A 288,358-nucleotide genomic window follows, 5' to 3' on the forward strand; every position below is an offset into this window, starting at 1 on the left:
AGATGACACGAAAGAGAGGTTGAACAGGCTAGTAATAGGGGTGGCAACAATTTCGGCAGATAATTTTAGAAAGAAAGGGTCCAGATTGTCTAGCCCGGCTGATTTGTAGGGGTCCAGATTTTTCAGCTCTTTCAGAACTTCAGCTGAATGGATTTGGGAGAAGGAGAAATGGGGAAGGCTTGGGTGAGTTGCTGTTGGGGGTGCAGTGCTGTTGACCGGGGTAGGAGTTGCCAGGTGGAAAGCATGGCCAGCCGTAGAAAAATGCTTATTGAAATTCTCAATTATGGTGGATTTATCAGTGGTGACAGTGTTTCCTATCTTCAGTGCAGTGGGCAGCTGGGAGGAGGTGTTCTTATTCTCCATGGACTTTACAGTGTCCCAGAACTTTTTAGAGTTAGTGTTGCAGGAAGCAAATTTCTGCTTGAAAAAGCTAGCCTTGGCTTTTCTAACTGCCTGTGTATAACGGTTTCTAGCTTCCTGAACAGCTGCATATCACAGGGGCTGTTCGATGCTAATGCAGAACGCCATAGGATGTTTTTGTGTTGGTTAAGGGCAGTCAGGTCTGGGGAGAACCAAGGGCTATATCTGTTCCTGGTTCTAATTTTCTTGAATGGGGCATGTTTATTTAAGATTGTTAGGAAGGCATTTAAAAAAAAAATATCCAGGCATCCTCTACTGACGGGATGAGATCAATATCATTCCAGGACACCCCGGCCAGGTCGATTAGAAAGGCCTGCTCGCTGAAGTGTTTCAGGGAGCGTTTTACAGTGATGAGTGGAGGTCGTTTGACCGCTGACCCATTACGGATGCAGGCAATGAGGCAGTGATCGCTGAGATCTTGGTTGAAGACAGCAGAGGTGTATTTAGAGGGGAAGTTGGTTAGGATGATATCTATGAGGGTGCCCGTGTTTAAGGCTTTGGGGGTACCTGGTAGGTTCATTGATAATTTGTGTGAGATTGAGGGCATCAAGTTTAGATTGTAGGATGGCTGGGGTGTTAAGCATGTTCCAGTTTAGGTCGCCTAGCAGCACGAGCTCTGAAGATAGATGGGGGCAATCAGTTCACATATGGTGTCCAGAGCACAGCTGGGGGCAGAGGGTGGTCTATAGCAGGCGGCAACGGTGAGAGACTTGTTTTTAGAGAGGTCGATTTTTAAAAGTAGAAGTTCAAATTGTTTGGGTACAGACCTGGATAGTAGGACAGAACTCTGCAGGCTATCTTTGCAGTAGATTGCAACACCGCCCCCTTTGGCAGTTCTATCTTGTCTGAAAATGTTGTAGTTTGGAATTAAAATTTCTGAATTTTTGGTGGTCTTCCTAAGCCAGGATTCAGACACAGCTAGAACATCCGGGTTGGCAGAGTGTGCTAAAGCAGTGAAAAGAACAAACTTAGGGAGGAGGCTTCTAATGTTAACATGCATGAAACCAAGGCTATTACGGTTACAGAAGTCATCAAAAGAGAGCGCCTGGGGAATAGGAGTGGAGCTAGGCACTGCAGGGCCTGGATTCACCTCTACATCGCCAGAGGAACATAGGAGGAGAAGAATAAGGGTACGGCTAAAAGCAATAAGAATTGGTCGTCTAGAGACGTCTGGAACAGAGAGTAAAAGGAGGTTTCTGGGGGCGATAAAATAGCATCAAGGTATAATGTACAGACAAAGGTATGGTAGGATGTGAATACAGTGGAGGTAAACCTAGATATTGAGTGATGAAGAGAGAGATATTGTCTCTAGAAACATCATTGAAACCAGGAGATGTCATTGCATGTGTGGGTGGTGGAACTAATAAGTTGGATAAGGTATAGTGAGCAGGACTAGAGGCTCTACAGTGAAATAAGCCAATAAACACTAACCAGAACAGCAATGGACAAGACATATTGACATTAAGGAGAGGCATCCTTAGTCGAGTGATCAAAAGGGTCCAGGGAGTGGAGAGGTTGGTTTGGGGGTCACGGCGATTTAGACAGCTAGCCAGGACATCGGTAGCAAGCTAGCATAGGATGGAGGTCTGTTGTTAGCCACCTCTTGCGTTCAGTCAGTAGATTAGTGGAGTTCCGTGTTGTAGAGGGGATTAGTCCAAATCACACAACAACAAAAAAATAAAAACAATAGATATAGTTATAGAGGCCCAAGAAGAAACATAATAATAATAAATAAATTGTCCGATTGTCTATTCTGAGAGCAGCCGGTAAGACAGCTAACGGTTAGCAGGCCGCAGATGGGCATTCAGGTAACGTCGCGACGGAGGAGCCAGCCGGATCTCCTTCGGGTAGATAACGTCGGCATACCTAACAGTATGAACTCTGAAGATAAATGGGGGGCAATAAATTCACATATGGTGTCCAGGGCACAGCAGGGGGCTGAAGGGGGTCTATAACAAGCGGCAACAGTGAGAATTATTTCTAGAAAGGTGGATTTTTTTAAAGTAGAAGCTCAAACTTTTTGGTCACAGACAGTATAGCATGACAGAACTTTGCAGGCTATCTCTGCAGTAGATTGCAACTCCACCCACTTTGGCAGTTCTATCTTGGCGGAAAATGTTGTAGTTGGGGATGGAAATTTCAGAATTCTTGGTTGCCTTCCTAAGCCAGGATTCAGATACGGCTAGGACATCAGGGTTGGCGGAGTGTGCTAAAGCAGTGAATAAAACAAACTTAGGGAGGAGGCATCTGATGTTAACATGCATGAAACATGCATGAAACCAAGGCTTTTACGGTTACAGAAATCAACAAATGGGAGCGCCTAGGGAATAGGTGTAGTGCTGGGGGCTACAGGGCCTGGGTTAACCTCTACATCGCCCAAGGAACAGAGGAGGAGTAGGATAAGAGTACGGCTAAAGGCTATGAGAACTGGTCGTCTAGTGCTTTGGGAACAGAATAATAGGAGCAGACTTTTGGGCATGGTAGAATAGATTCAGGGCATTATGTACAGACAATGGTATGGTAGGATGTGAGTACAGTGGAGGTAAACCTAGGTGTTGAGTGACGATGAGAGAAATTGTGTCTCTGGAGGCACTAGTTAACCCATGGTAGGTCTCTGCATGTGTGTGGGGTGAGACAAAATAGCTATTTAAGGCATGTTGAGTGGGACTGAGGGCTCTACAGTGAAATAAAACAATAAGAACTAGCCAAGACAGCAGTAGACAAGGCATATTGACATTAGAGAGAGGCATAAAGCAATCACAGGTGTTGATCAGGAGAGCTAAAACAACAACGGGTAAATGGTGATGAATGGGCAGAGCAGGTCAATTAGGTACATACAGGACCTGAGTTCGAGGCTGGGGCCGACAGGTAAACAAAGTCAGGTACCGTGTTATTGAAATAGTCCAGGGGGCTGTGTAGCCGAGTGATCATAGGGTCAAAAGAGCAGCAATAGGTGAGTCAGGGTGCTGTTCGGTAGTCACTGCTACACTCGTCGAGCAGGGGACACAGTGTTCAGAAAAGCTAGCGGGCCGGGGCTAGTAGATGGTTCTTCGGCGACATCGTAACAGAATAGCCTGTTGAGACCACATCAGGTGATCACATCGGCAGTCCAGTCGTGATGGATCGGTGGGGCTCCATGTCAACAGTAAAGGGCCCAGGCCAATTGGCAAAAGAGGTATTGTAGCCCTAGAATTAGCTGGTATATGGGCCTAGCTCGAGGCTAGCTCAAGGCCAACTGGTGCTTGCTTTGGGACAGAAGCGTTAGCTAACAGTAGCCACTTTTTTGCAGCTAGCTAGCTGCGATGATCCGGTGTAATGATGCAGAGTGGCAGGAATCTGGTGATGTGGTAGAGAGAAGCAGTCCAATATGCTCTGGGTTGATATCGCGCTCTGTGCCGACTGGCAGGTATTTTCCGAGCTAAGGCTGGCTGGTGACTGAGAAAAAAGGTGAAAACCGCTAGCCGTGGCTAACAAAGACTAGTAGCTAATTAGCTGGCTAGCTGCTGATGGAAGTTCCCGTTATAAGGAATAAAAATAGCAGATCCATACCAAATTGGGTGAGGCGGGTTGCAGCAAAGTATATTTAGTTCGTAAATAGATAGTGAGATTGAGATATATACGAAAAAGTTTGGCTATTTACATGGGATAAGACGAAGACAAACCCACACGTCCGACTGCTATGCCATCTTGGGGATAAAAATAGTTGATTTCCTAAACATTATATCCACCAATATTTCACATGTACAGTACCGTTCAAAAGTTTGGGGTCACTTAGAAATGTCCTTGTTTTTGAAAGAAAAGCAACATTTTTTGTCCATTAAAATAACATCAAATTGATCAGAAATACAGTGTAGACATTGTTACTGTTGTAAATGACTATTGTAGCTGGAAACGGCAGATTTCTTTATGGAATATCTACATAGGCGTACAGAGGCCCATTAACAGCAACCATCACTCCTGTGTTCCAATGACACATTGTGTTAGCTAATCCAAGTTTACAATTTTTAATAGCCTAATTGATCATTAGAAAACCCATTTGCAATTATTCTAGCACAGCTGAAAACTGCTGTTCTGATTAAAGAAGCAATAAAACTGACCTTCTTTAGACTAGTTGAGTATCTGGAGCATCAGCATTTGTGGGTTCAATTACAGGCTCAAAATGGACAGAAAAAAATAACTTTCTTCTGAAACTCGTCAACTGGCAGGTTCATTAAATAGTACCCGCAAAACACCAGTCTCAACGTCAACAGTGAAGAGGCGACTCCAGAATATGGCCTTCTAGGCAGAGTTGCAAAGAAAAAGCCTCTCAGACTGGCCAATAAAAGCCTCTCAGCCTCTCAAGCCTCTCAGACTGGCCAATAAAAATAAAAGATTAAGATGGGCAAAAGAACACAGACACTGGACAGCGGAAGACTGGAAAAAAGTGTTGTGGACAGACAAATCTAAGTTTGAGGTGTTCAGATCACAGAGAAGAACATTCGTGAGACGCAGAAAAAATGAAAAGATGCTGGAGGAGTGCTTGACGCCATTTGTCAAGCATGGTGGAGGCAATGTGAAGGTCTGGGGGTGCTTTGGTGGTGGTAAAGTGGGAGATTTGTACAGGGTAAAATGGATCTTGAAGAAGGAAGGCTATCACTCCATTTTGCAAAGCCATGCCATACCCTGTGGACAGTGCTTAATTGGAGCCAATTTCCTCCTACAACTGGACAATGACCCAAAGCACAGCTCCAAACTATGCAATAACTATTTAGAGAAGAAGTAGTCAGCTGGTATTCTGTCTATAATGGAGTGGCCAGCACAGTCACCAGATCTCAACTCTATCAAGCTGTTGTGGGAGCAGCTTGACCATATGGTAAGTAAGAAGTGCCCATCAAGCCAATCCAACCTGTGGGAGGTGCTTCAGGAAGCATGGGGTGGAATACTTCAGATTACCTCAACAAATTGACAACAAGTATGGCAAAGGTCTGCAAGGCTGGAATTGCTGCAAATGGAGGATTCTTTGACGAAACCAAAGTTTGAAGGACCCAATTATTATTTCAATTAAAAACATCTCGACTATATTTCCTATTCATTTTGCATCTCATTTCATGTATGTTATCATGGAAAATTAAGACATTTCTAAGTGACCCCAATCTTTTGAACGGTAGTGTATGTTTTTTCAACATAAATTATTATTGCTTCCCTTCATGTGTGTGTAAAATATTGTTGTCATATTTTTTATTCATAGACTTTAGATGTGTATAAAATGGTGTTTTGTTGCAAAACGCTACATGTCCATTGTTTAGCTGGAATGGAATGTTCCTGTCCTGTATGTTTGACTGTGATATGTGGTTGTTTTACTGAGCCACAGTATCTTAACATGAATGCACTTAATGTAAGTTTCTCTGAATTAGGCCATCTGCTAAATGCATGAAATATCAAATCTAAATGTTTTACATACAGATTTCAAATTACTTTGATTGAGAAATGTTTTTTAAATATTGATATCAAAAGGTATCATTTGAACATGTATTTATTTCAAATGTAGTTAATTGATTGTAAAACCTGTTAGTCTACTTATTTCTGAGAGTTCTGAGAGTGAGGCATATGTGAAATACAAATACCAAACATTTCTGAAAATGGATATTTAGCGATTTGGAATTAATTTCTAGAGAAAGCAACATTGGCCACGGAGGCGTTTACTGACCAAAACATTAAAATAACCTATGATACGCACTGGCATGCCGCACTAAGTGGCAGCATCCTCCACTCCCTCTTTCTGGTTCTAGTGGTGGACCACAATGGTGACAACACAAGCTCAGCTTCTTCCAGCGAGCGCTGTAGACACAGACCGCAGATAAGACATTTTGGGATGAAGAGTTGAGATGGATGTCAGACTGCTGCTTTCTATTCCCAGAAATAACTTCAGGCCTGGGAACATGTTCCGTTTAGTCTGTATATTTATATTTATTTTACCTTTATTTAACTAGGCAAGTCAGTTAAGAACAAATTCTTATTTTCAATGACGGCCTAGAAACAGTGGGTTAACTGAACTGCCTGTTCAGGGGCAGAACGACAGATTTGTACCTAGTCAGCTCGGGGATTTGAACTAGTCCAACGCTCTAACCACTAGGCTACCCTGCCGCCCCATATAGATGGCAAGGCTGCCCAGTTTTACGCATGGGTTCAAAGTAGCCTAATACAGTCTTCTAAAAATGGACACTTCTTCAGACTAGACCAATTTGGAATTTCCCCTGAGATTCTACTGATATGACAAGTGTGCTTTGCCCTCCACTTTCTGCGCCCTTGGTGCGCTGGTCAGCGAAGAGAAGCCCACGTAGGCTACATTCTTTCGAAATGACACAATGGTCATGCACTTTGTAAACAGGGCCTGATGAAAAAGTCTTAACATGATAACTAATGGACAGGTCCCATGTGAAATGTACTGTCAAAAATTTTTATATCTTATTTCGTGGGCAAATCTAGTCGAGCACTTTTGGTGACAGGTACGGGCGCCGTGCACAACGCTTTAATTGTCGTTCCTCAATTCTATCACTAGAGAGCGATCTGACACTTATTTTTCAAAGGGAAAACATCTTAATAGCGTTGAAATCACTCGCAGTCTCTTGCCCAGCAGACCGCTTGCTTCTTCAGCGGGTATTTGACTGTGTGCATTCCCTTATCACGCGCAAGCAGGTCTGCGGATCGCGTCCCTTCCTCCCTCTGCGCGCAGGATGGACCCGAAGATAACCGAATCGGACCCTCCACCATATCGCAACGGAATCACCCAGGTTCTGCAGTACGGGGAATTCACAGCCACCGGCAACCGAAAGGTGAGGTACGCGGTGAGTTTAACCGAGAGAGATCTCACCATTCAGAAGATCACGTCAACACCTGCGGGACGGAGCAAGGTGGTTTTCAACTTGAGGGACTGTGTCGGCTGCCGGGCTTTCAGCGCAGATGACAACGCGGACGCGTACTTCTCTGTCTATTTCTACCCCTTTAAAAGACGATGGATGAGCTCTGGAGTGTCCAGGCAGCGGGTCGAGCAGTGCTTTCGGGTATCCCAGTTCCAGGACCCACGCGCCAACCTGGAGGAGGCAGAGAAATGGGCTGGCACCATCCGGGAGAGCTCTGTTCGTCAACAACATTTGAGAAATCGTGAGCAAGTCATATAGTTTCGTATAATTTTGTGGTTGAGGAAAGTGCTGTGTGTGCTTATCACATTCATGTTATTTATCAAGTTGGTATGCCTGTCTTGCGCACATGATTTAGTCATTGACATAGGAAGAACGGTTGTCTTTGCATAATCTAATCTACTGCTGTGGCGCAAATTCCTCACTCTTATCGGTGTCAACTGTCTCAGGCTATTCTATTACCTTTTAAAGTAATTTCTGTAAATGAATAAAACAATAGGATTGGTCAGACTGACACTCAAATTACAGAATGTTCACGAAGCAACCTTTAACAGCCCAAAGTAACAACAAAACAGCATCTAGAATAACAATAGTTTAACCTCCTCAATCTCAACTCTGGACTTTGAATCCCCCCCCAATTTCATTTAGACCTGGACACCAGGTGTGTGCGCAATTAATTATCAGATACAACAGAACCAGCAGGCTCCGGACTTCGTAGGGTAAGAGTTGAATACCCCTGGCCTAAGCCAACTAATAGAGAAATACTAACAGAGAAGAAACAAACATCCAGATCAGGATTTCCCAACATGCTTCTCTCCTTGTTTTGACCCTAAACCGGTACACCTGATTCAATTAGTCAAAGGCTTGATGATTAGTTGACTAATTGAATCAGGTGTTTAGGGTTAAAACCTGATCTAGACAATAGGCCTATTAAAGGTATGAGTGCTAAGGGATATAAATCTATAATTACTCTAGTGGGAATAATGCACTTTAATTGTAAGGTTCAGAAACACGGGTCAACCCACATCCATTGTCTCTTACCTTGTAGCCATGCTAACAAATCAGGGAACCAATAAAAGGTTGTTCCTTCCAGAAGTGAAGTGCTATGTAAGTCTATAGCCTAGTCATCCAATCACACTAACTTAACAGACGAAGGTAGCCTATAAACCGAGATGCTGGGAATTCTATAGAGGCTTTATCAAGGGATGTGAGCTATAGAAATTCCTCAGCAAAGTGAGGTATTTCTATTTACGCGATACATGAATTCATGCCTGTGTGCCGTCAATTCTAATGGTGGGGGAGAAGTGGGCAGCTGCACAATCTAACTACAACTGATCAAACTGTCCAATGATCAAACTGTCCAATGATCAAACTGTCCAATAGCCAAGATAGTGGAGAGATGAGATAGAAGTCAACTTTGCAAGATACTGTACTATGGATATTATAGTTGCCTTTGAAACTAGACATTGATATCTCCTCAATGCTTACACAACCATTTGATTACCATAAAACAACATACCATTTTAGGAAGCTTTACTGTCTGTTCATCTGCCTGTAAATCAACATGGTCTTCTATCCCGCGGCACCCATGTCATTACAGTACATATGTAGTGTGAAATGAACCCGCGTCCCAAATGTCTCTCCATTTACATGGGATCCGGTCAAAAGTAGTGCACTGTAGTAGGGAATAGGGTACCATTTGGGACAAGGGAGGAGAATTAATAAGACGGGCATCATTGTCACACATCTCAAGGGCCTCTACTTTCAGCAACAAAGCAGGTCGCTTCCAGCACACTCAATACCATTACTAATATATTACCCAGTGGCCCCTTCGACAAACCACATGCACTGCATGGACAACAGCATGCATTACAATACACATTTAGAGAATGTGGGTATAGTAATGAACCCGGGTGTAATCATACAACAAAGCATATCTAATTTAATACTAGGATGGCAGCATATTGTATTTATTTAGACATCCTTGCACACATTGAAATGAATGAGGAGTAATAATATACTATTGTACGTTATCGGATATTATAGATCCTGGATGAAACGGATCAATATACCACAGATGTCCACTGTTTACAGAGTTATCTTTTATTCCCCAGGGCCACGGTTCAGCTTGTAGTTATTGTTTTTTCTAAGTATATAGGTAGCATTGAGTTCTCTGTATTCATGGGTACATATGTTCCTCTGCTTCAGAAGCAGAAGAGAACGTGAGAGAAAAAGAGGAAGATGGAAAGTTGTGTGTTTTTTTCACTCGAAGGCCCCAGCAGTGAGACAGCAGTCCTTTTCCCTGAGGACTCTTGTCGGACATTCTCCAAGATGAGCCTTGACGTGCTGTCAAGACCTCTGACTAAGCCCATCTCTCTCACTCACTCACTCACACACTCACACACTCACACACACCTCTCTCTGGGGCCTTCCCTGTTTAGACCCTTGGGCTCACAGCAGCTTAGTGTTTCAGGCCCCTCAGTGAAGATGATAGAAAGAGGAATTACAACACACAAGCTGGTCAGAAAATCAGCTAAATGTCATTGTCACTCAATAATGTTGATAAGAATCTGTATCTGTGTTTTTCCCTCATGGCTTCACATAACAATGCACAGCACATTGAATGAGATTTTAATTACATCTGTATAGCAATGAAAAGAAAGTGAATGTCCTTGTCTGTTTATGGCTTGCTGTGTTCTTTGCGTGTTCCCTATTCGGCTAATGACACAACGCTTGAACCACATTTCAACAAAGACCAAAATGGTCTATTATAGTCCATGAGAAGGGCAGTCTCTCACTATGTGGTTGTGGGTTTTCATGGTGGGTAGCCAGCTTCCTCTACACAGCTTTATTTGTAAAGTATCATGGCTATAATCTGCTGTTACGTTACGTTGTATGTTTACAGACAATGTACTGTAAGCATGTAAGGTGCACATCTTTAGTTAAATCTGAGTGATAGTTTAATTCTATCAATTGCGAAAGTCTTGTCAGTTACAGGTTATAAAAATCCGTAGAGTTTTTACTTCGGAGTCGTTTTTTTATTAAGCTGTCTCGCCCATCTCACCCCACTGCCGAAAATACCCAGGAGACACCACTCAAGAGGAGAGTGACAGCCGGTGGTTAGATCCTCTCCGCTCCTCTCAACTCAGTGTCTCTCACTGATTTACGCTGTTTCTTTAACACCCCTCTTTCTCTCTCCATCTCCATCTTTGCCATTCTCTTTATCCTTCTTTATCTTTCCCTCATCTCTCTCTCTCTCTCTCCCCCTTTTTCCACTTTTTCTCTCCCCCATCTTTCTCTCCAATCTCTGCATCTCTTTCGCTCTTCTCTCTTTCTCCCCCTGTCTCTCTCTCTCTCTCTCTCTCTGAGAACAAATCACCACACCAGGCATCTCCTCCCTCCACACCCTTTGTGGTCGGTCTGGTTTGAGTCTCAACTCAGCCAGAATCTGTTTACTCGCTCAAACACACTGCCACGATGTTGTGTACAAGGCTATTCTATTTGTGTTTGTCTTGGTGAGGTACCATCAGACACAGATAAGATGCATTTGGGTTAATGAGGGACTGTTTATGTAGGTGTCCAAAGACGATTTCAGGATCGCTTAAAAAAAAATTGCGGGGTGATGGGGGGGGGGACTAAAAAAACAGCCTACACAAGACACATCTGATTTGTATCTTACCAGCACAAATGCAGACAGTTAAGCTAACTACATTTAGTGGATGTGCTAGCCTATGACAAATCCATTCAATATTAAAGCTAGGCAATAATATCATATCACAATATTTTTGACAGTATGGCGGTATTTCACGGTATTTGATGTTTCTGAATAACAAAAGTTCTAAATATGTTTTATGGGCAGTGCATGGCCCTAGGATGGCAACACATGGTTTTAATTGTTTTTCTCCATTCTGATGGTTTAATGAACAACAAAACATGGACAAAACATGGACAAAACTTTTTGTTTATTTAGCACTTTATCAAAATGTAATTATGGACGGTATTGTAAAAATCTTTACCGGTATATGTATTCTTCATAACTGTGTACTGGCATTCACGATATATCGCCCAGTCCTTCTCCATATGATCCTTCAGATATGTGTTATGGGTGATAATAATCTAGAATCCATAAGTCCTTTTAATGTGGAAGCTGGCTTTTCTCCTAATGGGGATTTGTCCAGATTTAGTACTACCAACATCTGACGTGTACGAATGCATTGATGGGTACATGCAATAATTAAGCATAACTTGGCTTGTTTCTATTGTACTATTTAAGAGTATGTTGGCGTTGAGCTTATCATGGTAGGTTATGTACTTACAGTATCACATAACTCAGGAATTCTTATAGTTGGATGTATTTATTTTTTATTATTATAAGATTTAAAAAATACATTTAGTGGAATTTTATAAGGGGATAGATTTTGCATTTGTAATTTTCTAAATATTTGAAATATTATTCAATTTAATTTAGGCAAAATGCACGGAAATGCCCTTGTCCAGAGCAAAGTCTCCCAATTTAAAACTCTCAAAGTGTTTAATATTCTAAAACGGGCAATAAAGAATATTGACTGAAAAGGATCTTGTGTAGTCTGTTGCAATTAGCACACTCTGACTTTAAACAAAATGTATTTTAAAACTGCGATTCCTAAAGAATGTGTCTGGAGATTTGGTCAATTCAATGAACCATGAATGAACAGGGTCATCGACACTTAAAGGACCCTTTCTTCATGTCCTCATTACATGTAGTGCAACAACACAAATCATGGTCTGTAAAGCTTTCTACTTTTGATAGATTTAAACAAATATTGAAATCACCATTGTCACAACCATAAACTGTCAACTCCAGCTTACTGATGGATTAGGATAGGATATGAATTTTAATGCAATTTGTCAACTCCAGAGGGAAAAAAAACTCAATTAAAAAAAATATATAACGAGTGCTGAAAGATCTGATAAAATGGTTATATTTTTATTGGGGGTTTTCAAATGAATCATTTTCTATATTTTACAAATATTTGTATAGAGGTTTTATTTTTATCTGCAAAAATATGTATTCTGAGAATTTGTTGTCTCCATCATTGGCTTGTCAACTCCGTCATTAATGGCTGACCCCTTTAAGATCTATCTTTTTGTCAATATAAAAATATATATATTTTATTCACTGTTCTACAACATATGCTTAAATTATTAACGTATTTGCTGTGCTAAGAAAAGGACAAAATGCTAACAAAATTAGCCCTGGAGCATGATATAGTGCTATAAAACATACAGAAGTTTGGAGATTTGTATTACATATTTGAATAATCTAATGTTAAACTTAAACATATCAAGGCCTTGGACAATAAATGTAAAAGTGAAAGGCCTTTTATTGTGTCTGACAGAATTGACAAATCCGGTTAGTTGCATTTTATGAAAAAGAAAATAAGAATTTGGAGGTTGTTCCTTTACATTGTGTGATAGCTGATACTTTGGTCAATCAAAATATACAGTACCAGTCAAAAGTTTGGACACATCTATTAATTCCAGGGTTTTTCATTATTTTTACTATTTTCTACATTGTAGAATGATAATGAAGACATCAAAACTATGAAATAACACATGGAATCATGTTTTAAACAAATCAAACTATTTTTTATATTTGAGATTCTTCAAAGTACCCACCCTTTGCCTTGAGAGCTTTGCACACTCTTGGCATTCTCTCAACCAGCTTCATGAGGTAGTCACCTGGAATGCAATTTCAATTAACAGGTGTGCCTTGTTAAAAGTTCATTTGTGGAATTTCTTTCCTTCTTAATGCATTTGAGCCTATCAGTTGTGTTGTGACAAGGTAGGGGGGTGTATACAGAAGATAACCCTATTTGATAAGACCATGTCCATATTATGGCAAGAACAGCTCAAATGAGCAAAGAGAAAAATTACATCATTACTTTAAGACAAAGTTCAGACAATCTGGAAAATGTCAAGAACTTTCAAAGTTTCTTCAAGTGATGTCGCAAAAACCATTATGCACTATGATGAAACTGGCTCATGATGACCTGCACAGGAAAGAATTGCCTAGAGTTACCTCTGCTGCAGAGGATAAGTTCATTCGAGTTACGAGCCTCAGGAATTGCAGCCCAAATAAATGCTTCAGAGTTCAAGTAAAAGGCACATCTCAACATCAACTGTTTAGAGGAGACTGCGTGAATCAGGCCTTCATGGTCGAATTGCTGCAAAGAAACCACTACTAAAGGACACAAATAAGAAGAAGAGACTTGCTTGGGTCAAGAAACACAAGCAATGGACATTAGACCGGTGGAAATCTGTCCTTTGGTCTGATGAGTCCAAATTTGAGATTTTTGGCTCCAACCGCCTCGTCTTTGTGAGACGCAGAGTAGGTGAACAGATGATCTCTGCATGTGTGGTTCCCAACGTGAAGCATGGAGGAGGTGGTGTGATGGTGCCTTGCTGGTGACACGGTCAGTGATTTATTTAGAATTCAAGGCACACTAAACCAGCATGGCTACCACAGCATTCTGCAGCGATACGCCATCCCATCTGGGTTGTGCTTAGTGGGACCATCATTTTTTTTTCAACAGGACAATGACCCAACACAACTCCAGGCTGTGTAAGAGCTATTTGACCAAGAAGGAGAGTGATGGAGTGCTGCATCAGATGACCTGGCCTCCACAATCCCCAGACCTTAACCCAGTTGAGATCGTTTGGGATGAGTTGGACAGTAGAGTGAAGGAAAAGCAGCCAACAAGTGCTCAGCATATGTTGGAACTCCTTCAAGACTGTTGGAAAAGCATTCCAGGTGAAGCTGGTTGAGAGAATGCCAAGAGTCTACAAAGCTGTCATCAAGGCAAAGGGTGGCTACTTTGAAAAATATGAAATACATTTTGATTTGTTTAACACTTTTTGGTTACTACATGATTCCATATGTGTTATTTCCTAGTTTGGATGTCTTCACTATTATTTTTACAATGTAGAAAATAGTAAAAAATATTATGGTAGATGCTATGAAACTGTGACGTCTGGCCCGAGACCATAAAGTGGCCGAGCCAAAGTGTTGAAAGGCTAATAGGTGGCGGATGAGGTCCTCTTAAGGAAGACTTAAAGAGTCTTAGATTTAAAATGCATCTTTTCTTCCTCCCTACTTTAAAGTAATCGCTGATCTAACAGTCAGATAGGTGTAAGCAAGCACGCCCCTGCATTGCTTACACCACTGATCATGTTAGATCAGGGATTACTCCAAGGAAGGGAGGGAGGAAAGATGCATGTTCAAACTACTGAGCCTGAGTAAGTGAAGTGGTAGCAGAACCCCCCCCATCCTCTCCCCCATGACAGAACTCCCAAAGAACAGAGAGAGCGACACAATGAGAGAGCCAGAGGGGGGAGAATGGCCACATCAGGTATTCATAACCACATAGACTGCAGACAGAAATACATATTGGGCCCAGCCAAGTGTATAAAACACCTGGCACCCTGCCTCTCCCTCCTTCCTATAAAGATAGTTAGGCCATCTCAGGCTCATTCAGCCGCAATTAACGCTGTCATACCTCCCCAGTCTCCACAAATAGAGAATTTGAGCTACACTCAAAGTAGCGACATTAGAATAAGTAGCTAATGCATAATTCAAAGAATGTTTTTGTTGGATGTTCAACTGAAAGTCAAGGTTGTCCAACTGTGTCGTCAGTCTTTCACTGCCTGTCCCTGATATGAACATCATTGCTCAGGGGTGAACTTTCCCCTAGGTACAGATCTAGGATCAGCTTCCTCTCCCCCGATCCTAACCTTAACCAGTAGAGGGAAAACTGACCCAAGATCAGTGTCTAGGGGAAACTTCACCCTACACCAACATCTTCTATAGTCAATTGAAGCTGTAAGCCACCCAGTTTAGTTTCGAGGAAAAGTGGAGAGCGTTAGCTAATAAATAAACAAATGCTCCGTCTTCCATGTCTAACGAGAACAGACACTTCACTGAGTCGCAAGCGAGATCTGTCACGCAATACTGTGCAAGTTTGCTATTCTAAGATGCCATCCTAGGCCTAGACCAGACAAATACTCTTTATGGGGTTTTTCTCTAGGTTTTGAAGTCTACAGATGAGACATTTCTTAATCACTGCACTAGTGAATTCAGTTGAAATGTCGGTCAGACAGCAAGCGTTCCTTCGGAGTTGTTTGGTTTACCACTGTCAATATGGTTCTACAGTAATCGGTTTGGAAAGTGCCTTTTAGTGGCATCTTTAACCATCCCAAATAATTGTTTATGGCCCATTTGCCTTCGTCTGTCTACAGTAAGTCTACTGCCTTTTTTATGGTCTTTTTTTGTGTCATAATAAATACTATCAGTGTTTATCTACTTAACCAAGGGCAACAGACTAAAACAGATAACAATCGGACTATAGTTTTATATAGTGCTACCAGTACATGTCGCAACCACACAATGTGAAGATTAAGAGATTTGACCTTTGATAAGGATGACACGTTTATGACCTTTTAAGGGCATGGCAGGAGGTGTTACAACTTTATCCGCCCCCACACTACTGTGTTACCTCAGTGCCCACTGGGCATGCTCAGATGTGATTGTTTAAGGGGGCACAGATCTGTTCAGACCTCTGACCACACCAGGCCAAAACAAACAGAGAGCAACATCTAGTATCATGATTCATTAGTCACAATGATGATTATAGAAATGCAGCCATGGCTTTCCCCGGGGTACAAAAGAGCCATTGTGGGGAGGTGAACACAATGAGCAATGTCAGTTTATTTCTAGAGAAACCCAGATTGTTAATTTATTTCTCTCTGTTTGCGTGTGTGCTTTGTTGGTTTCTTCTAGATGTGTCATGTGGCAATGAGCCATGTTGTTTAGCTGATGATGGGTTATACTGGATGTTCCCTGATTTGACCAGGAAAACGTCCAAACCCTAGTTATAGGCTGTAGGATACTAGGGCCATAATATAACTAGGGCCAAGTGCTTTCGTGGTCAGGTGAGCTAGAGACCAGTTTCACCTGGAAAAACTGACCCTAACCATTGCATCTTGCTGACAACTAAGACCGTAGGTGGAGGTGGTACTCTCAACCACAGCCAGTTTATAATGAAGGAATGTTTGGGAATGGGTAGGGTGGCTAAGAGGAAGTGTCAATGGGTCCAGACAAAGCGGGCCTCGTGGATAATGATGAAGCAAAAATACAGCATGGTTGGGGCCCTTGCCAGCTGGGTTGGCACAGGTCCATGCCAAATTATTTATGAGGGCACTGCCCTGGGGCCTCATTTCTAAACCGTGCTTAAGTACAAAATATAACCCCAAAATGTCCGTGTGCCATTTTTCACGCAAAAGTTGAAATTTATAATACATTTACCTGATGTGAGAATGTGCTCACCTCTCCACAAATTCTAGACCATGCGTACACACATCTGCGAGTGGTTTAAATATTGTATTGCAAGCTGACATGTATTATGTGCAAATGGGGGATATGATGAAAATTGTATTAATAAAAAAAACAGAATGCCAAGAGTCTGCAAAGCTGTCAAGGCAAAGGGTGGCTTTGAACAATCTTTGTTTGAACACTTTTTTTGGTTACTACTTGATTCCATATGTGTTATTTCACAGTTTTGATGTCTTCTCTATTATTCTACAATGTAGAGAATAGTCCAAATAAAGAAAAAGTAGGTGTGTCCAACCCTTTAACTGCGACTGTGTATTTCAAATGTTGTTAATATTTTGAAAAATATTTGTGAAAAAAAGTAGAGATCGTCCCGTCTCTCAATAATCCCTGAACTGACAGTATCATATAACTGACAATATAATGTACCGGAGTAGTTTCCTTTGGTTGAAGTGAGTAATGAGTAGGTGTGTCCAAACGTTTGACTGGTACTGTAATTTGACAGTATGGCTAAGCTGTTGCTGTGTGATGGGAGTGTAATATCATTGTCTGTTTAAACTCCTAGCCCACCAAAGCAGGACATAGAACCCCAATAGTGTATTGATAAACAAAATGGTGAACAACAATTTGTCTGGGGGTGTGGGCTGTAGGATTTAGCCTACTTTTAAATTGTTTGAATATACAATCGATATACAATCAATCTTGTAGAATGTGTCAGTGTGCGGACATGCAGCATACATACATGTTTAGCTTGAAAAAGTCACTGCAAAATATCGATACATCTCTATATTTTTGTACGTGCACAGACTTTTCATAAATGGAGCATGTAGAAATTGTGTGAAATTTAGACAACAGTTATAAATGAGGGCCCTGCCGTCTCCATCCTCCCAGGACTTCATTAGACAACGGTTATAAATGAGGGCCCTGCCGTCTCCATCCTCCCAGGACTTCATTAGACAACGGTTATAAATGAGGGCCTTGCCGTCTCCATCCTCCCAGGACATCATTAGACAACGGTTATAAATGAGGGCCTTGCCGTCTCCATCCTCCCAGGACTTCATTAGACAACAGTTATAAATGAGGGCCCTGCCGTCTCCATCCTCCCAGGACTTCATTAGACAACAGTTATAAATGAGGGCCCTGCCGTCTCCATCCTCCCAGGACTTCATTAGACAACAGTTATAAATGAGGGCCCTGCCGTCTCCATCCTCCCAGGACTTCATTAGACAACAGTTATAAATGAGGGCCCTGCCGTCTCCATCCTCCCAGGACTTCATTAGACAACAGTTATAAATGAGGGCCCTGCCGTCTCCATCCTCCCAGGACTTCATTAGACAACAGTTATAAATGAGGGCCCTGCCGTCTCCATCCTCCCAGGACTTCATTAGACAACAGTTATAAATGAGGGCCCTGCCGTCTCCATCCTCCCAGGACTTCATTAGACAACAGTTATAAATGAGGGCCCTGCCGTCTCCATCCTCCCAGGACTTCATTACTTGCCGTCTCCATCCTCCCAGAACTTCATTACTTGCCGTCTCCATCCTCCCAGGACTTCATTACTTGCCGTCTCCATCCTCCCAGGACTTCATTAGACAACAGTTATGAGGGCCCTGCCGTCTCCATCCTCCCAGGACTTCATTACTTGCCGTCTCCATCCTCCCAGGACTTCATTACTTGCCGTCTCCATCCTCCCAGGACTTCATTACTTGCCGTCTCCATCCTCCCAGGACTTCATTACTTGCCGTCTCCATCCTCCCAGGACTTCATTACTTGCCGTCTCCATCCTCCCAGGACTTCATTACTTGCAGTCTCCATCCTCCCAGGACTTCATTACTTGCAGTCTCCATCCTCCCAGGACTTCATTACTTGTTATGAAAGGGTCCACATTTCATAGAAACACTTTTTTTCTCAGGGAAAAAAGGGACGTCCCATTAGGCAAAGACATCAGATAAACATCCGATTTGGTTGATATTAAAGTGGTAAACAAGAATTCAACTTGGAATGAACCGAAAACACTATTGTTGGTATGTGGTTAGAATGAGACATGAAAAACTGTGTGGCTTTTTTAGCAAATTCATGATGTTGCTTCAACCTATATTTTGTGTGAGGATGTTTTTTAAAATGTATTTTAGATGGAAGTGTATTTGGGGCCGCTACAAAGCTTTTATCTATACTGAGCAAAGATCTGGACAGTTTTAATGATTTTACTGAGTTACAGTTCATATAAGGAAATCAGTCAATTGAGAAATTCATTAGGCCCTAATCTATGGATTTCACATGACTGGGCAGGGACACAACCATGGGTGGGCCTAGGAGTGCATAGTCTCTTCTTCACCACACTGTCTCTGTGGGTGGACAATTTCAGTTTGTCTGTGATGTGTAAGCCGAGGAACTTAAGACTTTCCACTTTTTCCACTGCTGTCCTTTCAATGTGGATAGAGGGGTGCTCCCTCTGCTGTTTCCTGAAGTCAATGATCTTCTCCCTTGTTTTGTTGACGGTGAGTGAGAGGTTATTTTCCTGACACCACACTCTGAGTGCCCTCAACTCCTCCCTGTTGGCTGTCTCATCGTTGTTGGTAATCAAGCCCACTACTGTTGTCGTCTGCAAACTTGATGATTGAGTTGGAGGCGTGCATGGCCACGCAGTGAACATGGAGTACAGGAGGGGGAACGCACCCTTATGGGGCCCCAGTGTTGAGGGTCAGCGAAGAGATGGAGATGTTGTTTCCTACCTTCATCACATGGGGGTGGCCCGTCAGAAATTCCAGGACCCAATTGCGCAGGGAGGGGTTGAGACCCAGGGCCTCCAGCTTGATGATGAGCTTGGAGGGTACTATGGTACTGAAAGCTGAGCTGTAGTCAATGAACAGCATTCTTACATAGGTATTCATCTTGTCCAGATGTGATTGTGCAGTGTGATGGCGATTGCATAATCTGTGGACCCGTTGGGTCAGTATACAAACTGAAGTGGATGGCCGGTAAGGTGGTGGTGATATGATCCTTGACTAGTCTCTCAAAGCACTTCATGATGACAGAAGTGAGTGCTACGGGGCAGTATTCATTTAGTTAAGTTCTTTGCCTTCTTGGGCACAGGAACAATGGTGGCCATCTTGAAGCATATGGGGACAGCAGACTGGGATAGGGAGCGATTGAATATGTTCGTAAACACACCAGCCAGCTGGTCTGCGCATGCTCTGAGGACGTGGCTAGGGATGCCGGTCTAGGCCAGCAGCCTTGTGAAGGTTAGCATGTTTAAATGTTTTACTCACCTCGGCCACAGAGAAGGAGAGGGGGGCGCAGTCCTTGTTAACGGGCCGCAACGGTGGCACTGTATTATCCTCAAAGCGGGCAAAGAGAGTTCTTAATTTGTCTGGAATGCGTCGTGGTCGGATTTGTCGAGGGGAAGGCAGGGGAGGGCTTTGTATGCATCACAGAAGTTAGATTATTACCCCACGTGTACTACAATCAACATGCTGATAGAATTTAGGTAGCCTTGTTCTCAAATTTGCATTGTTAAAATCCCCAGCTACAATAAATGCAGCCTCAGGATATATGGTTTCCAGTTTACATAGAGTCCAGTGAAGTTCCTTATGGGCCGTTGTGGTATCTGCTTGAGGGGGAATGTACACAGCTGTGACTATAACCGCCGAGAATTATCTTTGGAGGTAATATGGCCGGCATTTGATTGTAAGGAATTGTAGGTTGGGTGAGCAGAAGGACTTGAGTTCCTGTATGTTGTTATGATTACACCACGAGTCGTTAATCATAAAGCATACCCCCCCGCCCTTCCTCTTCCCAGAGAGGTGTTTATCACTGTCGGCGTGATGCATGGAGAAGCCTGGTGGCTGAATCGATTCCGACAACATATCCCGAAAGAGCCATGTTTCCGTGAATCAGAGGATGTTACAATCTCTGATGTCTCTGCGGAAGGCAACCCTTGTTCGAATTTCGTCTACCTTGTTGTCAAGAGACTGGACATTGGCGAGTAGTATACTCGGGAGCTGTGGGCAATGTGCACGTCTACGGAGCCTGACCAGGAGGGAGCTCCGTCTGCCCCTTCTGCGGTGCCGTTGTTTTGGGTCAGCTTCATGGATTAGATCCATTGTCCTGGGTGGTGGTCCACACAGAGGATCCACTTAGGGAAAGTTGTATTCCTGGCGGTAATGTTGGTAAGTTGACATCGCTCTTATATCCAATAGTTCTTCCTGGCTGTATGTAATACGACTTAAGATTTCCTGGGAAACAATGTAAGAAATAATATATTAAAAAAACAAAATACTACATAGTTTCCTGAGGACTCGAAACGAGGCGAACATATCTGTCGGTGCCATCTTGTGTAATGATCATGTTGTTTAATCAGCTGTGTGATATGCCACTTGTGTCAGGTGGATGGATAATCTTGGCAAAGGAGAAATGCACACTAACAGGGACGTAAACTAATGTTTGCACAAAAATTGAGAGAAATGCACTTTTTGTGCATAAGGATAATTTCTGGGATCTTTTATTTCAGCTCACGAAACACAGGACAAACACATTACATGTTGAGTTGATATTTTTGTTCAGTATATACGTCAAGCAAAGTAGGAAGGCTATGTTAACTGAGGCCATGTGTTATCAAACACACAAGAAAACACGTTGTCACTTTAACTGCCTTGTGACAAGGCACCTACAGTAGACACACCCCATTCCATCTTACGCCCTGGTACGCTAAGTCAAAGCCCTGTGACCAAACTCCACAGATACCACATATCTACAGTACTGATAGGTGGTGTTTCATAATCTAACCTGTGTTGTCAGAGGCGGTGTCCCTAACGGCACCCTATTCCCTTTGTAGCGCACTACTATAAAGGGAATAGGGTGCCATTTGGGACACAACCATAGACTGCAATACACTGTTTGCAGTAGTACAGATACTATAACTCTGATAGGTGGTGTTTCCTAACTTGTAATGGTGTAGTCTGCGATATATGTTGACAGTAGCTCCAGTAGACGTGGGGTCGTCTAGAGAAACACGTCCTGCCAATTAGGTTAGATGTTGGTGGATGACCTCATCCAGGAAGCATCCAAAGCACTGTCCTTGTTCTCCACCCATAGCAAGTCATTCAAGTCGTTCATCATCTGTCAAACTTGTTTACCTGGCTTCCCCATCCTCCGTGACTAAAGTACTTTAATTTCCCAGAATGGTTTAGCTAGAGCGGACTGATGCAGAAAGTTAATAATTGGCAAAGAAGCCCTGAGTCATAGCTCTGAGTGTTTGTCTAATCAGTATAGTCTGAGGATTAATGTTAGAAATAAGGGATGGGAGTTTTTCCTGACCACCAATGTGACCTGAACAGGAAAAACTCAGGGCCCTAGTTATAGTGCCTGGTCATGGAACATGAACAGGAAAAACTCCTGGCCTTAATAATAGTAATAATTAATCATTCAAGCTTCTCCCTCCATTGCCTATTGTTGTAACGAAAGAGAAGAGAAGTCACAGATTGAGTCAATCAGAAATCTACCTGGTTTATTACAAGTTGCAACAGGGACACAACACACAGCTCGGAAACAAATCAAATGTCTAACTGGCCTCTTGGAGACGGGCCCTTTGTCCTAATCAGACAGCACCAAATGTTCTGATAACAGCAGCCCGAGAGGCTTTTAGGAAGTAAAACCCAAAATGCAATGACTGTCTGCTGCAACAGAATCAGTGTGTCCTCGATCCTTGTACATCCAGTCTGGCGTCAATCACTATCAACAGACATGAGAATAATCCATAACGTTAAGCATCAAGTCTAGTGACCATCAACCCTCACCTTGAGTAGAACATTGGAAAGGGGAAAAATATATATAATTAAGCTAAACATTGTGTTAAACACTCTAATCTGAATATGAACTTTAGCGATTTAAAATGTGCCCATTATAATTGTCTTTGTATGGGATTCTGTGTTTGTGGGATTTTCTGCAAAGGTCAGCAAAAATAGCAGGTCTAACATCTGTCATAATCCCTGTCCGTGCATCTCTCTGTTGTAGGCGTGCTTTACAGTGAGGTGCACCGTCCCTGTAGCGTCATGCTACTGGTGAACCCCCACAGTGGGAAGGGCCAGGCCCTCAGCCTCTTCACCGGACACGTCCAACACATGCTTAACGAGGCCGGTGTCCCACACACTCTGGTCATCACTGGTGAGTATAGCGTACTGTAAGTGCATGCACACACTCGCAGGTAAACGGCGCAGGCACGCACACACACACACACACGTAATCTCTGCTGAGTTAATGCATGTGCATACACTGACACACAGGTCATCACAGGTCAATATCCTACACTAACACCTGCAATGACAGGTCAATGAATAATCCGACTGTCAAAGCACTACCCGGCCAAACCCTCCCCTAACCCGGATGACGCTGGGCCAATTGTGTGCCACCCTACAGGACTCCTAATCACGGGCCGGATGTGATGCAGCCTGGATAAGAATAGTGTGTGTGTGGGGGGGTAATTTATTAGCCACATTGATCGGGTAATCATTGTCATGTGTGCTGCCACAGTCTGGGGACATTGTAATGATAATGTACTAGTTTTGAATTAGGCTTCTGGTTCAAAGCTCATCAAATGGGTCATGTCCATTAGGGCACACCTTAGCAAAACGCTTTACAACTGAAAATGAAAAGTTTCTTGTTGGACACGTTTAGGCAGTCTCTACGATGTTTTCCACTGTTTGGGGCCTAATGAATATGACCCAGATGTAGCTTTTGAAGCCCTACATTTCCGCCCTCCTTTCAGGCTATTGAGTTTCTCTCCCTCTGTTCTTAAATCACTGCAGTGTCAGAGAGCAGACAAGATAATGAATCCCTTTCCCAAAACTGAGAGAGCAATCCTCTGAACGCATTCTGAAATGCTGAATATGTTAAAATTGGAGAGAAAAAAAGAAAAGACAGGTAGTCACCATACAGGTAGATGCCAACACTTTTCAGAGTAAGACAGGTTGTGCAGGCGTTAGTTTGCAAACAAAGATTCTGCATCACCATTGCTACCCCTTTTAACACTAAAGAGTCCAGCCGAGCCAAGCTGTACTGGCTGGCCTGGTAATCCGTTTACTGGAACCATGCTGAAATGGTCAATGTGAAAGGAAAATATCAGTGGCTCTCAGTGCTAATCCAGTGAGACTGAGGCAGGGCCAGAGCTGTGCTAGCCTAGCGGACGGTTAGCATGGGGACGCTAATGAGCGAGGACAGGCCCATTATTGGAGCCCTGGCTGTGTGGCGGTGCCAGAGGGAGGGGAAGGATGAGTCCACTGCCCAGAGGGAGACTGGGCAACTGGGCATGGAGGAGGCTTGGTGCAAGGGTCTCAATGGATCTCTGTTTCTCTCTCTGAAAAGGATCAATTGTATGAGGACGCCTTCTCTCTGTCAGTTCAGACGAAGAAGAAAAGTATCCCGTGTGGCGCAGCGGTCTAAGGCACTCAGTGCCAGAGGCGTCACTACAGACCCTGGTTCAATTCCAGGCTGTATCACAACCGTCCGTGATTGGGAGTCCCATAGAGCGGCACACAATTGGTCAAGCGTTGTCCGGGTTTGGCCGGGGCAAGCCGTTATTGTAAATAAGAATTTGTTCTTAACTGACTTGCCTAGTTAAGTAATTATACAAGGAAAGGAAGCCACCTTATTGAGAGACACCCTAATAGATGGAAAGTGGCAGGATGTTAATCTTCTTATTCTTATTCTCCCAGTGACAGTCTTTCCAGTGAGATTAGTGCCAGCTGTGGTGGTTTTGGAATAGGACAGTAAATGTCCATAATATAGCCTGTGGCCCAGAAAACAAGATAGTAGAAAAAGCCACTGTTTACTATTGTCAGTTTGAGACCTACAGCGAATCTGTTGCAGGATGTTATCTTTCCAGTGCCGTTGTAACCTAGCTGTGGTTGGTTTTCAAAACAGTACAGTGAGTTCTACAGCCTGTGGCCCTGTGGCCTGGTCTCAGGACAGGAGAGCGTGTGGTGAGGTGATTCTACTGGTTCTACATCCCTGTCCCTGGGTGCTGACTAAGCTGCCACAGCGTGTCCTCCAGCTCCCAACCTGGTTGACTTATCTGCACACACACACACCACTGCCTCTTCTGCTCCACCTCTGTTGACCCAAAGTCTCCAGATAGACACACACACAGCGTAGCCTTTGTGAACAGGTAGAAAAGGATCCCTGCTATTACTGTCAGTGTGCATTATGGATCCCTGGCGCAGTCCTCATCGTACCTAGAACATGAAATGGTCCTTTTTTAAATGTCATGTCTGTCATGTCTGTGTCCTTACTCAGCCCAGCAGCATACTGTATATACCCTAGTGTGAGATGGGTTTGGAACCTCCTTTTGTGTGAGGCAGGGTCAGTGAGAGTGTGACTGGGAGGAGAGGGACAGCGAAAGGAGAGTGAAGCAAAGTGAGTAGGAACGAGGGGAGTCTGGGGACATGAAACTGCATGGTGGCATTGGAGGTTAAGCCTCGCTCTCTTTCTTTTTTTGGAATCCGAGTCCGAATTGTAGCTTCTTTAGAGGGACAACAATGGCTGCCCTGAGACCAACCCTGAGAGACACATGCACACCCACACACCCAGTGCAGAGAACTGAATAGTTGTCCAAACACACACACAGTAGAGAACAGGATAGTTGTCCACACACACACACACACAGTAGAGAACAGGATAGTTGTCCACACACACCCACACACCCAGTGCAGAGAACAGAATAGTTGTCCAAACACACACACAGTAGAGAACAGGATAGTTGTCCACACACACACACACACTGTAGAGAACAGGATAGTTGTCCAAACTCACACACACCTCCACCGCAGGGCCAGTATGGAGAAAAAGGATCAGTGTAATGATTGTCTCATTCCACATTCCACTGAGCCGGTCAGTCAAGCTACAGTACAGTACTGCACTGCGCCCAGTCCCAGACCATCCAACCCATCACCACAACAAACACTCGTAAAAATGACTAAAAGCACCAACTCCCCCCCCCCCCTGAGCTGTCTGTGTGTATGAGTGTGAGCATGTGTGTGTTAAAGTGCTATCGGCTACGATCAGCTATCCCCATTAACAGTAAAGGGAGGATGTAAACAACAGCAACATCTCCTACGCAGCAACCAGCCTCCTAATATTTTCCAGCTGCGCTGCCCTCCGTCTTGACACTGACTGGCTATCTACACACACTGTGTTCACAGCCTCTGCACATGCAAATGTCACGTGAGGAGACTGATGAAGGGAAATTGATTTGCCTGTATACTGTTCTCAGGCCCAGCAGGAGGGTAATGAATGAAAGGTATGAAAGGTTCTGCATCTCAAATGGCACCCTATTCCCTACATAGTGCACTGCTTTTCACCACATGGCCTATGTAGGGAATAGGGTGCCATTTGGGACATAGGCCTCGGGGAGGCATCCGATTACTGAGGCTATGTTGCAGAGGGGAATGCGCTCTACTGTTGTGTCAAGACCAGCATAAAACGCCGCCGCGAACAATCACACTACTGTCTTGTAGACTACATACACGGAAAGGAAACAGAGAGAGAGGCTATTGCTGTCAGTGGGTTTCAGACGCAAGGACAAACAAGGGAGCATAGAGATCCACAAGAGTGTTCCCCAACTCCAGTCCTCCAGTACCCCCAGCAGTACATATTGTTGTTGTGGTCCTGGACAAGCACACCTGATTCAACTTGTCAAGGGCTTTATGATTAGTTGACAAGTAGAATCAGGTGTGCTTGTCAGGGGCCCACAACAATATGCACTGCTGGGGTTACTGGAGGACCGGAGTTGGGAAACACTACTATACAGTATCTCTGTGCAAACAGACACTGCGATCACACAAGCAGCACAATTCTGATATTTTTGACCAATTAGATCAGCTATGAAAAAGATCTGATTGGTCAAAAGACCAGAACTGGGCTGCCTGTGTAAACACAGCCTTTGAGAGGTAAAGATAATATTCCTTGGGGAAGAAAGAAAGACTTGGCTTATGCTGTTAAGCTTGAGTGGCTACAACCAAAGAGCTCTTGGACAGTCTGGCCTTTTATAAAGAATGTGTTTTGAGGAGAGAGGAAATGTGTGTGTGTGTGTGTGCTTCTCTCTGAGAGTGTGCTACTAATATTAACCCGGCAGAGTGTTAGGGAAATGTAGGGGAATAAAAGGTGCGATTGGAAAGTAACAGTGATGGTACAGGAAGCAGTACCAGTCACTCACTATATATAGACTACACAGGAGGTTTGTGGCACCTTAATTGGAGAGGATGGGCTTATGGTAATGGCTGGAGCAGAATTGGTGGAATGGTATCAAACACATGGTTTCTATGTGGTTTCCTCTCTTCCGGCCATTATCATGAGCCGTCCTCCCCTAAGCAGCCTCCACTGATAGACTACTGCCCCCTAAAGAAAATGTATTACAGCTCTACGAGCAGTTTACCCTCACCTAAGCATAACCTTAACCATACAGGGAAATAACACAAAACTGACCTTAGGTCAGTGCTAGGGGAAACGTAATCCTTCTCCTAGTGGAATGATGGATACAGTTCTAGGATCAGCTTACCCTCCTCTAAGCCCAACCTTAACCATTGGGGGAGAAAGACGAAATCTGACCTTTTGATCAGCATCATAAATGAAACGTAATCCTACTCCTGTCGCAATGTACAATCTGCTGATTGCCCCAGTCTAATTTGATGGAGGGCCCTATAACGTAGTTTGGCCTTTTAATCTAATTTGCAATGTGAGACTGCATTTCATTAAGGTGGCATATCAACTGTCTCTGCCCTAAAGACATGTGCTGCTCGCCTGGTCACAGGTTGGCGGCACCTTAATTGAGGAGGACGGGTTTGTGGTAATGGCTGGAGAGGAATTGGTGGAATGGTAACAAATACATCAAATATATAGTTTCCATGGGTTTGCCATTCCATTTTCTCCGTTCGACATTTATGAGCCATCCTCTCCTCTCCAGCCTCCACTGAGCCTGGTACTGGAGGTGGCCTATCAGTTGTCCTCTACCCCCAACCTCCAGTGTAGTCTACATTCCATGTTCCCTGTGTTTTGTTGTTCAGCTATTGTATTCACAACAGTTTGTCCCCGGAAGGGTCATACCTGCCCTTGTCCTCTCCATCTCAAATTTCCGCACTTTGTCAAACCACACACCCACTTCATTCCCAAAGTAATTGGAAGGTCTCACAACTACAAAAGAGAGGGATTTTGACACTACAATAACACACAAACAGTGGTTTTACAGCCACGCACACACCTAAACACGTGTAAATGTACTCTTCTTCCTTGTCTGTTTTCAGAGCGGCAGAACCATGCCAGGGAGTTGGTGAGAGAGGCTGACCTGTCACAGTGGGGTGCTCTAGTCATCATGTCCGGGGACGGACTGCTGTTTGAGGTGAGGCACAAATACAATAATCCATTCCCGACAAGAATTCAAATTTGCATTCTTACTTGACCTAGTAACTGTCTTGGAACTTCTGGTGCCAACATGGCATCCTTTTAACTTCTAAACCTCAAACCCCAGTTTGCTGAGATCCGTGGTTCTGCCTGACCTTGCATATTGTTGTATATGCACCGATTTTTAAGCCTATTTTTGGAGAGTTTCCACTGAAAGTGCACTTTAGTTTAGACCAGGCCTTATTTTGATCTGTGAAAGTGGCCCTAGATCTGGTGGCTCTCTGGCTGTTGGGTGACCCCTGCTCTATCTGCTCCCCCCAGGTTGTGAATGGCCTGATGGAGAGAGAGGACTGGGAGGAGGCCATCCAGACCCCACTGGGAATTCTACCTGGGGGCTCTGGTAACGCCCTGGCTGCCTCTATACACCACTACTCTGGGTGGGTGGCACACCAAGACTCCAATGTAGTTGTTAGACACCACTACTCTGGGTGGGTGACACACCAAGACCCCAAATGTAGCAGTTAGACACCACTACTCTGGGTGGGTGGCACACCAAGACTCCAATGTAGTTGTTAGACACCACTACTCTGGGTGGGTGACACACCAAGACCCCAATGTAGCAGTTAGACACCACTACTCTGGGTGGGTGACACACCAAGACCCCAATGTAGCAGTTAGACACCACTACTCTGGGTGGGTGACACACCAACACCACCATGTAGCAGTTAGTTAGCAGCAGTTAGTCCCAATAATGTACTTTGAAAAAGCGTGCTTCCCCCCTCATCTTCCATTGAGGTACTCAATCAGGCATGATTATTTGTGTCAAGTAATGCATTGCCTTGATGTTTCCCATGTTGGATCAGTGATTATCTCAAAGAAGGGAATAATTAGTTGACAACCAATTTATCCAGTTGTGTGAGAAATATACTTCCAGGAAGACCGTAAAGAAGGATACACCAGCACAGGGCCTACTACTGCCCATATGTTTGACAAACTGTATTGAGTAAATCCCCAGAATCAGTATTGGTTAACAAACATACTGCTGCTGGCTCATTCTTTAACCACCACAGTACAGAACATCAACACAATGAATCACAATTACACTACCAGCATGCCCTCCTTTCTGTCCATCTCTCCCACCCCCCCACCACCACCAGAAGCCCCAGTCAACCTGCCACACAATGAGAGGAAGGACCCAGAGTCTGTTTTGTTCTCTCTGTCCTGCAGGGGATCCAGAATATTATCTGCTGCTCTGTTTTTGATCAACAGTGGCTTACTGTATCACCGGTTGTTCTATGTATATATACTGGTCCCAGATCTGTTTGTGCTGTAGGCTATAGGACACAACGGTAAAACGGGTCAGTTTTGCCTTGAGCAGTGGGATCGGACGACTCTAATAGTTTATAGTTAGAACTCCCTCTACTGGTTGTTAAGAGATACTACACCCCAGTTCTCTTTTCAGTGACTAAGAAAATAGCTCAAAATGGTACGATGTTATTGACTATAAAAACGTGATAAAAGAAAGCCGAACAGAGACCCCAATCAATGGCTGTTATTGAATGGTGAGCCTAATGCCTAGGATGAATCATGAATACACGCTGAATATGGATATGCTGCCATATGGACGTGACCCCAATCGTACGGAACTCTATTGAGACGTCATTATCTAATAGGCTGAGGTGTAGAGGAGAAAAGACAGCAGGCTGAGTGGTTGATGTGGGGCTGGTGGTCCCATGACCTCTCTACCCCATCCCCCATCCCCCCCCCCCCCGCTCCCTCTCCCAGCTGGGCTTGTCTTTTGTCTGTCGTGTCTACCGCTAACTCCCCCCTCCTCTTCCTTCTCCCCCCTCTTTCTCTCTCCTCCCCCCTGACAGGGCCCAGCCGGTGTCAAGCGAGGAGCTGCTGGTCAGCTGTGGCTTCCTGCTGTGTAAGGGCCTGGTGTCTCGCATGGACCTGGCCTCCGTCCACCTGGGCTCCAGCCCCTCCAACCCCACCCGCCTCTTCTCCTTCCTCTCGCTGGCCTGGGGCTTTGTGGCTGACGTGGACGTGGAGAGCGAGAAGTACCGCCACGTGGGCGCCGCCCGCTTCACCATGGGGACGTTGGTCAGGTTGGCATCTTTGAGGGTGTATAAGGGCCGCCTGGCATACCTGCCGGTTGACGAGGTGGATGGAGAGGAGGAGGATAGGCAATCGTCAGTCTCGTTGGAGGAGATGACGAGCGTGTCACCTCAATGCCAACCGCCATCGTCTGCATTCTGCTCCTCTACCCTCCTCTGCCGGCCTTCGAAGGACTCGCCGTGCCAGAACGCAGCTCACAACTCCCGTAACTCAAACAACGCCTTCAAGGCGAAGAATTGGGAACCCATGTCTGCTAATGCCACCCTAACAGGCCCGCCAGACTCTCTCCTGGTGCCCCTGGACCAGCCGGTGCCCAGCGACTGGGTGGTGGTGCCCGAGGAGGACTTTGTCCTCATGCTGGCCATGTACCAGTCTCACCTGGCAAAGGACCTGTATGCCGCACCCGACTCTACACTTGATGACGGCCTCATCCACCTGATATATGTCAGAGCAGGCATATCACGCACGGCCCTGCTCCGTCTCTTCCTGGCCATGGAGAAGGGCACCCACCTGGCCAACAACTGCCCCCACCTGGTGTACACCCGGGTGCGGGCGCTGCGGCTGGAGCCTTACTCGCCAAAAGGGGTGATCACAGTGGATGGGGAGGTGGTGGAGTATGGGCCGGTCCAGGCCCAGGTACACGGCGGGATAGCCAGGCTCATCACTAGATGATTAACAAGATCCACTGGATAGATGGCTAGCGTTAGCATGTTATGCTAATGGTATGCTACACTAAAAGCTAACATTAGTTAGCATTTTCTGGATGATGCTATGCTAACAATTAGCGTTAGCATTTTCTGCTCACATCTTAAAGGGAGGTGGGATTAATGTACTTTTTAGTCTTCTCTCTGAATTTATTCTTTGAATTGAAGGTTTGGATTGGATGTGCCATGAAGGAGGAGCAAGGCTAGAACACAAAAAGTTCAATGGGTGGGTACGTTTCATTTCTACAGAGCCCCTTGTTCTCAATCTCCCATTCATTAGCATTTAGGCTGTTCTAAATGGCTTCCCACTAGCACAAAGCAACTGGCCTTTAATTGGCTGTTCCAAGCTATGACATGAATACATTACTAGAACCAAGGTGAGAGATCGATCAAGAGCTCTGCTGTCTTATACTTATGGAGTAACTCATGAAGTATGAATATTTTCGCCCCACCACACATACATTCTCCGTACCAGGGGTACATATGATGTAGGGCTTGATGTAGTGTCAGTCACCCACCCTGTCCCTCACAGACCCCGGGCATGCTTTGTCTAATGGGAGGGCATCTCAACTTTAATTTTCCTTCTTATGCAACGAATGGGGTTTGGACAGATGCCTTCACTGCTCTCATCCGCTGTGACGTGGACATATGGAAGATACATACAATCTCCAGCCAGCATTGACATTATTAGAAACCAATTCATTTGAACTCAAGTAATTAGGGGACAGTTGCGCTGATGCCGAAATCCTCCCTCAACCATCGATGCTCAATTTACCATAGGGTTGTTTTTGATTACTGACCCTCAAGATTCAAGGTAGTTTATCCTAAGGCCTAGGACCCTGACTCTGGACTACTTGATGACCGGTTTTGGATTTGAAAAGATTATTTAGTTTTATTTTGTTTATTTTGGATTAGTCATTGTTGTGATGAGCTGAAAATGCACCATACTTCCATGACTTCTTCAACCAACCAGCCACCTTACATTGACATGGAAACAAATATACTAAAGAAGACGTATCTTCAAGTAATTTGATATGAGCTTGTTTTATACCTCATATTTCCATGAACCACTAGCTTTAAAACGGCCTAGAGTGAGAGACACTGCCTTTATTTATTGTGCTGTGGCCTGTCCTGCAGAGGAAGGCATGTAGCACAGGTCCAGGTTACGTGATTGATTACTTGTAGTGCCTGTATCAGGTCTCCAACTGCAGTCTTGCCCCATACCCCTCCCCCATCCATCCTTCTTCTCCATCCAATCCATCCATCCCCTCCTCCTCCTCCCTTTCTCGACACTGCAGTGCACCACAGAGCAGTCCCAGTTTCTTTTGTCTGCCTGCAGCTACAGCTGACACCAACAGTACACTACACACACACACACTGCACAGACCCCTTCCCCTTCTCAGCAATCATCACCTTATCATAAAGCTTGAAAACAGAGAAGATAAACTACAAAATGATGACAAGAGCAACCTAAGGCTAATGTGATGCTAATACAGTAGCTAGCCTGAGTTTACACCTGTCTTAGCCTTCTTCTGTACTGATTCTGAACTCTCGGGAACGAGGGTGATTATTTTGCCTTAAACACAAAAGGAAGAGAGGTGGCGCTTGATTAAACAGCACATTGGTCAGGGGATGGAAAAGAGGGAGGGATGAGGGAGAGTATTGACTTGTTAAATGCTGCATGAGGGACCAGCATTGTGTGGGATGCATCCCAAATGGCACCCTATTCTCTATAAAGTGCACTACTTTTGAACAGGGCCCATAGGGATGCAGACGTGGTCTTGGCACACGGCCCTTCTCCACAGATACACTGCTGTGGAGAATGAACATCATGTTTAACATAAGGTTCTGACTGACACTGGGAAAGAAAGATGTTTATGTTCATCTTGTTCGCCTTAGGGGATAAGAGGTCATGGAACTGGGGGATACCCTGAGAGAATGTTGTTGGGCCTCAGTTTATATTTTTGGAGCCACAAATGCCCCTGATATGACTGAGTGCACATTTGGGCCACAAGATCTTCCCAAAATGCAAAAATGTCAGTTTCATGTGATATTATGCAATGACTGGGTTTTTGATGTTGCAAACCTGTCATCAGTCCAGTCTAAATAATTATAAATGGGGAAGACAAAAATTACATTTTTAAAGAATTGACAAATGTGATTTTAGCTGTGCCACATGCAAAAGAAAGCACCCTTGCATCGTTTAAAGTACAAAATGATTAACTCTGCTTTTAACCCTTTCAGGGACATGAGCTCATCTCATTCCTCCCCCTACTGCTGAATTGATTGAGCTCATCTGGCGTTCCTCCCCTACTGATTGCTATTTTAGAGCAGCAGCAGATGACTTTCCAATCCTTACCTTGGTTGCGTTCTCCTGCTCAGACGTTGTGTGCCACGTCCGACTGACAGATTGCAACAGTATTACATGGTTAGCTGACACATAAAAATACCTATCTAGGAGTTGTAAGCTCTGGCAGTCGTCGGCAACACCTGGGCAGAGGAACGCGCCCCTTAGCATGCTGGAAATCAATGACTTATTAGGATGGGGAAATGGAGGTGAAAATATCAAGATTCACACGAGTCGCTTATTTCAGTTCCTCCATGAGAAATTGTTGTTCAGAATTCTGATTTTCACGGGAGTGTTCTGCTTGGCTCAGGTGTGAAATACGCTCAAATCCATTCCTTGTAGCTAGCTTGGGCCATGAGATTTTCCTGACCACTTCACTTGACTAGAAAACTCTGTGCCCTACTCAGCCTATGCAGCCCCTGGCACTTTCTCAGTTGTAACAATTCTTACCCTCTTCATTTTCTCTGCTTGTTTGCACTGATTGGTAAACATTTGTCAGGTGAAAACATGGTGGAAGCTCATCAGTAGGCTGGCAGGCTTTCACCTGGCCAGTTCTTTTAGATCAGAGCAATGCAGGAAAGGAAACAAGGACAGGTTTTAAACGCTTGAGAAAGAGCCCCTGAAACTGTTTGGTGTGCCTTGAACATGTTGCCCCTTAGTGGTGGGAAGAGGGGTGTGTACTGTACTGATGCTTAGAAGACTTGATACCGGTCCTATTAATCTTCAATATTTCATTTCCTCATTGGATATCTAAGGGGACGGACCAACTCCTGTAACCCATTTCCAGTTGAATTGAGTGCTTGCTTAAGAACAAAAAAAAAAAGAGGATTGATGCAGCTTAGATGTCCCCGTTTGAAAACTCAGGCACAGGCCCTAATGTACTCCATTGTTGACACTTGAAGGTGTCTAGCTGAAGAACTTCAGTCCGGTACGAACCCAAAACTCTTGGATTTGTTAGATGTAACCGTCTTACTGCTGCTGCTTGACTGTTGTCTTATTGACAGTGTTTTTCAGGTGTATTTGGTGAAGGGATAGTAACTGTTCTTTTTATAAATCTTGATTGATGTTCTTTACTTGAGTTGAATACAGAGTTCTATTTTTCCACTTGGCAAAATGTTGAATCAAATAAAGTGAAAACCAAAACCTTTCTTGTTTCTTTTGAATTACACGATTAAAGTTGCCGTTTTGTTCTTTTAAGTGAGGTCAACTAAACACTACTGTTGTAGAACCAACTTTAATCCACCACAAGCGACAACTTGTAACCATGGTACTGCTTGCAAAGTTTAATGCATCACTTTAAAACAGGTCTTAACATAATGAAAGGAACTGTAAAAAAAAGAGAAAAAAAGAACTGCAAATGTATACATATGTCCCACGCGTTCACATGACCACTTACAGAGCTCAAGTTTGTTAAATATATGTATTTATAGTATAGTCATGACTTCTGTACAGAGGGATCAGGCTAAAAATCATAAGTTTATTAGTTTACCAAAACAGGCCACTGTGGAAATGTTCACATCGTACAGTCAAGTCTTGTGTCCGTTCAAGGCTAAAAGCAACATGTTACATGCTTTGGCTGGAAATCTCTCGCAGTAATGAATACGTCTGAATATAAACATAACTTCATGTGCTTGAAATCCTCCATGTTTTCTTGACCTGGCTTCACATTATTTTCAGTGTTTTTGCAATAGTGGTGAAACATGGGCATGAGAGAGAGAAGGTTGCAAACAGGAGAATTTTGGCGGGAACCAACTAAGGCTGCAACGCTACAAGTACTGCAGCCTAAATTGAGAAAGCAAAGGAACGTTCTTAAGGGCGTACTGTACAGGCAGGAAAAGAGGAAGAGAAGTAATGGAAGCCTGATTGCTATGCTTGGTACAGGAATGACTTTTAAAAAGGTGGGAGGAGAAAGAAATGAAATCAACAACCCATTCACATGTCCTTTTCTTCTTTACAATAATCAGTTTGTATCACACAATGGCACATTGTACGGTCTCACACTCATGAACACTAAGCATCTTTGTTCAAGCAAAAAGATTAGTCAACGCCCTCGTTTTCAGCACACCGGTAAACAAGGGTAATGGACCCACAGAATATTTCTGGCCAAAAGCAAGAGCATAATAATATATTTCAGATGGATGTAAACAACGACTGTTCAAATAAACCAGGAAGCACTATCAGAACTAGCCCAGTTCTAGATCTGTTTGTGCATTCTTGGCACAGACCACACAAACAGATTTGGGACTAGGCTATTGAAGAACCAGATGGCGTTAATCTCTGCACTTTCTTTCACAGTACTCCTTTTAACACTTGATCCTAGATCTGATTATGCTTTAAATCAACTGCTAGTTAAAGGAGTTGGTCAAAGCATATACAGGTCTGAGACCAGGCTACTTTCATTCTTCGGCGCACACAATGAATGGAAACACTGACCCCCGGTGGCCATAGAGAACCTCCATGTGTTAATAAACTCAGCAAAAAAAAAAAAAAGGTCCCCTTTTCAAGACCCTGTCTTTCAAAGATAATTCACAAAAATCCAAATAACTTAACAGATCTTCATTGTAAAGGGTTTAAACACTATTTCCCATGCTTGTTCAATTAACCATAAACAATTAAATGAACATGCACCTGTGGAACGGTCGTTAAGACACTAACAGCTTACAGACGGTAGGCAATTAAGGTCACAGTTAAGAAAACTAAAGAGGACTTTCTACTGACTCTGAAAAACACCAAAAGAAAGATGCCCAGGGTCCCTGCTCATCTGCGTTAACGTGCCTTAGGCATGCTGCAAGGAGGCATGAGGACTGCAGATGTGGCCAGGGCAATAAATTGCAATGTTCGTACTGTGAGACACCTAACAGCGCTACGGGGAGACAGGATGAACAACACCTGCACAGGATCAGTACATCCAAACATCACACCTGCGGGACAGGATGGCAACAACTGCCCGAGTTACACCAGGAACGCACAATCCCTCCATCAGTGCTCAGACTGTCCGCAATAGGCTGAGAGAGGCTGGACTGAGGGCTTCTAGGCCCGTTGTAAGGCAGATCCTCACCAGACATCACTGACAACAACGTCGCTTATGGGCACAAACCCACCGTCGCTGGACCAGACAAGACTGGCAAAAAGTGCTCTTCACTGACGAGTCACGGTTTTGTCTCACCAGGGGTGATGGTCGGATTTGCGTTTATCGTCGAAGGAATAAGCGTTACACCGAGGCCTGTACTCTGGGGCAGGATCGATTTGGAGGTGGAGGGTCCTTCATGGTCTGGGGCGGGTGCTTCTTGTCATTGCAAGTAATCTCAACACTGTGCGTTACAGGGAAGACATCCTGACATGACCCTCCACCAGCCATACTGCTCATTCTGTGCGTGATTTAATGCAAGACAGGAATGCCATGGCCAGCAAAGAGCCCAGATCTCAATTCCATTGAGCACGTCTGGGACCTGTTGGATCGGAGGGTGAGGGCTAGGGCCATTTCCCCCAGAAATGTCCAGGAACTTGCTGGTGCCTTGGTGGAAGAGTGGAGGGAATGAGGCGGAGATGCACTGCAGTACTTAATGCAGCTGGTGGCCACACCAGATACCGACTGTTACTTTTGATTTTGACCCCCCCTCTTTGTTAAGGGACACATTATATTCACATGTCTGTGGAACTTGTTCAGTTTATGTCTGTTGTTGAATCTTATGTTCATAGAAATATTTACACGTTAAGTTTGCTGAAAATAAAATGCAGTTGACAGTGAGAGGTTTCTTTTTTTGCTGAGTTTAGAACACTGACCATTTCTACCCAATTCAAGCAAGTATAAACAAACCAGCAATAATTTAAAGAAATATAAAAGTAATATCACAAAGTACAAGCATGACTATGCCAGAGGCCATGTGGTCAAAAGTGCATCATTCACCCTTTAAACTGGGAATATTAAAGAGAACAGGACAGCACTCCGATCTTGGGGACAGTGACACTCCATCGTGCTCATGGCAAAAGGGCAAGAACAAAACCAAATCAAGTATAAGCTTCTGCATCCACACTCAATCTGTCTACAAACTTCTATCAATCTCCATCACCGAACAAACAGCAGTTGAGAGTAACACTGGAATACAGTGGCTGAAACTGTGTAACTTTATCATTCAACTTGTGGGCTGTTGCCATTGTCAAAACAGATCTGGGATCAGCTATTATGTTATATGTATTATTTCATTTTTCCTACCTCCAAATGGTTAAATTAAGCACAAGTCCAGGGAAAGCTGACCCCAAATCTGATGTTAGACAACCAACCTCTGAACACTGGAATGGGGGTGAATGTCGTGGGTATCAGGCCGGGGTAACAAGCAGCTCTGTACATTAGGGTCTGATAATATATTAATAAGAAGAACAATTCAAGTAAGGCAACATGTTGAGATAAGACTCATTTAGTGATGGAATAGATCGCGTTTTTTACTCGTGTCATGTGCACTGTTGTGGCCCCGCCTCTAGTAGTAGCCTAATGAGTGAGCAGAAGAGAGGATTGGGGGATAGCTCTGGAGGACCATTCTGAACGACCAGCTCAAGAAAGCTGCAAGAAAGGAAAAAAGGTCACTACCTTGAAGATGAAGAAGGTTAAGACAACGTAATAATTCTATGGAGAAGAATTAGAAAATAAACATTAAATTGAACCAGCGCCAGAGCGAAAATGAATGGAAGTTAATGTTAGCAGTACAGAAATTTCGGGCATCATAGTGGAAAATAAACACAATCGTAGTGAATTTCAGCTTAACTACTCAACAAACTCATGTTTCTGTCATTATATTCATTTAAACTTTTTTTTTTCTCAAATTATCTACAGCCACTGGTCACGTTTTCAATACTAATCCTGTAGAATCAGCAACTGTGCTGGTCCAATGAATGTGTTTTTCAAACACTGCCTTACACTGTATAATTTCAACCTCGCCTTGATCCCTTGAAGAAAAGAAAAAAAGTCTTAAGACCGAAATGGGTGATGAGAAAAAAAAAAAAGTCTGTACAGTGTCAGAAAGTTATCAAGTCTTAGAATGGAAACGTTCTTCAGTCAAAGATATTAAAGAGCTCATTTGACCTTACCTAGAGGAAACAGACTGTCCTTCATATAGTTACTGCACTCCTCTAGAGCCAGCAATGTACCGTAGGGCCTAGTAGTGTAGATAACATCCAGAAGTGGTGATTAGTATGTAAACTTGTCACTCAAGTGTTTCTGCAACGGCATGTTTTGGTGCGAGCGATTGGCGAGGAAACCAGCAAGGACATAGCAGAGGGAAGCGGTTGTAGGTGGGCAGTTAATAACATTCAGATAGTGTGTGTCTCTAAAGTCGAGAAAGAACAACAGGAGCAGGGCAAAAAGCTAAACACCCAGTAACATCTACTTTAAAAAGAAACTCAATATGTCAGCATGTCAAAAGGTGCCCAAGCCCTGCCGAGATTGTCTGTTGATTGGAGAGTGCAGGGTGGTAACGGGGCACAGGAGCAGTACTAAGGGTGCCCGCTAGGGTCAAAGGAGCCAGGCATACTGGGAAATGTAGTTCAGAGAAAACCCAGCTTAGAGAATCAATCCGGGTTGCACTTTTTGACCCTGCAGATTCCAGGACGCCATGGCTACTGTCTCCATTTCGTTTTTTAGATCCAATTGACACAGCGGAGTAACATTTTAATTTGTGGCGCCAATTCGACAAAGAATGTCTCTCTTCAGGTAATTCCACTTCCCCTTACAGCAGCTATAGACGATGCAAGTCAATGGCACCTTTTTTTAAACAAACCAGCTTCTCTGCATCTCTTCCTCTCCTTCCTCCTCCCTCGTCCGTCAGGGCCCACGAGGAGCAGACGTGTGGCGCTGCCTTCCAGTCGAGGCTCTCGCTCCTTGTCTGTGTGTCCATGAGAGCTCAGAAGGTCCAATATGAGGGAGGGTGCTTATGGTCCGTGGCTTAGATCTCCATAAGACACTCCCACTCCTCTCCCTTCACATCTGGCCTCTGTCTGGACTCTGGACACTGAAGGAAAGCGCATACACCAAGTTAGCTTCTAGTGGTCTGAGGAAGGGGGGGGCAAGAGTGCACTAGATAGAAGGCCGAGGGGCAGGGGCACTGGGCAGCAGCTGGGCAAGGGGGATCAGAGGGTACAGGGGCTATTTGGGAGATCATTGAGGGCACAGTGCAGCTCTTGGAGGGTGGGCTGAGGATTGAGGTGGTGGGGGGCGTTGGGGGAGTCACTAGTCACTTACTTGTCCTCTACGTGGTCGGGGATGGAGGTGGCGGCCAGGGCGGCCCGGTACTGCAGCAGCACGCAGCGCACACTCTTCACAAAGCCCTTGGAGAGAGGAAAGAGGGGGAAGCCAATGTCTGGATACCCACTCCGCTCGGGCAGGAAGCTCCGGTAGCTCTTCCTGCGCTTCTTTGGTCGCACCACCGGCTGGCTACCGCCCGCGGAGTCTGAGGCGGCCCCCCTAACCGACCCGGAGACCACCACGCTCGCCCCGGCCACCTCACTGGCCGAGACGGTGCTGTCGCAGTCCAAGTTCTGGCTGAGCTCCTGCTGGGAGGCGACGGTGGTGGAAAAGCTTAGGCCAGAGTCCTCCAGCTCTTCATCCCCGGTGCCCTGGTGCTTGTTGGGGGTGCTGTGGGCCAGAAGATCCAAGGGGAGCGTCTCGTCTAGAGGACCCACTGAGGGAGGCCTGTCCCGGGATGGTCTTGGCGGAGGGCCCCTCTCGGCTAGCTCGTGGAGCTCCAGCCAGGCATCCAGGCGGTGCACCAGGCGCCAGCCGTTGGAGGTGAAGTGCTGCCGGATCTCCTGCTGGAACACCTGTTTGGAAACAGACAAAATAGATTAATTATAGTTCAATCTCACAGTGATCTGAATCTCAAAGCGCTTCAAGAGCAAAAACAAAGAAGCAAAACATCATGACAGGTCAACCAATAGAGGCCAAGTCTTTCCTCCGAAGATGGAGATGGTTCATGGCTTGAGTGGAGGGAGCTGTTCAGGGGAGGGTAGATTGTGATGAGGGTCTTTTTTAGCCACTGAACTTCTCCTCTTCCACTCAGTGTAACACCCACTAGGATGATGCCTCAGCAGCTCTGGACGCCAAAAGCTCACCACACTGAGTAGCCACACTGAGTTCAGAATAGTAGCCAGTCGCCTCACCACCAGCCTGTCTGACTCCATCTTCCATTCCTATTGAGTGTCAGGCAACTCCTCATACTATGTTTACAGACCTCTACCACGACAACCACCCAACTATAACTATCCATCACCACCTGCCATTTGTCCCCGACTTATCCAGTAATAAGATAAATGAACAAACATTTTCAGAAAATTGAAATGTGTCTTAGATTTAGATGCACTATTGTAAAGTGGCAGTTCCACTGGATGTCATAAGGTGAACGCACCAATTTGTAAGTCGCTCTGGATAAGAGCGTCTGCTAAATGACTTAAATGTAAAAATGTAAATGTAATGTCTTTGGCACTGATTTACAGGTCAAATTTGTAGAGCAACTATCAGTATATAACAACTGTCAATTTTGGGGGGGATTTTTAACTGTTCGTATTCACACAAATATAAAATCTAAACAAAACAGATTGACTCTAGACAAATAAAATCAGATGAAATTGGATCCCGACCTCTATGGGAGTCTGCAGCAGCTGGGTCATGGACTGCACCATCTTGATGAGGGCCATCTCGTTGTAGCAGCGACTGTTCTCATAGCCTTCCTGCAGGCCCCGGTCACTGTCAAAACCTGCCTCATTGTAGTAGGGCTCGTTGACCAGGATCAGGCCTGGGAGAGACACAGACACAGAGCACACTCTTTAGATTCTACAAGACCCACAATTAAGCATTGAATGCACAGTGCAGTCAAAAAAAACAATTGTCCTGCATTTTATATACACAGACTATACAAATTTCCATGACAGACTGACCAGGTGAAAGCGATGATCACTTAATGATGTCACTTGTTAAATCCACTTCAAATCAGTGTAGATGAAGGGGAGGAGACGGGTTAAAGAAGGAATTTTAAGCCTTGACACATGGATTGTGTATGTGTGCCATTCAGAGGGTGACTGGGCAAGACAAACGATTGAAGTGCCTTTGAACAGGGTATGGTAGTAGGTGCCAGGCGTACCGGTAAATTAGTTAATAGACCATTAGAGAATTCCAAACCTCTCTGCCAATAACAGCTAGTTTCCCCCTCCCGACTCAGACCACTTCAAGACAGTCCAAGCCAAAATCTTGCTTGAGAAATTGCTCTTTGCTGAGAAGCCATTTGTTTCTTTTTGCAATTTTAATTGAACACAATCACAGTAAGGTACTTAATTGTTACCCAGAAATGATTTGATATTGAGCTAAATTGGACCATTAAGTTACTAAGGATACAAATACCTTAGAAATCAAAGATATTCCCACATTAACCCTTTATTCTAGCGTACGGAAAGATTCAAACACTTTTGTTGGCCACAAACACCTTCATGACAATTGAAATGTATTCAGCCTAATGTGGATTAACCTGTATAAGCCTATTAGCCTAGTTTCCGATAGCAACCAATCCTATAATTGTCTCCAACATCCTGAGTTGACTATTGCTGATGGGAAGTTGAGGCAGTTTAACCACGACAGCCTTGTCAGAGGGGGATGGTGAGTGACACTCACTGCAGCTGGAGCCGACGTGTATATGGACGGCATGAATAAAACATTGACTTCTGCTGCAGGGAAGACAATTGGGGGGGGTCCCTAGAGGACCTGAACCTGACCTGGTGAAGGATCAAATCAAATCTGTACGCGTGACTTTAAGAGTAGGTCTAGTGAGGTCAGTTTAGACTCGCCTTGGATGGAGATGAGCACTTGCAGCAGGCTAGACTTGCTGGTCCACCTCTCTGTACCCTGAGGATTGATAAACAGAGAAGACTGTGTGAGGTACATTTTATACAAACAGATTATAATGTTCAAAATAACATTTTTTAAAAAGTCAAAAAGGGACAGTAATGGGTGGTCGAAGAACAGTCAAAGGGAAGGTAATGAATGGGTGGTCGAAGAACAGTCAAATGGAAGGTAATGGGTGGTCGAAGAACAGTCAAAGGGAAGGTAATGAATGGGTGGTCGAAGAACAGTCAAATGGAAGGTAATGGGTGGTCGAAGAACAGTCAAAGGGAAGGTAATGAATGGGTGGTCGAAGAACAGTCAAATGGAAGGTAATGGGTGGTCGAAGAACAGTCAAAGGGACGGTAATGGGTGGTCTAAGAACAGTCAAATGGAAGGTAATGGGTGGTCGAAGAACAGTCAAAGGGACGGTAATGGGTGGTCGAAGAACAGTCAAAGGGACGGTAATGGGTGGTCGAAGAACAGTCAAAGGGAAGGTAACGGGTGGTCGAAGAACAGTCAAAGGGAAGGTAACGGGTGGTCGAAGAACAGTCAAAGGGAAGGTAACGGGTGGTCGAAGAACAGTCAAAGGGACGGTAATGGGTGGTCGAAGAACAGTCAAAGGGAAGGTAATGGGTGGTCTAAGAACAGTCAAAGGGAAGGTAATGGGTGGTCTAAGAACAGTCAAAGGGAAGGTAATGGGTGGTCGAAGAACAGTCAAAGGGAAGGTAATGGGTGGTCGAAGAACAGTCAAAGGGAAGGTAATGGGTGGTCGAAGAACAGTCAAAGGGAAGGTAATGGGTGGTCGAAGAACAGTCAAAGGGAAGGTAATGGGTGGTCTAAGTATTTGACCTAGATACTGTAGTTTGTGTATTGGTATTGTCCTTGTCTATTAATGTTCTGTATTATGTCATGTTTCATGTTTTGTGTGGGCCCCAGGAATCCTAATAAAATACCCAAAATACCGAGTATCACACTTCTTTAAGGGCGGGATAAAGGTCTACTTTCACCTTGCCGATCCAGGTGCCCAGCAGGCTGACGCAGACCTTGCCGTTGTCGTAGAGGTTGGGGTTGAGGCGCCCGCTGCACTGTGACAGGTAGCGGAAGAGGGGCGGCACCGACGGGTAAATGTTTGGCAGCTGGATGTCGAAGAGGAACAGGCCGTCCTCGTAAGGGGTGCGCGTGGGCCCCTTGATCAGAGCTGAGAACAGGTCCTGTAAAGAGAGGGGGACGAGGTGAAGAAACAGAGGAGACGAATGGAGAGCCACTTCAAATGTCAACGAGAGTAGCACATGTTCACCATCATCATCGGAATTATCACTTATCTTCAGAAATAACAGCACAAAGAGGTTTTTAAATCAAGTGTTTAATGAGTGCAGAGAAACTGGCAGCTCAAAACCGGAGTCACTTTAGCCACTGAAGAGTGGTCTGATGCAATTTAATACTTGGCTGTAATCGACTACATTCGGATCACGTCCAAACGGTGCTCTTCTCCGGTGTCTGTTAGCGTACCATGCGGTCCTCGAAGGTTTTCACCATGATGCCGTCGGGCAGCGAGGTGGCCAGCAGAGCCATCTCCTTCCTCACGGTGCTGAAAAACTTCTTGGCCTCGGCCGGCTGGAACTCCATCTTCTTAAAGGTGTGGGTGTCTGGCAGGAGTCAGATAAATGTTGTGGCATTCCAACAAGGCATTTAGTGAGTATTTGAAAAGGCCATCTGAAGTAATGGACCAGTGCATTTAAATGTTTGAACAGGGCATTTTTGGAGCTATTTAAGTCATGGGGTGTATTCTTCTCCCAGTACTACTAGTTTAGTGGATGTCTCAGTAACAAAGACTCAAACAATGACAAGCTAAAAGCACAGTATTGCATCCTCACCTGGTGACCACTCCAGCACAGAGAACACCTCTCCCTTGGCACTGGTGAAGGTGACGCCGGGCTTGCCACCACTCTGTTGGCACAGGACAGGCGTATCGCTGGGCCACTCTGGTGCCGCGCCTGGCGTCTTCGCCACCTCCTCCTGGGGCCTTTCTTCACCCCCTCTTTCTCCTCCTTCCGTAGTCCCACCTCCTCCTGCGCCGCCTCCTCCGGCCTCCACCACCGCCTCCATCCGCTCTTCCTCCACGATGGCCACATTGTCCAGGGTCTTTCTCAGGTTCTCCTGAAGCTTCTTGATGTCATCCAGGAAGCGCTTCTCCTTGGTGGGTTTCTCTGGCGTGACAACAGTGGCGGTGTTGGCGTTAGTCCCGTTGACGGAGGGCGTGGCACCGGATGTGGGCGAGGTAGGCGAGCCGCCCGTCCATAGCTGCTCCACGGTCATGTTCTTCAGGCTCTCCAGGATCTTCAGGGCCTCCTTGAGCTCGCGGAAGCCCCGCGGCGTGCAGTCTTTCCCGGGGAGCTTCTCTGCAGCATCACCCCCTCCTGCTCCAGGGGTGGTTCCTCCAGCACCGGCGCCTGGGCTGGCTATAGCCCCAGCTCCCTCCTGGTCCTCTATGGCGTTAGGGGGCTTGGTGGGGGTGGTGGTCCCTGCTTTGCCGCCCTCCTCGGGGGGAATGATGAAGGGGCTGGGGCCGGTGGGGGCCGGGGTGGCGGTGTCCTCGTTGGCGGGGTGCTGGTCGTCCTCGTTGGTAGTCAGGCCGTTGTCAGTCTCCCAGCTGTCGCTCTCGTCCTCCCACTCCTCCGTGGACAGGCCACTGCTGCTCTCCTCCACAGAGTCATAGTCAGTCTCCTCGATCTCAGACTCCACGTTGTACAGGTGCTAGATGGAAGGGGGGTTAGAAAACAAACTAAATCATCGCCGCGTTTATAGGCAGTCATTAATAATTACTAACTTTCATTAAATGCTTTTTGTGTCAATATCAAATGTCATTATAGAATAATACATTTTTCAAAAGGGCAGCAAGCAAGTCACACAGCAGCATGCTATCTGCAACACAAATTCAGATTACACACAATTAGCATGAACACACAATTACCTGAGCAGAAGGTACAGTAGTAGGACACGTCATTGGTATAGTGAACACAAGCCAACAAAAACTTAACAGAAACCAACAGAGCCACCGATTAGTGACCACTACAACCTCGCATGCGGACAGAAAGACTACAATTACCATGAGTACCTGTGGCAGGACGATGGTCATGGAGTTGTCAGCCCACACCACCTCCACCTTGCTGCTCACGTCCACTCTGAAGACCTGGCCTACTGACGTCTGGGCAGATGATAAAAGATAAAAGACCGGTATGTGAAAATACTCTTTCTACACTATAGTACTGTACTGGATGATATTTCCTTTCAGAGCACGCTTTTAGTAACTATGGTGGATCTGTAACCAGGCCAAAGCACCTGTACAACGTGGACCGGCAAAGAACACTCCAAGAGCCACGAGGAAAACTACTAACATGTCAACAGACAAAATGAATGACATTCTCGAACTTACATCGTTCTCACACTCTGTATTCCGCTCGTTCTCAGAGTTCCCTATCCTGATGACGATATCAGTGGTACGGAAGTGGAAGTCTGGGTGGTCGGCGATGTCGTACACACTAACATCCTCCTCTTCTCCTATGACCTAAACAAACAAAACTATCAGCCATTAGACTGATATAATGCAACTCAAATGACACTATAAGCCACCATATGTAGTGCACTATTTTTGACCAGAGCAATAGGACCATGGGGCTATTGTTTTGGCCCAAGGTAGTGCACTACATGTGGAATAGGTTAATGTGGAAGAGTAATTTCAGACGGGCCCGAATTCAATTTCTATAGAGCTATGGATTATAAAAAAAAAGGTTGTTGTTCCCCCGGATGACCCGAGCCGACCCACAATGCCCAGCAGACTGACCTCTACGTTGTCGCTGGAGGCGTTGAGTTTGATCCACTTCACGGCACACGTCCTGCCCTTGTGGTCGCCCGACTGGATGACCCCGTACACGCATGGGTCCGTAGGGGCTTGGGCTGTGTGACCACACACACACACAGAGCGAGAGAGAGAGCTGAAGTTACTTTCTGACCTGAGGCACAAAATGTATCACCAAGGACACCATGTATGAAAATGAAAGTCAAACGAGGGAGCCATTTATCAGGTTACTTCCTCCACAGTTACAGAACCAAAATAAACTCTATATTTAAACCATGTTAAATATAGACGATAGAGTAAACATAGTGGTACAGTCAAACAATGGCCTAAATATGAGCTGATCTAATAGCTGATTTACATTACAGGGCTGACCTGAGCCGTACTGTGCTGGCTCTGATATTTTTATTTTCTACTCCAGCAATTATAGCCAGTGTTTCCCCTATATTCATGTTTGGAAATAGTCGTTTTTCCCCCTGCGTACACGTAAAAACTAAAACCACATACAAAGTATGTAGAAAGGATACTGGTGCTATATACATACACATACTTTTCAATATTTTATTACCTTCATCGATCTACACACAATACTCCATAATGACAAAGAAAAAATATGTTGAGAAATGTTAAAATATATATATATTTATATTTTTTTCAATGATGAAATATCACATTTAGATAAGTATTCAGTACTTTGCTGAGGCACCTTTGGCAGCAATTACAGCCTGGACTCTTCTTGGGTGTAACACTACAAGCTTGGCACACCTGTATTTGAGGAATTTCTCCCATTCTTCTCCGCAGATCCTCTCAAGCTCTGTCAGGTTGGATGGGGAGTGTCACCTCACAGCTATTTTCAGGTCTCTCCAGAGATGTTCGATAGGGTTAAAGTCCGGGCTCTGGTTGGGCCACTCAAGGACATTCAGAGACTTGTCCCGAAGTCACTCCTGCGTTGTCTTGGCTGTGTCTTAGGGTCGTTGTCCTGTTGGAAGGTGAACCTTCGCCCCAGTCTGAGGTCCTGGGCGCTCTGGAGCAGGATTTCATCAAGGATCTCCCTGTACTCCCTTCATCTTTCCCTCGATCCTGACTAGTCTCCCAGTTCCTACCGCTGAAAAACATTCCCACAACATGATTCTGCCACCACCATGCTTCACCGTAGGGATGGTGCCAGGTTTCCTACAGATGTGATGCTTGGCATTCAGGCCAAAGAGTTCAATCATTCCAGTGAATCTTGTTTCTCATGGTCAAAGTCCTTTAGGTGCCTTTTGGCAAACTCCAAGTGGGCTTTCTTGCCTTTTACTGAGGAGTGGCTTCCGTCAGGCCACTCTACCACAAAGGCCTGATTGGTGGAGTGCTGCAGAGATGGTTGTCCTTCTGGAAGGTTCGCCTATCTCCACAGAGGAGCTCTGTCAGAGTGACCATCGTATTCTTGGTCTCCCTGACCAAAGCTCCTCTCCTCTGATTGTTTGGCCGAGAGGCCAGCTCTAGGAAGAGTCTTGGTGGTCCCAAACTTCTTCCATTTAAGGATGATGAGGAGGCCACTGTGTTCTTGGAGACCTTCAATGCTGCAGACATTTTTTGGTACCCTTCCACAGATCTGTGCCTCTACAATCCGGTCTCTGAGCTATACGGACAATTCGATCAACCTCACGGCTTGGTTTTTGCTCTAACATGCACTGTGAACTATGATTTGGAAAGGCACACATCTGTCTATACACGTGACAAAAAAAACATTGATTTGATTTGTTTATTATTTTAAATACATTTGCAAAATTGTCTAAAAACCTGTTTTTGCTTTGTCATTGTGGGGTATTGTGTGTAGATTGATGAAGGAATTTTAAAATCCATTTTAGAATAATGCTATAACATAACAAAGTGTGGAAAAAGTCAAGGGGTCTGAATACGAGCGGGAAGTGCGCTAGCTACTTACGTCGTTTGTCGACAACAAAGTCTCCGGGGCAGAACTCGTGGTTGTCCAGGTGCTGGATGGGGATGAGGTCATTGGAGCGGATGAGTGTCTCCATGCGGCCGTCCTTCCAGAGGACGTCGGCCGAGGTCTTGGTGGACACAACCTCTATCGCTACCCTGACGGTTAAAAAAACAGGGAGATGGCAGATATTAGAACTAGTGACTAACTTACTAGAATTCACTGACAAGGCCTAACAATTTCACTAAGTTGTTTTGGTTAAGAGTGGAAAATGCCTATAGGTTACACAACGGAAAGTTAAACTGACTCAGCCATATGCGCAGCAGCAGTGTGAATCAAAGATATCCCGCGGTGCCGAATCTAATCTCCTCCGCCTTGCATCCTCTGTCACTGTCTCCCTCCAGCCATAATATTCATCTCATGTCATGTCTTTAAATCACTCTCTCCTCTAACTCAATTCAACCCCCCACTGAAATTCAGCCACTTCCCCCTTGCTCTGCCTCACTAGCTCCTCCTTGCTGTCGTATCCCCCCCCCCATCAGTCTTCCTCTCGCTCTCTCCCCCTGCAACTCAATCTAATTTTTTTCTCTCTGTCTCTTTCAATCAGAGGACCTGGATGTTATCTGGGCACACCTAAGCACATGCTACATGATTTATCAGCTGCCAGCTATATTTAACCACCAGATCTGATCTACAAGGCAGTTTAAAAGGGGGGAAATGACAGCCTTGGGTAGCGTCTGAAATGGCATCCTATTGCCTATATATAAACGCACTACTTTTAACCAAGGCTGTGGTCAAAAGTGGTGCACTATATAGGAAATATCAGATATGCAGCCTTGGAAAACCTGCTACTTTTTTTGAATGGCACCTGGTAGAAATTGAAGTACTTGAATTCTGCAATGTCTTGAGAAAAGGTTACATCAACCCAAACGTCAACCTATTTGGAAACGTCAACCTAATGGTGCATAGCTAATTGTTGGTACCGGCGTGATTTTTATAACAAAAGGAACTTAACTATAGAGTTTTTAGTCAGAGAACCACAAGGAGAGCGAGTGCGGTAGTGAGCGTATTCATTTCCACAATGCACCAATACCACTAGATTTATGCTAGTATAATCTGTGAATTGTTATTGGTACTAATATTGAATTGGTACTATATTCAGATTGATACTAGTACTGGATTGGCACTAGATTAGTACAAGGCCTAGTAGTACCATAGAGTGGTACTAGTACTGGATGGGTGCTAGGTTCAAGATGTGAAGCGTAATAACACCCAGGGTCATTAATGTACATCTGCTCCGGGAAATAAGCCTGAAATCGATCCTCGTAGTTAGTAACAAGCCATCAAAAGGTTCGTAAGGAGGAGAGGACATTTTCTAGGAGACAAGATGTTGGATCGATGAACACTGGTCTGTTTGGCTGAGGAGTGGGTGTAAGGTGACCCCGCTCTGTGTGTATGCATCCCAAATGGAATTGGCACCCTATTCCCTTTTTGACAAAAGTAGTGCACTACTATAAGGAATAGGGTGCCATTTCGGATGCAGCCTCTGTCTCAAGACGGAGGAAAATGATCTGTACAAGGCTGGGAGGCATGAGAAGCTGGGAGAGGCACAATGTGTCCTTGAGCAAAGCACTTCACCCTTATTCTCTTCAGGGGCGCTGTACTACTACGCATGTGGCAAAAAATAAATAAAAGTGACACTGGGGTCAAGGATGCAGCATTTTTGCCAGCGGGTAGCTGAATTCTTGCCAGCAAGCTATTGATCATCCTTTACACGTGCCAAGGAGAGAAGAGAATGGCCAGGGAAGGGACATGTCCTGAATGGAGAGAGAAACATGGAGGGAGGGCGCAAGAGAGGGAGGAATAGCTGAAGTTCTGAAAGGGAGGGCGTGAGGGAGAGAAGGCAGAAAGAAGGAGGGGAGAGGACTAAAGTGTGGCCTAGGCTCTGACCTTGTCTGCTACATTTGTAGTCATTTATATACATTTGTAGTCCGCTACATTTGTAGTCACATGGCATATTATGAATACAAGTTGTTTTGCTCACCTGTCGCCGGGCTTAAACTCGCGGGAGAACTTGGTCCTCTTTTTCTTGTGCTTCCTTTTCAGGTTGCGGATGGACAGCGGGATGCTCTTCTTCCTGTTCAGGCCCCCCAGACCGCCGCTCTGCGACGACGCGGTGCTACTCGCCGACGACGTCAGCGACAACGTGTCGTCCGTGTCCTCCGCCCCCGCCTCATCGTCTGCATCCTGCTCCGGGCTCGGGCCATGGGTCAGAGGGGGGAGGGCACAGGGGCGAGGACTGGAGGGTGTGGTTGGGGCCGTTGTTGGGGTGGTGAGGACGGGGGAGCGCGGTGTGGTTGGTGGAGTCTGGGTGGGTGTTGTCATGCTTGAGGTCACCTGGGTGTGGGGAGGGGGACGACACGGTTGATTGTCGTTGAGTTGGTTTTACATGCAAAATTGACTAGTGGTACAGTATATGCAGTGACTTGGGACTGACCTAAGCATGAAGAATAGATTTGAATTGTGGGGCGAACTACTCTGCACAAGGTGTGCTGTTATCAGATGGGCACTCAGGAGTAAACTGTATTGAGACAGAAATGATTCTAAAATAAAATAAAAATTGAGCTCGTCAGCTGTTTAAAGTGAGGATTATCTGCCAAAAAATGTCTGATGACCAACATAGGTATAAATAAAAGCAGCATTTACCGTCAAGGCTGTCCGTGTTGTCCGTGGAGTGCTGGTTGGCACCTTGTGTGTCTGTATTTTCACTGGGCTTCTTCCCTAACAACTCCTTCTTGAACATTCTTTTCAACTGCAGGAAGGACATTGTCATAGGACACTGATATAATACAAAACATGGCAAAAATACACAGTTAGTGCATGCTTTGAGGGAAGAAAATTGGATACATGGAGTATCCGTACAATCAGAGTCAAATTTGTGATCAATTGTTTCACACACACACACACACACACACATTTAAAAACGGGGACAGGCACGGACAAAAAGTATTATATATATAGAAACATTTCCTCTCCCTTTCTCTCACACACACACCTTCCTGGCTACGGGGTCCTCTGGGAGTCCGGGGGCTCCGTCGGGCCACTCACAGGTGATGTGTGTGGTGTCTCCCTTGGCTGGGAACACGTACAGGGCCCTCTCCCCCAGCTGCCTCTGGGTGTGGTCGTAGTAGCCCAGACGCTTCACTCTGGATCAGAACAAACACATGTAGGGGGAGCATGTTATTAGAAGGATCATAGAAGTAAAAGAATGGGTGTGTTAGGGATGAGCATCTCTCCATCTAGATACATGGGCTTTGACACGATGCACTAACATTTGTTGCATGAACACATTCATTCTCTATTCTAAATTAAAATTGTATACTGAGTTGGATCCTTCAAAGCTGACTTCTTGTAGCCGAGTGGTCCTTTGTGTATGTGTGTGTAGGCACTTAAGCCACTATCAGATTCCCCAACACCCACTGATCATTTCAGCAGATATTTACATTTTTGCTAGTAATATGTCAACATTTATCTGCAGAAATGACCAATCAACCCTTGAAGTATCAAAAAAATATGACGAAAAAATATTTTTGGCCTTACTGAAGTGTCTGTCCTACATTGGAGATGTAAGAAAGATGAGGTAATATGTGTTATTTTTTGTACATGTATTTAACCCCTTATTTTTGGCACAATTTTTTTTTTACAAATTGTACTTGGCCTTACTGCTATTAGACCATACAAACACATTTTTGGCACTAAACATTCTCCATATATAATTCCACACATTTTTTTAAACCTGGGGACCTTCAGACTGGTCATGTGAGGCCTATGGGCATCTTAGAGCAAAACAACCGACATGTAGAGTCTCAGCTATCCACACAGGTTCATGTAAGTGTGGAGCCCAAACTGTTCGGAAGCAACAGAAACAACTCGGCAGATGGGCTGAACTGACTTGAGATGTGTCCCAAGTCGCTTGTGGGAGTCGTCGAGCAAACTGTTCGGAAGCAACAGAAACAACTCGGCAGATGGGCTGAACTGACTTGAGATGTGTCCCAAGACGCTTGTGGGAGTCGTCGAGCAAACCGTTCGGACACTACAGATGATTTTGTGAGAACACCTATTTTCAGATGTCTCAGGGTTTGACAAACACCACTCTAACTCTCAACATTCACCGCAGATGCGGAAGTGCGACATAGATGCAGTTGAAGTCGGAAGTTTACATACACTTAGGTTGGAGTCATTAAAACTTGTTTTTCAACCACTGCACAAATTTCTTGTTAACAAATTATAGTTTTGGCAAGTCGGTTAGGACATCTACTTTGTGCATGACATAAGTCATTTTTCCAACAATTGTTTACACACAGATTATTTCATTTATGATTCACTGTATCACTATTCCAGTGGGTCAGGAGTGTATATACACTAAGTTGACTGTGCCTTTAAACAGCTTGGAAAATTTATTTGAGTCAATTGGAGGTGTACCTGTGGATGTATTTCAATGCCTACCTTCAAACTCAGTGCCTCTTGCTTGACATCATGGGAAAATCAAAAGAAATCAGCCAAGACCTCAGAAAAAAAATTGTAGACCTCCACAAGTCTGGTTCATCATTGGGAGCAATTTCCAAACGCCTGAAGGTACCACATTCACCTGTACAAACAATAGTATGCAAGTATAAACACAATGGGACCACGCAGCCATCCTACCGCTGAGGACAGAGACGCGTTCTGTCTCCTAGAGATGAACGTACTTTGGTAAGAAAAGTGCAAATCAATCCCAGAACAGCAGCAAAGGCCCTTGTTAAGATGCTGGAAGAAACCGGTAGAAAAGTCTCTATATCCGCTATGCAATCTGGTTTCAGAGCTGATCATGGGTGCACCTCAGCCACGCTCAAGGTCCTAAACGATATCATAACCGCCATCGATAAGAGACATTACTGTGCAGCCGAATTCATCGACCTGGCCATGGTTTTCGACTCACATTCTTATTGGCAGACTCAAAAGCCTTGGTTTCTCAAATGATTGCCCAGTCTGGTTCACCAGCTACTTCTCTGATAGAGTTCAGTGTGTCAAATCGGAGGGCCTGTTGTTCGGACCTCTGGCAGTCTCTATGGGGGTGCCACAGGGTTCAATTCTCGGTCCGACTCTCTTCTCTGTATACATCAATGTCGTCGCTCTTGCTGCTGGTGATTCTCTGATCCACCTCTATGCAGACGACATCATCCTGTATACCTCTGGCCCTTCTTTGGACACTTAACTAAACTACAGACGAGCTTCAATGCCATACAACTGTCCTTCCGTGTATTCCAACTGCCCTTAAATGCTAGTAAAACTAAATGCATGCTCTTCAACTGATCACTGCCCGCACGTCCATCTCTACTCTGGACGGTTCTGACTTAGAATATGTGGACAACTACAAATACCTTGATGTCTGGTTAGACTGTAACCTCTCCTTCCAGACTCACATTAAGCATCTCCAATCCAAAATTAAACCTAGAATCGGCTTCCTATTTCGCAACAAAGCATCCTTCACTAATGCTGCCAAACATACCCTCGTAAAACTGACCATCCTACCGATCCTAGACTTCAGCGATGCCATTTACAAAATAGCCTCCAACACTCTACTCAACAAATTGGATGCAGTCTATCACATTGCCATCGGTTTTGTCACCAAAGCCCCATATACTACCCACCACTAAGACCTGTATGCTGTCGTTGGCTGGCCCTCGCTTCATATTCGTCACCAAACCCACTGGCTCCAGGTCATCTACAAGTCTCTGCTAGGTAAAGCCCCACCTCATCTCAGCTCACTGGTCACCATAGCAGCACCCACCCGTAGCACGCGCTCCATCAGGTATATCTCACTGGTCACCCTCGAAGCCAATTCTTCCTTTGTCCGCCTTTCCTTGCAGTTCTCTGCTGCGAATGACTGGAACGAACAGCAAAGATCACTGAAGATGGAGACTCATATCTTCCTCACTAGCTTTAAGCACCAGCTGTCAGAGCAGCTCACAGATCACTGCACCTTTACATAGCCCATCCAACTACCTCATCCCCATACTGTACTTATTTATCGTGCTCCTTTGCACCCCAATATCTCTACTTGCACATTCATATATACATATTCTGCACATCTACCATTCCTATGTTTAATTGCTATATTACTTCGCAACCATGGCATATTTATTGCCTTACCTCCCTCATTTGCACATACTGTATATAGACTTTTTCTACTGTATGTTTGTTTATTCCATGTGTAACTCTGTCGTCGTATGTGTCGAACTGATTTGCTTTATCTTGGCCAGGTCGCAGTTGCAAATGAGAACTTGTTCTCAACTAGCCTACCTGGTTAAATAAAGGTGAAAAAAAATCCACAGTAAAACGAGTCCTATATCGACATAACCTGAAAGACCGCTCAGCAAGGAAGAAGCCACTGCTCCAAAACCGCCATAAAATAAGCCAGACTATGGTTTGCAAATGCACATGGGGACAAAGATTGTACTTTTTGGAGAAATATCCTCTGGTCTGATGAAACAAAAATAGAACTGTTTGGCCATAATGACCATCGTTATGTTTGGAGGAAAAAGGGGGAGGCTTGCAAGCCGAAGAACACCATCCCAACAGTGAAGCACGGGGGTGGCAACATCATGTTGTGGGGGTTCTTTGCTGCATGAAGGCCTGGTGAACTTCACAAAATAGATGGCATCATGTGGCAGGAAAATGTGGATATATTAAAGCAACATCTCAAGACATTAGTCAGGAAGTTAATGCTTGGTTGCACATGGGTCTTCCAAATGGACAATGACCCCAAGCATACTTCCACAGTTCTGGAAAAATGGCTTAAGGACAACAAAGTCAAGGTATTGGCGTGGCCATCACAAAGCACTGACCTCAATCCCATAGAAAATTTGTATTCAGAACTGAAAAAGTGTGTGCGAGCAAGGAGGCCTACAAACCTGACTCAGTTACACCAGCTCTGTCAGGAATGGCCAAAATTCACCCAACTTTTTGTGGGAAGCTTGTGGAATGCTACCTGAAACGTTTGACCCAAGTTAAACAATTTAAAGGCAATGCTACTAAATACTAATGGAGTGTATGTAAACTTCTGACCCACTGGGAATGTGATGAAAGAAATAAAAGCTGAAATAAATAATTCTCTCTACTATTATTCTGACATTTCACATTCTTAAAATAAAGTGCTGATCCTAACTGACCTAAGACAGGACATTTTTACTAGGATTAAATGTCAGGAATTGTGAAAAACTGAGTTTAAATGTATTTGGCTAAGGTGTATGTAAACTTACGACTTCAACTGTAGATGCAGTGGTTTGAGTCGCATCCAATGCATACAACTCTAGATTAAATTGACATATTTTTAAAAATGGGGATGCTTTTATTATGCCAATTCAATTTTCCTCAGGGGCGTCGGACATTGACTTTAGGGGGTTAATATAGAACAGCTTTGGATTTCACTTGTCTCAAAAGCTAATGGTTCTGACCGTTTGGAACTTTAAGGAGAACTGCTCTTTCTCCAGTTACGCCCATAGGCTTACAGTGCAGCTTGCAAAAATGATTGCGGTCCTTTTTTATAAAGTTACAACATCACCGTGTTCATGTAAGCATCCAATTAAGACATGCAGGTGTGAGTGAGAGATGTGATTGTGAGGTGTGTATATAATGTGTGTGGAAATACTGTCCATACACTGCATATCTGTGACGGAAAACTGCAGCCTCTATGCTCCCTGAGTGTGGATGGCTGGATGGATGAGTGAGTCAACGAATGCAGGGCTCTAGTGCGACCATGTTACTCACATACGCGGGGGGGGAAAGTATTTTGCTGTGCGACCTGGAATTTTTTATTTAGGAGTACCAGTGCGCCTACAAAAATGAAAGATTCAAATATTTTTCATTATGCTCCTAAATTTATTTTCAACTTAGGCGCTCATGTGCTCTTTGTAAAAAAATATTTTAAAAAGGTCAGCGTAGAGCCTTGGAATGAACAGACAGTATAGTACCTGCAGAGGTTCTCCTGGGAGATGGTAGAAGGAGGGGGGTAGACGCTGTCTGTGCCCTTGGGGGAGTAACTCTTGGTGATCCACGTCACCTTCAGCTCCGCCACCTGGACCTATGGGGGGGGGGGGTCACATGACAGAGAACCATTTAGAGCAGTGACATCACACGTACTGAAGTAGCTAAGCCTATTATTAGGTGGTAAGGTTATCTGGTCAGTAAAACACAGGAAAACTAATAATAATGCACTATAAAATACGTAAATTGCCATCATCATACCTCTTCGACCACCACCCTGAACTTGCTCTTCTTACGGAGTACGGGCTTGACCCCGGAGAGCCACTGGACATTGGAGAAGACTTTGGCTGGCCCGATCAGCACCTGGCCTGGGTAGAAACCGTAGGCCTCTTCGAAGAACAGACCCTACCAACCAGGGAGGAGATGCATATTACTAACAGAGGCAGTTTCCCTAACCCAGTCCATGGAGAATCTAAAAAGATCTGGAAGATATCCTGCTGCTCATTGGTCATGTCAACAAATGACAGGAGAACATAGCTAGTACTTAACAACGTTCAGTGTTTTTTCTCTCTTTTCTTTCAATAGTTGACTACATATACACGGTTGTATGAAATAACAGCCGATGTGAACATGAGTAACACCTAGGCATTCCCAGTCAAAGCACAACAGTTTCCGATTAATATTGGATGCACACAACCTGCTACCTTAAACCAGATTAGGGTCGATACCATTTAAACTCAATTATCTAAAATCGGTTTCCTAAATTGACCCAGCTCAAATGGAATTGACCCCCAGCCCTGTTACAAAGTATCACACATCTATCTCTGGTCAATAAGGAGGAGTTGGAAGGTCAAGGCTGTGAGGAGTAAGTTCATTTCATATTGCTTCCACCTAGCCAGCCTTATCCGGTCAGTGAAGTGCAGTGGACGAGGGCAGACGGCTACGTTTTCACACAAAAACTCATGGCATTTCACCTACCGAGTCACTGACGTGAGGACAGACGTCGTACAGCTTGGCGCCGTCCTCCACATTCATGGAACACCTGCAGTAGTAGAGGGAGGAGTTGAGCTAAGCATGAAGCAGACATAGATGTAAATTAAACAGTTCTGAAATGACACTCATACTGGGACAGATTCTGTACCTGGCTCCATTGGACAGCTTGAGGATGATGTGGTTGGTCAGGTCGTACACCTTCCCCAGCCAGAAGTCGTAGGCTATGTAGTCCCCATACATGAAAGACTAGCAGGAAACACGCATGAAACAAATGATTGTAACAAAGACATCGACGTGGTACATATACAGTATCAGTCAAAATATATTTTATATTTGAGATTCTTCAAAGTAGCCACCCTTTGCCTTGACAGCTTTGCACACTCTTGGCATTCTCTCAACCAGCTTCATGAGGTAGTCACCTGTAATGCATTTCAATTAACAGGTGTGCCTTGTTAAAAGAACATTTGTGGAATTTCTCTCCTTCTTAACGCATTTGAGCTTTGTGTTCAGTTGTGTTGTGACAAGGTAGGGGTGGTATACAGGAGATAACCCTATTTGGTAAAATACCAAGTACATATTGCCCAGTTAAATAAAGATTAAACAAAAAATAAATAAATATTAAGGCAAGAACAGCTCAAATAAGCAAAGGGAAACGACAGCCTATCATTACTTAAAGACATGCAGGTCAGTCAATCTGGAATTCTTTTCTGAATGTTTCTTCAAGTGCAGTCTCAAAAACCATCAAGCGCTATGATGAAACTGCCTCTCATGGGGACCGCCACAGGAAAGGAAGACCCAGAGTTACCTCTTCTGCAGAAGATAAGTTCATTAGAGTTACCAGCCCCCGCCCCCCCCCTCCCGAAATTGTGGCCCAAATAAATGCTTCAGAGTTCAAGTAACAGACACATCCCAACATCTGTTCAGACTGTGTGAATTAGGCCTTCATGGTTGAATTTCTGCAAAGAAACCACTACTAAAGGACACCAATAATAAGAAGAGACTTACTTGGGCCAAGAAACACGAGAAATGGACATTAGACCAGTAGAAATCTGTCCTTTGGTCTGATGAGTCCAAATGTGAGATTTTTGGCTCCAACCGCCTTGTCTTTGTGAGACGCAGAGTAGGTGAACAGATGATCTCTGCATGTGTGGTTCCCACCGTGAAGCATGGAGGAGGTGATGTGACAGTGCTTTGCTGGTGACACCGTCAGTGATTTATTTAGAATTCAAGGCACACTAACCCAGCATGGCTACCACAGCATTCTGCAGCAATACACCATCCCATCTGGTTTGCGTAGAGTGGGACTATCATTTGTTTTTCAACAGGACAAATGACCCAACACACCTCCAAACAGTATAAGGGCTATTTGACCAAGAAGGAGAGTGATGGAGTGCTGCATCAGATGACCTGGCCTCCACAATCCCCCGACCTCGACCAAATTGTTATGGTTTGAGATGAGTTGAACCGCAGAGTGAAGGAAAAGCAACCAACAACTGCTCAGCATATGTGGGAACTCCTTAAAGACTGTTGGAAAAGCATTCCAGGTGAAGCTGGTTGAGAGAGTGCCAAGAGTGTGCAAAGCTGTCATCAAGGCAAAGGGTGGCTATTTGAAGAATCTTAAATATAAAATAGATTTTGATTTGTTTAACACTTTTTTGGTTACTACATGATTCCATATGTGTTATTTCATAGTTTTGATTCCTTCACTATTATTCTACAATACAGAAAATAGTAAAAGTGTTCTAAAACTTTTGACCGGTAGTGTATATAGAATAAAGAAGTAAATTATGGACGACCTTCCAAGGCATAGGCTACTACGGGAGATACTCGAGAAGGACAAAAATAATACATTTATTTGATAAATCACATGTGGAAATGTTTCCATCTTGCAACTCCTCTGTGGACAGTGTGGTCAAGTGAATACTGTGTCCATCTGTTTTTTCTTACCCAGATGTGATGTAGGTCTTTACTGTTGACGGGGTACAGGACACAGTTGGTCCCCACTAGTTTTACAGCACACTCTATGTCGATGTCGGTCACGATGCCACACTGGTTGTCCTGGAAACCACAAACAAGACAAGGTTTACCATATCACCATCACCCTGACATTCTAGCCAAAAACAACACTCCATTGTGTGTCAGAAAACAAAAATTAAAATTAGTCAACTTAACTCAATAAATACCACCTGGGGACAGGTGTTTAATATTAGAATAAGTTACACATACGTTAAAATGTACTCAATACATTAGTGTGCTTGCATCAATCCCCATCTTAACAAAGAGGGCATGCATGTAAGCCCTTTCTGATAAAGGCATGTTTAGCAGACTCTACATAAAAACACTGCAGCCTGTACAGTCATCCTGTGTTGGTACGCCGGTCATGTAGGGTGTCATCAGCTAACACAGTGTAGTGATACGACAGGGGAGGGAGTTTCGCTTACGTTAGAATTCATCCGCCGCACAATGTCTCGGATAACGATGGATCGATCTACAAGTTTCAGCTGCAACAGAGGGTGGAGAAAAGAGAGAGGGTGAGATGAGATCATCATAGAATACATAGAATACATAGACAAGACCGACAAGTGAACTGGTCTAATTTCAACTGTCATTTTAGCATCTTGGCAACTGGAATGCCATTCGGTCCCGGTTACCGACCCAAGTCTTATGACTGCTATCTGATACCAGTAGTGATAACGCAGCAGTGAGGTAGGCTGTGCTAAATACAAGTCAGCCTCTTCCAAATCACAATAAGCAGTAGTACCTGTAGGTGCTGCACATAATCCCACCTATACCAAAAAATAATTTACATACAACACCTTTGATGAGAGTGCCTTCGGAAAGTATTCAGACGTCTTGACTTTTTCCACATTTTGTTACGTTACAGCCTTATTCTAAAATTGACACATTTATTTTTTTCGCCCTCATCAATCTACACACAATACCCCATAATGACAATGCAAAAATAGACTATACATTTTTTTTAAATAAAAAAAATTGAAAAAAAATAACAAATAAAATAATAATCACATTTACATAAGTATAGAGACCCTTTACGCAGTACTTTTGTGAAAGCACCTCTGGCAGGGATTACAGCTTTGGGTCTTCTTGGGTATGACCCTACAAGCTTGACACACCTGTATTTGGGGAGATTATCCCATTTGTCTCTGCATATCCTCTCAAGCTCCGTCAGGTTCGATGGGAAGCATTGCTGCACAGCTATTTTAAGGTCTCTCCAGAGACGTTTGATCAGGTTCAGGTCCAGGCTCTGGCTGGGCCACTCTAGGACATTCAGAGACTTGTCCCGAAGCCACTCCTGTGTTGCCTTGGCTGTGTGCTTAGGGTTGTATTCCTGTTGGAAGGTGAACCTTCACCCCAGTCTGAGGTCCTGAGTGCTCTGGAGCAGGTTTTCATCAAGGATCTCTGTACTTTGCTCCGTTCATCTTTCCCTCGATCCTGACTAGTCTCCCAGTCCCTGCCACTGAAAAACATCCCCATAGTTAAATAAAGGTTAAATAAAAAAAATTAAATGCTGCCACCACCATGCTTCACCGTAGGGATGGTGCCAGGTTTCCTCCAGACGTGATACTTGGCATTCAGGCCAAAAAGTTCAATCTAGGTTTCATCAGACCAGAGAATCTTGTTTCTTACAAGTCAGTCTCTCTTTGCCTGTTGCAAACTCCAAGTGGGCTATCATGTGCCTTTTACTGAGTAGTGGCTTCTGTCTGGCCACTTCACCAGAAAGGCCTGATTTGTGGAGTGTGGCAGAGATGGTTGTCCTTCTGGAAGGTTCTCCCATATCCACAGAGGAACTCTAGAGCTCTGTCGGAGTAACCATTGGGCTCTTGATCACCTTAGACAGTCGATTGCCTTTCCAAATCAAGTTGTAGGAACATCAAGGATGATCAATGGAAACAGGATACACCTGAGCTCAGTTGAGTCTCATCGCAAAGGGTCTGAATACTTATGTAAATAAGGTATGTTTTTTATTTTTTATAATATTGACAAAATTTTCTAAAACCTGTTTTAACTTGGTCATTGTGGGGTATTGTGTGTAGATTGTTGAGGATTTGTTTTTATTGAATCCATTTTAGAATAAGGCTGTTACGTAACAAAACGGTGAAAAAGTCCAGGAGTTTGAATACAAAGGCACTGTATATAGTATAAGGTATGAAAGTCTCGACTTTAACCGCAACTTCCCCCTGCCTGTCTCTCTCATCCGAAAGACAAGGTCGTACAGCAATGATGCAGTCTATAGACGATGCACTGAGTTTATTCAGGGATCTCTGGGGAAGCGCGAATAAGAGCATTCGAGTAGAAGATCAACATTTGGATGTCAGAGGGTACAGTTCAGTCTCACTCTTGCCACACAGAACTGGGAAAATACTGTTGGAATGATGCCCTTGTTAGTCTACAAAATATCACAGTGAATAAAATACAAAAATACCACCAATGCAGCAGATAAGTGGCAGTTTAAGAGAGGCACTACTAATGACAAATGATCTATATACCCTGGCAGCCCTATGTACAGCAATAGCCTAATAGGTTGGTGGGTGGATAGACAGATTAATGAAGGAATTGGCATACAGGGAAATTACTAAATGAAAGCACAATTTCCTGGGTGGAAGTAATCAATGAGTGAATGTAGAAAGGATGATACATAGGGTTGGGACTGACTGGGTAAAGCTGTGATTGGGTCGTGTCTAGATGATACATCTTTTGTTATTTAACATCAAAAGTTGCTTTAAAAAAAATTTAAAAGCATTTTCCCTAACCTTATTCTCCTAGCCTGCTGCGCAAGTTATCCTAAACATCATACGAAAAGTCAATCGACAAAAGCTGTATCCCTTCTAGACAAAAACCCAATAACTGAGGGGGGGGAACAGATGCCTTATCAGGGGATGACTGGGAAACCCTGTGCCTCCAAGCACTGTTCTCCTGTTAACACACTTGGTGAGGTGAAATGTTCAGAATGTTGCAGGGAGAAATGCAATGAAGAACGAACATACTCCTTGAAAGACCATCATATCTGTTCTACTCCATACATTTCTATCCGAAACAGACGATACCTTTGAAAACAGATTCCCAATAAGATACAGTAACTCAAACTAGCCTTTCCAGTCTGTATTTCTCAGTCTTAGCTCTAATTTAGTCGTATCTTTAATCATCCACCATGTTGATGCAGTAGACGAACATGACAACATGGGAATTACACACAGACTCCCTCGGGAGTCAAATCAGCTCATTGCTGTCTATTCCATTTTCCAAGTGATGACACGTACTGTCTCCAAAATGTGGGGAGACAGACAGATCTCTCTTCAAAGGCAAGAGTTATTCAGTAAGCCAGGGATAGGCTAGCGGTGGGGCACCAACATGCTCCATAATACTAATCAGTGTAATGTGGCTGGCGCTAGTAGTGGCAAGCTGCTCCTCTGGCTGGAGTTTGAATGGGTGGCAGCTGCCAGCCGGATGCCATCACCTACAATAGAATCATGGAGGAGAGAGGAGGGAGGCAGGATGAGAGATGATTAGGAGGAAGAAAAGAGGAGTGAAAACTAGGAGGGAGGAAGTGTGGTTATGAAGTGGAAGGGAAGGGTGTGTGTGTGCGCGTGAGAGAGAGCCAAAACTGGACATTACGGAGATATAAAAGCTATTACTCTAGTAATCCTGTATCTCGTGTACACACACCACAATCTGATTGGACTAGGCCAGCTGCAGCTTTCCCCACATGTTTTCAGGTCTAGACTAACCTTACTCCTGTAAATTGTGGGGTGAGGAGGAGGTGGACAAAATGGGATCGATGCTCCATTTACACATAACGCTGTCTTAACCGTCACACCACTTCCAGTGTAGAGGCTGGACACACTCATGCATGCACACTTACACAAACACAGATAGGCCTACACTGAAGCATGCGCACACAGTCCCTTGTGTGTGTTCAGTGATTCTAATTCAGCCTGCGGATGAACCAACTGTCTCACTGCATAGGAACCATGAGGCTAAAATCTATACATACTCAACCAAATATGATGGAAGCAACCATGTGAAGTACTAAGCTATGACATTACAATAGAATACAGTAGGGCAGGCCACACCTCCCAGAAAGCTATAAAATAGTCACGGTCCAATATGCTATCAAAACAATCCAATTTGGCTTTCATTATTCATGGTATGTTTGTAACACAGTCCCGGTTCCACTCCCAGAAATAGTCAGAGGGAGAAGAAAACAGGATGAGGGAGAGAGCAGAGGAAGGGTATACGGTCACTGATCTCATCTAGAAGTGCTGGTGATAGAGAACCTCAGAGAAAGAAAAGCATGAATATCCTCTCTCCTTTTTCTAGTCTTTTCTTTTTTCCTCTCCCGCGGCCCACCAAAGGAAGCTATTTCCTAGAGATGTCACCACTGACTGTCTCATCTGTTGCCTCCCTGTTCACTGCTCAATGAGCTGATCTGTGCCTCGCTGCATCCTGCACAAATCACCGCTCCTCCCGTGGGAGTGGAACACACACACACTCACACAGTATGTAATCTGATTATGCATACAAATGGTACACATCCCAGTTGCTCATGTGCATATATAAAACTCTCACATATTACGTAGCCTATTGCAACACATAGGCTATGTAAAACTACTAACACAAAGAGAACATACACAGGTCCCCCCCCTTGTCTCAACAATGAGCCTAAAGCTAGAAATATACAGGGAAAATGCTGAAAACATCCTTAGTCTGTGTGTGTCGTATGTTGGAGGATTGCCTGTTGACACAATATAGATGTTCAGGAATTCAGTGGAAACACCTGTCTGTATTGGAAAGAAACCCCGGTATTGGCGTCTTTTGTTCAGGCACCAGTAACCGTCTAATAACAATGGTTAGTCAACATCACGGCGTCAAGCGGCAGCCTGTAAACCAGCAGGCTGTTCTGTAAAAGGTGCCGCTAAAGGGGGGGGGGGTCTTTCTCATACACACTATAGTGCCAACACGCACACAATCTACTAGAACACACTAACAAAGCCGACATCTCTCTGAAAGGGCGAGCTAAGCTGTTAGGCTAAAGGCTAACAAAGCAGATCTGTTCCTTTGTCTTATTTCAAGGACGGAGAGTTTTTGTCTTGTGATAGATCAGCGTTTCCTAAACTAGGGTTTGAGACCATGGGGTGGCGTGAGAAACTCAGAAAAATAACTATAATTCACCGCTTGGTTCATAGAACCGCGGTTACGCGAGTAACCTCCAATATACACTAAATGTGGTTGAGTGTTTTTTAGGCTTTGTTAGTCGAGTGAAAACCAGTGTAATTTGCTAGGTTATTGTTATCAAATGCACTATTGGAAATTGTGTTTAACCAGAATGAAGTAGCCTAAGCAACCACCTGAGACACGACTCATCTGGCTACATAGCCTTCCTGCTGATTGGGGCTTAGGTTTAAAAAATACATTTAAAAAACAGGGCACAAATAAAGAGCAACATGATTGATTATATTATTTAACCATGACATATAAAACCTTATTTGTTCATCAAAATTTGTGAATAACTCACCACAGGTTAATGATAAGTGTGTGCTTGAAAGGATGTACACATAACTTTGCAATGTTGGGTTGTATTGGAGAGTCTCAGTCTTAAATCGTTTTACACACAGTCTGTGCTTGTATTTAGCTTTCATGCCAGTGAGGGCCGAGAATCCACTCTCACATAGATACGTGGTTGAAAAGGGCATCAGTGTCTTAACAGCGCAGCCCTATCCAGAAATCTGGCAGTGACTTCTGATTAAATTTTCACAGAACCGCTTGTTGCAATTTCAATGAGGCTCTCTTGTTCAGATATCGGTAAGGGGACTGAGGCAGGGCATGAAAGGGATAACGAATCCAGTCGTTTGTGTCATCCGTTTCGGGAAAGTAACTGCATAATTGCGCACCCAACTTACTCAGGTACTATATCAAATTTGACATTGTCCGTAAGCTTGAGTTCATTTGCAAACACAAAAAAAAATCATACAATGATGGAAACACCTGTGTGAAGCTCCAAAGACCTGTGTGAAGCTCCAAAGACCTGTGTGAAGCTCCAAAGACCTGTGTGAAGCTCCAAAGACCTGTGTGAAGCTCCAAACACCTGTGTGAAGCTCCAAAGACCTGTGTGAAGCTCCAAAGACCTGTGTGAAGCTCCAAAGACCTGTGTGAAGCTCCAAACACCTGTGTGAAGCTCCAAAGACCTGTGTGAAGCTCCAAAGACCTGTGTGAAGCTCCAAAGACCTGTGTGAAGCTCCAAAGACCTGTGTGAAGCTCCAAAGACCTGTGTGAAGCTCCAAAGACCTGTGTGAAGCTCCAAACACCTGTGTGAAGCTCCAAGCTCCAAACACCTGTGTGAAGCTCCAAACACCTGTGTGAAGCTCCAAAGACCTGTGTGAAGCTCCAAACACCTGTGTGAAGCTCCAAAGACCTGTGTGAAGCTCCAAACACCTGTGTGAAGCTCCAAGCTCCAAACACCTGTGTGAAGCTCCAAAGACCTGTGTGAAGCTCCAAAGACCTGTGTGAAGCTCCAAAGACCTGTGTGAAGCTCCAAAGACCTGTGTGAAGCTCCAAAGACCTGTGTGAAGCTCCAAAGACCTGTGTGAAGCTCCAAACACCTGTGTGAAGCTCCAAACACCTGTGTGAAGCTCCAAACACCTGTGTGAAGCTCCAAAGACCTGTGTGAAGCTCCAAAGACCTGTGTGAAGCTCCAAAGACCTGTGTGAAGCTCCAAACACCTGTGTGAAGCTCCAAACACCTGTGTGAAGCTCCAAACACCTGTGTGAAGCTCCAAACACCTGTGTGAAGCTCCAAGCTCCAAACACCTGTGTGAAGCTCCAAAGACCTGTGTGAAGCTCCAAGCTCCAAACACCTGTGTGAAGCTCCAAACACCTGTGTGAAGCTCCAAAGACCTGTGTGAAGCTCCAAGCTCCAAACACCTGTGTGAAGCTCCAACTTCATAATCATAGCCTCAATTTTGTCTCGCACATTGAATATAGCTGGAGACTCCCTGTAATCCTAGATTCAGATCATTCAGGCGAGAAAAAATGTCACCCAGATAGGCCAGTCATGTTAGATACTCATCATCATGCAAGCAGTCAGACAAGTGAAAATTATGGTCAGTAAAGAAAACTTTAAGCTCGTCTCTCAATTTAAAAAAAACATGTCAATACTTTGCCCCTTGATAACCAGCGCACTTCTGTATGTTGTCAAAGCGTTACATGGTCGCTGCCCATATCATTGCATAACGCTGAAAACACACGAGAGTTCAGGGGCCTTGCTTTAACAAAGTTAACCATTTTCACTGTGGTGTCCAAAACCTCTTTCAAGCTGTCAGGCAAGAGCCTCTCGGTGGATGCTGCAGTGTAACCAAATGGACTGTTTGAAAATGTGAAGAAACAAATAAGCATTTAAAAAAAATAATAATAATAATGTGACTCGCATTTTTATTTGGCGTACCCCCGACAACATTGCACGTGCGTACCCCATTCTGGGAATACCTGCCCTAGATTATATGACTACTCACACCAATGATCTTTTATGATGCTCAATGCAATGTGGCAAGCTTTGCACATATCCCTCATATATTTCACTGTCTCAGAGGCAGGTGGTGAATGAAATATGCAGAGCATGTTCTTGACCGGCTTCGATAATGGGGTTCTGCGGAGTGATTGAAACAGAGCCACACCAGTGGAAGATCTGAGAAAAATCATACAATACTCTCCAACCCCTCTTTTACGCTGCTGCTACTCTGTTTATCTTATATGCATAGTCACTAACTATACATTAGAGGACCGATTAGGACTTTTCAACGACGATAACGATTATTGGATGACCAAAAAAGCAGATAACGATTTAAATAAAATAACACATTTTAAAAATGTATTTGTAATAATGACAATTACAACAATACTGAATGAACACTTATTTTAACTTAATATAATACCTCAATGAAATCAATTTAGCCTCAAGTAGATGAAACATGTTCAATTTGGTTTAAATAATGCAAAAACAAAGTGTTGGAGAAGAACGTAAAAGTGTGTAATTTGTGTGAGATTGAGGGCATCTAGCTTAGATTGTAGGATGGCCGTGGTGTTAAGCACATCCCAGTTTAGGTCACCTTTTTATTTATTTCACCTTTATTTAACCAGGTAAGCAAGTTGAGAACAAGTTCTCATTTACAATTGCGACCTGGCCAAGATAAAGCAAAGCAGTTCGACACATACAACGACACAGAGTTACACATGGAGTAAAACAAACATACAGTCAATAATACAGTAAAAAAAACAAGTCTATATACAATGTGAGCAAATTAGGTGAGAAGGGAGGTAAAGGCAAAAAAGGCCATGGTGGCAAAGTAAATACAATATAGCAAGTAAAACACTGGAATGGTAGTTTTGCAATGGAAGAATGTGCAAAGTAGAAATAAAAATAATGGGGTGCAAAGGAGCAAAATAAATAAATTAATTAAATACAGTTGGGAAAGAGGTAGTTGTTTGGGCTAAATTATAGGTGGGCTATGTACAGGTGCAGTAATCTGTAAGATGCTCTGACAGTTGGTGCTTAAAGCTAGTGAGGGAGATAAGTGTTTCCAATTTAAGAGATTTTTGTAGTTCGTTCCAGTCATTGGCAGCAGAGAACTGGAAGGAGAGGCGGCCAAAGAAAGAATTGGTTTTGGGGGTGACTAGAGAGATATACCTGCTGGAGCGTGTGCTACAGGTGGGAGATGCTATGGTGACCAGCGAGCTGAGATAAGGGGGGACTTTACCTAGCAGGGTCTTGTAGATGACATGGAGCCAGTGGGTTTGGCGACGAGTATGAAGCGAGGGCCAGCCAACGAGAGCGTACAGGTCGCAATGGTGGGTAGTATATGGGGCTTTGGTGACAAAACGGATAGCACTGTGATAGACTGCATCCAATTGGTTGAGTAGGGTATTGGAGGCTATTTTGTAAATGACATCGCCAAAGTCGAGGATTGGTAGGATGGTCAATTTTACAAGGGTATGTTTGGCAGCATGAGTGAAGGATGCTTTGTTGCGAAATAGGAAGCCAATTCTAGATTTAACTTTGGATTGGAGATGTTTGATATGGGTCTGGAAGGAGAGTTTACAGTCTAACCAGACACCTAAGTATTTGTAGTTGTCCACGTAGTTGTCCACGTAGAGCCGTCCAGAGTAGTGATGTTGGACAGGCGGGTAGGTGCAGGTAGCGATCGGTTGAAGAGCATGCATTTAGTTTTACTTGTATTTAAGAGCAATTGGAGGCCACGGAAGGAGAGTTGTATGGCATTGAAGCTTGCCTGGAGGGTTGTTAACACAGTGTCCAAAGAAGGGCCGGAAGTATACAGAATGGTGTCGTCTGCGTAGAGGTGGATCAGAGACTCACCAGCAGCAAGAGCGACCTCATTGATGTATACAGAGAAGAGAGTCGGTCCAAGAATTGAACCCTGTGGCATCCCCATAGAGACTGCCAGAGGTCCGGACAGCAGACCCTCCGATTTGACACACTGAACTCTATCAGAGAAGTAGTTGGTGAACCAGGCGAGGCAATCATTTGAGAAACCAAGGCTGTCGAGTCTGCCGATGAGGATGTGGTGGTTGACAGAGTCGAAAGCCTTGGCCAGATCAATAAATACGGCTGCACAGTAATGTTTCTTATCGATGGCGGTTAAGATATCGTTTAGGACCTTGAGCGTGGCTGAGGTGCACCCATGACCAGCTCTGAAACCAGATTGCATAGCAGAGAAGGTATGGTGAGATTCGAAATGGTCGGTAATCTGTTTGTTGACTTGGCTTTCAAGACCTTAGAAAGGCATGGTAGGATAGATATAGGTCTGTAGCAGTTTGGGTCAAGAGTGTCCCCCTTTGAAGAGGGGGATGACCGCAGCTGCTTTCAATCTTTGGGAATCTCAGATGACACGAAAGAGAGGTTGAACAGGCTAGTAATAGGGGTGGCAACAATTTCGGCAGATAATTTTAGAAAGAAAGGGTCCAGATTGTCTAGCCCGGCTGATTTGTAGGGGTCCAGATTTTTCAGCTCTTTCAGAACTTCAGCTGAATGGATTTGGGAGAAGGAGAAATGGGGAAGGCTTGGGCGAGTTGCTGTTGGGGGGTGCAGTGCTGTTGACCGGGGTAGGAGTTGCCAGGTGGAAAGCATGGCCAGCCGTAGAAAAATGCTTATTGAAATTCTCAATTATGGTGGATTTATCAGTGGTGACAGTGTTTCCTATCTTCAGTGCAGTGGGCAGCTGGGAGGAGGTGTTCTTATTCTCCATGGACTTTACAGTGTCCCAGAACTTTTTAGAGTTAGTGTTGCAGGAAGCAAATTTCTGCTTGAAAAAGCTAGCCTTGGCTTTTCTAACTGCCTGTGTATAACGGTTTCTAGCTTCCCTGAACAGTTGCATATCACGGGGCTGTTCGATGCTAATGCAGAACGCCATAGGATGTTTTTGTGTTGGTTAAGGGCAGTCAGGTCTGGGGAGAACCAAGGGCTATATCTGTTCCTGGTTCTAATTTTCTTGAATGGGGCATGTTTATTTAAGATTGTTAGGAAGGCATTTAAAAAAAATATCCAGGCATCCTCTACTGACGGGATGAGATCAATATCCTTCCAGGACACCCCGGCCAGGTCGATTAGAAAGGCCTGCTCGCTGAAGTGTTTCAGGGAGCGTTTTACAGTGATGAGTGGAGGTCGTTTGACCGCTGACCCATTACGGATGCAGGCAATGAGGCAGTGATCGCTGAGATCTTGGTTGAAGACAGCAGAGGTGTATTTAGAGGGGAAGTTGGTTAGGATGATATCTATGAGGGTGCCTGTGTTTAAGGCTTTGGGGGGGTACCTGGTAGGTTCATTGATAATTTGTGTGAGATTGAGGGCATCAAGTTTAGATTGTAGGATGGCTGGGGTGTTAAGCATGTTCCAGTTTAGGTCGCCTAGCAGCACGAGCTCTGAAGATAGATGGGGCGCAATCAGTTCACATATGGTGTCCAGAGCACAGCTGGGGGCAGAGGGTGGTCTATAGCAGGCGGCAACGGTGAGAGACTTGTTTTTAGAGAGGTGGATTTTTAAAAGTAGAAGTTCAAATTGTTTGGGTACAGACCTGGATAGTAGGACAGAACTCTGCAGGCTATCTTTGCAGTAGATTGCAACACCGCCCCTTTGGCAGTTCTATCTTGTCTGAAAATGTTGTAGTTTGGAATTAAAATTTCTGAATTTTTGGTGGTCTTCCTAAGCCAGGATTCAGACACAGCTAGAACATCCGGGTTGGCAGAGTGTGCTAAAGCAGTGAAAAGAACAAACTTAGGGAGGAGGCTTCTAATGTTAACATGCATGAAACCAAGGCTATTACGGTTACAGAAGTCATCAAAAGAGAGCGCCTGGGGAATAGGAGTGGAGCTAGGCACTGCAGGGCCTGGATTCACCTCTACATCGCCAGAGGAACATAGGAGGAGAAGAATAAGGGTACGGCTAAAAGCAATAAGAATTGGTCGTCTAGAACGTCTGGAACAGAGAGTAAAAGGAGATTTCTGGGGGCGATAAAATAGCATCAAGGTATAATGTACAGACAAAGGTATGGTAGGATGTGAATACAGTGGAGGTAAACCTAGGTATTGAGTGATGAAGAGAGAGATATTGTCTCTAGAAACATCATTGAAACCAGGAGATGTCATTGCATGTGTGGGTGGTGGAACTAATAAGTTGGATAAGGTATAGTGAGCAGGACTAGAGGCTCTACAGTGAAATAAGCCAATAAACACTAACCAGAACAGCAATGGACAAGACATATTGACATTAAGGAGAGGCATCCTTAGTCGAGTGATCAAAAGGGTCCAGGGAGTGGAGAGGTTGGTTTGGGGGTCACGGCGATTTAGACAGCTAGCCAGGACATCGGTAGCAAGCTAGCATAGGATGGAGGTCTGTTGTTAGCCACCTCTTGCGTTCCGTCAGTAGATTAGTGGAGTTCCGTGTTGTAGAGGGGATTAGTCCAAATCACACAACAAAAAAATAAAAACAATAGATATAGTTATAGAGGCCCAAGAAGAAACATAATAATAATAAAAATAAATAAATTGTCAGATTGTCTATTCTGAGAGCAGCCAGTAAGACAGCTAACGGTTAGCAGGCCGCAGATGGGCATTCAGGTAACGTCGCGACGGAGGAGCCAGCCGGATCTCCTTCGGGTAGATAACGTCGGCAGTCCAGTTGTGAAGGACCGGTGGGGCTCCGCGTAGGCAGTGAAACGGGTCCGGATAGGTGACTGCAGCCCAGGAGTGATTGACGGAGCTCAGGAGTGATTGACGGAGCTGGCTAGCTCCGGAGTAATTGATGTTTGCTCCGGAATCGACGAAAGCAGATAGACACACGGATAGCAGCCAGCTAGCTGTGAGATCCGGGAGTGAATGTCCAGAGAGCAGTTGAAATCCAGGGACATGGAGAGAAAAATCGGTCCGGTATGTTCCGTTCCGAGCCGCGCTGCGCCGTACAAAACTGGCGATAGATTTTCGAGTTAAAGGATAGCTGATGACCACAAACCGTGGTTAGCTGAATACTAACGAGTTGCCAGTAAAGAAGCTAACTAGCTTCTGATTAGCTTCTGGCTAGCTCCTGGCTAGCTTCTGTCTAGCTTCTTGGAGGATTGCAGATTTGAGGTAAATAATACGTATTTAAACATATCAATTGGTGAGGCAGGTTGCAGGAGAGTGTATTGAAGATGAGTTGGAAAATAAAAATAAAATGTATGTGAAAAAAGTTGTAAATATATATATATATATACACGACACGACAAGACGAGGACAAAAGACGTCTGAACTGCTATGCCATCTCGGACACAATATGAAAGCTGGTGGTTCCTTTTAACATGAGTCTTCAATATTCCCAGGTAAGAAGTTTTAGGTTGTAGTTATTATAGGACTATTTCCCACTATACCATTTGTATTTCATTAACCTTTGACTATTGGATGTTCTTATAGGCACTTTAGTATTGCCAGTGTAACAGTATAGCTTCCGTCCCGCTCTTCCCTGGGCTCGAACCAGCAACACAACGACAACAGCCACCCTCAAAGCAGCGTTACCCATGCAGAGGAAGGGAAACAACCACCCCAAGGCTCAGAGCGAATGAAGTTTGAAACGCTATTAGCGCGCGCTAACTAGCCAGCCATTTCACTTCGGTCACACCAGGCTCATCTCAGGAGTTGATAGGCTTGAAGTCATAAACAGCGCAATGCTTGACGCACAACGAAGAGCTGCTGGCAAAACGCACAAAAGTGCTGTTTGAATGTATGTTTACGAGTCTGCTTCTGCCTACCACCGCTCAGTCAGATACTTGTATGCTCAGTCAGATTATATGCAACACAGGACACGCTAGGTAAGATCATCAACCATGTGTAGTTAACTAGTGATTATGATTGATTGATTTTTTAAAATAAGATAAGTTTAATGCTAGCTAGCAACTTACCTTGGTTTACTGCATTTGAGTAACAGACAGTCCTTGTGGAGTGCAACGAGAGAGAGGCAGGTCGTTATTGCGTTGGACTAGTTAACTGTAAGGTTGCAAGTTTGGATCCCCCGAGCTGACATGGTGAAAATCTGTCTTTCTGCCCCTGATCGAGGCAGTTAACCCACCATTCCTAGGCCGTCATTGAAAATAAGAATGTGTTAACTGACTTGCCTAGTTAAATAAAGGTGTAAAAATATATATATATTTTAAATTAAATAATAATTAATCGGCGCAGGAAAATATAGATTTCCGATTGTTATGAAAACTTGAAATCGGCCCCAATTAAAATCGGTCGACCTCGAACTATACATTCATGTACATACTACCTAAATTGGCCCGACCAACCAGCGCTCCCGCACATTGGCTAACCGGGCTATCTGCATTGTTTCCCAGCCACCAACCCCTCTTTTTACGCTTCTGCTACTCTCTGTTCATCATATATGCATAGTCACTTTAAAAATACCTACATGTACATACTACCTCAATAAGCCTGACTAACAGGTGTCTGTATATAGCCTTGCTACTCTTTAGTGTTTTATTTCTTTACTTACCTACACACACACACACACACACACACACACACACACACACACACCTTTTTTCCCCCCGCACCATTGGTTAGAGCTTGTAAGTAAGCATTTCACTAAGGTCTACACCTGTTGTATTCGGCACACGTGACAAAAACACCTTTTGATTTGATTTTGGAGATGTAATTAAGATTTCATAGGGAAAATGCGGAGTAGCTCATTACAGTGCAGATAAGTGTCAGTCTGCCGTTGTTGAGGCGACAGCGTGCGTCTAAATAAGTTTCCACAGGGAAACTTGACTAAGAGAAATATGATTCCATCTGACGCTTCCCACAGGAGGCTTCTTTTTCTACTACGCCATCTCTGAGTACGTTTGCGAGGAACTGAATACGATAGGGAATTAGTTCAACTATCCTTTTTTTTGGTGAATCACATTTTTATTTTGCGTACCCAAGTTTGGGAAAACCTGGTCTAAACCATTTGATTTTGCATTTTTGTTTTATAAATAAATATTGATATAAAAATATTGAGTCTCTCGCAAGTCTCTCAAAGTTCTTGGTGGGTATTATTCTACTGAACTCAGCAAAAAAAGAAACGTCCATTTTTTATGACACTGTCTTTCAACGATAATTTGTGAAAATCCAAATAACTTCAGATCTTTATTGTAAAGGGTTTAAACACTGTTTGCCATGCTTGTTCATTGACCCATAAACAATTAAAGAACATGCACGTGTGGAAAGTGTGGACACTAACAGCTTACAGACGGTAGGCAATTAAGGTCACAGTTCTGAAAACTTAGGACACTAAAGAGGCCTTTCTACTGACTCTGAAAGACACCAAAAGAAAGAAGCCCTGCTCATCTGCTTGAACATGCCTTAGGCATGCTGCAAGGAGGCATGAGGGCTGCAGATGTGGCCAGGGCAATAAATTGCAATGTCCGTACTGTGAGACGACTAAGATAGCGGTACAGGGAGACAGGACGGACAGCTGATCGTCCTCGCAGTGGCAGACCATGTGTAACAACACCTGCACAGGACTGGTACATCCGAACATGACACCTGCAGGACAGGTACAGGATGGCAACAACAACTGCTTGAGTTACACAAGGAACACAATCCCTCCATCAGTGCTCAGACTGTCCGCAATAGGCTGAGAGAGGCTGGACTGAGGGCTTGTAGGCCTGTTGTAAGGTAGGTCCTCACCAGACATCACCGGCAACAAAGTCGCTTATGGGCACAAACCCACCCTCGCTGGACCAGACAAGACTGGCAAAAAGTGCTCTTCACTGACGAGTCGCGGTTTTGTCTCACCAGGGGTGAAGGTCAGATTCGAGTTTATCATCGAAGGAATGAGCATTACACTGAGGCCTGTACTCTGGAGTGGGATCGATTTGGAGGTGGAGGGTCCGTCATGGTCTGGGGCGGTGTGTCACAGCATCATCGGACTGAGCTTGTTGTCATTGCAGGCAATCTCAACACTGTGCGTTACAGGGAAGACATCCATCTCTCTCACGTGGTACCCTTCCTGCAGGCTCATCCTGACATGACCCTCCAGCATGACAATGCCACCAGCCATACTGCTTGTTCTGTGTGTGATTTCCTGCAAGTCAGTAATGTCAGTGTTCTGCCATGGCCAGCGAAGAGCCCGGATCTCAATCCCATTGACCACGTCTGGGACCTGTTGGATCGGAGGGTGAGGGCTAGGGCCATTTCCCCCAGAAATGTCCGGGAACTTGCAGGTGCCTTGGTAGAAAAGTGGGGTAACATCTCACAGCAAGAACTGGCAAATCTGGTGCAGTCCATGAGGAGGAGATGCACTGCAATACTGTTACTTTAGATTTTGACCCCCCCACTTTGTTCAGGGACACATTACTCCATTTATGTTAGTCACATGTCTGTGGAACTTGTTCAGTTTATGTCTCAGTTGTTGAATCTTATGTTCATACAACTATTTACCCGTTAAGTTTGCTGAAAATAAACAGTTGACAGTGAGAGGACATTTCTTTTTTTGCTGAGTTTATTACTAGCTCAAACACTGAACCTGCAAAAATGACATTCCTTTGTGGGTGATGGTAATTTCAAATTAACTTAAAGAGAGAGAGAGAAGTCCGCTCAGACAGATCCAGCTCACGAGCTCCATCAGCAGCATATTTGAATTTAGAATGGAAAATTAAATGTAATTTATGCAACAACTGTTAGTGCATCGAATCGTATCGCATTGAACGTTCCTCTAATCAAACCAAATCCTTTCAAACTAAAATGTTTTTGTTCCAGTATCATATCGGAGCCCATGTATCTAGATGCATATCAAATCGTCTTGAAAGGGAAAGATGCAGATCACTAGTACAACAGTACTGGTTTTGTCTTCCTGGGCTCATTTACACAAGTCACACTCTCCAGGTGGGGTGCAGGAGGAAGGATGGAGGGGAAAAATGAGACAGAGAGAGACAGAGCGAGAGAGCAGCCTTGGGCCACGCCTGCTCGCCATTCACATACAGCATGTTCATACATTTCCCTCCTCCATCTCCAGCAGACCAGCCATGTCTGAAAGAGCTGGTGGTCCATGGATCCAGACAGTGAGAACCACACAGCTCCATTAGAGGGGCTAGGCCTTTACACCCGTTCTCCTGGGGGAGAGGAGAACCAGGTGGAGTTAAGAGAAGTGATAGACTGGTATAAAACCACTATTCTGGAACAACTGATGGGAGCTGAGGATGGGTCAGCAGCGAGAGAGAGAATTACTGACAGAGTGAAAATAGTGGCAGGGCAATAGGACTGAGGGAGACAGACGGAAAGGTAGGTAGACAGAGAGGAAGGGTGGAAAGAGAGGGGGAGGGAAAAAACAACAGAGAGAAAGAAAGCCAGACATAACCAGCCTGTCTCCCCGACCGAGGTGTCAATACAGCAGAGGGAGAGGCTGTAGACAGCCGGCCTTTCTTCACAAGTCCCCAGTGCACACATTTACCACACACAGAGAGGCAGAGAGAACGAGCGAGGCAGAGAGAGAATGAACTACAGGAAATACAAACTAGAGGTTGGCCGATTAAATCGGCATGATTAGTTTTTCTTAACAATCGGTAATTGGGATATTTTTGCCGATTATGGCCGATTTGCATTGCATGAGAAAACTGCGTGGCAGACTGACCACCTGTTACACGAGTGCAGCAAGGATCCAAGGTAAGTTGCTAGCGAGCATTAAACGTATCTAATAAAAACATCACTAGGTAACTACACATAGTAGATGATACTAGGTTAACTAGCTTGTCCTGCATTTTTATTTTTTTTATTTTACCTTTATTTAACCAGGCAAGTCAGTTAAGAACAAATTCTTATTTTCAATGATGGCCTAGGAACAGTGGGTTAACTGCCTGTTCAGGGACAGTTAACCCACTGGGGTATCGGGGGTTTGAACTTGCAACCTTCCGGTTACAAGTCCAATGCTCTAACCACTAAGCTACCCTGCCGCCCCATATGTGGTGCCTGTTAATTTATCATCGAATCACATCCTACTTTGCTAAACAGGGGATGATTTAACAAAAGCATATTCGCGAGAAAAAGCACAATCGTTGCACGTATGTACCTAACCATAAACATCAATGCCTTTCGTAAAATCAATGCAGAGAAGTATATTTTTTTAAACCTGCATATTTAGATAAGAAATTCATGTTAGCAGGCAATATTAACTAGGGAAATTTATCACTTCTCTTGCGTTCATTGCATGCAGAGTCAGGGTAAATGCAGCAGTTTGGGCCACCTGGCTCATTGCGAAATAATTTGTCAGAATTTTACATAATTATGACATAACATTGAAGGTTGTGTAATGTAACAGCAATATTTAGACTTATGGTTGCCAACTGTTTGATAAAATACGGAAAGTATCAAAATTATAGTTTCCGGATTTTACCATATTAATGACCAACGGCTCTTATTTCTGTGTTTATTATATTATAATTAAGTCCATGATTTGATAGAGCAGTCTGACTGAGTGGTAGTAGGCAGCTGCAGGCTTGTAAGCATTCATTCAAACTTTACTGCTTTTGCCAGCAGCTCTTCACAGCGCTTGCGTCACAGCTCACAGTGCTTGCTTCACGGCGCTTGCGTCACGCCGCTTGGCGCCATGTGACGCAAGCGCTAAGCGCTGTGACGCTAAGCGCTGTGACGCAAACGCTAAGCTCTGTGACGCTAAGGGCTGTGACGCTAAGGGCTGTGACGCAAGCGCTCACAGCGCTTAGCGTCACAGCGCTTAGTGTCACAGCGCTTAGCGCTTGCGTCTCAGCGCTTGCATCTCAGCGCTTGCTTCACAACGCTTGCTTCACAACGCTTAGCGTCACAGCGCTTAGCGCTTGCTTCACAGCGCTTAGCGTCACAGCGCTTAGCGTCACAGCGCTTGCTTCACTAAAGTGCCTATTAGAACATCCAATGGTCAAAGGTATATCAAATACAAATGGTATAGAGAGAAAGTCAACACATCATAATAACTCCAACCTAAAACTTCTTAACTGGGAATATTGAAGAACTAGGAATATTGAACCACCAGCTTTCATATGTTCTGAGCAAGGAACTTAAACGTTAGCTTTTTTACATAGCACATATTGCACTTTTACTTTCTTCTCCAACACTGTGTTTTTTAATTATTTAAACCAAATTGGGCATGTTTTTATTACTTATTTTAGACTAAATTGATGTTATGTCTGTATTATATTAAGTTAAAATAAAAGTGTTCATTCAGTATTGTTGTAATTGTCATTATTACAAATATATAAATAAATAAAAAAATTGTCCATTTAATCGGTATGGGATTTTTTTGGTCCTCCAATAATCGGTATCGGTGTTAAAAAATCATAATCGTCCGGCCTCGAATACAAACCCTCCAACCCAAAAAAGCCTGTGGGGTTGATGGTATCCTCAATGAAATGCTAAAATATACAGACCATAAATTCCAATTGGCTATACCTTATCATCCTCAGCTCTGATATATTCCCCAATATTTGGAACCAAGGACTTATCACTCCAATACACAAAAGTAGAGAAATTTGACCCCAATAACTACCGTGGGATATGCATCAACAGCAACCTTGGGAAAATCCTCTGAATTATCATTAACAGCAGACACGCAGATTTCCTCAGCGAAAACAATGTACTTAGCAAATGTCAAATTGGCTTTTTACCAAATTAGCGTACAACAGACAAAGGTAATCACCCTGCACACCCTTATTGACAAATAAACAAAAACGCTACGTCTTCTCATGCTTTGTTGATTTAAAAAAATTGGCATGAGGGACAGCTACACAAATTGATGAAAAGTGGTGTTGGCGGAAAAACATACAACATTATAAAATCTGTGTTCACAAACAACAAGTGTGCAGTTAACATGGGCAGAAAACACACATTTCTTTCCACAGGGCCAGGGCGTGAGACTGGGATGCAACTTAAGCCCCACCCACTTCAACATATAAACAGATTGGCGAGGGCACTAGAACAGTCTGCAGCGTCCGGCCTCACCCTACTAGAATCTGAAGTCAAATGTCTATTTGCTGATGATCTGGTGCTTCTGTCCCCAACAAAGGAGGGCCTACAGCAGCACCTAGATCTTCTGCACAGATTGTCAGACTGGGCCCTGACAGTGAGATAAAAATAATGGTGCGCCACAGGTAACTTCCACAAAGCTGTGAATGATCTGAGAGACAAGGCAAGAAGGGACTTCTATGCCATCAAAAGGAAAATAAAATTTGATATTCCAATTAGGATCTGGCTAAAAATACTTGAATCAGTTACAGAACCCATTGCAGTTGTGAGCTCACCAACAAAGAATTCACAAAACACCAAATTGAGACTGCATGCAGAATTCTGCAAAAAGATTCTACGTTTACAACGTAAAACACCAAATAATGCATGCAGAGCAGAATTAGGCCGATACCCGCTAATTATCAAAATCCAGAAAAAAGCCGTTATTCTACAACCACCTAAAAGGAAGCGATCCCCAAACCTTCCATAACAAAGCCATCACCTTCAGAGAGATGAACCTGGAGAAAACCCCTCTAAGCAAGCTGGTTAAAATACCAGTGAGCAATCACAGCAGCAAGATTTGAGACCTGTTGCCACAAGAAAAGGGCAACCAGTGAAGAACAAACACCATTGTAAATACAACCTCAATTTATTTTCCCTTATGTACTTAAACTATTTGCACATCATTATTACAACACTGTATATAGACATCATGACATTTCAAATGACTTGATTCATTTGGAACTGTTGTGAGTGTAATTTTTACTGTTAATTTGTTATTGTTTATTTCACTTTAGTTTATTATCTATTTCACTTGCTTTGGCAATATTTTTCCTATGCCAATAAAGCCCTTTAAATTGAATTTTGAGAGAGTGCGCAAGAGAGCGTGTCCGAGAGAACGAGACCGGGAGAGAGTGAGCATCAGATACATAATCTAAGGAGGGGTGTGGTTGCCAACAACCCTTCCACATTACATCACTGCTCTGCATTCTCCAGCACAGTACTCCACAGGGACAGGGAGGAGGGGAAGAGGGATAGGAGAAGGAGAGGGAGGACAGCTTATCATTTCACATCTTTGTAGTGAGTTAACGAAGCCATTCTCTCGACCCCTAGACTATAGGGAAGGATGGATCCAAGATGACTTTGCCGCTTCTCTTCTTTTCTAATCTAACCTCTCCTCCACCTGCTGCAGGGCCTCTTCACCTTCCAGACCTGTCACTTTCTCTCCCTCTGCTGATGATCCCTTGTTCTGGCTGCTTGTGAATGTGTGACGTGTGTGTGTGTGTGTGTGTGTGTGGAGCTGGACCCTAAGCAGTGTGTGTGTGTGTGTGTAGAGCTGGACCCTAAGCAGCGTGTGTGCGTGTCTCTCCACACTAAGGCCCTGGCACCTGCTCAACATTACTCAAGCTCATGCACTCCCTTCGAACATGGAGGCTACTTGGCAGTGGCAAGGTGTCCCAGATTACTTCATTAATAGTCAACCACAGGACCTGCAGTTTAGCCTATTCTCTGAGCACTACAGGGCTAGAACCAGGTTATTAAGTAGCTAAGAGGCTAGTAACGAAAAAGCTAAATAGTAGCAAAGACCCTCAGTTTGCTAATGTGGCTAATGACTGCGATGCTAATGCTAATTGTGTCAAAACAAACATCATGAAGACAGGCCATTCTCCTCACATGTTAATTGACATAACATCACAGTGGTGTCAGTTGTTTAGTCTTAACTGTAAGTCAATTAGGATCATCCGATGTCTAAATACAGATACCCTAATTTGTGATATCTTAAGCCTCCTCAGTAGGGAATGGCTAACCGCTAATGGCAATTATTCAAGCACCATGCTAATAAGTTGGCTAGATAATTATTAACTTAATAATGACAAGATGGTTGATGTCTCTATGATTGGAGAAGGTTAGCTAGCTACTGTTATCAGCACATGGAGTGACTGGGCATGTTAACTACAGTCAACTCGCTGGATTACAAGGCATCCACTGTATAGGCCAGGGTCCGTCCCCCGCCTCCCCCGGTTTCACGTTTTGGTTTTTGCCCTTGCACTACACAGCGGATTCAAGTAATCAAAGCTTGATGAGTTGGTTATATGAATCAGCTGTGTAGTGCGAAGGCAAAAACCTAAGCGCGCACACCGGTGGGGCCACCAGGACCAAGTGTGGGAAAACTCTGGTCTCGGCCAACGAAGTGATCCCAGAGCTCTTGCTGAGAGGGATAGGGCAGGCCAGGATGAAGGATGGGATTCACCGTGCAGGCAAGGCAGCGAGTGAAGCACCCTCCCCAAACCCATCACTGAGATGGATCCTTCCAACTTCCCATAGATCACTAGCAGACAGGCCAGCCCAATAAAGCAGCAAATGAGACCGGGGTGGGTGACGGGGCAAAAAGGTGACAAATAGGACCAAGGCTTATGTATGACATCATGTTCTCCAGAGGGGACAGAGCGGGAGAGACGAGGTCAGAAAAACAAAGCATGAGCCTTGTTCATCTTATCATTGCTGTGCTGCTGCTTACGAGCCTCTAAAAAGCATACCTCTAATGCCTTTTCAGCTAGTCGTGTGGTGATACCTAATGTATATCACACCATTATTTACATTCCAGTGCCCAACACAGGCCATTATGTGACGGAATGCTCACTCATTACCCTGGATAAACCAGAGTCAGCGCTTTGCAAACAAATAAAGAACAATACTGGTCAATGCTGATAAGCAGCATGTTAGCCTAGCATAGATTAGCCGTAGCAATACCTTTAAACTGCATCCGGAAAGTACCGCACTCTACCTTCAGGACAATAAAAAGAGACCAAATACTCCCAAGTCTGTATGTAAAAAAAAATATATAGATATTGGCCTATTCAGCAAACTAAAGGGTTAGGCCTATAAATGCAACTGCCTGCAAAAAGAAAAAACACTAAAAATAGAGCCTGGTAAAATAAAAAAGGGAAAAGGAAAAAAAGAACCAATGGGCCCGAAGGGGGGACCTTAAAACTTAAGGACAAAAAGCTCTTCATTAGCATAGCAACCATCTGCCCAGATCAAGCCCATCTCTTCTTCTTTCCCTCCCCTCGCTGTATCTCTCCCTCGTGCTCCCTCTCATTACCCCTCATTCTCTTTCCATCCCTCTCTTTCTCTCTTCATCCCCCTCTGAACCCATCGTCATTACCAGCATTACGCCACTCTCCACTTCTCCTCCACCCCCAGGGCCAACGCCGTCCCCCCAGGGAGGAGCCCCTGGCCTGGGCGTCACGGTCACCTCAGGCCCCCTCTGTCTGATAGATCGGTCTCCAAGCCCAGCCTTGAATAAGGGAGGGTGGGAGGGAAACCATCGCCCCACCACAGTACCACGCCCTGCGTTCCACTGTCAGCTACCTGCTGCAGTGATAGCCTTGGACAGCCTATCATAGGAAGACAGTGTACTAGACAGTGTACTGCAGCAAAGGGGCTGAGTTAGCTAGTGTTCTAGCAATACCGCTGTGCGCTCACTTTCACTGTACTGAATTGAAGGCAGCCACAGGCTTCCCCAGCATGAACCCTGTAAAAGACCTTCAATAGGCCCCTTATCCTCATTGAGGGACGAGACAATGTCCTTCATAGTCAAGAGGCACTATTTTCAGTCCTAGTGTCCTTGCTAGGCTAGCAATGTAACTATTGCTATTCAGGGGGCAGTGCCAGTTAGTGGTTATGCCATTTAACCGAGCCCAATATAAACAGCTTTTCACACATAAGTCTTGACAGCAAGGTTGAAACATGGGGTTCTTCGTACAGTTTATAATGTGACTGTAGCCCACCTTTGTGAGTGCCAAGCCCCTTCCTATCCAAACATTTAAAAAAGGGGTAGCTATACATTCTAATCAACTGAGCCTCATTAAAATCATTTCACGCATAAGTCTTGAAGAAAGCAAGGTCGAAACTTTGGTTAGTAGTCCACCTTTGATAGAAGTAGCAAAGCAACGCACCTTCCTTTTCAATCAGGTTGGATGGAGAGATCACTATAGGGGAAAACAAAACCATCACAGAGAGTGTCCTTGCCCTAGATCAGGTATTCTCAAACTGGGGTACGCGCAATGCCGTCAGGGGTACTCCAAATTCTTCACATTTTCAAACAGTATATTTATATTTTCCAACGAGGCTATACATTTGGGTGAGGTTTTTTATACCCCTCGCCTGAGTAGCCTCGTTTCACTGCCAAAAATAACATTAAACCATCTAGTGTTCAGCGAAATAACAACAATGTCAAATACAGGTAGCCTAGTCAAATAATCAACATCCAATCACATTAACCTTCACTCTCGCGCAGACATTTAGAAACATGACCATTTGAAAAATAAGCCACAGGAGTTTGAGCAAGAATAAAGACGGCTTTTGAGTAGTAAGACATGTATAAAAGCAACATATACCATTAAAATAAGAAGGGGGCTGGAAGAGTCTTATATGGTGACCTACCGAGTGGCTAGAACAGGCAAGCCCCATATTACTGTGGAGGACTTTATTCTTCCTGCTGCCGCGGATCTGTCTGGGACAATGCTGGGGGAAAAGGCCCAAAATAAACTATACAGACAATGCCTTCATCAAACACTGTTTCATGAAGCATCAGTGACATGGCAGGAGATGTTTTGAAACAACTACTGCTTCGCATACAAGCCAGTGAATTATATGCGTTACAGCTGGATGAGTCAACAGGCGTGGCGGTCCTGGCACAGCTCCTGGTATGCCCGTTACGTCTATGGGGAGTCAATTAAGGAAGACATCCTCTTCTGCAAACCACTGGAAACCAGGACATGAGAGGATATTTGCAAAGTACTAGACAGCTTTGTGACATCAAATGGACTTTGGTGGTCAAGATGTGTTAGTAACTGTACTGATGGTGCAAAAGTCATGACAGAGAGACAGTGGAGAGGTAACGCAAGGATTTGCTCCCGATGCCACTTGGGTACACTGTAGCATCCACCGAGAGGCTCTTGCTGCCAAGAGAATGCCTGACAGCTTGAAAGATGTTTAGAACACTACAGTGAAAATGGTCAACTTTGTAAAAGCAAGGCCCCTGAACTCTCGTGTATTTTCCGCATTATGCAATGATATGGGCAGCGACCATGTAACGCTTTAACAACATACAGAAGTGCGCTGGTTATCAAGAGGCAAAGTATTGACACGTTTTTTAAAATTGAGAGACGAGCTTAAAGTTCTTTACTGACCATCATTTTCACTTGTCTGACCGCTTGCATGATGATGAGTTTCTCACATGACTGGCCTATCTGAATGATCTGAATCCAGGATTACAGGGACTCGCCGCAACTATATTCAATGTGCAGGACAAAATTGAGGCTATGATTATGAAGTTGGAGCTCTATTCTGTCAGCATTAACAAGGACAACACACAGGTCATTCCATCATTGTGTGATTTTTCTTTTTGTTGCGTGCAAATTAACTCAAGCTTACGGACAATGTCAAATGTGATAAAGCGAAGCACCTGGGTGAGCTGGGTGCACAATTACACAGGTACTTTCCCCAAACAGACGACACGAACTGGATTCGTTATCCCTTTCAATTTAGTCTCAAATGAATAATGAAACATGTTCAATTTGGTTTAAATAATGCAAAAACACAGTGTTGGAGAAGTAAACGTGCAATATGTGCCATGTAAAAAAGCTAATGTTTAAGTTACTTGTTCAGAACATGAGAACATATGAAAGCTGGTGGGAATATATATATATTATTGGTTCCTCAATATTCCCAGTTAAGAAGTTTTAGGTTGTAGATATTTTAGGAATTATAGGACTATTTCTCTCTATACCATTTATATTTCATATACCTTTGACTATTAGATGTTCTTAAAGGCACTTTAGTATTGCCAGCCTAATCTCGGGAGTTGATAGGCTTTAAATCATAAACAGCCCTGTGCATCCCAGCACTGCTAAGAGCTGCTGTTTGAATGAATGCTTACGAGCCTGCTGCTGCCTACCACTGCTCAGTCAGACTGCTCTATCATATACCTAATTATAATAAACACAGAAATAAGAGCCGTTGGTCATTAATATGGTCAAATCCGGAAACTATCATTTCGAAAACAAAACGTTTATTCTTTCAGTGAAATACGGTACCGTTCTGTATTTTATCGAACGGGCGGCAACCCTAAGTCTAAATACTACTGTTACATTGCACAACCTTCAATGTTGTCATAATTATGTAAAATTCTGGCAAATTAGTACGGTCTTTGTTTGGAAGAAATGGTCTTCACACTGTTCGCAACGAGCCAGATGGCCCAAACTGCTGCATATACCCGGACTCTGCTTGCAATGAACGCAAGAGAAGTGACACAATTTCCCTAGTTAATATTTCCTGGTACCATGCATTTATTTTAACTAAATATGCAGGTTTAAAAAAATATACTTCTGTGCATCCATTTTAAGAAAGGAATTGATGTTTATGGTTAGGTACATTCGTGCTAAGATTGTGCTTTTTTCGTAAATGCGCTTTTAAGAAATCATCAAGTTGGTGTAGGCTGTAATTCGATGATAAATTAACAGGCACCACATTGATTATATGCAACGCAGGACAAGCTAGTTAACCTAGTATCATCAACCATGTGTAGTTACTTGGTGATTATGTGAAGATTGATTGTGTTTTATTAGATAAGTTTAATGCTAGCTAGCAACTTACCTTGGCTCCTTGCAGCCACAAGGTCCTTTTGGATCCTCGTGGATTGCAATGTAATCGGCCATAATCAGCGTCCAAAAAGGCCCACTTACCGATTGTTAAGAAAACTTGAAAATCGCCCAAGGCGATTAAATCGGTCAACCTCTAATTGAAACAGTGCCACACCAGTGGAAGATCTGAGACCAATCATACAATACTCTCCTTTTGGAGATGTAATTATGATTTCATGGGAAAAAAAAGAGGCGTAGCTCATTACAGTGCAGATAAAATAGTGTCAGTCTGCCGTTGTTGAGGCGGCAGCGTGCATCTAAATAAGTTTCCACAGGGAAACTTGATTAAGAGTAATATGATTCCATCTGAAGAAAAATAAACTACAGAGGTAACAGTGGGAAATGCAAGCTTGGCACCCCAACTGGACACTTCTTTTTCTACTACGCTATCTCCAAGTATGTCTGCGAGGAACTGAATACGAGAGGGAATTAGTTCAACTTTACCTCACGGACGCATATGTCACGTTGAGACTATTGATGCACAGATATGACATTTTTGGCCGATACCGATATACAATATTTTCCTTGCCAAAAAAACCCTGATAATGATAACCAATAATTACAATTTTAGCGGCCTTTTAACTATTTAACTGTACTAGAATGCTTCACACACACACACACGGACGCAGCAGTCTAAGGCACTGTATCTCACGGCAAGAGGCGTCACTACAGTCCCTGGTTCGAATCCAGGCTGTTGTGTGTCAAAGGTTTTGTGTGTCAAACAACACTATTTGACCAATCAGGACCTGAATATGACTGCACGTCACATAATAATTTAACGCATTCATACATTTTTTACGTAGTTATTACACGATCACTCGTATTTCATGTGTCACAACGATTCATCGATACGTATGCTATGATGCTGGTAAAGTTGTCTCGCACACCTACAGTGCTGGTCATAAAAAAAGCTGGCTAGCTCATGGATGCAAATAATGTTCTTCCCCAAAAACATAGCAAAACGACATCTGTTTCAGTAGCTATATAGTTAACTAGCTAACTATATAGCTAGGTGTAAAAATAACCCTACTTTATAAGACAGTTCTTATTTGATTATGGTGGTCAGACCCATCTATGTGAAGCTAGCCACAATAAGGATTAGCCACAACAGTCGACTTTGCGGCTAGCCTTCAAAATAAAAGTATGGCATAATTCTATTTGTATTCATTTGCATCACTGTCAATGACATACTTTTATTTTGAAGGCAAACCGCAAATTCCACTATTGTGACTAATCCTTATAGTGGCTAGCTTCACAACACATAACCCGGTGGAGCCTCACTAGCCAGATAAAGCTCGCTGGCTGCTTATAACATTAGCTTTGGCCAACAGGGTTAAGTAGCTGGCTAGCTATTTATTTTCATTAACTGAAGTTACATTTCAATAGGTGAACAACAATACTTACAAGTATTCCTAAATCATTGCTAAGAATAATGAAAATGACTGCAGTTTCTACTGGTCATTGTTTTCAGGCTGATTGTATCGGTGCTAGCTAGGTAACAAGCTAAAGCTAGCTACCCCAGAAGTTGCAGTCGAACAAATTAAGCTTTATTACCAACGCGATATTGAAAACACATCGTTCGTGGCCAGTGTTTGCAGACTTTTTTGTACAGCTTTGACAGTGCTACTATATCTTTTTTGACACGCAATGACCCAAACTGCCTTCCATAGCATGTATGTCGTGAAGCAAATAGCAGTGACGCTATTACTGTGCAACTCCGGTAGGGCAACATCTGAAAAACAGCGTACTTGGTAGTGTGTACCGGTGCTCGACCAGTCGGTGAAAGCCAACATCACCCACGACAGAGAACGGTTGATTGGTAAGGACAATGAATTCCATTATATTGGCTTTAATGGATTTCACATTTGAGTTGTCTCGCTGAAATGTTCTTACTCTTTCAAATGACTACACGACTTGTTGACTGCTCAATCCAAACAACAGACATTGTGGGCTAGGTTAGGAATGCTGTGTTGCGCAAACTTTTACGTGCCGTCATTACGTCCTGTACATACGTTATATAGGTATGCACGGTAGCTTTGACATCGATTTCTTTAACATCGGGCCGATACCGATGTTGGCATTTTTAGCTAACGTCGACCAATTCCGATAATATTGTGCATCCGTAGTTGAGACAACACGTCACAAGACAGGCCTAAGGCTCAATCTACCCATTTGTCGAGACTATTTGTTGTTCACTTTCTCTGTCTTGAAGTAAATATCTGCCATACAAATCCTGAATAAACTCCCCATTGGTAAAAAAAAACTTTGGAATAATAACTGCAGTATCAGTGAGGGAGACCGAGGCTGGTGGATCGGGGATTCAGGTAGCCAGGCTTCCCTAATAGGAAGGCCTTGAAGTCAATGGCAGAAAGTAGCTACAAAGGGGTGGAAACCAGTGACGCCTCACAACACCTCAAACCAATCCCTTGCTTGGGCGGAGCTCAAAAAAGGTGCCCACTTAATTAGTTTGGGCCGTAGGAATAACAGTGGTCGGGAATAGCTGATTAAAATCCCATCAAAATAGGTTGATTGATTGCGGTGTTTGTGGTGACTTTCAATTTCAATAAATCGGAGACCGTCGGCAACACTTGATACACTAAACTTTTACCATAGCCTGTAAGTAGACACGTCATTACATATTTTTTTGTAGTGATCAAGCAGAAGAGTTGTAGTGCCTTCAATGACTCGATTGTGTGTATAGAGCACACCACTGGCAAAACAGAATTCAGTTTTTCCCTCCAGGTTTTCAATGTTACAAACTAGCATACGTAACAACTCTGCAAAATGTGTCCGACCCAGTCGCAAAACAGTGACGAACATAATGCCGCACCCCTTCCACAAGCACATGGGGGGAGGTTCTTGAAATGTAAAATCCACAACAAAATAATTGCACACCATTCTAGCCAATTCTTCAGACATCCAAAGGTTGGTGTGACAATGTGTTTTGGATGCATGGCTATGCAAAACTAGGGCTGAGGTTATGACTTTTCGTACACATTGATGCATCCCCCTATCTCGAAAGAGTGTGAAAATGGCTATAAAGCAGAGGAAGGTAGGCAAAAAATGCAGTCAGTCAAAGGACAAACTTTCTTGGAAATACGCAATTTTTGCATACTGCAGGAAGAGGCCTGGTCATGAATTAAGTTGCTCAAGAGAATATGTGACTGAAGAAACACCATCTGAGCAGTAGGTGGACAGAGGACTCACACTGACAGTAGTGATGGGGGAAACCAAATCGATACAGTTACACATCGGGATATTATTTGACGATAGATCATATTGTTTTGACAATATCATTTTTGCATCTGCACCAAAACTCCAGTCATTTTCCATCTCCTTTTTAAATAGGGAGCCAATTTGTTTTCAGCACTTTTATTTCCATGACTGACTAGTTCTCATGGCACTCTTGTCCCTCTGCAGTAGACATAGATTGAGCAATATGTTTGGAACAACGAATCGCAATACATATAGAACCATGAGGATCGATATACATATATCGGCACCCAAGTGTCGCAATATTGTATCGTGAGGTCCCTGGCAATTCCCAACCCTAATGGACAGCCTAACAGACGCACACACACAGGGAAGAAAAATACACACAGATCAAGCTGGACAAACACACAAACTGATAAGGATGGACAAAAACACACACGGAGGGCAATGTTTAAGGCCTAAAACATGACTATCATTCAAAGTCACAGAGAGCCCAGTCACCCTTGTTTGTGTGTAGGTAAACATCCCTGACCCATTGTTATCCCCACAGATACATGACTAGATCTTTTTCCTGACTTCCAGACCCTGACTCCATTGCTAGAACTTTACACATTTACCCCAGAGGACAAAGCAGCACGGCCTGCCTGCACTGTTCACCGTGAGTATCTTCTAGGCCCAGCCCATCCCAGCTCCACTCCCTCAGTGTGACCCTTTTCCATAAGGCCCTGGAGTGAGCTCCCTGTTACTGCAGTACTGAATCCCATTATATCAATAGCTCTCTCTATTTGGTTTGTAATTATACTGGCTCGACAAAGCTTTTATGCATGGGCTTTGTCGGATTGGATATTTGAATTAATGTTGTGAATCAATTGGACCCTATTTACGTGATGGCATAGGTTATCTTTCCTTATGTAATATGCTTAAATATAAGACACGGAGTGTACATTTTTGGGAGCATAGTTTTATGGCTACCTGATTTGATAATGAATATACTAGGCAATAGCCTCAATTCGCTTCCGACTAAGTTAGGTAGCTAATGTGAAATGCATTCATAGGCAAGGATAAATACCATTTATAGCTTTGTATAGTTAAAAATGAAACGTCAGCAAAACCTATCCACTTTAAAATGGCAGTCATGCAGGATATTATCCACTTTAAAACTGCCTTTGGTCAATGGAAAACTAACATTACACCATCAGTATCTTTGATTAAACTGACTCCTCGTGTAGTGGAGCATAGAATCAAAGATTTTTATAACTAACCCAAGATAAACCACAGCCTGTTTCAAATGGTAGCAAATTAATAATTAGTGGGCAGAACAAGCAAGGAGGTGGGCAGAACCCAGCACGAGCTAGCGAGATCCTATTGACGCATTCTAGCATGTATTTACATATTCCGTTAGAGAAGGCCTACGCGTGTGCAGTAACTCAATTCGCCCTGGCACTCGTAAACAACAGTCTCTTTTGGGAACAGAAACCTGCATTGAGATCAAATATGCTTAATCGATTACAAAATGTGCATCAAGTCTCATCCCATCTCCTCCCACTGCCGGAAACTGGGCTTCTGCTCATCACATTTGGTGGTGAGTGGAAACGTCAACCAGATGCTTCAGGTTTATAAATCCGGTTAAACATCTGGGTCATTGTTCCGTCAGTGATATAATCTCAGCAATCTCTAATGTGATGATGGGTCATGGCTAGTTTGAGCTGTCAGTGTCAGATACAGCATCAGCTAGAGACCACCTTACATTATTCAGTTAAAGTCCTTTCTCTCATTGTTTAAGCAGCAGTTTTAACAAGTGTTCCCTCTTCTACAAAAGTTGTCAATGATTCATTTACTGAAAACCTGAGATGCAAACTAGCTATCTAATTTATCAGCAATGTTCGTTTAATTAGCTAATAAGTTAGCCTAGCAAACCTGCCAGTTAGCTAAACTGGTTAGTGGAGTAAGTCATTTATTTGGGTATAACTAACAATGTGCCAATGATACTAACAAACTAGCTAATCGTTATACCAGCTATCAGTAATAAAAAGTTAGCTAGCCAAGCCTGCTAAGTCACACCCAGTTGTACTGCACATTTCAATAAATGTGGGCAATATGCTGAAGCTAAATACAGTAATTGCAACAAATACACAAGCGCGCGGACAAAACGTTCGCAATGCCGGTTATAGCATGCTAAACCGGTGGCGGTGTAACGTTACTAATTAATTTAACCAGCTAACGTTATCTGTCAATAACGGCAAAACACACATTGTGCTTGAAGCTAGCTAACTAATGTTACCTCCAGCGTTGAACACATATTGTGTGGCTAGTTAGCTAACGTTAGCAGACAATTACCTTTGTTTCCCGTATGTCTTGCTTCCCTCCTTCTGGGTACCACTGCACCCGGACAAAACCCCTTCCCAGAGGTGCCAGGCTGTCCACAACACTGCTCTCGGTGTCCGAGTTACAGGGGATACAGCCACCTCCTACACCGCCTCTACCTCCGCCATCGTCGAGGTCCGAGTCTGAATCAAACTCCTCCTCGCCTTGTATCATTCTGACTAGGCCGAACCGGACCAAGTCGCGATACCGACCTGACACCAAATCGTGGGAGAAAAGAAGCCGCTGGGAGCCGCCTGCAGAAGGAGAGAGCGCCATGGATGGAGGCTCCGAACCCGGGCTTACAGCCGGAGAAAGAGCTGCGTCTGTTGCTATTGCGTCCGATGCCACGGGTTCCGCCATCGCTGCAGTTGTCAGGGAATAATGCGATAAAGGGAGACCGATGGTGGAGAAGAAAAAAGAGAAACCTGTAACCATGGAAGTGCACGTGTTTACGTCGATAGGGCGCGCGCTGCGTAAACGCACTCAGAGAAGAGTCTAGGGCCTGTCAAATTGACAAAGGTGTTTTTTTTATTACAGCGTGGGTTTGACTCTGAATAAATCAGTCTGAGACAGCAGACAGTTATATCACACAGTTATTATAACACCTCTTTCTTTATATTCAGGTGTATTTATAGTCAGGTGCTGCTAGCTATATGATGATACAAATGTATGGTGCAATGTGGCCAATTTCATATAATTAGGGTCCCCCTTAGGACAAGTCACGGCCTATTGACAATAAAGTTAATTCAATATCACAGCCATGATAATGGTATTTTTTATAGAATTTATTACAGAAATGCAAACACGATGAAAGAGAAGACGCCAATTTCATCAACAAGTCTGTAGCCCGGGCCTGAATATGCATTATATGCGCGCACTTCACCAAAAAGCATGAATGGAGCAATTTTCGCCACTTGGTGTCAGTGTTCGAGTGCTGAAATTGGCTTATTGCAGACACAGCCATGGTTTTTAACACAGGATTGTGGCATAAAATAACATATTTTGTGCATACCGTGCCTGACACTGTAGTTGTGTTGTGTAGGCTAACGTGGGGGGGCATATGAGGACGTTTGTCTTATTTGTCAAGCGCAAATATACGCGTTTCTGCACAATGGCAAAGCATATTCATTTATAAAAATGTATATAATGCGAGAAGCCTATTCTATTTTGTGCAAACGGGATTCCAACAAATACAGAGGCTAACTCTTGTTCAATACCTGCATTTATCAGGTAGAAGAAAAAAAAACAAGACTAATTTCGCATTGGTCAACAACGTAAACTATACATGCAAACTGAAATAATGATCAACAAACTCTTACATGGGGGAAAAAAACATGAACCACAATCTCGTGACAATTGATGCCCAGTGGAAAAGGTTCCCTTATTTGAGTCACATGACGTTTGGTAAATAGATGAGCGCAAACAATAGGATTTATAATACAATCACCAGTAGACCTATTCCATGAAGAAAATTCTGATAGAGTGGTGTTGATATCAACATTTAAATAAAATGGGCATTTAAAAAATTACACACAGCATATTCTCCACATATGTTTGAAATTATACACTGAGCAAAAATATAAATACAACATGTAAAGTGTTGGTCCCATGTTTCATGAGCAGAAAAAGAAGATCCCAGACATATGCACAAAAAGCTTATTTCTCAAAAATGTTGTTCACAAATTTGTTCACATCCCTATTAGTGAGCATTTCTCCTTTGCCAAGATAATTCATTCAACTGACAGGTGTGGCATATCAAGAAGCTGATTAAACACCATGCTCATTACACAATGATGTGCAGGGGACAATAAAAGGCCACTCTAAAATGTGCAGTTTGTCACATAACACAATGCCACAGATGTCTCAGGTTTTGAAGGAGCATGCAATTGGCATGCTGACTGCAGGAATGTCCACCAGATAATTGAATGTTAGTTTCTCCACCATAAGCCACCTCTAGCGTCGTTTTAGAGAATCTGGCAGTATGTCCAATCGGCCTCACGATCGCAGACCACGTGTATAGCGTTGTGTGGGCGAGCGATTTGCTGATGTCAATGTTGTGAACAGAGTGACCATGGTGGCGGTGGGGTTATGGTATGTGCAGGCATAAGCTACAGACAACAAACACCATTGTATTTTATCGATGGCAATTTGAATGCACAGAAATACCGTGACAAGATCCTGAGGCCCATTGTCGTGCCATTCATCCGCTGCCATCACCTCATGTGGAAGCTGAAAATGTCAGAGTTCTTCCATGGCCTCTATACTCACCAGATATGTCACCCATTGAGCATGTTTGGTATGCTCTGGATCGGCAAGTAAGACAGTGTGTTCCACTTCCTGCTAATATCCAGCAACTTCGCACAGCCATTGAAGAGGATTGGGACTACATTCCACAAGCCACGATCAACAGCCTGATCAACGGTCACACTGCATGAGGCAAATGGTGGTCACATCAGATACAGACTAGTTTTCTGATCCACACCCCTACCTTTAATTTTAAAAAAAATCTGTGATCTACAGATGTATATCTGTATTCCCAGTCATGTGAAATCCATAGATTAGGGTCTAATTAGTTTATTTCAATTGACTGATTCCCTTATATAACCTGTAACAGAGTAAAATCTTTGAAATTGTGGCATGTGTGTTAATATTTTTTTGTTCAGTATAGAAGGCCAAAATTGTACCCATCATTACACTGCATTTTTAAACCTATATGTAAATTGTCATTTATAGATAACATAACTGAAAATAGGTGATTGGTAGGCGTAGCCAAAAGCCGATCCATTAGTTTATATCTTTACAGGAGGCTAATTCCAAACACAAGTGACGAATATCCCCAATAAATCTGGGTAAATATGTTTGTTGTTGACAGGTATTCTCCCAGAATTTGGTCATCCAGTTTGTTAGTTTATGCCCAATAGCGTTTAAGCGCCAAAGGTATAAATACACACGGCGCACCACATTAACCTGACTTTACGCACAACCCTTCTTCACTCGGATCACTTGAGTGGAGCAGATATCAAAGAGACAGGCAGTCATTCAATACCCAAGTAGAAATTATATTGAAAAGTTCACCATTTTTATTTGATTTAAGAGCTTGGAACTTCGATCAGACACCATGTCGACAGTCAGTGCCCTGCCTTTCCTGAAATCTAGTCTCCAAATGCGCCCTCCCATGGGTTCCACCTCCCCAGGCGCTGGCGTCGCCACACACTCCCGGCCAGCGAGTTCCGTTGCCTCCGCCCGGAGGACGCAATCAGTGTGATCGAGAGAGAGGGTAACAACTTTTAACTTACTCAAATGTATAACTTGTTTTTACCCCAATACTCGTCGTTTTTCTTTACAACTTTGTACCTAGACTTTAAAAAGTTTATTTGATGTTTTGGGGAAAAAAATATGCTATGTCATTATTTGGACTTGTCAAATGTAGACTATTTAAGGATGAGGTGCTTTACGTATAAAGTTTACTTTTACATGTTTTATAGACTAGGCTAATATACATTTTGGGAATAAATCTTTGGATACCAACCAAATTCATGACAATCAAACAGTCAGTCAGTCATGATTTGGATTCATTTCACCAAGTATGTAGTTGGAAGTAAGCAAACTGAGATTCAGACTAAGCAACTATGTGTGTACTTGGTCATGGACTTGTGTTGTCTGTCTGCCTTCCTCAGCCTTCATCTCTGTGTCTGGAGTGTCCGCTCCACTTGGATGAGGTGTGTCACTTCCTGACGCTATGCCCTGAGCTGTCAGTGGGCTGGTTTGAGGAGGGACACCTTGTTGCCACTGTGGGACCAGGAGAAACTAGCCATGGTAAGCCCCAAGTCAAAATGTGTTAAAGAAGTGGGACATTGTCTTTAATATAATGAATGACTTTTGGTAGCCTACCCAATTAATAAAAAGACAAGCTTTGAGGATGTACTTCAATGTGGTATTTTATCAATAGATAAGTACAATATTTATTTAGCACAGGGACTTCTAAGGTTTTTATATAAAACACCTCAAAATCAGAGAATGCAATAACCTTATATCCACATAAACAAACCTGTCAATTCAGGGTTCAATAGAGCTGATCATGAAAAAACACCATGACAATGATAAATGGTTAGTCGGGTGATCTCACATTGCACTCATGCACTCAAAACTCAGCCTTCCCTCCCTCCTTTTTCAGGATGCTCTCAGCCTCCACAAGCCCCACGGTCCACCTCCATGTACTTGCTGTCCACCGCACCTTCCGGCAGCAAGGCAAGGGCTCCATCCTGATGTGGCACTACCTGCAGTACCTGCGCTGCCTGCCCTATGTATGCTGCGCCGTGCTCATGTGCGAATATTCCCTGGTCCCTTTCTACCAGAAGTCAGGCTTTAAAGTGCAGGGCCCCAGTGGGGCCCCTGACCTTCTTTGAGATTATGTACCATGTCCAGGGCCACACGTACATGCACCGCAACAGTGGTGCACCGCAACAGTGGTGTTTGAGGCGACACGAACCATCTAAGTTACAACAATAGACAAACACAGTCTGCTTAAACTAATAACACACTAACAATTATATGTTCTCATGTCTTTATTGAACACACCATGTAAACATTCACAGTGCATGGTGGAAAAGTATGTGAACCCCTGGATATAATAACTGGTTGACCCTCCATTGGCAGCAATAACCTCAACCAAACATTCTCTGTAGTTGCGGATCAGACCTGCACAACGGTCAGGAGGAATTTTGGACCATTCCTCTTTACAAAACTGTTTCAGTTCAGCAATATTCTTGGGATGTCTGGTGTGAAACGCGCTCTTACAGCATCTCAATCGGGTTGAGGTCAGGACTCTGACTGGGCCACTCCAGAAGGCATGTTTTCTTCTGTTGAAGCCATTTTGTTGTTGATTTACTTCTGTGTTTTGGGTCGTTGTCCTGTTGCATCACCCAACTTCTGTTGAGCTTCAATTGGCGGACAGATTCTACAATTGGCGGACAGATTCTACAATTGGCGGACAGATTCTACTGCAAAGTGTCTTGATAAACTTGGGAATTCATTCTTCCGTCGATAATAGCAAGCTGTCCAGGCCCTAAGGCAGCAAAGCAGCTTCAAACCATGATGCTCCCTTCACCATACTTTACAGTTGGGATGAGGTTTTGATGTTAGTGTGCTGTGCCTTTTTTTCTCCACATATGGTGTTGTGTGTTCCTTCCAAACAACTCAACTTTAGTTTCATCTGTCCTCAGAATATTTTGCCAGTAGCACTGTGGAACATCCATATGCTCTTTTGCGAACTTCAGACGTGAAGCAATGTTTTTTGGACAGCAGTGGATTCTTCCCATGAACACCATTCTTGTTTAGTGTTTTAGGTATCGTAGACTCATCAACAAAGAAGTTAGCATGTTCCAGAGATTTATGTAAGTCTTTAGCTGACACTCTAGGATTCTTCTTAACATTTACATTTACATTTAAGTCATTTAGCAGACGCTCTTATCCAGAGCGACTTACAAATTGGTGCATTCACCTTATGACCTCCAGTGGAACAGTAGTGCATCTAAATCTTTTCAGGGGGAGGGGGGGTGAGAGGGATTACTTTATCCTATCCTAGGTATTCCTTAAAGAGGTGGGGTTTCAGGTGTCTCCGGAAGGTGGTGATTGACTCCGCTGTCCTGGCGTCGTGAGGGAGTTTGTTCCACCATTGGGGGGCCAGAGCAGCGAACAGTTTTGACTGGGCTGAGCGGGAACTGTACTTCCTCAGTGGTAGGGAGGCGAGCAGGCCAGAGGTGGATGAACGCAGTGCCCTTGTTTGGGTGTTAACTTCGTTGAGCATTCTGCGCTCTGCTCTTGCAGTCATCTTTGCAGGACGGCCACTCCTAGGGAGAGTAGCAACAGTGCTGAACTTCCTCCATTTATAGACAATTTGTCTTACCGTGGACTGATGAACATCAAGGCTTTTAGATACTTTTGTAACCCTTTCCAGCTTTATGCAAGTCAACAAATCTTCATCTTGGGTCGTCTGAGATCTCTTTTGTTCGAGGCATGGTTCACATCAGGCAATGCTTCTTGTGAATAGCCAACTCTAATTTTGGGAGTGTTTTTTATAGGGCAGGGCAGCTCTAATCTCCAATCTCGTCTCAATGATTGTATTCCAGGTTAGCTGACTCCTAACTCCAATTAGCTTTTGGAGAAGTCATTAACCTAGGGGTTCACATACTTTCCCCAACCTACACTGTGAATGTTTAAATGGTGTATTCAGTATAGACAAGAAAAATACAATCATTTGTGTGTTATTAGTTTAAGCAGACTGTTTGTCTGTTAAATGAAGATCAGATCAAATTTTATGACCAATTTATGGAGAAATCCAGATAATTCCAAGGGTTCACATACTTTTTCTTGCCACTACTGTATGTAAGCAGTTTGGTGAAACCTCTTTCCCAGTCCATTGCACAAAGTTTCTGGGAACGGGATTACACTTGCTGTGAGTTACATGTGGGATACGAGTGCAGTGCCACTACTGTATGTAAGCAGTTTGGTGAAACCTCTTTCCCAATCCATTGCACAAAGTTTCTGGGAACGGGATTACACTTGCTGTGAGTTACATGTGGGATACTAGTGCAGTGCCACTACTGTATGTAAGCAGTTTGATGAAACCTCGTTCCCAGTCCATTGCACAAAGTTTCTGGGAACGGGATTACACTTGCTGTGAGTTACATGTGGGATACTAGTGCAGTGCCACTACTGTATGTAAGCAGTTTGATGAAACCTCGTTCCCAGTCCATTGCACAAAGTTTCTGGGAACGGCATTACACTTGCTGTGAGTTACATGTGGGATACTAGTGCAGTGGTTGGTAGGTGTTTGTCTCTGCTCACTGTCTTGTGTTGTGGCAGGGTTTGTGTGTCCTATGTGGTGGGTGTTACAGAAGATAGTTGACCCGTAAGAGACCAAACATTTACATTTTATTCATTTAGCAGATGCTCTTATCCAGAGCGACTTACAGTTAAGTGCATTTATCTTAAGATAGCTAGGTAGGACAACCACATATCACAGGCATAGTAAGTACAGTTGAAGTCAGAAGTTTACATACATACTTAGGTTGGAGTCATTAAAACTCGTCAGTTAGGACATCTACTTTGTGCATGACAATTGTTTACAGACAGATTATTTCACTAATAATTCATTGTATCACAATTCCAGTGGGTCAGACATTTACATACACTGTGCCTTTAAACAGATTGGAAAATTCCTTTAAACTAGAGGTCGACCGAATATGATTTTTCAACGCCGATATTTATACCGATTATTGTAGGACCCCCCCCCCAAAAGCAGATACCGATTAATCGGCCGATTATTTATATATTATATTTATATATATATATATATATATATATATATATATATATATATATATATATATATATATATATATATTTGTAATAATGACAATTACAATAATACTGAATGAACACTTTTATTTTAACTTAATATAATACATAAATAAAATCTATTTAGTCTCAAATAAATAATGGAACATGTTCAATTTGGTTTAAATAATGCAAAAACACAGTGTTGGAGAAGAAAGTAAAAGTGTAATATGTGCCATGTAAAAAAAGCTAACGTTTAAGTTCCTTGCTCAGAACATATGAAAGCTGATGGTTCCTTTTAACATGAGTCTTCAATATTCCCAGGTAAGAAGTTTTAGGTTGCAGTTATTATAGGAATTATAGGACTATTTCTCTCTAAATCATTTGTATTTCATATACCTTTGACTATTGGATGTTCTTATAGGCACTTTAGTAGTGCCAGGCTAATCTTGGGAGTTGATAGACTTGAAGTCATAAACAGCCCAATGCTTGAAGCACAATGAAGAGCTGCTGGGAAACACAGATAAATTATGTTTGAATGAATGCTTACGAGCCTGCTGCTGCAAACCACCACTCAGACTGCTCTATAAAATATCAAATCATAGACTTACTTATAATATAATTAACACACAGAACTACGAGCCTTATGTCATTAATATGGTCAAATCCGGAAACTATCATTTTGAAAACAAAATGTTTATTCTTTCAGTAAAATACGAAACGGTTACGTATTTTATCTAACGGGTGGCATCCCTAAGTCTAAATATTGCTGTTACATTGCACAACCTTCAATGTAATGTCATAATTATGTGGAATTCTGGCAAATTAATTACTGTCTTTCTTAGGAAGAAATGGTCTTCACACAGTTCGCAACGAGCCAGGCGGCCCAAACTGCTGCATATACCCTGACTGCTCGCACGGAACGCAAGAGAAGTGACACAATTTCCCTAGTTAAAAGAAATTCATGTTAGCAGGCAATATTAACTAAATATGCAGGTAAAAAATATATACTTGTGTATTGATTTTAAGAAAGGCATTGATGTTTATAGTTAGGTACACATTGGTGCAACAGTGCTTTTTTCACGAATGCTCTTGTTAAATCATCACCCGTTTGGTGAAGTAGGCTGTGATTTGATGATAAATTAACAGGCTCCGCATTGATTATATGCAACGCAGAACAAGCTAGATAAACTAGTAATATCATCAACCATGTGTAGTTAACTAGTGATTATCTTAAGATTTATTGGTTTTTGTAAGATAAGTTTCATTCTAGCTAGCAACTTACCTTGGCTCTTTGCTGCACTCGCGTAGCAGGTGGTCTCTTTGTGGAGTGCAAAGTAATAGTAGTCCAAAAATGTCAATTACCGATTGTTATGAAAACTTGAAAATCGGCAATGCCGATTAATCAGTAGACCTCTACTTTAAACAGCTTGGAAAATTCCAGAAATGTCATGGCTTTAGAAGCTTCTGATAGATTAATTGACATCATTTGAGTCAATTCGAGGTGTACCTGTGGATGTATTTCAAGGCCTACCTTCAAACTTAGTGCCTCTTTGCTTGACATCATGGGAAAATCAAAAGAAATCAGCCAAGAACTCAGAAAAAAATGTGGACATCCACAGGTCTGGTTCATTCTTGGGAGCAATTTCCAAATGCCTGAAGGTGCCACGTTCATCTGTACAAACAATAGCATGCAAGAATAAACACCATGGGACCACACAGCCGTCATACCGCTCAGGAAGGAGACACGTTCTGTCTCCTAGAGATGAACGTACTTTGCTGCGAAAAGTGCAAATCAATCCCAGAACAAAATCAAATAACCTTGATAAGATGCTGGAGGAAACAGGTACAAAAGTATATATATCCACAGTAAAAACCAGTCCTATATAGACATAACCTGAAAGGCCGCTCAGCAAGGAAGAAGCCACTGCTCCAAAACCGCCATAAAAAGCCAGACTACGGTTTGCAACTGCACATGGGGTCAAAGATTGTACTTTTTGGATAAATGTCCTCTGGTCTGATGAAACAAAAATAGAACGGTTTGGCCATAATGACCATCGTTATGTTTGGAGGAAAAAGGGCTTGGTCGCAAATGGGTGTTCCAAATGGGCAATGACCCCAAGCATACTTCCAAAGTTGTGGCAAAATGGCTTAAGGACAACAAAGTCAAGGTATTGGAGTGGCCATCACAAAGCCCTGACCTCAATCCCGTAGAAAATGTGTTTGCAGAACTGAAAAAGCGGGTGCGAGCAAAGAGGCCTCCAAACCTGACTCAGTTACACCAGCTCTGTCAGGAGGAATGGGTTAAAATTCACCCAACTTATTGGGGGAAGCTTGTGGAAGGCTACCTAAAACATTTGACCCAAGTTAAACCATTTAAAGGCAATGCTAACAAATAATAATTGAATGTATGTAAACTTCTGACCCACTGGGCATGTGATGAAAAAAATTAAAGCTGAAATAAATCACTCTACTATTATTTTGACATTTCACATTCTTAAAATAAAGTGGTGATCCTAACTGACCTAAGAAAGGGAATTTTCACTAGGATTAAATGTCAGGAATTGTGAACAACTGAGTTTAAATGTATTGTTTGGCTAAGGTGTATGTAAACTTCCGACTTCAACTGCACATTTTTCCTCAAAGTACCTATCAGCAAAGTCAAAGCTAGTAGGGGGGGGGTCAAATGTGAGTGTTAGTTCACAAAAGGCTTTTTTTTCATCTCAAAGGCTGACATGATCTTTGGGGAAGATATGGAATTACTTGAGTAATTACAAATGTATTACTTAATTCATTTTTACAAAATGTCTTATTCGTGATGACCAAATAGAATCTGCTAACTGACAAAAAGGCTCTAGGTTTACATTAGAAAAGTGCAGCAAAGTACACATTTTTGTATACAATGCTGGACATGTTTAAACTCATGTTAAGTCTGAGATTTTAGCAAACAAACTGCACCTTGATGGATGACTTGAGCATCTAACGAAAATGCAGGTAGGCCTAAATTGAAGAAGGGTCAGCTAGCTTCTGTCTCTTCCTGTTAGCGTTTTGTGGCTGTGCTGCTTGTGTATCGATCCACTGCAAGCATTAAAACAGCATCGACTCAATGTCTCTTTTTAACTGTTGTCTCCTGAGCCAAGCAACCAGGAAGAACACTTTCAATCTCATTCTTCCTGTCTGAATATGCAGCTTTATGGCACATCAACACCTGGGCGATTGCCTGGGACTTTCATTTGCTTATCCTTCTGTATTTCTGCCTTTAAAATGCACTGGGCAGCTAAAAGAGCTGGGTGGTGACTTTTATAAACCATGGTATATACCATGGTAGTAGTATTAATGGTAGTATTACCCTTTTAGCTAGCACCTGTTTCTTTCTAGATTGTGAGAAAATATTGAAATTAGAATACCGATATACAGTATACCAGGGAGGGATATAAGCAAACCAGGCTGTGTTTGTTGTCGGCAGCGAAGCCAGTCTCCAAAGTAGACCAGTATTGCACGCCTGTCCCCCTGGGGCTATAGGGGTTTAACTGCTAACTTGTCCATTAGCAGGCATTATTGTCATTAACTTTTAGGGATTTACGAGAATCGCCTATTTGCTGCTGCCAAGCCTTTTAAACAAAGCCCAGGCCTACTGTATTCAGTAAGCAGCATTACCTGTACAGGCCATGTCTGAAGGGTGTTAGTAGTAATGACACATTTATGGGAATCCAAGTGCCAATATAGTATGGAGTTGTGAACAATATACTTGTAGCTGGCACAGTATTTGAAAATAGACTTTATAGCATTTTAATGTTTGAAACACAGTAATTTTTACCAATATCCCTCCCCGGGATTTTCCATTCCTTGATAAACGATATTAGGCATTTTCCCCTGTAGAAACCACCACCTTTGTCTCCATCAAACGTGAATCAAGAGATGACTGATTTTTATAACATTTTGAAAACAAGAAAATAAACCTTTTCAAGCATTTCTGTTTCTGACTGTTTCCCTTTCACTTGGAATGTAGAAATGCATTACACTGTAGGGTTTCTATGATTAACAAATGCCTGACTTCGAGGACAAAGCAACTTGTTTTCAACTTCTCAGCTTGCAAAAAAACGTGACCCACAGAGATGAAAGTTGTGGAGTAAATCTCTCTTGAAGAAGGTGAATCTACAACAGTATTTCTATTCCTCGCTTTTCAAGCACAACCACACTACCCGGCTGAATGCAATTGTCAAGAGAAATAGTTCAGAAGCATAGATCCAAAGTAGTAGTTCCAGGAAAGGTTACCGGTAGTTGAATCTGAGCTCAAGACACACAAGGGAAAACATGATTAAATGTATATTTATTTTTAAGAACATCGTCTGAATTTGTACATACACGTAAGTGTAACATCTTAAACTGCAGCAATAATATATCACAATATCTCAGTAAAAGAGCAAATTCCAAAGTATTATTTTTTTAATCCAATAAATAACTAATCAATTTGGTCCAAATGCATTTACATATTTTTGCTTGCCGATTTACAGACACTCAAATTCAAGGCTTACACACATTTCAGAAGGCACTGTGAATTCCTATGAAGAGGACCAGACTGTGCTAAAGTGTTCACATCAAAAGAAAATGGAGGGACAGACTCCTAGCAAATGAAACAAGTTCACAACCATTTAAATGCCCACATGACAAAACAACGTGAAACAGTACTCAACGATCGTCCAACCAAAACCACTATGAAGACATAGTCGGCCATTAACGACCACCAGTTGACTGCTGGTGAGTGAAGTGACTTAACAAAGCATAGTAAATCCACCTCTCAGGAAACATCCTAAGCAGTGAAGAGTGGACACCTGCCAGAGGAGAGGGTCATAATCCAAGAGACCAGGACCAGGCCAGGATGGCAGAAACTCTGTTGGCCATTTTGATATCAGTAATGGCAAGAGTGACTAGCAGCCTTTCGTGAATCAATGGCCATTGATCAAGGCACGCAGTACACAGATTCTCGTTCGGCTTTGAAATATATACACATAACACATTGATAAGTGGTAATTTGCTCTGATATCCCTCAAGTGCTATAATTACTAATATATATATTACAGTAGATATAGTGCAGGCACATCGTAGTTTGAAGTGAAACAACATGGACTTTCTAGTTTGCACAATCCGATCACATACTGCCTTCTGGTCTGTCAGTCAGATCCTATATTCTTACGATATTACGTGTAATTAATGTTTGAGTATCAAAGCTATAAAACACAATGTCCAGTGATATGGCACAATTATGGCCAGAACAAGTCAACGTGTTTAATTAGTAGTGCCCTTAAACTGAAAAGCCTTCCGTAGGACAAACAGCTTGTCTTTGGGGCAGTGACACAGTTTAAACTGAAAAGCCTTCCGTAGGACAAACAGCTTGTCTTTGGGGCAGTGACACAGTTCAATTGGAATTAGTTAGATGTATATTTATCTAGCACCTGTGGCAGTTGATACAAATAACCTAGGCAGAATGGAAGGCAGGATTTGGAAGGTCACACCATCATTTACAGATACAATAACACCATTCTATTGAAACTGTCTGTACAGTATAATTCGATGTGAAAGGCAACTGCTATTGGAAGAAATTCTTAACTCTTAACTGGTCCCCAAAATAGTGCCATGGAAAAGTAATGAAAAGCACACAAAACTAGGTTCAAGTTGAAACAATGCTCCAGCCAGTGGCAGACTGAATGACTTGTATTCAATAGCATAGTGAAATGCTCACATGAACAGCTAATTCAAAGTATCTGAACATAATGAAATGCTATATCACGTAGTGTTAGATACCTCCAGTGTTGTAGAAAATGAGTACAAAAGGTAACACATAAGAGGCCTCTGTAGTATTAACGTGATAGTTTATGAACCGATAGGGTCGGATATCCTCTGTCGTCTTCCAAGTCCACTTTAACACCACGCTCAGACTGAGTCGCTCTCTCCAGAGGAACTAGCATAGCTTTACAGTGTTGAAGTCAATGTGCGTAGATACCCTGGGTGCTTACGGGCATACGAACCAGATGCGCTCTCCCTTTCAAGTTCTGTTTCCCTTAAAAGTATTTTCCACTGCGCTTCCTGTCCAGGTTCTAAAGCCTCGCATTAGCTGTTAGCATTTCAGTGAATGTCCAGGCTTTAAAGCCAGCTAGCATTAACCGCTAGTGCTTTAGTGAGTGCTAGCCTAGTGCACCACATGGTCGATGTCGTACTTCTCGCAGAACTTGCTGGTGAAGGGCAGGCAGGTGAGGTGCTCCAGCCAGTGCCAGTTGATGGGGTAGATATAGAACCAGACGACCAGCGAGGAGAGCAGGCCCAGGTAGACCAGCAGCGATAGCAGGATGAGGACACGCTTTCGGTACTTGTCGAAGTCGCCGAACGTCACGTAGGGCAGGAAGGCGAAGGAGAGCAGCAGGCCGCTGAGGAAGCCGAAGATGTGGGCAATGTTGTCGATCCAGGGCAGCAAGCCACACAGGAACAGGAAGAAGACGATGCCCACCAGTTTGAGGAAGGCCTTCCACGGCTTCTCCAGCATCTGCCAGCCCTGGATGAGTTCCACAAACAGGCAGGCAAGCAGCCCGAACTGGGAGCCAGCTGGGCCAACCTGGATGATAACCAGAGAGAGAGGGAAAAGAGAGTCATACATCCACCTGCTCTGTCCAAACTAAATGGAGGGAGGGGTTGATGTTTCACTCAATGACGATGCCACCACTGGATGAATGGGTGATAAGACCAGCACGTACGTGAATGAATGTCACTGTTGACAACTGCGATGGGCATATCATCTGTTGAAATTCATATCAAATGAAAGTGCATTAACATGAAGGAAGTGGTGGTAGCATACGTGCTCCTTGCTAATGGATAGGCAGATGACTGAGGCTGAGTTGGTATAGTCCCTTATAGCAGAGGACAATAGGAACCGGGCAAAATGGGAAGCAGGTTCACCAGCATTAAATGTTGGTGTCTGTGTGTAATAGTGAATTTGGTCGGTAGTCTACTGATCCAAATGGATGTTTGGAGAGGCTTAGACCTGCAATTGACTTCATCTCAGCAGGGGATTTATTTTTGGTATAATGTCCTCAAATAAATGCTGCGATCAATATGTAATTACACCATCTGACATTTTAACCACTTTTATGTCTACAGTGACGGTGGATGTTCCAAAAATGGGAATGTGTCATTGTTGGAGTAGTATAACAAAAGAGTATTACATTGTGCCTCCGTTCTAAACCTTACGACTGTTAAGGTACAATGGAAATGTAACTACTCAATAATTACGTCTAGACTGAAATCCAGAGCAATGGTTCTTTGGTCACTGGTTCTACAGCTGGCATCCTGATTAGATTGACGTCAGGGCTGTGATAGGCGTACAGGGGCAGATGGCTAATCTGAGATGGCTAACCTCCCACAAGGACAGGAGGAGTGAGGCTTTTCACACGCCCTAGGCACGCAGCCTACACGTTCAAGACACGCTATATGGGTGCTCTGAATCCAATCATTTCCCAGCCAGCGCTAGACAGTCTAAGCTTCATTGGCCATTGAACACTTCATTTGACAGGCTGCGTTTCAGAACGTCTGAACTTTCTCTGACATCTGAATTTCTGCACTCACGAGTGACTCAGAAAGTCCTTTGAAGAAGAACTAAGGAATGTTACTGTTCTGACATCGAGTTGTTTCTTTAGAGAGAGGCGGAGTTGCAGAACATCTCAACTTTTGACATCTGAATTTCTGCACTGAAGAGTGACTCAAAGTCCTTTGAAGAAGTACTAGCGATTGTTACTTTTGTATTATTACGCATTTCTGAAACCTCCACCAGAACTGAATAAACTACTTTTAAAGTTGAATGAGAAATCCAAGAAATCTTGCTATTTCTATGAAGATCTTGAGATAACCCTATAGGCCATCCAACCCTGACCCACCCAAGACTGCTGGTCATACTGCTCATCACACATCACCAGAAGCTTTAGCCAGTAATAATAGACCATGACATCAAGTCACACGCATTGGGTTGCAAAATTCCTGGATCTTTCAATAAATTCCCTGGTTTTCCAAAAATCCTGGCTTGAGGATTCTGGATTTCCTGCTTATTCCCTTCTGATTCCAGGAAACCTCCAACCAGGAATTCAAGGAAAAGCTGGGAATTTATTTAAAGTTCCAGGAATTTTGCAACCCTACACACGCACATATTCTCAGGCATTCCCATGGGGCTCTTGGACTGATGCCTCTTTATGTTCATCTTACTTTGGCATGTGACACGTGCCTGATCTTCCACCACTTCCACTTCCAGCTGCCCTCACTGGTAAATTAACATAGAAGGCGATTGGTTTTCAGTAGCCCAAGTTGTGACACTTGGGCTCAGTGCACTAACTAGTGTGACCTTTGTCGTACTCTCACTTCATAACAACAACATGAGGGAGAGGGTTGAAGAGGTCGTCTTTGGTAGTTTACTCATCAAAAGCGAAGAAAACAAAATTTTTTTTTTTTTTTAATTTTCCCCCTTTTTCTCCCCAATTTCGTGGTATCCAATTGTTAGTAGCTACTATCTTGTCTCATCGCTACAACTCCCGTACGGGCTCGGGAGAGACGAAGGTTGAAAGTCATGCGTCCTCCGATACACAACCCAACCAAGCCGCACTGCTTCTTAACACAGTGCGCATCCAACCCGGAAGCCAGCCGCACCAATGTGTCGGAGGAAACACCGTGCACCTGGCCACCTTGGCTAGCGCACACTGTGCCCAGCCCGCCACAAGAGTCGCTGGTGCGCGATGAGACAAGGACACCCCTACCGACCAAGCCCTCCCTAACCCGGGCGACGCTAGGCCAATTGTGCGTTGCCCCACGGACCTCCCGGTCGCGGCCGGTTACGACAGAGCCTGGGCGCGAACCCAGGAACTCTGATGGCACAGCTGGCGCTGCAGTACAGCGCCCTTACCCACTGCGCCACCCGGGAGGCCCGGTTGCTAATATTTTAAGTTCAAGGTTTCAGATGAGTTAATTAACACAAGGTGTCTAGTTCATCCAATTTACCCCCAAGTATGAATAGGATTTCAAATGTTTTTGTTCGTGTCAGAATGTTTCATATGTTTAAAACAGTAAATGTGTTATTTGTACAAGGGTGCGATCTCAGCCCTCTCCTGTACTCTCTGTTCACCCACGACTGCGTACCATGCACGCCTCCAACTCAATCATCAAGTTTGCAGACGACAACAGTAGTGGGCTTGATTACCAACAACGACGAGACGGCCTACAGGGAGGAGAGGAGGGCCCTCGGAGTGTGGTATCAGGAAAATAACCTCTCTCTCAATGTCAGCAAAACAAATAGAGATGATCATGGACTTCAGGAAACAGCAAAAAGAGCCCCCCCCCCCCCCCCCCCCATCCACATCGACGGGACAGCAGTGGAGAAGGTGGAAAGTTTTAAGTTCCCCGGTGTACATATCACTGACAAACTGAAATGGTCCACGCCTCTTCAACCTCAGGAGGCTGAAAAAACTGTGGCTTGTCACCGAAAACCCTCACTAACTTTTACAGGTGCCCAATTGAGAGCATCCTATCGGGATGCATCACTGCCTGGAACGGCAACTGCACTGCCAACAACCGCAAGGCTTCCAGAGGGTGGTGTGGTCTGCACAACGCATCACCGGGGGGAAATTACCTGCCCTCCAGGACACCTACAACACATGATGTCACCGGAAGGCAAAAAAGATAATCAAGGACAACAACCACCCGAGCCACTGCCTGTTCACCCCGCTTCCATCCATTAGGAGAGGTCAGTACAGGTACATCAGAGCTGGGACAGAGAGATAGAAGCTGTTTTTCAATCTCAAGGCCATCAGATTGTTAAACAGCCACCACTACTAGCACAGATAGGCGGCTGCCTACCTAGGTCATCCACAGCAGCTCTCTTCTCCCACTTGGCAACGCCCACATCACAAACAATGCCTCCTGTCCACGTTACTGAGCCTTGTCCTCGAAAACAAAACTGTAGAGCGTGCTCTTCTTTCCAGTAACATTTGCACTCTTCATTTCTACAACCTAACATACTACGAGTGAATCAAATTGTAATCAATGAAGTTGAGCATGGATGGGGCTATTAGTCTGGTCATACAGAAAGTGGGCTGAACACCAGAGGGAAATAGAACAAGGGAATAACATTTAAGTAACTTGTCCACTCTTCCTATGCTAAATGGTCAGCAACAGCCTAATGGTAAAGCTATAAGAGGAGATTACAAGGGAACAGGGTCCAAAGACGCTCTGAAATGACTTCCTGTGCCCTACTGCTGACTCCGCAACCTGTACTGAGCTTCCCTGCCGCTCTCGCTCTCTCCTTAACACACAGGCACAATTAAGCCAGCTGCCTCACCTCAAGGGGATTGAACTAACTTCCCATTAGCACATCACACACTGCAGAAGAAAAGGGCTTGGTTGGATTAGATCATGTCCAGATAACACAACAAGCACCAGCATGTCCTGGTCAGGGAGAGGAACACAGAGAGCTGGACATTGCCTCTGTAGGGAGGATAGGGCTACAATGGGAATGACAGTGAATTACAAAACGTGTAAGAGTGCGTTTGTGTGTGCGACCACACTTGAGAGACTCAGACATGGTCTGAGACAGAAAGAATGGGTCAACTGACTGGGTCAAAACTCATTTGTGATAAAAACATGAACATGAGACCCAGTTGTGCGTGTTGGGAAAAGGAATGCAAAATGTATTGAATGCATGGAGCTTTACAGATTACATGGAGTGAATTGATACTGCTTTTCACCACTAGGGGACCCTGGCACACCACATCTGGTTACTGCAGCCAAGGCTCTTCTCAGGCTGTCAGAACATCTCGTTGACTGTGCCAACCCTAGCAACTCAGTCAGTCGCACAATTGCAATACGTTTTTGTCAATTTCTTCCAATGCTTTGAGCATACAAATGAATACAGGATCTCTATGGCTTTCTCAAGCCATGTGTAATGGTTCTGTTCCATCTTCAGGTGATATGGAGGCAGGGCAGAGGCAGTTAAGTCCTAATCGATTACCCTCCAGACAGGGTCATGTCCAGTCCAGTAATCTCCCTATCCAAAGCTCCTCCAGTACCCGAGCTAAGCTCAGTGGCTGCCCGGGCCTAGCTGAGATGTTAACCGGTCTCTCGCTCATCAGCTTTCCTAGAAAACACCTGACCAGCTTAATGGCTATCAGCAGTGGCAGTTGTGTTAGCTGAGCAGGTGTGTGTATGTGCGCTCCTGTGTGTGAGCCTGTATGTGTGTGTGTACCTCAGCTCTGTAGGGGAGGAAGAGGGCGCTGGCCAGGTTGCCGGTGATGCCAGAGAGGACGTAGACGATGGAGATGCGGACCCAGCCAGCCAGCTTCTCCAGGTCTCTTAGGATAGTCATCTGGAACACTACTGACACCAGGCAGTGGAGGAGGCTTCATAGGGAAGAGGCCAGTCAGAGGACAACGCATGGAAATGTACACGCATACTGTAGGCTTATACTATATTAACACACACACGTTGTTAACACACACACACACACCTACACACCCACGTTGTTAACATAAGCACACACACCTACACGTTGTTAACATAAGCACACACACCTGAACCCCAGCACGTGCTGTAATCTCCTCACTAAGTACCGATATCTGAATCATGTGGGGGAATCCTCTCTACGCAGTATTTCATGTTAAGGTCATACTTAGGGACACAATGGGATATCCCCTGAGCTTTCACTGACCATGTAAACTGACAAGGAATAACCAGAGCCGTGTAGTAGGCTACAACTAGGGTTAAACAAAGTATTAAAGGCCCAGTGCAATCAAAAACATGATTTTTCTGTGTTTTATATATATTTCCACACTGAGGTTGGACTACTACTGTGAAATTGTGAAATTGACGATAATTCCCTATTAGTGTAAGAACTGTTTGAAATTTGAGCCTGTTTTGGTGGGATGGAATTTTGGCAAGAAGTTTGCTAAGACTATCTTGTAGTGCTTTTATTGGCAGAGGGGTTTGGAACTCTTTGTTATTGGTCTGTTAACAAATGTACTGCCTGGTGATGCCAAATGTACTGCCTGGTGATGCCAAATGTACTGCCTGGTGATGTCAAATGTACTGCCTGGTGATGTCAAATGTACTGCCTGGTGATGTCAAATGTACTGCCTGGTGATGTCAAATGTACTGCCTGGTGATGTCAAATGTACTGCCTGGTGATGTCAAATGTACTGCCTGGTGATGCCAAATGTATTGCCTGGTGATGCCAAATGTATTGCCTGGTGATGCCAAATGTACTGCCTGGTGATGTCAAATGTACTGCCTGGTGATGTCAAATGTACTGCTTGGTGATGTCAAATGTATTGCCTGGTGATGCCAAATGTACTGCCTGGTGATGCCAAATGTACTGCCTGGTGACGTCAAATGTACTGCCTGGTGACGTCAAATGTACTGCCTGGTGACGTCAAATGTACTGCCTGGTGATGCCAATAAAAGCACTACTTAGCTAAATTGCTTGAGAAATTGCTCTTTGCTAAGAAGCGATTTTTGACAAATACATTGTATCACAGTAAGATACTTAATTGTAATGGCTGCATTGGACATATTAGAGAGATTTTCCTTGTCAGGTCATGTGGTCGGCAAAAACCCATTTATTTGATTTAACCTTTATTTAACTAGGCAAGTCAATTAAGAACACATTCTTAGTTACAAGGACGGCCTAAGAACAGTGGGTTAACTGCCTTCTTCAGGGGCAGAACGACCAATGTTTACCTTGTCAGCTCGGGGATTCGATCTAGCAACCTTTCGGTTACTGGCCCAACGCTCTAACCACTAGGCTACCTGCCGGCACTAAGTATTGATGGGACTACATACAGTGAGCTGACCTGAGGTCTACATAGTCTTACTGTCAAGCACTTTAGGCGAAAAACAATGTCATGTATAAAAAGTACTTTAGAAAGACAGTGTATGATTACCCTGCATGTAGGAACAAGGAGAGCCACAGCCTGTAGACCTGGTCGGGGACGTCAGGGTTGAGGAAGGGCAGGAGGCCACACACATCATCCAGACAGTGGATCTGTTAACGAAGAGAGACCACCGGATCAGATAGGGAGTTGGCTGTCATGAAACAAACCCTGTAAGCAACGCCCACACAGGACAGACAAACACCCACCTACCTGGGAGCACAGGGTGGCCTCCTCGTGGAAGTAACCGTGCATGAAGGAGCAGTACTCTCTCGTAGTGATCTCACACCGGCCCTTAGTGCCTATGCAGCAGGGTCGTCCCTTGAGGTTACAGTCCATGTGTCTGTAGCCTGTCAGGTTCGTCTTGCGTGGGGAGGTACAGATCTGGGATCAGATGGAGGGAAGGTGAGAAGAAGCTAGTGTTGGTTTCCACTGATCCAAGACCTGAGGTTACGATGGTTCTGTAACCTCTCATCCACTGCTGTATTTTAATACCAGGGGCTTATACTGTACAGTGGGGCGCAACATTCTGTAGAAATGGAATGTATAATGGTGTCTGTTCACGCAATACATGTTAGCATGGCTGTCAGACGGAGCATAACTCTGAATGATCCTCCTGTCACTCACCGGCCAATGTGTGATGTCATCGGGCCAGATGTGAGGCTCTGCTGAGGCGGGCTCTTCACAGGTCCTGTTCCCAGCATGCACCAGGAAAACAGATAGCAGGAAGACACTTTATGATACCCTCGAGTAAGTTTTACCTTGTCAGGTCAGGACAGTGAGTGTGTTTGACCACTGTAGTCATTATAGTAGAACAGTGTCAAAGACAGTACATTACATTTACATTTAAGTCATTTAGCAGACGCTCTTATCCAGAGCGACTTACCTGGGGTCCTGGTGGCACACAGAGCCTGATGACCTCAGAATGTCCACATATTCATTCCTCCATTTCATGAAGGTGGCCAATGACTCCTACACACAGACCAGAATAAACACAGCCAGACACAAGTTGATCATCTTGTTTCTAGTTTACAAGCATTCATCTCTCGGTGGCAAGAGAATGTGTGTGAGACAGGCGAGAATAAGTGGGAGTACAATATTACTGGTTTGTGTGTATGTGTGTGGGTCTACTACAGTATGTGTGTGGGCCTACAATAATACATATGCATGTGAGCGTACTGTGTACGTGTGTGTTTGCGTACCGAGCAGTCGTTGCTGAGGGTCTGGACACAGCCCGAGTTGTCGTTCTGTACACAGCAGCCTGACTCTCTCTCCTGGTCCTTGGCTTTCTGGATGAGACTGACTATCTGGCTGTCCTTGCGGATACACGGGGAGAACTTGGCCCCAAGGTGGATTAGGTCCTCCTGTGAGGGGGAACAGAATACAGGAATACATTGTTAATCTGGCACCCAGACACATATTTGACGTAGCAACCAAAATTAGATAACCCAACCTGGCAACCCCAGCACAGTTAACCTAACCTGGCAACCCCAGCACAGTCAACCTAACCTGGCAACCCCAGCACAGTCAACCTAACCTGGCAACCCCAGCACAGTTAACCTAACCTGGCAACCCCAGCACAGTTAACCCAACCTGGCAACCCCAGCACAGTTAACCTAACCTGGCAACCCCAGCACAGTTAACCTAACCTGGCAACCCCAGCACAGTTAACCTAACCTGGCAACCCCAGCACAGTCAACCTAACCTGGCAACCCCAGCACAGTCAACCTAACCTGGCAACCCCAGCACAGTCAACCTAACCTGGCAACCCCAGCACAGTTAACCTAACCTGGCAACCCCAGTACAGTTAACCTAACCTGGAAATACAATAAAGTTAACGTAAACAGGCAACTCAGAACCAGTGCCAAAGCGTTAGGCTTACTGGCCTAGCCTTTGTTTTAGCTGGTCGTTAGACCTCTTTTCTGTATTGTAAGTAGTCAAGAGATCCTATTTTGATAGTCAACCATACAAAAAGGTAGTACCTAGTGCATCACATTACAGAACAGACAAAGCTAGTTATCCACCAAAACCCCAGCTACAGTTATTTGAGCTATAGCCACCCACTAGACTAGTCGTGTGGGACCCTTTACACTCTTCATACTGTGGGATGATGTGGTGGAGCCATCGTCTTACTTGATCAGAAAACACACACCTTTTCACTTGACACCCTACATAGAACATAAACTGTAACATGGGTGACTGACCGTCAGCCCACCACATTCTCTGTAATGAACATTCTGTATCACTGTCCAAGTGGATATGAACCTGACAAGTGTGAAGTTTCTCAAGGCAAAATGAAGTCAGAAAGTCCTTTGGACCAGTCAAAGTACTTTAATACAGTCAGAAGGCACACTAGTACAGTCAGAAGCCACACTAGCACAGTCAGAAGGCACACTAGCACAGTCAGAAGGCACACTAGCACAGTCAGAAGGCACACTAGCACAGTCAGAAGGCACATTAGCACAGTCAGAAGGCACACTAGTAAGTACACTATAGTAATTGAGTAAATAACTAGTTAATAAGAACTAGTGAGTGAGTCCAGAACTTCTTTAGCATGTCCTGTTGAAGCCCAAGTGAGTCTCCCACCAACACCACAGACCACCGCAGACATAGCCCATCAAAACTAAAGACCCCACATGTAAGACTGAAAAGACATTCAGTATGTATGACATGTGCAATAGAAGAGCAGTGACTCACAGAGCCGGGGCCGATCCAGAAGTTCTCCTGCTGGATGAACTTGACACTCTCATAGATGCCCTTGTTCTTCAACACCTGTGGAGGGAGACCAAGAAAACACAGTCAGGAGAAACAGCGCAATGGATCCCTAAGGTAGCCATTGTGGATCAAAAGAGGTATGCCAGAAGCCACCACAGAAACCATTGGATTACAGAAGCCATTTTGGATCCTATTAGGGGGTCCAGTTGCCTAGGCCCTATGGGACTCCTCACCAGTTCAGTGGTGGAGTGTTGGGCGAACCCCACAGGGGCAAAGCCATAGGTAGCACAGGCCAGGATGGTGATGACCATGTGGACAAAGGTGATCCAGTAGGTGAAGTACGGTCTGAGGGACACGACAGAGCAGGGTTGTTTTTCTTATTTGATTGGATCGTTTGAAAATGTACACAACGATATCGCTGCAGAGTGAAAATCACATGTATGTGGTTCCCACAGATGAATGAATGCCCACTAAATGTGAAGTACTAGGTGTGGATTGTGTGAAAGTACTGTACGTATTCATATGCGTGTTTCCCTTCCCTCCTCACCTGTGGCTGCTGAAGTCGTCCAGCTGTTTCTGCACCTGGCTGCTGATGCTGCGGCGGTAGTGACGGTTGAGCCACTTGCCCACCACGCCCATGCCGTACTGCCGCTTGCGCTTGTCAAAGGCAAAGTGCTTGACCTGGGAGGCGATACGACGCCCCCGCTGCTGTGACCTGGCCTTCTCAATATGCATGGTGGGGGTTTTAGACACGTCCCTAATGGGGGGGCAGAAAGAAAGACACACAGAGAGCGAGACGCACAGAGAGCGAGAGAAACAGAGACAGAAACAGGAGGCAAAGGGAAGGGTTGAAAGAGTGGAGGAGAGAAAGAAACTTAAAGTCAAAAACTGTAGAAGCCAATGAGACTTTATCACTCACTCTCCCCATCCCTCTCATGGAGGCTACTTACAGGCTCTGGTAGGGCTCATGGTGACCTCCATAGGAAGCCGACATAGGGGGAGACTCGAACACATCATCAGCCATGGAGTACAACTCATCATGGGCATCCACCTGAGACAGAGAATTGACGTGGGGAGAATGTTATCGAGAGGCCCACAGAAAACAAATCTCTTCTCAATTTTCTAATGTAGAAAATTCCATCCGCCATTCTGCACTAATCCTCCATATACTATCCTCCCCTACACACCATCATTCCCATCAACCAGTCCATAGACATCACTACATACTCCATCACACGTCTCACTCCAACAGTACAGGATCTGGCTTTCTTAACTTCCAACTACTTTCTTAACATTCAAGAAAATCTCAAGACAACTTATATTCACCCTTCATCCCTCCACTCACTGTCACACCTACTATTCATCCCTCCACTCACTGTCACACCTACTATTCATCCCTCCACTCACTGTCACACCTACTATTCATCCCTCCACTCACTGTCACACCTACTATTCATCCCTCCACTAACTGTAACTCCTACTATTCATCCCTCCACTAACTGTAACTCCTACTATTCATCCCTCCACTAACTGTAACTCCTACTATTCATCCCTCCACTCACTGTCGCACCTACTATTCATCCCTCCACTCACTGTCGCACCTACTATTCATCCCTCCACTAACTGTAACTCCTACTATTCATCCCTCCACTCACTGTCGCACCTACTATTCATCCCTCCACTAACTGTAACTCCTACTATTCATCCCTCCACTCACTGTCACACCTACTATTCATCCCTCCACTCACTGTCACACCTACTATTCATCCCTCCACTCACTGTCACACCTACTATTCATCCCTCCACTCACTGTCACACCTACTATTCATCCCTCCACTCACTGTAACTCCTACTATTCATCCCTCCACTAACTGTCACACCTACTATTCATCCCTCCACTCACTGTAACTCCTACTATTCATCCCTCCACTCACTGTCACTCCTACTATTCCTCCCTCCACTCACTGTCACACCTACTATTCATCCCTCCACTCACTGTCACTCCTACTATTCATCCCTCCACTAACTGTAACTCCTACTATTCATCCCTCCACTCACTGTCACACCTACTATTCATCCCTCCACTCACTGTCACACCTACAATTCATCCCTCCACTCACTGTCACACCTACTATTCATCCCTCCACTAACTGTAACTCCTACTATTCATCCCTCCACTAACTGTAACTCCTACTATTCATCCCTCCACTCACTGGAACTCCTACTATTCATCCCTCCACTCACTGTCGCACCTACTATTCATCCCTCCACTCACTGTCACACCTACTATTCATCCCTCCACTAACTGTAACTCCTACTATTCATCCCTCCACTCACTGTCGCACCTACTATTCATCCCTCCACTCACTGTAACTCCTACTATTCATCCCTCCACTCACTGTCACACCTACTATTCATCCCTCCACTCACTGTCACACCTACTATTCATCCCTCCACTCACTGTCACACCTACTATTCATCCCTCCACTCACTGTCACACCTACTATTCATCCCTCCACTCACTGTCACACCTCTATTCACCTACTATTCATCCCTCCACTCACTGTCACACCTACTATTCATCCCTCCACTCACTGTCACACCTACTATTCATTCCACTCCCTGTCCACCTACTATTCATCCCTCCACTCACTGTCACACCTACTATTCATCCCTCCACTCACTGTAACACCTACTATTCATCCCTCCACTAACTGTAACTCCTACTATTCATCCCTCCACTAACTGTAACTCCTACTATTCATCCCTCCACTCACTGTAACTCCTACTATTCATCCCTCCACTCACTGTCGCACCTACTATTCATCCCTCCACTCACTGTCACACCTACTATTCATCCCTCCACTAACTGTAACTCCTACTATTCATCCCTCCACTCACTGTCGCACCTACTATTCATCCCTCCACTCACTGTAACTCCTACTATTCATCCCTCCACTCACTGTCACACCTACTATTCATCCCTCCACTCACTGTCACACCTACTATTCATCCCTCCACTCACTGTCACACCTACTATTCATCCCTCCACTCACTGTCACACCTACTATTCATCCCTCCACTCACTGTAACTCCTACTATTCATCCCTCCACTAACTGTCACACCTACTATTCATCCCTCCACTCACTGTCACTCCTACTATTCCTCCATCCACTCACTGTCACACCTACTATTCATCCCTCCACTACTGTCACTGTCATCCCTCCACTAACTGTCACACCTACTATTCATCCCTCCACTCACTGTAACTCCTACTATTCATCCCTCCACTCACTGTCACACCTACTATTCATCCCTCCACTCACTGTCACACCTACTATTCATCCCTCCACTCACTGTCACACCTACTATTCATCCCTCCACTCACTGTAACACCTACTATTCATCCCTCCACTAACTGTAACTCCTACTATTCATCCCTCCACTAACTGTAACTCCTACTATTCATCCCTCCACTCACTGTAACTCCTACTATTCATCCCTCCACTCACTGTCACACCTACTATTCATCCCTCCACTCACTGTCACACCTACTATTCATCCCTCCACTCACTGTCACACCTACTATTCATCCCTCCATCCACTCCACTATTCATCCCTCCACTAACTGTAACACCTACTATTCATCCCTCCACTAACTGTAACTCCTACTATTCATCCCTCCACTCACTGTCACTCCTACTATTCATCCCTCCACTCACTGTCACTCCTACTATTCATCCCTCCACTCACTGTAACACCTACTATTCATCCCTCCACCACTGTAACTCCTACTATTCATCCCTCCACTCACTGTCGCACCTACTATTCCTCCCTCCACTCACTGTAACTCCTACTATTCATCCCTCCACTCACTGTAACACCTACTATTCATCCCTCCACTCACTGTCACTCCTACTATTCATCCCTCCACTCACTGTCACACCTACTATTCATCCCTCCACTCACTGTCACACCTACTATTCATCCCTCCACTCACTGTCACTCCTACTATTCATCCCTCCACTCATCCCTCCACTCACACTCCTACTATTCATCCCTCCACTGTCTCCTACTATTCATCCCTCCACTCACCTACTATTCATCCCTCCACTCACTGTCACACCTACTATTCATCCCTCCACTCACTGTCACACCTACTATTCATCCCTCCACTCACTGTCACACCTACTATTCATCCCTCCACTAACTGTCACACCTACTATTCATCCCTCCACTCACTGTAACTCCTACTATTCATCCCTCCACTCACTGTCACACCTACTATTCCTCCCTCCACTCACTGTCACACCTACTATTCATCCCTCCACTCACTGTAACTCCTACTATTTATCCCTCCACTCACTGTCACTCCTACTATTCATCCCTCCACTCACTGTCACACCTACTATTCATCCCTCCACTCACTGTCACTCACCTACTATTCATCCCTCCACTCACTGTCACTCCTACTATTCCTCCCTCCACTCACTGTCACTGTCACCTACTATTCATCCCTCCACTAACTACTATTCCTCCCTCCACTCACTGTCGCACCTACTATTCATCCCTCCACTAACTGTAACTCCTACTATTTATCCCTCCACTCACTGTCACTCCTACTATTCATCCCTCCACTCACTGTCACACCTACTATTCATCCCTCCACTCACTGTCACACCTACTATTCATCCCTCCACTCACTGTCACACCTACTATTCATCCCTCCACTCACTGTCACACCTACTATTCATCCCTCCACTCACTGTCACACCTACTATTCATCCCTCCACTCACTGTAACTCCTACTATTCATCCCTCCACTAACTGTCACACCTACTATTCATCCCTCCACTCACTCACACCTACTATTCATCCCTCCACTCACTGTCACACCTACTATTCATCCCTCCACTCACTGTCACACCTACTATTCATCCCTCCACTCACTGTCACACCTACTATTCATCCCTCCTCCACTCACTGTCGCTCCTACTATTCATCCCTCCACTAACTGTCACACCTACTATTCATCCTCCACTCACTGTCACACCTACTATTCATCCCTCCACTCACTGTCACTCCTACTATTCATCCCTCCACTCACTGTCACACCTACTATTCATCCCTCCACTCACTGTCACACCTACTATTCATCCCTCCACTAACACTCCTACTATTCATCCCTCCACTCACTGTCACACCTACTATTCATCCCTCCACTAACTGTCACACCTACTATTCATCCCTCCACTCACTGTCACACTCCTACTATTCATCCCTCCACTCACTGTCACTCCTACTATTCATCCCTCCACTAACTGTCACACCTACTATTCATCCCTCCACTCACTGTAACTCCTACTATTCATCCCTCCACTCACTGTCACACCTACTATTCATCCCTCCACTCACTGTCACACCTACTATTCATCCCTCCACTCTGTCCTCCTACTATTCATCCCTCCACCACACCTACTATTCATCCCTCACTGTCACACCTACTATTCATCCCTCCACTCACTGTCACACCTACTATTCATCCCTCCACTAACTGTCACACCTACTATTCATCCCTCCACTAACTGTAACTCCTACTATTCCTCTCCATCCCTCACTCACTGTCCTCCTACTATTCATCCCTCCACTCACTGTCACACCTACTATTCATCCCTCCACTCACTGTCACACCTACTATTCATCCCTCCACTCACTGTCACACCTACTATTCATCCCTCCACTCACTGTCACACCTACTATTCATCCCTCCACTCACTGTCGCACCTACTATTCATCCCTCCACTAACTGTAACTCCTACTATTCATCCCTCCACTAACTGTCACACCTATTATTCATCCCTCCACTAACTAACTCCTACTATTCCTCCCTCCACTCACTGTCGCACCTACTATTCATCCCTCCACTCACTGTCGCACCTACTATTCATCCCTCCACTCACTGTCACACCTACTATTCATCCCTCCACTCACTGTCACACCTACTATTCATCCCTCCACTCACTGTAACTCCTACTATTCATCCCTCCACTCACTGTCACACCTACTATTCATCCCTCCACTCACTGTCACACCTACTATTCATCCCTCCACTCACTGTCACACCTACTATTCATCCCTCCACTCACTGTCACACCTACTATTCATCCCTCCACTCACTGTCACACCTACTATTCATCCCTCCACTCACTGTCACACCTACTATTCATCCCTCCACTCACTGTCACACCTACTATTCATCCCTCCACTAACTGTCACACCTACTATTCATCCCTCCACTCACTGTCACTCCTACTATTCATCCCTCCACTCACTGTCACACCTACTATTCATCCCTCCACTCACTGTCACACCTACTATTCATCCTCCACATCCCTCCACTCACTACACCTCATTCATCCCTCCACTCACTGTCACACCTACTATTCATCCCTCCACTCACTGTCACACCTACTATTCATCCCTCCACTCACTGTCACACCTACTATTCATCCCTCCACTAACTGTAACTCCTACTATTCATCCCTCCACTAACTGTCACACCTATTATTCATCCCTCCACTAACTAACTCCTACTATTCATCCCTCCACTCACTGTCGCACCTACTATTCATCCCTCCACTCACTGTCACACCTACTATTCATCCCTCCACTCACTGTCACTCCTACTATTCATCCCTCCACTCACTGTCACACCTACTATTCATCCCTCCACTCACTGTCACACCTACTATTCATCCCTCCACTCACTGTCCACTCACTCCTACTATTCATCCCTCCACTCACTGTCACACCTACTATTCATCCCTCCACTCACTGTCACTGTCACACCTACTATTCATCCCTCCACTCACTGTCACACCTACTATTCATCCCTCCACTCACTGTCACTCACACCTACTATTCATCCCTCCACTCACTGTAACTCCTACTATTCATCCCTCCACTCACTGTCACACCTACTATTCATCCCTCCACTCCACTCACTGTAACACCTACTATTCATCCCTCCACTCACTCCTACTATTCATCCCTCCACTCACTGTCACACCTACTATTCATATTCCATCCCTCCACTAACTCCACTCACTGTCACACCTACTATTCATCCCTCCACTCACTGTCACACCTACTATTCATCCCTCCACTCACTGTCACACCTACTATTCATCCCTCCACTCACTGTCACACCTACTATTCATCCCTCCACTCACTGTCACTCCTACTATTCATCCCTCCACTAACTGTCACACTACTATTCATCCCTCCACTCACTGTCACACCTACTATTCATCCCTCCACTCACTGTCACACCTACTATTCATCCCTCCACTCACTGTCACACCTACTATTCATCCCTCCACTCACTGTAACTCCTACTATTCATCCCTCCACTCACTGTCACACCTACTATTCATCCCTCCACTAACTGTCACACCTACTATTCATCCCTCCACTCACTGTAACTCCTACTATTCATCCCTCCACTCACTGTCACTCCTACTATTCCTCCCTCCACTCACTGTCACACCTACTATTCATCCCTCCACTCACTGTAACTCCTACTATTCATCCCTCCACTCACTGTAACTCCTACTATTCCTCCCTCCACTCACTGTCACACCTACTATTCATCCCTCCACTCACTGTCACACCTACTATTCATCCCTCCACTCACTGTCACACCTACTATTCATCCCTCCACTCACTGTCACACCTACTATTCATCCCTCCACTCACTGTCACACCTACTATTCATCCCTCCACTCACTGTCACACCTACTATTCATCCCTCCACTCACTGTCACTCCTACTATTCATCCCTCCACTCACTGTCACACCTACTATTCATCCCTCCACTCACTGTCACACCTACTATTCATCCCTCCACTCACTGTCACACCTACTATTCATCCCTCCACTCACTGTCACACCTACTATTCATCCCTCCACTCACTGTCACACCTACTATTCATCCCTCCACTAACTGTAACTCCTACTATTCATCCCTCCACTCACTGTCACACCTACTATTCATCCCTCCACTAACTGTAACACCTACTATTCATCCCTCCACTCACTGTCGCACCTACTATTCATCCCTCCACTCACTGTAACACCTACTATTCATCCCTCCACTAACTGTAACTCCTACTATTCATCCCTCCACTCACTGTCACACCTACTATTCATCCCTCCACTCACCACTCCTACTATTCATCCCTCCACTCACTGTCACACCTACTATTCATCCCTCCACTCACTGTCACACCTACTATTCATCCCTCCACTCACTGTCACACCTACTATTCATCCCTCCCTCCACTATTCATCCTTCATCACACCTCACTGTCACTACTCACACCTCTATTCATCCCTCCACTCACTGTCACACCTACTATTCATCCCTCCACTCACTGTAACTCCTACTATTCATCCCTCCACTAACTGTCACACCTACTATTCATCCCTCCACTCACTGTCACTCCTACTATTCATCCCTCCACTCACTGTCACTCCTACTATTCCTCCATCCACTCACTGTCGCACCTACTATTCATCCCTCCACTCACTGTCGCACCTACTATTCATCCCTCCACTCACTGTCGCACCTACTATTCATCCCTCCACTAACTGTCACACCTACTATTCATCCCTCCACTCACTGTAACTCCTACTATTCATCCCTCCACTCACTGTCACTCCTACTATTCCTCCCTCCACTCACTGTCACACCTACTATTCATCCCTCCACTCACTGTAACTCCTACTATTCATCCCTCCACTCACTGTCACTCCTACTATTCCTCCCTCCACTCACTGTCACACCTACTATTCATCCCTCCACTCACTGTCACTCCTACTATTCATCCCTCCACTCACTGTCACTCCTACTATTCCTCCCTCCACTCACTGTCACACCTACTATTCATCCCTCCACTAACTGTCACACCTACTATTCATCCCTCCACTAACTGTAACTCCTACTATTTATCCCTCCACTCACTGTCACTCCTACTATTCATCCCTCCACTCACTGTCACACCTACTATTCATCCCTCCACTCACTGTCACACCTACTATTCATCCCTCCACTCACTGTCACACCTACTATTCATCCCTCCACTCACTGTCACACCTACTATTCATCCCTCCACTCACTGTCGCACCTACTATTCATCCCTCCACTAACTGTAACTCCTACTATTCATCCCTCCACTAACTGTCACACCTATTATTCATCCCTCCACTAACTAACTCCTACTATTCCTCCCTCCACTCACTGTCGCACCTACTATTCATCCCTCCACTAACTGTAACTCCTACTATTCATCCCTCCACTCACTGTCACACCTACTATTCATCCCTCCACTCACTGTCACACCTACTATTCATCCCTCCACTAACTGTAACTCCTACTATTCATCCCTCCACTCACTGTCGCACCTACTATTCATCCCTCCACTCACTGTCACACCTACTATTCATCCCTCCACTCACTGTCACACCTACTATTCATCCCTCCACTCACTGTCACACCTACTATTCATCCCTCCACTCACTGTCACACCTACTATTCATCCCTCCACTCACTGTCACACCTACTATTCATCCCTCCACTCACTGTAACTCCTACTATTCATCCCTCCACTAACTGTCACACCTACTATTCATCCCTCCACTCACTGTCACACCTACTATTCATCCCTCCACTCACTGTCACACCTACTATTCATCCCTCCACTCACTGTCGCACCTACTATTCATCCCTCCACTCACTGTCGCACCTACTATTCATCCCTCCACTAACTGTCACACCTACTATTCATCCCTCCACTAACTGTCACACCTACTATTCATCCCTCCACTCACTGTAACTCCTACTATTCATCCCTCCACTCACTGTCACACCTACTATTCCTCCCTCCACTCACTGTCACACCTACTATTCATCCCTCCACTCACTGTCACTCCTACTATTCATCCCTCCACTCACTGTCACACCTACTATTCATCCCTCCACTCATTGTCACACCTACTATTCATCCCTCCACTAACTGTCACACCTACTATTCATCCCTCCACTAACTGTAACTCCTACTATTTATCCCTCCACTCACTGTCACACCTACTATTCATCCCTCCACTCACTGTCACACCTACTTTTCATCCCTCCACTCACTGTCACACCTACTATTCATCCCTCCACTCACTGTCACACCTACTATTCATCCCTCCACTCACTGTCACACCTACTATTCATCCCTCCACTCACTGTCGCACCTACTATTCATCCCTCCACTCACTGTCACACCTACTATTCATCCCTCCACTAACTGTCACACCTATTATTCATCCCTCCACTAACTGTCACACCTACTATTTATCCCTCCACTCACTGTAACACCTACTATTCATCCCTCCACTAACTGTAACTCCTACTATTCATCCCTCCACTCAGTGTAACACCTACTATTCATCCCTCCACTAACTGTAACTCCTACTATTCATCCCTCCACTCACTGTCACACCTACTATTCATCCCTCCACTCACTGTAACTCCTACTATTCATCCCTCCACTCACTGTCACACTCCTACTATTCATCCCTCCACTCACTGTCACACCTACTATTCATCCCTCCACTAATGTCACACCTACTATTCATCCCTCCACTCACTGTCACACCTACTATTCATCCCTCCACTAACTGTCACACCTACTATTTATCCCTCCACTAACTGTAACTCCTACTATTCATCCCTCCACTAACTGTCACACCTACTATTCATCCCTCCACTAACTGTCACACCTACTATTCATCCCTCCACTCACTGTCATACCTACTATTCATCCCTCCACTCACTGTCACACCTACTATTCATCCCTCCACTCAAGCACCTACTATTCATCCCTCCACTAACTGTAACCCATTCATCCCTCCACTAACTGTCACACCTATTACATCCCTCCACTAACTAACCCAGACTATTCATCCCTCCACTCCTGTCACACCCTATTCATCCCTCCACTGTTGTCATACTATTCATCCCTAGTCACTGTCACATACTATTCATCCCTCCACTCATTGTCACACCTATATTCATCCCTCCACTAACTGTCACACCTACTATTCATCCCTCCACTAACTGCAACTCTACTATTTATCCCTCCACTCACTGTCACACCTACTATTCATCCCTACTCACTGTCACACCTACTTTAAATACTTGTTACTTTTATCTATTACTCTTATCACTGTCACACCTACTATTCATCCCTCCACTCACTGTCACACCTACTTTTCATCCCTCCACTCACTGTCACATTTACTATTCATCCCTCCACTCACTGTTACTTTCATCCATCCACTGACTGTCACACCTACTATTCATTTGATAACTGTCAGACCCAAATTTATCCTCCACATTGTGTTCCTACTATTATCCCTCCATAACTGTAACTCCTGATCTAGCACCCTCCACTAACTGTAACTCTACTTTCACCTTCAACACAGTCACACACTACTATATAGAAGAGACACCTACTATTCAGACATAATAGAGACTACATCCCTCCAGAACTTGTAAGTCACACCTAGACATAGATCCCTCCACTAACTCTAGACATAAGATTCTTCCCTCCACTAGACATATAGAGACACATTCATATCCAGAAGAGAGAGAGACTATAAGACAGCCACCCTAGGCATAGACTGTTCTCTCTGCTAGTACGGAGAGACCGGAGCACTAAGTCTAGGTCCAAGAGGCTTCTAAACAGCTTCTAAGAGACAAGACATAAGACTCCTGAACATCTAGAAAGACAGAGAGAGACATTTAGAGACACACATATAGAAGAGCAACTAGACATTGTCATCAGAGCATAGACATTTAATAAGACCTACATGTACATATTACCTTAACACACATATTGAAGAGAGACTGTATATAGTTATTCTTTACTGCTGCTCTTTAAATACTTGTTACTTTTATCTCTTACTCTTATCTGTCATTTTTTTAACTGCATTGTTGGTTAGACATATAAGCATTTCACATACACCTGTTGGAGGCACATGTGACATAGACAGGAGACCCAAAATAGCCACTTGACATATCTGAAGATCTAGCACAATGGCTAAGCTGAGACTGACTGCTTTCACCTGGAACACAGAGCACAAACAGATACATATAGAAGAGACAGAGAGAGACATATAGAGACACACATATAGAAGAGAGACATAGACATAGAGGAGACAGAGAGAGACATATAGAAGAGACAGAGAGAGACATATAGAGACACACATATAGAAGAGAGACATAGACATAGAGGAGACAGAGAGAGACATATAGAAGAGACAGAGAGAGACATATAGAGACACACATATAGAAGAGAGACATAGATTTAGAGGAGACAAGAGAACATATAGAAGAGACATAACAAGATTCAATAAGACACACATAACTGAACAAGAGACATAGACATAGTGGAGACAGAGAGAGACATATAGAAGAGACAGAGAAAAGACATATAGAAGAGACAGACAGAGGGGAAATAAATGTACATATCTCAGAGAGAGACTGTCAACTGCATTGATTTTCAGCAAACTTAACATGTGTAAATATTTGTATGAACATAACAAGATTCAACAACTGAGACATTAACTGAACAAGTTCCACAGACATGTGGAAAAAAAGACAGAGAGAGACATATAGAAGAGAGAGAGAGGAAAAGACATATAGAAGAGACAGAGAGGGGAAAAGACAGAGATACATATAGAAGAGACAGAGGGGAAAAGACAGAGAGAGACCTATAGAAGAGACAGAGGGGAAAAGACAGAGAGAGACCTATAGAAGAGACAGAGGGGAAAAGACAGAGAGACCTATAGAAGAGACAGAGGGGAAAAGACAGAGAGAGACCTATAGAAGAGACAGAGAGGGGAAAAGACAGAGAGAGACCTATAGAAGAGACAGAGGGGAAAAGACAGAGATACATATAGAAGAGACAGAGGGGAAAAGACAGAGAGAGACCTATAGAAGAGACAGAGAGGGGAAAAGACAGAGAGAGACCTATAGAAGAGACAGAGAGGGGAAAAGACAGAGAGAGACCTATAGAAGAGACAGAGAGGGGAAAATACAGAGAGACATATAGAAGAGAGAGGGGAAAAGACAGAGAGAGACATATAGAAGAGAGAGGGGAAAAGACAGAGATAGACATATAGAAGAGAGAGACATATAGAAGAGACAGAGAAAGACAGAGAACTAATACAAACAAAAGCATGCAGACGGAGGCAACGAAAGAGGAGAGGGAGAGACGACTGAGGCACATGGAGAGAGAGACAAACAGAAAGAGAGACAGAGAAAGCAAGAAGGACACAGAGAGAAAGGTAGATAGAGTAGCATTACCTTGCTGAAGAAGACAGACTCGTGAGTGTCTGCCGAGTCCACAGTATCCTCATCCAGCAAGCTGGGCCGGGCGAAGCTCCGCCGGTGGAAACTACGACTTGTCTGGGAGTCCACTGGACCTGAACGACCCTGAACCACACACACAACCAGGACATTTGTGGGACAACATCAAAGACTAGCATGTGGGGAGAAACAACTCAACTATGACTGTGAAGTACAGTACAACATACACAGATCAACATAGCAGTCTTTTAAGCGAAAAATCCATAATTATGTCAGGCACGTACACACAAAACCATCAAATATGAATCTGTATTTCGCTCAATAGCAACACACCTGCAACACACATAAACACACACTCTTGAATGTACACTCAAAGGAAGTCTAGTTTCCTCTAACGATCCCCGGCGCCCGCTCACCCTGAGTAGGTTGGACGCTGCTCGTATACTCATGCGGGCAACAGACTCCCTCTTGCGCCGGGGCAGGTGGGCGTAGCCCCTGGAACGCTGGGAGGAGAACCGCGGGGTGACAGGTCCCGTGTGGGGGGTACGGGGAGGTCGGTCCGTCTCATCCGGGTAGCGGAACGCTCGCCCCCGCGCTAGGGGGTCCACAATCTGGGGGGGGGGGAAGAGGCGGACAGACAGGGCAAATTCACACTGATTAAACAGAAACAAACTAAATAATTAACTGTCACAACATTAGCTTCATCACAAAAAAAAACTACATTGTAAAGCTGAAATCCTCAAGGAGGTGACATTTAAACTAGCTGGGGGAATCTAAATCAGGAAAACGTTGCGCTCTACAGGAGTTGACAAAGAATTACACTGACGGCTCTACATGAAAGTGTTACTGATGTCACAGTGAAATTCACACACACCTATAATCCATCTACTAGGAGTGTTCTGTGTGTGCACGTCTGTGTGTGTGTGTGTGTGTGTGTGTGTGTACATCTGTGTGCCGAGGTATCAGTCAGCGTGAGTGTGTCAGAGAGAATGTAGAAGCTTGTCATGCAGTCTTACCCGAATCTTCATGGGAGTTGACAGAGAGCAAAGGAGAAAGAGGAACAAAAACAGATTGGGAGAGAGAGGAATAGAAAGACAGAGACAGAGAGACAGAAATAAGGGGGCATGGTGTGTCAGACAGAAGGAGAGAGAAAGAGAGAGAGTCGTGGAGACAAACTAGCAGCCAGGAGCGGGTGTGTTGGAGTCAGAGGAGAGCAGAGTGTGTCAGACAGAAGGAGAGAGAAAGAGAAAGAGTCGTGGAGACAAACTAGCAGCCAGGAGCAGGTGTGTTGGAGTCAGAGGAGAGCAGAGTGTGACAGACAGAAGGAGAGAGAAAGAGAGAGAGTCGTGGAGACAAACTAGCAGCCAGGAGCGGGTGTGTTGGAGTCAGAGGAGAGCAGAGGGTGACAGACAGAAGGAGAGAGAAAGAGAAAGAGTCGTGGAGACAAACTAGCAGCCAGGAGCAGGTGTGTTGGAGTCAGAGGAGAGCAGAGTGTGACAGACAGAAGGAGGAGAGAAGAGAGAGAGTCGTGGAGACAAACTAGCAGCCAGGAGCAGGTGTGTTGGAGTCAGAGGAGAGCAGAGTGTGTCAGACAGAAGGAGAGAGAAAGAGAGAGAGTCGTGGAGACAAACTAGCAGCCAGGAGCGGGTGTGTTGGAGTCAGAGGAGAGCAGAGTGTGTCAGACAGAAGGAGAGAGAAAGAGAGAGAGTCGTGGAGACAAACTAGCAGCCAGGAGCGGGTGTGTTGGAGTCAGAGGAGAGCAGAGTGTGTGGGGACTAACAGAAACAATACGTCTAGCTGGGGCTCAGACGTAGTCAACCTCCTGTCACCACGGGGCCCCGCTCTGCATTATTTATGGCAGGCAGAGTGTGTGGGGACTAACAGAAACAATACGTCTAGCTGGGGCTCAGACGTAGTCAACCTCCTGTCACCACGGTGCCCCGCTCTGCATTATTTATGGCAGGCAGAGGGTGCACATCACTTCCCCTTGAGTGGAACTACCGCCGCCCTTCCACCTAATCTCTGTGATGTCTCCATTCTGAGTAGAGGTCCAAAAGCCGGAGTCTAGTCTGATGTCTGACACCGAGACAAGTGATGACGGTTGTTGATGATAGAGTCTTGTTAGGTAAAGTTGATTTGATTGTGCAACAAACACAGTGGCCCCGTTTCCAAACAATCCCTACCCCTCAGTCCCTGTGCACTTCATGTAGATCAGAAAAGATGTGGATAGTAGTATCTTTCCTTGCCACTTTATTGCTAATATGGTGCATTCAGAAAGTATTCAGCCCTGTTGACGTTTTCATTTGCCTTTCACAGCCTTCTTCTAAAATGGATTAAATAAAAGTTTCCCCTCAATCAATCTGCACACAATACAGCATAATGACAAAGTCAAAACAGGTTTTTAGACATTTTTGCAAATGTATTACAAATAAAAAACAGAAATAACTTATTCACACAAGTATTCAGACCATTTGCTATGAGATGTCGATATTGAGCTCAGGTGCATCCGGTTTCCATTAATCATCCTTGAAATGCTTCTACAACTTGGAGTCCACGTGTGGTTAATTGAATAGATTGGACATGATTTGGAAAGGCACACATCTGTCTATATAAGTTCCCACAGTTGACAATGCATGTCAGAATAAAAACCAAGCCATGAGGTTGGAATTATCCGTAAAGGAATTGACCGTAGAGCTCAGAGACAGGATTGTGTCGAGGCACAGATCTGGGGAAGGGTACCACAACATTTCTGCAATATTGAAGGTCCCGAAGAACGCAGTGGCCTCCATCATTCTTAAATGGAAGAAGTTTGGAATCCCCAAGACTCTTCCTAGAGCTGGCCGCACAGCCAAACTGAGCAATCGGGGGAGAAGGGCGTTGGTCAGGGAGGTGACAAAGAACCTGATGGTCACTCTGACAGAGCTCCTCTGTGGAGATGGGAGAACCTTCCAGAAGGACAACTATCTGTGCAGCTCTCCACAAATCAGGCCTTTATGATTGAGTGGCCACTCCTCAGTAAAAGGCACATGACAGCTCAGACCATGAGAAACAAGATTCTCTGGTCTGATGAAACCAAGATTAAACTCTTTGGCCTGAATACCAAGCGTCAACTCTGGACGAAACCTGGCACCATCCCTACAGTGAAGCATGGTGGTGGCAGCATCATGCTGTGGGAATGTTTTTCAGCGGCAGGGACTGGGAGACTAGTCAGGATCGAGGGAAAGATGAACAGCACAAAGTACAGAGAGATCCTGAATGAAAACCTGCTCCAGAGCGTTCAGGAACTCAGACTGGGGCAAAGGTTTACCTTTCAACAGGACAACGACAGGACAACGACCCTAAGCACACAGCCAAGACAACGCAGGAATGGCTTCTGGACAAGTCTCTGAATGTCCTCGAGTGGACTTGAACGCGATCGGACATCTCTGGAGAGACCAGTAGCTGTGCAGCGACGCTCCCCATCCAACCTGACAGACCTTGAGAGGATCTGCAGAGAAGAATGAAAAAGTTCCCAAATACAGGTGTGCCAAGCTTGTAGCGTCATAGCCAAGATGATCCCAGGCTGTAATCGCTGCCAAAGGTGCTTCAACAAAGTACTGAGTAAAGGGTCTGAATACTTATGTAAATGTGATATTTCCATCTTTTTATGGTTTAATACATTTGCAAAAATGTCTAAAAACCTTGATTGAATCCATTTTAGAATAAGGCTGTAACGTACCAAAATGTGGAAAAAAGTCAAGGGGTCTGAATACTTCCCGAATGCACTGTACCTACCCAGTTCTGTCAGACCTAGGGGCTAGGAGCCTACCTTGGGAATCTTGTTTGCAGCGGGTGAGTCCAGGCCCTGGTCCATGCTGATGGGGAGCTCCGGCTCTCTGTACTGGGCCTTGAGCTTGCCGTAGCGCTGGCTGCAGTGGCGCAGGCTCTTCCTCTGCCATAGCTGCTGCTTGGTCTCACAGTCCTCACCCACCCCGAACCAACCAGCTGCTTGGGCTGTAACTTGGGCTGTACTCCTGGAGGAGGGGGAGGGAGAGAAGTGGGAAAGAGGAGAGAAAGGAGGGAGGGAAAGGAAAGTTGGTGGGAGGAATACAGAAGAAAGAGGGAGAGAGACAGTGAGGTGTAAAAGAGTGAGGGAGGGGAGGAGAGAATACAACTTTCCAAACAGTCATAAAAGAAAATCCCCCACAACATGCCCCCCCCAAAAAAATGTTTGCAAATCCCATTGAACTTCTTCTCCAATGGGGTTTGAGAAGGAGAAGAGGATGCAAGGAGTACACAATTGAGATTCTCTCCCACTGTCTTTTCTTTTTCTCTCTCCCTTCCGTTTCTCTCTGCCGCCATCTGTTAATCTACAGCCTCTTTCCACCCCCCCAACCCCATCAAATCTTCTCATACACTACCTTCCCTTTCTTTTTGCACTCGGCATCTTCCTCCTTTCTCACCCTCACTGCCCCTGAAATCCTCCTATAACCCCTTTCAGCATTTTCTTCTGCCCTCCATTAGTTTCTTCCTCACTTTATTTATTCCCTCTCTCTTCCCACTTCTCACTCTCTCTCCAACCCCACTTACTTGCGTATGCTCTGAGACAGGGAGGTCTGTCTGTGAAAGGCTGCCCTCCTGTCCCCAACAGAGTGACCACCACCACCATCAGCACCACTGTCAGACAGAGGACTGGCCTGCTGCTGGCTCTCACTCTTCTTCAGGGACGAACGCAGGGGCTGGACAGAGGGACAGGGGAAAGAGCAGAGAGTCAGTATACAGGTAGGCTTACTGAGTATTATCCTAGCTCAGAGAGTCAGTATAAAAGGTAGGCTTACTGAGTATTATCCTAGCTCAGAGAGTCAGTATAAAAGGTAGGCTTACTGAGTATTATCCTAGCTCAGAGAGTCAGTATACAGGTAGGCTTACTGAGTATTATCCTAGCTCAGAGAGTCAGTATACAGGTAGGCTTACTGAGTATTATCCTAGCTCAGAGAGTCAGTATAAATGTAGGCTTACTGAGTATTATCCTAGCTCAGAGAGTCAGTATACAGGTAGGCTTACTGAGTATTATCCTAGCTCAGAGAGTCAGTATAAATGTAGGCTTACTGAGTATTATCCTAGCTCAGAGAGTCAGTATAAATGTAGGCTTACTGAGTATTATCCTAGCTCAGAGAGTCAGTATACAGGTAGGCTTACTGAGTATTATCCTAGCTCAGAGAGTCAGTATAAATGTAGGCTTACTGAGTATTATCCTAGCTCAGAGAGCCAGTATACAGGTAGGCTTACTGAGTATTATCCTAGCTCAGAGAGTCAGTATACAGGTAGGCTTACTGAGTATTATCCTAGCTCAGAGAGTCAGTATACAGGTAGGCCTACTGAGTATAATCCTAGCTCAGAGAGTCAGTATAAAAGGTAGGCTTACTGAGTATTATCCTAGCTCAGAGAGCCAGTATACAGGTAGGCTTACTGAGTATTATCCTAGCTCAGAGAGTCAGTATACATGTAGGCTTACTGAGTATTATCCTAGCTCAGAGTCAGTATACAGGTAGGCTTACTGAGTATTATCCTAGCTCAGAGAGTCAGTATAAATGTAGGCTTACTGAGTATTATCCTAGCTCAGAGAGTCAGTATACATGTAGGCTTACTGAGTATTATCCTAGCTCAGAGAGTCAGTATACAGGTAGGCTTACTGAGTATTATCCTAGCTCAGAGAGTCAGTATAAAGGTAGGCTTACTGAGTATTATCCTAGCTCAGAGAGTCAGTATAAATGTAGGCTTACTGAGTATTATCCTAGCTCAGAGAGTCAGTATACATGTAGGCTTACTGAGTATTATCCTAGCTCAGAGAGTCAGTATACAGGTAGGCTTACTGAGTATTATCCTAGCTCAGAGAGTCAGTATAAAGGTAGGCTTACTGAGTATTATCCTAACTCAGAGAGTCAGTATAAAAGGTAGGCTTACTGAGTATTATGCTAGCTCAGAGAGTCAGTATAAAGGTAGGCTTACTGAGTATTATCCTAGCTCAGATAGTCAGTATAAATGTAGGCTTACTGAGTATTATCATAGCTCAGAGAGTCAGTATACAGGTAGGCTTACTGAGTATTATCCTAGCTCAGAGAGTCAGTATAAAGGTAGGCTTACTGAGTATTATCCTAACTCAGAGAGTCAGTATAAAAGGTAGGCTTACTGAGTATTATGCTAGCTCAGAGAGTCAGTATAAAGGTAGGCTTACTGAGTATTATCCTAGCTCAGAGAGTCAGTATAAATGTAGGCTTACTGAGTATTATCCTAGCTCAGATAGTCAGTATAAATGTAGGCTTACTGAGTATTATCCTAGCTCAGAGAGTCAGTATACAGGTAGGCTTACTGAGTATTATCCTAGCTCAGAGAGTCAGTATAAATGTAGGCTTACTGAGTATTATCCTAGCTCAGAGAGTCAGTATAAATGTAGGCTTACTGAGTATTATCCTAGCTCAGAGAGTCAGTATAAAAGGCTGGCTTACTGAGTATTATCCTAGCTCAGAGAGTCAGTATACAGGTAGGCTTACTGAGTATTATCCTAGCTCAGAGAGTCAGTATAAATGTAGGCTTACTGAGTATTATCCTAGCTCAGAGAGTCAGTATAAATGTAGGCTTACTGAGTATTATCCTAGCTCAGAAAGTCAGTATAAATGTAGGCTTACTGAGTATTATCCTAGCTCAGAGAGTCAGTATAAAGGTAGGCTTACTGAGTATTATCCTAGCTCAGAGAGTCAGTATACAGGTAGGCTTACTGAGTATTATCCTAGCTCAGAGAGTCAGTATAAATGTAGGCTTACTGAGTATTATCCTAGCTCAGAGAGTCAGTATAAATGTAGGCTTACTGAGTATTATCCTAGCTCAGAGAGTCAGTATACAGGTAGGCTTACTGAGTATTATCCTAGCTCAGAGAGTCAGTATAAATGTAGGCTTACTGAGTATTATCCTAGCTCAGAGAGCCAGTATACAGGTAGGCTTACTGAGTATTATCCTAGCTCAGAGAGTCAGTATACAGGTAGGCTTACTGAGTATTATCCTAGCTCAGAGAGTCCGTATACAGGTAGGCCTACTGAGTATAATCCTAGCTCAGAGAGTCAGTATAAAAGGTAGGCTTACTGAGTATTATCCTAGCTCAGAGAGCCAGTATACAGGTAGGCTTACTGAGTATTATCCTAGCTCAGAGAGTCAGTATACATGTAGGCTTACTGAGTATTATCCTAGCTCAGAGTCAGTATACAGGTAGGCTTACTGAGTATTATCCTAGCTCAGAGAGTCAGTATAAATGTAGGCTTACTGAGTATTATCCTAGCTCAGAGAGTCAGTATACAGGTAGGCCTACTGAGTATAATTCTAGCTCAGAGAGTCAGTATAAAAGGTAGGCTTACTGAGTATTATCCTAGCTCAGAGAGTCAGTATACATGTAGGCTTACTGAGTATTATCCTAGCTCAGAGAGTCAGTATACAGGTAGGCTTACTGAGTATTATCCTAGCTCAGAGAGTCAGTATAAAGGTAGGCTTACTGAGTATTATCCTAACTCAGAGAGTCAGTATAAAAGGTAGGCTTACTGAGTATTATGCTAGCTCAGAGAGTCAGTATAAAGGTAGGCTTACTGAGTATTATCCTAGCTCAGATAGTCAGTATAAATGTAGGCTTACTGAGTATTATCCTAGCTCAGAGAGTCAGTATACAGGTAGGCTTACTGAGTATTATCCTAGCTCAGAGAGTCAGTATAAAGGTAGGCTTACTGAGTATTATCCTAACTCAGAGAGTCAGTATAAAAGGTAGGCTTACTGAGTATTATGCTAGCTCAGAGAGTCAGTATAAAGGTAGGCTTACTGAGTATTATCCTAGCTCAGAGAGTCAGTATAAATGTAGGCTTACTGAGTATTATCCTAGCTCAGATAGTCAGTATAAATGTAGGCTTACTGAGTATTATCCTAGCTCAGAGAGTCAGTATACAGGTAGGCTTACTGAGTATTATCCTAGCTCAGAGAGTCAGTATAAATGTAGGCTTACTGAGTATTATCCTAGCTCAGAGAGTCAGTATAAATGTAGGCTTACTGAGTATTATCCTAGCTCAGAGAGTCAGTATAAAAGGCTGGCTTACTGAGTATTATCCTAGCTCAGAGAGTCAGTATACAGGTAGGCTTACTGAGTATTATCCTAGCTCAGAGAGTCAGTATAAATGTAGGCTTACTGAGTATTATCCTAGCTCAGAGAGTCAGTATAAATGTAGGCTTACTGAGTATTATCCTAGCTCAGAAAGTCAGTATAAATGTAGGCTTACTGAGTATTATCCTAGCTCAGAGAGTCAGTATAAAGGTAGGCTTACTGAGTATTATCCTAGCTCAGAGAGTCAGTATAAAGGTAGGCTTACTGAGTATTATCCTAGCTCAGAGAGTCAGTATAAATGTAGGCTTACTGAGTATTATCCTAGCTCAGAGAGTCAGTATAAATGTAGGCTTACTGAGTATTATCCTAGCTCAGAGCGTCAGTATAAATGTAGGCTTACTGAGTATTATCCTAGCTCAGAGAGTCAGTATACAGGTAGGCTTACTGAGTATTATCCTAGCTCAGAGAGCCAGTATACAGGTAGACTTACTGAGTATTATCCTAGCTCAGAGAGTCAGTATACAGGTAGGCTTACTGAGTATTATCCTAGCTCAGAGAGTCAGTATACAGGTAGGCTTACTGAGTATTATCCTAGCTCAGAGCGTCAGTATAAATGTAGGCTTACTGAGTATTATCCTAGCTCAGAGAGTCAGTATACAGGTAGGCCTACTGAGTATTATCCTAGCTCAGAGAGTCAGTATAAAGGTAGGCTTAGTGAGTATTATCCTAGCTCAGAGAGTCAGTATAAAAGGTAGGCTTACTGAGTATTATCCTAGCTCAGAGAGTCAGTATAAAGGTAGGCTTACTGAGTATTATCCTAGCTCAGAGAGTCAGTATACCGCAAGCCATGAAAGTAAAGGGTACTTGAAATGGATTGGCTGAATATAGATGGAATTCACACTATCACTGGTATACTACTGGGCTAAATCTTCACTTGTGGTGTGTGAATCATTTGAAGATTGTGTAAATCGTGCATTGTTGTCAATGGAACATTTGGACGGAAATGCGTGTTAAGTGCATGATTGTTGTGTTATGATTCAGTCAACAGCGTTCCATTGACTGTAGTGATTACAACTATCCGGTTTAGCTCACAGAAGTGTAAGAATGGCAAAGTAAGGAGTTATTTTTCTAAGACTGCAGCAAAATGCATAAATCATTTTTTTTTTTACAAACATACGAGTGATACTAGGGAAACACCAGAACATCCTAAAGCTTAATCATTTGTTCCATTGCAATGTTATTTCATTTTGTATTGCATGTTCTTTCAAAGCCCATTCATGTCTTGAAAGGCGACTTGGCTAACGACTTGTGGAGTCAACGTATTGAGTATTGTGAGAGACATGTGAGCTGCCTGTGTGTCAGCCAGCAGGGGGTGTGCTTAGCTAGCCAGCCTGCCACCAGAGGCTCTTTGTTGGGGAAACCCCCTGTGTATTGACAGTGCACACACATACGTTCTCACACATGCACTCTCCCTCACACACTCACCCACCCACCGTCCCCCACACACACCCTCCCTCATCCCGTTCCTACACACCCTCTCTGCAGGCAGACTCCTAACACTGATGACTTTTGACAAGTCATTTTGCAGGGAGTTCTTCATGCGTGATGGAGCAGATTGTTTTGGGCAAAATAACCACTTCATCTGAAGGAGTCCCCTGGGGTGCACCAATCCAGCCAGACAGAGACAGTGAAGAGATGTGAGTTAACCAGGAAAATGGATACATGTACCCAAAAACTAGCTAATGTGACTACATTAGACCAGATTCGCTTCAAATGGCCGTTTAATGGGTATTATAGGGTGGACAAAAATCTGGATTTTGGGGGCAATTTTGTTCAGTTAAAAAAAAAAAAAACTGGCCCTATTTATGAAGCCCAAAATGTAAAGACAGGAATGTTAACAGGGCATATCTCAGCTTTGCTATAGAGTAGCTAGTCATGAGTGACCGTGCAACACTAGCATGAGTGGGGGGGGCTAATTGAGATATGGCTGGCCCAGTGCCCATAGACACTAGCAGCTGTCCCAAATGCCAGACTTCCCCCAATGAAATGACATACTGTATATGAAGGCAAGGAAGATAGTATTCTCCTCTATAGAAAAAAGGTTTTCAGTTGGGGGGCTGAAACTCCCGAATATACTACCAACTGTAAAAGTTTGCTTGCCAATTCTTCCCTTTCCTATTGAAATGGCCTTCATCAGGGCATCAACTGCCATTTTCCAAGTACAGACCATGTTTCCATAAAGAGGGGTCAAATGGAAAGATCAGGTCAAAGGGGTACCTGCTTGACCGTTTCATCTCCCTCTTCAACCCTCTCTTCTTCCTCTGGCGCAGGGATGGCTATGACCAGGCTGGGCGGCTTCTTGCTCTTCAACCGGCTGTCTGATTGGCTGCCGTTAGGTGGTGGCTCCCCCCCTTCCTGTGACGCCATCCTATCTGAGTTCTGAGGGCAAACGAAAGTCAAATTGATTAATGGCATGTTTGAGATGGAATCTTCAAACTTGCATTTCTGATTTCTTTCTTCCCTCTAAAAGAGATGTGAAACCAGCTGTGACCCTTTCTTTCCTCACTCATGTCACCTCTATTTCTCAGTAGCCTTCAACTTCCACTTTCATTCTCAACTTGCGCAAATGTGGTTCCATTTACAAAGACAAGACTGACCTACTCAGACACGTCCTACTGAAAAGACAAACAACACCGACAGGCACTTTGAACCATTCAGGAACTATCTGAAGTAGCTACTTTAACAAACATATTAGCCAAATGACAAATTACTAGAGGAACTCCTATCTGCAAACAAGAAGTACACATTGCCCTGCTGAAATAACCTTTCACATGTGAAGAGGGAAGGGAAACCACTGGATTTGAATACCACCCTTTTTGTTGAAGCGTCATTTTCCATGTAAAAGATAAACCATAAAAAACAAAAGTAGCCCGCCACAGCACACACGAATGCAGCTCACTCTAACTCCAGCGGTCCCAACACCATAAAACACAATACATGGACATCTCCATCTAACTTTCCTCAGAACCCTACAGATGTAGGCTAAACAATATATACTGTACGTGCGCATTGGGCAATGCTACTGTGTCTTAAATACACACGCTATATGTAGACTGGGTCAGTGGGTCAAGCTGGAAAGAAATCCTAATAGATAACTCCGTCACAACAGAGGCATAACCCGAGTCTCATTCCCCAGGGTAGCGTTCATTAGACACCAAACAGGGAGGGACTACCAGGTTTAGGCCAATAAGAAACACTCATTCTTGTTTTCTGTTGCAAAGCGTTTTCCTTTTCCGTGCCCTAATGAACAAGACCCAGCAATGTGAGGGAATAGGAGCCTGGCCAAGCCCCACTCTTGGGTAACAGTCGCTGACCGGCACAACGTAAACAATATCCATATTACTGGGGCCCAGTAGGTCCCAAGAGAGAAACCTGCCTTTTCCACGACATACATAACAATATCTATTGAAGGAAATCATTGACTGCCTGCCCAAGCAGATATGCATTAGAAAAACAGCAGGTGTTTTTTCCATGTTAGTTTGATGCGATCCTGGACGAGACCCCATAAATCAGTTACATTAGCAACCCTGTGCGTTAGCAACCCTTCTATGCAATTTAGTAACGTCACACAAAACACTTGTCGGTCTACTAGTAGCATCATTCTTACTTGACATGCAGTTACTTAAAGGGTTCTCGTGGGCTGCTACACTGAATGACTTAGCAATAGGTTTTCTGTAGGGGCGGTGACCTCGTCTGTAGGACGCCAGCCAGGCATTGGATAGAAGCATCGTGGTAGGAGCTTGAATGAACGCATGGCATCAGGTTAAGTTGAGACTGAGGTGACTGAGACAATAGCTTGTTACTTGGCAGTGCTAGTGGGGGTGTAGGCTGCAACATGTCATTCATAGAAAGCACCCACTGGGACACTTTGTTTTACAGAGAGAGAGAAAGAGAGATATCGCTAGCATTAAAATTCTATCTACATATACTCCCCTACGTATTTATTTGGTATACATATACTGCCAAGCCATGTGCGCAGGAAGACCATTCATGAAGTGTTTACATACAGTACCACCATGCAACAACTATCTCTGAAAGCCACCCCGAGTCCCTCATCTCTAAATGAGATGCTACTTGAGGACCAAAATAAGTCAACTTTTGTGTTTACCCTCGATGATTCTTAAATCAAGTGCATCATTGTGTAGGTGTACCTTTAAATGATCAAATAAACTAAAACTCAACTAAAAAGACATTCAGTATCAGTGCATACATAGGCAAACCTTCCTTATCTGCTCAAGGCCACAACCATAATCATGCCTTCCTGTCCCCAGCTTCAAGTCTCCATTAGAAATCATCATCGGCCTCTGGACCCACTCGGAGCTCAATTAGTCCTCACTCTTCAGTTTTTTTTTTTAACTGTGTCATTGTATATTTCCATAGGCAAGTGCAGGCAAGATTGCAATATTCCTATAGCGGTATTCTCCCTGGCCATACGTGTCCATTATAGATCTAGTCAAGGTCTTGAAGCCTTGGAGTTGCGATACATCGATAGGAAAAAAAGGGCCTTGGTGTCAGCGTCAAGGAAATCGGACACCATTCAAGTCAATGGCAATCAAATCTGTGGCTGTGGGAGCAGAATAGTACGGAGAGTGGTTGGGGGATGGGAGAACTCTTATATGTTCCTATGGGACCCGGGTCAGGCCCACACCCTCACACATAATGAAATATCCAAGGCTTTCACTAATGGAGGGGTTTTAACAGTGTGGTGCCGTGCTTTAGTGGCAGACACTTACAAACCGCACAGTCTGTCAATGTGGAGAACGCTTTTATCGTTTCCATCGGGAGACTGTCAAGGAGTGAGTCAGGGTGTTGTTGTTTTGATAGAGTGGAGAAAGAGAGATCAGTCTCATTGTTGATATTGTCTCATTGGGAGTCTCATTCTAAATGCACGGGCCTACGGAAATAATATTCTGCTGGTCTGTAATCTGCATACTTGATTGCCTATCTTTATGTATATCCTTGTGATATTAATCCTATATCTTCATCCATATCTTAACAATTATAAGTCAATCAGTATCAATAGCATCCATAACAGATAATATAGGGTGGGGAACCAGGATAGCCAAAACTCAAAGGGCTTTGAAATTGCTCACTGAGTTACCCCGTTGATGACAAAGGGTTTTGCTCCATGAATTAGACCCATACATACCTATGTGACTGCTAGCATGAACAACAGTCAACACCTATTCTAAGCCAATAAGATAACAATAGCCTGGTTGTCTTGCCAACATATCTTGGACAGGATAACAATAGGTCAATGACCTGCGATGTGGGTTGGCTTTTCTATAAAATTGTGGCGTCAGTTTTTTCCCCCTCCACAGCCAAAATACATTTCAGATTCCCGAGCAACATAGAGGTGATTTACAGGCACTACTGGAACATTGCACATCATCATCTTCAGTCCCCCAGGGAAAACACAGCTCCAGGACTTTGATTTCCTCACAGGGGGGGGACTTTTGTGTTGTTGTACATTCAGATGACTGAACGTGTAGCCAATCATTAAAGAGGGAGAGTGAAAAACATAGTAACTACTAGCTGGTGGAATAAGGGTATGTTTCCAATGATCAATACTGAACATTTCTGATAATTATTAACTTAGTCCAGAGGGAGTCTAACTCACACGGTAGTCTGGGAACAGCAGTGACAACACAGCCCAAGGCTTCCACACTAACTCCCAGCACACGGAGCACAGTACTGTAGATTGTTAGTTCCCAGTCTCTCACTCTCTCTCTGCCAATCAAATATCCTAAGTGAGTGAGAACTCAGTGTCACAGTAGTCTTGGAAGAGAAACTGTGACAACACAGCTCATGATGATAGACATTGAGTGTACAAAACATTAAGAATACCTTCCTAATATTGAGTTGCACCCCCCACCCCTTTTGTCCTCAGAACAGCCTCAATTCGTTGGGGCATGGACTCCACTAGGACGCTGACCCACGTTGACTCCAATACTTCCCACAGTTGGGTGGTGGACCATTCTTGATACACACAGAAACTGTTGATTGTGAAAAACCCAGCAGTGTTGCTGTTCTTGGCACAAACCGGTGCGCCTAGCACCTACTACCATACCACACTAAAAATCTTTGTATTTCCCATTCACCCTCTGAATGACACACATACACAATCCATGTCTCAAGGCTTTAAAATCATTTTTTTGACCTGTCTCCTCCCCTTCATCTACACTGATTGAAGTGCATTTAACAAATGACATCAATAAGGGATCATAGCTTTCACCTGGTCAGTCGGTCATGGAAAGAGCAGGTGTTCTTAATGTTTTGTACACACTAATTTCAAGTCCCAACCCAGTCACACATCTCAGTAGTGAGTCACAAACGTGTAGTGACATACCCAGGGTGACAACCAGTGCTCCTATCACATGACTAATATAGCACTAGCTCCCACACTCAGTCTCTCTCTCTCTCCACCCGCTCTCTGTGTACTTCAAGCCACTCAAGAAATCTAAACTATTGGGGCCAGTGTTGAGAGTGGGGCTCTTGAAGATGTCATGACTGCGAGCAGGGTCCTTTTCATTAGGACACACACCAGAATACATTTAGCAACTGAAAACTAAAATGACAGTTTCTTATAGGACAAGCACCAGGTAGTTCCTCCCTGTTTCAGTCTGGTTTCTTTTGTTTGGTGCCTACTGAACATGACCCTGGCCTTAAGTCATTAGCGTCAATGCTACATTTCCATACTTGGTGTTTGGTGCCACTGTGTGTTCCTGTACAAGTGTGTGCGAGTGTGTGTCCTCCTGCGAAAGTGCGTTACTGTCACTAAGCCACTATAGCCCACAGAGTGCTGCTGTTGCATGTTAGCATGACGCCAAGCACAACTGCTACCTCACACCATAGCCCTGGACACAGGCAGACAGGAATGTGCTGGTTCAGAAATGCCTAGGTTTGGTTGCCCCCGGTGATAGCTAGTTACAGTTAGAAGTGGTAATGGCCTAGACCCCAGTTCCCAAACATAGACAAAGGCAAGGGCAGTCGGTGTCATGTTTCACTTTCTGTCATAGGATTCAATGTTGAACATGTCAACCCAAGTGCAGTATAGCCCGGGTGAGTTGATCTACAGTACCAGTCAAAAGTTGACACACCTTCTCATTCCAGGGTTTTTCTTTATCTGTGCTATCAAAACTATGAATTAACACACATGAAATCATGTAGTATCCAAAAAAGTGTCAAAACATATTTTAGATTCTTCAAAGTAGCCACCCTTTGTCTTGATGACAGCTTTGCACACGCTTTGCAATTCTCTCAACCAGCTTCATGACTTAGTCACCTGGAATGCATTTCAGTTAACAGGTGTGCATTGTTAAAAGTTCATTTGTGGAATTTCTTTCCTTCTTTATCAGTTTGAGCCAATCAGTTGTGTTGTGACAAGATAGGGGTGGTATACAGAAGATAGCCCTATTTGGTAAAAGACCAAGCCCAAATTATGGCAAAAACAGGTCAAATAAGCAAAGAGAAACAACAGTCCATCATTACTTTAAGCCATGAAGGTCAGTCACTGCTGAAAATTTCAAGAACTTTGGAAGTTTCTTCAAGTGCAGTCGCAAAAACCATCAAGCACTATGATGAAACAGGCTCTCATGCGGACCGCCACAGGAAAGGAAGACCAAGAGTTACCAGCCTCAGATTGCAGCCCAAATAAATGCTTCACAGAGCTCAAGTAACAGACATCTCAACATCAACTGTTCAGAGGAGACTGCGTCAATCAGGCCTTCATGTTCAAATTGCTGCAAAGAAACAACTACTAAAGGACACCAATAATAAGAAGAGACTTGCTTGGGCCAAAAAACATGTGCAATGAACATTAGACCGGTGGAAATCGGTCCATTGCTCTGATGAGTCCAAATGTGAGATTTTTGGTTCCAACCACCGTGTCTTTGTGAGACGCAGAGTAGGTGAACGGATGATCTCTGCATGTGTGGTTCCCACCGTGAAGCATGGAGGAGGTGTGATGGTGCTTTGCTGGTGACACGGTCAATGATTTATTTAGAATTCAAGGCACATTTAACCAGCATGGCTACCAGAGCACTCTGCAGCAATACGCCATCCCATCTGGTTTGCTCTTAGTGGGACCATCATTTGTTTTTTGTAACAGGACAATGACCCAAAACACACCTCCAGGCTGTGTAAAAGCTATTTGGAGGAAAGTGATGGTGCTGCATCAGATGACCTGGCCTCCATAATCACCCGACCTCAACCCAATTGAGATGAGTTGGATTGCAGAGTGAAGGAAAAGCAGCCAACAAGTGCTCAGCAACTCCTTCAAGACCGTTGGAAAAGTATTCCTCATTAAGCTGGTTGAGAGAATGCCAAGAGTGTGCAAAGCTGTCATCAAGGCAAAGGGTGGCCACTTCAAAGAATCTCAAAATATACAATATATTTTGATTTGTTTAACACTTTTTTGGTTACTACATGATTCAATATGTTTTGTTTCAGCGTTTTGATGTCTTCACTATTATTCTACAATGTAGAAAATAGTAAATATAAAGAAAAACCATTGAATGAGTAGGTGTGTCCTAACCTTTGACTTGCACTGTACATGGCTACATGCTTAAGTGCGTCAACTGCCAATTAACCTTCCTTTGTGTTCTACGCGAACACTCTCTAAGACTAGATACCAGGAGTTTCACTTGTTGCTGTGAAATACATGACAACATCCACTGAAGAATATAGTGTAGCTTCAATGGCATCTTGTGCAGAGCTGTACAGTACAGATGCTCAGCATTCTCAGTTGTACAATGCATCCAACATTCTACATCACTGCTTCAATGTGAACACGAACTCCTGACACACAATGTATACATTTCAAAGTGCACAGCTGTTTCAAACAAATAACATAAATGAAACCAGTTAAATACCGTATCACCACATATTTTCTCAATTGACATAATTGTCACACATTTGGAGCTGTGGAACAGCATTCACATGTACTGCTCGACTCGCCTCCAGAAACGGGCGTTGCCTGACGATCCGTCTCTGTTATCTCCAACCACTCACAGCAGGTCGAAAGAGTAATCATCCTTCAGATGACTGCCTCATCACCACATCCTGTGACCAGCAACATCTTCTCTACCACCCTGATTAATGCAACCTGAAAGAGCATTTGAACCACAAGTCAGAACCTAAACTCTGCAAAAAAAATAAACGTCCTTTCACTGTCAATCGCGTTTATTTTCAGCAAACTTACCATGTGTAAATAGTTGTATGAACATAAGATTCAAACACTGAGACATAAACTGAAAAAGTTCCACAGACGTGACTAACAGAAATTGAATAATGAGTCCCTGAACAAAGGGGGGGTCAAAATCAAAAGTAAGTCAGTATCTGTGAATATTGAAGACTCATGTTAAAGGAACCACCAGCTTTCATGCGTTCTCATGTTCTGAGCAAGGAACTTAAACATTAGCGTTTATACATGGCACATATTGCACTTTTACTTTCTTCAACACTGTTTTTGCATTATTTAAACCAAATTGAACATGTTTCATTATTTATTTGAGACTAAATTGATTTTATTTATGTAGTATATTAAGTTAAAATAAAAGTGTTCATTGTTAGCCTCCCGGGTGGCGCAGTGGTACTCCCGGGTGGCGCTGTACTGCAGCGCCAGCTGTGCCATCAGAGTCCCTGGGTTCGCGCCCAGGCTCTGTCGTAACTGGCCGCGACCGGGAGGTCCGTGGGGCGATGCACAATTGGCCTAGCGTCGCCCGGGTTAGGGAGGGCTTGGTCGGTAGGGGTGTCCTTGTCTCATCGCGCACCAGCGACTCCTGTGGCGGGCTGGGCGCAGTGCGCGCTAGCCAAGGTGGCCAGGTGCACGGTGTTTCCTCCGGCGCATTGGTGCGGCTGGCTTCTGGGTTGGATGCGCACTGTGTTAAGAAGCAGTGCGGCTTGGTTGGGTTGTGTATCGGAGGACGCATGACTTTCAACCTTCGTCTCTCCCGAGCCCGTACGGGAGTTGTAGCGATGAGACAAGATAGTAGCTACTACAACAATTGGATACCACGAAATTGGGGAGAAAAATGGGTAAAATTTAAAAAATTAAATAAAATTAAAAAGTGTTCATTGTTCATTCAGTATGTTGAAATATATATATAAAAAAATATGAAAAATAAAATAAAAATTTATTTATTTTAAAATCACCCGATTAATTGGTATCGACTTTTTTTGGTCCTCCAGTAATTGGTATCGGTTTTGAAAAATCATTAATCGGTTGACCTCTAGTAATGACATTGCTCAAAGGGTTAGTTCTTTCCTTGTGATCAAATAGTTGAAGAAGTTTTGTTGAAAAACACAGTAGTATGGCAGGTCATCTGAACTCAAAGCTATGAGACACTCTGTCAATTTAAGCAATTGAAAGCTTCTCAGAGAAACTAGAGAATTCTTGTGAGAGATTCGTCACAGTATTCTTGGTTAGTGTTCTACTGTAGCTGGAGGGGAAATGTGTATTCCATAACAAACCGAATCTGCACTTCCCAGAGCATGCATGCAGGTCCAAACATGCATGGCAGAAAGCTTACCACAAGTATCACAGCTCCAACACCCCTAGCTGCCTTCAAGGGCCGTGAATGTTTTGAATACAGACACCAAACTCAACAGGGCTACCTTTCAAACAAGATCCAACATGGACAGTGCTGATATTTTCCAGTTACACGGCATGTCATGCATTTTGGCTTGTCGTGGGTGTAACCACATTAGAGAGCAGTACAGCACAAGAAGGAAGTCAGCCAGCTAGACAGCCAGCCTCCAGCCTGTGGAATGAGTCTATGGCTCACTCAGAGGATGAGAGCGATCTGAAGAAGACTCAGCGGGATACTACGAATCTGTGACACACATTACGCCAATATTCACAGAGATTTTAAGTCAGATCCCTTTCTGGATCAGCACACATCGATTAGAAAATGGATGAAGATTTGAACTTCTGATGCTCTGATGTTTATGAGAATCAAAGTTAATATGTCGAAGTGCCACTACCAGAGCAGCCTTGCGTCCTTTCAGGTTGAGGTTTAGGTCCTTTTCCTATGTCGTGTCGAAGCAAAAGTTGATGTGTCAGACAGTATGGAAGCTGAATTTGCATATGTTGTCATTACCATGACGTAGCAGGAAAAAAAATCCAATTGTCATTACCATGAAGTAGCGGGAAAAAATCCCAGTGAGCCCAGAGATACTATTGGGAAGAGGCATGTCCCTAAGAGAGACTCAAGGCTCTGCTTTCTGACAAGCATGTTGTGGCACAACAGCTGAGAACTGGAGCTGAAACCTAGGAGGGGCAGGGGGATTGCAAGCATGACTCAATAGAATCCAATGGGGAGGAAAGACAGAATGGACGACTGTAGGCCTGAATGGTCATTATCCAGTTTCCATCCAACCATTTCATGCTGATTTAATTACCTGGCGCATGGGGGGAAAAAAGTCACGACCGGGCTGATGGAAACAGGAAATGGCAGGACAATTTTATAAATGTCGACAAACAATTTGTTCGTTCTACATGGTCTAGGATCTTTTTGTGTCTGTAAAATGTATTATGCTAGCAATGGCTGTGGAAACACCTTCATGATCAAATATTATATAAATGACAAGGTAGGGGTGGTATACAGAAGAAAGTCCTATTTGGTAAAAGACAAAGTGTAAATAATGGCAAGAACAGTTCAAATAAGCAAAGAGAAATGACAGGCCATCATTAATTTAAGACATGAAGGTCAGTCAATCCAGAATATTAAGAATTTTCAAAGTTTCTTCAAGTGTAGTCGCAAAAAAACATCAAGCACTATAATGAAACTGGCTCGCATAAGGACCGCCACAGGAATGGAAGACACAGAGTTACCTCTGCTACAGAGGATAAGTTCATTAGAGAGTTACCAGCCTCAGAAACTGCAGCTCAAATAAATGCTTCGCAGAGGTCAAGTAACAGACACATCTCAACATCAACTGTTCAGAGGAGACTGTGTGCATCAGGCCGTCATGGTCGAATTGCTGCAAAGAAACCACTACTAAAGAACACCAATAAGAAGAGACTTGCTTGGGCCAAGAAACACGAGCAATGGACATTAGACCGGTGAAAGTCTGTCCTTTGGTCTGACGAATCCAAATGTGAGATTTTTGGTTCCAACCGCCATGTCTTTGTGAGATGCAGAGTAGGTGAACAGATGATCTCAGCATGTGTGGTTCCCACCGTGAAGCATGGAGGAGGTGGTGTGATGGTGCTTTGCTGGTGACACGGTCAGTGATTTATTTAGAATTCAAGGCACACTTAACCAGCATGGCTACCAGAGCATTCTGCAGCGATATGGCATACCATCATCTGTTTTGCTCTTAGTGGGACTATAATTTGCTTTTCAACAGGACAATGACCCAAAACACATCTCCAGGCTGTGTAAGGGCTATTTGACCAAGGAGAGTGATTGAGTAGTGCATAAGATGACCTGGCCTCCACAATCACCCGACCTCGACCAAATTGAGATGGTTTGGAATGAGTGAAGGAAAGGCAGCCAACAAGTGCTCAGCATATGTGGGAACTCCTTCAAGACTGTTGGAAAAGCATTCCTCATAAAGCTGGTTGAGAGAGGCTGCTGCCTATATACAGACTTGAAATCACTGGCCACTCTATACCGCTCTGACATTGCTCGTCCATATATTCTTAATTACATTCCTTGATTTGTGTATATGTTGTGACATTTGTTTATATTACTTGTTAGACATTACTGCACTGTCAGAGCTAGAAATACAAACATTTGAGAATGCCAAGAGAGTGCAAAGCTGTCATCAAGACAAAGGGTGGCTACTTTGAAGAATATAAAATATATTTTGATTTGTTTAACACTTTTTTGGTTACCACATGATATTTGATAGTTTTGATGTCTTCACTATTATTCTACAATGTAGAAATTAAGAAAAACCCTTGAATGAGTAGGTGTCCAAACTTTGGACTGGTACTGTACACACACACACACACATTAGGAAAGTATTCACACTGACCTTTTCCACATTTTGTTCCAACATTCTGAAATGGATTAAATAGTGTTTTTCCCAAATTAATCTACACACAATACCCCATAATGACAAAGCAAAGAGAAGTTTTTAGAATTTATTAAGAAGAAGAAACTGAAAAATTACAATTACTTATGTATTCAGACCCTTTACTCAGTATTTTGTGGAAGCAACTTTGGCAGCATATAGCCTGGAGTCTTCTTGGGTATGACGCGAACATCTTGGCACACCTGTATTTGGGGAGTTTGTCCCATTCTTCTCTGCAGATCCTCTCAAGCTCTGTCAGGTTGGATGGGTGCGTCGCTGCACAGCTACTGGTCTCTCCAGAGATGTTTGATCGGGCTTCAAGTTTGGGCTCTGGCTGGGCCACTCAAGGACTTGTCCCAAAGCCACTCCTGCGTTGTCCTGGCTGTGTGCTTAGGGCTGTTGTCCTGTTGGAAGGTGAACCTTTACCACAGTCCGAGGTCCTGAGCAGGTTTTCATCAAAGATCTCTCTGTACTTTACTCTATTCTTTGCCTCAATCCTGACTAGTCTCCCAGTCCCTGCCGATGAAAAACATCCCCACAACATGATGCTGCCACCACCATGCTTCACCGTGGGGATGGTGCCAGGTTTCCTCCAGACATGACGCTGGGCATTCAGGCCAAAGAGTTCAATCTTTAGTTTCATCAGACCAGAGAATCTTCTTTCTCATGGTCTGAGAGTCTTTAGGTGCCTTTTGGCAAACTCCAAGCGGGCTGACATGTACCTTTTACTGAGGAGTGATTGGCCTGATTAGTGGAGTGCTGCAGAGATGGGAGAACCTTCCAGAAGGACTACCATCTCCACAGATGAACCCTGTAGCTCTGTCAGAGTGACCATTGGGTTCATGGTCACCTCCCTATCCAAGGCCCTTCTCCCCCAATTGCTCAGTTTGGCCGGCCAGCCAGCTCTTGGAAGAATATTGGTGGTTCCAAACTTCTTCCATGTAAGAATGATGGAGGCCACTGTGTTCTTGGGGACCTTCGATGCTGCAAACATTTTTTGGTACCCTTCCCCAGATCTGTGCCTCAACACAATCTTGTCTCGGAGCTCTACGGACAATTCCTTCAACCTCATGGCTTGGTTTTTGCTCAGACTTGCACTGTCAATTGTGGGACCTTATATAGACAGGTGTGCACCTTGAATTTACCACAGGTGAACTCCAATCAAGTTGTAGAAACATCTCAAGGATGATCAATGAAACAGGATGCACCTGATCTCAATCTTGAGTCTCATAGCAAAGGGCGTGAATACTTATGTAAATAAGGTATGTTTTTATTTTATACATTTGCAAAATGTTCTAAAAACCTGTTTTGGCTTTGTCATTATGGCTTATTGCGTGTAGATTTACGAGGAAAATGTTTTATTTAATCAATTTCAGAATAAGATTGTAACGTAACAAAATGTGGAAAAAGTCAAGGGGTCTGCATACTTTCCGAATGCACTGCATTTAAATAACCATCATAACGAAGTAAACCTGGAATTACACAATGATATGTTGTGTGGTCCTCCCACTATGACTCAGGAAAGCACACAGTTTATTAGGCTACCGATTAAATACTGTAAATTACTGAACTTCACAAGGTGGTGAAAGTGCACCAACTACCATCTCTGAGCTCGATGCTCCTTTTCAATAAATATCAACTGTCTTATATTGATGACAAGATGATCTATGCTTGGCTGCCGTTTAACAGATAAAAATAATCTTGCTCTGATCCATAATAATCTCATCATGTAGGTAGCCTACCTGCACTGTATGAACAAGCTGTTGGCTAGAGCACACAAGCCAAGACCAGAGTGGGTAACATAACGCAACAGTTTGTGTCAAAACCATCAGTAGAGTTGAATATGCGATGGTCTTTTTATATCGGCACATGGGAATTTGACCGCAAAAGTCACATTTTTATCCTCAATAAGTCTGTTGGATGGAAACATCTCTGGTGGTATTTTTATGCAGATTTTATAATATTTGCATTCAAATCTGTCGCCAATTGGATGAAAACCTAGCTATTGTATCACTTCTAAATGTTTGCTCATCTGGAATACCAACCTCCTTTCTGATTCTCAGTCCAGTCAACCATGACCATTTTACTTTTTCTGTTTTCCTACGGCGTCAACCTGCAACCTAGGCATTTGCATAGGTTCCACTTCGCTCTCCTACATACACCTTGTTATCTTGACAGCAGGTGCACTTGTGGTGTAACAGAACTAACAGTTCAAGACTACTGATGCAGCTGTTGTGGGTGTGGTTGCTTAACAACATTCCATTCTTTGTTCCCAGTGAAATGCACTGCAGTATGCATAATTCAAAGGAAGATATCTAAGACTCCATTGTTTGAAACATGAATGAATAAAAGAGCACTAATGATACAGACATTTCAAAGAAAGCCTGCCTTACTGGGGAATGGATTGTATATTGTAGGACTATCTTGAACTACTTATCTGCAGATTTCTACCCGTTTCTCAGCCCTGCAACAACGGTTGATATAAACTAATGCTATACCAATCATTTCAGACTGGATTAAAATGATATTTTAGCCTTTACATAAAGATATAATACTCATCACATTACTTTCTCACCATTTAACCCTATAAAGAAATGTTAACTCATGTACATTAATCTAACAGTTCAGTCAGTGACTGTGGCAAACATCTATCGAACGGCATGTTTGCGTATTCATATCATAACTTCGGCCACAAGTAAATTATGTAGCAGCTATTTCACAATGTTGACCTGCATACTCACAGTGAGTGAGAGCCTGTATAATTGAGCAACTTGTTGCCTGGTCCATCCAGCACAAAGTGGGTTTGAACAAGTAGCCTACACTACTAGGCTACGTGTACATGAACTAAAGCTTTGTGACATTTCATGTATACATTATATACATTTTATTTTTTAAACAGGTCAACAAAATTGTTTCCTTTCCGAATAATCAAAAACAAAACGATACTGTATCCTGTCGTGTCGTGTCAACAAACCAAACACTCCCACATTTTCTGGAAAAATGGGAGACCAACGGGAATTCTAACATGAGGCCAGTTAGCAGGCGTTTGACGGAAGTTGAACGAATGTTGTGTGAGGACGGAATTGACACATTGTACTTTAGTTAATTATTTTTCCCGGGCAGCGCAACAATGGAATATGAATATACGCATGTTTTCACATTTTAACAGCGCGCGTGCCATGATGTCGTTTGCGGTCCTTTGAGATTTCCAATGTTGAAATTGTTAAATGACTTTAGAATTTATTTTAATGTGACTTCCTCACGCCTACACTTACATTGTTTCGCTGTCTGAAACTCCGATAAGAGGACTGGTCAAAACCACACATTGTGCTCACATTCGATCATAAACACATTTTGAAAAAACTATTAAATATTAGAAGAGAAAATAGGATACTCACCTTTAAGGAAAAATATATACGTCGCTTTCATCAGTGTTGCTCAGAATAGGATACAAGTTATGTTCCTAAAATTCATACAATGTAGCACCATCGTGTTACTTTCCTTCTCTCTCCAAATATCCTGATTTCGGCGAAGATGGGCGGAGTTAATACTAGACAGGCTCTGACCTATCTGATAAATGACAGGTACACATAGAAGTCAAGAATGGTTTAGTAATAAAATGTATATAGTCCAGTTATGTCCGCAGTTGATGGACTTTTAATAGTTTTGGTTATGTTTGCATGATTGTTGTTTGTGAAAGGGCATACATATAACTTGACAATATTGCTCTGAGTCCCGAAGCTTGACACTCCTACCACAATGGCCCTAAATGACGACGCAACGAGGGGGACATGAGACTTTCCCAGCAAAAGCAATATCTCCCCCCAAAAACTAAAGCAAACTAACATTAAAGTCACCTGTGTTGCTATAGTAATATATGGAAAGGATAAGTGTGAGAGCACTTCATTTGACATTTCCACCCATGCAAGAGTTAACACAATTCCAGAAGAATAATCTACTCAAGAGAAACACTGTCCAAAGGTTTTAAATGCATTGATTTATTGTAAAAGTACATGTTCATTTCCTAAAAGGTACAATTTTCTGAATCAGATGCATTGCAGTGTTATAATCTAATGTACTAATATAATTTCTAATATAGTCTCTTCATAATCTTATGAATTATTACACTCAATCCTTTATCCTCCATCCATTTGTAGAATTGGTTCTCGTAAATCTATTCCACTGAAATAAAATGTAAAAATGTTATGAAAACACATGACTCTGACTTATGAAATCAGACTTTTTTCCTAACACCATCTAGTGGTTGCTTCTGGCAGTCTATGAAACAGATGTTAAAAGGAAACCATGAACATCATTCGATAGTTTTTAATATTTCCATTTTTTGTTTTACTAAGATCATTAAGCATGACAAATTATTCACTTTTAAAACAATCAGTCTGAATGGATTTCCTATACTATCACAAAAATGTGTTAAAACAAAAATGCGGTAGCTACATTAAAATAATCATACATCCTCCTATTGCAACAAAAATCCACAAAATAAATTGATAAAGCATATTCTGAAATCAAAAATATATGCATGGACCATGTGTGATAATACTACCATGTTAGCTTCATTACAGTAAGACAAATTCCGATGGCACATAATTTTCCCACAAACTGTTTCAATCATGTATCAATCTGCAACATACTGTAAAAGTCAACAGCAGTAATCGAGTATAAAAATACTTATTTCATTGTACTGAAGAATGTACTTGTTCCGAATGCAACATCGAGGTTGTATTCAACAGGCACCAAACGAAAGAAAACTGACTGAAACAGATGGGGGGGGGGGACTATCTGGACTTGTCCTATAAGAACCTCTTTTTTTCTTTCCATTGCAAGACATTTTACCAGTGTGCCCTAATGAATACAACCTTGTTCTTCAAGCAAGTTTGATTTTCATGTCATTTCTTGGTAATTAAGCCCCACATGGTAGAAAACATCCTCAGGCATATATACACTAGTGGTTTGTATTAAGTACAATAATTGAAAGGCCCCTTTTCTCAAATCACTAGTATCAGAGTCACACACTGCTATAGCGTACTCATCAACTCGTTATTCACTAATCATATTCATTACCCCACAACCACAAACTCTCTCACACCTAGACAAGAGACAGGCACACCGTTGCTCATTGCAAACGACAACTGACCCGTCAATCACTACTAAAGACAACCATCCACAGTACATTAGTGTCAATTGCTGTCACATGCATGATCAGAAATTATCCAGATTAAAAATGGGATTCACATATCTCAACAAATCGAGAGATTTGCAATGTGATCCAAAGAGTTTGATTAGATCACAAGGATCAGTCATTAAAACCCCTTCATCTTTAGGCCACCTCGCATGCGAACTAGTTTTGCTTCCTCTCCATCTTATGTTTTCTCAGACCTTCGATTAAATCCATTAACTAGGCACAGGGTATATCAAACTCATAAACCGAAGTACTAGTTTAATACGTCCAGTAGAATGATTGATTCATTAGCAGCACATCAGTAGAGGTGGGTTAAGGAGGCTGGTCTCCAATGGTTCTCCTTTAAAAATGTTCCACCACCTGTGGGTGGAATGAGCCCCTTCCGATTGGTGGACGGGTGGCGGCCATGTTGTGGTCCCACTGTTGGGTTGGTGTTGTTAGTGTGCTTCCCGTCACTGTAGTGGAGGGGTCAGGTGAGAAGGCTCAGGGGTCATCTTACAGCTTGGCCTGCAGAGGTTTCAGGTACTTGTGGTAGGATTCGTGGACCTAGAAGAGAAGGAAGGAGGGTCAATTTGAGTACTCTTCAGGTAGTCTCTTCCACCCACCGGCTACCCCTCTCTGTCAGTAGCAATAGCCTTGGGACTAGGTTACTCTGCAGGAGACTTACTACTACAGCAAATCATTCATTAGATTGCCATCTTTATGTAGGCAAACTACACAATGAACACAGAGATCATTTGGCTCTTGATCATAATCTGAAACAAATCCTTGTAAATGGTTCTCAAATGGCCTGTTCATGTTCTTAATAATGAACTAAGGTAAACAAAAAAACAAAAAAGCATAAAATTAACAGTAAATTAATTTTCTTCATCTCAGTTTCTCTTTTTGAAGGCCCTCTCAATGAACTCTGACCTCTGTCTTGTTGAGAGGTGAGCGGCGGGCCCACTCGAACATGTGCTCATAGACATTGCCATCGTAGCGTCCCAGGACCGAGTTGAGCATTTCGTCGCAGTAGTCGAAGGCGTCCACCAGGGCCACGGCGTTGGGCCTCAGCTGGGCCAGAAGCTCCTTCAGACGCTGGGACACCTGGGAGAGCTGGGGCACACTCAGGAGACCAGGCTGGAGTGAGGAAGGAATTGTCAGGTCGTTATTATTAAAGAGAATGTGTTCTCAATAAATAAGCAAAAATAGGCTAAAATGTTCAAATGTCATGACAAACGAGTTAGAGCCTTTATATGTAGGATCAAACCAAACAAATCGGAAAGTTAGAGTAAGAAGACAACTGATTGCAGCATTACCACAAAAATGGAAGAAGGGAAAAGATAGGGAACTTGTTTGCCTGTCATATATTAAAGAAACAACTTGGCTGAAAGGAATTGGCATACATAGAAACATATACCAGTTTCATTTGAGGACAAGAAAGTTGACAGCTGTGCCATACAGGTTGCAAAATAAATGGGAAGAGATTGCCGATTCCATGGCACATGGTTTATGAACTGGAAAAAAAAAAAAACTTGATTCAACAGAGTTTTTCGAAATAAATTATAAAATTCTTGTCATCAACAGAACGCTATATATATATATGGGGCATACAACAATCTCAGCTCTGTAGATTTTGCTGCAAAGAGACAGAATTAACAGATAATTTATTATGGCATTGCACCTATGTAGCTTGTTTCTGGTCACAGGTTCAGGAATGATAAAAAAAAAAAAAATCAAGATATGCACTAAAAATTAACCTTACAAATAGCAGTGTTGGGCAATTTGGAAAGCCATAGTCAGTCAATAAATAATATAATAATACTCATAGGAAAGGTTTTCATCTTTAACTCAATCTGTGGATACTAAACGATTAGAAAGGTTAAAACATCACACAGCACAATTTGAAAATATATGGCACATAGAAACCAAACGAGGATGGTCTATGGTGTTGGATTCTGGGTCAACTTTGAACATTGAGCTATTAAAGACATGATAGATCAGACGCATAGTATATAAAGGAGTGAGATCTGTAGAAAGACAGAGTGGCTGTGGAATGTGCTGGGTGGACGGGAGAGAGTCACGGGAGTACGATAGGACATGGTGAGACGAGAGGACATCTGTGGATTAGGCGAAGGAGGGGTTGAGGTCAGGAGGTCAGATCCCCTGAAGGGAGAACTAATGGTTATATTATCCTGTTACCCTCTTCCTGTCGAACCATAAGATGTAAGGATTGGAGAGAAGGAGGGGTGTCTAAAGTGGAGAATATATACTTGTGATGGTGAGAACATGTTTTTTTTAGTCTGAATACAGCTGTGTCAACCCTTTGGGAAGAATTAAACTTGGTTAAGCTTCTCTAGTGTCCGTGAGTTATTTACTCTGAAAAATTAGAACCTAATGATGGTGATAGGTGAGATGGGTTGAGAGCGGCTGAGGGGTGTGGTTAAAGAGTTTGGTAATGTATTACTGTTATGTGACTGCTTTATATAAAAGTTCCATGTATGTAAAAGGTGTTATATATATATACATACATACACACACACACACACACACACACACACACACAAAAATAAGATAATCTTCCTTTAATGTGATACAAGTTCGAGTGTAATACCATGTCTTGCTTAAAACATCATACATGACATTATAAAAATGGATATAGACTTTAGTAAGGGACCCACTTTAGGTCGCATTGAAATTCACATCTTTTTTTTCAAGTACTAGAGTATGTACAGTGGGGCAAAAAAGTATTTAGTCAGCCACAAATTGTGCAAGTTCTCCCACTTAAAAAGATGAGGCCTGTAATTTTCATCATAGGTACACTTCAACTATGACAGACAAAATGAGAAAATAAATCCAGAAAATCACATTGTAGGATTTCTTATGAATTTATTTGCAAATTATGGTGGAAAATAAGTATTTGATCACCTACAAATAAGCAAGATTTCTGGCTCTCACAGACCTGTAACTTCTTATTTAAGAGGCTCCTATGTCCTCCACTCGTTACCTGTATTAATGGCACCTGTTTGAACTTGTTATCAGTATAAAAGACACCTGTCCACAACCTCAAACAGTCACACTCCAAACTCCACTATGGCCAAGACCAAAGAGCTGTCAAAGGACACCAGAAACAAAATTGTAGACCTGCACCAGGCTGGGAAGACTGAATCTGCAATAGGTAAGCAGCTTGGTTTGAAGAAATCAACTGTGGGAGCAATTATTAGGAAATTGAAGACATACAAGACCACTGATAATCTCCCTCGATCTGGGGCTCCACACAAGATCTCACCCCGTGGGGTCAAAATGATCACAAGAACGGTGAGCAAAAATCCCAGAACCACACGGGGGGACCTAGTGAATGACCTGCAGAGAGCTGGGACCAAAGTAACAAAGCCTACCATCAGTAACACACTACGCCGCCAGGGACTCAAAACCTGCAGTGCCAGACGTGTTCCCCTGCTTAAGCCAGTACATGTCCAGGTCCGTCTGAAGTTTGCTAGAGAGCATTTGGATGATCCAGAAGAAGATTGGGAGAATGTCATATGGTCAGATGAAACCAAAATATAACTTTTTGGTAAAAACTCAACTCGTCGTGTTTGGAAGACAAAGAATGCTGAGTTGCATCCAAAGAACACCATACCTACTGTGAAGCATGGGGGTGGAAACATCATGCTTTGGGGCTGTTTTTCTGCAAAGGGACCAGGACGACTGATCCGTGTAAAGGAAAGAATGAATGGGGCCATGTATCGTGAGATTTTGAGTGAAAACCTCCTTCCATCAGCAAGGGCATTGAAGATGAAACGTGGCTGGGTCTTTCAGCATGACAATGATCCCAAACACACCGCCCGGGCAACGGAGGAGTGGTTTCGTAAGAAGCATTTCAAGGTCCTGGAGTGGCCTAGCCAGTCTCCAGATCTCAACCCCATAGAAAATCTTTGGAGGGGGTTGAAAGTCCATGTTGCCCAGCAACAGCCCCAAAACATCACTGCTCTAGAGGAGATCTGCATGGAGGAATGGGCCAAAATACCAGCAACCGTGTGTGAAAACCTTGAAGACTTACAGAAAACGTTTGACCTCTGTCATTGCCAACAAAGGGTATATAACAAAGTATTGAGATATGTTGTTATTGATGTTATTGACCAAATACTTATTTTCCACCATAATTTGAAAATAAATCAATTAAAAATCCTACAATGTGATTTTCTGGATTTTTTTTTCTCATTTTGTCTGTCATAGTTGAAGTGGACCTATGATGAAAATTACAGGCCTCTCATCTTTTTAAGTGGGAGAACTTGCACAATTGGTGGCTGACTAAATACTTTTTTGCCCCACTGTATGTAGTCCCTGTATTTTCCCCTGAGAGATAAGTCTGTGATTGCCAGTTGCCATGGTGGTGGTTACCTGGAGGAAGTCTCCGCTGTGCTGTTGGATGCCCTGGAGGGCATAGAGCAGGGCCAGGGTGCTGAGGACAGAGTGAACCCCCGTGTCTCCTATCTCTCCCAGCTTAGCTGCAAACAGCTTCACCACCACATAGTGACAGTGGGCCTGGAGATGAAACGGGATGAGAAGAAGAGATTGATGAGAGTTAAATGAGGACCAGAGAGAGAGGAGGAGGAATGAGACAGGTAAAGGAAACTGAAAGAAGGAACCAGAGGGGAAGACATAAGAGGCATGGGGTGGGGCTCCCTCCCAAAAAACAACACATTCCATATCCCAGGTTGGTAAGGTAACTTACATTAGAGGCTCTGACCAGGTCTATAGCGCTGTTGTTCCAGGCATCCTCCTGACTGACTCGCTTCTGTAGCTCCTGCTGAATACTCTTAGCTGCCACCTCAACCAGCCTAAAGACACACAGAGAGGCATTGACATGGGAAACCTTTAAACAAAAACTGATGCATGGCTGTCCATAGAGTACAAGTACATTTAGTTGTGTGCTGGTTTGCTGAACTGGTCGACCATTTTAGCTCAACCCATTGCATTGCCTGGCACCAACTAACACATTGCTCTGATTAAAAGTCTCTGCCATATAATGAACAGCCCTTTGGGACTTAACGAAGATCAAATATCTAAATGGAATCTATTACCATTACATTTTGGTTAGTTTGTAGGCCCACTTACTTGGCAGCTCGCAGTTTGTAAGCCTCCACGAGGCTGGCCAGGTCATTGACGTTGACTACAGTGGGTCGGGAGGACACAGACTGGGGCTGCAGTCTACGCTCTGACTCGTTCAGGTAGGACACGATGCCACTCAGCTGGTGGCCTGCCGACGCCTGCTGGTAGCTCTTTATCAAGAACCTGGGGAGTGAGGGATGCAAACACGTGAGCAAGACAGTGGATGGGCACGATGGTCACATACAGACAACGTAGAGATGGGCGATATGGCCAAAATATCATATCACTTTATGTCTAATTTTTGACGTTAATTGACGGTATTTTATGTTTTGGTATAATAAAAAGGGTGGCCACAAATACATTCTACGTGGTTTTAAATGGGTCTTTCTCATTTCTGATTGATTGTTTTATACAAACTTAAACCCCAAATTTTTTCAGCCTTTTCATCAATTTCCTTCACTCATTTGTTATAATTTCCACATTAAAATATTTGTTTTGTCTTTGTTTGCCTCTATCGTGACAAAGTAACTTTTCGTTTATGAAAGTACTAATTCTCCTCTGACCATGTCTTTTCAATGGATTCCAATGGCAGTTCTTACTTTCGCCACAAAGGGCATTGTGCTGATTTCTTAGGTGCTTTTGGAACCCCCACTGACTCACAGGCATATTCATACCACAAAATGACATGTGCGCACCTGAAGCTCTTGCTAGGAAATGATCAGATCTCAACTGTTAGCAGTCTCTTACTGGCGGTAAGAACGGACGATTGCAACCATTTTTCAAGTTTCATCACTCAGTTATTTACATTTAACAAAGCAAGCATTGAAATACCAGTATGTAAGGTAAAGTAAAAATCCAAACCGGTCCATGCTTTAATACTGGTATATAGTAAAACGCTGTTTACCACCCAGCTCCAACTAACGACACAAAAACTCATACACACCCATTAATTTGGTCCTAGTCTCACTCACTCCCAATCACCCTTTCCACTGTACACTTCACACTTAGCAGTGCTTACACTGAACACACTCCCAAAAACATGGAGACAGATCAATGCTTTGTTGATAATTACTACCTTCGATGTGCAGGGCGCAATATCACACAATAGCTTTTAATACTGGGGTTATGAGCCCTGACTTGCAAGTATTGGAATACATTGTAATGTGTGTTTGTGTGAGATGTATATGTATATGTGACTAATTTATGTTTTTGATTCAGTGAGGAAAGAATGTGTCATTTCACGGTGTGTGTGTGTGTCATATCTGTGTCTTATATTTGTGTGTGCGAGTGGGTGTTTGCGTCTGCATGTGCAAGTGTGTTTGTGTGCCTACCTAGCGGTCTGCAGCATCATGACGGTGTTCTCTCCCTCGTAGGTGCACGTGGCCACGAAGTTAACATAGATGTCTGGGAGGGCGCTGCAGCGGGAGTAGCCGTGCCCGCCACACGCCATGCGACACACCTCGATGCCCTCACTGGCCGTCCATGTGGTGAAGGCCTTCAGGCCCGCGGACAGGGCATGGAGCTGGGCACAGGTCAGACGATGGCACAGGGTTTTACAGTTATATTGACACAGGATGGTAAAGGATGGGCACAGGGCACAGTTATATTGGCACAGAAAAGGTGCAAATTAAAAGTGACATCATTTGTTAATATGAATGAGGATCTTTTGTTTAAACCCCCTAGAGAGTTGATTGACGCATCGGTGCGCCAATCTAAGTTACATAACAACAAAATATCCCCATAAAAATCATATCTGTTTAAGCTAGAGGTATCGGTTTCTTGCATTGGATGTGTCTCAATCCGCCGCATACGCCAGTGTCGCATCTTCTCATGAAAACGTCTGTAGCGTCCGAACCACTCTATGGAAAGTCGAGACTCTCACGAACACGTTTTCAGTTTGTCTCTACAACCCCCACAAGTGTCAGAAGACTAGTCTGAAGATGGTACCGTCGATGTGTGTACTTCTGTTTGGTAGTGTCCGAACCGGTTGGGCTACAAACTCCTGTGAAGATAACTGGTACTGGTTTTAAAAAAACAAATTGAAGTTCGAAGGACATTTTCTGCCTGCCCAAAAAAGGCGTTAAATATGTAAACTCGTTTCTTATGATACTTTTTTTTGACTGTCTTTTTTGACATTATGATTGTGTTATTCAATATGTTTCTATAGGTTTTATTAGTAAAAGCCAAATTAAATATTTGATCAAATAATTGTTTAAAATTAAAAAGCAAACAGCTAAATGATCCATAGTATGACCATCTTAAAACAATTCAATATGTCAGCTTAGCACTCCGCCTCCCCCCCCCCCAACGTCTTAGACTAAAGAATTAACACCGACGAAGCCTGTTGTCGAAACACCCCCATTAGACTTCTGCTGCTTAAAATAGATTAAACATTTCAAGACTATTTTCAGTGAGTACAGTGTTATCCCATATTTCCTAGTCAGGTCACGTGGTTCGGGAAAAAAAGCCTTCTTTCATCATGTACTATATCAAGAGGAGGTACTTACTTAGCCTGGGCACCAGTCTGTTTAGCTATCATTCCACTCCTTGAAAAGCATGACACGGAGTACAAGATGTGGAATGTTAGCAAAACAGGTTCTGGATTTCAGGCTAGTATTTACTGTAAATACCTCTGGTAGTTCACTGAAGTCTCCCTGGCTGATGTCTCCAGTGATGCGGTGGTAGACCTGGTTCATGTACTGACCCACAAATTTGTAGGCATAGGCTGTAGCCAGCAGGGGGAACAGCTTGTACTGTTGGGTCTGGTAGTCCATAATCTGGGGCTCCGGCTCTCTGGAGGAACCACAAAATAAGAATATAGACTTAGACACAAGGTTAATGGTTCACTATCTTTTTTATGTTAGTCTTTGAAGAACATTGAGATACAGATATTATATGAGTAAGGCTTCCTAATATCTACCCAAACTCTATTTAACATCTATCTACATCAGCTCTCACACAATTATAAGAGTATAGCTTTTGTTAAATGGTAAGGGTTATAGTATTTTGCTTTCTATTCTTGTTTGTGTCTATGAGTGTGTTACTTGTGTATGGATGTGTGTAAGTATATGTGTGAGCATTTTTGTATTCCTTTGACTGTTTATGTATGTTTCAGTAAATGTGTGTATCCAGGGTCATGTTCATTAGGCAACAAGCGGATGAAAACGCACCGAAACATAACACAGGAAAGTAGTGTCTGTACAATAAGAATTTGGATTTCCATCTCAAAATATTTTGCTACAGTGTGACCTACTGAACATGACCCTGAGGGGCCAGAGCTACAACTGACCCTGGGCGTATCTCAGACTGGTGCCGTACGGAACTGTAGCGGATGGCGATGGTGCAGGACTTGGCGAGGGCGTGGCCCGCTTCCCCTACGATCATGGACCTGATGAACACCATGGTGCCGTAGGTCAGCTTGGCACTGGGAGGCTTCACGTACGTACCGTCTGCCTCCACCTGGTGGGGAGAATACATACTGTCTGTGGCAGTGGAGGCTCCTCAGAGGAGGAAGGGGAGGAGCATCCTCCTTAGTGAATTTCAGAATCTTCATTTTTTAAATGAAACTACAATAAATATCTTCACGTCACAAAATAATTAATTAAAACACACTTTTTTGCAATGTAGGTCAGTAGCCGCAACAGCACTATGTAGGGTATCCCAATGGTGTTACCAGAGGACAGATCGTTTCTGTCCTCCTCTGGGAACATTGTCTTCCATACAAAGCATAGGAGGCTCATGGTTCTCACCCCTTCCACAGACTTACACAGTAACTATGTCAACTTCAAAGCTCTTGCAGCATGAACTGACATTGTCCACCCAATCACAGGATCAAAGAATGAATCTGGCACTGAAAGCATAAGCTACAGCTAGCTAGCTAGATAGCTAGCAGTGCATAAAATGTGGTGAGTAGTTGACTCAAAGAAACAGAAAGAAAAGTTGAACAAATTCATTTTTTTAAGAGAGTGAGGGAGAGATAGAAAGCTATATGTCGTTGTATTTCTTTCACTTAGCTAGCAAATGCAGTTAGCTAATTTAGCCTACTCAAACACCCGTCTCAAACAGAAACATATTCTATGTTAGCTAGCTGGCTATGGCTATCCAACACTGGAACTCTTCAAAGTCAAGGTAAGCTTTTGGTTTTATTAATTTATTGCCACCGGGGCCCAATGGTGTAACTGCTAAACTGCTTTCTGACTGTACACTGAACTGCATGATTGTAGCGGGTTTACTAACACGTTAGTTCTCGTAGCAATGTAGACTAATATGCGAGAAGGAATACAATAAACAAAGTGATCATGCATTTTGTATGTGACTGCTATGAAAGTGAACTCAGTTTACGTATGATCAGTAGTGTATTCATTCCGCTGATTCTGTTGAAAAATGTTTCTTAAACTGAAGCAAACCGAACGGAGATAAAATACCTGAATTTGTCCAATATAAACTCTTGTTTGCCACTGTTGAACTAATGATTACATCTTAGATCAGCTAGATGCAGGCAAGAGTGTACAATGCGATATTGAATGTCACCGTCACCTTGATTTAAAAAAATGTATCTCTACATTGTAATCTTTCATTCAAAGGCTAGGTTGGAGCAACATCATGATGGGTATAGGAAAAAGTGGAGTATCATGCAGTAGCCTAAACCTATTGATGTTACATTGAGCTGGTTGAATGGAATATAAATGACAGTCATCCAGTATGCTGTAATAGAAATAAGGCTCATAAATATTTTTATATTTTTAAACGTCCTCCCTCATCTTAGACAACACCGACTGCCACTGGTCTGTGGTATACAGTTCTAGGACAATCAGGTAGTAAGTATATGCTCTCTGTGAGGAATATGCATACAATATACTTCAAAATCAAATCTTTGTGACAGCATTAGAATCAACCAACAGAAATAAAGAACAGTGTCTCCTTGAAATGTGCTTAACTTCCCAGTCGCTCACCTTTGCATATTTCATCAGCATGTGTTCGCGAGGAATTCGTACGTTCTCCAATTTCAGGTAACCATTGTCAACCTCATCAAAGCCAAACTTGGGTCCTATGTCCCCTACCACCACACCTGAGAGTGAAAGAGAGTAAGTTCACTAGACAGTAGGCTACCACCAAAGCTACATACAGAGACACAGACAGGCATACTCATAAACACTCTCTTTTTGACGCGCGCACAGCAGTATGTACAGTACCTGGCAGTGGTATGTGTGTGTTCATACTGCGGAGAGGTACGATGAAGGCGTGCAGGCCGTGACACTTCCCCTGGGTGTGGAGCTGGGCCAGAACTATGGCGTGGTTAGATGTCTTACCCACTGGAGAGAGAGACAGGGAACGCGAGAGAGCCCATTAGACTCCAATGGATTAATAACATTAGCTATGTCAGTTCTCACTATTCAAATACAGTGGGGAGAACAAGTATGATACACTGCCAATTTTGCAGGTTTTCCTACTTACAAAGCATGTAGAGGTCTGTAATATGTATCATAGGTACACTTCTACTGTGAGAGACGGAATCTAAAGATCCAGAAAATCACATTGTATGATTTTAAGTAATTCATTTGCATTTTATGGCATGACAAGTATTTGATACATCAGAAAAGCAGAACTTAATATTTGGTACAGAAACCTTTGTTTGCAATTACAGAGATCATACGTTTCCTGTAGTTCTTGACCAGGTTTGCACACACTGCAGCAGGGATTTTGGCCCACTCCTCCATACAGACCTTCTCCAGATCCTTCAGGTTTCGGAGCTGTCGCTGGGCAATACGGACTTTCAGCTCCCTCCAAAAATTGGGTTCAGGTCTGGAGACTGGCTAGGCCACTCGAGGACCTTGAGATGCTTCTTACGGGGCCACTCCTTATTTGCCCTGGCTGTGTGTTTTGGGTCGTTGTCTTGCTGGAAGACTCAGCCACGACCCATCTTCAATGCTCTTACTGAGGGAAGGAGGTTGTTGGCCAAGATCTCGCAATACATGGCCCCATCCATCCTCCCCTCAATACGGTACAGTCGTCCTGTCCCCTCATGTTTCCACCTCCATGCTTCAAGGTTGGGATGGTGTGCTTGGGGTTGTACTCATCCTTCTTCTTCCTCCAAACACGGTGAGTCGAGTTTAGACCAAAAAGCTCTATTTTTGTCTCATCAGACCACATGACCTTCTCCCATTCCTCCTCTGGATCATCCAGATGGTCATTGGCAAACTTCAGACGGGCCTGGACATACGCTGGCTTGAGCAGGGGGACCTTGCGTGCGCTGCAGGATTTTAATCCATGACGGCGTAGTGTGTTACGAATGTTTTTTTCTGATACTGTGGTCCCAGCTCTCTTCAGGTCATTGACCAGGTCCTGCCGTGTAGTTCTGGGCTGATCCTTCACCTTCCTCATGATCATTGATGCCCCACGAGGTGAGATCTTGCATGAAGCCCCAGACCGAGGGTGATTGACCGTCATCTTGAACTTCTTCCATTTTCTAATAATTGCTCCAACAGTTGTTGCCTTCTCACCAAGCTGCTTGCCTATTGTCCTGTAGCCCATCCCAGCCTTGTGCAGGTCTAAAATGTTACCCCTGATGTCCTTGCACAGCTCTCTGGTCTTTGCCATTGTGGAGAGGTTGGAGTCTGTTTGATTGAGTGTGTGGACAGGTGTCTTTTATACAGGTAAAAAGTTCAAACAGGTGCAGTTAATACAGGTAATGAGTGGAGAACAGGAGGGCTTCTTAAAAAGAAAAACTAACAGGTCTGTGAGAGCCGAAATTCTTACTGCTTGGTAGGTGATCAAATACTTATGTCATTCAATAAAATGCAAATTAATTACTTAAAAATCATACAATGTGATTTTCTGGATTTTTGTTTTGGATTCCGTTTCTCACAGTTGAAGTGTACCTATGATAAAAATTACAGACCTCTACATGCTTTGTAAGTAGGAAAACCTGCAAAATCGGCAGTGTATCAAATACTTGTTCTCCCCACTGTAACATGATTGAAAAAATGTGGCAGTAATTTAAGTCTCTGGTCCACACTACAATGAGAATCAGCAGTAAATGATCTTGTTCAGCAATGTTGTGGAATGGGTTTTCTTCAAAAGCTAAGTTCACATCATTTACTGGCGATTGGTTTGATTGTACTCAGACCTTGACTTTTTCCATATTTTTGTTACATTACAGTCATTCTAAAATAGATTTAAAAAATGATAATCCTCAGCAATCTACACACAATACCCCATAAAGACCAAGCAAAAACAGAAATATCTTATTTATACAAGTATTCAGACCCTTTCCTTTGAGGCACGAAATTGAGCTCAGGTGCATCCTGTTTCCATTGGTCATCCTTGAGATGTTTCTACAACTTGATTCAAATCCACCTGTGGTCAATTAAATTGATTTGACATGATTTGGAAAGGCACACACCTGTCTATATACGGTCCCAGTCAGCGAAAAACATCAAGCCATGAGGTTGAAGAAATTAGATCTGGGGAAGGGTACCAAAATATTTCTGCAGCATTGAAGGTCCCTAAGAACACAGTGGCCTCAATCATTCTTAAATGGAAGTAGTTTGGAACCACCAAGACTCTTCCAAGAGCTGGCTGCCAAGCCAAACTGAGCAGTCAGGGGAGAAGGGCCTTGGACAGGGAGGTGACCAAGAACCTGATGGTCACTAACAGAGCTCTAGAGTTCCTCTGTGGAGATGGGAGAACCTTCCAGAAGGACAACCATCTCTGCAGAACATTTAACATTTACATTTAAGTCATTTAGCAGACGCTCTTATCCAGAGCGACTTACAAATTGGTGCGTTCACCTTAAGACATCCAGTGGAACAGCCACTTTACAATAGTGCATCTAAATCTTTTAAGGCGAGGGATGGGGGGGTGAGAAGGATTACTTTATCCTATCCTAGGTATTCCTGAAAGAGGTGGGGTTTCAGGTGTCTCCGGAAGGTGGTGATTGACTCCGCTGTCCTGGCGTCGTGAGGGAGTTTGTTCCACCATTGGGGGGCCAGAGCAGCGAACAGTTTTGACTGGGCTGCGCGGGAACTGTACTTCCTCAGTGGTAGGGAGGCGAGCAGGCCAGAGGTGGATGAACGCAGTGCCCTTGTTTGGGTGTAGGGCCTGATCAGAGCCTGGAGGTACTGAGGTGCCGTTCCCCTCACAGCTCCGTAGGCAAGCACCATGGTCTTGTAGCGGATGCGAGCTTCAACTGGAAGCCAGTGGAGAGAGCGGAGGAGCGGGGTGACGTGAGAGAACTTGGGAAGGTTGAACACCAGACGGGCTGCGGCGTTCTGGATGAGTTGTAGGGGTTTAATGGCACAGGCAGGGAGCCCAGCCAACAGCGAGTTGCAGTAATCCAGACGGGAGATGACAAGTGCCTGGATTAGGACCTGCGCTGCTTCCTGTGTGAGGCAGGGTCGTACTCTGCGGATGTTGTAGAGCATGAACCTACAAGAACGGGCCACCGCCTTGATGTTAGTTGAGAACGACAGGGTGTTGTCCAGGATCACGCCAAGGTTCTTAGCGCTCTGGGAGGAGGACACAATGGAGTTGTCAACCGTGATGGCGAGATCATGGACGGGCAGTCCTTCCCCGGGAGGAAGAGCAGCTCCGTCTTGCCGAGGTTCAGCTTGAGGTGGTGATCCGTCATCCACACTGATATGTCTGCCAGACATGCAGAGATGCGATTCGCCACCTGGTCATCAGAAGGGGGAAAGGAGAAGATTAATTGTGTGTCGTCTGCATAGCAATGATAGGAGAGACCATGTGAGGTTATGACAGAGCCAAGTGACTTGGTGTATAGCGAGAATAGGAGAGGGCCTAGAACAGAGCCCTGGGGACGCCAGTGGTGAGCGCGTGGTGAGGAGACAGATTCTCGCCACGCCACCTGGTAGGAGCGACCTGTCAGGTAGGACGCAATCCAAGCGTGGGCCGCGCCGGAGATGCCCAACTCGGAGAGGGTGGAGAGGAGGATCTGATGGTTCACAGTATCGAAGGCAGCCGATAGGTCTAGAAGGATGAGAGCAGAGAGAGAGAGTTAGCTTTAGCAGTGCGGAGGGCCTCCGTGATACAGAGAAGAGCAGTCTCAGTTGAATGACTAGTCTTGAAACCAGACTGATTTGGATCAAGAAGGTCATTCTGAGAGAGATAGCGGGAGAGCTGGCCAAGGACGGCACGTTCAAGAGTTTTGGAGAGAAAAGAAAGAAGGGATACTGGTCTGTAGTTGTTGACATCGGAGGGATCGAGTGTAGGTTTTTTCAGAAGGGGTGCAACTCTCGCTCTCTTGAAGACAGAAGGGACGTAGCCAGCAGTCAGGGATGAGTTGATGAGCGAGGTGAGGTAAGGGAGAAGGTCTCCGGAAATGGTCTGGAGAAGAGAGGAGGGAATAGGGTCAAGCGGGCAGGTTGTTGGGCGGCCGGCCGTCACAAGACGCGAGATTTCATCTGTAGAGAGAGGGGAGAAAGAGGTCAGAGCACAGGGTAGGGCAGTGTGAGCAGAACCAGCGGTGTCGTTTGACTTAGCAAACGAGGATCGGATGTCGTCGACCTTCTTTTCAAAATGGTTGACGAAGTCATCTGCAGAGAGGGAGGATGGGGGAGGGGAGGAGGATTCGGGAGGAGGGAGGAGAAGGTGGCAAAGAGATTCCTAGGGTTAGAGGCAGATGCTTGGACTTTAGAGTGGTAGAAAGTGGCTTTAGCAGCAGAGACAGAAGAGGAAAATGTAGAGAGGAGGGAGTGAAAGGATGCCAGGTCCGCAGGGAGGCGAGTTTTCCTCCATTTCCGCTCGGCTGCCCGGAGCCCTGTTCTGTGAGCTCGCAATGAGTCGTCGAGCCACGGAGCAGGAGGGAGGACCGAGCCGGCCTGGAGGATAGGGGACATAGAGAATCAAGGGATGCAGAAAGGGAGGAGAGGAGGGTTGAGGAGGCAGAATCAGGAGATAGGTTGGAGAAGGTTTGAGCAGAGGGAAGAGATGATAGGATGGAAGAGGAGAGAGTAGCGGGGGAGAGAGCGAAGATTGGGACGGCGCGATACCATCCGAGTAGGGGCAGTGTGGGAAGTGTTGGATGAGAGCAAGAGGGAAAAGGATACAAGGTAGTGGTCGGAGACTTGGAGGGGAGTTGCAGTGAGGTTAGTGGAAGAACAGCATCTAGTAAAGATGAGGTCGAGCGTATTGCCTGCCTTGTGAGTAGAGGGGGAAGGTGAGAGGGTGAGGTCAAAAGAGGAGAGGAGTGGAAAGAAGGAGGCAGAGAGGAATGAGTCAAAGGTAGACGTGGGGAGGTTAAAGTCGCCCAGAACTGTGAGAGGTGAGCCATCCTCAGGAAAGGAGCTTATCAAGGCATCAAGCTCATTGATGAACTCTCCGAGGGAACCTGGAGGGCGATAAATGATAAGGATGTTAAGCTTGAAAGGGCTGGTAACTGTGTCAGCATGGAATTCAAAGGAGGCGATAGACAGATGGGTAAGGGGAGAAAGAGAGAATGACCACTTGGGAGAGATGAGGATCCCGGTGCCACCACCCCGCTGACCAGAAGCTCTCGGGGTGTGCGAGAACACGTGGGCGGACGAAGAGAGAGCAGTAGGAGTAGCAGTGTTATCTGTGGTGATCCATGTTTCCGTCAGTGCCAAGAAGTCGAGGGACTGGAGGGAGGCATAGGCTGAGATGAACTCTGCCTTGTTGGCCGCAGATCGGCAGTTCCAGAGGCTACCGGAGACAGAACTCCATCAAATCAGGCCTTTATTGTACAGTGGCCAGACGGAAGCCACTCCTCAGTAAAAATGCACATGATAGCCCACTTGGAGTTTGCCAAAAGGCACCTAAAGACTCACAGACCATGATAAACAAGATTCTCTGGTCTGAAGAAACCAAGATTGAACTCTTTGGCCTGAATGCCAAGCGTCAACTCTGGACGAAACGTTGCACCATCCCTACGGTGAAGCATGGTGGTGGCAGCATCATGCTGTGGGGATGTTTTTCAGCGGCATGGACTGGGAGACTAGTCAGGATCGAGGGAAAGATGAACGGCACAAAATACAAAGAGATCCTGAATGAAAACCTGCTCCAGAGCATTCAGGACCTCATACTGGGGCAAAGGTTCACCTTCCAACAGGACAACGACCCTAAGCACGCAGCCAAGACAACGCAGGAGTGGCTTTGGGACAAGCCTCTGAATGGGAGACTAGTCTGGGAGACTAGTCAGGATCAAGGGAAAGATGAACGTAGCAAAGTACAGAGAGATCATTGATGAAAACCTGCTCCAGAGCACTCTGAACCTCAGACTGGGGCAAAGGTTCACCCTAAGCACACAGCCAAGACAACGCAGGAGTGTCTTCGGGACAAGTCTCTGAATGTCCTTGAGTGGCCCAGGCAGAGCCTGGACTTGGACCTGATCGAACATCTCTGGAGAGACCTGAAAATAGCTGTCCAGCAACGCTCCCCAGCCACCTGACACTCAATGCTGTAATTGCTGCCAAAGATGCTTCAACAAAGTACTGAGTAAATGGTCTGAACACTTATGTAAATGTAAAATTTCTGAACCTGTTTTTGCTTTGTCATTATGGGTATTATGTGTAATTTGAAGGGGTAAAAACCTATATAATCCATTTTAATATAAAGCTGTAAAGTAACAAAATGTAGAAAAGGTGTATGTGTATGGGCCCTGAAGCTAAAGTGTGTCCGTGTACTCACGTCCCCCAGGCCACCACTTTATGGAGGTGATGGTCGGGCTGTTCAGGACAAACTCCTGGGTGGCCGGGTCATATGTTGCCGTGGTTTCAAGCCCCCTGAGGTGGGTGCCTAGGCAACGAGAAAGACACCAAGGCCCCCAAACAACATGAAAACCAAGTTATCACTAAGTTACGGCAGGAGGACATTGATGTTTTCAAATATTATGCAGTGCAAAACTGAAAAAATGACTAGCCATCAATCTCAACTAACGCAACTTCTAACTTTTTTTTAACCACCTCATTCCCTCATGGGAAAAAAGTTATTCTATTCTATAGTGGAAGGTGTTTGACAGATCAAAACCCAAATAAAATCCAATCTATTTCTTACAATTTGCATAGGTGTACGGTTTAGGACTGTCAAAGTTAACCTGACTTTTTTATGCTTCGGTTTTAGTTCTCAGGTCAAAATATGTAAGCAAATGATCCCAGTTCTAGTAGCAGCTGCTTGTGACTAGTTCATGAAGAACATGGGTCAGAAGCCTAGGCTAGATCTAATAGCTGTATTATATTTTACATTAACTCAGACCTGGCTGAGCTGTTGTTAGTTTTCTGTGGAACTCATAACATTGTCAGACAGGTTTAAATGCTCTTTGTATCCATAGAGCCAGTTCTTTCCCCGCCCTCCTATAGTCAACCCTCCCATTAGAAATGGGAAGGAATGAAGCGTTAACAGTACTTGAGTGTGTACGTGGGCAACTGTTAAACTTCAAGAACATTGATAAGAGGGAGTAGGCCTACTTAAACATTGAGACCGTTCCAGTGACTTTTGTGTTATGGTGAAACATTTTGATACAGAATATTTTGTGTTTCTTTCCTTAACAATCAAAACATAGTATGCCTGCCACTAACTCAACTCCATTATTTTAATTGTTTGACAGCCCTATTACGTTTATACAGTGAGGTTACATGTTATGAAGGACATAGGTTGTCTGTCTTTAAACTCAATATACTTCCAAACACAGTAAGGGGGACAAAAGGGACAGAGGTGGTGGGGGGTACCTGTTTTGGACAGGAAGTCACTGAGGAGGCTTTACAAGTGGGCATGAACGGTCACTGTGGCTGGCAACAAGATTGTGTGAGAAAAATATGATTCCTGTGTTTTATTTATAATTCCACAGTATGAGGCTGGAATAATACTGTGAAATTGTGAAAATGATAATGCCCTTTTAGTGCAAGAGCTGTTTGAAAAGACAGCCTAAAATGTCAGCTTCTTTTGGTGGAATGGAGTTTTGGAATGCCTGGTGACATCATCAGGCAGTAAATTAGTACCAAACATCTCTGCCAATAACAGCTAGTTTTCAGTATCCCCCTCCATACTCAGACCACTCCCAGAAGGTGCTAGCAAAATTCTTGTTTGATAAATTGCTCTTTGCTAAGAGGCCATTTGTTTCTTTTTGACCATTTTAATTGAAAACAATCACACTAAGGTAATTAATTGTTACCCAGAAATAATTTGATATGGAGATAAAAACGACTGCATTGGACCTTCAACAACACAAACATTTTGTCGGTGGAGACGTTTTTACACAAAATTCCCTAACGAGTACGGGAGAGTTCTCTGGTGGCTCGACTCAAATGTTTAAGAGGGTGGGCATGCATCTCTTGTCCACTCCACAGAGCATGTGGGTGACGGGAGGTTGGTGACCAGGTACGGTTTGTTCGGCATTTTACCGTGGCCCATCTCTGTCTGTGCGTAGGTGCCGATGATATCCAGGTTCCAGGCGGGTATGAAGAATGTCTCCATCTGCTCAGGACTGGACTGGTTCAGCAAGGTGGGCAGGAACATTGCCAGGTGGAGGTCCAGCGGCTCCGCCCGCCCACGGTGCACACAGCTGGGGCAGGGACAAGGGGCAAGGAGGGCAAGGGGTAGGGGATAGGAGGGTAGTTTGAAGGGAGAAGATGGTAAAAGGAAGGATAGGACATTGGGGGGGGCATGCAAAATATGGTATAGCCAAGGAAAAAAATATCATTTTTAGGCATAGAATAATATAATGGGACATGACAATGGAGAGAAGGTTGGAAAAGATGAGAGATTGGAAGTGTTAGTAAATAACATTTTGGGGGCAGAGAGGATGGATGAATAGATGGGGAGGGTGGAAGAATTCATATAAAAAATTAAAACAACTGTGAGCTAGTCATGCAAACTGACCGCGGAGAACTGAATAGAATCATCTGCATTTAGACCTGGCTTGAATCAAGAAACGTTTGATTAAGTTCATTCATTCAAAATAACCTTCTCATGCATGACTGTTGCAACCTTTCATTTATTTGCCAAATTAACTGGCAAATTCTGGGCTGTGTTCATTAGGCACCCAACGGAAGAAAACTGACACAAGAAGGGATTAACTGGACTTGGTCCATTAAAAGAAATGGCCAATTTAGCTTTACATTGTAAAAGTATTTTCATTGCATGGCCTAATGAACACAACCCTGAGGCAGGAAAATGTCAAATGTGTGACAAGCAATAAATCAACATTATACTCTATGCTAATGGTACCAACTAGTACAGTGCAACTAGCAGTTTTAAAGCACTCTTTAGTCCAGGGGTAGGCAACCCTGTTCCTGGAGGGCCACAGGTACTGCACGATTTTGTTCCAGGTATGCACCACACCTGACCAATTGCACTAATTCAGTGATTTCCTAAATTCACACACCTGGTCTTCCAGGTTGGTTAAATCAAAAATATAAAGTGCCTGCAAAACTCCAGGATCACAGTTGCCTACCCCTGCTTTGGTTTATAAGGAAAGGTGAAGCAGCTGTAAGGGCATTTAAGGATAAGACAATAGGCAGTTTTCCATTGACCCAAGATTATTTGACAAAAGTAATGTTGGCAAAATAATCTGAGCGATATGTGTTACGGAAACGGCAGGTCGCCTATTGGTTAAGACTGTTTGGGTCAATAACCGAAAGGTCACTGGTTCAAATCCCCGAGCAGACTAGGTGAAACACATCTGCCCTTGAGCAAGGCACTTTTGCTCCAGGGTCACTGTCAATAATGGCTGATCCCTGGACGTGACCCCATTCTGAGGGTGTCAGAGGAAGTGGGAAATCAAAAATAAACAAACTTATTTCCAATTCACACATTCTTACACACTTTTACATGTGCGAAAAAGTAAGCACCTACCTAATTATTATTAATAGATATAGGAGACATTTTCCACCGATCGGCAACATTTTTACAAGTTCGACAGGTGGACATTTCTTTTGTCGAACTTTCTTCATTGCGACAGATGATGGAACCAGTGTTTTTCGAATAAATGCTGATTGCCACAAATTTGAAGGTACACGGGCATGTGACGTTGTCACGTAACTATACAAATAATGTTTCTTTGCAGGAAAAGGATTATCCTGACTTTCTTACACCTTGCTTTTCTGGTTGGCTGGTAAGTTTCACTATCCAATTATTTCCCATCTACAGGAGTGCAAATTTCACCATGGCACGGACAGTCGCGATACGTTGGCACATGCGAATTATTATAATATGGAAAATATTAGTACATTATTGCATTCTATCCATGCTGGCTTTCGCAGGCTACCTGCGACATGAAACAGATGGGTAAGAGGGCATACAGGGTGTTGCCAATTTATTCATGTACAATTTTCCTAATTGGGAAATGGAAACACTGACCACTACATTTTAATTCAACACTTTGGGATTTTGCAAGAAAAAAAAATGTTGAGGTGCGAGGTCATTAAATCCAACAGTTTTTTTTTATTGACAATTAAATAATTAAAATGGAAACGCACAACAGCAGGTAAATATATCAATTTTCTATGCAAACTTTTTAAATGTTGGCACAAAATAAAAATCACTTGAAAAGCTCATGGAAACCTAGCTAGTGAGTTGGTGAGAAGAAGTGAACCAGAACAGAACAGGCCTTCAGAATATTCTGAACAGCCAGTCCTGGACATTCCCTGGAGTATTATTGTCATGGAAATGCCATGGTTACGTGATCGTGAATAATGTCCACGTCGCAGCTTCATAGAGGTGAAACATTGGCAACAAGAGACATCTGGCATGTCCAAAATTATCTTACATCGCACAGATTTCTCTGCTTTCAGATGAACAATGGGATATTCAGGGCTCTGAAACTCTTCCCACTCTGCATGTTCTTTGGCAGGACACCGTGTGCCTTCCCTATGAGTTGAGACTTCGACAGACAAGAACAATTGTTAGGCCTATATTCATTCATCCAAGCCATTCATTCACAAACAGCCAAACAAAAATCCATCCACTCAAATGCACAATTCAAAATGTTAGGTCATTTGCTTAAAAAAATGTCCAAATTCTACAGTGTTAGGGTTAATCATTTGTAATGAGTAGACTAGATTCAAAGAAAATTGGGAGTAGGTGAAAATCAAGACTCTAAAAACAGACTGGCAATCATGACATATTGAATCCAGCATATTGGTTTCGGCTATTCAGTTTAGCTAATAACTATTGAGTTATGCCTACTGTTTGGGCACATTTTGTCTACAAACAACTACAGTGATCTGTCAAACACCTACACATAATCACTTTCAATCAAAATGTCAAACCCATGATTTGAAAACAATATTAAAAGAAAATCCTACGTCAAAGATCGACAACTGTCCATCCCTAAGCATCCCTGTCATCCTTTCCAATAATTCAAACATAACTAGCAGGCCAAATATAAAACAATTGCACAAGCACTTTGTTGTATAAATCGTGCTATTACGTTATCATTATTATAAATTCTCTGTATGGGACTGACCGTGCCCCAACTCTGTCTGGGCGTAGGTGCCCATGGCCTTGAAGGACTCGGCCAGGGGGACCCACTTCTTGAACTGCTCCTTGTTACACTGGGTGTACAGGGTGGGGAGGAACATGCTGAAGTGGAGCCCCAGAGCCTCTTGATGGTTGCCCTGAAACACGCTGAGGGAGGGGGACAGACACACAGGTTAACGGATCGACAGACTGGACCACTCAGCAGGTTTGTGGTAATTTTACTCGTTTAAAAAAAAAAAAGGGGAGGTTCTACCTAAACTTGTCCAATAAGAATGTGCATTTTAGTTTTCCATTTCAAAGTGTTTCGCTCCTACTTAAAAGGACCCAGGTTTAGGGTTGACACTAGTGTCAACATGACCTTACTGTAAAAGCAAGGCTTTTTATTTTTTTAAAGGGATTCTGCAAGATTCTGGTCATTAATCATGGAAGTCTATAGGTATGCCCAGCATAAGCTACTGTACCTATAGACTTCTAGTTTTGCGCTAACGTTAGTTAGCGTTCGCTCGCAAAACTACATCTACTGTCCTTCATACTGCACGGAGAGGCATAAAAATAGTACCCACAAGTTTCTGACTCTGGGTAAGTAGAAAACTGCTTAATTGACAGAATCTTGCAGTATCCCTTTAAAGACACGCTCTGGGTCTTAGACGACCACTAAGACTTTTTTTAACTCCCCTTTTGGGCTAGATGTGTCAATGTGTAGTTCATACATGCATAATCTATGAGCAGAATTACTGTCTTACCTCAATTAGCCATGAAATCCCTAGTTTGAAAGCAACTGTCTACATGAAGCTGTGCAGTGCCATTTTACCCCACATGGGCCAGCCCCCTAGCAATTAGAGTTCTAGCCAATTGGCTTCAGCTCTTCACTATTTGAGTGATAGCTAGCTAGACGCGTGCGCACACACAGTAGAATGACAGAGAGCAATGATGTGGTGCACATATGTGACATAGTACACCATTTTGGGGGCTTACTTCTGGCTCGTGAGCGCTACTTTCAGAAGTACTGGCTAAAAAGGATACAAAAGCACCTGAGAATCGAACACTTTAGAAAAATGTTGACATTGGACAAACCCAATCCCTTTAGTTTCACTATGAAATGTGCTCCGATTTGCCTCGTCATTGTCATATTGAGAAATAGATGTTTTAAAAGACTTACAAAGAGAAAATATAGGTTCCTGGCTGAGGCCTTTAATATGTAACTAACTTCTGACTTTTATACTTGACTTGGGATAAGGCAAATATGCAGTTTGAACAAGTGAAAGGGTATGACATAGCATAGCCTGTGAATTAGTTTTAACCTTGATGTGACCTAGTTTTAAACTTGATGTGACCTTTGCTCTACCTAGATAGTGCTGGCCTGCAGCAGTACTCCATGACTCACACATACTAGGGAATGGGTTTGGAAATAATTTCACTATTCGAATAGTATGATGATTTTTTTTTGATATCCAGATATTTGATATACATGTTGTTTTTTAAGCTGAGCACTGCTACGTGAGGGAGAGTCAGGCGCTCTACTGATGGGCCTTGTGTGTAATCAGAATGGAGGGAGCAGACGGAGGAAGATGGCTAATAAAGATTATTGCCTAGTCAGACCATTATTTTGGTGATTTGATTCTCTTTTAGTCCCCATTTGGACTAATCTTCCAAGAGTCCTTAAACATTAAAATACCATTTATAATACGAACACATTTCCACATATAACACACTATTACAAACATACATAATATACTAACATAATGACCCAATAAATACTCAATCTAAAAAATATTGATTCTTCATCTACTATAGTCCCACAACATTTCGATGTATTATATTTAAATTGTTTTAAAATAATGTTTACATTTATATATTGAAAGGTTTCTAGTTTGCTCAGTTAATTTATTCAATTTCTTTATTGCTCTAAATCGAAATGTTCTTTTGCCTATTTCTCTTTTCTGTTGAGACGCATAGATGGTGGACAATCAATTCCTAGTATTACGGAATGTCTGTCTCTTACCAACTGAATACTGTTGTGAATAGAACTTGGCCGTTTTAAATTATGTATATTATTAAATTAAATAAGTATGTTCCTTTCAATTATCTTATCGATTGATGACCAACCAAGAACATTGCGCATGACTGCAACAGAATAATCATATCTCCACCTTAAAACAATCCTTGCTGCTTTGTTCTGTACAATCTACAGCCTCCTAACTTCACTTGATGATGCATTTGATAGTGATAGTCTTGATTATACAATAAAAGTCTACTACTTCTCATTTTGCTCACTTTTAATGCCATCATTGTATTACATCTTACATTGCATTAGTGAGTTCTCTCTCTCTACTTGCTACAGATCAACGCTTTGATTGGCCAACATAAAACAAGTTACACATACATGAAGGCTCTCGGAGGTCACACGTCATTAAAACTTTCATTAAATTAATCATTTGAAACGTCATCCTGCTGTTTAATCAGTTTCTTGATATGCAACACCTGTCAGGTGGATGGATTATGTTGGCAAATGAGTAATGCTCACTAACAGGGATGTAAACAAATTTGTTCACAGAATTTGAGAGAAATAAGCTTTTTGTGCGTATGAACATTTTCTGGGAACATTTATTTCACCTCATGGAACACGGGACCAATACTTTACATGTTGGGTTTATTTTTTGTCTATTACTGCCCTGTTGGGTAGAGCTCTGAAGTTAAGAATTTCACTGTACTTGTGCATGTGACAACTTGAAAATAGGTTTAGAATTACCCCCCCCCCCCCCTAAAAATGATACTCACAAGTATTCTAATACCAGCGTTCGGATATTCGAATAAGGGTGCACATCCCTAACACACATGCACATAAACCTTTATAGCCACATGGCAGAGTGCCAGGGTCTTGCCCCATAGGCAATTATGTAACAGTGCATAAAACTACAGTACCCTATTGCTTCACCATATATAAACACTGCTCAAAAAAATAAAGGGAACACTAAAATAACACATCCTAGATCTGAATGAATTAAATATTCTTATGAAATACTTTTTTCTTTACATAGTTGAATGTGCTGACAACAAAATCACACAAATTATCAATGGAAATCAACTTTATCAACCCATGGAGGTCTGGATTTGGAGTCACACACAAAATTAAAGTGGAAAACCACACTACAGGCTGATCCAACTTTGATGTAATGTCCTTAAAACAAGTCAAAATGAGGCTGAGCAGTGTGTGGCCTCCACGTGCCTGTATGACCTCCCTACAACGCCTGGGCATGTTTCTGATGAGGTGGTGGATGGTCTCCTGAGGGATCTCCTCCCAGACCTGGACTAAAGCATCCGCCAACTCCTGGACAGTCTGTGATGCAACGTGGCGTTGGTGGATGGAGCGAGACATGATGTCCCAGATGTGCTCAATAGGATTCAGGTCTGGGGAACGGGCGGGCCAGTCCATAGCATCAATGTCTTCCTCTTGCAGGAACTGCTGACACACTCCAGCATTGTCTTGCATTAGGAGGAACCCAGGGCCAACCGCACCAGCATATGGTCTCACAAGGGTTCTGAGGATCTCATCTCGCTACCTAATGGCAGTCAGGCTACCTCTGGCGAGCACATGGAGGACTGTGCGGCCCCCCAAAGAAATGCCACCCCACACCATGACTGACCCACCGCCAAACCGGTCATGCTGGAGGATGTTGCAGGCAGCAGAACATTCTCCACGGACGTGTTGCTTCCTAAGTGGACAGTTTGATTTCACAGAAGTGTGATTGACTTGGAGTTACATTGTGTTGTTTAAGTGTTCCCTTTATTTTTTTGAGCAGTATATATATATATATATATATATATATATATATATATATATATATATATATATATATATATATTACAGACTTTGATCAGGAAGATACCAACAAACTCCTCATAAGATGACAATGCAATTACTCTTGAGGCTAATAGCAGGCAATACATTACCATGGGGTGTGGAGAAGACTTTAGCATATAGGTGAAAGGCTTAGAGACTGTTTGCATAATTTCAGCAAATGCTGCGTTTTGCTTCAGTGTGTCCAAAGCAGCATCGATACAGCCACCTGCACTTCAAACCTCAAAACAAGCATGAGAGAAACCTCATCGATGTTTGTCACGCTGTGTTAACCATTAAAACCTTCTGTGAAATGTTAAGAGAGAAAAAAACATCCGTGAAATGTGTTAAGGAGTGATGACTGGAGGATACCGAGAAGTATGACATTTGCTTTGATCATCCCAAACCCTTTCATACAGTCCATTGAAACCAAATCCTGCTTGTAGACAACAAAACTAGCCCAAAACGATCTTAATTTCCCCACCTCTCATTACTTTCACCTGCATCGGTCATTACATCTAACAGGTTAGCTGAAGACAACTATGGACAAAACCCTATATCTATTTTCACATTTCCAGTTGTGATGTGCAGGTCCATAGCATTTACACTGACGTCATTTAACAGACGCTCTTATCCAGAGCAACTTACAGGAGCAATTAGGGTTAAGTGCTTTACTCAAGGGCATATCACCATATTTTGGGATTCAAACCAGCGACCTTTCGGTTACTGGCCCAACGCTCTTAACCGCTAGGCTACTTGCTGCCCATAGCAGGTAGCTGGCCTGGGTCTGTGTCTCAGCCTTACCTCTTGTAGCAGTAGATTTCCTCAGGGTCTGAGATCCCATACTCTCTGAGCTTCAGGATCATCTGGGCACTCTTCTTCACGGCGGCATCGTATCGCTCGCTCCTGGACAGGAAGTTGAGGTCCTCACTTTGGAAGTCGGGGTCACTGATCACCAGTGACTCTGTGGAGGATATGGAAGATTGGGGGGGTTAAGACATCAGGGTAAACATAGCCTCTGAAACCCAAGCTTCTCACACAAGATGAGATTTTGGAAGGGTGGCCATGCGAGACTAGGTTGAACATTATGTGCAAATTGTGTAGTTTTACCATTGGATAAATACATGTGTCTAATATCATTAGCTACATTTCTATCGGCAACATAATACCATGTTATGTCTTATTTGTTTTGATTATGATGCCATAATGAGTCCTGCATGGGGTCAACCATCACTATACAAACAGCCAGTCGGTCAAACAACGACTGTTGCTATATGATGGGCTCAAGTGACTCTAACCTAACTTTCTAGCTAGCAAGGTTGCTGCTAGCTGTCTATGTTATCTGGCAATACACAAATCAGAGCCTTTTTTACACAAACATCATGCATTTCGTAAACAGCATGCACAAGTTACAATGAATGCCAAAAAATGGCCTTCATCTTGTCATTAGTTCACAATTATGAACAGCTGACTGGTCATAACTACTGTTACAACAACAGATAGATAACTAACTGGCTAACCTGGCCAAGACAGCCGATAGTGTCCGTGCAGATCTAGCGGCCACTATCGGTTGCCTAGGCTATGTATAACCAACCTTCGCTAATGTCGGATAGCTAGCCAGTTATCAACTTGTTTTGTTAGACACAAAACAAGACATTCCAACCTTACCAATTTCTCTTCTTCTTTTGGTCTTCTCGATGCCTCCGTCCAGAATATGTGTGAGTTTCTCCACGTTAAATGTAGCGTTCTCACGCTCTCTAGTTATGTCAGGATTCATGGCGAAATAAATAATATTTCCCTTTACAAAAGACGACGTTGCTTGTGGCAATATAAATATGAGTTGTGTCACCTTGGGACCACAGGAACCAAGTTCAGCACTGCATTAACTGGAGCCTGACCAATTATTGACAACTTCCTGAATAGCTGAATAGGAAGAGGGGGCGGGTAAACAAAATCATGTTATGTGACATTGTGAAACATTACCGCCTTGAACTGGCAAAACACACAACTGGCATCTTTATGGTATTTGACCTATTTTAACCTTTGATAACTTCTTGAGAAGATGCTTCCAGCACCTGCAGTCTTTCATTTCCTTTGGGAAGTCAACTCTGGTGCAGTCAAGTAGGGAGATTCAATGAGAACACTTGGAAGGTGAGGAGTGTCTACCGCATGAGGTTGCTGGCACCTTTAATTGTGCAGAACGGGCTCGTGGTTATGACTGGAGCGAATCAGTGGAATGTTATCAAATGCATGGAACATGGTCTCCATTCGCTCCGTTCTGGACATCATTTTGAGCCGTTCTTCCGTCAGCAGCCTCCCCTGGTACTGTCTTTAACACAATATACCTAATAATAGTCAATAATCGTATTTTTTAAAATACCTTTTGGATTGCATGGCTAACAGACCAGTTCATTTTCTAGATTGGTGAATCTAGAAAAGGCTACACTATCTATCCATCATGCAGCACCAAGTTGTTCAGACAACATTTGTGGAACCCTTTGACCCCATCATTGGAGCCCAGTACATAGTTCTGGGCGAGATTGAAAAAGCCGAGGGTAAGATGAGGTTTTTATTTGGTTTATATGCTTTGCAACTCCCAAAACCCACATACTAATCTCTTCACAGGAGGTGATGGCCCATGCCCGTGTGCTGAACTGTGTGGATGGGGTCAACCTAGTCCTGCTACAGAGAGGTAGGTGTCAATGAACAGAGCTACTTCAGAGAGAGGGGGGAGGGCAAGGGAGATGCTGCTACTGCTGCTCGGCCACCTGCTCCTCTCTGACCTGGACCCCAATAAGAATTCATCTGATACAGTGCTACTCGTGGAAAGTTATGAACCAGGTGGAATTTAATGACATGTTGTAATGTTTATATGACCTCAGATGGATCGTGTCAAAAGGTCAGATTTTTTATGGTCTGGACATTTTCCCAAATAGCCGATTTACATGGGGATGTCAAAATTATGAGACTCTGCCTTTCGCTAATTTAGAATGGCGAAGGGTGGAATTGGGATATAAAAAGACTGGAGGAAATCCTGATTCGATACACAAAAGCTGCTTGTTCTGGTGCACTGTAAAGTCCTGCCATTATTTGTCATACGATATCAATTCTGGAAGTCACCCTCTTCCTGCTGACAGAGTTAGGCAGGTTCACTGAATGTTGGGTCAGGTGTATGAAGTAGATCAAGAAAATGCATACTTATATTCTTATTGTAGCTAATCTAAGATAAGAGAGAATGTTTGATGTAGCCATTTATGCAATGGTTATATTTGTGAATGAAAACTGATATGTAGCTTGGAAATGTATATTTGTGAGAAACAAATCAAATCTTCTTGATTTGATATTAGATGTATTTATGGACGAGGTGTGTGTTATCGTGTTGCTTTATTTTTTTGGTAGTTAATTATTTTATTTTGTTGGAATTGAAGAAGCAAGCATGTTGACAATATAATCTTTAATGAGTAATTATTTTCTTGATACAGTATCAAGGTTGCATTTAAAAGGATCCGTGTCAGGAAAGTAAGAAATAGACAAGCAAAACTTAGTCAATAACATTGCACCATGTCCCATCAGCTCTAGTAAAACAATAATATCAAGGATACAATTTTTAAAAACATAAAACTCCTTTGTGTCTTTCCTTTTTTAAAGTAGATTCTGCCATCTCCAAAGAATGTTGTTAAACAAAAGCAACTCAGCAGCAACAATCAGGACCTAACAGTGAGCTACGCAATATTTTCAGACAAAATTAAAATGATACATTCTATTGATATTTAAGTTTATACAATATCATTTGACTTCATATTAAAAATCACCCTAGAGACAAGAATACCCTCCAAGCACACTGTTAACAGGTCTATTATCTAGGAGAAAATCGATGAGAGTTGTATGTAGGGATGTAGCTGCTGCCAGACACTTTGGAGGAAGCAGGTAGCATCAGTAGGCCAGACTGAGGATCTGTCTTGCAGCGGGCCATCGCTTGCTTGTAGTTGATTTTATCCTTTGTTGTGGGGTCGACGATTTCCTTGGCGTAGTTGTACTCGTCCTGAAGCTCTCTCATCATGGTGCTGTCAATCATCTTGGCTCCAATGGCCTCCTGTATGCCCACACGGTCCGTGTTGTTGGGATTTACCAGCCCTCCTGTCAGGTGTTGCACCTCCATGTAACGCAGGGCAGTTTCTTTGGGCATCCAACCTTTCAGGACGGCCCCTCCCACCGACAGGCGTTCTCTAGTCGTGGGGTCCTCCACGCCAGTGTAGGCTTTCTGGGCATTGAGTAGACTCTGCAGTTGGCTCGAATCGATGAGGTCCCTCTCGGCTGCTTTGTGGACCGAGTATCTCTCCTTGTTGCTGATGTCAACGATGCCCCCTGTAGCAGCCTGTGCTTCCAACAGCTTTTGTGCCGTGCCGCTTTCGATCAGCTTGCGGGCCACTGCACTGCGTATGGAGAAGCACGTGTCCGTGTTTGTGTCAATTACCCCAGCGATAGGATATCTCTCCTTAGGGGCAGGAACAGGGGTGCTGCTGGTAGGGGACGACTTTAGCGAGGATTCCAGCTTTGATGTGATTGAGTTGAACTTGGGCTGTTTTTCTTTTTCACCTGCGACAAGAAGTGCAAACTCTGAAATGGGCATTTTCCCATCCTTGTATTTTTGCAAATCATACTGGGTCAGTTTTCCATCTCTCAAGGCATTTTTGATAGAGTACTGCTTGCCGCTCTTGCGATCCTGCAGCACAGAGGTCTCCCCATTAGGTCCCATCGAAGTTATTTCCTCCCAATCACACTCCAGCTCTTGCAGATGCATGTACTGGGCACGGTCGATCAGTCCCTGCAGGTAGGCTTCATATGGAGATAGTTCTTTGCCAGTAACAGGATCCAAGATAGTGATTTTAGTGGAGACATTGGTCTCCTTTGTCTGGGTCTCTGTATTGTCTTCCTTCTCCTTTTCCCTCTGGAGTATCCTGATGGCGTTGTCTTTCTGGTGGATCGTGTCTTTCTCGTCCAGTATCTCCCTCTCCAGACGCTGCACGTCAGACTCCATCTTGACGCTCTTTTGTCTGTGGATCTGGCTTCTCTCGCTCATCAGCTTGGTCTGCTGCTGGAACGATAAGCTGATGTCTTGCCTCTCAGACTCCAACTTCCTCAGCTCCCGGGTGAGGTTGTCTTTCTCCCTCTGCGAGGCATCCCTGGCCAGAATGAGACTTGTCTCTTCCCGAGAAGTGCTCGACTGACTGCCATTCAGTCGGTTGAGTTTGTCAGAGAGCTGTTTGATTTTTTCCTCCAGGTCCTGCCTGGCATGTTTCTCCTGAGACACCAGGCCCTTCAGGCGGTATCTCTCTGCTTCTACAGCCTGGTCTTTCTCCACCCGGATCACCTCTTTGTACACCGTCTTCTCTACGGCCTTTTCTCGCTGAATGAGCTCAAGCTTGACATTAGTGTTCCTGATGTTTCTCTGAATATTCAGGACGTCATTGGTTTCCTTGTCCATGTCTGAGCGAAGACCGTTGGTCATCCTCTCCAGTCTAGGGTCTCTCTCAACTTTCAGGACCTCCTCGACAACGATACTCTCCTCGATGGGCGGTGGGGCATTCTCCAGCTCTTTGATGCGCAGTTTGATCTGTTTCAGTTCAGACTCCACTTGAATCTTCTTCTGATGTTCATCACTCTGCTTTAGGATGTTCTCCTTCTCCTCCACTAAGGTTTTAAGTTTTTGCATCTCAAGCTCTAGCTGCCGGCGGGACTTAACCTCCTCATCCAGGCTCCTGCCAAGCTTATCATGCTCAACTATCTGCTTGGGGTCCTTCTGTAGACGCACCACCTCCTGCACCACCACTTTTTCCTCTGGCTTTTGTCTCTCCAGCAGGATGTACTTGTTTTGCAGGTCGAACACCATCTCCTCCGTGGTACGGCGACACTGTTGCTCATCGCGTACCTCCTTTCTCAGCCGATCTGCCTCCTTCTCCAAGAGTGGATCATCCTCATACTTGAAGATCTCTTTGGTCATCAGCTTTGTCTCCACCTTGGATTTTTCTGCTTTCCACTCGTCCCTCTCTTTTCTCAGGAGGTTAATCTGGTCCTCTACATTATTATAAGTTCGGTGTACATGGTTCACCTGATCATTGAGCCTCTGTATCTCTCTTTCGTTCTCAGGGCTCCTCTCCTCTTTCACCACGTCTTGGATGACTTCCTTCAGCTCCACCTTTGGCTTCTTGGAACGCAGGGCTTCCAGATCGACCATGACCAAAGTGATCTGGTCCTGTAAGTCAGAACGCTGCTTGTTGAAGTCTTGAACATCTTTCTTCAGGCGCTTTATCTCCGACTCTGTTTGTGGATCTATGCGGTAGATCTCATTGACAATTTCCTTGAGTTCGACCTTGGGCTTCCATTGCCCCACCTCGCTATACCGAATTTTGAGCTGAGAGACCTCCTTGACCAGGGAGTCTGTCTCAATTTTCTCTCCCTCTAGGCCTGATCGAATCCTCTTGGATTCATTGATGAGCTCAGGGTCCTGTTCGACTTTCTTCACCTCCCTGGTGACCACCTTGGGCTGAATGGTGGGAATGATCCTCTCCAATGCATTGATCTGGCTCCTTGTTTGGAAGATCTCATCATTCAGAGTCTTGCTCTTGTTGCCTTCATCTGTGATTTCCTTCTCAAAGGTTTTAACAGCCTTGAGCATCTCTGGATCCTTCTCCAATCGAATCACCTCCTTTTTCATAACCTTCTCCCTGATGTTGGGTCTTGTAGCATTCAGGATGGTGACCTCTGTCTTCTGTTGAATGACTTCTCCCTCTTTTACTCGTACCTCATTCTTTATCTTGCCGATCTCATCTTTTAACTTGGAGGCTTCTACATCCAACTGAGGATCTCTCTCAAACTCAGTCACCTCTCTAGTCACCAGTTTGGGCTTGACGCACTTGAGGTCGTCCCCAAAAGTAGCGATTTTGATTTTCACACCCTCGATCTCACCCTGGGTACGGCTGCGCTTCAAGGCCTCTTTGTGGATTTGGTCCTCTAGATCTTTTAGGTCGGTTTCCAGTTTTGGGTCGCGGTAGTACTCGAGCACCTCCTTCTCCTCAACTCGATGCATCCCTTTACGGCTCTTCAGAGACAGCATCCTGGTCTTGAACGTTGCCACGTCAGTCTCAGCACGGCTGCGTCTATCGCTCTCCGCACTCAACTCTTGCTGCAGGCTCTTTATGTTCATGGTTGATTTTATGGTCGGTTCTATGGATTGTTTCTCATGTTTCTGCAAAAAGTAAAACAAAAAAAGCATAGTTTTAAAATAAATTTCAGGGAAAATACTTCAACATTTTAATAATTTTGTATCCGAAACACATTCAATTGATCAAAACTGGCAGTGGGAAAGAAATGTTATGTTTAGCTAGATTTTCCAACTCACCTGAGCGATGAGGTTCTTAGCAAAGCCCATCTGATTGAGCAGCTGGTCATTCTCAGCGGATGTTTTAGCATAGTGGTTCACCACAGCCTTTTCCTGTAATACACAAAGAAGTACAGCCATCCTTCAGCTCACAGTGCTCAAGAAAACATGCAGGGAAACATGACGCGCCCTACACTGGTCTGCATAGAAGTGGATAAACATGAATGTCATTTGTGTCTATTGACTTCCATCCTTCGTGTATTACCTGGTTCTGCACAGTATCAGCAAGGGTGGAGGTGTGACGTGTTTTGGAATCTTTGCATCCCACATTGTCGAGGGTGCTGCTGTATTTGTCAGTGTTGACCTCATATTCCTGCACAAGCAGTTGAAATAAAGATTTTATTATTCAATATTCAAATATCTGTTACACAAATACAAGGTTAATCATGATGCAGTAGGATAATGTAACTTAATCGGAGTCTTACATTGAGGATATTCTGCAAATCTTGGGAAAGGTCAAGCACTCTGTCCAGGTCGTCTCCCTTCCTCTTGATGTCATCCACCACCCTCTGCAATAAAAATTACTAAATTAAACTTGATTGCAAAATATGTGTCTTACAATGATATTTGAAGAATATCACCAACAATTTCAGAGCTTCTTAACACACAACACAAACAGACTGACCTTCTGGGAGGTCTGCTTGGAGTTGACCTGTGATAGGTCATCGCTGGGGCTGATCTTGTTGTCGGGCAGATTTTTCAGGAAGGAATTCAGAGATTTGCTTGTGTTCTGGAATTCCTGGTTCTTGCCTGCAGCCTCTTGCAAGAGGCCCTCCCTGAGACAGAAAAACGCAATGAAAAACACTTTTGTGGTGACAAACTGAAAACAATTATTATTTTCATCTGATGTTCGAGCAAACAAATGGACTATTTTGATACCATATATTTGCAGACATGGTGTGTGTGGTCAACGTTAGCTAACAGGCAAAGTGGCCCTGGGCTCACCTCTCCTTCAGCTGGTTGTTGACGTTAGAGTAGCGGTTCTGTAGTTGTTTGACCTGGGTCCCCTGGCGATGGATGTCTGGGCAGTACTCCTGGTAGCCCTGCTGCAGGGAACTACACAGCTGCTCGCTGGTCTCCAGGTCCTGGCCCAGCTTCTTCAGTTCATCCTGAGAGCCCGCCACATCCTTACGCAGACTCTGTAGAGAACCGATATGATAAATATGTGTCCTGGTGGGGTGCTTTTAGCTCAATTAGAAGGGATGACTGATATGTGCAGTCAAATGATATAGTCCTTTATTACTTCAAGTCAACTACTAGGGTATTCTCTGGTCCAATTTGATCAAGGATAGAATCTGTAGAATCTATTTGGTTCTCTTGAGAAAGATGAGTTGTGTACAGAATGGCACACTAATCCAAGGCAGTGTAGGCAATGGTCCTGGTCAAAAGTAGTTCACTATATAGGGAATAGGGTGCACTGGTAATGTCCCACCCACCTGGATCTCCTGGGTGCGGGCCTGAATAGCATTAGGGACATCTGGGATAGGGCCATCCTTATTCAGCTTTTCCTCAAAGCCAGAGACGATGCCATCCACTTTCTTGATCTGCTTCTCCAGGTTCAGAGATGCATTAGCCCTATAGAAGAAATGGCAAAAAATAATAATAATTAACAGCAAGATCTGCTGTTTGATTCTATTTTCGGATAATATATCGATAAGACAGGTGATCGGTGATAATGTATGTTTGTAAAATGGTTGTACTTCTTGTTAAATAGGTCGGCCAGGGCTGCGATGCTATCTTGCTTGTCCTTGGCAGCTTGAAGTTTGGCTGCAAGGCCTTTGGAGATGTCCTTCTCCAACTTCGGCTGCTCCATAGCTGCCAGAGCATCTGCTGCTTTCTACAAGAGATACAACCACCATATCATTAGGATCAGTACCATCCTCACCAACAATAGCATAACTATCATCATCATCGCCGTAGACATTAGACTCATCATCATTGTCATCATCATCTTAGGAGGCACGAATCCATCAATGTCAACCTATAATTATTCAGATTTAGTGAGTTTAACAGCATGAAGATATATTGTACAGTTACAATGGCTGGTAGACGTCTATCAAAAGTAGTGGAATAGGGTGCCATTTCGGTTGTCCCCTTAGACTGTGCCTGAGGCTGGTCTAATGGGTAATGGGTACGAATCCCGGCTCCACCTCTACTCTCTTTCTCCCTCCTTCTCTGTCTCCTTGCTCATTTCCACCTGTATCTGTATCTGTTAAAAACAAGACTCTCTCTCTCTCACCTCTTGATCCTTCAGCCTCTTGGCCAGGTCGGCGGTGGGGTCACTGCGGTCCAGCGGGGCCCTCAGACGGCTCAACATGTCCTGCTTGGCTTTGACCAGGTCCTCATCCAGCTTATCCAGCTGACTGGTCACGGCTTTAGCTTTGGGGTTGGACGGTGGGGCTATGTGGGGGAAACAGGGCAATGATAATCTGGCCTAATCAAAAGTAGTGCACTATGTAGGCAATAGGGTGCCATTATATCTGCACCCGTAGTTAATTTCACACATTGTATATGTACACATGTCCCATAAATACACTTTGGCTTGGGGTTTACATGATGTGATGAATTGAATGTGATATCACAATGTGGTTTAGGGACAATGTTGAATCAAAAGTTGGAGAAGCCATTTCTCCTTATTTACAGTTAAGGATCCTAGCAGTAACAGTAGCAGTTCCAGAGTTATTTGGAAGGCTTTGTTTTGGGGTACTGGGATTAATGGAGCAACTTTTTCTCACCTGTGTATACGGGTTTCTCTTCGACACAACGGATCTTGTCTTTCATCGTGCCTAAATAAACAGCCCTCCTCTTCTTGATGTCGTCAAGCACATCACCATGTCTGCGCGCGCACACACACACACACAAAAATCGTTAGAACTGAGGCATTTTAATTCACAAAATTGACGTATTATTTTTCCATATGCTTGTCATATAATTGACATAAATGACATATTCTCCTGTTGCTTACATGTCTACGGTGGCAATGGCCTCTGGGTCAGGGGGTGGGATCAGGAAGCAGACCCCTGGAAAGGTTTTGGTTGCCCCACTGCTGGTCAATACGTTCCAGTTCTCAATGTCTGAATTCGACTTGAGGGTGAACTTGTCCCCTCGAGTGAGATCAGCCTAAAAGAACACAAAGAGAGAACTTTCCTCAAAATGGATCACATGTAAATATTCCTTTTCATCTTACAAACACAATGTCCAAAACTGAGGTATCTAGGAACTTTAATTTACTTTAGTGAGTTCCCTAGTTACAGTAATGTTTGGTTTTGTGATGTTTACATGAGCCTACACATGAGCTTTATCAAAGATTCTACAGAGGTTTGGAATCCGCTTTGACTTCATACCGTAACCTGTGGTGGAGGCTCCAGGACAGGGTCAAAGTTATAAGGTGAGAGGTCAGAGCAGCTGGTCATACCTTCTCAGTCTTCCAGTCACAGAGGGAATCCACGGTGGTGGACCTGGTGGGCGGGCAGCGGCGCAGCTTGAGGGGGGCGATGGTGGTGCTCCTCTTCCTCAGGTCAGCCAAGAGCTGCTCGTTACGTTGCACCGTGCTCTCCTCCGCCTGAGAGAGAGAGAGAGAGATGGAGAAAGAAAAAGAGAGAGAGAAGGAGAGAGAGTGGTAAAGCGGAATTAGGACCACCTGCATTGCATTTCGGCATAACCCTTTTTCTTCACATTATTTACATAATGTAGTAGGGTAATGTCATGATAACATCTGATAATGTGTGAAAGAGATGCAATGTCTTTAGAAGTGAAGTGTTAACACGCACACTACCATTTATTTCCCTATTGTGGTGCAGGGAGTTAAAGCCCACAAAGTGACATTGTAGAAAAAAAGGCTGGACTTGAAAAACGTTTTTGTACATGTATTTTACATTGATAATAAATGTGCAGAGGTAAAAGCATGAGTTTGATTTTTTTTCTGTTCAATATGAAATGCAATGTAGCATCTTTATGTTTCCTGGGTGTGTTGAAAGTTTACTGCGCAGGTTAACACCGAAGATTCAATGAGATTGGAACTGCATCCAGATGTACAATAGATAAGTGTTCACATCCTGGCATTACCTATATTTGTATTTGTGTGTGTGTGTGTGCGTGTGTGCGTGCGTGTCGGAGAGGCTGGGAAAAAAGCAGAAGACAAATTTCCATCTAGTATGGACTAATAAACGATATCTTATTTTACCTCCAGTTGAAGAGTCATCGCTGAGCCACTCTTCCCAGTTGTGCCTTCCACTTTCTTCAGGCTAGAGTTGAGTTCACTCAGAGACTCCGATAGTGTCTCCACATCTAGTTGGTACTGAACAGGGACACAGACAGACAACACATCAGAACATGGTACCTTTTTCACATACAGTATCTTTGACCTATCCAGTTTACTGATCATGCTGCAGTTTGAATGTCTATGGTAATGTGCTTAGGGACATTTCTGGTTCAAAACCAAACAGAAGATACCCTTTCCATTCTGACAATAAAAGCAGGAATCTGAATATTATTCTAAGCTGATGTAGATACTATGAAGCCTTGTTAATGTATTCTGAGTGACATGTACCTTCTTGAAATCCTCTATGTAATCCAGATGGGTCTCTTGGCAGATGCACAGGTTGAGGAACTTCTGCCACTCATTCCGCAAAGAATCTCTCTGAGCCTGAAACAAGTATAAAGATGAAGGCATCACGTAAAGGGAACATCTCGATATCTTTCAGGAACATTGTAAACTTGGTGGACCTACATGTAGAAGTCTAATCTATAGAAGAGTGATTGATTCTTGATGGAAGACAAAGTAAAATGCTAATCGTCTAGAAGGGGAGGTGTACTTAAAGTTGGAATTGGTTATTGGCATGTACCTGTATTGTGGTGCTGGCCGGGTGCTTCAGCTCAAGGAGTCGATCACCGTCGTCCTGGAGTTTGTTCACTTCACTTTCATGGGACAGCAAGCTGTTGTTCTTGAAGTTCTGATTGAGATTTTTTTTAAAGAAAAAAAGAAATATGATGCCCCTGAACATGGCTCATTCAGTAATGGAAAACTAAATGTACATCCATGCCAGAAACCTATGAAGCAGCTCCTCAAGCAACAGTTTCATACTTTATTGTTATGTTGAGTCTTATTGACATTGAGTGACACTCTATTTGACCCCTAAGATGGACTCTCACCTCATACTGTCTGCGGACGTCTGGAGGGTCCAACATGTGGTCGCTCCAGTCCTGTTTCAGGATTTTTGTCTGTTCGTCTCCGAGATAAGTCAGCTCCTTGTTACAGCTCTGCATGTAGTCATACAGACTGCTTAGGTAGTGGTGCCGCCATTTTGAATTGTCCTGTGGAAATATAAGAATATTATATAACAACTGTAAAGAGCCACACCAAAAAGAGAACATATGTTTCAATTACTTTTAGGTTGAAAGTGAAATCCCACCGATCCCATCAGAGGAGGCTGGTGGGAGGAGCTATAAGAATAAATGGAACGGTATCAAACACATCAAACATTTGGAAACCGCATGTTGGACTCTGTTCCATTTATTCCATTCCAGCCATTACAATGACCCCATCCTCCTATACCTCCTCCCACCAGCCTCCTCTGGATCTCACAGTACCCATATGATAACTATGACTTACCAAAATATTGTTGTATTGTTTCTTGATGGCAGCATACTCCTCCTGAAACACAAATTAATTGTTGTCATGTTCACTAGCTACAAGATGTTTCCAAACACGTCCATTAAATCCATGAACCCTTGAATTCATTGTCACGGAGATGAGAGAGTTGAAGGGGTTACCTTGGTGCTGGTGGAGCTGAGGCTGAGCTGAGAGCTGTAGGCCTCGATCTCCTTGTGCAGTATGTTGTGGGCAGCGATCTGCTTCTTCAGGTCAGCCATGGTGGGCCCGTACTCTTCTGTGTTCACCTCCCTCTGAGAGACAGACACGCAGAAGGGTATGGTCAGTCATGTACACAATTAGACTCAGAAGAAAACTAAAGAGGCTTTATGGTAGTATGCATTCTTATGGGGTATCTTAAATGAACATGAACTGTAGGATAACGATGTACTGTTGTATTAGTTGTGTTGTGTACTGTTGTGTTAGCTAAGTCAGTCAGTATATAGTACAACTGAAGTAAAGTTCAGCTTGGATTGGTCAACAGAACAGTTTGTCAAGGGGATGAGCACCATGATTCTATAAGGATGTTTACAATAGGGAGGCTTGGTCTTAAGTTAGTTGCCAAAGAAGAAGAGGACACTTGATTTTACCTGTTTCTGATTGAGCACTGAAGCCCAGTCGATTCTGGGCTTCAGCTCCACATCGTTGACAGGCTCATAGATGTCCCGGTAGAAGGCACAGTCTTTCAGCCAGCGGTCATGAAGGTGACTGACACTGGAATGACCAAAAGGTTGAGGAAGGGAGGGGAAAATACATTTAGTATGTTTAGCATGAGCATGATAACAAAGAACTGGCAAGAGAAACACATTTTAGTAAATAAATCAGGCTGGACCCTCACTGCATCTCCCAATGATCAAATGTCTTAAAGGGAAAGATGGATTTCTGCAAAGACTAATTTTTTTGAAGCAGCTAAAGAGCCCAAATGATATCAGCGTTAATAAGAGATATCCCACTGGGCACACACTGGTTTAATCAACATTGTTTCCATATCATTTCAATGAAATTGTGTTGAACCAATGTGGAATAAACATTGAATTCATGTCTGTGCCCAGTGGGATGGGCCTAGAAGAGGTCACTCACTCGCTCTCTATCTCGCTGCCTTGGGGGTGTTTGTACTTCTTGGCCTTGTCCACATCCAGGAAGAGGTCATTCAGCAGGCCCTCAGCCTCAGACAGGTTGCTTGCCACCACTTTCTGGTGCTGGAGGGGCCGGTTTTTCTTCTCATTCTCTTCATCCTACATGGCAATGAAGACAGTAGGTGAGTCCAGAGAATGAATAGTGGCCAGAATTTAAGTCCATGAAAACACTATTATTTAGAGAGAAAGAAAGAGAGAGTCCGTCGGTATGTGTTCTCACCACAGCAAGTAGCTCTTCGGCCCGGAGGACATCTTTCTCCACCTGGTCGGAATTCTTTTGCATGCGTGCAATCACCAAGGCCAAGTCGTTGGCTGTGGAACTGTTTAGAGGGCAAAGGTTAAAGGTTAAAGATCTGATTTAGAAAAATAGCAAAGAAGATACAAAATGCAAAGAGGAAAGAGGCAGAGAGAGGAATGTGGAAATGGAATCTCTGTCTGAATCCTATCAATAATTTTAAAAAAGTTTTGGACCATTTACGAGCGTCTGAGTTGTTGTCCTTGACTTAAGTGACCAATGAAGGTCAAGGTCCTAAACATTTAAGATGGATGCTGAGGCCATTATCCTTGTGTAAGCTATCCACTCAAATCATTATATATAAAACCACAGGCTAAGAATAGATAGTGACACGGACAGAGTAGATGTGTGTGAAGATGTCCTCCGTGAACTAACTTCCCTTTGTCCCTTTATCCAAGACTAACAAAAGTCCAAATGTATGACTAGGACCAAGTCTTTGTGACTTGACCAGGAAGAACTCTGGGCCATAGCTAGAACCTATAACTAGGGCACTGAGTTCTTGATGTTCAGGAAAAACTCCTGGCCCTACATAAGACTCTTGAACTGAAACCAATGTGAGTCCCAAAAGGCACCCTATTCCTTTCGTAGTGCAGTACTTTTGACCATGTCTCTGGTCAAATGTAGTGCACTACGTAGGGAATAGTGTGCCATTTGGGACGTACACCAATGGTCTCTAGCGGTAACGACCTGGGATCAACAGGAGGGTGAATCACTTCCCCTGCCCCACCTGGTAATTCCCAAAACGCTGTTTGTTTGTCTCTCTCAACTATTTGTTTGTCTCTCTGTCACTCCCTCTGTGTGACTGTGACGACCTGTATTGCTCTCTCTCTCTGCCGACCTAGTGGGTACTCTCCCAGGGCAGTGTTCAAGGTAGAGCATTGATCTCCAGAGTGTTGGAAGTGTGTTGAATACTTCTCCACAGCTTTGAATCCAGGCTATTCAGATTGCCTGATAAACTGTAAAATACAGTATGTAACTGTCGTCTTACAACTTCATCTGAGTTGGGATCAATTAATTTCACCAATTCAGGTGATATACAGTGCATGTGTAGAAAATAGTCCACTACTTTAACTGTGCAGTTGAATTTGCTGAACTGACTACATTTGACGACCCCAACATTTTTGCCCATGTTCCTTTTAACCTAAGGCACCATTTTGACATGAAAGTGTTGTTATCAACAGTAAAACATGTATTATGATGCAATGAGATTACATATGCTTGTACCAGCAGCATAAGATGACAGATTCAGTAATACGTAGATTTGTGTTCTCACGTCAACCTGTACCTGTGGACCATACCAGCACTGAAGTCACTAACCTCCCCTTTAAATACCAGCACTGAAGTCACTAACCTCCCCTTTAAATACCAGCACTACAGGACTCACAAACCTCCTCTTTAAACACCACTATCCCTCCAATGACAACTTCTACAGGTGATGGACCGGGTGAAATATTTAAGTGCCTTAAACACATTAAATGCAGGCCCTAGACTTTACACGAATGCCCTCCGCCACAACTACGATAGACCTACTATACTAAAATATCTTTGCTGTCATTAAATGCTTCATCAACAGTTGTACTGTAGCATCCTTCACAGTGCTGATACAGATGTTTCAATTGTGTTTAATAACAGAGAGACAAGCCGTCTATAAATCAGACAAGGACATTCCCTTTAAATATCCCATTTGCACCACCGTGGCGAGAGGGTGAGCCAACACCCATAGGAAGTGGAGTAACCAGCTGAACAGCACAGACAGAGGCCTTATCTGCCCTGCCCTGCCCTGATCAGCAGGGCCATCAGACACACAGTGACCCTGAGGCAGGGTGAAACCAGTGGCACTCCTCTCTCTGAATGGTCATCACCTCTACCTTTCATCTCAGTCCAGGTGTCGTGCATGGATACTATAAGACAATCCTCCTGTTATTATAGCATCACAATGATCGAACACACCTTCCATGTATTCACGCATTTTCATTCCTATCTTTCTCACGGGAGTCTTTCCACCAGGGTTACACCCATAGACGTACAGGTTAACGTCAGTCTCCTTTGACTCAACATGAACACCAACCATCCTGGTGCTAAGCTGCCTTTGCCGAGGTCTGGTTTGATTTTCAACCTTAGGGAGGCTCAAGTGATGCATATTTTTCTATAGGGTGACATTTGATTTATCGCTAATTTAGGCCTACAGGCTATGCTGGTGATGATGTATTGACATAGGAGTCATAATTGATGGATGAACATTGATAAAAAAATATGTGTCCCTATCTACCTTATCTAAGTACTGTATGTCCTACTCTTTCGTGGTAATGTAGAAATCTTGAAGCCATCATATATCCCTCCACGGGGAACATTATAATGACGTGAATAGTCACCAAATCAATGTGAATCTAATGAGCCATACCATTTGATAAAAGTCATCAAATTTTAGAATCTGTTTTACGTGACCTGAAAACAAACACACACACACACACACAGGTGACGGAGACCCTCTACTGCTACTCCTGAGCAAATCTGACCTAAGGCCATATAAAAACCTACAATAACATCAAGACAACCAAAGAGACAAACAACATTCCCCTTCATATCTTTACAGAGAACAAAGTTGGTCTTCTTGACTACAACAACATGCCAAAACACACAGTAAACCATCTGTCTTCCAATCTCCATTATCCAGGAGTTAGGAATGAAATAAACAAAGGAGATTCCAGAGGATTCTATGAGAAAGAGGGCAACAACAGCAAACACAGGAAATATGAAACAAATCCAAGTTTAGGGAAAAAGGAGAGGAAAGGAGGAAGGAGGTAGGGTGGAGGAGGTTGCATGACCGAGTTTGCTATCGTTCCTTAAAGACTTACGTGCTGATCTTGCTGGACCCCTTCAAGGTAGTACTGTCCTTCTTCTTGAACATCCTGGGTCTTTTGGTGAGTGGACGTTCCACTCCACGGACAGAACTCAAGTCTCTCTTACACTTACACTCTCTGTTCCTCTCTCGCTGTCACAGATAAGATACACACTCCCTGTGCGTATTTTTAGTGTGTGTCCCTGTTGGTGTCAGCACTATGATTAAGCTGACTGAAAGAGTACCTGTGCCCCTCCCTGTTAACAAGTGTGTCGACTCAACACCCAGACAATCTATTTAGTTCCACAGGACCGGGCCAACCTGTTCTACACACACCTCCTTCTCCTCACTCACCTCTCTAGTTCAACCCTCCCCGTTCATTAGTTCACTGTCACTCATTGAGGTTTTCTAAAGTCACTGTCGCTATTTTGCTAGGGAGTTAGTCTGGAGAAACATTATGTTTCTATAAGGATCAGTGTAGAATAACATATGGGCTTGTGGGTAATTAGATACTAATAAGTAGTGGAGGTACTGTAAACCTTAAACAACGCAAGATGAAGGGGGGGGCATAAACAAATAGAAATGTTGATATTGTAAAACTGGTCGGCCCGCCGGCGGGTTTATTTGGCCCCCCCAAGTTTTTAAAATGTTCATTGTTGCACATAAAAGACTAAAAACACCAGCAAATCAGCTCCAAGTGATTTTCATTTAGGAAATGTGTTCCCAAGTATTCCCACGCATAATACAGAGGCACGTGATCATCTGCAAACGTAAGAAAGGTTCGAAATTATGATGTTTTAGTCAAATATATCTGTTTGGGCTTCTTGCGGTCGATTTGCAGTTTATAAATGATTTGTAATTATGTTCTGGCCGCCCGACCATCAGCTCAAGAAAAAAACAATTGGCCCCCGGCAGATAGATGGTTTACTGTGTGATGATCCCTGTTGTAACACAATCCATTTCCAAGTATTACATTGAATTTAAAAAGCAACAAGCATTTTTCTGAATCAAAGTTCAGAATGTTAGAATGTCTCCAACAGAGAAATGGTCTTTTACACATACCATCAGAAAATTGGGTCTGTTATATACATTACCGGTACATATTCCTTACAGTGGGCTTCAACCAAGCTAAACTGTCACAAATGTGATCAGATTTCTCTATGGGGGCTTATGTCAAATTTAAGTGACCTTCCTTTAGTTTTTTACATTTTATACAAAGCTTCAAAATGCATTTCATACACTGTTGGAGTAAACATGGGAAAGTTATGCTGCTTTGAAAGTTGATAAACTTGCTATCCCATTTAGGAGAAAATTATTTTCACACTTCCTAAGGAGCTCTTCTTTGTGAACGCTCATTCAGCATCGTTCCCACTCTCTTAAGCCCCACCCATCTCTTTAAGAATTCACATGTAATCACACAACCAACAGTCAGTATGGTTAACCCAACCATTATCTCAGCCAATCATGGCTGTCCATGAAGGATCCCGTCTTTCTCCCCATACAGCTCAGTGCATTCTCCTTGGCTAAACTAGGCTCATCATTTAACATTTGTATTCATATTTATGGTTCTCATACAAGTTTGTAAGTGAGAGTAAGGGGACTTTTCTGACCAGCATCCCATTGACCGCCAGACTAGAGAAAATCCAAAAGTAGGCAGGTTTCCATTGACTCAGGTTTATTCGACAATAGCAATTTTGCAACAAAAAAAAACGTAATGGAAAAGGCAGCTGTAGGAGAAATGTTCTAAAGATCGACAATGTTTTATCTGTTTGACAGGGGCGGATTTGTCTTTCTTTATTGCGACAAATAGTGATGGAAATTGTGTTTTTTGAATAAATGATAATTGCGGAATCATTTTGAAGGTACTAGTTGGGAGGGCATACAGGCTGTCAACAATTTATTAATGCTGTTTTTATCGACACAAGACAGTTCAATGGAAACGCACATTAGCAGGCAATTGTCGCATCTATTTTCTATGCAAACTTTCTAAATGTTGACAAATCACTGGAGAAGTTAATGGAAACATAGCTTCCGACCCTTAACTTATTCCCAACCTTAACCAAACCCTTAATTCTGACCCTAACTTTATCCTAATTTGAACCAATTCTGAAATTAAATATCGGTTTGCCAGCCACATCCCCTTCATTTTTCCGTTACTCATGCCATACCGCGAAAGGACAGTCAGATTTGTTTATTTATTGTTGATAGATTATTTACCCCATTTCTTTTTACGGCCGTTTGATTTTTGTTTAATCTGCCTAGTTTGCCTTGATTATTTGATTTAGTTAACTATTATTTACTGAACTTTAGATTTATTGAATGTTTGATTTTCCTTAGATTTGATCTAAATAGTTAAAAAATGTTATACTGAAAAAAAATATAAATGCAACATGCAAAAATTTCAACGCTTTTATTGAGTTACAGTTCATATAAGGAAATCAGTCAATTAATTAGGCCCTAATCTATGGATTTCCCATGACTGGGCAGAGGCGCAGCCATGGGTGGGCCTGGGAAGGCATAAGCCCACCCACTGGGAAGCCAAGCCCAGCGAATCAGAAAGATTTTTTTCCCCAAAAGGGTTTTATTACAGACAGAAAGACTCCCCAGTTTCATCAGCTGTCCAGGTGGCTGGTCTCATACAATCCGCAGGTAGTGGTTACTCGTGGTCTGCGGTTGTGAGGCCGGTTGTACTTACTGCCAAATTCTCAAAAACAACGTTGGAGTCAGCTTATGGTAGAAAAATGTACATTCAATTCTCTGGCAACAGCTCTGGTGGACATACCTGCAATCAGCATGCCAATTACACACTCCCTCAAAAACATCTGTGGCATTGTGTTGTGTGACAAAACTGCACATTTTAGAGTGGCCTTTTGTCCCCAGCACAAGGTGCACCTGTGTAATGATCAAGCTGTTTAATCAGCTTCTTGATATGCCACACCTATCAGGTGGATGAATTATCTTGGCAAAGGAGAAATACTCACTAACAGGGATGTTAACAAATTTGTGCACAACATTTGAGAAAAATAAGCTGGTTGTCAGCATGGAACATTTCTGGGATATTTTATTTCAACTCATTAAACATGGGATCAACACTTTACATGTTGCGTTTATATTTTTGTAAAGTATCGACTTATGTACAACCAAATAAAATTACTTTACTCATGTCATAAAACAGCAACTGGGACCATTAAGGAATGATTTGCCTATAGCCTGGTTGAACTAGACTGAACATTGTGCTGACCATTGTTTTACCTGATGTCACATCATGTTCAGTTCGGTTTAACCAGGCTATTATTTGCCTATTGATTGATTATAACCGTCACTGTTTTTGCTAATTCAGGTGTTACCTGAGGTGTTTTGGTAATGCCCTCAACATTAGCCTTCCTCAAGAATAGCCATGAGGGGAAAATATTGCTGCTTTTATCAATGGACAGGGTTGTCAATTTCCTTTTATGGATGCCATACCACATCTCACATGACTTTGTCATAACCATTAGGAAAACTCCGTTGTCACGCTGTCATACCGTGTAGGTGTTTGGGTGGAGTACAAGGAACACAAGAGATGGGTGAAACTTGGAGGAACTGCCAACCTCAAGTTTCCTATGGCAACACTTTTGCAGTAAGAGTGCATGGGAAAACAATAAACAGAGGTGTGTGTGTGTGATTGTGTATACAGGGGTGTAATTTAGCGATGGTGTAATACATGTAGCCTAATACGGGGGTGTGCCATGAACTAATTTAACGCACAGTAGGATTGTGATTAGCCATTTTATAGACGTACATAACCCTGTATAGATGTATACAGTAGAAGGAAAGTGATTCACCAAACAGTACATCATAATACTGATGATGACTCCTGATCGTGGGCTAGTATCAAACACACAAAATGACCCATACCACGAGGTTAGAATGCATTTCATGGTGTCTGAAGTGTGCATGGTAGAAGGCACATACCGGCTTATGATGACAGAGTCCAGCTGTTGGTTACCGATAAGGGATCAAGGAAAAAACGTTAGGTGGTGGGAGGAGGCTGATTAGCTTTGAAAGTTGTTAACATGTAGCACCTGTACGCCTGCCTGGGACAAAAACACACACACCCAACACAGGCATCTCATGCTGCTCACACACCCACACCTGACACAAGAGCCTATGATCATGAAACTACACTAATAGGCTTCTGTAGGAATGACAAAAGCACTTCTATAAAACTGGGTGGTTCAAGCCCCAAATGCTGATTGGCTGACAGCCGTGGTATATCAGACCGTATACAACGAGTATGACAAAACATTTACTGCTCTAATTAACTAATTAGTTAACTAATTAACTAATTAATTAGAACGCCGCAGCCCGTCTGGTGTTCAACCTTCCCAAGTTCTCTCACGTCACCCCGCTCCTCCGCTCTCTCCACTGGCTTCCAGTTGAAGCTCGCATCCGCTACAAGACCATGGTGCTTGCCTACGGAGCTGTGAGGGGAACGGCACCTCAGTACCTCCAGGCTCTGATCAGGCCCTACACCCAAACAAGGGCACTGCGTTCATCCACCTCTGGCCTGCTCGCCTCCCTACCACTGAGGAAGTACAGTTCCCGCGCAGCCCAGTCAAAACTGTTCGCTGCTCTGGCCCCCCAATGGTGGAACAAACTCCCTCACGACGCCAGGACAGCGGAGTCAATCACCACCTTCCGGAGACACCTGAAACCCCACCTCTTTCAGGAATACCTAGGATAGGATAAAGTAATCCTTCTCCCCCCCCTTAAAAGATTTAGATGCACTATTGTAAAGTGGCTGTTCCACTGGATGTCTTAAGGTGAACGCACCAATTTGTAAGTCGCTCTGGATAAGAGCGTCTGCTAAATGACTTAAATGTAAATGTAATTAAGTTGGTAACCAATTTATAGCAATAAGGCACCTCGGGGGTTTGTGGTTTATGGCCGATATACCACGGCTTGTATCCAATTGTATCCAGGCACTCCGCGATGCGCCTAACAGCCTTAAGCCGTGGTATATCGGCCATAAAACACACCCCCTCGTGCAGTATTAATTATAAAAACAGCAGCCTTATAAAGTCTGTGTGATTGAGGTTGTCAATTGAAGCTAAGCTACAGTATAAAGTAGGTATCAGTCACAAACTAAAAAGTAAGTGAAAATGACAAAAAGACAAGTTATAACATCTTGAAACATTCAAGAGAAGTTAGGCATGAGTGAAAAAAGGACAAACTCTGGTCATGTTTGCCGCAAATGTCTCGTTTTTTTAAATGAGAAGCCAGAAAACGATCCATTTCACAATTTTCTCTTTCAATACTGCACTTCAGTTTCAAATCAAGTTTACAGAATTCATTTTTCAGGCATCTTGGGTGATGTGTGAAACCATTCCAACACGCATCATCACCCAAATCCTGTTTATTAATACATGACAACGTTGAAAAAAAAAAAATGAATTGAAATAAAAAGCATAAGAGTTATATAACCCCGAATTAAAGAGAAAACAAAGAGTTAGATTGAAGAGAGGACAGAAGGTAAATTGACAACCTGTAGAACACGGTTTGTCATCATAGACAAATGCAAATAGGAGGTCCATTGAATAGCTAAAGGCTCTTGATTACAGAACTGGCTTTGGTACTGGAAAAGCGGAAGAGGTGTTAGCCACTCAAAAAGGGTGCCGCTCCCTCCCATTTAAAACCTGTTGGAATAGGAGCCAACTGATACAATGAAGTAGTGTGTACTAAAACAATATTTCTAGACATACTAGGGTTGCTTTGGACAGAAGTTCATGAACGCTGCCTCCTAGACTTTCAGGGGGTGAGGCCAAACTGAATCCTAAGCAGTCCCATTTGACCTCAAAGGTCATTCTGTCTTTTGACACACACAGAACTTACATAAAATGTTTTAAAAAGTCATGTCATTAGAGAATATAAACACATTATAGAGTCCTTTCCTGGACCGAATATAAAGTTATTGGCCACTGAACCCCATTGTTGTATAAGGAAATTAACAGGACCATTTCAATCCTGAGGTCTAGTCGTTAACTGTCAACCATGCAGAGATGTATTGGTGCCACAACGGCGTGCAGGACAAGACAGGCGGATATATTATTCTCTATATTGAGAACTTGTCTCACAATCTAGATATTACAGTCATAAGACAGTTGAGGCAATACAGAGGTGACAGAATTTAGACAGTATGACCACGATCAGAAATGAACGTGTTATGAGACTTGGTCGCGGATTTACCCTGTGTGCCTGCATTTATACAGTTTGTCCTTTTTGATAGTGATTGATACAACACTTCCTCTCCCTCCCTCCTGTATACTGACATCGAGACTGAGTACATCAAGGCGCTTTTAAGAGTTAAAAAAAAAGTCAATTGGGTTTGTTTCCCTCTGTAAAGTGTGTTGGGGGTTGTTGAAGGCAACAAACACAAGGCCTGGAAACCTCTAGAACATGGAAGTCTCAAACTGGTAGCTTTCAAAATGGAGCTCTATACCCTATGCAGTGCACTACTTTTGACCAAGTTGTCTACTACACAAGGGAACAGGGTACCATTTCCAGACACAGACATTATTTCCACAGTTCAGGTGGAGAAAGTTTTCTAGAAACCCACTCAGCCCGTTTATCAATATCATGGGGGCCCATGGCTGCTTCCAACCTGAAGGCTTCACGGAAGCCTGGGACTCAATTTAGCTGCCGAAGCCGAAGATGCCCTTGATGTAGCCGGTCAGGCCGCCCTTGCCCTTCTGTTCCACTTTGTCTTCGAGGGGTGGGAAGGCCACGTGGTTGAGAGCCAGGTCAAAGAAGAGGGGCTTACAGGGGATGGGCTGGAAGTCAGGGGGGAACTGGACCAGGTTGGGCTGCTTCCCCACCAGGGTGGGGTCCAGGTGGAAGGTATCCAGACGTTCACACAGAGGCTGGATGGATGGAGGGGGGGTAAACAAATGAGAGAGAGAGCAGGGACTTGTAAATGTAAATGACTAGAACCATAAGGTTTGTAAGGTTTGGCTCGTCTGTCAGCTAGCAGAAAACATACGCTGTGGTTCCAATGCAAAGCAGAGGTCATTTTTCATGAACCAGCACCAGGTTCAGTAGTGAACAACCGTAATACCTGCCATGTCGACATACACTGCTCATGATAGCAGCAGCATGACATTTCAATGACAGATTTAAGAGTGAAACCCGACCCTGTGTGGGATTACACAATGACATATAGTACGTCTGGCAGAGGCCTCCTGATATCGGTCACCCATCACCCAAACATTGTCGTTCTTCCGTGTCAGTCTGCTCGGCAGCATTCCAGCCCTGTCCTGTATTGACTGAGGCAGGTCAGGGAGTATTCTTTCCCCGCAGGCTGGCCCACGTAAGGCAATGATCCATGGTAGGCACACTCCTATTCCCAACACCACTTCCTCTCACTACTGCACAACTAACATACTACACTTTTCATTTACTCCACCATTATCTGAAAGTAGTCTAGAAAATGTTAAGGCTGGAACCTGGGAGGTACCGAGGAGTCAGTTAACACAGAACTAATTGGTGAGCTGCTCGATTAAAGATCTGGCTCAACGTTAAGAGATCAATAAAAGCTAGGACATGGAGCGGAACGAGGAGCTCCACACTCTCTTTGCAAGTTACGACCGAATGTCCCCTCCCGAAACTTGAAAGACGCCAACACCTGCGAAATGGTGATCTGTTCAAATAACCAGTGATGAAAAACCCAAACACTGTAATTACAGGCAGAATCTTTCCACGAGAGGTTAGAGTTAGGGCTAAGCACATTGGGGGTGGTTAGCTGTGAGACTTTGTTTTTAATGTGGGAGGCTAACTTTGTTCGTTCTTACCGTGTTGTCTTTCACCTTCTGCTGAGAGGGTGCTTCAGGAGCATCCTCCGTGTCTAAAATACAAACACACACCCTCAGCTTCACAACGCAGAGGCAAAATAAAACAGAGACCTCAGATCTTATAAACGCACACCAGTCAGGTCACAACAATGACAAGTCAAGCAGAAAAGTCAAATACAAAGTTGGTTAACCCAGGTAAGGTTATTACCCTATAGAAACAAAATGGCTGCCATTGCAAGTCAGGTACCCACCTAAGATGGCCGCCGCCTGAAGCGAGTATTTCTCAGCGTTGACCTCTGTGATCAGCTCCTGCACATCAGGCAGATCCTTTAGGCAAGGGAGACAGATACATTAGGCAAAGACACCTTTAGACAGTCCCACAGTAGAGGTACCTGCCAAAATAATGGAAACACTTGAATAAATGAGGGATACTAAGTATATTGAAAGCAGGTGTACCGAGTTAATTATTCTTAGGGTCATGTATAAAAATACTGGGAAGGCCCTTATTTTGGCTATCATGACTATGCCCCCCATAGGATGACAATGGCCCCATCCAAGTGGCACGAGTGGTTACTGAATGGTTCTATGAAAACGATGTAAACCATGCGTCATGGCCGTCACCAGATGTCAACACAGTTGAACACGTATGGGAGTTTCTGGAGCGGCACCTGAGACAGCGTTTTTCCACCACCATCAATAAAACACCAAATGATGGAATTTCATGGAAGAACGGTGTCACATCCTTCCAATAGAGATCCAGACACTTGCAGAATCGATGCCATGCATAGGTGCATTGGAGCAGTTGTGACTCGTGGTGGCCCAACGCCCTATTATTAAGACACTTTATGTTGGTGTTTCCTTTATTTTGGCAGTTACCTGCATGCTAAAAATTTAAGTTTACATACTGGCCACAGTCAGGGGGTCAACGGTTATAGGTCAGGGGTCAGTGTCTGTTACCTTGAGGCTGTTGTTGAGGCTCTTAGCCTTGGACTGGACCTCCTTGGCGTACTTCAGGACCCGCTCATACAGGACCAGAGCCTCGCTCCACTTCTTCACCAGCACGTACGACTGGGCTATGAAGAAACACCTGGGGGAGAGAGAGGGGGATGTTAGTGACTGTATGTTTCTGTTCTGGCAGAGGCGACTCAGAAACACTTGAACAGCAGGGGTTATGCCAGCAACTGTGCGTGCGTGCGTGCGTGCATGTATGCAAGTATGTATGTATGTAAGTTTGCGCCATTTCTTTACTAGCTTATACATCAAGGCTATGAAGAAACACCTGTGGGAGTGTGTGTGTGTGTGTGTGTGTCCTCCGTCGTGTGAGCTCTGACCTGTAGGCCTTGTAGACCAGCATCTTGAGGGCCACCTCCTTCTGGAAGGTGTGATCTTCCTCCAGCCCCTGCAGGGTGGACAGCTCAGCCAGACTCTGTAGAAACAGTCATGAGGCAACATCAACAAGGATAAGCTGACTCACTGGTAGAGGCTTAACCATAGAAATAGAATGTGTCAGAAAGAAACATCCTATTTCTACGGGCTTAACATTAGGGTTGAATGGCGGGCACCCCCTCAGACGATCCCGCAGGTGAAGACGTCGGATGTGGAAGTCCTGGGCTGGCGTGGTTACACGTGGTCGGTGGTTGTGAGGCCGGTTGGCCATACTGACACATTTTCTAAAGTGACGTTGGATGCGGCTTATGGTAGAGAAATGAACAAAATCTCTGGCAACAGTTCTGGCGGACATTCCTGCAGTCAGTATGCCAATTGTGCGCTCCCTCAAAACCTGAGACATCTGTGGCATTGTGTCACGCGACAAAACTGCTCATTTTAAAGTGGCTTTTATTGTCCCCAGAACAAGGTGTACCTGTATAATGATCATGCAGTTTAATCAGCTTCTTGATCTGCACACCTGTTGGGTGAATGGATTATCTTGGCAAAGGAGAAATGCTCACTAACAGGGATGTAAACAACCTTGTTCTCAAAATTTGAGAGAAATAAGCTTTTTGTGCCTGTGGAACATTTCTGGGATCTTTTATTTCAGCTCATGAAACCAACACTTTACATGTTGCGTTTATATTTTTGTTCAGTATAGTTCTTGGACTTGATCCTGGGTATGCTGAGTAAATAGAGTGGTTTGGGTGTTTTGTGGTTATGAAGCAGGAAAATATCAAACCATTCAGTTTCACTATCAATTACTGTAACATTATGAGATAACAAGGACACAGACATTGGGAATGTGCCAGAGATGACAATGTAATGTGACATGGTGTTGTGTTATCAGAGGTGTATTCATTAGTGCGCACAACAGCAAAACGTTTTAACAGAAAAATAAAAACAGTTTATTGGACAACCTCAGGTAGCATCGCCCTGTTTTACTCGGGTGTCTTCCGTTTCATGGCTACTGTACACGACCCAGGTGTGTGTTTGTACCTGGAGGATGATGTCGTACAGGCGGATGAGGTCCTGGGGGCGAGGGCCCCGTTTGTTTTCGTCCATCTGCGGCTCCTTCAGCTTGGCCTGCAGCATGTGGGCCATGCTCTCGTTCCTCTTCACCACCGTCCACAGCTTGATGTAGGTCAGGTAGCTATGGGGAGGGGCACAAACACAGGTCAAAGACTGATTCCATGTACAGATAGGCTCTTAATTCATATTTGCTTGCATTTCTCATCTAATCAAAATGCATCGGAGAAGACAGTCTGAGGAGAGGGACCTCGGACCTTCTCCTCCAATACGGTTGAGGATGCGGGGAGGAGATAGGGGTCACCATGCGTCTTGCATCCTCTGACAAATGTCAGACAGACAGAATGACCTCTCTTACCTGTGCAGGAACTGCAGGTTGGACACCTTGCCACTGGCTTCATCAGATCTCTCTCGCTGCTTCTGCAGAGTTGAACAGTCAGGGAGCATTTACCCATAAACAGATCGGGTCAAGGATTGTACCAGACTTTGTCACTACTACTCACGTTACTGTTTATCCTATGAACTTCACTACGTCAGGTCCGTAAAGCCAAGTATCAACGTGAACCCCGGTCAGTTCGTAACCCTAACTGTCATGTCTGTAACCTTTTCAGTGTCAGTCAGTCAGTCATACTTACCGCTTCAGTCTTCAGCTCCTCTCTCACAGCCTGGATGGTGTCTCTGCACTCGGCTAGTAGGGTCTCGTACAGACGTTCCTTGGTCTCCTCATTGGCTGCCTGTGGGCGACAAATGGTGATCCAGTATGAATATGACACAGAATATGAATTCATTATTCCATAGATACCTCCCCTGACCTTCTCCACCAATGGGTATTGAGAAGGACATGAGGATAGAGGACACGAGGCATAAGCAAGAGAGACCTTCCCTATGCCTGTGGGTACTGATGCTGGGTTATGGGATTCGTATTTCTTTGTGCGATAATATGAAACAAAACAGCTGAAATACCATGAAAATAGCTACGGCTGCATTTGACTCACAAACGTTTTCATACTTGAAATGGTTGCCTGAAATGGAGCCTTACTTACAGTACGAATCAGATTAAATCATGCAAATGTAAATATTAGCGTAAAAGCTCAAGTAGGTCTTGGGTAAGGCTGTGACTGGGAGACAAACGTACACAGCAGAGCAGGTTGCTGTAGACATTCCTGTAAAAGGTAAATTCCTAGAGTTACTGTAGCTCAGGACTGATGTCAAAGAGAAGCCTGGTTGTTCATGACACCAAGATGTAACACAGGCTTATTGTGTACGTTACAGTAGGCTAACTTGTAGGTTTGGGAGGCAGCCAAGTGTTGCGATTTATATTGTTTATGAAACATGTCAGTCATTTCAGAAGATGGAGTCAGAAATATTACAGTATCGTCAATGACTCATATGTCCTAGTTAGAACGTCCTGGCAGTGGCCATATTAAATAAAAAATTGCTAATAAAATATGTTTGTTATATATTCCCCTGCTGACAAATCCATCCGATCTTAAATTATGTTGCCGCATCTTATCCTCTGACGAATTGGTGTACATGCTTGTGAGACAAAGTAAATCTGAGGATTCCCCAGGGTCTTCTCTTTAGTTGCCAAAAACACTTAAGCAATCATTAAAGCGCTAAAACATGGCGGGGAATGATTTGGGAGCGTTCCACTTTAAAAAGTGGCAGAATTGTCCTTTTTTAAAAACCTCAAATTCATAATCTCCAGCACCATACCAGTGTCTACATACTTGACGGATTCATAATCTCCAGCACCATACCAGTGTCTACATACTTGACGGATTCATAATCTCCAGCACCATACCAGTGTCTACATACTTGACGGATTCATAATCTCCAGCACCATACCAGTGTCTACATACTTGACGGATTCATAATCTCCAGCACCATACCAGTGTCTACATACTTGACGGATTCATAATCTCCAGCACCATACCAGTGTCTACATACTTGACGGATTCATAATCTCCAGCACCATACCAGTGTCTACATACTTGACGGATTCATAATCTCCAGCACCATACCAGTGTCTACATACTTGACGGATTCATAATCTCCAGCACCATACCAGTGTCTACATACTTGACGGATTCATAATCTCCAGCACCATACCAGTGTCTACATACTTGACGGATTCATAATCTCCAGCACCATACCAGTGTCTACATACTTGAAAACGGCACATTTATATGATCTGTGGTTAAAAATATAAAAACGTCCTAAAGTAAATGCTTATCATTAAGCACGTTTCCATCCAGAAATGCGAGTAAAATAATGTATATAAAACATTTTTAAATCACAACAGCTGTGATGGAAACCGATGGTTACAGTACAATTTTATAAATGCTGAAAGACAACGTTCATTCGACACGGTGGAATCTTTGTGTGTCGGTAAGATGAATTATTCGAGAAATGGTGGTGGAAACTCCTTAAAGCACAAATAGACATTATAATCATATTGGAGTCGTCCTCCCACTACAACTCCGGGAAACAATGCAGTTTAGTAGGCTAGGCTACAAATGAAATCATTTATGATGAACTTCACAGGGTGGTGAAAGTGCACGGTGATCTTGATGCTCCTTTCCAATAAATATCGAGGGTCTTATTCTGGTGACATGCTGATCGATGCTTGACTGCCGTTTGGCAATGAAAGATATTCCTCGCTCTTAATAGCGGCATTATGTTAAGTAGCCTACCCGCACTGTTAGGCTTTGGCCGTATTTTAATACCATTTAAAAAGAATAATAAGCAAACCAAATGCATAGCTGGAGCCCTTAGCTGGATATAATTTGACACATCTTAGATTTCGTTATAAACAGTGGCTTAGCACGCACCCACATTGTTTAAATGTTTTTTATGTACGAGGGTGCACTACGCCACTGCTTATAATAATAACTACATATCGAATACGTGCCAAATAAATGATATCCAGCTACGGGCTCCAGCTATGCATTTGGTTTGCCAACTTGACATCTAGTGGCTAGAAGTCAAGATCAAGCTTCTTGGTTACAGCAGAGACATTTAATCCTTTCCATGATCAAGATCTCGATTGCCTAAATTGCTGTGTGTGCAAAAAATGTATAACTACTTAAAACATTATACATCACCCCTTGTGTGCACTTGCGTGAAGACCGTATACCCCAGTATGGTACAGAAACAGTAGGACTTTGGAAATCTGGATAACGCCCAGCCCTACGCACTGTATCTGACCAGAGTAGGGACATTTGCTATTTAACGCAACAGTTTGTGACAAAACTATCGAGTTGAAAACGCGTTGGAAACGCATTGAATTTTTTTTTTTTAGGTACATGAACTTAAGAGAAAAAGTACATTGTGTGCACTACGTCATCACGCACTGATTTTTGGAAGTCAGTTTTGTGGAATTTGGAATATCCGCATCAAAATCTGTCACCAATTGGATGGAAACATATCTTGTGACATCACAAGTTAGGATAAAATATATATATGCATTTTTAAAACCTGCAACGAGTTTCTAGCCAGAGAGATGGTATTTTCTTGCTCCCCACATCACTAATCAGTGTCTGAAAATCAGTGTTTTTCAAATGAAACTTTTGATAATGTCATTGGGTAGAACGTCTTAACATTATATATTGTTCGACAAAACGTAGAAATGCACCATTTTCACATATGTAAACAACGGTATTGTGCTGGAGATAATGAAAATGAGGCTGAACATTTATGAGAGTTGCCCTTTAACACAAATTGGTTTTTGGGCAGACTATGAAGTAACATTCACTCCTACCCATGCAGCATGTGGGGAGGGTGTATTGTGGTGAGACATTCACTCGTGCCACCACCCTGGCAACGCCTAGCCCCTAACAGGACTGGGAGAACCAGTCTGGTATCTTCTGTGCTTTTCATAGAGGGAGAGAAAGAAGGAGGGATGGTGCATCCCTCTTCAGTATGTCCCCTAGGGATTGTGCATGGCCTTAAATGGCAGTTCCGTTGGAATGGTTGAGGGATCCCACACGAAACCCAGACAAAAAAAAAAAAAACATGATTTGGGGGATTTTTACTAAATGTAATCCACAGAAGTCCTATGGATGAATGATTGTTGACAGACACAAATGTGAAATATAAAATGCATAAAATCTGAAATAATTAAAATTGCCATATGACATTGACCTTACCTAGGCCTCCTTTTAAGATTCCATAAAGTTTCATTTGTGAGCTACAAAGCAAAAATGTACGTCAAATGAAGCTTTACGGCTTGCTCTGTAATAAGAGTAGTATTTTAATGGTCATAACTTTTATGAATATTGAAATATATATAAACATGAATATTGAAATGTTTTGATTTTCTATATAATTGTTGAACATAATATACTCTACAGGCATATCAGAGTTCCAGAGTGGGAACTCTGCTTCTTTTAGAGTTCGTAAGCATACCCAACAACGTGAATGTGAAAATGGATTCAAAATTATCACGTTCTACTGGTGATTTGCAGGATGTGCAACGACACAAGTAAAAGGAGGGTTGTGATTGGTATAGCAGACGTAACCAATCGCTCTGTATAAAAATGGGCCATAACTTTAGACAACTGAGGTAGATACAGGGGAGTGTAGAAGTAGAGGCAGCCATAGGGGGAAAGGTATTATGGTCCAACTATTTCTGAACCCTTGTGTTCCCCACATCAAATGGTACCTTCCATAAACGTAACAGAATCATTGACTGACATATCAATTAAGGACTGAAGTGCATAAACTGTTAGCCCTCAATTCAAAAAGCACATTTGGATACAGACGGTTGAGGACAGGTATGAGGGGAATTTCTGACCAGACCCAAATTCAGCCTTACTTCAAAAGTGTAAGCAAAATTACATGTAATGCTCTGCTACATCTAACACAAATGATAATCCCACTCCCAAACTGATAACCATTTAGCTCCGATGCTAGTCTGTCCATAGAGACTAGGGCTGATGGGTGTAGCCATGTGAGTGTGTGGGTTGCTATGCAGAGAATGCAGTTTGACAGCACGAGTGGCAGCATGCCAGAGCCTAGTGCAGGTGGGTGTGACGGGTGTGGCCGCAGGGATGGAGAGGTAGGCCTCCAGGAAGCCCAACAGGGAAGGTAAGAAGAGTCTGACAATAGACACATGTCAGAGAGCTGTAGTGGAGCGAACGCCACCTACTGAGACCCAAGGTGAACTACATGTGATGATAGCCACCGTTGGACTCCTGACCTGCCTTGAGGATAACCTCTCCCTGCAGACTGGTTGATAACAGCTCGATATCGCTAGAGAAACCGAGCACTGACTAGGCTGCACCACTAAACCCCTGTTCACTGGCCCCCTAGTTCACCAACAGTTTCTCTAGTTCCATTAGTTCAAAAGGCATCCTTGTTCACGCGGCTCATAAGTTAACTACCGGCCCTGCAGCTTCATCCCACTAGCCCATAACGAAGCAGAGGTGTCCAAGCAAAACAGCAAAACCCTTTTCAGGGCTTGACATGAACAGGTTTCTTTTGGCCACTTGTCCAACGGACAATTAGGACAGATTCTTTACTTGTCTGAAGGCTCAAGTTATAGGCCAAAATAGGTGACTGATCTGCATGTTGTAAGAAGCAAAGAAACACTTTCAAAGAAGATAGTTGGTTTATTCAGGGTTCATACACATTCTGACAGATGTCAGAATTACCTGGCCAATATTGAATAGAGCGGAAACCGCAGCTTTCCAACAGTGTCAGATTTATGTCTCAGCTCCCAAAGAGACGACTTTTGCAACCGGTGTATGCAGCATTGGTGTATTAACGCAGCCGCTCAACAACTACGCAGTTGATGAACGCTCACAAGGCCATGTAACAAGTTATTCACCAGGGCGCTGGTGGAAGGTTTGGGACATGACACTAACACATGCTAATAGCTAAATAGTTAACTACCAAGACGACTATACAATATGTTTTAAACTGGACATCTGGTTAGTCTGTTTCTCATTATTTTAAAAGGCTACCTGCTGCTGTTGCAATGTCTCTCTCGGGCAACGGCCCACTGGCACAGGTAATGTACACGTCTGATGACAGTACGAACCCTGTTTGCTGGAACAAACAAATATGCACAGGGTGATCTCAAAAGCGGAGCTTGCAACCGCAGGTGATTGAAAGACTGCTCATGCCTGTAAATGCAATAATTATACTCCGATGTGCTCTGCAGAGATTGGGAAAGACCTACTTCTAACCCGAGTAATTGTTCGATATTTTGATGTGTGAATTATTTATTTGTCTAGTCAGACAACTTAAATCTATATTCTGCTTGTCCGACTTTTTGTTGTTGGTTGTCCCGGACAAGCGTTAATGTCAACCCCTGCTTTTAACAGCATCATTCTGACCTGTCCCGTACTGTGCCGGCTCTGACATTTTCTTTTCACAGTTCTAGCAACTGCGGAGGATGCGAAACCCAGGCCAGCCCAGTCAAGTTCTGCTTGGCTCAGTACCGTGAAAACGTGACTAGTCCCCTGGTAGGGTCACTGACCTGGGCGATGGCGGCCTCGTTGTCACCCAGGCCCAGCAGGAAGATGCGGGCCTTGTCGATCTTGACGGGCACCGTTCGGCCTCGCCACTCCACCTCGCTCATGGTGGCTGCCTGCTTGGCTCTCGTCTGTGTGATCAGGGCCTGGAACAATACCACAACCATTCAACAGTATGCAACATAAGACAGGTCTGTTCCAACATCCACATTAGCCTACTACTGAAAAAGATAGAACACAGACCCGATACATTGCCAATGGAACAAAGGGATTTTCTCTACACTAAAGAGTAAAACATAGATTTATGGCCATACTCTCCAGTAGTAAAGTAGTTGTTACTATGTGTTTTACAGTGAGAGGGACCACACACACTGACCTCTAGTTTCTCAGCCATCATGCCTCCTCCTCCTCCTGCACTGAGCCTCATCTGCATCAGCTCATTCATGGCGTTCTGGTCACCTGGGGTCAGAAGGAAGTAGGATTGTTCACTACCAGTCAACTGAACGGGAACGGGTTGTGTGTGGGTGCGTGTTCGGTGCGAGGGTGTGGGAAAGAGAAGCTGTAGAACGCACAGACGTGTGCGATTTCCTCGATATGAGAGGTGTGCATGTGTGAATGCTTATTAAAAGTGCAATCCACTGTCAATGTGAGCGACGGGCTGTGTGTGACGCCTACCGATGTTGTAAGCACAGTAGCGGATGTTGGGCGAGATCTCCTCCACACGCTGGTGATACAGCACTGCCAGCTCCTCAGTAAAGGCACTGGCCAGCTTCTCATAGATTGTCCTGAGGGAGGTTACAATACAGTTACATGGAATTTTCTATAGTTCACAAGTAGCAAGGTGGTGGTCCGGGAATACAGCTGTATGCTGAATGCGTTTGGATATGTTAAGCATACGCCTACACTTAGGTGCCGCTCGTTAACATCAGACAACTTGACATCTGTCAACAAACAATGTAGCCTACATTGTTAAAGCCTCATATGCCCCATGTGAAATGACGATCGTAATACTCTCCATCAAAAGCTCAGCAAACAAAAGGGGCCACACTTTAGGCATTTCGGTAGTAGAGTGGGGTCAGACTCACTTGCACTTGTTGAAGGCCTCCGTGGCAGCCTTCCACTCCTGCAGCTCAAAGCGCACCATGCCACTCAGGTAGGAGGTGTAGGCCTGCAGACAAGTTGCATTCATTATTACTTATTCAGAGGTCATCAGCAGCTATTTCCGGCTGGGTTAGAAAGACAGGGCCCTGAAGTGCCCTTTCCTCCAGGACATGCCCAGCTGCCATGGACACACCCAGCTGCCATAATGTTGGTTCCTCAACTGATAAATATTTGTCTTCAAATATTAGTTTCAGTTCAATTGTTACTTCACTTCAACAGCATTTGAACCCCATGTTGAAATAAATGAAGGTGAAACAATAGGGAAAGTCACGGACTCTCCAGGTCAGGGCATTACTCTACCTGTGCTTCCAGTTTGGTCTTGGCATCCACACGAGGGCTCTCACACAGCTTCTCCAGCCTCTCTCCATGTTTGGCGGCCTTCCGCAGGCGGGACAGCAGGTGGAAGCGCTTGCGGGGCTCTGTGTTGGCCTCCTGCTTCAGCTGCATGGCATAGCTCCACGCCCTCTCAGCCTCCATCAGTACCAGCAGTAGATACCTAAAAGGGGAATGGGATTTGTTGTATTCAAGGGACTTGGGCCAACTTGTGCGGGCCACTATTTTGTTGCCTCTCTGGGCACTCCATGCATGATGATGAGTATTTTGATTGTAGTTCTAGAACAGAATGATGGTTGCTGGCAGGTTTCATGCATTAAGTATTTGGATTGTAAATCCAGTTGTACTTTAATACTGTTGTAAGAATGGGATCGGGTACTATTACCTGTTGTCAGAGTACCGGTTGTCAGAAAGCATCTCGACAGTCACTTTCTTCCCAGTGAACTTGTGCCTGTTGCCGCACTTGAAGCCCAGGGTCTTGCGCAGACGACGCAAGCGCCGGGAGCAGTATCCCCTAGGACAGAGAGAAAAACATGGGTGAATTTTAGTGTGAAACTATTAGCCAACCATAAGGTATGATCTGTGGTTGTCAAACACCCATTCACTGCCATAGTCCAGTCCTCCATCTCACCTGTATCTTTGATAATCCCCGTGTCGCAAGCCATGTTGTTGCTGGGAATCCTTGATGATCTGGAGAACTGCAAGTATGCGTTAAGGGCCAGTCTACTACATTCACACAGGAACCTAAAGCTAGCTACATACACAGTGAAGAATTAGAAAAGCCAGAGTAGCTGTACTTTAGCAGTGGTTTTGAATTATGTGATGTATGTAGCAAGTTGACAATGTTAATTTACTTAAATACACATGATTTTAGCAATATTCTAATGACATCTGTAAACCGCTTTTCTAATGACACTTAGCGCTAGCCTTCCGACATTACGTTAGCCAACTAACGTTAGTTATGGAAGCCCACCTCCACCAAAACATACTGGTGTCGCTAAATCAAATATTGGTCCCGGGTCAGCTATATAGCTTTAGAAAGGATACTCTCCAGTCCTATTCCATCTTCCGTTGCATTTTCTTTATTCTCGTCCATAGGTAATATTTTCCCTTCATTTTGCTTGTCGGAGGCCATTTTTCTACTAGTAGCACACGTCCAAACAGACCCGAAAAAATGCACCGGAAGTAGACAACGTTTTAATACACATGACACGCAACAATAGCGAAATACACGATTCAAAACAGTCCAATAACGCTTATAACATTCAACAAAAATATAAACGTAACAGTGTTAGTCCCATGTTTCATGAGCTGAAACAAAAGATCCCAGAAATGTTCCATACGCACAAAAAGCTAATTTCTCTAAAATGTTTTGCACACATTCGTTTACATCCCTGTCAGTGAGCATTTTCTAATTTGCCAAGATAAGCGTACACCACCATCTTCTTCTTCTGAGTGTAACGGCGGGTGGCTTCCGATATGCTGCATTACCGCCTCCAACTGGACTATAATATAAATACATGATACTTTGTAAAACAAAAAAAACATCCTTCACACTAATCCTAGACTCATTAAAACCCCAAGACGCCATTCCACTACCTTGACCCTATCAACTCCTGCACCATGCCAACAGCCTGGGAGGACTGAACACCACTCAACACACCCTGTAACTCTTCTGAAGTATATATATATATATATATTCTAAAGTCAAATACTTCTCTGCAGCTGCCACCACATCTATTTTCTGGTGATGTTGCTTCAATATGTCCACATCATTTTCCACCCTTATGATGCCATCTATTTTGGGAAGTTCACCACTCCCTCCTGCAGCAAAGCACCCCCACATAATGATGTGGCCACCCCGTGCTTCACGGTTGGGATGGTATTCTTCGGCTTGCAAGCCTCCCCCTTTTTCCTCCAAACATAACGATGGTCATTATGGCCAAAGAGTTCTATATTTGTTTCATCAGACCAGAGGACATTTCTACAAAAAGTACAATATTTGCCCTCATGTGCAGTTGCAAACCGTAGTCTGGCTTTTTTTAATGGCGGTTTGTAGCAGTGGTTTCGTCCTTGTTGAGTGGCCTTTCAGGTATATAGGTATAGGACTCATTTTACTGTGGATATAGATACTTTTGTACCCGTTTCCTCCAGCATCTTCAAAAGGTCCTTTGCTGTTGTTCTGGGATTGATTTGCATTTTTCGCACCAAAGTACGTTCATCTCTAGGAGACAGAACGCGTCTCCTTCCTGAGCGGTACGACGGCTGCGTGGTCCCATGGTGTTTATACTTGCGTACTTTTGTTTGTACAGATGAATGTGGTACCTTCAGGCGTTTGGAAATTGCTCCCAAGGATGAACCAGACTTGTGGTCTACCATTTTTTTCTAACGTCTTGGCTGATTTCTTTTGATTTTCCCATTATGTCAAGCAAAGAGGCACTGAGTTTGAGGGTAGGCCTTGAAATACATCCACAGGTACACCTCCAAATGACTCAAATAATGTCAGAAGCTTCTAAAGCCATGACATAATTTTCTGGAATTTTGCAAATTGTTTCAAGGCACAGTCAATTTAGTGTATGTAAACTCCTGACCCACTGGAATTGTGATACAGGGAATTATAAGTGAAATAATCTGTCTGTAAACAAATTTTGGGAAAAATGACTTGTGTCATGCACAAAGTAGATGTCCTAACAGACTTGCCAAAACTATAGTTTATTGACAAGACATTTGTGGAGTGGTTGCAAAGCGAGTTTTAATGACTAATGACAACCTAAGTGTATGTAAAACTTCCGACTTCAACTGTGTGTGTGTATATACACACACACACACACACACACACACACGTTTTGTTGACCCGTAGAGAAGGTTCCATATGAGAATTTGCTACTGATATGACAGCATTTGAGTGACACTTTGACAACAAAATGACAACCACAAAGTGAAAATGATATACAACTTTTAATATAGTATCCTAGATAGTCAAATTGGCTTTGAGCTACAGTTATCCAAAACATAAACACATATAGACAGCTTTCCTGCTGCCCATGAGGGCCCACCACCCCATTTTGCCAAATGACAGTTTTCAATCAATGAGGGAGTTTGATTAAGTGCACCGCGCTATGGCATGTGACGTGAATGGGCAAAACGGTGAGGGAGGAGCACCCTTCTCAAATAAAACAGTAATCTGCACCACTCGGCCATGTTGTCAACAAGGCAGCATCGTTCAGATCCATATAACATCTAGTATCATTGCTTAATCTACGTCTCTTCGGTTTAAAGCTGAATTCACCAACGGTTAAAATGGGGCACCTGGCTCACGCCCGGGGGGCAGTCCGGTTCCAAAACAAATGTAATCCATGCTAACCCGGTTCACCCGGGACATTAATATTACTCCTTCATATGTTCTGTGCAGCAGATATGTATCTGGCCAGAAAGTTCTTGACCTCGGAGATGTGCATGGTCTCCTTGATGGTGGTGTCGCGGCTGCGCACCTGCAGTAGGCCACTCTCAAGCGTGTTGTCACTGATCACCACAGTGAACAGCACCCCCATCTCGTCATACCTGGGCACACAGGCACCAAACATACTTACAGTTGGGTCCCCACAGGGAAACAGTACAGATATCGAGATCACCTTCAGTGAAGTCAAACGTCAACATGTTACATAATTCTGTATACACCAAATTGCATGGTCACTAAATAGGTGGGCTTTTGATGTCAAAATTCTATTGTATTCAGAATGTATCCAACAGTAGACAACACATGAAATCCGTTACATGAAATGATAAACCACAACATAAAGAAATATACTATCATGGTATGAAGAAGTTTTACTTTGTGTTCAGCTGCTCCATTGAGGTTGGCATGGTTTCAAGATATCCAGGCCATGCAGAGACTCCCCCTTCCAAGAACTCCTTCAGCAAGCCTTCACAAACCTAAGATGTAGAAAATAATTTTAGAACTACACTCAGAGTCCTATTGAATAACTTTGTGTATATCTCAATAGTTTCCTACCTGTCTTAGTTCCACAGTGGCTCCCCTTCCCATGTCCAAGGCCACTTTGACTGGAGACAAAATAGGATGGAGCTTCAAAACCTACAAGGGCAACAAGAAGTCAGTGTGTGTATCACATTCTAACAATTTCCATCAGTTCAAAAAACAGATGTTGGATGCTTAAGTTCTAACCCATGTTATCAGGGCGGCAGGGTAGCCTAGTGGTTAGAGCATTGGACTAGTAACCGAAAGGTTGCAAGTTCAAATCCCCGAGCTGACAAGGTACAAAATCTGTCGTTCTGCCCTTGAACAGGCAGTTAACCCACAGTTCCTAGGCCGTCATTGAAAATAAGAATTTGTTCTTAACTGACTTGCCTAGTAAAATAAAGGTAAACAAATTAATTTAAAAAAAGAGACATAACCATACGAAAGCTAATGTGGAAAGGACCTGGAAAGGCGTCTCACCTTTCTCTGCTGTAGCCTCTGTTTGCTGTCGACTTTCTTCACTTGCTGGAGTGAGTTGTACAGGTACGCCAACACTCCTCGCTCTAGGTTTCCAGTTACGGAGATGGCATAGGGGACGACTGACTTCCTTCCATCTAGGCACTGTGCATGACAGACAGAAAACATATGGAGCATTGATATGATTAATACAATCTTACTTTAATAACAAAAATATGTTTTATTGTCACATACAACACATTTCACTAGACTTATCCGGTGTATTACAGGGTCAGCCATACTGCCCTACCAAGCAAAAAGGCAGTACCTGCTCATAGCGTGGAACTGAGAAAAATTGCTTTCATTTACTTTGGTTTCACAGAAACCTAGTGCAGTTACTGCTAATATGACCCACATTTTCTCCAAAACAGAGGCAGGATACTTGTCCACATGATTAAGCATGTATTTAACGTAGCAAGAATGATATTAACTCATTTTTGACCAAATTAGCAGTTACTGCCTTTTTGCTTGTTAGGGCATCATAGATGTACAAGGCACCTGGAGCAAATTAGGGTTAAGTGCCTTGCTCAAGGGCACAGAGATTCTTCACCTTGTCAGCTTGGGTATTCAAACCAGAGACCTTATGGTTAATGGCATAATGCTCTAACTGCTAGGCTACCTGCTGCCACACAACTGACCACATGCGACCAGTGGCACCTTAATTGGGGAGGATGGGCTCAGAGTAATGGCTGGATCAGAACTAATGGAATGGTATCGAACAAATCTAACACATGGTTTCCATGTTTAATATCATTCCATTCCAGCTATTGTTATGAGCCGTCCTCTCCTCAGCAGCCTCCTGTGCAACTGACATATTGTGAAAAATGATTAAGATCTACTCCTAAGTTGTTTTATAGTGACAGCATAAGAGGGTTAGGGTATTAACTGCAGTTTTGTCCCTGCAGAAGAAGGCATCATTACACTGACCTGTAGTTTGTTGCGAGTGCTCTTGTGTGTCTGCAGCAACTCCGCATCCCCTCGGCTCAATAGAGTCTCCAGGGCCTCTTGGCCCCATGGGAAATTGTACACAATTTTCACACCACGAGACGCCCGGCCTGCCAGCTCCTTTTCTGTTATGTCACTGCAGCTGAAGTCGGACGGGCCCAGGGCAAACTGGATCATAGATGAATGGAGGGACAGGATTGGATGGACAGAGAGATGAGATTAGAGAAAAGTACTTTACCATCCACATTAATTCAAGTTGTCTATTTTGTGAAGTTCACCAGTCCCTCCTGCAGCAAAGCACCCCCACATAATGTGGCCACCCCGTGCTTCACGGTTGGGATGGTGCTCTTCGGCTTGCAAGCCTCCCCCTTTTTCCTCCAAACATAACGATGGTCATTATGGCCAAATAGTTATATTTGTTTCATCAGACCAGAGGACATTTCTACAAAAAGTACAATATTTGCCCTCATGTGCAGTTGCACATAGGACTCATTTTACTGTGGATATAGATACTTTTGTACCCGTTTCCTCCAGCATCTTCACAAGGTCCTTTGCTGTTGTTCTGGGATTGATTTGCACTTTTCGCACCAAAGTACGTTCATCTCTAAGATACAGAACGCGTCTCCTTCCTGAGCGGTACGACGGCCGCGTGGTCCCATGGTGTTTACACTTGCATACTTTTGTTTGTACAGATGAACGTGGTACCTTCAGGCGTTTGGAAATTGCTCCCAAGGATGAACCAGACTTGTGGAGACCTACCATTTTTTTTCTGACGTCTTGGCTGATTTCTTTTGATTTTCCCATTATGTCAAGCAAAGAGGCACTGAGTTTGAAGGTAGGCCTTGAAATAAAGCCACAGGTACACCTCCAAATGACTCAAATGATGTCAATTAGCCTACCAGAAGCTTCTTGACTTCAAATCAAGATTCAGATTCATTTGCAGACAGAGAAACTGATCTTGACCACAACGTATTGAAATTGGATCAGAAAGTGACCCACCTTTCTCCACCACTGCAGCCGATGCCGTGCCCAGTAGTCCAACCACTGTGAGGAGGTGCGGGGCGAGCAGAACCACACCAAAGAGGACTGGGTAACTTCATCTGGGCTGCCAGAAATTGACACACAGGATAGGGGTTAAAGGTAGACTCTGCAAAATGACGTTGCCACGAGCAGCACCGCAGATATTGAGTTGAGCGATATACAAGACTTTGCTCAGACAGTCACACACAGTATGTGTGCATAGGCACAGGTTCGAGTCATGCTGTTGGAATGTCATAGGTACGGGACCAAAACAGTGGAGAAGTTGAACCTCGTGCTTCAGCGCTCTTAGTTGTTGCAGGAATTGAACCACTATGCTTTTTACTTTCTGAATGTACGTCATCTCGCTGAGTCTACCTTTAAAGCACACAACTACTCTTTAGTCTGCTATGCCCAGGTGTTATAGCAATCTGCCATCTCAAACAAAACAAGAACATGTGACTTAGATTTAATTTAGCATAGATTTAACCTATTTGCACTTTGAATAAGCACAATGGTAACTGATCACAGTGCAGGTGAATAGTTCATGTGATTTAAGGGAGGAGTTAGCCTCACCAACTAGGTCCACCTGATGGCTGGAAGCACAATCCTGTCTCAGCCAGGCCGAACGGCAACTTTCGGTTCACTAGTTCCAAAGAGGGCACATATTGCTCCAAAGCACCTGGAGGGGGGTGGGGGGGAGCATTGACCATGTTAGCCTGGAAACCCAACGTTTAATTTAACTATACGAGTTGATTTATGTCCTGAAGCATGCACACAAGTAAAAATAGCAGAGGTGTACAATACAACACCCAATGATAGTTACCTTGGAAAAGACTAGTTCGAAGAGATGCACCATTCTGGATGTGGGTCTGTAGCTTCTGAATAAGTTGGTCCTTGCTTAGCTCTCTCTGGGAAAGTATTTGCCGTAGGTTCTCCGTGTCAACAACCCTCAATTGTCCATCCCTCTCGGTAGTTCTGTCCTTACTAGCGTGTAGAGTGCTTATCCCAAACACCTCGGCCCTGAACCCTATCACAGAGTTCCACCACTGTTCAAGAATGTTCTTTTTAAGTTCCATACCAAGTGGTCCATATCCACAGTTGGTTCCGCGCTGAAAAGAATCTCTATGAAGTTGGCCAGAAGCTATGTAATACCTGTCAGTGCATAGCTGCATCAGTGTTTTGGTATGGTCGGAGTCCTCAGCGACAGACCTGACAGGAGTTGCAGTACTGCAGTGCTGACGTGCAAAAGCTACCCTGCAGCAGTGTGAGGTTCTTGTTATATTCTCACATCTCCAGATGAGTCTTCTAACACAATAAGTGAGCATATTTAGTGGTCACTCATTCCGTTATTGAAAAGAAGTTAGGCACGCATCAAGCTGCAATTAACCTAGCAATGCATTGCGTGCGGTCTCACATTTTAGAAGTAATTCCCAGGCTGAAATCACGTTAGAAAAGGACACCTGCGAATTATACCACTAGTAGTTTCGGCAAAGCCTGGTAACTTAATATAAATACTCTATTTCTAAAATACTTGCAACCATGTGTAAAGCGTAAACCTGGCGCACCCGGAAGTAAAGCTATATCTACGTCATTTCCGTGTCGACATGACAACAAGACAAGTTCTCATCTTTAACTTGTTACCTTACGGTTATACTTGTGCAATTAGGAATGTTTGCTATATTCTTTTGTGGTATGATTGAATTGTTTTAAAATCAAATCCACGAAGATTAAATGCTGAATGAATATTCAATAGAAGAATGAACCACCACAAAACTTCAATTTAAATTGTTTTATTTGAAGGCCCATGCATGTCCCCCAAGAAAGATCTTAACATATCACTTTAAACATACCACTAACTCAAAATCTGCATTACTTAGTAAAAATAAATTACTTAGGAATGTAACAAATAAAAACAGTCAAGGAGATGTGCACCAGTTAGATGCATTTCAACAGCCCCCATTGGGACTCATTTCAATGCTTGGGGTTACTGAAGAATTCCAACCCTGCTGTAAGCAAAAAAAGTTAAACAGTACAGAGGATAATAGTAATAAAAGATTTAAAGACGAGGGGGGGAAAAAATTGTGGTTTGGTTGTGAATTGTGCACACAATCTACACCTAGTCAGTTACTGTGGGAAAGGGGGAGGCATAGAGTAGGGTACCATGGGTGGGGGTTGTTGGGACTGCTGTGCCTGTGGGTTAAAGGGGAATGGCGGACGACCCATGCCGTTTGGGGCAGCCGCCTGTGCAGCTCCAAACTGTGGAGGGGCCTGGAAGTTCTGGCCTCCGAACGCACCCACCTGGTTGGTGGCGCCGAAGCTAGCCTGTCCGTTGCTGCCGTAGCTGTTGCCGTAGCTACCGCCAGAGCTAGCGCCCTTGTCATAGGTGCTACCCCCGTAGCCCACTCCGTTTTGGGTTTTTGTGCCGAAGGCACTCTTTGGTCCCCCTCCGAACCCCCTGTCGCTATCCTTGTCCCTGTAACTACCACCACCGTAACTCCTCCCCCCAGAATACCTATCTCGCCGGTCATCCCTAAAGCCACCTCTTCCCCCCCCGCCACGACCTGGAAAACAAGAGACAGGGCAGTGGTGAGACTGGTAGCAGTGATGGGTGTCGAAGACATTTAAACTAAAATGATAGTTGACAAATATGGTGAGAACAAGGTGGGTCATCTTCGTATTTAATTTAAGAAGCTGTGCCCCAAAACCCTTCAAATAGATGTCTAATCTATAAAATCGAAATGTCTGCAGATGTAACCACAGCCTTGTTCGCATCTCACCCGCCATAGGAATTACCTCCTCTGGCCTCTGCCATCTGGAGGAGCTTGGGGTTGATAGCCTGGTTAGCTTCGCGGAGCACAGCTATGAGGTCACTGGCCTGTTTCATGTTGTTGGGGGTGAAGAAGGTGTAGGCGGTGCCTGTTTTTTGACTGCGGGCCGTGCGTCCAATGCGGTGGATATAGTCCTCAGAGGAGTTAGGATAGTCATAATTTATGACAAATTTCACATCCTCCACATCTGTAAAGTGTTGCAGTGTGGCAAAAAGGACACCATACAGGATTTTGCACACCACAACAGCCAGACCAAAGGACAAGGTTAGCATAGAGAATGGAGAGCTAAAAGGTTCCAGAGACTGGATACTTAGCTGAGCTGCAAAGAACGGGGTTAACCAACACAATCCAAGAAAAACGTTCTACTCCATGGGAATACTACTGTGGGAAGAGAGAAACGAGATGCACACTCCGTTTGCTTACCATATCAAAAAATGGCATTCTCCCTCCCTTTTTTAACCAGGGGAGGAAAATAACTGGATTTGAAGTCTTACCATTAAGGAGTATGCATTCACTAGTCCTTTCCCAATGCAGCGAACTCCCCCACAAATTGTCAAGTGACATCCAGGAGCTTCTACGCAGTAGGGCCGCTATGTGCACTGTTGCCTCCTCGTGTGCCAATATAGGACCTTTCAGTTGGTATGGGTTCTGAAGGTCCTTTTTCCCAGTACACACTCATGAGAAGCTTGCTAATAAAGGCCTCACTGCACGTCTTGCCAAGACCGAATAGACCAAGTACTAATTTGAGGGGGGACCCAAAAAAGGCAAAAATGAAAAAGGTCCAAGTATTGACCCCTGTGGTGCCCCTCAGAGAGCATAGAGCACCCCGCCCCCATCAGTCTCGTCTAGGCAAGATCTTCCCAGAAGCCAGTGTTCGTTCACTTGAGAAAATGTCTCTCGTTGGCAGGTCTCGACATGACTTTAAAAAGCAGGCGAGGGAGGAACTTTGGTTTTTGAAGCTCTTCTATTTTCACTTTCTCTAGATGTTCCCATAGCCCCTTAAACACGTGCCAGTTTCTCATCAATTTCGATTCGACAACTGTAAGTTGAAAAGTGCTCTCCATTTCAAGAAAACCAGTGCTTTGAGCGAGGGAGAAAAATATATAGCAATGGAAAGCCGTGACATTCGCAACGCCCATGCTTTTTTGGGGACAAGCTCCGCAACTAACAGAATCGCTCCAAATCTCAAAACAGTGACTTGCAATACAGTGCCCTCTACAAAACGCATGCAAGGCAAATGGTCACGTCAAGCATTTGTGTGTGTAACGTTTGAGTTGGAAACGTCTCGACGAAGGCATTTCAGGTAAAAATCCATGGACAGAGAACAAATAATGTCATGTATAAAAAATAAAAAAAGATATCAGAAACAAGGCTTAGCCACACTGCCTTTTGACTTGAGGATTACTGGCACACAGAGCTTTCACCTCTCTAGGCCCACTGGGTGGCAGCCAGTGGGGCAACTTCATTTCCAATATGTCCTCCTTCCCCCTCGAGGCCTGGGACTTGTCATGCCTAGGCCCTGCCACAAAGACTGCACCTTAAGGTGAGAAAAACTCAGAAAATGCATAGAAGTTAAAGAAAGCCAAAACCACTTTCTTTAAAAAGTGAAAATATTGAGGAAAACAACCAGAGGGTTTAACCAAAGCCATACTGACCTAGACCGCGGGAGGCCACGTCGGTGGCGATGAGGATGGGGGCCTTGCCGTATTTGAACTCTGTGGAAAGAGAAACTTCAATTATACAAGTCCATAACATTGTTGTGAAAAAACATAATAATAAATATATTTTTTTATAGAAAATATTTCAGGCATACCATTGAGAACCCAGTCCCTCTCCTGCTGGCTCTTGTCTCCGTGGATACCCATTGCTGGCCAGCTGTAACAAACAAACATGGGCTTCAGAGGCATGACTCATTACAGGGAGAATGATTTACCAGTTAAATGAGACACTAGTGTGATGACACTTACCCATCTCGTCTCATCCTCCTGGTGAGCTCGTCGCAGCGTCTCTTGGTCTCGGTAAAGATGATGGTCTTGTTCTCCTTCTCGCTCATGATCTCTTCCAGCAGCCGGAGGAGTCTTCAGTGTAAAAGACAAGAGACCGGATACAAATTGACATGACTCACACTATATCCTGGATGAGACAAATGAATTACCAAATGAAGAGTTCTTCCGTTTGAATTCCTTCAATTATGAAGCAGTGTGTGACGTTTGGCGTCGCTGAGGAAGAATGGGTCACTCACTTGTCATCCTTCTCTCCGTCGTTGCACACGTCCACTATCTGCAGGATGTTGTGGTTAGCGCTGAGCTGCAGAGCGCCCACGTTGATTTGGACGTACTGCTTCAGGAAGTCCTCAGCCAGCTGGCGCACCTCCTTGGGCCAGGTGGCACTCCACATGAGGGTCTGACGATCCGGCTGAGAGAACAACAGAGAGAATAGATTACTTAAAGGATTTGATAAAATACTAAATGGCTGATCCTACAGGAAAATCAAATCAAATTCTAGTCGTCACATGCACCGAATACAACAGGTATAGATTTGACAATGAAATGCTTACTTACAAGCACTTAACCAACAATGCAGTTCAAGAAACAGTTCAGAAAATATTTAATAAAAAAGCTAAAGTAAAAAAATAAAAATCATAAAAAACACAAAATAACAATCCCAAGGCTATATACACAGGGTTATCTGTACCGAGTCAATGTGCAGGGGTACAGGTTAGTCATGGTATACAGACTCTGCAATGATTTGTCAAAGCCCAATGGGAATTCTGCCAATTGAAATCAGCAGCAAGTATTGAATGAGTCTTTATACTGAAGAATTCTAGCAAAGGGAATTGCATTGAGTCAAAGCCACATACTCGAATTTGGTCCACAATTTTGCGGATTTGGGGCTCGAAGCCCATGTCCAGCATACGGTCAGCCTCGTCCAGCACAAGGTAAGTACACCTGCGAAGGTTGGTCTTCCCAGCCTCCAGGAAGTCTATGAGACGCCCTGGGGTGGCAATACAGATCTCAACACCTAGGGGGGGGGAAACAGACAACACTCACTCAGATGTCTGCCTCTATCACCAAAATTATTTAATACAGAATCAACGTATTGAGCAAACAAATGAAAGCAAAACAAAAGTGGTGGATAGATACCCCTCTCAAGGTCCCGAATCTGGGGTCCTTTGGGGGCTCCACCATAGACGCAGACTGACTTCAGGCGGGAGGCCCTGCCGTACTCAGCGGCAACCTGCTGCACCTGCTGAGCCAGCTCACGGGTCGGGGCCAGCACCAAACACTGAGAAACAAAGATAGAGACAAGTATTATTCAGCTGGACTCACCCTGTAAAAACTAATAGGGATGTTCTCTATTCAAGAGGCTTATGGTATACTTACTATAGGTCCGTCTCCATGCTCCAAGAATGGCTGGTGTTGAATGTGCACGATTGCAGGCAGCAGATACTGTAAAAACATTTTTTGTTAAACTGAGCTCAAATGGTTCAACTGCACAAATATGTACCAGAAAGATGCTACTAAGCGTAGTTTTAAATCAATGTACTTACAGCAAGGGTTTTACCGGAGCCTGTCTGGGCGATGCCCACCATGTCTTTCCCACTGAGGGCCAGAGGCCAGCCCTGAGCCTGGATAGGAGTTGGCTCAGCCCATCCTTGTTTGGCAATCACATCCATCACATAATCTGAAAAAGACAAAGTTAGATTACATATGAGATTCAATTCCACCATTTTATACAACCAGCTTGTTCTTAAGCGAATTTGGAAGAGCGGTTTTACTCACTTGGAAAATTGGCCTCGTGAAACTTCATCATGGGCTTGGGGCAGTCTCTGCCTTTCACTGTTACGTCTTTACTTCGCAGGTAGTTCTCCACCTCTTGCTGCAATCAGACACATACAAAGGTTGTACATAGGCAAAGATAATTTGAATCAAAAGGTTTAGACCACACTCAAATCAGATGGAAAGGAAATAACTGCCTGGGTCACTTACAGGTGGTCTGCGGGTCACATCCGGATGCTCCTGGTAGAAGTTCTTCTCGAACTTTGGGAGCTCATCCATGTTCCAGTGTTTTTTGCGCAGCCTTTCACCTGGGTTGCCAAATTTCCCCTGAGGGGGTCCACCCCTACTGCCACCACCGCCGCCTCCAAAACGAGGTGCAGCTCCATACCTGAAATAGTAGGGGGAACATCCTAATGTTAGATGACTGAGCATACAGTGAATGCTGGGTTGAAGTCAGATAGTTATGCAAGCTACATTGAGGAACTGATACCTCACATTCCCCCATGAATGAATGGCTTGATGAGTACTACAACAGCTACCATAACATAAGTTAGGTTCCCTTTGTCCAAGATTTGGCAAACGTTACTGCTTAGTGTTCATTAATTGACAAATTGGCTCTGGAAGCCAAACACTCCATCTAAACATGAATTGGTTATAGAAACAAATCTGTCTACTTTAATACGTCAAAATAATTTCACAAATGGAAAATATACGAGCTGTAAACCATTTAACAGTTACGGCCGACAGTAGTTTTCAGTGACGACACGTTTGTGGCATCTGTCTTCCGTTTACAAACAGGTGGTCTGAGACGCAGGTGTCTAAATAGTGCAGGTAGTCCACTCTCTCTTCCATAAACAAGCGCTGTAACATGGCCGTGTGGGTACCCAAACCCAATAACTGTGTGTATCAATTTCGCCAATATGAAAGATAAAAACCTTGTTTCCAAGCCCATACCGCAATCGATGCATTTAAATTTGAAGACTGAGCATCGTAGCTCTTATCTTAACACTTAATTACAATTTAGCATTAACACTGGAGTGATAGATGAGCAGAAGATGAATGTGAAAGTAGAGCTACTGGGGTGCAATGGAGCAAAAAAATAAATAACAATATGGGGATGAGGTAGTTGGGTGGGATATTTACAGATGGGCTGTGTACAACTGACAGCTGATGCTTAAAGTTAGTGAGAGAGATATGGGTCTCAAGCATCAGTGATTTTTGCAATTCGATCCAGTCACTGGCAGCAGAGAACTGGAAGGAAATGTGGCCAAAGAGGAGTTGGCTTTGGGGGTAACCTGTGAAATATACCTGCTGGAGCGAGTGCCATGGGTGGGTGCTGCTATGGTGACCAGTGAGCTGAGATAAGGCAAAGACTTATAGATGACCTGGAGCCAGTGCGTTTGGCGATGAATATGAAGCCAGGCCCAGCCAACAAGAGCATACAGGTCGCAGTGGTGGGTAGTATATGGGGCTTTGGTGAAACAACGGATGGCACTGTGATAGATTGCATCCAATTTGCTGAGTAGAGTTGAAATATTTTGCAAATGATCGCCGAAGTCATAGATCGGTAGGATGGTCAGTTTTATGAGGGTATGTTTGGCAGCATGAGTGAAGGATGCATTGTTGCAAAATAGGAAGCTGATTCTAGATTTAATTCTGGATTGGAGATCCTTAATGTGAGCCTGGAAGGAGAGTTTAGTCTAACCAGACACCTAGGTATTTGTAGTTGTCCACATATTCTAAGTCAGAACCGTCCAGATTAGTGATGCTAGACGGGCAGGCGGTTGAAGAGCATGCATTTAGTTTTACTTGCATTTAAGAGCAGTTGGAGGCCACGGAAGGAGTGTTGTATGGCATTGAAGCTCATCTGGTGGTTAGTTAACAGTGTCCAAAGAAGAGACAGAAGTATACAGAATGGGGTCGTCTGCGTAGAGGTGGATCATAGACTCACCAGCAGCAGGAGCGACATCAATGATGTATACAGAGAAAAGAGTCGGCCCAAGAACTGAACCCTGTGGCACTCCCATAGAGACTGCCAGAGGTCTGGACAACAGGCCTTCAGATTTGACACACTGAACTATCTGAAAAGTAGTTGGTGAACCAGGCGAGGCAGTCATTTGAGAAACCAAGGCTGTTGAGTGTGCCGATAAGAATGCGGTGATTGACAGAGTCGAAAGCCTTGGCCAGATCAATGAAGACGGCTGCACAGTACTGTCTTTTATCGATATCGTTTAGGACCTTGAGCGTGACTGAGGTGCACTCATGAACAGCTTGGAAACCAGATTGCGGAGAAGGTACGGTGGGATTTGAAATAGTCTGTGATGTTTGTTCACTTGGCTTTTTAGGGATCTCAGACGATAAGAAAGAGAGGTTGAACAGGCTAGTAATAGGATTGCAACAATTGCGGCGGATCATTGTTGATAGAAAGGGTCCAGATTGTCTAGCCCGGCTGATTTGTAGTGGTCCAAAAATGGGGAGATTTAGGCAAATTGCTGTGGGGGGGGGGGGCTGTTGACCTGGGTAGCCAGTTGGAAAGCATGGCCAGCCGTTGAAAATTGCTTACTGAAATTCTCAATTATCATCATGGATTTATCGGTGGTGACAGTGTTTCTTAGCCACAGTGCAGTGGGCAGCTGCTTTTATTCTCCATGGACTTTAGTGTCCCAGAACTTTTGAGTTTGTGCTACAGTATGCAAATGTATGTTTGAAAAAGCTAACCTTTGCTTTCCCAACTGCCTGTGTATATTGGTTCCTAACTTCCCTGAAAAGTTGAATATCGAGGGGGCTATTCGATGCTAATGCAGTACGCCACCGGATGTTTTTGTGCTGGTCAAGGACAGTCAAGTCTGGAGTAAACCATGGGCTATATATGTTCTTAGTTCTACATTTTTTGAATGGGGCATGCTTATTTAAGATGGTGAGGAAAGCACTTTTAATTACATGTGTAATGTAACGGAGAGCCACGATCAAGGGCTGGACAACAATGACCCATTTGCTTACACATGCAAAGATGTGGTAGGTTTAACTACATTTGTTTCTGCGTCACGTTTAAACCAGTTTAGCTGCCATTTTAATTCCGGCCGGTAGAGGAGGAACAAAGGGAACCGGCCGGCATTTTGATTCGAAACAATTTGCAACATCCAAGCTGACCAAACATTCCAGGGTTCTTAACCAACATCACATACTATATATTATGCGCCGATGTGCAAGTGTGGTGAATATGGTTATTATATCCAACATAGCATAGGCCTCTGAGAATCTCCCATTGCTAACGCGTTATTGTAGCTAGCTAATGTTAACTGTCAGCTAAACATTTGCCCGACCTGCTTGTTACATCAATTAGATCAAACAAAATGTACTTTAACACTTGATTAGGGTTCAAAGAAGTCGTATTAACATTGCACCCAGGCCAATGGCATGGATAAACAAAACGTACCTAGCTAACTAAGTTCTCGCGTTAAAACTAACCATCGCACCGTCTTTTCCTAGCTAACGATGTTAGCTAAACAGACATTAGCGTTACCTACTTACCCCCTGTCCCTGCCACGATCTCTGTCGGAAAATCCAGGCATGGTTATGCAGAGTATGAAAGTAACAAATGATAACTACGTCTATATCTTTAAACCAATCTGTGGCAAATACAAGTGGATAATCTACAAGTGCGACACGAAAATAGAAATGCCGGGCAGACAAATGTCAGTCAAAACGGTGTTCTAGCTCATAACACATTGGAACATATCAACGCGCATGTGTCTGGTACTACTTTTTCTCCTTATTTGGTCACGGAAGTTAGTTGATTGGCACATTTTGACGTGTTATTACCCCATTTTTACAATAACTTTCATTACTTGAGCCAAATTAAGTGCTAATGTATTACTTTATTCAACATGGACAATGTATAAATCATTTTAAAACAGTTGTAGCGACCTGCACAGACAGCTGTGTGTTATGTGCTAGGCTAGGAGGTGGTTGTGTTGTACTGGTCAGTACCCGGTGTTCGCGGGGTCCGACATGTCAATCAACCTGCTATCTGCCAATCACGGGAATGCCTGGAATGTTCTGATGCCGGGCATCCTGGTGGTTGGCGGAGTGGCGTGGAGGAGGGTTGGGCATTGGAAGTTAAGACCAGGTTCAGCCTTTGTTCTCTCTCTCTCTTACGTCTGGGCTTCACAAGAGAAGGTCACGATTGGTTTGTGGGTTATCTGTCATCTATTTGGCTTGTGGGTTATCTGTCATCTATTTGGCGTGTGCTACGGCCCAAACAGTAGCCTGTGTAAAGTTGGTTCAATAAACCGTCAATTCGCAAACTCAAGCCTCTGTCTGGACAATTGTTCATTTATGATCTAGTCAGGTCATTACATTGGTGTCAGAAGTAAAAACGTTGATACAAGTTAGCCAGCTAGCTAGCTGACTTATGTGGCTAGCTACCGTAGGTGAGAACGGGGATTGAAAATGCTTCGAGGGAATCCGAAAGTGAAGGTTGAGGTAGGGGACGATTATGGCCAAGGAGGTGCGTGTGAATGGACGTCGGGGGTTCTGTCTGAGGAGATCGCCAGGGCGTCGGAGCGCAGAGGCCGCTTGAGGGAGGACGTTAGAGTGATGGTGGCTGAAGCGGGCATGAGTGCTTCGTCGAGTGTATTTCGCGCGGATTCTGGTGGTCGGACCGAAGTGGCGACGTCGACGCGGCGTGACGAGGAATCTGGGGCTCAGGATGTAAACAAACATGGCGGCGCCCAGTTCCCGGCTGCGTCCGTATCTGTTAAGACCCCGAAGTATTCCGGTAAGGCGGATTGGGAAGCTTTTCATGCTCAGTTTGAACTGTTAGCTCATTTTAGGGGGGTGGTCGGATGAAGAAAGGGCACTGCAGTTGGCTTTATGCCTCACGGATGAAGCTCTGGCCTGTTTGATATTGATTAGCCCCGAGGACAGGCATGATTATGGTGCTCTAGTGGGAGCACTGAGGAGGCGCTATGGACAGTGTGTACAGCCCGGGCTACTGCGCTCCGAACTGAGGAATAGACGCAGGCAGCCTGGAGAGCCTCTACGGGTGCTAGCTAATGACATTGAGAGCCTCTCTCGGCGGGCATATGCTCACATGCCCCCTCCGTGCAGAGCGAGCTAGCACGGGACCAGTTCATACAGGCGCTCTCCCTACGGAGCTGCGCATACAGACCCAGCTGGCTCATCCTGAGTCATTGCAGACAGCCTTGGAGATGGCTTTGGAGAGGGAGCTGGTGTGGGCTGGGGCTTCAGCTGGGGCTTTGGTGGGGGTGCAGGGAGACACATCCTCTGTGCGAGCTGGGGGCAGAGCAGCCCGGAGCCGGAAAAGCCTGCTTGGGTGGCCGAAATGACAGAACTCATTCGGGCTGTGTCGCTACAGGCGGCACGAAACACAAGCCCTGGTCCCAGGGTCTGCTGGGGTTGTGGCCAGCCAGGCCATCTGCGCCGAGATTGCCCCATGTCCCCCAGAGCTCAGGGAAACGGCTCGGGGTCCGCATAGACCGGGTAGTGCGGACCCCTGGCTTTCTATCCCAACCACCATCATCTTCAGGAGGAGCCCACCGGCACAGACGGGAAGCAAGGCTCCACTTCCCCAGAAGCAGACGAGGGCAAGCGGAGGGAGCCTGTTGTTGTGGTGGGCCGGACCTGTGTTGGGGACTTTGTCATGTCCCTGTCACTGTGGAGGGGGTGCCCTGCTCCGCCCTGGTGGACACTGGGTCCACAGTAACCCTGGTGAGGCCAGATATTGTGCCAGGTTGGACTCAGTGTGAGCCTACAACTGTGCAGCTCCGCACAGTCACAGGTGAGCTGGCACCCATGAAAGGGAAGGGAATAATGACTCTGACAGTAGGGGGCAGGACTGTGCGTCATCCTGTGTGGGTGGCGGCTGTGCAGGACCCTTGTATCCTGGGGTTGGACTTTCTTAGGAGCACAGGCTGCCAGTTAGACCTAAATAGGGGCACACTGAGCTTCCAGGGAGGGACGGAAGTCACCATGGCCCCCCCTAATGTCACATTCACTCAACCCAACAAACCCTTTACTCCCAACAGTTAAAGCAGCAGAGACTCATGGCTGCGCCCCCTCCCCCACAGCTGTGTGTGACTTTTCCCCAGTCCCCCTGTCACCTACGGCGGTGTGTTACATTCCCCCAGCTACCTCCATGACACAGCCCTCTGTGAGCCTGGGCCGCACCCCCCCAGCCCAGCTACCCCAGATGGGAGAGGAGAGGACACTGTCTGCTGTCAGGGAGATATGGGGGAGGAACTGTGTTGGTCTTGACCCTGAGCAGCAGGAACGGTTGTGGCAGTTGCTGTTTGAATTCAGAGACAGCTTTGCGTTGAGTGAGGAAGAGGTGGGTCAGACTCTTCTGGTGCAGCATGAGATCGACACAGGTGATGCTCGACCCATCAAGATGCGTCCCCGCCGTATCCCGCTGGCACGCCAGGAGGCGGCAGACAAGGCTGTGTTGGAGATGCAGCGGGCAGACTTCATTGAGCCCTCAGACAGCCCCTGGGCGGCGCCAGTCGTCATGGTTCCGAAGAAGGGGGCAAGCTGAGGTTCTGTGCGGACTACAGGCGGCTGAATGAGGTAACCAGGAAGGACTCATACCCCATACCACGTATCGATGAGTCGCTGGACCTGGTTAGGGGTCCTCCTGGTTCTCCTCACTAGACCTCCGCAGTGGCTACTGGCAGGTGCCCCTCTCCCCAGAGGCCAGAGCCAAAACTGCGTTCTCCACTAACAGAGGACACTGGCAGTTCAAGGTCCTGTGCTTTGGCCTGTGCAACGCTCCAGCTACTTTTGAGCGTTTGATGGACAGGGTGCTGGATGGCATCCCCCGACAGCAGTGTCTGGTATACCTCGATGACATCCTGGCCCATGGCAGCTCCTTCCAGTCAGCCCTGGGGGCGCTACGGCGTGTGCTGGAGAGGGTGGCTGCCGCAGGTCTGAAGCTCCACCCCGAGAAGTGCCACTTCATGAGGAGAGAGGTGTCCTTCTTGGGCCACCGAGTGGGGAAGGAGGGGATCAGCACCATGGAGGACAAGGTAGGGGCTGTCAGAGACTGGCCCACCCCCACTGACCAGCGTCAGCTGAAGAGCTTCCTGGGCCTGGCCTCGTACTACAGGAGGTTTGTACGGGGCTTCTCAAGCGTTGCTGCTCCACTGATCCGCCTGCTGCCGAAGGACAAGGCTTTCACTTGGACAGTGGAGTGTGAGGAGGCGTTCAACACCCTCAAACGTGCACTGATCGAGGCCCCGTGCTCGCCCCCCCTGACCTCACCTTGCCCTTTATCCTGGACACAGACGCGAGCAATGTGGGCATGGGTGGGGTGCTGGCCCAGGTGGGGCCAGAGGGGGAGAGAGTGGTGGCGTACTTCAGCAAAACATTTGACAAACATGAGCGCCGCTACTGTGTCACCCGGCGGGAGCTCTTGGCTGTTGTGGCTTCCGTCAAACACTTCAAGTACTACCTGGGTGGTCTGCCCTTTACTGTAAGGACTGACCACTCTGCTCTCCAGTGGCTCATGTCTTTCAGAGAGCCAGAGGGGCAGGTGGCACGCTGGTTGGAGGAGCTTCAGCCGTATGACTTCACGGTGGTGCACAGGGCAGGGGTACGCCACTCCAATGCCGACGCCCTGTACTGCAGACGGCTGCCGCCACTGTGAACGGAGAGAGGGACGGGAGAGAGAGCTGCGGGCAGAGGAGGGTGTCTGTGCCACAGTATGTCGGGCGAGCGGGCCTGTCTGCTGTGAGCTGCAGACTGTCGACGTGGCTGAATGGCGGCAGCAGCAGGGACGGGACACAGACCTACAGCCAGTGCTACAGTGGGTAGAGGCGCAGGTGAGGCCACCATGGGAAGAGGTGACAGCGCTCTCACTCGCGACCAAAGGGTTGTGGTCGAAGTTTGAGAGACTGCGGCTGGCTGATGGCGTGCTACAGCGGGCATGGAAGGAGTCAGCTACGGGAGAGGAGAGGTGGCAGGTGGTGGTCCCAAAAGCATTGCGGGAGGCTGTGCTCCAGAGTACTCATGGGGGGGTGGGGACCGGACACTTTGGGGTCACAAAAACACTGCGCCGTCTCCGTCAGGGCTTCTACTGGGGGCAGCACAAGAGGGATGTGGAGGACTTTTGTCGCCGCTGTGACAACTGCACAGCGAGAAAGGGCCCCCAGGCCGCTCTCATGCTCAGCTCCAACAGTTCCCAGTGGGGGCTCCCATGGAGAGGGTGGGAGTGGATGTAGTTGGGCCGTTCCCCACCACAGACAGTGGAAACCGCTGGGTGCTCACGGCCATGGACTATTTCACAAAATGGCCCGAGGCCTATGCTCTGCCTGACCAGGAGGCAGAGACCATCGTCGACGCCCTGACAGCGGGGATGTTCAGCAGGTTTGGAGCTGCAGAGTCCATCCACAGCGACCAAGGCAGAAACTTTGAGTCCCGTGTGTTCGCCACCATGTGTGAGAGGCTGGGTATGCACAAGACCCGCACTACTCCTCTCCATCCTCAAAGTGATGGCCTTGTGGAGCGCTTCAACAAAACGCTTGGACAGCAGCTGGCCATCGTCTCTTCCAAACACCAGCGTGACTGGGACAAGCACCTGCCTATGGTCCTCATGGCATGCCGCTCCGCTGTCCAAGACTCCACCTCCTGCACGCCTGCCCTCCTCATGCTGGGGAGAGAGATCCGCACCCCTGCGGAGATGGCGTTTGGTCGGCCCCTGGATAGCCCTCATGTTCCTCCGGGGCCGGAGTATGCCCGGAGACTCCAGGACCGCCTGGAGACAGCCCACACCTTCGCCAGAGAGCAGCTGGTGAATGCAGGTGTGAGGCAGAAAAGGAACTATGACGTGCACACCCGGGGAAGGCACTTTGTGGCTGGGGAGCTGGTCTGGGTCTACAGCCCCTTAGGAAAAAAGGCAGATGCCCCAAGTTGGACAGTCACTGGGTGGGACCCTGCAGTGTCCTGGAGAGGGTAGGGGAGGTTGTGTACCGGGTGCAGCTTCCTCCCAGGGGGAGAAAGGTGGCACTGCACCGGGACAGGTTAGCCCCATACAGAGGGGCCTCTTCTCCCCAAACCCCAGGAACCCCACAATTCCCCTCTCTGGCAATGACATTCTCCAGGCACCCACCCTCAGGTGCCGCAGACAAGGCTCCAGACAGCCCACTCCCCTGTCTCCCCCTGTGTCACCGCGTGGTTCCCCAGAACCACGGACTGTATTACCCGTTCCCGCTTCCTTGTCCCCCATATCCCTGCCTTCATCCCCTGGTTCCCAGAGGGGCACTCTGCGACCATCACGGCCACGCAGGCAAAGGAGACCTCCGGGTCGCTTCAGAGACTTTGTTTGTTCCCTCGGGGACGAGGGACTTTGTGTTGGGGGGGCTGTGTAGCGACCCGCACAGACAGCTGTGTGTTATGTGCTAGGCTAGGAGGTGGTTGTGTTGTACTGACCAGTACCCGGTGTTCGCGGGGTCCGACATGTCAATCAACCTGCTATCTGCCAATCACGGGAATGCCTGGAATGTTCTGATGCCGGGCATCCTGGTGGTTGGCGGAGTGGCGTGGAGGAGGGTTGGGCATTGGAAGTTAAGACCAGGTTCAGCCTTTGTTCTCTCTCTCTCTTACGTCTGGGCTTCACAAGAGAAGGTCACGATTGGCTTGTGGGTTATCTGTCATCTATTTGGCTTGTGGGTTATCTGTCATCTATTTGGCGTGTGCTACGGCCCAAACAGTAGCCTGTGTAAAGTTGGTTCAATAAACCGTCAATTCGCAAACTCAAGCCTCTGTCTGGACAATTGTTCATTTATGATCTAGTCAGGTCATTACACAGTAATGCAGGTACTAGACGTCACATTGTGTTTACACAGGAACACTACATTAGATACAACTTCTACTCAATAGTCTACTGAAAGAAGCAACAATACAATTTACCCCAAAATTGATGGGAACCAAATATGTACAAAAGCAAACAGTGACCACCCCCAACGTTTGCAATTAACACCTATCTTCAAATCACATTTTGCCAATGTTCATTTTAATGCAGTCGACAGATAATGGATCCCAAAGACGGTAACGTTACAGTATTAAAATGGGCAGAAACTGCTTCTCTAATCCAAAACCCAGATCACACATGCAGGCGATGTTAAAGCGACTTTGGCTAGCTAAACTCAATCAGTCAAATCAATGTGCAATCAGTCAAATAAAAAGGCACTTCTTCCATATACATATGCTTTTTTAAACGAAAATTAAAAAGTGTCAGTTTGTCACTTTCACGAGATTGGAGTAATAACATGGTCATCTACATAAGACATTGGCTCGAATCTCGTTTGTGCCTTTAGATTTCGAGAAAATTAACAACTAAGGAATCATTTTTAACTTCTGTCATTTAATTTTTTAAATTTCACCTTTATTTAACCAGGTAGGCTAGTTGAGAACAAGTTCTCATTTACAACTGCGACCTGGCCAAGATAAAGCATAGCAGTGTGAACAGACAACAACACAGAGTTACACATGGAGTAAACAATAAACAAGTCAATAACACAGTAGAAAAAAAGGGGAAAAAAGTCTATATACATTGTGTGCAAAAGGCATGAGGAGGTAGGCGAATAATGACAATTTAGCAGATTAACACTGGAGTGATAAATGATCAGATGGTCATGTGCAGGTAGAGATACTGGTGTGCAAAAGAGCAGAAAAGTAAATAAATAAAAACAGTATGGGGATGAGGTAGGTAAATTGGGTGGGCTATTTACCGATAGACTATGTACAGCTGCAGCGATCGGTTAGCTGCTCAGATAGCAGATGTTTAAAGTTGGTGAGGGAGATAAAAGTCTCCAACTTCAGCGATTTTTGCAATTCGTTCCAGTCACAGGCAGCAGAGAACTGGAAGGAAAGGCGGCCAAATGAGGTGTTGGCTTTGGGGATAATCAGTGAGATACACCAGCTGGAGCGCGTGCTACGGGTGGGTGTTGCCATCGTGACCAGTGAACTGAGATAAGGCGGAGCTTTACCTAGCATGGACTCGTAGATGACCTGGAGCCAGTGGGTCTGGCGCAGTTGGTGAACCAGGCAAGGCAGTCATCAGAAAAAACTGAGGCTACTGAGTCTGCCGATAAGAATATGGTGATTGACAGAGTTGAAAGCCTTGGCCAGGTCGATGAAGACGGCTGCACAGTACTGTCTTTTATCGATGGCGGTTATGATATCGTTTAGTACCTTGAAAGTGGCTGAGGTGCACCCGTGACCGGCTCGGAAACCATATTGCACAGCAGAGAAAGTACGGTGGGATTCGAGATGGTCAGTGATCTGTTTGTTGACTTTGCTTTCGAAGACCTTAGATAGGCAGGGCAGAATGGATATTGGTCTGTAACAGTTTATTCCAGGGTTTCTCCCCCTTTGAAGAGGGGGATGACCGCAGCAGCTTTCCAATTCTTGGGGATCTCAGACGATATGAAAGAGAGGGGTTGCGACAATGGCGGCGGATAGTTTCATCAATAGAGCAGGTTTCCACAAACCACGGTTTATTCGACAAAAGCAATGTTGCCCCCCACCCCCAAAAACATTTCTATCTGTTCGACAGGGGTAGATTTTTTATTTTGTCAACCTTTATTTAACTGGGCAAGTCAGTTAAGAACAAATTCTTATTTACAGTTACGCCTACCAAAAGACCTCCTGCGGGGACAGGGCCTGGAATATATATTTTTTTAAATACAATATAAATATAGGACAAAACACACATCACAACAAGAGAGACAACACAACATTTCATAAAGAGAGACCTAAAGACAACAACATAGCAAGGCAGCAACACATGACAACACAGCATGGTAGCAACAACATAACAACAACATGGTAGCAACACAACATGGCAGCAGCACAAACCATGGTACAAACATTATTGGGTATAGTCAACAGCACAAAGGTCAAGAAGGTAGAGACAACAATACACCACACAAAGCAGCCACAACTGTCAGTAAGAGCGAGCATGATTGAGTCTTTGAATGAAGAGATTGAGATAAAGCTGTCCAGTTTGAGTGATTGTTGCAGCTCGTTCCAGTCGCTAGCTGCAGCGAACTGAAAAGAGGAGTGACCCATGGATGTGTGTGCTTTGGGGACGTTTAACAGAATGTGAATGGCAGAACGGGTGTTGTATGTGGAGGATGAGGGCTGCAGGAGATATCTCAGGAGGGAGTGAAGCCTAAGAGTTTTTCTTTTATAAATAAGCCTCAACCAGTGGGTCTTGCGATGGGTATACAAAGATGACCAGTTTACAGAGGAGTATAGAGTGCAGTGATGTGTCCTATCAGGAACATCGGTGGCAAATCTGATGGCTGAATGGTAAAGAACATCTAGCCGCTCGAAAGCACCCTTACCTGCCGATCTATAAATTATGTCTCCGTAATCTAGCATGGGTAGGATGGTCATCTAAATCAGAGTTAGTTTGGCAGCTGGGGTGAAAGAGGATCGATTACAATAGAGGAAACATAGTCTAGATTTAACGTTAGCCTGCAGCTTTGATATGTGCTGAGAGAAGGACAGTGTGCCGTCTAGACATACTCCCAAGTACTTGTATGAGGTGACTACCTCAAGCTCTAAACCCTCAGAGATAGTAATAACACCTGTGGGAAGAGGGGCATTCTTCTTACCAAACCACATGACATTTGTTTTGGAGGTGTTTAATACAAGGATAAGGGTAGAGAAAGCTTGTTGGAAAATAAAAAAGCTTTGTTGTCGAGGATTTAGCAGAAAATCCAGGGAGGGCAAGCTTAGTATAAGACTGTATCATCTGCATATAGATGGATGAGAGAGCTTCCTACTGCCTGAGCTAAGTTGTTGATGTAAATTTAGAAGAGCGTGGGGCCTAGGATTGAGCCTTACGGTACTCCCTTGGTGACTGTACCTCTCTTTCTCAGAGAGGTACAGTTGAAGTCGGAAATGTACATATACCTTAGCCAAATACATTTCAACTCAGTTTTTCACAATTACTGATATTTAATCCTGTTAAAAATTCACCTGTCTTAGGTCAGTTAGGATCACCACTTTATTTTAAGAATGTTAAATGTCAGAATAATAGTACAGAGGAAGATTTATTTCAGATTTGATTTCTTTCATCACATTCCCAGTGGGTCAGAAGTTTACATACACTCAGCTAGTATTTGGTAGCATTGCCTTTAAAATGGTTTAACTTGGGTCAAACGTTTTGGGTAGCCTTCCACAAGCTTCCCACAATAAGTTGGGTGAATTTTGGCCCATTCCTCCTGACAGAGCTGGTGAAACTGAGTCAGGTTTGTATGCCTCCTTGCTCGCACACGCTTTTTCAGTTCTGCCCACAGATTTTCTATAGGATTGAGGTCAGGGCTTAGTGATGGCCACTCCAATACCTTGACTTTGTTGTCCTTAAGCCATTTCTCCACAACTTTGGAAGTATGCTTGGGGTCATTGCCCATTTGGAAAACCCACTTGCGACCAAGCATTAACTTCCTGACTGATTTCTTGTGATGTTGCTTCAATATATACACATCATTTTCCTTCCACACAATGACATCTATTTTTTGAAGTGCACCAGTCCCTCCTGCAGCAGAGCACCCCCACAACACGATGCTGGCACCCTCGTGCTTCAGTGGTCATTATGGTCAAACAGTTCAATTTTTGTTTCATCAGATCAGAGGACATTTCTCCAAAAAATACGATATTTGTTCCCATGTCCAGTTGCAAACCGTAGTCTGGCTTTTTTATGGCGGTTTTGGAGCAGTGGCTTCTTCCTTGCGTAGCAGCCTTTCAGGTTGTCGATATAGGACTCATTTTTACTGTGGATATAGATACTTTTGTACCTGTTTCCTCCAGCATCTTCACAAGGTCCTTTGCTGTTGTTCTGGGATTGATTTGCACTTTGCGCACCACAGTACGTTCATCTCTAGGAGACAGAACGCGTCTCCTTCCTGAGCGGTATGACAGCTGCGTGGTCCCATGGTGTTTATACTAGCGTACTATTGTTTGTACAGATGAACATGGTACCTTCAGGCGTTTGGAAATTGCTCCCAAGGATGAACCAGACTTGTGGAGGTCTACAATTTTTATTCCGATGTCTTGGCTGATTTCCCCATGATGTCAAGCAAAGAGGCACTGAGTTTGAAGGTAGGCCTTGAAATACATCCACAGGTATGAGGACCTTTAAAGTTGCAGTGACACATACATAACCTGGGCGGAAACCAGATTGCATACCCAAGAGGATACTATAGACATCAAGAAAGCCAGTCAGTTGATTATTGACAAGTTTTTCCAACACTTTTGATAAACGGCAAAATAGAAATAGGCCTATAACAGTTAGGATCAGCTTGATCACCCCCTTTAAATAAAGGACGAACTGTAGCTGCCTTCCAAGCAATGGGAACCTCCCCAGAAAGGAGAGACAGGTTAAAAAGGTTGGAGATAGGCTTGGCGATGATATGGAAACAGTGTTGCGACAGACGATTATGGACACAGTGTTTTACAAATAAATGATGATTGCCTAATAACTTTGAAGGTACACCGGGCAGGTGATGTTATTTACATTTACATTACATTTAAGTCATTTAGCAGACGCTCTTATCCAGAGCGACTTACAAATTGGTGCTTTCACCTTATGACATCCAGTGGAACAGCCACTTTACAATAGTGCATCTAAGTCTTTTAAGGGGGGGTGAGAAGGATTACTTTATCCTATCCTAGGTATTCCTTAAAATTCCTTATCAAGTAACTATAAAGCTCTATTTCACATTTACTAAATGCTTACAAAATGATTGTTTTAAACTATACAAATATTGTTTCTTTGCAAGACAAGGATTGTCCTGACTTTCAAGAATGCCTGAATGCTTCGCCTTGCTTTTCTGTTTCGCCGGCAAGTTTCACCATCCAATTATTACAATGGCACATTATTGGAATATGGCAAATATGAGTCAATTCTCACATTCTATCCATGCAGGCTTTTGCAGCTACCTGAGACATTAAACAGATAGGTGGGAGGGCATACAGGCTGTCCGCCAATTTATTAATTCACAATTTGCCTAAATGGATAAACACTTAAATCACTACATTTTTATTCAACACTGTAGGATTTTGTGGTGTCATTATGTCCAGCTGAGATATATATATATATATATTTAATTTTCATTGAAAGCATGTCTAAGAAGCGGTAGATCTGTTCTATGTGCCGATTTCTATGCTTCCTGTTAAGTTTCGTACACAAGCTGAAAACACAATATTTTTGGTTATGGGAAAATATATTTTACAGCAGTTTAGACCCTGGTCCTCGAGTACTCCCAACAGTAAACATATTTATTGTAACTCTGGACAAGCACACCTGATTCAACTTGTCAACTAATCCACAAGTCCTCAATGAGTTGAATTAGACGTGTTTGTCAAGGGCTACAACGAAACTGTACTGTTGGGGCACTCGAATACCAGGTTTGGGAAACACTGGTTTAGATGGTACAATGATTCTCTACAAGACTGCTTATTTTGTCACAAAAATTGAAATAAGGCGAACTATTAGAATGTTTGCAATCGGGAAATGGGGGAGTTTAAATTTAAATGTACCCTAGCAGGCAATTGTCGCATCTATTTTCTATGCGAACTTTGAGTGTAGAAGGTAAAGGAAACAAAGTGAATGACTTCTCAAACCCAGTCCTGGTCTGTTTCGCTAGCCATCCCGGAAGTCACGCGACGTTGGGCCTCTGGGTTCACAAACTCTGGGAACTACTTTAAGACAGATACTCGGAAGAACACCCTGTCTACCATGTGATATTTTAATAATAAATATGGTTAATTTATTAAATGTCTGTCTGTGATATATTGTAAAATAACTGAAGAGTCAACTGGACTAACCAGAACAAAGAGAAAAGAGTACAAGGAACCATTTTTCCCGAACATTCATAAGCTACTTCCGGAAACAAAGTGCCAGTTTACCATGGTCGTCACTAGTTACCACATCCACAAAGTCATAAATCCCGCCTGTTTCTACAATGCATTTTCTTAAAATGTGATTTTAAACCTAACCCTAACATTGGCCACACTGCTAAGCTCATGTCCAACTCAAACCTCAAATTAAGACCAAAAAGCACATTTTAGTTTCATGAATCTTTACAATATATACATTTGGACTTTGTGTCTAGGGTAACTAGTGAAAACCGTTTCCCACCCAATCAGAAAACACTTGCATTTTAAAATGTCGATTACTTTCTGCTTGGCAGCCGGCACCCTTTTAATTTCTGTTCTCATTATGAATGTTAATCAGTGAGTGACGAACCTCGAAATTTGGAAAACGTACTGCTACTAGCTAGCAATGCTAGTTCTTCTTTTCAGAGGTCAAGAGAGACAGTATTGTTGACAATTGCTTCACTTTCGTTGTTGCCAGCTCGGCTGACTACCACACAGCAAGCAAGCTGGCTAGCTTGCTAGTTAATGCCGAATGGGAACCCAAGAAGATGAGCGAGGTAAGCTAACGACTGTTAGTTAGTAAATTAATTAAGAAGAAATAACACCTAACTTGGTGGTTACTGTGTTTGGTAGCTAGCGATACCAATCAGGATAATAACTACATAGTAGGCTATTTAAGGAGTTACTCAGTACTTTTCGTGAACCTAGCTATCTAGCTACTCTAACATACATAGCCAGTTTGCTAACTACAGTAGTGTTCTTTGCGTTAGTATTAACGTTAGCTGGCTTACCACACTGTAGTTGGTGTTGCTAACATTTCTAACGTTAGCTAACATACTGTGCCTGCCTTCTGCCCGCGCATGCCCCCAAATTAGCCGCCAGTATGTCAACAATCATTTTGGGATGGTTGCCACCAACTGAGCAGTTTTGTTGTGCATTTTTGTCAACGTCTGTAAACAAACAGAATCAAATCACATTTATTTATAAAGTCATTTTTACATTAGCAGTTGTCACACAGTGCTTATACAGAAACCCAGCCTAAAACCCCAAACAGTAAGCATTGCAGATGTAGAAGCACGGTGGCAAGGAAAAAAACACCCTAGAAAGGCAGAAACTTAGAGGAACCAGGCTCAAAGGGGTGGCCAGTCTTCTTCTGGCTGTGCCGGGTGGAGATTATAAGAGTACATGGCCATTAAGGCCAGATCTTTCTACAAGATGTTCATAGATGACCAGCAGGGTCAAATAATAATCACAGGGGTTGTAGAGGGTGCAACAGGTCAGCACCTCAGGAGTAAATGTAAGTTGGCTTTTCATAGCCAAGTATTCAGAGGTCGAGAAGGCAGGTGCGAGAGAAAGGGTAAAAAAAATAGCAGGTCTGGGACAAAGTAGCACGTCAAGTGAACAGATCAGGGATCCATAGCCACAGGCAGAACAGTTGAAACTGGAGCAGCAGCACGACCACGTGGACTGAGGACGGTGACAGCCAGGAGTCATTTGGCCATGTAGTCCTCAGGCAGTGTCCTAGGGCTCAGGTCATCTGTGAGGGGAGAGCGCGAGATGGGAGATTTACTTAAATTCACACAGAACACCATTTACATTTACATTTAAGTCATTTAGCAGACGCTCTTATCCAGAGCGACTTACAAATTGGTGCATTCACCTTATGACATCCAGTGGAGCAGCCACTTTACAATAGTGCATCTAAATCTTTTAAGGGGGGGTGAGAAGGATTACTTTATCCTATCCTAGGTATTCCTTAAAGAGGTGGGGTTTCAGGTGTCTCCGGAAGGTGGTGATTGACTCCGCTGTCCTGGCGTCGTGAGGGAGTTTGTTCCACCATTGGGGGGCCAGAGCAGCGAACAGTTTTGACTGGGCTGAGCGGGAACTGTACTTCCTCAGTGGTAGGGAGGCGAGCAGGCCAGAGGTGGATGAACGCAGTGCCCTTGTTTGGGTGTAGGGCCTGATCAGAGCCTGGAGGTACTGAGGTGCCGTTCCCCTCACAGCTCCATAGGCAAGCACCATGGTCTTGTAGCGGATGCGAGCTTCAACTGGAAGCCAGTGGAGAGAGCGGAGGAGCGGGGTGACGTGAGAGAACTTGGGAAGGTTGAACACCAGACGGGCTGCGGCGTTCTGGATGAGTTGTAGGGTTTAATGGCACAGGCAGGGAGCCCAGCCAACAGCGAGTTGCAGTAATCCAGACGGGAGATGACAAGTGCCTGGATTAGGACCTGCGCCGCTTCCTGTGTGAGGCAGGGTCGTACTCTGCGGATGTTGTAGAGCATGAACCTACAGGAACGGGCCACCGCCTTGATGTTAGTTGAGAACGACAGGGTGTTGTCCAGGATCACGCCAAGGTTCTTAGCGCTCTGGGAGGAGGACACAGTGGAGTTGTCAACCGTGATGGCGAGATCATGGAACGGGCAGTCCTTCCCCGGGAGGAAGAGCAGCTCCGTCTTGCCGAGGTTCAGCTTGAGGTGGTGATCCGTCATCCACACTGATATGTCTGCCAGACATGCAGAGATGCGATTCGCCACCTGGTCATCAGAAGGGGGAAAGGAGAAGATTAATTGTGTGTCGTCTGCATAGCAATGATAGGAGAGACCATGTGAGGTTATGACAGAGCCAAGTGACTTGGTGTATAGCGAGAATAGGAGAGGGCCTAGAACAGAGCCCTGGGGGACACCAGTGGTGAGAGCACGTGGTGAGGAGACGGATTCTCGCCACGCCACCTGGTAGGAGCGACCTGTCAGGTAGGACGCAATCCAAGCGTGGGCCGCGCCGGAGATGCCCAACTCGGAGAGGGTGGAGAGGAGGATCTGATGGTTCACAGTATCGATGGCAGCCGATAGGTCTAGAAGGATGAGAGCAGAGGAGAGAGAGTTAGCTTTAGCAGTGCGGAGCGCCTCCGTGATACAGAGAAGAGCAGTCTCAGTTGAATGACTAGTCTTGAAACCTGACTGATTTGGATCAAGAAGGTCATTCTAAGAGAGATAGCGGGAGAGCTGGCCAAGGACGGCACGTTCAAGGGTTTTGGAGAGAAAAGAAAGAAGGGATACTGGTCTGTAGTTGTTGACATCGGAGGGATCGAGTGTAGGTTTTTTCAGAAGGGGTGCAACTCTCGCTCTCTTGAAGACAGAAGGGACGTAGCCAGCGGTCAGGGATGAGTTGATGAGCGAGGTGAGGTAAGGGAGAAGGTCTCCGGAAATGGTCTGGAGAAGAGAGGAGGGGATAGGGTCAAGCGGGCAGGTTGTTGGGCGGCCGGCCGTCACAAGACGCGAGATTTCATCTGAGAGAGAGGGGAGAAAGAGGTCAGAGCACAGGGTAGGGCAGTGTGAGCAGAACCAGCGGTGTCGTTTGACTTAGCAACGAGGATCGGATGTCGTCGACCTTCTTTTCAAAATGGTTGACGAAGTCATCTGCAGAGAGGGAGGAGGAGGGGGGATTCAGGAGGGAGGAGAAGGTGGCAAAGAGCTTCCTAGGGTTAGAGGCAGATGCTTGGAATTTAGAGTGGTAGAAAGTGGCTTTAGCAGCAGCGACAGAAGAGGAAAATGTAGAGAGGAGGGAGTGAAAGGATGCCAGGTCCGCAGGGAGGCGAGTTTTCCTCCATTTCCGCTCGGCTGCCCGGAGCCCTGTTCTGTGAGCTCGCAATGAGTCGTCGAGCCACGGAGCGGGAGGGGAGGACCGAGCCGGCCTGGAGGATAGGGGACATAGAGAGTCAAAGGATGCAGAAAGAGAGGAGAGGAGGGTTGAGGAGGCAGAATCAGGAAATAGGTTGGAGAAGGTTTGAGCAGAGGGAAGAGATGATAGGATGGAAGAGGAGAGAGTAGCGGGGAGAGAGAGCGAAGGTTGGGACGGCGCGATACCATCCGAGTAGGGGCAGTGTGGGAAGTGTTGGATGAGAGCGAGAGGGAAAAGGATACAAGGTAGTGGTCGGAGACTTGGAGGGGAGTTGCAGTGAGGTTAGTGGAAGAACAGCATCTAGTAAAGATGAGGTCGAGCGTATTGCCTGCCTTGTGAGTAGGGGGGAAGGTGAGAGGGTGAGGTCAAAAGAGGAGAGGAGTGGAAAGAAGGAGGCAGAGAGGAATGAGTCAAAGGTAGACGTGGGGAGGTTAAAGTCGCCCAGAACTGTGAGAGGTGAGCCGTCCTCAGGAAAGGAGCTTATCAAGGCATCAAGCTCATTGATGAACTCTCCGAGGGAACCTGGAGGGCGATAAATGATAAGGATGTTAATCTTGAAAGGGCTGGTAACTGTGACAGCATGGAATTCAAAGGAGGCGATAGACAGATGGGTAAGGGGAGAAAGAGAGAATGACCACTTGGGAGAGATGAGGATCCCGGTGCCACCACCCCGCTGACCAGAAGCTCTCGGGTGTGCGAGAACACGTGGGCGGACGAAGAGAGAGCAGTAGGAGTAGCAGTGTTATCTGTGGTGATCCATGTTTCCGTCAGTGCCAAGAAGTCGAGGGACTGGAGGGAGGCATAGGCTGAGATGAACTCTGCCTTGTTGGCCGCAGATCGGCAGTTCCAGAGGCTACCGGAGACCTGGAACTCCACGTGGGTCGTGCGCGCTGGGACCACCAGATTAGGTGGCCGCGGCCACGCGGTGTGGAGCGTTTGTATGGTCTGTGCAGAGAGGAGAGAACAGGGATAGACAGACACATAGTTGACAGGCTACAGAAGAGGCTACGCTAATGCAAATGAGATTGGAATGACAAGTGGACTACACGTCTCGAATGTTCAGAAAGTTGAGCTTACGTAGCAAGAATCTTATTGACTAAAATGATTAAAAATGATACAGTACTGCTGAAGTAGGCTAGCTGGCAGTGGCTGCGTTGTTGACTTTGTAGGCTAGCTGGCAGTGGCTGCGTTGTTGATTCGGGGGCTAGCTGGCTAGCTAGCAGTGTTGATTACGTTACGTTGCGTTAAAAGAACGACAATAGCTGGCTAGGTAACCTAGAAAATCGCTCTAGACTACACAATTATCTTTGATACAGAGACGGCTATGTAGCTAGCTATGTAGCTAGCTACGATCAAACAAATCAAACCGTTGTACTGTAATGAAATGAAATGAAAATGTGATACTACCTGTGGAGCGAGGCGGAATGCGACCGGGTTGTTGAGTTCTAATCGGTAGACGTTGGCTAGATAAGATAGGAGAATTTCACCAGACAGGACAGACTGACCCTAGTCCCCCGGCACATAGATGATACCCCCGGACAGGGCCAACCAGGCAGGATATAATCCCACCTACTTTGCCAAAGCACAGCCCCCACACCACTAGAGGGATATCAACAGACCACTAACTTACTACCCTTAGCCAAGGTCGAGTATATCCCACGAAGATCTCCACGGCACAAACCCGAGGGGGGTGCAAAACTGGACAGAAAGGTCACGTTAGTGACTCAACCCACTTAAGTTGAGTAAAGCGAAAAAAGCCTCGCGCGACGTGACTCACCCCTCCTAGGGACGGCATTGAAGAGCACTAGTAAGCCAGTGACACAGCCCCAATAGTTTCAGAGGCAGAGAATCCCAGTGGAGAGAGGGGAGCCGGCCAGGCATGGACAGCAAGGCGGTTCGTCACTCCAGTGCCTTGCCCTTCACCTTCACACCCCTGGGCCAGACTACACTCAATCATAGGGCCAACTGAAGAGATGAGTCTTCAGTAAAGACTTAAAGGTCGAGACAGTCTGCGTCTCTCACAATGATAGGCAGACCATTCCATACAAATTTAGCTCTATAGGAGAAAGCCCCTGCCTCCAGCTGTTTGTTTAGAAATTCTAGGGACAATAAGAAGGCCTGTGACCTTTGACCGTAGGCAGGAGCAGGTCCATATAGCAAGTCCATGTAATGCTTTGTAGGCTAGCAGTAAAACCTTGAAATCACCCCTAGCGTTAACAGGAAGCCAGTGTAGAGAGGCTAGAATTGGAGTAATATGATCACATTTTTTGTTTCTAGTCAAGATTCTAGCAGCTGTATTTAACTCTAACTGAAGTTTAGTTGGTGCTTCATCCGGTTAGCCGAAGAGTAGAGCATTACAGTAGTCTTAAACTGGAAGTGACAAAATATTATTGATATGTTCATCAAAAGAGAGATCGGTGTCCAGAGTAACGCAGAGGTCCTTCAGTTTTATTTGAGATGACTGTACAACCATCAAGATTAATTGTAAAATCAAACAGCAGATGTCTTGGGTCCTAGAACTAACATCTGTTTTTTCCGAGTTTAAAAGTAAAACATTTGCTGCCATCCACTTCCTTATGTCTGAAACACAGAGTATAGAATATACAGTATAATGAAAACAATGATTGTCCTAAAACAGAATCTTGAGGAACACCGAAACTTATATTGCTTTGTCAGAGGACTAACCATTCACAGAGACAAACTGATATCTTTCCAACAGATAAGATCTAAACCAGACACAAACTTGTCCGTGTAGACCAATTGGGGTTTCCAATCTCTAAAATAATGTGGTGATTGATGGTGTCAAGCGGCACTAAGATCAAAAGCGGCACTAAGCCATTAAAAGGTAATTTACCACCTTCACAATGCAGTCTCAGTACTATGATGGGGTCTTCAACCAGACTAGAGCGTTTTGAAAACATTATCTGGGTTCGGGAAGGCAGCGAATTTATGCTGAACAGCTTTGTCAAAACACTTTGAGAGGAATGGGAGATTCGATATAGGCCGGGAGTTTTTACATTTTTCCGGGTCAAGGTTTGGCTTTTTGAGGAGAGGCTTTATTACTGCCACTTTTAGTTTTAACGTAGCCTAGTTCATAACTTCTCCAAGAAGTATGATCTACACTATTCACTTTATTCATAAATTCAAGGTCTGCATTTAGTTTGTAATGTCCCTTTTTACAGATTGGGTGGACGTGGCGAATGATATCCTTAGCAAGTGTCACATTAACCTAAGACTGAAGAAGGTGACGGACTGTAATGCCAATGTTTTTGCTGCCTTGTATGAGGCCATCTTGGGAGAGAAAGTCCCAGGTAAGTTTACACCAAACATGACACAATAAACATGCCCACCAAAAGAGCAATATGTATTTTTTGAGACCTATCAACTGTCCCATTTTAGTTCATGTTTAGATTGTTTTTTTAACGCATGCTGTTAAGGCCAACTGAGTGCTTTAGAGGAGAGTATTCTTAGAATTTCAAGAATGCCACACAGTGCTACTTATGATCGTCAAACCTGCCAACACAAGGCTGTGTTTGTCAATGGGCTAGTAAGTGGCCAAAGTGCACAAGAGGCTGTGATTTGGAATCGTGTGTGTGTGTGTAGACTACATCGCCACCCCGGGCAGTCAGGAGGATGATGTCCACAACATCCAGTCTGTGATCGACTCCCTGGCTCTGGATTACCTTCAGATCAGCCTTTCACACATCACAGGTGAGCAGCTCTTACGCTTGACTCACTATTCACTAGTTAATTAACTAGTAACTACTCCTTATTCACTAGGTATTCACTTGCTATTCAGTCATTCATCATCTGATCAAGTCAAATGTTATTTGTCACATGCTTCGTAAACTGGTGTGGGCTAACAGTGAAATGCTTACTTCCAAACAATGCAGAGAGAAATAAAAATGAGGAATAAATACACAAGTAATGATAACTTGGCTATATACACAGGGTACAAGTACTGAGTCGTTGTGCAGGGATACGAGGTAATTGAGGTAGATGTGTACATATAGGTAGAGATAAAGTGACTACGCAACAGGATAGATACACTGCTGTTACTGTTTTATGTGATGAGTCAAAAGAGTTAGTGCAAAAAGGGTAAATGCAGATAGCTAAATAGTAACCAATAGCTAACTATTTAGCAGTCTTATGTAGGGCTGGGCAGTATACTGTGTTTTGCGATATACTGGTATTGATGCACAGACCGGTTTGGGTTTTTACTTTACCTTCTATACCGGTATTTGAATGTTTGGTTTGTTAAATGTGGCACGCAGCGTGTAACGTCCATTTTTATAGTCTACTTCGCTACTTGAGTCATCTCTCTCCATTCTCTCTATGCCGCGTTCCACCCAGACCTAGCCACGCTCCCTGTCACTCAAGGAGCGCATTTGATGTTCGTCAAGCACGAGACACTTGGTTCAGTCTGCATGGTCAATGCAGCATGTGCCAACACTGTTGATGACAACGATGCAGTTGGCACTTTGCTTCTTAATATAAACCTACTAGCATTCTGTAATTACACAATTTAACTTGTGTTTCTTACACATGAAAACAGCTAGTTTGTCTTTTCTTCTCAAGTTGTTCCGACATCTTGGTAGCTGCTGTTTGTTAGCTAGCTAATACATGTACTGAGTAAGAGCAAGCGTGATTTGCTATACAACCTGATAATACCAGTGATTGTGTAGACGTAAATGATTGTGTAGACCTAAATCAGCACTTTTGTGCAACAGTGTCTTAAAAATTAAAGAGGTAAAGGCAAAGCTAGAAAATGTTAGCTACATGAAGTAGCTAAGAGAACATTCAATTAGAGGTCGACCGATTAGGATTTTTCAACGCCGATACCGATTATTGGAGGACCAAAAAACCCCGATATCGATTTAAAAAAAAAAAAAAAATATATATATATATATATATATAAAAATAAAAATGTATTTGTATTAATGACAATTACAACAATACTGAATGAACACTTATTTTAACTTAATATAATACATAAATAAAATCAATTTAGCCTCAAGTAGATGAAACATGTTAAATTTGGTTTAAATAATGCAAAAACAAAGTGTTGGAGAAGAAAGTAAAAGTGCAATATGTGCTATGTAAGAAAGCTAACGTTTCAGTTCCTTGCTCAGAACATGAGAACATTTGAAAGCTGGTGGTTTCTTTTAACATGAGTCTTCAATATTCCCAGGTAAGAAGTTTTAGGTTGTAGTTATTATAGGACTATTTCCCTCTATACCATTTGTATTTCATTAACCTTTGACTATTGGATGTTCTTATAGTCACTTTAGTAGTGCCAGTGTAACAGTATAGCTTCCGTCCCTCTCCTCGCTCCTCCCTGGGCTCGAACCAGCAACACAACGACAACAGCCACCCTCGAAGCAGCGTTACCCATGCAGAGGAAGGGGAACAACTACTAGAAGACTCAGAGCGAGTGACGTTTGAAACGCTATTAGCGCTAGCCAGCCATTTCACTTCGGTTACACCAGCCTCATCTCAGGAGTTGATAGGCTTGAAGTCATAAACAGCGCAATGCTTGACGCACAACGAAGAGCTGCTGGCAAAACGCACGAAAGTGCTGTTTGAATGAATGTTTACGCGTCTGCTTCTGCCTACCACCGCTCAGTCAGATACTTAGATACTTGTATGCTCAGTCAGATTATATGCAACGCAGGACACTCTAGATAAACTAGTAATATCATCAACCATGTGTAGTTAACTAGTGATTATGATTGATTGATTTTTTAAAATAAGATAAGTTTAATGCTAGCTAGCAACATACCTTGGCTTACTGCATTCGCGTAACAGGCAGTCTCCTCGTGGAGTGCAATGAGAGGCAGGTGGTTAGAGCGTTGGACTAGTTAACTGTAAGGTTGCAAGTTTGAATCCCCCGAGCTGACAAGGTAAAAATCTGTGGTTCTGCCCCCAGAACAAGATTAAATAAAGTTGTAAACATTTTTTGGGGCCAAATCGGCATCCAAAAATACCGATTTCTGATTATGGAAACTTGAAATCAGCCCTAATTAATCGGCCATTCCGATGTAGCCAAACATTATAGGGTCCCCTAAGAAACACCTATTAACACATTAGTTGTCACAATAACTCCTCCCTGGCATTTTCATTCGTTGTAATATCAAACAACATTGTATTGAAAGTGCCCACTATTATATTCCTTTTTTTTCCCCTTTTTATACAACACACAGGTCTTTCCATCATTGTATGAGTATATATTTTTTTACCCCTTTTTCTCCCCAATTTCGTGGTATCCAATTGTTTTTAGTAGCTACTATCTTGTCTCATCGCTGCAACTCCCGTACGGGCTCGGGAGAGACGAAGGTTGAAAGTCATGCGTCCTCCGATTAACAACCCAACCAAGCCGCACTGCTTCTTAACACAGTGCGCATCTAACCCGGAAGCCAGCCGCACCAATGTGTCGGAGGCAACACCGTGCACCTGACAACCTTGGTTAGCACACAGGAGTCGCTGGTGCGCGATGAGACAAGGATATCCCTACCGGCAAAGCCCTCATTAACCCGGACGACGCTAGGCCAATTGTGCGTCGCCCCACAGACCCACGGACAGAGCCTTATATTCCAACTATATAATTCGAATATCTATTCCCATGATTCCAACAGTTAACCCAAGTGTTTTGCTCTAAATCGCAAGTCAAATTGCAACATTTGGTTAAAAATAAGGCCCAGATTACTTGCCCATATCGTGCAGCCCTTACGTGGCAGTGTGGAAATGATCTCAAATGCAGAAATTTATGAAAATTATCATTTTTGGGGGGTTGAAGTTGAATTGAACAGTATAAAACAATCAGAATGGACAAAGACCCATTGAAATAACTTAGAATGTATGTGATGCCACCCTAGGGTCACACACTACTCATAAAGAAATTTAGAACTTTTATTATTAAAAAAACATATCGTCAATTTTTTTTAATAGCGTGATATAATATTTTGGCCATATCGCCCAGCCCATGTCTTATAGCATGGGGGTAGAAGCTGTTCAGGGTCCTGTTGGTTCCAGACTTGGTGCATCAGTACTGCTTGCCGTGCGGTATCAGAGAGAACCGATGATGAATGCTGAAAGAAAATCAAGTGATCTATTTAGCTACAACCAGAGGGTCCTGGCTAAATTGCTGTTTAGATTTCAAAGCACAGCCTTGTTCAGAGCAAACACAACCCTCTTTGTTTAGGATAATTCACCGTAAAAAGATGCAGACTCGTTGGTTCTATTAAAAGGACAACAATGTGGTGTTTATTATGGTTCCACTGATTCATCGCTTGTCCTAATGGGTTTTTCCCCCGGCTCTAGGCGAGAACATTGTACGAGGGGACAAGGAGTCCATCAAGAACCTGTTGGAGATCTTTGACGGGCTGCTTGAGTATCTCACCGAACAGATCAGTGAAGAGGAGTCGCAAAATGGAGGTAGACAAAAAAATCTTATTTTACTCCATTACTCTCTCAACTCTTATATTTAGGCTAACCTTTATTTAACCAGGAAGTCCTATTGAGGTCAGAAGACCTGCCTGGAAACATACCTAAACATACAGCTGTTCTTCCTGACCTGATATCACTCCTGTTCTTTCTGATCTCATATCACCCCTGTTCTTCCTGATCTCATATCACACCATCTCCCTCAAACTTTATCTGTGTCACTGAGTGAGGCACAACCCTGTTTGGGTGGGATCACCCACACACATGAAGTGGACATAATGGCCTTTCTAAACCCGTTTTAGAGGCGGCTGGCTCTGGGATTACTGGGAAGCGGTTGGCAGCGCTCTGCATGTCTTTGTGTCCATCTATGGTGGAATGGTGGTCTGCTGGCCCTCTCTCCCATCGCAAAACACCAATTAGACTTTTAATGACCAGACTATCTGTCTGGACATTTAAATGTTCAGAAGGCTCTGGTGAAAATGACTGGTTTATCAAAATGGATAGGGTTGGTGACTTTGCGTGAGTCCAAAAGGAGCTGTGAAGTATTGGTTGATAATCCACCGATAACCGATTTTTCAATATATAGGATGAAAAAAAGGGACTCGTGCTTACCTTAACACTTGCAGCCATTCTCATTGTGATTCGTTTCACAATGTAATAAATCGACATTTGAACCATATTTCTTGGACAGTTCTTTTGAATATAATTTTATGCGAATACAGTGTGGGAAAATTACAAATTTTAATTTTCCCGGCATAAAACAGTATATCGGCAGATACATCGGTATCAGTAAGTTTTGTACCACCCCCACCCCCCCAAAAAAAATCCTAACCGCCATCGGGCCCAGAATAACATATCGCCCGGGCTCTAGTTTAAACCGCTTGATATTTCGAATTACTGGGATAGGCTATGCATGAGTCGCTACAGATAATGTTACTGTCACACTCGATGAACTCTGTCGATGCACTTTCACAATGACATGGCTAGAACAGTTGCTTGTTTCACTTCAGCTTTCGGAAATGGGGTTGGATCTATGTGTCTATGTGCTCCAATGTCTATGGATTGCTATGTTCCGAGTGCTTATTCTACTACTCTGACTGAGTCTGTTAATGTGACTTAAATATTTGTATAATTACGGACTGATTGGTGGTCTGAAAGTCTACTGGTAGCTTGTTCGTTTCGTCATTGCAACACAGCAGGAGCCTGTCAACTTCACCACATTGCGCCACGCTGTAATCACCCTTCAACCCTCCCCCTTTCCTCCCTCCAGACAAGGAACCAAACGGTGTTCCTGTTGAGGATGCCCCCCTCCCTACAGGGACAGTGGTCCCCCAGACAGAGGAACAGGAGGCCCTAATGGAGAGAGCCTCCCAGTATTCTAGTGTGCAGTGAGTGTTTTCAAGATATTCTATGCTACAGGTTCTTTGTACATTTCCATGGTTTCAGATTCAGTTCCTTCTTCGAGCAGGGTTCCAATTCTGTTGATACAACCAAAGACACTACATCACGAGACAATACATGTATATATGCCATTTAGCAGACACTTTTATCCAAAGCAACTTAGTCATGCATGCATACATTTTTCATATGGATGGTCCCGGGAATCGAACCCACTACCCTGGCATTGCAAATGCCATGCTCTAGCAACTGCACCAGACAGGACCACTTCAAATGCCATCATCGTGTATGTCAAGTCGGTACATCCTATTGACACAACAGCCAGTCAGGGAGCACAACACAAATGTCAACCGTAACGGCGAATGCAAAGGTTGGACACGGAACACAAACATCAGTGACATCACTATGTCTACTCAGCCTGTTCCGTTGGCTGTCGCACAGAAAGGCTGGCTGGAAAGTCAACAAAGCCGAATGAGTCATTGTGGGTTAGGTAAACCTCTGTTCCTAAACCAGGAAACTCGATGCATTGTTTTGAATAAGTGCAGGTTGTACTTGTTCTAACTAACTGGTATCACACAAACCAGACACACCGATGCACTTCCATTGAACTGTTTGGGTGGTCTTTCCTTTGGTTTACTTTGATAGTGATACATCTGTAACTTTACGATGTTTCTTTTATCTTCCAGCTCTGCCGTCCAGTCTAGCAGCAAACATTCCCTTCACTCTTGGAATGCAGAGGAGACGGGCTCGACCAATGAGCTTATCCTCCTGGGAGACTCCGCCCGCACGTTCACGGCCAAACAAGAAGGTAGGCGGGACCAAAAGCTTGTTCCTGGCCCATGACATAGAATGCTGAAAAAGGAAAAGCTTTCCTCTGTCTTTCTGTATTTACATTTGGAATCAAATCCCATTTTATTTGCCACATGTTTCGTACACAACCGTTGTAGAGTAACAGTGAAATGCTTACTGACGGGTCCTTTTCCAACAATGCAGAGTTAAAGATAGAAATAGTAACAGAAGGAATACATACCCAGTGAATAACAATAATGAGTAAAAAGAACATGGCTATATACAGGGAGTACCTGTACCGAGTTGATGTGTAGGGGTACGAGGTAATTACATTCACATAACATTCAGACGCCCTTATGCAGAGTGTTGGGGTGTCAGTGTAAAGTATGTGTGAGTGTGTGGGTATAGTCGGTGCAAGAGTTGGTGCAAAAATGGTCAATGCAGGAGGTCCTGGTAGATATTTGATTAGCTATTTTTTGGGGTCTTCGTCCGACACCGCCTGGTATACAGGTCCTGGATGGCAGGGAGCTCGGCCCCAGTGATGTACTGGGTAGGACTCGCCACCCTCTGTAGCGCCTTGCGGTCTGGTGTCTTGCAGTTGGTGTAATAAGCGGTGACACAGCCAGTCAAGCTGCTCTCAATGGTGCAGCTGTATAACTTTTTGAGGATCTGAGGGCCCGTGACAAATCTTTTCAGAGAGGTTGTTGGCCTTGCACCACACCGCCAGGTCTCTGACATCCTCCCTATAGATTTTGTACATTGGTTTTTCTATTGTGGTATTGACTGTACGTTTGTTTATGTGTAACTCTGTGTTGTTGTCGCACTGCTTTGCATTATCTCGGCCAGGTCGCAGTTGTAAATGAGAACTTGTTCTCAACTGGCCTACCTGGTTAAATAAAATAGGCTGCCTCGTTGTCGGTGATCAGTCCTACCACCGTTGTCGTTAGCAAACTTCATCCACCTTTCGCTTATCAAACAGCACATGATGCTGATGAGGTATCCAGTTTTTCCAGTCTTTTTTTGCTGTCTTTCCTATGGAATTCTTTATGGAGACAGTGCGGAATGTTATGTGGTCAGGGGGTTCGTTTTTCCTCAAGTGGAAGTAAAAAAAAACGAGGATTATGTCACCGTTTCCTTTTTACAAGCCCCTGTCCTCTCATTATTTTCCACTAAGTCCTCATGAGTCCCTACGTTTGGTTTTAATGATAGTCTTCAACAACGGTTTAGTTAGAATATGAATGGCCCGTGTACTTGTCTTTGCTCCATTGTATGGATCTTGTGTATATTCGCAAGACAATGCCAGGGTTATTGGCAAGGCATCGATAGCTAGGAGTACAGAACTGTATCTGAGAAAATAATTCAGAACTGTAGGCTACTTAAAGAACAGTGAACCAGTTGAGGCAAATCTGATTGTATAGAAACAAAAATAATATTTTACTTGAACCTTTGTTCAAACAACCTGCATAACACTATTATAACATGACACGAATAGCCATAGCATTTGTTAATAGCTTAACATCCTTATCATTTATCGCCCTCCAGGTTCCCTCGGAGAGTTCATCAATGAGCTTGATGCCTTGATAAGCTCCTTTCCTGAGGACGGCTCACCTCTCACAGTTCTGGGCGACTTTAACCTCCCCACGTCTACCTTTGACTCATTCCTCTCTGCCTCCTTCTTTCCACTCCTCTCCTCTTTTGACCTCACCCTCTCACCTTCCCCCTCTACTCACAAGGCAGGCAATACGCTCGACCTCATCTTTACTAGATGCTGTTCTTCCACTAACCTCACTGCAACTCTCCTCCAAGTCTCCGACCACTACCTTGTATCCTTTTCCCTCTTGCTCTCATCCAACACTTCCCACACTGCCCCTACTCGGATGGTATCGCGCCGTCCCAATCTTCGCTCTCTCTCCCCCGCTACTCTCTCCTCTTCCATCCTATCATCTCTTCCCTCTGCTCAAACCTTCTCCAACCTGAACCTGATCTCCTGATTCTGCCTCCTCAACCCTCCTCTCCTCCCTTTCTGCATCCCTTGATGCTCTATGTCCCCTATCCTCCAGGCCGGCTCGGTCCTTCCCTCCTGCTCCGTGGCTCGACGACTCATTGCGAGCTCACAGAACAGGGCTCCGGGTAGCCGAGCGGAAATGGAGGAAAACTCGCCTCCCTGCGGACCTGGCATCCTTTCACTCCCTCCTCTCTACATTTTCCTCTTCTGTCTCTGCTGCTAAAGCCACTTTCTACCACTCTAAAGTCCAAGCATCTGCCTCTAACCCTAGGAAGCTCTTTGCCACCTTCTCCTCCCTCCTGAATCCTCCTCCCCCTCCCCCCCCTCCCTCTCTGCAGATGACTTCGTCAACCATTTTGAAAAGAAGGTCGACGACATCCGATCCTCGTTTGCTAAGTCAAACGACACCGCTGGTTCTGCTCACACTGCCCTACCCTGTGCTCTGACCTCTTTCTCCCCTCTCTCTCCAGATGAAATCTCGCGTCTTGTGACGGCCGGCCGCCCAACAACCTGCCCGCTTGACCCTATTCCCTCCTCTCTTCTCCAGACCATTTCCGGAGACCTTCTCCCTTACCTCACCTCGCTCATCAAATCATCCCTGACCGCTGGCTACGTCCCTTCTGTCTTCAAGTGAGCGAGAGTTGCACCCCTTCTGAAAAAACCTACACTCGATCCCTCCGATGTCAACAACTACAGACCAGTATCCCTTCTTTCTTTTCTCTCCAAAACTCTTGAACGTGCCGTCCTTGGCCAGCTCTCCCGCTATCTCTCTCAGAATGACCTTCTTGATCCAAATCAGTCAGGTTTCAAGACTAGTCATTCAACTGAGACTGCTCTTCTCTGTATCACGGAGGCCCTCCGCACTGCTAAAGCTAACTCTCTCTCCTCTGCTCTCATCCTTCTAGACCTATCGGCTGCCTTCGATACTGTGAACCATCAGATCCTCCTCTCCACCCTCTCCGAGTTGGGCATCTCCGGCGCGGCCCACGCTTGGATTGCGTCCTACCTGACAGGTCGCTCCTACCAGGTGGCGTGGCGAGAATCTGTCTCCTCACCACGCGCTCTCACCACTGGCGTCCCCCAGGGCTCTGTTCTAGGCCCTCTCCTATTCTCGCTATACACCAAGTCACTTGGCTCTGTCATAACCTCACATGGTCTCTCCTATCATTGCTATGCAGACGACACACAATTAATCTTCTCCTTTCCCCTTCTGATGACCAGGTGGCGAATCGCATCTCTGCATGTCTGGCAGACATATCAGTGTGGATGACGGATCACCACCTCAAGCTGAACCTCGGCAAGACGGAGCTGCTCTTCCTCCCGGGAAGGACTGCCCGTTCCATGATCTTGCCATCACGGTTGACAACTCCATTGTGTCCTCCTCCCAGAGCGCTAAGAACCTTGGCGTGATCCTGGACAACACCCTGTCGTTCTCAACTAACATCAAGGCGGTGGCCCGTTCTTGTAGGTTCATGCTCTACAACATCCGCAGAGTACGACCCTGCCTCACACAGGAAGCAGCGCAGGTCCTAATCCAGGCACTTGTCATCTCCCGTCTGGATTACTGCAACTCGCTGTTGGCTGGGCTCCCTGCCTGTGCCATTAAACCCCTACAACTCATCCAGAACGCCGCAGCCCGTCTGGTGTTCAACCTTCCCAAGTTCTCTCATGTCACCCCGCTCCTCCGCTCTCTCCACTGGCTTCCAGTTGAAGCTCGCATCCGCTACAAGACCATGGTGCTTGCCTACGGAGCTGTGAGGGGAACGGCACCTCAGTACCTCCAGGCTCTGATCAGGCCCTACACCCAAACAAGGGCACTGCGTTCATCCACCTCTGGCCTGCTCGCCTCCCTACCACTGAGGAAGTACAGTTCCCGCTCAGCCCAGTCAAAACTGTTCGCTGCTCTGGCCCCCCAATGGTGGAACAAACTCCCTCACGACGCCAGGACAGCGGAGTCAATCACCACCTTCCGGAGACACCTGAAACCCCACCTCTTTCAGGAATACCTAGGATAGGATAAAGTAATCCTTCTCACCCCCTTAAAAGATTTAGATGCACTATTGTAAAGTGGCTGTTCCACTGGATGTCTTAAGGTGAACGCACCAATTTGTAAGTCGCTCTGGATAAGAGCGTCTGCTAAATGACTTAAATGTAAATGTTAACCATGGGAACTACAGTACTGAACAGTGTACACATACGCCTACAATACATTGCCTACAAAATCTACACCTCTAACCGCTTCTATTTTACCCCTCCCTAACAGTGGAAGCCTCTTCCCAAGCTCCGGGCCCCAGCACCACGTGTGCCCCGGGAACCCCAGGCACCCAGGCCACTCTACTGAGGGAGCCCCTGCGCTCGGCCATCCCCCTGCAACCCCCCTACCAGACCACCCCCCACAGGCCCGACAGAGCTCCCCACTCGGGTAGCCAGTCTCCCCCAGCCAACGGTCTCAGCAGCGGGGCTGCAGTGGCGCAGGAGGCACCCACTGGCACCTCAGAGGTATGTCCGTCTAGTCATATATATCCATGCTGAGTCTATTCAAATTACGCTTTGTAATACAGTATCAACTTTCCGAAGACACGTTTTAACCAGTATTTCAAAGCTCTCAGAAAACGACTGTGTTCTGAAACACATTCTGAAGTGACCTCAGCCAATTACAGTTTATAGAACTGTAGCTTCCTTCCTCCTCTGACAAAGGATGAGCTGTTGCTGACTCATGCCGACTCATCCAAAATGGCCTCGAGACTCATCACAGGAGTCACTTTTCCAATATGTTCCTCCTCTCTGTTTATGGGCGGCAACACCTGGGAATCACGTCACATCCCACCTGCATGCCTCTGACAAGTCCAGACACGCTAGCAGGGGCAAATACTTTCCACTTGTTATTCCATTACCAACTGGTACTCGCTATGTCTGAAGAATAGCCAATACTATGACTGAGAAATTGGACATCAGTGGATCTAGAGTTGGAAAGACCTGACTGAGAAACAGTTCTACATTCCCATGTAATTTACAATATGACCCAGGGCCATATGTTCCCACCCAGCACAAGTTTCCACCCTAGAAGGAATGCAATGTTTCCACCTTATAGTCTCTCCACTGGGAAGAAAGACTGCATCATGGAACAGACCAGTGACGCAACTGAAGGTATAGGCCCAGTCAGTTAGTCAGGAGATATATATACACACAGTGGGGCAAAAAAGTATTTAGTCAGTCACCAATTGTGCAAGTTCTCCTACTTAAAAAGATGAAAGGCCTGTAATTTTCATCATAGGTACACTTCAACTATGACAGACAAAATGAGATTTAATTTTTTTTTTTTTTTTATGAATTTATTTGCAAATTATGGTGGAAAATAAGTATTTGGTCACCTACAAACAAGCAAGATTTCTGGCTCTCACAGACCTGTAACTTCTTATTTAAGAGGCTCCTATGTCCTCTACTCGTTACCTGTATTAATGGCACCTGTTTGAACTTGTTATCAGTATAAAAGACACCTGTCCACAACCTCAAACAGTCACACTCCAAACTCCACTATGGCCAAGACCAAAGAGCTGTCAAAGGTCACCAGAAACAAAATTGTAGACCTGCACCAGGCTGGGAAGACTGAATCTGCAATAGGTAAGCAGCTTGATTTGAAGAAATCAACTGTGGGAGCAATTATTAGGAAATGGAAGACATACAAGACCACGCCGCCAGGGACTCAAATCCTGCAGTGCCAGACGTGTCCCCCTGCTTAAGCCAGTACATGTCCAGGCCCGTCTGAAGTTTGCTAGAGAGCATTTGGATGACCCAGAAGAAGATTGGGAGAATGTCAGATGAAACCAAAATATAACTTTTTGGTAAAAACTCAACTCGTCTTGTTTGGAAGACAAAGATGCTGAGTTGCATCCAAAGAACACCATACCTACTGTGAAGCATGGGGGTGGAAACATCATGCTTTGGGGCTGTTTTTCTGCAAAGGGACCAGGACGACTGATCCGTGTAAAGGAAAGAATGAATGGGGCCATGTATCGTGAGATTTTGAGTGAAAACCTCCTTCCATCAGCAAGGGCATTGAAGATGAAACGTGGCTGGGTCTTTCAGCATGACAATGATCCCAAACACACTGCCCGGGCAACGAAGGAGTGGCTTCGTAAGAAGCATTTGAAGGTCCTGGAGTGGCCTAGCCAATCTCCAGATCTCAACCCAATAGAAAATCTTTGGAGGGAGTTGAAAGTCCATGTTGCCCAGCAACAGCACCAAAACATCACTGCTCTAAAGGAGATCTGCATGGAGGAATGGGCCAAAATACCAGCAACAGTGTGTGAAAACCTTGTGAAGACTTACAGAAAACATTTGACCTCTGTCATTGCCATCAAAGGATATATATATATATATATATATATATATATATAAAAACGTCCTCTCACTGTCAACTGCTTTTATTTTCAGAAAACTTAACTATTGTGTGAATTGGTATTGGTATGAACATAAGATTCAAGAACTGAGACATAAACTGAACAAGTTCCACAGACATGTGACTAAGAGAAATTGAATAATGTGTCCCTGAACAAAGGGGGGGTCAAAATCAAAGGTAACAGTCAGTATCTGGTGTGGCCACCAGCTGCATTAAGTACTGCAGTGCATCTCCTTCTCATGGACTGCACCGGATTTGCCAGTTCTTGCTGTAAGATACCCCACTCTTCCACCAAGGCACCTGCAAGTTCCCGGACATTTCTGGGGGGAATGGCCTTAGCCCTCACCTTCCGATCCAACCGGTCCCAGATGTGCTCAATGGGATTGAGATCCGGGCTCTTCGCTGGCCATGGCAGAACACTGAAATCACGCACAGAACGAGCAGTATGGCTGGTGGCATTGTCATGTTGGAGGGTCATGTCAGGATGAGCCTGCAGGAAGGGTACCACATGAGGGGGGAGGATGTCTTCCCTGTAATGCACAGCGTTGAGATTGCCTGCAATGACAACAAGCTCAGTCCGATGATGCTGTGACACACCGCCCCAGACCATGACGGACCCTCCACCTCCAAATCGATCCCGCTCCAGAGTTCAGGCCTTGGTGTAACGCTCATTCCTTCGACGATAAACGTTAAAGACAAAACCGCGACTTGTCAGTGAAGAGCACTTTTTGCCAGTCCTGTCTGGTCCAGCAATGGTGGGTTTGTGCCCATAGACGACATTGTTGCCAGTGATGTCTGGTGAGGACCTGCCTTACAACAGGCCCTCAGTCCAGCCTCTCTCAGCCTATTGCAGACAGTCTGAGCACTGATGGTGTAACTCGGGCAGTTGTTGCCATCCTGTACCTGTCCCGCAGGTGTGATGTTTGGATGTACCGATGTTGTTAGACGTGGTCTGCCACTGCGAGGACAAACAGCTGTCTGTCCTGTCTCCCTGTAGCTCTGTCTTAGGCGTCTCACAGTACGGACTTTGCAATTTATTGCCCTGGCCACATCTGCAGTCGTCATGCCTCCTTGCAGCATTTTTTTATTTTTTTTATTTCACCTTTATTTAACCAGGTAAGCAAGTTGAGAACAAGTTCTCATTTACAATTGCGACCTGGCCAAGATAAAGCAAAGCAGTTCGACACATACAACGACACAGAGTTACACATGGAGTAAAACAAACATACAGTCAATAATACAGTAAAAAAAAAACAAGTCTATATACAATGTGAGCAAATTAGGTGAGAAGGGAGGTAAAGGCAAAAAAGGCCATGGTGGCAAAGTAAATACAATATAGCAAGTAAAACACTGGAATGGTAGTTTTGCAATGGAAGAATGTGCAAAGTAGAAATAAAAATAATGGGGTGCAAAGGAGCAAAATAAATAAATTAATTAAATACAGTTGGGAAAGAGGTAGTTGTTTGGGCTAAATTATAGGTGGGCTATGTACAGGTGCAGTAATCTGTAAGATGCTCTGACAGTTGGTGCTTAAAGCTAGTGAGGGAGATAAGTGTTTCCAATTTAAGAGATTTTTGTAGTTCGTTCCAGTCATTGGCAGCAGAGAACTGGAAGGAGAGGCGGCCAAAGAAAGAATTGGTTTTGGGGGTGACTAGAGAGATATACCTGCTGGAGCGTGTGCTACAGGTGGGAGATGCTATGGTGACCAGCGAGCTGAGATAAGGGGGGACTTTACCTAGCAGGGTCTTGTAGATGACATGGAGCCAGTGGGTTTGGCGACGAGTATGAAGCGAGGGCCAGCCAACGAGAGCGTACAGGTCGCAATGGTGGGTAGTATATGGGGCTTTGGTGACAAAACGGATTGCACTGTGATAGACTGCATCCAATTTGTTGAGTAGGGTATTGGAGGCTATTTTGTAAATGACATCGCCAAAGTCGAGGATTGGTAGGATGGTCAATTTTATGCATGCTTAAGGCACGTTCACGCAGATGAGCAGGGACCCTGGGCATCTTTCTTTTGGTGTTTTTCAGAGTCAGTAGAAAGGCCTCTTTAGTGTCCTAAGTTTTCAGAACTGTGACCTTAATTGCCTACCATCTGTAAGCTGTTAGTGTCTTAACGACCATTCCACAGGTGCGTGTTTATTAATTGTTTATGGTTAATTGAACAAGCATGGGAAACAGTGTTTAAACCCTTTACAATGAAGATCTATTTGGATTTTTACAAATTAACTTTGAATGACAGGGTCCTCAAAAGGGACGTTTTGCTATATGTGTGTGTGTGTATATATATATATATCCATACCCCATGATCTCACATACCATTATGGGCGATGGTAAGGAGCTATGTTGTAGATGAAATAAAATCAAGTATTTACCTAAATTGACCTGCACACACTACTGCTATTCTTTCTGTGTCTCGTTCTAATTCACTGCAATAAGGCAGTGTACTACAACTACTGTATTCACTTAGCATTGTTTTACAGTTTAGTCAGTTAGCAGACTTACAGGGTCAATTAGGGTAAAGTGTATTTCTCAAAGGCACATTGACAGATTGGGGATTCGAACCAGCGACCTTAAACGCTAGACTACCCGTGACACTGGTATTTCAATGCTTTGTACTGGTAGCGGTAGTTCACGTCATGCATCTCTTGTGTGATATGTCGTTAGCATCCGCTAGCTAGCCACTGAGACTCCTCTTGCTGGGTTCTCTTTTATCACAGTGTGAATTCTTCCCCCTCCCCCACTGAGTGGAAATGCATCCACCCCTTTGTCTCTGTCCCCTTTTCTCTGACTAATGAATGACCATCTCTCTCTCTCTCTCTCTCTCAGTCCCCAAGGCCAGGGGCTGACACAGTTACCAATGGAGTGCGCTCGCCAGCCCACAACCACTCACCTGGTTAGTACACAGAACGGACTGCTCTGAATAGCACGGCTGTAGCCATTGAATTGAAGTATTTTCGCACAGCGTTCAGTTTATCAGAAATAAAAGTGTAGCACCTCAAACCATGTATCAATTTGATTGATTGATCTTACTCCTCCATGCTTTTCATTTGTAGTCGAGAGTGAGAAGTCTGTGTCCAGTCAAACCAAGGTCAGGCTAGAGGAGGCCAAGGAGCAGCCAGAGGTAAGGCATAACAAACCACTCGCACTCTACACTGTTGTAGTTACAATGCCTCAAATTAGGACTAATTCAATAATTCAAGTCTACCTCATGCCTAATTCCAATCTAATTATTTGCTAATGCATGTCCAATTTACAGCTAATTCATGACTAGAGAGATTTGTGAAATATTCAACAATTGAATCTTCTCTATAGCCTACCAGTGTGGGGCCCAGGAGGGTTCTATTCCGGACACAGCCAGACATTCATTTCCTCACCCTGCAGGATGAGCTGGAGGACAAGGCACCACTGGACACTGAGGAAGATGAGGAGGAAGAGACCTTCACGCAGCAGGACAGCTGGGCTCACAGGGGGCGGACGGGGCTCAGGTAAGAACAACACAATGGGAGGTAGTTAGAATAGCATTGTAGATGCATAGCGAGAAAATCAATGTACATGAACATAAGTTAGTTACACACAGATGTCCTACACACTGCCACTCAATCTAACATTCACCTCCCTGCCTTGCCCTTTTTGTCTCTGCTTTCCCTCTCTTTCTACCTTTTGTCCCCCTTTCCCCCTCCCTCTCTCCTGCCAGTAGTAGCAGGGTACTAGAGGAGGAGGATTGTGAGGAGCCTCTCTCCTGGCGTAGACAGAGAAACAGGAAGGCAGAACAGGAGCTGCACCACATGTCTGAGAAGCTGTCCCGACGACTAGAGGAGCTGGACCTGGTGAGTGGTACACGTGTGTATGTGTGTGTGTGTGTGAGTGACGCGCTTGTCATTATGTGGACTGTGTGTGTCAAGCTATATTTACATTGCTGGGATGCGTTCGGAGCAGTCTAACCGCGTGTCGGATGCCTTACAATCCCATTCACCAGGAGAACCTTCCCACCCTTGGCATGTGCCACAGCTGACCATTAATTGCACCGGTAAATTGTGTGGGGGGGGGAATAAGGTGTCGGACCTGGGATTGTGTCACCCCCGGCATCTCAGCAATGTACATCTAGATTTAATGTGTTTCCACTCGTCAGATGTTAAAGAGAGCGCTAGGAGAGAGCGGAGAGCCCGACGAGGTCAAAGAGGAGGACAAACTGTCCCACCACAGTGACAGTGTCATGGAGTGTCGCAGGCCCCCAAGGAGGCCAACAGGTACATCCTCCACCTCTTCAATCACATCCGGGCCCGTGTTCATACATCATCTCAGATCTAGGATCAGTTTAGCCTTTTATATCATAAGGAATACAATTTGTATGGGCAGATCCTAGATCAGCACTTCTACTCTGAGATGCACCGCACTTCTCCAACAAAAGCACAGTTGACTCGCCTGAATGTAGAAAAATAATAAGTCATTATTGACCAACTCTATGATTTTAACATTTCCTCGGCTTTAACCTTTAACCTCTGACCCTTCTCCCAGGTACTCCGCGAGCCCCCACAGCCCCTGTACCCGCTCCCTGTCCCCCTCCCCTCCCCGGGCCCGTCGCTCTCTCTCAGGTCAGCTAGAGGGCGCCATGAGAGAGGCGGTGCGCGGAGAGGTCACACAGAGACACGCCGCCCGTACGGGCCGACGGGAACTCCACCATCTACCGCCCCAACACAAACAGGTCAGAGGGAATTGCCATATCACATTAACCAATGCCATATTCAGTAGAAAGATGAAATATTGTCACCTTTTAAGAGACAAGTTGAACTGTCTAACAAAATTGGTGTGTACACATCTCTCTCTAGCTGGAAAAAGCCTATGAGGAGGAGCTGAAAGTGTACGAGGACAGAGAACGGGCTGCTATGGCCAAGGAACGAACCAGAGCACAGGAGGCGGTGAGAGAGAGAGAGGGGGAGAGGGAGAGAGAGTGGTGTGTAAACAGTATCAGACCTACTCATTTTAGCCCTGGGGAGGTGTGTGCATTAGACACCATGTGACTGTGTATACAGTAGCCCTCTGGCAGAAAGACTGTGTGTCCCAATATTATCTACAGCAGATGTTCTATGTGTGGTTCTGCCCTGTAGGAGAGGGAATACAGAGAGGCCATACTGAGAGATGTTCCCCGAACCCCCAAACCGTCCCAAGTGTACACCACAGCAGCCCAACACCGCTCCCCCAGGACCAGACAACCAACTCCGGGCCGCAGACGACAGGACAAAACCAGGAGAGCCCCACCAAGTAAGACCCCCAAGCTGGAGTCTCTGCCAGTGAGATGGAGACAGTATCAACTCAATCTAGTCTAAGTACTGTACAAAGTGGCTTCCTCTCCTTCATTTGCCCTGAACTAAAAACGCAGCATTGGCCTCTGAAACTAATATGGAGGATGCCTACCTGGCTATCTATTCAATCCTTTCACAACTACATATGCCTTAGGAGAAAGAGCTTGATATGGATTTGCGCATTAGTCTTAAGTGCACGGTATGGATTTGGCCCTCTATATTAACCGTTTGTGCTTCTCTCTCTCTCCATTTTCCAGTGAAGGTGAAGGACAACGACCTGCTCCCCCTGCTCCTGGAGGAGTTCCCCCACCTGCACCTCTCGCCCCACGCCCTGGGCAGGATGTGGCAGCAGCAGCTGGGCCAGGTGGACCGCCTCAACGCCTCCCTCTCCCTGGACAACCAGAGGCAGGGGCCACGCACTAAACTCACCAGCCAGGTGGGGGCGCTATAACACTATTCACCATATAAACCACAGGGTGAGCTGGGAGGTTTGAGCTTAGCTTGGCTTGCCAGATGGATCTCTGCAAGTGTCCTACCTTTCTGTAATGTTAACACAGATGTCTAAGTGCGGAGCCTGTGATTGGGCGCAGACCCCATAATGAGACCAGGGTCCACCCGTGCAACTTTTCCACATCGATCTCCTCCCGTTAACTCGTCATGTTCTCTCTCCCCAGGTGGAGGAGGTTCAGAGGAGACACAACCTGCTGGTGGAGATCATCCGCAAAGAGCAAGAACACAACAGACGCCTGGTGAGCCAGTCAAAACATGCACGAGGTTCAGTATGTAGGCTAGACACACACACACATATTACCTGTCTTGTTTCTCAAACACACACAGCAAGCAATAATACAAACAGCCCCTCTAACTGTACAGCCGTCTCGATCCTCTCCCCCTCCAGAGGGATTTTAAGGAGCGTATCCAGCAACAGAAGTCGACTCAGAACCGTCTGAAGGAGCAGAGGCAGCAGATCGCCCGGGCCAAGAAGTACCACAGTGACTACCACGTCCAGCTCCGCGCGCGCATGATGAGGGCCCGCACGAAAGAGGAGAGGGTCAGTTAGTGATGCCATGCTACGCCTCAATACCCAACACGGTTTAGATGCTCCTAGAATTTCATGTTTCAACGCTTCAAACAGTACTTTCCATTCCATTCTCCATCCATGTATTTTGTGAAGGGAAGATTTTACACAATTGTCATCTATTAAGCTCTATTGTAAAATAGTCAAAAGTAAACAGGTCATGAACACTGTGACTATACAAACACATGTAACGATATGGTGGTTTGTTTAGTGGTTATTAAAGGGTTGTATAACTGTGTGTTGTGTTCCAGATGTTTAAGCAGGTCTTTGAGGAGGGCTTGGAGGTGCAGAAGGCTCGTCTCCGAGAGCAGAGGGCCTACGCCAAGGAGCAGCGCCAGGAGCACCAGAACAAACACCGAGACCAGATCCAGTCTATGGAGAACTATTACAAGGACCAGGTAGGACCAACACATGACCCTCTTTCATATTAACACACACACATACCTTACAGATGTGGTAGGAGAGTAAGACCAAGAAACGGCCTCCTGATCTTCTCTGTTCCTACATCTGCACTGATGTGAAAGAACGGGACAGCTGAAAGCTAATTCCACGCTGTTCTGCACTATTTCAGTTTTCATTGTTGGCTGAAACTCTCGCTATAGAGCGACAGGATATCCAAGTACGGAAGAAGGCCCAAGAAAAGGTAAATGCACGCACAATTTACTACATATGCCTGTACTTTGTCTGTACATTTTGGGGAGATTTGAGATACTTGACAAGTGAACTTATTCAGGTTTCAGCATGTGACTACTACATCCTACGGTATTGGGGTCAGGATATTAAAGTGTTTCTCTCTGCAGGCCCTTCAGAAGATGAAGCGAGAGCTGCGCTCCAAGATGGAGAGGGAGATAGGTGAGCTGCAGAAGATTATCGTCCAGGACGACGACGACGATTACTTCCACGGCCTGGAGGTCCAAAGGTTACGGGGTCGCGTGCAGATGGCTTCCTTCCAGTACAACACCAGCTGTCAGCACTGACCCCGCTAATGAGCTAGCAATCTATAGCTACCTACCGCTAACTTTCCTTCGGCTGCTAAAAACAAACTTTAAAGTCTCTAAAACCCACGGATCTGAGTCCTGCTCCTCGATTGTTTTAAATACTTGATTATTTAAGAATGTTAAAAAAAAAAAGACTCCCTCACTGTGTATTTTGTGTGCTGTCGTTTTGATTTTGTCGTTTAGTAAATTGTCTTTCACAGCCAAACGGGACCATTGTGAAAATTGGATGCAACACTAATTATGAATGTCATGCCAGGACAAGATTTTTTCCCCTCTTCCTTTTAATGGTATGCAGGATGTCTCTTGTAGCGTTTTTAACAGCGTTGATGAATGATTTATTTAATTGTACTGTAAATGACCTATTAATTAGTCTGGTTTTTAGGTTAACTTGTTAGGCTTTTTTAACACCAGAGAGCGCTGAAAGTTCCCTTTGCCAGTAAACTACCATACTAATAAACAAATCAGACCTGTTAAAAAGGCCAAGTAGCCGATTCCTATGCACTTCTCAGTAGTTGGGATTCAGATGTACCTTATGGAGGGTTTTGGGGCGTGCTTCCATTGCACACACTGAATACATTTGAATTAAACCCCAGAAAACACACCCATGGGTTGGCCTACCAATTTGATCAGGGAGTTTTTGTTCAATTTGATTTTCTAATTTCTCTAAAACAATCCCTTTAAGGTGTATCAGCGCAAGCCTTGAATGGAGAATTGTTCAGAATATAGAAAGATGGCCATGAAAACCTATGCGTCTTTGTTCAGTACCCATTATTTATTTCATGGAAAAATAGCCTTAGGGCACAAAAGGTGGTTTGATTCATTCTGAATGTTGGAAGTCTAATGCCTAAATAATACATATACCCTAATTGCCTGCACTGATCATGAAACTGTGTGATGGCAAGTGCAAAGTAACAGTTTGAGCTCCATAATGATTAATAAGCCTAGAGGTCCCGATTGATTTTTACTACAATTTGCATTTGTTAAATCAAATGGAATGATACGAACACTAAACTGGCTGTTAAATATATTGCCCTACCGATTGTGGCTTTGAATATTTAACATATGCTATAGCCTACAAAATAAATTGAAGGTAACAGGAAAAGTCGGGCCATATGATTAAAACATTCTAGGGAGCACAAAGGTTACATTTGACGCAACTTTCCTTGCATTTCATACTTTGCTGTAGGAAAGGGGCATAAATAGCCCTGCCTGTCATGTCAGTTTCCTGCCATGACTAGATTCACATTAATCGCCAAGTAAAATAGATCTATAACTGTCATTTATCCTATATTTACAATCCCCTTATCCAAACGGATTACTCATTGACCTAGCTTGTATCCATAGGTCTTATCAGTTGATTTAATTATGACATGAGGATTGTCATATCAGCAAAATAAGGTTTTTCCACTTGAAACCGGCAGGTTCTCTTGACCTTATTCATGGTTGTGTATAAACGTGCTGGAATTAAGTCAAGGTCAGAATATGGAGTGTCTGTAGACATAAGCAGCCACACCTCCATTTAAAAAGAATTGCCTACCTTGCTGTCACTGGCATTTCCCCCATGCTTAAGTTTATTTTACCCACGCTAAACTCAAGTCTAAATTTCCCCTATATGAACAGATATGTCGGTGTGAGAACATCACTCGTTCCAGGGACCACTCTGGTAGCTGATCGGTCCCTGGTACAGTGCACCGGTCTGAACTGACAGGGCCCAGTTTCCCAAGAGCATGTGAAGGCTAAGTTCATGATGCTTTTGGGAAATGAGCCCTGGTGAAAGCCATCTTAAAGACCTTCCACTCCATTGTTTTCACCTGTCAAGTATTTTCAAATCATGGGAGATGAGAATGATTTTGAAATTGAGAGCCTACATGGTAAATAACTGACCCTCAAATTGTGTGCAACTTGTCTTACCAATTCCCATTTTATGAGACCTAGGAAAGAAAAAAAATATACTTCATTCTATGAAACATTATGCTGTGAGTTTCAAACAGCATAGAGTTTATTGCTTGTTTTCTGCAAGGATACAAGAGGTTTATAATTTCCGCTTTTATTTTTCTTATTTACAGTGTCAGTTGAAGCTCACAGAGCAGCTGATGTGAAAAACTATGAACACACTAATAAATACAACAGACTGAAAAATGAGAAATAAAAACATTAACATTTCAGACAAAAGTTTAGCAAATTTAATCAGAAGAAAACTAATTTACACACACAATACTTCCATACACATAGAATAAAGGAAAGTGGGTTTTACACCATGTGAGAAATTGCACCGGTCAGCGACAGAGTCGCAGGACTCGGCTGGCAAAGCATGCTACGAGAAGCAACCGTCCATATGGTCTGATCTATTATCCAGAAACAACTCCACCTCATAAGACTGAGTGAAAGTCAATTATGGTTAGACGTAGATAGCAGAAAACAGTACTGTATGTGTGCATATGACATATGAGCTTTATGTGTGCATATCTATACGCGTATATATCTACATAAAAAGTCAATCAGTCCATTAACTATTTAGTAAATAGATGGAAGTTGCTGATTATAACGAAAATCACAAGTTTTCGTGTGCAAAAATGTCTGGTTGTTTTATGCATTTTATTCATTTTCTGTAAAATTAAAAAAAGGTTGCTTGTGATCCACCACATTAACAATATCTTATACTGTACAAAAGCACAATTTCAGGATACTTGATAATTGTCTATCTGAAAAGAATCTGCTTTACCTTTGAACACACTGGACTGGGTCTATTTTATTTTGCATGTACGCAGGGTGAATACAGTCCATGGTCATAGTCCACGTCCATTGCTATTAAACAGGCAGCATAAAATCAAAAAAACATTCAACAGAATTTTTTTGCATGTCAACACACATTTTGCTCAGAAGGGACAAAATAATAGAAAATAAATATTGTTTAAAAAAAGTCCATTCATGCAAGGGTTGTGGTAGAGGCTCTATTAGGGTCATGTCTAGATGGTATACAGCATGTCAAACGGTGATTCAGCAAACCTTAACCTAATTCTCATAACCTGCTACTTTAATTCTCCTAAACCTACGAAACGTCCATTTTGACAAAAGCTGTACCCCTTTTAGACAAAGACCTCTAGTAGGGAGAGCGCTCTAGTCCCAACCTCACTCTTAGTGGCCAAAAGGTTATGCACTCAGCTCTCATTCAAGGAGAGGGTCACGGGTTTGACCTGACAACGGCTTCCATAACCAGAAGATACTCTCCCCCTTTCACAGGTCAGCCTCACAAAGAGAGATGACTTCACCTGAGAATACAGAGGTCTGTGATAACACCAACATGCTAGCAAGTAAATTAATAGAAAGAGGAACAAGCCATATACAAAATAGGTATGTATTTGTACACATATATACTAAAAATTACAGGTTGATATACTTTTTTTGTATCTGTATATTTCCGTTGAATGCTGTATGGTTGGAATAAAATGTGGAATATTCATTTTAACTTAATATGAAGAAAGCATGTCCTTTGTCGCCCTTCAGTTTGTAAAGTGCTCTAGAGTGGCAACGGGGGGAAAAAAACATCCTGCCATCTTAGGTTGGATGTCACTTTGAAAACACCGACATCTTCCATGAATTGCTTTCAACTAGCCTGGTCCCTGGGAAAGAGTTCCCACTCACTAGACAACGACGCACTTTGAGGGTTTGATAAGGAATTTCAATGTTGTGATTTATTAGGTACAGTGTGCTATAGTGGTGTTTAGCGTTAAGTTCAACTCACCAAAGCGCAACAGGTCTACTCTGTGTAGCTGGACGGGGTTAGGTGTTCAGGTTAGCATGTCCATTAGCTTTTGATGTCAAGAGGTGGCAGGAAGTTAGCTGTGTGAGATGGTATTGGTCATCAGTAAGACCTAGTTTCTCCTGGTTAGCTCATGGTCAGGAACCCCCCCCCCCGGCCCTAGTCATCTACTCAGCGTGGACCTTCATATTTCTCTCTCCCAGACCAAAGCCAACAATAACTTCTTTAAAATACTCTCGTTGCAGTCTGGACCTTGGTATTCGATCGCACCAGACGACCCACAACAAAAGAAATGTGCTTTCACGGAACGCACATACTAGGGACCAGTTTTCTTCGGTTAGGAAAAACTCCTGGTCCAACACAAAATGGGTTGTTCTGTGGATTTCACCGTTATGACATACAAACTATTACAAAAAGAAAACAAAAAAACTCTGCTAAAAGCTGGCATTCTCGCAGGGTTTCAAGGTAAGTAATCGTCACTCGTCTGTAGCAGCTGAAAAAGGAAGTGATATTTCTAAAAAAGAATGCGGTGAGAGGAGTGTTCCCGTGTGGTCTGCCTCTCAGTCGGTCTCCATATTGTCCTGGGGGACTGGGCAGAAAGGGGTGTGGTCACAATCCTCATGGGCGTGCCTGAATGTTGCAGGGTTCCCGTGGTGACAGCAGAGTCTATAGTCTTGCTGAGCTGACCTTACAAAATACACACACGCTGACACACACTTCCCCACTGATGTGTCACTCATTCCACCGCAAAGCCACACGTCTCCTCGATGGCTGTCAGCAGCTTGTCGTACAGCTTGTCATATTGCTCGTAGGCGGGAACGTCAATCCGGTTAAAGCTGGACAGAGGGAAAGGGGGACAGAGGGGGAGAGAAAGTTTGGAAGAGAGAGGAGTACATGTTTTGCTTTAGTGGACAGTTTTGAAGCACCTTTATAACCTTCCCTATCGATGACTTCCCTATCGATGAATGAATGACATGTCACCAGTTAGTGAGCCATCCCTCACAGGATGAATTGACGCCAACAAACATTACAATAATTCACTGTGATAATTCTATCTTTAAACTGTTCTCCATACAAAACATTGGATTTGGACATGCATTTAAAACAGGTAATATCATATGAGTTGGGGGATTGGTAACCCTTTTCACAGCACGTCTTCGCCTCATTGACAGCTCATTGTAATTAAGAATATGTTGTTTATTGACTAACCTGTATAAAAAGGTTAAATGTGTGGAGAAGCAGTCTTGTAGCAGTGTGTATCGAAGTGGAGCAGTGGTACTTTAACTGTACTCACCAGGTGTGGGCTTTGGGTAGATTGTTGGTGTTGGCATCGATCTGGTGGATGGTGAACAGCCTGGGCCCCGCGGCACCTGGAGGGTCACACACACACACACACACACACACAGAGAGAGAGAAAAAGAGTCAGCATAAATTCTCAGGCTGTCCATCATTATATTTCTCTACACACAGACGGACAGTTGACCTGTTGAACTCAGTGTTTAGAACGTGAACAAACATGGCTGCTGTTTTAACGCAACACTGGGTGTATATTTTATATACTGTATATTTTCGTTCAGAAAGCCAGCTGGGTTGGCCTCAGACACAGGCAGGCGCACACACACACAGACAGACACGCACGGCTTGAACAGAAAGATCAACTCTCCAACACGCACACTCAGAAACACACACAGCTGCACTGAGGTCTTCTGTTCCCCCAGGGCTTCCTGTCTGTCTGGATTTAACTAAACCCACTGGTCGACCACGACACTGTCATGAAGAAGGGGTCACCTCAGGCAGTCTGAGAGACTCAGTGTTTTCCACTAGCATCGCCTGTCGGCTATATAACCAGTTAAACTCACTTTCAGCCCGGTACTTTTTCCCACTTAAATTAATTAAGCTACTTATTTTTGTTGTTGTTTACAATTCGCAAGACAGAAAATGTATAAAAAATATATTCTAGCAATCTATTGATAGGACAAGTGCCTGTCAGTCACAAAGTGAGCAATGACAAGAAAGCCTGCTCGTTTGATAATCTGCTGTCTGTTCCGCCTCCCGGTACCTGGGTGTCTGTGTTGTGTACACTGTGGTTGCAGTCACATTTCTTTACACAAAGGGCCTGATGCTCTCATCGTCTAGGAGTCAATTTGCACGTCCCATATAAATGTGGTAACGATGAGTCGAAACCCACTTAGCCTATTGTTTCTGGGCACATTCATTTATTTTCTTTCGTGTGTTTCATCTGCAGCCACCAAGTGCTAGAGCACAGGCTTACTGAGCCGTTCATTTGGCTCCCTAACTTGCATAGCGGTAGCCTTTATGGCGATAATCTGCAGATAAATTATGAAAACAATCGATGAAGATGGTGAATCCTATTCACTGCAGGTACAATTGGTAGGGTAGTGGAGCGATAGCCTCACTCTGCTCCAAAATATAATAAAAGAAAAGAGATTGAATTGTTTTAAAAGCTAATGACACTTCCAGTGACTTCAGAAAGAATTCACACCCCTTGACTTTTGACACATTTTGTTGTGTTACAGCCTGAACTTTGTGTAACTGGCCTACACACAAAACCCCATAATGTCAGAGGATTTAAAAAATTAATTAATAAAATATTAAAGCCGAAATATCTTGATTCAATAAGTATTCAGCCCCTTTGTTATGGCAAGCCTAAATAAGTTCAGGTGTAAAAATGTCCTTAAGTCATACATAATATGTTGCATGGATGATGTTTGAATGACTACCTCATCTCTGTACCCCACACATACAGTGGGGAGAACAAATATTTGATACACTGCCGATTTTGCAGGTTTTCCTACTTACAAAGCATGTAGAGGTCTGTAATTTTTTTATCATAGGTACACTTCAACTGTGAGAGACGTAATCTAAAACCAAAATCCAGAAAATCACATTGTATGATTTTTAAGAAATTAATTAGCATTTTATTGCATGACATAAGTATTTGATCACCTACCAACCAGTAAGAATTCCGGCTCTCACAGACCTGTTAGTTTTTCTTTAAGAAGCCCTCCTGTTCTCCACTCATTACCTGTATTAACTGCACCTGTTTGAACTCGTTATCTGTATAAAAGACACCTGTCCACACACTCAATCAAACAGACTCCAACATCTCCACAATGGCCCAGTCATTACAAAGATACAGGCGTTCTTCCTAACTCAGTTGCCGAGGAGGAAGGAAACCGCTCAGGGATTTCACCATGAGGCCAATGGTGACTTTAAAACAGTTAGAGTTTAATGCTGGATTAGGAGAAAACTGAGGATGTATGAACAACATTGCAGATACTCCACAATATTAACCTAATTGACAGAGTGAAAAGGAAGAAGCCTGTACAGAATAAAAAATATTCCAAAACATGCATCCTGTTTTCAATAAGGCACTAAAAGTAAAACTGCAAAAAATGTGGCAAAGAAATTAACTTTATGTCCTGATTACATAGCGTTATGTTTGGGGCAAATCCAACATCTCTGAATACCACTTCACATTTTCAAGAATGGTGGTGGCTGCATCATGTTATGGGTATACTTGTAATCAGCAAGGACTAGGGAGTCTTGCCGATGCACAGGCAAGATGCTAGAGGAAAACCTGGTTTAGTTTGCTTTCTACCAGATACCGGGAGATGAACTCACCTTTCAGCAGGACAATAACCTAAAACAAGGCCAAATCTACACTGGAGTGGCTTACCAAGAAGACATTGAATGTTCCTGAGTGGCCTAGAAACAGTTCTTACTTAAATCGGCTTTAAAATCTAATGGCAAGACCTGAAAATGACTGTCTAGCAATGATCAACAACCAACTTCACAGAGCTTGAAGGATTTAAAAAATAATAATGTAAAAAGTATTGTAAAACTCTTAGAGACATACCCAGAAAGACAGCTATAATTGCTGCCAAAGATGCCTCCAAAAAGTATTGACTCAGGGGTGTGAAAATTAGCTATTTCCTTTTCCATAACTTAGCAAACATTTCTAAAAACATCTTTTCACTTTGTCATTATGGGGCATTGTGTGTAGATGGGTGAGAAAAAAAAGTAATTTAATCAATGTTGAATTCAGGCTGTAGCAACAAAATGCAGAATAAGTCAAGGGGTATGAACACTTTCTGAAGGCACTGTAAACACACCACCATTTCTCCACCCCCCATCTCTTTACCTTGTAAAGCCTTGAATCCCTGCAGTGGGACTCTAGATGACCCGGTAACAAACTGCAGCAGTCTGGCCCTCCTCTCCTCGTCGTAGGACTCCACAGCCTTCCAGAACCACTTGACCACGTTGCTGTCCGTGGTGCAGTGCTTCAGGCGCGTGTTGCTCTTCCAGTCTGCTATATCGATCTTCCCCAGGCCACACACTATCAACTGGGGTAGGGAGGAGAGGGAAGAAAATAGTTGATTCGATGGTTTGAAGGGGTGTATATTCATGGGAAATAGTATGGTAGCTGTCACCTTTCATTTAATTTAAAAAGTAGATCCCAAGGTCTCAGATTCATCTTGGGAACCCCCCCCATACCAACACAAATATGTATGCTCTTGAGAAATGATGTCAGGTTTCCAGTAAGTGAATAATTTCTTTCCCAAACCATGTTATATGCAACTGTCTACATACCTCTAGTTCCTTCTCGTCAAAGGACTTGAGCAGGTGCTGGGGGATGACCTCGTTGAAGCCCTTCTGCAGGGCCAGGAACTGAGCCTCGATGCCGTGGAGGAACCTCCAGTTCACATACAGCCTATAGAGAGAGAGAAGGTAAGACTTAAGTCAGTATAAGTCCATACAACATTGCAACATGTGAAACCCCCACAGCAGTTCAACCAAAACCAGGGCTGGGGGATAAGTATTTTTGCTGTGCTGGTAATCTTGGGTAGACAGAACCAAATTCAGATTTGGCTCTGGGGGGAGGGTTGAGATTTGGCCTAGTACGAGAGGCGAAGTCCTTTTAAATCCTCAGCCATCTTTCCTGAAATTCGAAAGATGCCAGGTAACAACCATCTCCGCTTAATCGTGATTTGTCCAAATAATCAGTGACGCAAAAACCAGCACACCAGAGGAATTATTCCTCTTAACCCTCATATGCCATACGTCCCAGACAGATGTAACTTCCGTTACGGATGGGGGAAGAGACTCCTGTGCTGCTAACTGGCTGGTATGCAGTTGCTGTCTTGGTTGGACCAGGTCGCTCTTGAAAAATAGATTGTATCACAATGAGAACAACCTGGATAAATGAAGGTTCAATCAAATCAAATTTTTAAAAATGAACCCCGTTGGTTGTCAGAGGAACGACGTCACGCTATCACAAGATATGCTTCAGGTGTATACTTGAGACGTGTGTATCGTGTCGGACATGTGTGTGTGTATCGTGTCGGACCTGTGTGTGTGTGTGTATCGTGTCGGACCTGTGTGTGTGTGTATCGTGTCGGACCTGTGTGTGTGTGTATCGTGTCGGCCGTGTGTGTGTGTATCGTGTTGGACCTGTGTGTGTGTGTGTGTGTATCGTGTCGGACCTGTGTGTGTGTTTGTGTGTGTGTGTGCGTGTCGTGTCGGCCCTGTGTGTGTGTGTGTGTGCGTATCGTGTCGGCCCTGTGTGTGTATCGTGTCGGCCCTGTGTGTGTGTGTGCGTATCGGCCCTGTGTGTGCGTGTGTGTGTGTGCGTATCGGCCCTGTGTGTGCGTGTGTGTGTGCGTATCGGCTCTGTGTGTGCGTATCGTGTCGGCCATGTGTGTGCGTATTGTGTCGGACATGTGTGTGTGTGTGTGTGTATATCGTGTCGGCCGTGTGTGTATGTATCGTGTCGGCCCTGTGTGTGTGTGTGTATGTGCGTATCGTGTTGGCCCTGTGTGTGCGTATCGTGTCTGCCGCGTGTGTGTGCGTATCGTGTCTGCCGCGTGTGTGTGCGTATCGTGTCTGCCGCGTGTGTGTGCGTATCGTGTTGGCCCTGTGTGTGTGTATCGTGTCTGCCGCATGTGTGTGCGTATCGTGTCTGCCGCGTGTGTGTGCGTATCGTGTTGGCCCTGTGTGTGCGTATCGTGTCTGCCGCATGTGTGTGCGTATCGTGTTGGCCCTGTGTGTGTGTGTGCGTATCGTGTCGGCCGGGTGTGTGCATCGTGTCGGCCGGGTGTGTGCATCGTGTCGGTTGGGTGTGTGTATCGTGTCGGCTGGGTGTGTGTATCGTGTCGGTTGGGTGTGTGTATCGTGTCGGCTGGGTGTGTGTATCGTGTCGGTTGGGTGTGCGTATCGTGTCGGCCCTGTGTGTGTGTGTGTGTGTGCGTATCGTGTCGGCCGGGTGTGTGCATCGTGTCGGCCGGGTATGTGTATCGTGTCGGTTGGGTGTGTGTATCGTGTCGGTTGGGTGTGTGTATCGTGTCGGCCGGGTGTGTGTATCGTGTCGGCCGGGTGTGTGTATCGTGTCGGTTGGGTGTGTGTATCGTGTCGGTTGGGTGTGTGTATCGTGTCGGCCGGGTGTGTGTATCGTGTTGGCTGGGTGTGTATGCGCGTGTGTGGGACCCAGGCGACGGTCTCCTCCTCTATACCTGACATACTCCTTCTTGGTGTCCTCAGAGACAGAGACAGTCTTGCCGTTGGGCTTCAGTTCGTGCTGGATGATCTCTCCGTAGGCATTGTGCTCCACACAGAACGTATGGTCCAGCACCCCCGTGATGTCATTGTCCCTGGAGGGGGGAGAAGACGGAAATGTTAGTTAGTAGTCGGACGTTTTAGGCTGCCTTGTCAACAGAGGGCGCTAGTGTTGACGGGAGAGTAGTTGGTTCATGGGGGTTGTTGTTTTAGTGGCATTTCATGGATACAGAACAGCCAACATGTCAGCTCAAGGTTGGCGTTTGTATTTTGTATACAGCATCCACACGTGCAAAGGCCAACATTACACATGCTATCCTGTGTGTATTAATATGTGTGTCTGTGCTTGTACAGTATGTATGTCTCCGGGTGTTCAATTGTGTATAATTGTGTCTGTGTACAAGCGTCTGTATATGTATGCATCTGTGTGTGTATCAACACTGTATGTGTCCAGGGCTATACACTATATATACAAAAGTATAAGGACACCCCTTCAAATGAGTGGATTCAGCTATGTCAGCCACACCAGTTGCTGACAGGTGTATAAAATCGAGCAAACAGCCGTGCAATCTCCATAGACAGACATTGGCAGTCGAATGGCATTACTGAAGAGCTCAGTGACATTCAACGTGGCACCGTAATGGATGCCACCTTTCCAACAAGTCAGTTTGTCAAATTTCTGCCCTGCTAGAGCTGCCTGGGTCAACTTTAAGTGCTGTTATTGTGAAGTGGAAACGTCTAGGAGCAACAAGCTCACAGTGCGGGACCACAGAGTGCTGAAGCACACAGTGCGTAACAATCGTCTGTCACTACCGAGTTCCAAACTGCCTCTGGAAGCAACGTCAACGTCAGCACAAGAACTGTTCGTCGGGAGCTTCGTGAAACGGGTTTCCACGGCAGAGCAGCCACACACAAGCCTAAGATCACCATGCGCAATGCCAAGAGTCGGCTGGAGTTTTGTCCCTCACCACTTTTGGACTCTGGTGCAGCCTGTATTGGACCTATATGAATTCTGGCTAATTTTGAAGCACGTTGTGCCCTTGAAACTAACATGTAACCCTGTAAAGCTACTTGTTTATTATCAAAGCTAAAATGTTGATATGAATCCCAGTCATTGAAATGACAAAGTAATGTGTAGAATATCAGGTTTTTACATTGCGTAATAAAGGACTGTTTCTAACAGATGCATTACATCGAAAACTGTCCACTGTCTCTCTAAGAATGTCAGTGACGTTCTGAGTGACAACATGCAAATCAGTCATTCATTCATTGCTATGATCATTGATCCCCAGAAGAAGCTATCCCTTTCCCATTCTTTCTGTGCCCCCAAATGTTACTGGCAAAGTGAACAGGTTGTTCGCTAGCTAGCTAGCTAATGAGGTAACATGACCGAACAAGGTGTTAACGGCACACAAGTCGTTTTAGAACGGCCCACGGTTTATGAGCGGAAAACACGTCCCGTCACTGGAGATGCTTCCAGCTGCAGCACCAAATGAGCAATAGATGGAAAAACAGAGAGCTGGTAATGTGGGTCACAGCTTTTGAACAGTTTGCGCTAGAGACAATAACCGTTTTTTTTCTCCAGGGCACTCGGAAACAGTACAGTGAAGCCTAATCATTACAACAATGATCATCTGCCAGTGTTTTTTTTCTCCTTCAAGGCAAACTGGTGCTTCCAAAGTCGCACAGCAAAATATTTAGGAGCATATGCGACCAAAGTGGTCACGCGTTAGAGCCCCTGTACGTGTCGGTGTCTCCTACTCACAGGATCCAGACCAGGCTGTTGTGGAGGTCCGGGTCCACTGACTCCATGTCGTCCAGGGTGATGGGTTTCCCCAGCAGCTGTTTGTAGAAGGGCAGGGTGAAGCCCCCGTCTATGTAGTGGCCGTGGAACACAGCCATGCCCATGATACGGCCCACAAAGTGGAAGTAAGACAGGTGCTCCTGGAGGAAAGGAAAAGAGAGATGAGTTTTGAGGTTGGCCATCGATGCATATTTTTTGGTTATTGACATGTGCGAGTGTGGTCACTATTGGGTTGTCGAGAAAAGCGTGATATAAATGTAGCTTATCATCATTATTATACTGAAGCCTCCCCTTTGACTTTCTCATCCAATGGGCTTGAGGTGGTGGTGAGAGGACGCAAGGAATCAAGAAAACGTCATTGAGATTCTCCCCATGTCTACTTCTCCACCTTCAGTTTACAAGAACCTCCATCTCTTAGGAATTCTGTTTGTGGTTCGTTCCCCTTCCTCCTCTCTGTTATTATGTGTCTCTCTATGTATCTATTGATTCCTCTATTTCTCTCTCTCACCGGGTTGACGGCGCTGTCTGGGTTGATCTGCAGGGTGTAGATGTCGTCTCTGGAGTACTGGAACAGGCCGTAGTAGGGGTTCAACATCTCATGGGACAGCAGGTACAGCCACTCCCTATATGACAGACAGACATCTGGTTAGTCACGTGACACCGGCATAATAAAAACACAATTTTTGGGGGGTTGCATGTGGCCACATGCCCCCAAAAATATTCTGTTTGATGTATCAAGCTTTTTGAATGTGAATTTCCACAGTGGTTGTTTCTTTCTGGACTACTGTCCTATAAGGAAAATAAAACATTTTGAAAAGGCATCTTTTTGGTTGACCTCATGGTTTTATTAAACAGTGTTTAAGCCTGGAGGTGTGGATGACTGCAGTACCTGGCCACTCCTCCGTAGTCCAGGCCCTCCTCTCCTCTGAACTTGACCATCAGTCTCTTCCACAGGTCCTTGGGACGCATCTTCATCACCTGGCGGTACGACTCCTGCAACACAACAAAAGAGAGCATGGGTATGTTAACCGTGGGTGTATTCACTAGGAACCAAACGGGGAGGAACCTACCTGAGCCGGTCCAATAGAAACTCTTGTTTTTGTTGCAAAACATTGCTACACTTTGTATTAAGGAATACACCCCTAATCTTAAGATGTGCCAACCTGCAGGCCATTCAACTTGACCCTCAATCATACTGTTTCTGTTCTAAACAGAGCTTGTTGTTTTATGCAGCAATAAGAGCAACAGTGGATTACAACGTTCCGGATCCGAATTCCACCACTGATCATGTAAAGTCTGTTTTTTTAAAGTGGGGCAGAGAGTACAACAATATGGGGTCGGCAATTTACCATTGTCATAATACTCCCTCAGATTAGTCAATTCACCATCCAGAACTGTTTGACAGCGCTGCACACCTCTCCTCTTTCTCGGTCTCTCTCTCTTCTGGTAGACTAGGACCTAGTGGTGCCTGGGAGAAACCAGCAGCACCAACACCATGACATCTGTGCCTGGGCAAGAGAGTGTATGTGTGAGTGGGCTTCATGTGCACTAGCACCCTTTACATTACGTAAGGGCCTTTTCTCTCGCTCCCTATTTTCTCTATCAGAGTAACTCAGGAGGGCTGCCATCAAAAACAAACTCCTGCCACCACAGCACAGAGCTTGTGAGGAGTGTTGCAAATATGAACGCAGCAAAGCACGGGAAGCAGGCTCGAGGAGAAGCAGGAGAGTGAAGCAAGGGTTATTAGTTATGAAATTACAGTGCACTGGTCAGCGGCGAACAATGCCATCAGTCCCTGTTGAAAACTAGAGTTAATCACAGGCAGGCGCACACACACACACGCGCTCGCTCTGCTTTCTTGCAGATCGTTTCCCTCCTTGCTGTCACGTATCGAGGATGAAGTCATCTTTTTTTCTTTGCTCAAATTGTACCGCCGAAAGATGTCGCCCCCCCCCCCCTTCTCTCCTCCTTCCCCCTACTTTTAGCTGCTGAAATCATCCTGAAAGAATGCCTTGCCGTGGAAGAACAGATGATTGGAGGAGGAGAAGGAAAGAGGAAACTGGTGTTTGAAGGGGCCTTTTTCACTTAGTTTTTTACGGCGAATCGTAACGAATTTGGGGGTATTACCGCTCAGTTCTCGTAGGCATTTTCTTGCAGACTGTAAATGGATGCAAAGCCACAATCGTACGGGTGTGCATATTTGTAAACTTGTAACAGAGTGTGTTAAAGTATGTTTATACAGTGGGGAGAACAAGTCTTTGATACACTGCCGATTTTGCAGGTTTTCCTACTTGTAGAGGTCTGTGAAGCATGTAGAGGTCTGTGAATCCAGAAAATCGCATTTTATTGCATGACATAAGTATTTGATCACCTACCAACCAGTAAGAATTCCGGCTCTCACAGACATGTTAGTTTTTCTTTAGGAAGCCCTCCTATTCTCCACTCATTACCTGTATTAACTGCACCTGTTTGAACTCGTTACCTGTATAAAAGACACCTGTCCACACACTCAATCAAACAGACTCCAACCTCTCCACAATGGCCAAGACCAGAGAGCTGTGTAAGGCTATCAGGGATAAAATTGTAGACCTGCACAAGGCTGGGATGGGCTACAGGACAATAGGCAAGCAGCTTGGTGAGAAGGCAACAATTATTAGAAAATGGAAGAAGTTCAAGATGAGGGTCAATCACCCTCGGTCTGGGGCTCCATGCAAGACCTCACCTCGTGGGGCATCAATGATCATGAGGAATGATCAGCCCAGAACTACATGGCAGGACCTGGTCAATGACCTGAAGAGAGCTGGGACCACAGTCTCAAAGAAAACCATTAGTAACACACTATGCCGTCATGGATTAAAATCCTGCAGCGCACGCAAGGTCCCCCTGCTCAAGCCAGCGCATGTCCAGGCCCGTCTGAAGTTTGCCATTGAGCATCTGGATGATCCAGAGGAGGAATGGGAGAAGGTCATGTGGTCTGATGAGACAAAAATAGAGCTTTTTGGTCTAAACTCCACTCGCCGTGTTTGGAGGAAGAAGAAGGATGAGTACAACCCCAAGCACACCATCCCAACCGTGAAGCATGGAGGTGGAAACATGAGGGGACAGGACGACTGCACCGTATTGAGGGGAGGATGGATGGGGCCATGTATCGCGAGAACTTGGACAACAACCTCCTTCCCTCAGTAAGAGCATTGAAGATGGGTTGTGGCTGGGTCTTCCAGCATGACAACGACCCGAAACACACAGCCAGGGCAACTAAGGAGTGGCTCCGTAAGAAGCATCTCAAGGTCCTGGAGTGGCCTAGCCAGTCTCCAGACCTGAACCCAATAGAAAATATTTGGAGGGAGCTGAAAGTCCGTATTGCCCAGAGACAGCCCCGAAACCTGAAGGAGAAGAGTCTGTATGGAGGAGTGGGCCAAAATTCCTGCTGCAGTGTGTGCAAACCTGGTCAAGAACTACAGGAAACATATGATCTCTGTAATTGCAAACAAAGGTTTCTGTACCAAATATTAAGTTCTGCTTTTCTGATGTATCAAATACTTATGTCATGCAATAAAATGCAAATTCATTACACAAAAGTCATACAATGTGATTTTCTGGATTTTTGTTTTAGATTCCGTCTCTCACAGTTGAAGTGTACCTATGATAAAAATGACAGACCTCTACATGCTTTGTAAGTAGGAAAACCTGCAAAATCGGCAGTGTATCAAATACTTGTTCTCCCCACTGTACATATTTTCAGTATAAAGCACTTGTTTGGGTTTTATGAGCATGCACAGTACTATTGCATGTGTCATTTTTACATGTATGCATTAGTGTGTGTACAAAACATTAAGAGCACCTGCTCTTTCCATGACAAAGTCTGCACCTCAATATTAGGAAGGTGTGTGCAGCCTACTTTAAAATGTACGCTTGATTTGTGGTGGATGAGTGAGTTACGCCTCTCAACGTAAAGCACTACCTATATACATGCAAATACAATCCATTACGATACAGTATAAATGAAGCCATCAATCACACACACTTGGACAGAGTTTTCACACAGGGTCCCTCAGTTTACCTCAAAGATCTCCTCACGGCAGACCTCGATGCGACAGTGTCCTGCCTGGGGCTGCTGATTGGACAGCTCCTGCCGGAGGATCTTGAGCTTCTGGACCAGGTCCCTCTTGTACTTGGGCACGGTGAGGCACTCGGCCTCCTCGGGGAGCTGGGCTGGGGACAATGCCGGGACCTGCGGTGGGGGCTGCTGCTCCTTCAACTGGTTCGACTGACGACTACTGGGGAGGGAGACCAGCAGAAATGCTCAATGTTAAACAGTACAAGATTGCAATATGAAATCAAACAAGACAATTGTAACACATGGAATGAAATGATTAACACCATCTTTCTCTCTCTTGAGTATTGTTTGTGGAGAATACGGGGTTAAAAGTACATATATCTCAGCTCGTTGTAGAGAGGGAGTTGTGGTCTGTCTGTGCCTTTTGCCCTCCGCCACCTCATTCTCTCCTTCCCTCTCATTTTAGGTGCTGGCAGACTAATTAAATAGGCAGCCTTCGCTTTGTAAGACACCTCTGTTTCCTCTTTAAAGCCTCATAGTGCCTTCAAAGTGAAACTGGCGCCATCGTCGGTGCCCTCTGCCACCCTGCCCCTGGCTAACCGCGGCTGGGGCCACCGCAGCCCTGGCTCTGTACCCACGTCAATCTATGCCCATATGGGATGGTTACATGCCTGGGTGGGCCTCGTAAAAACACAATTCACCCCCCCACCCCAAAAAGGGCCAGAGTTTCCAACAGGACAGTACTGTATAGAAGAGTCCCTAATAAAAGGATCTACTGTGCAGTAGCAGTACAGTTGCAGCCAAACAATGGTGGTTCACAGAGAGGAAGTTCTTTAAACCTGTGTCTGAGAGGGGAGGCCACAGGCAGAACAGAACATAGCCACCCAAACACCCACACACTCTCACACACACACCCTCATTCTTCAGGGGTGGAAAAAAGAAAAGGCGTGTTATATTTGGCGTTCTCCAAAGTAAAACAGGCCCAGTGTTCCGCCAGTCCGTATCCCTGTATAATCAAGTCAGCTGGTATTTATTTTATTGGCAGTGTCGAGGCCCTTCCATGTCAAAGTGAGGGTAAGGCTCGGCTCGCAGGGCTGAAAACCACTAGGAACACACACACACACTGAAAAGAGGTCCTTAAACAAAATAGAATGAGTTTCTCTTGGCTCGGGTTGGGAAGCCCTTGAACCATATAATAAAACATAATTTGAGCGTTTTCGTCGAGGGCGCGCAGGGTAATTAAAAATAAATTTTGGTACAGTTAGCAGTCTCGGGTTCCCGATTCGGAATGACCTCGGCATATTTCTATCTGTAAATATAGAAGTACAAGTGCGGCTCAGTCGAAAGTCACTCTGGCGCAGAGACACACAGGGGGAAAGAGTCGAGGGTTCCTTTCTGTGACGAGCCTCCATGAAATACGACTATCCAGGTAGAAAGACAAACTTTCAAATTCAATCTAGGAGTATTATTGTTATTCCAAGCTAGAAGAACAAGGCGAGGAGAGAGCGAGCGATGCCAGAACAGGATTCACTGGACTAAAGCGGTCACGATCATGAAGTTGGCA

General features: G+C 44.3%; 10 protein-coding genes and 2 pseudogenes across 16 annotated transcripts in view; 4 read left to right on the forward strand and 8 right to left on the reverse strand.

Annotated features, from left to right (window-relative positions):
• The first annotated feature begins 6,806 nt into the window (after positions 1 to 6,806).
• Positions 6,807 to 31,771, forward strand: LOC115142593 (sphingosine kinase 1-like). Its single transcript, XM_029682165.2, has 5 exons — positions 6,807 to 7,560; positions 22,696 to 22,845; positions 27,975 to 28,069; positions 28,393 to 28,508; positions 29,946 to 31,771. The coding sequence occupies exons 1-5, from the start codon at positions 7,134 to 7,136 to the stop codon at positions 30,859 to 30,861; spliced, it is 1,704 nt and encodes a 567-aa protein (XP_029538025.1). The 5' UTR covers positions 6,807 to 7,133; the 3' UTR covers positions 30,862 to 31,771.
• A 2,684-nt stretch (positions 31,772 to 34,455) lies between these two features.
• On the reverse strand, positions 34,456 to 91,162 carry LOC115142594 ((E3-independent) E2 ubiquitin-conjugating enzyme UBE2O-like). Its single transcript, XM_029682166.2, is given in 22 exon segments — positions 34,456 to 39,242; positions 39,473 to 40,050; positions 40,867 to 41,021; positions 42,064 to 42,121; positions 43,108 to 43,311; positions 43,610 to 43,746; positions 43,975 to 44,854; positions 45,216 to 45,305; positions 45,534 to 45,665; positions 45,942 to 46,054; positions 47,881 to 48,035; positions 49,922 to 50,131; positions 50,133 to 50,274; positions 50,584 to 50,689; positions 50,933 to 51,083; positions 55,890 to 55,999; positions 56,164 to 56,307; positions 56,881 to 56,944; positions 57,044 to 57,141; positions 58,843 to 58,953; positions 59,337 to 59,396; positions 90,680 to 91,162. Coding segments are annotated over 22 exon segments (4,191 nt in total). The 5' UTR covers positions 91,142 to 91,162; the 3' UTR covers positions 34,456 to 39,211.
• A 1,817-nt stretch (positions 91,163 to 92,979) lies between these two features.
• Positions 92,980 to 96,356, forward strand: LOC115143640 (serotonin N-acetyltransferase-like; annotated as a pseudogene).
• Positions 96,357 to 102,357: 6,001 nt separating this feature from the next.
• Positions 102,358 to 151,864, reverse strand: LOC115142595 (inactive rhomboid protein 2). The gene is made up of 17 exons (XM_029682168.2): positions 151,731 to 151,864; positions 137,524 to 137,685; positions 131,703 to 131,851; positions 130,942 to 131,146; positions 127,550 to 127,744; positions 127,131 to 127,259; positions 114,660 to 114,760; positions 114,257 to 114,466; positions 113,943 to 114,054; positions 113,692 to 113,766; positions 112,197 to 112,358; positions 111,881 to 111,966; positions 111,622 to 111,685; positions 111,208 to 111,378; positions 111,007 to 111,107; positions 109,314 to 109,467; positions 102,358 to 104,651 (listed from the first exon to the last, which is right to left on the reverse strand). The coding sequence occupies exons 2-17, from the start codon at positions 137,671 to 137,673 to the stop codon at positions 104,232 to 104,234; spliced, it is 2,484 nt and encodes an 827-aa protein (XP_029538028.2). The 5' UTR covers positions 137,674 to 137,685; positions 151,731 to 151,864; the 3' UTR covers positions 102,358 to 104,231.
• Positions 151,865 to 152,306: 442 nt separating this feature from the next.
• Positions 152,307 to 180,795, reverse strand: acox1 (acyl-CoA oxidase 1, palmitoyl). 3 transcript variants are annotated; one of them, XM_029682171.2, is made up of 14 exons: positions 180,582 to 180,795; positions 179,718 to 179,877; positions 175,062 to 175,222; positions 170,288 to 170,395; positions 163,816 to 163,935; positions 163,576 to 163,691; positions 161,913 to 162,082; positions 161,254 to 161,416; positions 159,955 to 160,145; positions 158,630 to 158,806; positions 158,247 to 158,352; positions 157,913 to 158,056; positions 154,445 to 154,651; positions 152,307 to 154,078 (listed from the first exon to the last, which is right to left on the reverse strand). In XM_029682171.2, exons 1-14 carry the CDS (start codon positions 180,688 to 180,690, stop codon positions 154,028 to 154,030), a joined length of 1,983 nt encoding a protein of 660 aa, XP_029538031.2. In that variant the 5' UTR covers positions 180,691 to 180,795; the 3' UTR covers positions 152,307 to 154,027. The 3 variants fall into 3 exon arrangements, with proteins under 3 accessions (XP_029538031.2, XP_029538030.1, XP_029538032.1); XM_029682170.2 differs by lacking the exon at positions 175,062 to 175,222 and adding an exon at positions 171,997 to 172,157 and having other exon boundaries at positions 180,582 to 180,794; XM_029682172.2 differs by lacking the exons at positions 175,062 to 175,222; positions 179,718 to 179,877; positions 180,582 to 180,795 and adding exons at positions 171,997 to 172,157; positions 174,363 to 175,027.
• Positions 180,796 to 180,919: 124 nt separating this feature from the next.
• Positions 180,920 to 182,645, forward strand: LOC115143642 (CST complex subunit TEN1-like; annotated as a pseudogene).
• On the reverse strand, positions 182,353 to 196,547 carry LOC115142596 (envoplakin-like). The gene is made up of 22 exons (XM_029682169.2): positions 196,288 to 196,547; positions 193,358 to 193,457; positions 193,082 to 193,236; positions 192,592 to 192,715; positions 192,124 to 192,255; positions 191,963 to 192,004; positions 191,503 to 191,664; positions 191,196 to 191,303; positions 190,901 to 190,996; positions 190,535 to 190,648; positions 189,767 to 189,913; positions 189,317 to 189,471; positions 189,087 to 189,187; positions 188,591 to 188,751; positions 188,052 to 188,188; positions 187,788 to 187,926; positions 187,297 to 187,490; positions 186,977 to 187,127; positions 186,777 to 186,860; positions 186,557 to 186,664; positions 186,313 to 186,405; positions 182,353 to 186,159 (listed from the first exon to the last, which is right to left on the reverse strand). The coding sequence occupies exons 1-22, from the start codon at positions 196,338 to 196,340 to the stop codon at positions 182,770 to 182,772; spliced, it is 5,946 nt and encodes a 1,981-aa protein (XP_029538029.1). The 5' UTR covers positions 196,341 to 196,547; the 3' UTR covers positions 182,353 to 182,769.
• A 4,945-nt stretch (positions 196,548 to 201,492) lies between these two features.
• On the reverse strand, positions 201,493 to 215,978 carry LOC115142599 (signal recognition particle subunit SRP68-like). The gene is made up of 16 exons (XM_029682174.2): positions 215,581 to 215,978; positions 215,165 to 215,231; positions 214,919 to 215,047; positions 214,501 to 214,696; positions 214,125 to 214,207; positions 213,715 to 213,824; positions 213,416 to 213,498; positions 213,045 to 213,185; positions 207,193 to 207,291; positions 206,916 to 206,977; positions 206,528 to 206,681; positions 205,432 to 205,526; positions 205,058 to 205,187; positions 204,352 to 204,427; positions 204,101 to 204,153; positions 201,493 to 203,173 (listed from the first exon to the last, which is right to left on the reverse strand). Exons 1-16 carry the CDS (start codon positions 215,666 to 215,668, stop codon positions 202,946 to 202,948), a joined length of 1,794 nt encoding a protein of 597 aa, XP_029538034.1. The 5' UTR covers positions 215,669 to 215,978; the 3' UTR covers positions 201,493 to 202,945.
• Positions 215,979 to 217,476: 1,498 nt separating this feature from the next.
• polg2 (polymerase (DNA directed), gamma 2, accessory subunit) lies at positions 217,477 to 222,587 on the reverse strand. The gene is made up of 8 exons (XM_029682178.2): positions 221,814 to 222,587; positions 221,564 to 221,669; positions 220,970 to 221,075; positions 219,953 to 220,138; positions 218,990 to 219,130; positions 218,546 to 218,626; positions 218,366 to 218,466; positions 217,477 to 218,094 (listed from the first exon to the last, which is right to left on the reverse strand). The coding sequence occupies exons 1-8, from the start codon at positions 222,313 to 222,315 to the stop codon at positions 217,929 to 217,931; spliced, it is 1,389 nt and encodes a 462-aa protein (XP_029538038.1). The 5' UTR covers positions 222,316 to 222,587; the 3' UTR covers positions 217,477 to 217,928.
• A 177-nt stretch (positions 222,588 to 222,764) lies between these two features.
• Positions 222,765 to 231,328, reverse strand: LOC115142600 (probable ATP-dependent RNA helicase DDX5). Of its 2 annotated transcripts, none has more exons than XM_029682175.2 (13): positions 231,129 to 231,327; positions 227,808 to 227,985; positions 227,601 to 227,697; positions 227,369 to 227,502; positions 227,202 to 227,267; positions 226,962 to 227,103; positions 226,679 to 226,839; positions 226,061 to 226,233; positions 225,786 to 225,896; positions 225,632 to 225,693; positions 225,474 to 225,533; positions 223,784 to 224,005; positions 222,765 to 223,551 (listed from the first exon to the last, which is right to left on the reverse strand). In XM_029682175.2, the coding sequence occupies exons 1-13, from the start codon at positions 231,167 to 231,169 to the stop codon at positions 223,115 to 223,117; spliced, it is 1,884 nt and encodes a 627-aa protein (XP_029538035.1). In that variant the 5' UTR covers positions 231,170 to 231,327; the 3' UTR covers positions 222,765 to 223,114. The 2 variants fall into 2 exon arrangements, with proteins under 2 accessions (XP_029538035.1, XP_029538036.1); XM_029682176.2 differs by having other exon boundaries at positions 223,433 to 223,551; positions 223,768 to 224,005; positions 231,129 to 231,328.
• A 12,430-nt stretch (positions 231,329 to 243,758) lies between these two features.
• LOC115142602 (centrosomal protein of 95 kDa) lies at positions 243,759 to 270,744 on the forward strand. The gene is given in 22 exon segments (XM_029682179.2): positions 243,759 to 244,063; positions 250,367 to 250,495; positions 250,788 to 250,895; positions 254,505 to 254,618; positions 255,898 to 256,015; positions 256,712 to 256,833; positions 261,083 to 261,318; positions 266,048 to 266,114; positions 266,275 to 266,342; positions 266,534 to 266,706; positions 266,916 to 267,048; positions 267,351 to 267,468; positions 267,737 to 267,760; positions 267,763 to 267,923; positions 268,048 to 268,137; positions 268,327 to 268,480; positions 268,779 to 268,957; positions 269,196 to 269,270; positions 269,420 to 269,572; positions 269,851 to 269,997; positions 270,171 to 270,242; positions 270,400 to 270,744. Coding segments are annotated over 22 exon segments (2,643 nt in total). The 5' UTR covers positions 243,759 to 244,038; the 3' UTR covers positions 270,577 to 270,744.
• A 1,884-nt stretch (positions 270,745 to 272,628) lies between these two features.
• LOC115142603 (E3 ubiquitin-protein ligase SMURF2-like) overlaps positions 272,629 to 288,358 on the reverse strand; it is an 83,535-nt gene continuing 67,805 nt past the window's right edge. For 2 of the 4 annotated variants that reach the window (XM_029682184.2, XM_029682182.2), the window contains exons 12-20: positions 286,798 to 287,011; positions 283,627 to 283,730; positions 283,246 to 283,360; positions 282,699 to 282,877; positions 280,891 to 281,028; positions 278,972 to 279,092; positions 278,523 to 278,724; positions 275,652 to 275,727; positions 272,629 to 275,193 (exon numbers count right to left, since the gene is read on the reverse strand). In XM_029682184.2, the coding sequence (XP_029538044.1) occupies positions 275,094 to 275,193; positions 275,652 to 275,727; positions 278,523 to 278,724; positions 278,972 to 279,092; positions 280,891 to 281,028; positions 282,699 to 282,877; positions 283,246 to 283,360; positions 283,627 to 283,730; positions 286,798 to 287,011 (1,249 nt within the window). In that variant the 3' untranslated portion in view covers positions 272,629 to 275,093. Of the gene's footprint in view, positions 275,194 to 275,651; positions 275,728 to 278,522; positions 278,725 to 278,971; positions 279,093 to 280,890; positions 281,029 to 282,698; positions 282,878 to 283,245; positions 283,361 to 283,626; positions 283,731 to 286,797; positions 287,015 to 288,358 lie in introns of all 4 variants that reach the window. The other 2 variants (XM_029682181.2, XM_029682183.2) reach the window with 1 other exon arrangement.

This window comes from Oncorhynchus nerka, linkage group LG15 (genome assembly GCF_034236695.1).
Source record: "Oncorhynchus nerka isolate Pitt River linkage group LG15, Oner_Uvic_2.0, whole genome shotgun sequence".
NCBI lineage: Eukaryota > Metazoa > Chordata > Actinopteri > Salmoniformes > Salmonidae > Oncorhynchus > Oncorhynchus nerka.

Bases quoted from the DNA above. Each gene is read 5' to 3' on its own strand.
- polg2 (XM_029682178.2), bottom strand. From the start codon at position 222,315: ATGCTCACTTATTGTGTTAGAAGACTCATCTGGAGATGTGAGAATATA. The intron at 221,670-221,813 runs GTAACTATCATT...ACCCCCCTCCAG, and splicing joins TCGAACTAGTCTTTTCCAAG to GTGCTTTGGAGCAATATGTG. The intron at 218,627-218,989 runs GTGAGACGCCTT...TTGCCCTTGTAG, and splicing joins AGAGGCTACAGCAGAGAAAG to GTTTTGAAGCTCCATCCTAT.
- LOC115142599 (XM_029682174.2), bottom strand. From the start codon at position 215,668: ATGGCCTCCGACAAGCAAAATGAAGGGAAAATATTACCTATGGACGAG. The intron at 213,499-213,714 runs GTAGGCGTCACA...TTCTGACCCCAG, and splicing joins CTACTGTGCTTACAACATCG to GTGACCAGAACGCCATGAAT. The intron at 204,428-205,057 runs GTAACAGACACT...CCTTGCCTAAAG, and splicing joins GCCTCAACAACAGCCTCAAG to GATCTGCCTGATGTGCAGGA.
- LOC115142593 (XM_029682165.2), top strand. From the start codon at position 7,134: ATGGACCCGAAGATAACCGAATCGGACCCTCCACCATATCGCAACGGA. The intron at 7,561-22,695 runs GTGAGCAAGTCA...TCTCTGTTGTAG, and splicing joins TCAACAACATTTGAGAAATC to GCGTGCTTTACAGTGAGGTG. The intron at 28,509-29,945 runs GTGGGTGGCACA...CCCCCCTGACAG, and splicing joins TCTATACACCACTACTCTGG to GGCCCAGCCGGTGTCAAGCG.
- LOC115142595 (XM_029682168.2), bottom strand. From the start codon at position 137,673: ATGGCGTCACAGGAAGGGGGGGAGCCACCACCTAACGGCAGCCAATCA. The intron at 131,147-131,702 runs GTAAGTGGGGTT...CCCCTCCTCCAG, and splicing joins CTGTCTCAGAGCATACGCAA to GAGTACAGCCCAAGTTACAG. The intron at 113,767-113,942 runs GTGAGGAGTCCC...CTCCCTCCACAG, and splicing joins AACACTCCACCACTGAACTG to GTGTTGAAGAACAAGGGCAT.
- acox1 (XM_029682171.2), bottom strand. From the start codon at position 180,690: ATGAATCCTGACATAACTAGAGAGCGTGAGAACGCTACATTTAACGTG. The intron at 175,223-179,717 runs GTAAGGCTGAGA...CCCCTCCCTCAG, and splicing joins GAAATCTACTGCTACAAGAG to CGTGTTTCAGGGCAACCATC. The intron at 158,057-158,246 runs GTAAGTTACCTT...TTTCATCTCCAG, and splicing joins ACCTGGTCAGAGCCTCTAAT to GCCCACTGTCACTATGTGGT.
- LOC115142600 (XM_029682175.2), bottom strand. From the start codon at position 231,169: ATGCCTGGATTTTCCGACAGAGATCGTGGCAGGGACAGGGG. The intron at 227,986-231,128 runs GTAAGTAGGTAA...CTACTATTTCAG, and splicing joins GATCGTGGCAGGGACAGGGG to GTATGGAGCTGCACCTCGTT. The intron at 225,694-225,785 runs GTAAGTGTCATC...TGTTTGTTACAG, and splicing joins AGGAGGATGAGACGAGATGG to CTGGCCAGCAATGGGTATCC.
- LOC115142596 (XM_029682169.2), bottom strand. From the start codon at position 196,340: ATGTTCAAGAAGAAGGACAGTACTACCTTGAAGGGGTCCAGCAAGATC. The intron at 192,256-192,591 runs GTAAAATCAAGT...TCTGTCTCTCAG, and splicing joins CAGTGCTCAATCAGAAACAG to AGGGAGGTGAACACAGAAGA. The intron at 187,927-188,051 runs GTACAACCATTT...TTTCTTCTATAG, and splicing joins GCCGACCTATTTAACAAGAA to GGCTAATGCATCTCTGAACC.